The sequence below is a fragment of the Aulonocara stuartgranti genome, assembly GCF_965226115.1.
Source record: "Aulonocara stuartgranti genome assembly, chromosome: 15".
Taxonomy (NCBI): domain Eukaryota; kingdom Metazoa; phylum Chordata; class Actinopteri; order Cichliformes; family Cichlidae; genus Aulonocara; species Aulonocara stuartgranti.
This window is the reverse complement of record NC_138951.1, coordinates 33,597,064-33,884,732: the sequence shown is the minus strand read 5'-3', so window position 1 is coordinate 33,884,732 and position 287,669 is coordinate 33,597,064. Positions and strand designations below refer to the sequence as shown.

The following is a 287,669-nucleotide window of genomic DNA, read 5'->3' as shown; positions in this document are numbered from 1 at the left end:
GCTAACTCTGGAAGATGCTAATAAGAAGAATATAAGAAGATTTACTCTTGGGCTCCAGGATGTTACTAATTTGTTTCTATTATAACTAAATGTATCAAAGACAACTAAATAATATGTCCCTGTGTTCTGGGGCGCCTCTGCCCATAGGTAAATATCCCATGAACTGTGTTTTGTCTGTTGTCAGATACTTTTATGAAAAGGAAAAAGTGGATTTATTTAACATTTGTGTTGTTCTAAAATAGCTTTTGTATTTTAGCTTTTGTACAATAGCCTTGAAATTTATTTGAAAGCCACTCCAGAGAAAAATTAGTACTGCTCTCAGTGAATGGCATTAATTACTCCATTTGATTTAGTTTGATTTTATGTTGATTTAATGTGCTTTAATTTGTATATTTCATAGTCTTCTTCAGTCTGGCATTATCAGTTGTTGTCTTTTTGTGCGTGTGTATGTACACTCACTGTCCAGTGTCTAATGTGTTGTCTACTATGTTCACATTATGTTTCCTGAACATCAAAGTGTCACGCTGTATTTACGCTGCTGTGCTGTGTATGTCATTTAGTCCATGTTAGTATTGTCTTAGAAAGTGGAGTAAAGGTACGATGGTTTAGTTTAAGTGGTTAGGGTACAGGGTACCTTAAGGATGTTTAAATGCTGCCTTTAGAAGACTCACAGCAGTGAATAGAGGATTACTTAAATCAGACTGACTCATTCTAACCCAACTTCTATTAAATGTTTTCTTTATTGCTTCTAGTGGCATTTTATATATGTGGTATGTCTGAAATTTTTCTTCAAACCTATCAACTCTTCTCTGTGATCTAATTAAATAAAAACATGTTGAGCTTATACAGGGTATCAGCTGTTCCTCTAATAGTAAAAAAAATAAAAAATAGTCCACATATTAGTCTCACAGTACAAAAGATGTGAAGGAGACACTATTTTTTTAAAGGTAAACAAAGAACCTCCTGATTTTCATTGGCTGTCTTTTTTTCTTCTTAGGAGTCAGAGGTAGGTCATGACCTATTCATGATCTACAGATAACCTATAGGTCATGATTAGGTGAATGAGGTCCTCTGTGTAGGTTCTTAGTCATCCAAGTCTCATAATCTTAGGTGAGGTGAATGACGTTTGTAGTAAAAAACACTTTGAGTGTTCAGTTAGAGTAAAAGAGCTCTGTAAGTGTCTGTCCATTAAAATTTGTCCAGTGTAATGGACATCAGCCCTATAAGCTAAAAAGGAAGCATAAAAATAAATAAACAAACAAACACCCACACCAGGACAGAGAGAAAAAAAGGCACCCCCATTCCCGTTACGGCCACCCAAATCACAAAGGTCCAAACACCAGCTCTTATGGTGGTGAAAGAAGGCAACACGAATCCAGAAATGTCACGCAGAGTAAAGATAAGGACCGATTCACAATGCACACCAGTGCATAGAGCCAGAAAACGTGAAAAAAGGCTTTCACCACAGCCCAAAAGCCTCCACCAACATCTGAAAGAGGCCAGAAAGCTCATGCCAGACCCACCCTAGTAGCACAAACAGCCAGGATGAGAAGCTTAAAGCACCAGAGGAACCTACGAACAGCTAACAGACCCAGAGCCCAGGAAGGACACCAGCTGGCACAACCCCAGCAGCACAGTTACCTCACCTTTTAAACAGCTTGGACCTTAGAGAGGTCCAGCAACTTACAATATATAGTATACACTATAATATAACAGAGTGGTTTTATTTTCACTGACCAAATAACCACATTTGCTCAGGGCCTTCTTGATATGACGCTTTTCTGCTTCCCTGGACACTCTATCTGTGGGGATGGTGTTGGTCACAGTGGAACACCACCAAGTCGTTGGTTCAGGTATGTGGATGGCATCTGGGTGAAGATTAAGTCTCATGATGTACCCCAATTTACTGATCACACATAATGACGGATCCTGATGGATCAGCAAGAGTCTCCATTCTTTTTCTGATAAAACAATTTTTTTTTGTTTACGGAGACAACTCCCCCCCCCCCCCCCCCCCCCCCCCCCTCCCTCCCTCCCCACAATCCTTCCACTGGGTTTGTAAACTGCCTTTGGGATGTGACAAGCACTGGACCCATCACTGGCTGCAGCTTCATGTGCATGGAATGATGCAAATGATGACAAATTTCTTCTTCCCTCATCATGCATGTGACGCTAATCGGTGTAACACATAGTGATGGGCATGTCTTAGCACTTGGCTGAGGGGCTGAGCTGCCCCACCGAATCAGTCAGTAGAATCATACTGCTGTCAGGCCACACAGCACTCTCCTCTAGCTTACAGGCCTCTGTTTACCTTCATTGAGCTACAGTGCTTACCTCTCCCTGTTGCAGTTTGTGAGATACTTGAAGGACATAATTTCCATTTGGCATATGATGTGCTTGTCAATGCCATTAAGCTCTTACACATATCAATGTCAAGCAGATGACTGTGCAGTTATTTCTCAAAGTCTTAAAGTCTGATGAAGCATCTGAGTTTAATGCCCTTAACCCAACTTTTATTTATTCAGTTTAACTAAAAGCACATGTGTGCGGTTCCAGTGAGGAAATGCTAAAGTGCCATACTCATATTGTTCCGATATTGAACAGATTTAACTGACATTTGAGCTACAAATATGTGTATCTGTTGTATTTTTTTAAACTAATATTGTAGTTACCTTACAACAATGTAATCATTATCATATTCTGATCATTATCAGAATCATTATAATAATCATAATAATTTGTCACAGTCACAGTCAGTTATACATGCAGGGTATATATGTCCAGGATGAACTTTCACTCAGTTTACCTTGTACTTTTATCAGTATCAGAATCAATATGGCTTATGGACACAAATATGCTTAAATACCTTCAAAATGACTAAAAGCCCCAACTTACAACTCATACATAACTCTCCAAAGAACAAAGATGTTCCCATTCAGATATGTTCAGATATGTTCCAAGATGTGCCTTGCAGATTCAAACATATGCACCCACTGCAGAGGCAATTCAGTTCTGTAGTGGGAATATCAATTGTATGTGTGTGTGTGTGTGTGTGTGTGTATTCACATATTTTAATCCAAAAATTTGTATAATCATTTATCCTGGTTCTTGTGTAAAAACAAATTACATAATTTATGCAGATTTGACAAGAAGATGTTTCCAGGGTAGCGGGCACAGCTGTGACCCACATCTTCATGGTTCACTGTTTGACCAGCCTGATTCACCCGAGAGCTATTGTGGACACAGATCAGCAGGGGGCATGGTATGATGGGAAAACATATTATAATATTTCCTAGATCTGAGAAACCCACAGAGAGGTTATACAAATGAAAGAGCAGAAACTCCTCAAATACAGGGCTCTGGTTAAGCTTGTTCCATTAAGGTTATGCAGCAAACAGCAAGATGTTGAAGTAATTCATGTTTCTAACAAAATATGTCAAATAAAACAGTGACACTGACAAGTAAAACTAAATTGAATTTACCTGAACTGAAATTGAGTAATCTTCTACTCTGATGAGTAAAGGGAATACCATTAGGACACAGTGATGATCTTGTGCTTGGTTTCATACTTTTATCACAAGAGGGCAGTAGTATGTCACTGAAAATTGGCCTCAACTGAGTTCACACAGAATAACTATTTATAAAATTATTATTAAGAGGCTACTTAGAATTTGTCCGAGTTAGTCACAAATAGAATTTTATGAAATATAAAGCTGATTTTCTCCTCAATTTCCAACACTAACCAAATATGACTACAAAAGCCCCCCGACACCCCCCCCCCCCCCCCCACACACACACACACACACAAAAACAACCAAATAACAAATACCCAAAATAAAACAAAACAAAACTTCATTGCTCTGTAAGTTGGAGACTTACTGAGCCCAGACACTGCTCCACTAAATCAACTCGCTCTTGTCCTTCCAATTAATTCTTATCCATGACCAGTTTCATCTCCTGCGACATGGCAGGAGAGGGCTGGCTGTGATGGATGTGACATTAACGGGAAATGAAACCAGGGAGATGCAATGCCCCTGTCCAGTAGTGGCATTTGTCACTGCCCTGGTCAGGCAGATTGGGCCAGCCTTAACCAATGACTAAGATTAATGATGACGGTGGCCCTGTCTTTGTCTCCATGTGTTGTTTCCTAAAGCACATCACAGTCTCAAAAGTCTGCCTCATATTAACCCCACACACATCACAGACACAGCATCCACTTGTAAATAGGGGACTCATTGCGTTCATTTCTTCCAGTAATTGTGGTGATATGTATGCCTATTTGATTTAAAAATGACAGTTTTGGCTAAAAAATAAACTTAAACCCAGGAAGACAAAAAGAGTGGAAATTATATATTTTTACACTTAAATTTGAGTGTTTTGCAGCTATCTGGACTGGTGCGCAGTGTGGTGGGAATACCAAATCCTTGTTTATAATGAAGTAATAAAATAACCTTAAATGCACAGAAAACGGCCTTCCTCTGACAGATGAACTAGCCAGGCAGACTCAGATGGATGGGGGTTTGGGCCAATGGTATAGGAGTTCAGGGAAGCAGCATATACGCCTGGTCATCCATCATTCGCTGACACATCCAGTTATCTTCACCACATATACATGCAGATGTAATGCTGTGTTTGATCAGTAATCTGGCAATTCCTAGACAACACACATTTAAAGTTATATAACAGCTTGTTTTGATGAAGACTATCTGAATGATCTTGTTGATGATATTCACTAACCACCAATGTGTGCTAAATTCTGAAGGTACCACAGAGAGCATAATCCACTATTAAGGTCAGTCATATTAAGAGTGTAATATGTACCCATATTTAAAAGAGTCTCCATTTTACTCATGCTTGGCCAAGTGCCATCATTACATGTGGCCCAGTAATATCTGTAAAATGTTGCAAACATGCAGTTGATGCACCTGGCATGGTTGTGCATTGGTAGTCTGTAGGTGTAGGCTTTGCACGCCAATATCTTCCTGTAGCTGTATGCTGTTGCCAGGGGGTGTGTCACAAATTGAATATACACGGAGTGCAGAATTATTAGGCAAATGAGTATTTTGTCCACATCATCCTCTTCATGCATGTTGTCTTACTCCAAGCTGTATAGGCTCGAAAGCCTACTACCAATTAAGCATATTAGGTGATGTGCATCTCTGTAATGAGAAGGGGTGTGGTCTAATGACATCAACACCCTATATCAGGTGTGCATAATTATTAGGCAACGTCCTTTCCTTTGGCAAAACGGGTCAAAAGAAGGACTTGACAGGCTCAGAAAAGTCAAAAATAGTGAGATATCTTGCAGAGGGATGCAGCAGTCTCAAAATTGCAAAGCTTCTGAAGCGTGATCATCGAACAATCAAGCGTTTCATTCAAAATAGTCAACAGGGTCGCAAGAAGCGTGTGGAAAAACCAAGGCGCAAAATAACTGCCCATGAACTGAGAAAAGTCAAGCGTGCAGCTGCCAAGATGCCACTTGCCACCAGTTTGGCCATATTTCAGAGCTGCAACATCACTGGAGTGCCCAAAAGCACAAGGTGTGCAATACTCAGAGACATGGCCAAGGTAAGAAAGGCTGAAAGACGACCACCACTGAACAAGACACACAAGCTGAAACGTCAAGATTGGGCCAAGAAATATCTCAAGACTGATTTTTCTAAGGTTTTATGGACTGATGAAATGAGAGTGAGTCTTGATGGGCCAGATGGATGGGCCCGTGGCTGGATTGGTAAAGGGCAGAGAGCTCCAGTCCGACTCAGACGCCAGCAAGGTGGAGGTGGAGTACTGGTTTGGGCTGGTATCATCAAAGATGAGCTTGTGGGGCCTTTTCTGGTTGAGGATGGAGTCAAGCTCAACTCCCAGTCCTACTGCCAGTTTCTGGAAGACACCTTCTTCAAGCAGTGGTACAGGAAGAAGTCTGCATCCTTCAAGAAAAACATGATTTTCATGCAGGACAATGCTCCATCACACGCGTCCAAGTACTCCACAGCGTGGCTGGCAAGAAAGGGTATAAAAGAAGAAAAACTAATGACATGGCCACCTTGTTCACCTGATCTGAACCCCATTGAGAACCTGTGGTCCATCATCAAATGTGAGATTTACAAGGAGGGAAAACAGTACACCTCTCTGAACAGTGTCTGGGAGGCTGTGGTTGCTGCTGCACGCAATGTTGATGGTGAACAGATCAAAACACTGACAGAATCCATGGATGGCAGGCTTTTGAGTGTCCTTGCAAAGAAAGGTGGCTATATTGGTCGCTGATTTGTTTTTGTTTTGTTTTTGAATGTCAGAAATGTATATTTGTGAATGTGGAGATGTTATATTGGTTTCACTGGTAAGAATAAATAATTGAAATGAGTATATATTTGTTTTTTGTTAAGTTGCCTAATAATTATGCACAGTAATAGTCACCTGCACACACAGATATCCCCCTAAAATAGCTAAAACTAAAAACAAACTAAAAACTACCTCCAAAAACATTCAGCTTTGATATTAATGAGTTTTTTGGGTTCATTGAGAACATGGTTGTTGTTCGATAATAACATTATTCCTCAAAAATACAACTTGCCTAATAATTCTGCACTCCCTGTAGATAATGTGGAATACCGGCTACTTTTGTCCATGTTTGCAATATAGTTAGTCCTTTATATTTGTCTACCGAAAACATTATCTGTACTTCTGATGCTTTTTTATATTACTATTTTATACCTTTTCATCTATTTGGTGAACTGTGGTGTCACATCTTTACCTGTTCAAACCAGTAGCGGCTCATCAATAGAGGGTGCTAAGCTACTGCCCCCATAAAAATACTGCATGGAAAAAAATCCATCACATTTAATTACAAATATATGATATACCATACAAATAAGAACAGTTTGCTCATACAAAATGTGTGGTAGCCTTCATGTTTGTGGCGGAGGTGTGGTCCCGGGCGCGTCTGCAGGAGAGGAGTGGTGCAGTGGGCTCAACGGGGCGGTGCTGGAGATGCCGGTGAGAACAGCTGTCGGTCCCAGCTGATTTCCCTCTTTTTCCGCTCCTCTCCGTCTCACTATAAAAAGGGAAGGAAACCATTATCAGTCCAAATCGCCATCAGCTGTTCTCACCGGCATCTCCAGCACCGCCCTGTTGAGCCCACTGCACCACTCCTCCCCTGCAGACGCGCCCGGGACCACACCTCCGCCACAATGTCCTTGCTAGAATGCATTTAGTGATCAAACTGCATTACATTATGCGTTAGGTTCTTGTGAATAATATAATTATGTTTCGACTTCCTTTTATGGTTGCCAGCTAAATGGGAGTGGGACAGATTAATATACTTTGCTTGTCCTTCCATGATGGCTCCTCCTCTTCCTCCTCTTTCTTGGGTTTCTGCTGCCTGAGGTATTCACTGAGCAGACAGTCGGTTGGGGCCATCTTCCTGATGTATTCGTGGATGTTCGTTGTTTCATCCTGGACTCTGGTACTGACACTCACTAGTCCCCGGCCTCCTTCCTTCCGCTTAGTGTACAGCCTCAGGGTGCTGGACTTGGGGTGAAACCCTCCGTGCATGGTCCGGAGCTTACTTGTCTTGATGTCAGTGGCTTTTATCTCCTCCTTTGTCCATCTTATTATCCCAGCAGGGCATCTGATCACAGGCAGGGCGTAGGTGTGGATAGCCTGGATCATGTTCTTAATGTATACACATCCAGAAATGCATATACTATTATATATTGTACATATATTTATTAGTTTCAGATGTAGCCATTCTTGTATTTTGCTTGTTTACATTATTGTATTTTGCACAACTCTGTTGCTTGTGAAGCTCGCACACAAGAATTTCACTCACATGTACTCTACCAATGTACCTGCACATGTGATGTGACAATAAAAGTGATTTGATTTGATTTGATTTGATTTAATGTTCAGCTGACTCCTCAGGACTTGCCTGACCCTCTGCAGATACTTGGTGGGTGCAGCTTTCCTAGCGGCCTCTTCGTGGTTCCCATTTGCCTGTGGGATCCCCAGGTACTTGTAGCTGTCCTCTATGTCTGCAATGTTGTCTTCTGGTAGTTTGATCCCCTCAGTTCTGACTACCTTCCCTCCCTTTGTTATCATCTGACTACACTTCTCCAGTCTGAATAACATTCCGATGTCATTGCTGTATATCCTGGTGGTGTGGATCAGTGAATCGATGTCTCGTTCACTCTTGGGATACAGCTTGATGTCATCCATGTACAGGAGGTGGCTGACAACTGCTCCATTCCGTAGTCAGTATCTGTAGCCAGTCTTGTCAATGATCTCACTGAGGGGGTTCATGCCATTCAGTGAGATCATTGTGGGGACAGAGCATCTTACTTGATGGTGACTTGTACAATGGGCTTGAAGTTTCCCTCCAGTGTTGTACACCATATCCTCACTGAGTTCCTGATAAAGGCTCTTAGGGTCCTGTTGACCTTGTATAGTTCTAGGCATTCCAGGATCCAGATGTGGGGCGCTGAGTAATAGGCCTTCTTGTAGTCAATCCAGGCAGTGCACAGGTTGGTCAGCCTAGTCTTGCAATCTTGGCTGACTACGCCGTCTGCCAGTAGCTGGTGTTTTGCGCCTCTGGTATTCTAGCCAGACCCCACACACCTGCCCCACCAACCTCCCTGGCACTGACCCTTGAGTTCACCTCACCACCCCTCCCCTGCAACTGAGCCATGGACCACACCCCTGCCACTGAGGGTGCTGGTTCTGTGGAGAATAGCTGGTTTATTCTCCTGCCTTCTATCTCTCTGGTGTACCTCTTCAAGCGGCTGTCCAAGGCTGTGAGTGTTTCCTTGGCAGTTTCCAAGGCCTCAGGTATGGACAGCTTCCTGTATTTCCTAGGCACCTACTTCATCGCACCTTTCTGCAGCTCTAATAGTTGGCTAACCTCCCTTCGTGCTACCTTGCATCCCATGATGCACTTCTTCCTCTTCAGTCACATTTCTCACTCTCTATGTGTTAATAGACCTCTCAGCACTGAATCACACTTGTTATTAATCTCTCTCTTTTCCACAGCATGTCATTTTATCCGATCTTCCTTCTCTCACCCCAATCAGTCATGGCAGATGGCTGTCCCTCCCTGAGTTTTTCCTTCCCACTGTCGCCAAAGCGCTTGTGCATAGGGGGTAATATGATAATTTGCCTTGAGGCAACTGTTGTTGTAATTTGGTGCTATGTAAATAAAACTGATTTGAACAGAATTTAATTGAAACGCTCACCCTTGCCTCACACCTACACAAAACAACTACCTCCAGCCCTCACCCCTCCCGTCTGATCCCCTACCTGCACTAAGGATCTGCAAAGAGGATGTGGCTGCTGAGACAGAAAACCAGGAAGGCTGTTGGTGTGTCCCCTTCGTGCCTGAAAGTTTTTACCGGCCAACTAGCCCGCCATCTTCACCTGGATCTTTAACACATCTCTACAGCTGTGTGAAGTGCCCTCCTGCTTGAAACGCTCGACCACCATTCTGATCCCAACGAAGTCCACCATCACAGGATTAAGTGACTACAGGCCTGTCGCCCTAATGTCTGTAGTCATGAAGTGCTTTGGGACTGCACAACATACTGGATTACCTTGACCAACCTGGGACATACACCAGGATACTGTTTGTGGACTTCAGCTCTGCCTTTAGCACCATAATCCCAGATGTCTTCCACCGAAAGCTAACACTGTCCCCGCCTTCACCTTTTAGTGGATTACCAGCTTCCTGATGGACAGGCAGCAGCAGGTGAGGCTAAGGGGGCATCACATCCCACTACTCAGTTTTGCACTTATCGTTTCCTTAGTTTTTTAAGACTTTATTAAACCGAATGTTTCTATTTTTTTTTCTTGGATGAAAAGAGAAAAGTTGAACCAGAGTTTCTTGCTTGTGTGCACAACTTGTGTGTATAACAAATAAAGATTATTCTGATTTTGATTCCTGGCTGCTCCAGTCAGCACCCTAAATTTACCTTGCTCCTCTTGTGTTCATCGGAACGTGAATGTGTGTGAACATTAGAAAGCACGTGTGAATGGGTGAGTAAGACATGTTGTATAAAGCACTTTAAGTGCTCAAAAGGAGTAGAAAAGTCTTTTTATCTCGCTAACCTGCTCTGCCAGTCACTCAATTCCAATCAATTCTCCTTTAATCCCCAACCTCGCACACAACTCCCTATAAGACTTTTCATTTGCCACCTCTGTCTTTGCTGTACACCAAGCCTCCCAGTACACTTGTCTACTTTTCTCTTGGTTTCTAATAGTAATCCTGCAGACTACCTAGCTGCAGATACCATTTTGCAGTCTCCTATCTATTTCAGACTGCACATTCTGCACATTCTATGTGCTCCTTCGTGCACTCTTACACACTGTATGTTTCAGTCTAAAAGGTGCCAGATCAAACTCACCTGCTAACACTGAGAAAAAAGTCAGTTGCTATGGTAGCATCTTGTGCATTATATAAACAAACAGCAGAAGCAGGAACAACCTACATATACACAATAATTTTGGTGTAAAAAGATTTTTGTAAGGATTTTATGTAAGGCTTTGGAAGACTCACTGCTAACACATAGATAAGGACTCATTATCATACTTGTATTTTTGTAAAGCTCTCATGCATGTGCCTGGCACAGCCCAGATGCTGTGGAGTCATCGGTCCTGCATGGCTTCCTACTGTGAGGAAGGCATGCAGGAGTCTTTACTCTTCTCTCTCTGTCTCTGTTTCTCTGTCTCTCTCTCACACACACAATGCTAGTTTGGATGTGGCTCATGCTGTTGTAACTAATGCTTTTGTTCATTGCCCTTTATAATCTTTGTAACAGAATTAATAACCTCAGCAGTCCTTTGTCCTAAATAAGGACTTGGTTACTTAGTACACTTAAGCCCTTTTTGGTAGGTGAATCAATCTTTTGCTCCCTAGCCAACATGGCAAATGGACTGATTCTTATATAGCGCTTTTCTGCCCTCCTGGAGTACTCAAAGCGCTCTATACAGCATGCCACATTCACCCATTCTTCTATGCTTTTAAGTGCTTACTATCTACCATTCACACACATTCATACTCCGATAGATGCATCTTGCCCAAGGATATTTGGCATACAAACTGGGGGAGCCAGGGATCGAACCACCAACCTTCCAATCAGTAGATGACCTGCTCTACCTCCTGAGTTACAGCCACCCCCATGCAGTTTGTTTGGCACCACCATGTGCAAAGCGGGACCTAGAAGGAGGAGGAGGGGATGATACCATCTCCAGCTGAGTCTGGTTGAAGGTAACAGTGATGCCTGCCAAGAGAACCCAGGGGACAGGGCTTAATGTGACTGAGGTGGTGGAGCAGAGAAGTCACTGTCCGTCCCTAGGGGATATGAATGTTGATTAAACATGTGCTCAGCCTTGGATATTGAGTAATTGGTTGTGGAGCAAATGTCAAGCATTTGTTAATTTCAGTATTATGTGGGGGTTCATAGTTTGTGATCGGTGAAGGAGGACAGACATGAGACATGTCTGTTTGTTCTCAGTGAGAAAAGGTGCTACTTGTCTTTAGGTGACGAATTCAGTCATATGACTGGAATGTGATATCCAAAAATTACTAAAAAATAAATAGCATTTCTAGCACTGTGAGAGCGAACCAGAAAACCTAGAGAAAACCTATACCGGAGAACAGTTACAATCCTACTGAAAGCCACTCCCTTTTTTACATTAAATTAATTAATTACTGAACGTTTATAACAAGACAAAAATTTTAATTAAATGTCAACATTTTGACCCAAGGAGAACAGGACTTAGTTCCAGGTGAAAGGAACTCTTAATGCTTTAGAATACTAAGAGACACCAGTGCAAAAAGCAAACATAGATGAGCAGGTTTGTAAAGGCAGGAAGGTGAATGCTGTGGCAATATAGTTTAGAGCTGGAAACCATGCTGGGAAGCCTTGCTGGGAATTTGTCTCATATTGGTCAAAAATCATTATTGTCAGTCTGAAAATGTTAGTGCTGATATTAGCATTTTGTCTGAAACAGCAAGGTAGACTTACATTTGTATTCACATATTTCATAAATATACACACTGGATAAGACGTCTTTAAACTTTTCTGTTTGGTAGGAAGGGAGACTTCAGTCAATAAACTTTGACTTCAGTCAAAGTATTGACCGGTATAATGATCTGGCAGGAGAAAGAGGCAACAAACTGAAATGTCATATATTACGCCAGCTAAAGTTTGAGATATGAGTCACTTTTAGTGGTCTGGTACATAATTAACCCATATTTCTGATAGCATTTAAAGTATTCATCTGATTTGGCGACAGTGACATTGTCTGAGTCTTCCTTCAAAATCTTTATAAAATGTAATCTGACACATTCTTTTCACCCAGACAACTCCTGCAACACTCGCAGAAACAGTTTTAGCATTAGTGGCGAATTAGGAGCCCTCACTGTGAATACTGGAAAAAAAAATTCTGCGCCATCATCTGTGCAACCAGAACTGCATACACCTCGTGTTTCTATCACTATTTTGTGTAGGTGCTTTGAGCTCTAAATGCAAAATCTGGATGTGGTTTATTTCTTCCAATCCAATCTAATGAGCATCATCTCTGTCTAGGGATGCAGGCTGTGGTTCTTGAATCTTCTTTGTGTGGCTGGACAGGTGTCTAACTGAATGATGAATGGCCCTGTTTCTCCCCACATAATTGGCTACTCGCTGTTTGGTCTTAGACTGCCTGCATGTCTGCTGGGCAGCTACCTCCATCTGTCAATCAACAACCTGCTGCTGCCTGGCTGGACCTCTGATAGCTATGCTAATGTGCAGTCCTCATGCCCCATTGGCTGAATGTGTGCTGGTCCAAGCTAATCCATTAAAGCGGTGACAGTAATAATCTCTCCCCAAACACAGGGCTCCAAGTGTGCTAAATGTTATTTGACCGTTCCTGTCACATTGGTGCTGCCAAGTGCACCGGTGAGGAGATGGATGAGCCTAGCTCTGGGCACTCATTCATCACCTGCTGACTTGTGTTTTTGTGCTGTATCAATAATTTAAGGGTTTCTGTGATTTTTGATTTGTTTCAATAAAGATTTTTTTTTCTCCGTTTCATTTTGTTTTGGGTAAAATTACTATACATTTGGTGTGTTTATTGTGTAAAATTTAATTTGAAAGTTCATAAATTGTTAGTCACCGTTTTCTTTAATAATGTAAATCGACTTCTTAACCAGCTATGCTTGAAAGAACAGGAACAAAATATATGTAATCAATCCAGCTCTCTTCACAATTACTACTGTTTTCTCACACTGTGTATAAATATGCTTATGTGATGAAATATCACTGACCAGGATTGAATTTTCCGATAAGCAATAATGCTAAGAGTTTATTTTTTACAATAATTGCGCTGCCTTATTGCAGTAAATATAATCAACAATAAAGAGACACGCAAGACCAAATATTTAATCTGTCCTGTGTGTGTGTGTGTGTGTGTGTGTGTGTGTGTGTGTGTGTGTGTGTGTGTGTGTGTGTGTTTACGTGCAACACTGGGCCTGGAGCCAGCCACACATGTCAACAATCAAACTCACCTGCTGTTGATAATCCTCATCAGGACCTCACTATTTAACAGAGGGGCTTAGGTTCAGTCAGTGGTGGATTGTTGAGTCTCACAGTCAGTAAAATGCTGGTTCATTAAGGTGAACCTGTCATTTTTCAGAGAGAAGCTAACTAATCATTGTGCCTTGTTTTGCCAGGAACCCTGTGAGGAGAGTGTGGAGGGAGCCGAGCACCCTTTGTAAATACTGCATTGAAAATTGTATATCACACCACAGGCCAAGACAAAATTTGTCTTCTGTCAGCCCCACTCGACCCAGCTGACCCACCTGACCTAACCGCTGTACTTGCAGTTTACCACGATTTAGCTAAAGTGTTTAGCAAAGACCTAGCTCTCTCTCCTGCGTCACCGTCCCCACGACTGTGGCATTGATTTGCTTCCCGGGGCCCTCCCTTCCTACTATCCGTCTATACAGTCTCTCTAAAATGGAGGGGAAAGTCATGGAGTATTATATTACTGATTCTTGGGCTGCCGGGAAAATTCTGTCCATGTTCCCACTTGGTGCAGGTTTTTTTTTTTCTTCGTAGAAAAAAAAAGACAAGTCTCTCTGCCCCTGTACCGGTTTTGTGGTTTGAGCAAAATCATGGGAAAAAGAACAAGTACCCTTGCCCTCTTTTGTCTTCAGCTTTTGAGTTACTGCAAGGAGTTACTATGTTCACCAAGCTTCATTTACATAATTCTTACCATCCTCTCAGAATCAGAGAGGGAGATGAATGGAATCGAATAGCTGGTTATGCCATTTGGACTCAGTAATGTAAATAGTACAGAGAGTAAAGTACAGATACCTGAAAATTCTACTTAAATACTTTAACAAAGTATTTATACTTTACCACATCTGAAAACCAGATGCGAAATTCATACTATGCATTAATAGCACTGGTATGAGTCATCCACCAAAGCAACATCCATCCTTTAACTATTGAAGCGTAGTTTGTCATTTTGGGTATGAGACATGTAATTTTAATTAATCTTTTAAAATTCACTTTAGTTTGTCTTTGAACTCAAAAGTTCAAAGACAAACTAAAAAATCTAGGTTCTCTTAAAAAGTATATGTACTGTATGTACGGCTGCAAATTTTTGGTTACCAACTTGTAAATCTTGTTCATATCCCAGTCAGCATTCCCAAATGAGAATCTATGAAAGTTCTTGCATGTCCAATGGGGCATTTATAAAAGGACTGCAGAGGCAAAAAAGCCACATTTCAGCCAAAATAAAATTCATGCCAACGTGATCAATGTTAACGAAATGGCTTTGGCCATCATGCTCACTTATGATAATACTGAATTCATTAAAGTGACTGGAAATGCCACAAGAGCAGTGCAAAAAAGTGTGATGTGAAATCAGTCATGAATAAAACATGAAAATAAACTGCACAAATAGCCAATGACTGAGGAAAAACAAATGAAAGTTCCTATCTAGAAAATGTATGCTCATACAAAACTTAGTGGCCTGTGGCAAACTTTGCCAATTATGCTTTAGGAAATTTTCGAAATTAAAGAGAGATCTTTTTATAATTCTTTTAAGTAATAGATATTTATGACTGTCAGTATCATTCAACACAGTCAGATATGCAGCAACTAAGAGTTTAAGTACACACATTTACGTATTTAAGCAGAAAATATTCTCAATTCCAATCAATCAACAGTATGGTTCCACAGGTAACAATGTCAGTCACTGAGGTGTGTAAAACACCAATTTCTTCTTCTTCTTCTTCTTCTTCTTCTTCTTCTTTTTTACTGTTGAGAATCTGATGTAAGTGGTCGTGGTGTACTGTCTCTTTGAAATGGTTCTGTTAGGTGTCATTGCAGGCAAAGGACAGAGGCACTGCCACCCATGAGAACTTCGTATTGAGAGGATTCATTTCATCAAGAAGAGCATTCATTGTGGAGCCAAATTGTTTCCACTGAGTCCACCCTTGACTACTTGGATTGAAGCCCGAGAAACTCTGAGGAAAACTGTCTGTTTCTACACAGTACTATCTCACACAAGCAGCACTGCTCGTTGCTGTAATCTAATTTTTTTTAAAAACCCGGAGGATCTGGAAATGCTTCACATCAGATGCTGTCACACCACCCCAGTGCTGCTGTCATCAGCACTGCTGTGTGAGCAACAGCGGTGAGCACTATTGTAATGTAAGGATCGAGAAAAGTGGCTGTGAGTTCAGAAACTTTACAGTCTTGCCCCCTTCCTCATCCCTTGCTGCTTCATGTACACCAAAGCCCTGCACATCTGTCCTTTGTGTGCATCCATCAGCCCAGACACACAGCTTAAAGACAAAATGATGGTTCAATCCCTGGCTATTCCAGTCTGCATGCCAAAGTATCCTTGGGCAAGATATTGGACCACACACTCACAAAAGTGAAATTGAGTGGTTGATACATTCACAAGAGTCTAACATGTAATTTGTAAAATTTGTAAAACAAAATACTTTTATGTTTCTATAGTGAACGTAATTTATTCATGTACAATCTGAATGAAATTCAACAACTTAAAACTAAATTTCTTTTATTTTTTTATTTTTTATTCTTTTTTTAGTGAGAGTGGTTAGAGTCCTGGACTTGTGATATCACAAGATCTTGCGAGATTTAAAATTTTAGGGAAATCGCTCGGTTTATAAGACGCTGAAAAGCATACAGACACCACATGTACGATATTGTGATTTATACGGGAGGATCGGCTGCTTGCGTCGGCGGCTAGGTGGCTGCAGTCCGGGGAGTTGGAGGGTGAGGCATGCATGCTGGCAAAAGTAGCCCTGGAACAGTTTGCAGAGGGCCTGGTTGGGAAGTGGCACACTGTGTCCGCTGCTATAGACCGGCGAGCCTGGAAGTTGGGGTCACTCTTGCCACAGAGAGCAGCTCAGATAGCAGGGAAGAAGTGCTGGAAGTGTGGGCTGCTGGGACACCTGAGTTGGCACAGGTGTTCTGCATCGCTGGGGCTCTGGCACCAAAAAGGACGTACAGCATTCTGGTAAGGTGTCACCAGGCTTTGGTGGACACGGGCTACATGCAGACTATGATCCTCCAGACTCTGGTTCATCCCAAGGCATTACTGGAGGCAGAGTGGGTGAAGGTTAAATGTGTGTATGGGGACATCCACAAATATTCCACAGTGCTGCTGGTTACTAAATTTAAACTTTTCCACATTTTGTCACATTACAGCCACAAACATGAATCAATTTTATTAGAATTCCACGTGAAAGACCAACACAAAGTGGTGTACACGTGAGAAGTGGAACGAAAATCAGACATGATTCCAAACATTTTTTACAAATAAATAACTGAAAAGTGGGGTGTGCGTAATTACTCAGCCCCCTTTGGTCTGAGTGCAGTCAGTTGCCCATAGACATTGCCTGATGAGTGCTAATGACTAAACAGAGTGCACCTGTGTGTAATCTAATGTCAGTACAAATACAGCTGCTCTGTGACGGCCTCAGAGGTTGTCTAAGAGAATATTGGGAGCAACAACACCATGAAGTCCAAAGAACACACCAGACAGGTCAGGGAAGTTTTTGAGAAATTTAAAGCAGGCTTAGGCTACAAAAAGATTTCCCAAGCCTCCAATATCCCACGGAGTACTGTTCAAGTGATCATTCAGAAATGGAAGGAGTATGGCACAACTGTAAACCTACCAAGACAAGGCCGTCCACCTAAACTCACAGGCCCAACAAGGAGAGCGCTGATCAGAAATGCAGCCAAGAGACCCATGGCGACTCTGGACGAGCTGCAGAGATCTACAGCTCAGGTGGGGGAATCTGTCCATAGGACAACTATTAGTCGTGCACTGCACAAAGTTGGCCTTTATGGAAGAGTAGCAAGAAGAAAGCCATTGTTAACAGAAAACCATAAGAAGTCCCGTTTGCAGTTTGCCACAAGCCATGTGGGGGACACGGCAAACATGTGGAAGAAGGTGCTCTGGTCAGATGAGACCAAAATGGAACTTTTTGGCCAAAATGCAAAACGCTATGTGTGGCGGAAAACTAGCACTGCACATCACTCTGAACACACCATCCCCACTGTCAAATATGGTGGTGGCAGCATCATGCTTTGGGGGTGCTTCTCTTCAGCAGGGACAGGGAAGCTGGTCAGAGTTGATGGGAAGATGGATGGAGCCAAATACAGGGCAGTCTTGGAAGAAAACCTCTTGGAGTCTGCAAAGACTTGAGACTGGGGCGGAGGTTCACCTTCCAGCAGGACAACGACCCTAAACATAAAGCCAGGGCAACAATGGGATGGTTTAAAACAACATATCCATGTGTTAGAACGGCCCAGTCAAAGTCCAGATCTAAATCCAATCGAGAATCTGTGGCAAGATCTGAAAACTGCTGTTTGCAAACGCTGTCCATCTAATCTGACTGAGCTGGAGCTGTTTTGTAAAGAAGAATGGGCAAGGATTTCAGTCTCTAGATGCAGCAAAAGGTGGTAGAGACATTCCTTAAAAGACTGGCAGCTGTAATTGCAGTGGAGCGGTTTTACATGACTGACTTTCTGACTTTCTACACTCTTGGAGCACTCGGGGCCCTTTATACAACATGCCTCATTCACCAGTTCATACAAACACTTTTTTCTGTGCTTAAATGCTTTGTATCTATTCTATCTGCCCCTGCCTGAGCCTGGTTCTGCTGGAAGTCTCTTCCTGTGAAAAGGGAGTTTTTCCTTACCATTATCTCCAAAGCGCTTGGTCATAGGGGGTCATATGATTTTGGGGGTTTTCTGTTTTCTTTTTTATTATTGTTGGGTCTTTACCTTACACTGTTGTTGTGATATTTCTATATAAATAAAGTTGAATAGAAATTGAATGTATCTCTTGCCACATTCTTACTTTGATGGGTGCATCTGAAAGCAATTTGGGGTTAGTATCTTGGATGAAGACTGGAGCAGCCAGGGATCAAACCATGAACCTTCCAATTAGTTGTTCTCATTTTACGCATTCAGGAACATAAAGCTGTACCAAATGTGATATGAGGTTGGCCTTTGTGACAAGTGAGAAATGTTTCATATCCAGCTCCACCCTCCCGAAGTTTAATAGATGTATTTATGGAAATATTCACAAATTATTCACTCACTTCGGTATTCTGAGTCTATATTTTTTGTTAATGAAGGATACATTCCTTAAAAAGCATTTATTTTGGTTATCCTTTGTTTTGGGGAGAACATAACACAGAACTGCAACACTTTCTTTTTTTTTTAAATCTGTAAAGAAATTTTCTGCTTTATGCCAGCAGCCTAAATGGAGCTTACTTGGATCAATAGATATCAAATAGAGAGTAAATTATCTGAATGGAATTTAATGGACCTCTTGTGTAGGTAAACAATACAGCCAGTAGTAAATTTCTCTGCATGAGGAGTTTGGAGACGGAGGGTTGGTGGTTGGGAGCAGTGGGGTCAGGGGTTGTAGAGATGTGTTAACTATAGTGTGAGGAACTGTCAAACAGACTGGACAACAGTGGCTACAAAAATGTCAGGTGAAAAAACTGGGACGACATGTGTCACTTTAATTCCAGAGCAAAGGCCACTGCTGCAAGTTTAATGTCCAGAGTGCCTGTCCAAATCCTCATCTGTCTCACACTAATCAGTAGGAAAACATTTATATTCAGAGCCTCGTGGACAGAGCTGCAGGGGAAGAAGGGTCTGGCTGACATAAAATACTGATTTCTTTATAAAACTCAGGGAATGTGACACTGATGGTCTGAGTTAGGCAAGAATATCTTTCACTGACAAGACACCGGAGAGTGACACCGGCTGGGATCACGCCCGCCATGATTTCCTCCTCTTCCTGTTATTACTCCTGCCCCATCTTACAATAAGCTATTTATTAAATAATTAAGATTTATATTATTCTTTTTTAAATGTTCATCTATGTCAGTGCATACAATACTACTAAAAATACTACTATAATATTCTATTATGCTATATGCTGGGTACATGTGTGTTTATAGCTGTTGGGAATCATAAAATTAAATGGACTTATATAGCCATTTTCTAGTCTCATTAACCACAATTTAGATAAAGGCTTCTCTCCACACTTTATTTTACTTATTCTACATTTACGCAGCAAGCGTGCTCAACCACTGTCCCATTCAAATATTCATCCACATCAAGAGAAATTTAAGGAGAATCAAAGAGGTAAACCATATGGAAACAGTCACACTACATCCCAGAAGCACACGTAAACTAACACTGTGTTGATGCATGCCCAATCATCCAGGTAAGGAAATCCCAAAAAGTTGATTCTGTTCATCTGGACATAGTGTTTTCAGTGGGAGAAATGTGCAGTGTTAATTAATACTCCACATTTACTTTCATCAGCACATGTATGCTCAAACCAAAATGATTCAGAGAAAGAAAGATTGAGTTGGCGCAAATACCGCATGCATTAAGTAATGGGTGCAGTGCATCAGCAGTATATTATCTAGGACAGTGGCTAGGGCTTGTTGACAGGATGAAGACATGATTGAGAAAATGAGACCTCAAGGAATGACCAAGTCATCAGCACCACCAACTCTTTTCTCAAAACACCTTCTTTCGATGTATTTATGTCTTATCATTTGCCGTGAAACCCACAGTAAACTCACCATGTGGGGGGTTTCAGTTCTCTTTGGACTAATTCTCTTTGCTTTTTTCTTCATTTAATTAAATTATTCATGTCTTTGTATTTATGATAAACTGTTTAGGACAAGCATCTGGATTATTTAAAATAAGGCAGGTGCCATCATTCCACTGGTATGTGGTGGTGGATACAAGGTCCAGTTTTTTGACCATTTCATTCACTCTTTCACTTTTATGTGCACAGGTGCATGTAAATAAATAGAACATCCATCCATACATACATGCATTTTCTTCCACTTATCCAGGTTTGGATGTGGGGCAGCAAGTCTAAGCAGAAAATCCCAGACCTCTTTCACCTTGGTCAACTCCCCAGCTCATGCATAAAGCAAATAATCTATGTATTGCCATTCATGGAATTAATTTTCTTGCACATAATTTTAACAACTTGTGTGCTTAGTAGTAGAAACCATGCACACAAAGAAGCCATCATACTGGCAAGAGTGTCAAAGCTTAATTTTGCTTTCTCAAACCAACCTGACTTTTGACCCTTTGGAGGGCAGAGCACAAAGAGAGGAGGGTAATACTGACAATACTGAAAACTTTCACTGGATTATTTTAATGCTCAAAAAATCTTAAAAACCAGAGGATTCTAAGGTGAGTTCTGAGGCCTCGACACTATTGTCCCATTAGTCTCTTATACTGTATCACAATATTGCATACTTCATTATGATTTTAAAATGATTTTTTAAATGATTTTTGCACTTAATGCAAGATATTTTTGCTTGAAATAAGTTTAAACATTTTTTTGCCAATGGAACAAATGAAAATTCTTCAGATCCAAGATGCACTGTCTAAAAACAAGTTCCCATATCTCACTGAAATGTTACTCTGTAGCTGATTGTGTCTCATTTTAAGTGTGATGAGATATTTTGACTAGAAATTAGACAAATATACTTGATAAGATTTTGAGTTTTGCAGTGCACTGTGTTGGAGACAGACTGATCTTATGATATTCAGCTGGAAGTATACTCATGGTCTCAGCCTTGCTGCCATTTGAGACAAGGTAATTGTTACAGAGCCAATTACCCGAACCCAACTGACTTTCTACAATTTTTCTAATAATTTACTAACAAATGGCAATTTTGAAATAGGCTGATAATTATCAGTTGAGCTGGCATCAAGATTAGTTTTCTTTAGTAGAGGAGTTACCTCAGCATGTTTAAATCACAAGCTTGCCTCCATGAGCTATTAATAATAGACAGCAATGTGGAATCAGTGTTGGCGAGAGTCCCAGATAGGACAGAAGGAGGTAACATGTTCAAAGAGGGTTTCACCTCAGTGCTCTGAGTCGTAATTGATAAACGACTCAGGGCACTGAGGCCCATCTTCATAAAGGGAGGAACTTTTTAGACCTCAAGTCTATAATCTTTACTTACAGTGTGATTAAGAAATATGTTACAGTCTTGATCAGAAACTAATACAGTTGGTCAGTCAATGCTGAACACAACTGGTTCCTTATGCCCTGGTTCCTACCTTGAATATGGATATTTCTCCACAGTGAGTTGAAGACTTTCTTTAGTACACATCTCCAACTTCTCAAAAGTAGGGTTACTAACAAAATCATATAAACTGATCCAAACTAGGCTAATTTAAAAGCAATGTCCAAACTACAGAGTGTGATTAACGGATGGATTCTCCTGCTCAGTACCCTGGCAAAGAGTTTCTCTTAGTGTGACCCATGTAATTAGAGCACACTCTCTGGTCCCGCTTCTTAAAAATAGGAGCCACCATCCCAGCCTGAAAGGCACTGCCCAAAATTTCCACCCAATGCTTCAGATACATGTTAACCAAGACAGGCCAACACAGTCAAGATGCTTGAAGTGCTCAAGGCAAATCTTATCCACCTGAGGGGACCTGCTACTAAGGAGCTGTTAAAATGCCTCAGTGACCTCAGTCCTTGTGATGGTCAAGTTGTGCCCTTGTCCACAGACCTTGCTTCCTCAATGTCATAGGAATTGAAGTATTCCTTTGAATGCATAACTACATCCTCAGTCAGCGGCACCCCATCCCCACTATACACAGTGCTACTGGATCACTTATGGTTTGTCAGAATTGCTTCATGGCCAACTGAAAGGCTTAGTCCAAGGCTCCACTTGGCCTGCCCGTACCTATATTTTGCACGGACAAGCTCAGGCTTCTTCTTCATGTGAGAAGTGACATTCCATGTCCCAGGAGCTATTTCCAATGGTAGAAATTGAATTCTAGGGCATCCACATTTGGGTGCTGGCCACATTGCACCCGATCTCTATGACACCTTCTGCAGGTGATGAGCTCACAACAGGATGGGCCAATGTTACTTCTTCTGGCTGCATCTGAGTGGACCCTGTGGCTCAGGCGCAATCCATCGAGCCGCCTCAACATGCCTGAATCCAGGATGTTTCTATATTTTGATGATTGAAATCATCAAAATTCAAATTATTACAGTAATTCCTAAGATGATTCAAAAATGATTTACAGTATTTACAGTACAGAAACGTCCAGCTTTTGAAAATTACATTAATTTGTAAACCCAATACTCAATAACTCTTTATCGTATAAAATGTAGTGTGGTGTGGAGGCATCACATCGTGGCATTGCTGAGGCAATACTGTAGCTCAGGTTACTTTGCTGACTTTTTGTGACTTAGTTGACTTGTAGAAGCTGTAAGCAACTGTCAGCAGCAGTCTTTCAGTGATTCTGGTTGTGTGTCTTGAAATAGACAGGTACGTGCTGTTTATACTTTTTGAATATTAATGTAACAAAACTTGAAATACTGTTACGGAATTTTTTAGCAGTAGGCCAAGTTTATCAGAGTTAAATTAGAAAAATCCTTAATCAAATGAAACATTGTAGCTTCCATGTACTAGAATATTGATTTTTTTTTTTTTTTTTTTTTACTTTCTGAAATAGCCGATGGATGATGGACTGTTTTACAATATTCTGTTTGTTGGTTTTTTGCATGTGACTCTGTCGTGGGCAGTAAATAATTGTGGTATTTCTGTCATAAAATATGTATTATGTCATGAATGACACCATTTCTTTTAAAAGGGAAATTAAAGGGAAAGAGTGTTTAGCAATCTCCTGCTCACAGTTTGTGCGCTCATGAACTTTCCCGGGAGTTACCGTTTAATGTTCTGCTCAGTCATTTGGTAGAGCACATTTTGAGTCCCTATGTTTTTCTGAAACATGCACTGAAATTAACTTAAGCTGTTTCAGCAATTTCTACCACTTGCTTTTGATCTGTTATTGTCAAAAGATCCACTGGATGTCAATCTGCCTTTAAGTGGTAGACCTCATCTATTAGCTTCCTTACAGGAAGTTAAACAACAACAAAGGGACGCTAGAAATGTGTGGACTCTGTTTGGACTTTTGTTTTTTTAGAAAGAAATAAAAACTCTCCTGATCATTTATTGGTATTTATATTATACGTTTATTTCTACTACATGAAATTAATACTAGAATGATTTCATAAGTATGCTTAAAAGCATATCTAAAAACATTTTCAACCAAATTGTCATTTAGGTGCACAGGTAGCAATGCTGAGATGATCAACTTATAATGCTGAAGAAATTTGTAAAATCTGAAAATTTACTGTTCATCACATTTAATCCTATTTGATCTAATACTTGAAAAATATATGTTAAATGTCTAGAGAAAAATATGCAGATGTATTTCCATTGTGGGTAATTCTAGTGCCTGGCATATATTGGTGCACTGACATGTTACAAATTTATTAACACTGCATGGCATATCATTTTTGGTTTTTATTTTATCCTAACAAATAGATAGGATAGGATAGGATAAGGCCATGCAGTCTGATGTCTGTGGGATCATGCCTCTTTTGACTGTTAAACTGTAGAGCAAAGAGAAAGATATCCATACACTGCTGATGGATGATTTGTGCCTAAAGTCGACATATAGCAGGTACTGATCTTTCTGACATGCTAGTACACATGTACAAGATACCAGCATGGTCAAGATATATATGTCCATCCTTCCACTTATCAATGTTTGGATACATCTTTGACCGATGCACCAAATACAGCTAAGTTGTCTGTAAGGGAGATTATGACCTATTGAGCAAGAAACCAATATCTCTTAAAAGGATTTGATTGCAGTCAACCACAATTTGAAGCAAATCAACATGACAGCATCTAGAACTGACCAACCATCATCCTCCTCTAGACACATTGATACATCGCCAGACCCTCACAACCACTATCAAATGTGTGTTAGCACAAGTGCAGACATTTGCCATGTCGATGTGACAAACTGGAATGGTGCTAATTATGTCACAATTGTTTGTAAAGGTGTAAATCCCAGAAATACAATATGTTTCTTGACTTGAATGTACACCAACAGTGTTTTGAGAAATACCTCCCACAAATATAAGGATTCTAAAGCCCCAACACTTAATGTTTCAGGTGGTTCTCTTGAGCAAGGATTACAGCTTTTGCTGGGAAGTTTTAAGAGAGTCCAAGAATTTTATTTGATTTTCTCTTATCTGGTTATGTATTCGGAGTTTTAGCACTAACAGAATTTCAACAATTTAGTTGAGGCCTCTATTTTAAAATTGTAGGGTTGTTTAAATAAAAAATAAAATAAAGACTCTTGTTACTGTTGCCTCAACTGAGTAAGAAAAATACAAAGACATTTTTTTCATTGTTTTGTTTCGCCCTGACAGCGGTTCTTCTAATTTGGGGCTATTGAATTTATTAGCTATCTTATAGAAATGAAAACATAATTAGGCTCAAAGCACTTAAAAGCCACATTTATATAGTGCTTCACTATATGCACGGTAAGCATTTTATCTAACTCATAGCCACTGCGAGTTCCGTAGGTTTGCCGTTATTTCAACCTATAATATTAAAGGTTTGTTCTTCGACGGCTTCGGCGCTTTGCTTTTATGAGGAAAAAGCAAAGCTCGTGCATCATGTGATACAGCTTTCTGCTCGAGCTCTGACCCATATTTCAAATAGATTTGCCTTCGTTTCCGACAGCCTTCAAAACGCATTAATGTTCAGCATAGGAGATGCACGAATTAGGCCCGTTACAGCGGAGCTCCTCGGCCTAGAAAAGAACAAGCACAAAATCGCTTCCTGCGACATTCTTTAAACTTTTTTTCTTTCACTGTAGTTGGCTACAATTTGTCACTGTGAGGCCTTTAAATGCAGTTTTGCACCTTTCGTTTCTGGTAGTATTAAAATATTAACTGAACACACACGGAAAATAGACCGTGGAATACAATAAGATGATGAAATAAGCGATACGTGTTAATTGTTAAACAACAGTAAATACTAAATATAAACCACTTTTTTCTTTTCCATTTTCTTGCTTAGGTGTTCTGTATATAAATGTGAACAGATCGAAACAGAGGCCTGGCACTTCACATGTAACTCTGTTATTACTGATTTACTGATGATTAAAGCCACAGTTAAAAGACGATGTGTTTCCTTCTTTATTTGGTGGTTAGCATAGTCGCATCACGATAAGAAGGTCCTGGGTTTGAATCCAGTCTGCAGCCTTTCTGTGTGGGGTTTGTTGTCCCCGTTTTGCGTGGGTCTCTCCGGGCTCTCCCTCCCACGGTTTAAACACATGTATGAGGGTATTTTAAATTGAAATTGGCCGTAGGTATTTTACTAGTGCTACAACAACAGATAGCTAATAATAATAATAATAATAATAATAATAATAATAATAATAATGGATCGATTTTTTTTTTTTAGCATTTATTAAACATGTATTAAGAGTTTGCTGCTCTTCAGTACAAAGCGCAGATAATCGGTGCAGGCTGACAGTGATAAACGAGCTGTTCGCTGCATTAATGTATTTATTTATTATTCCATATGTGCTTAATTTAATGATGTTGTCCTGTTAATAATTAGTGTTATCACACACACACATACACCCAGAGCAGCAGCCACGGTAGTCATATTGGAGTGAAAGCTGGAGCTTCCGCCTTGTTTCAGATTTTCTTGAAATCGCCCATCCATCATCTCTGCCGCCATCAATCGAATAATACGAGACAACTGCAATTTCGTCTCGTATCGAACCACAGATACGTGACCTGCTCCACGAACCGCTACTGCGGCCTCAGCTGCTTTCTCCTTAGGCCCGCTGTTCAAGTAAAACACAAAGCTCTGCTCCGTGCTCGTTTTTGCTTTCCTCCGTAAAGTCTTTATTTACTTTTAGTGCAGATTTGTTGTCCGTGATTTGGTGCTACAAAATGATTTTAAACATTGTCAGGAATTCAACTCACAACCATCATCTCATATTCCCTCATCCAGATCCTTCCATCCAGGAGTCTAAAAACTGTGAGATGTCAAACAGAAGAAAGAAATGCAGAAACAAACAATCACAGAGTTTTCTTACAAAATCTTGCTTTGAGCTTGGCTACAAAACGTGTCCGTGAGAAGAGCTGCAGTCTAACGTCTAACAGATCACAAGCACGAATATGGACTGAAAGAGCCAAACAAAGAGCACAAATCTCTACAGCACAATCGAGTTCCCATCGTTTTAGAAACATATGGGTTTTTTCTCATCAAGGTGTGTGTGTGTGTGTGTGTGTGTGTGTGTGTGTGTGTGTGGTTTTCGTTGTACAGTTTTTTTTAAGAGGTGGTCAAAAGGTAGGGGTGTGTGTGTTGGGGAGGGTGGACAGGAAAAACAAAGAAGTCTGTCTTTGTAGAAAAATAAATAAATAATTTAAAATGAAACAGAGGATATGTTTGGTTCTTCCTCTCTATAGTCATTGCTCTTCTAATTTCCTGTGCAGACGCAAAGCTCCTCAGCTCACATCAAAAATCTGTGGGCTGAGTTGATGACACGTTTCCGTGGTGATCCTCCACAGGCGCACGCAGGATGTGGGAGTGGTACTGTCAGGTAGATGTACGGTCAGAAGTGTGACTTGTCAACAGATCTGTGCAGCCAGAAGGAGATCCCTGAGCCAACCATGAAGGCCTGGACACAAAGAAAGGAGATGAGTCCACAGCTGCTCTGACCCACTGACCCACAACATGTCCTGTCTCTGAAAAAACACTTTAATGTAGATCTTGCTCTAAGACATGCCATAGAAACTGTCTCTTATCTGATCATATCCCAATAACATTTACATTTACAATGATAGACTACACAGCATTGGCAAGTAGGCTTCATCACAGCAGATTTTAACCATTAGAGGAAAAGTTACTCATAATCATCTCACAGATGTAACGGTATGTACGGTTACTTTCAGTACCAATTAGAAATTAGAAATATCCTGTCTCAGAGTGACGCTGAAAAACTAGTTGATGCATTTAGTACTTCTAGGCTGGACTACTGTAATTCATTATTGTCAGGAAGTCCTAAAAACTCACTGAAAGCCTTCAGTTAATCCAAAATACTGCAGCAAGAGTCCTGACAGGGACTAGAAAGAGAGAGCAGATTTCTCCAGTATTGGCTTCCCTTCATTGGCTCCCAGAATTGCATTAAAATCCTGCTCCTCACATACAACGTCTTAAAAGATCAGGGCTCATCTTATTCTATTGACGTTGCTGTACCATATCACCCAATTAGAGCACTCAGACTGCAGGCTTATTTGTGGTTCCTAGAGTATTTAAAAGTAGAATGGGAGGCAGAGCCTTCAGTTTTCAGGCCCCTCTTCTATGGAACCAGCTTCCGGTTTGGATTCTGGTTTTTGAATATTCTTCGATTTTGTGTTTTTCATGGTTTAGTAATTTGTATTTCTTTCTTCTTTAGTTATTCTCTTTTTATATTTTGTGGTTTCTACTTCTTAGGTTTCACTACTCCTCTGTGGTCCATGTATCATGTCAAGTTAATTATGTTCTGTTCCCCAGTTCCAGTGTCGCGTCTGTGTCTCAGCATGTTTCCTGTTTTATTATGATAGTCCCTCGTCTTGTGTTTAGTGTGTTCAGTTTTGCTTCCTCCCTGTCCCATTGCTTCTGATAAGCCACAGCTGTGTTTCCCTCCTGTTTCCCATCCCCTCATTATCAGTGTGTATTTAGTCCTCTGTTCTCCTCTGTCTGTTGTTGGTCCATCTGCTTGTCTTCCCTCATGTTTCCCCAAGACCCAGGTTTCATTTTTCAGGTTCTTGTATTGTTTTTCTATGCATCTCGTGCTTTTGTGTTTAGCTTCTCCCAGTTTAGGTTTTGTTAGTTCTATCTCATTCTTCCCTCACTTTAGTTTGTTTGCGTAGACCTCAGCAGATGTGACACAGATACCACAACTTTTAAGATTAGGCTTAAAACACTCCTTTTTGCTAAAAAATATAATTAGGGCTGGATCAGGTGACCCTGAATCCTCCCTTAGTTATGCTACAATTCCCTGCTAGGCCCACATCCTCATTTTTGACAGCATTTTTTTTAGTAGATAAAGGTGAATGGCTTAAACATGAATTGAGCTGCCGTTTGGGGAAGGCCTCGGAGGGGACTGGTGGTGGCTCCTGGGCCTGGCAGATCCCCAATGAAGGCATCTCGCATGAGAAGCAGTAACAACTGTGATAATAATTACTAATAACAGTAATAATAACTATTCATACTGTGCGGTATGAAGGCCAAAGACCTCTGCAGTAACATCACTGGTAGGCATAGCGCAGATAAGCAGCCCGTGGCCTCAATAAGGTTGTCGAGGATTCCATAGAGTGGAGCGGATGGGCTCAGAAAAATCGGGAAGAAATGGTGGGAGAGGAGATCAAAGAAAATTTCAGACAATGAAAGACCTTGATAGATGAATGAGGGGAACTCTCGATCGGGTAGCTAGACTCTACAGAAGCTCTGACAGTGACACATGCCGGGATTTTGAGACTTGTGGTAATGGCTTGACGGCTCGTGAGCTTGTCTTGGAGTAGAAGATGGAAAGGGGATGCCTGGTTGGTTAATTTACTTTGGATAAGGCAGCGATAACTACTGTGCCAATTTCTGAAACGAAGGTGACAGTAAGCAGTTTTGGAAGGGTTAACTCAACACTTGCTGGTGGGTGACTTTGCTGAACTTCACAGAGGTGGCGAGCAGCCGGAGTTACTTCATAACTGGATCTAGCGGAGAGAAAATGACTGGATGGATCAATGTAGCAGACCGGATTGTTGGCTGGCAAGAAAACTGCTAGAAAGTTTCCTGGGACGGCAGGTGTCAGCGGCGTTCGGTTACTCTGAAGCACCGCGTTGACGTTCAGAGTGTTTGGGTTTCTTGGATTGCCTGGAGGGAAATCGATGAAGCAGAGCTGTGTAGTTCTTCATCTGATGTGGTGACGGACAAGAGGGCGATTGTAAGCAAATGGAAGGGTGAGTAAAATTACGTTACTCTTGTGAGATAAGTTGTATTAAAGATCTTCTCGAAAGAGCAAGAACGAAACGTGTTCTCACGAAAACGGGAACAAACAGCTTGTAGAACTTGGGGGTCATATATAATATAAGAACTGGAAGGGCCGTGTTTGGAGGTGTGGTCCTGCTCCGGAAATTCAGATCATTTTTCTCCAATAGGTGTAGGCTGCAGGTGGATTTCCATGATGAATTGAGTATTTCTTCTTCAGTCACCTTTCTCAGTATGTGTTTATACACCTCTCTGTCTTGAATCATTACTTATTTCTGGCTCTCTTCCACAGCGTGGCTTTTGTTCTGTCCTGTCTTTTAGCATTCAAGAGAATTTTATTTTGAAAGGCCAAACCACTCATAGGCATCCTGTTCACACAGTAGTAGTCACAATAGTAGTAGTGAGATAGCCACACGATAGTGAATAATATATATCAAAGAAACTGTCATATTTTACAAGTGCCAGAAAAAAAAACTGCTACTGATGCTTTTCAGCTTTTATTATGAAAGTCATTTACAGCCTCTGTGCGGTCGAAGGGTTTGGTGGCAAAGGCAGTGCAGGTCTTTTTTCTTTTATGTTTTGTAACACAGCAGCTTCCATTTCCACAACACTTAATGACCTGACAAACTTAGTTTATCTTGCTCTCAATTGTCCTGAGGGATAGCAGCTACTTTTCTTTTCCAAGTCAGGTTTTACAAGTCTACTTGTGTTTTGTTTTAGGATTTTGCTTTTTAGTAAGATTGAAGTAAGGCCTTCAATCCTCAAGGAGCTACTGAGGATGGGCTTTGTCAGCTAGAGGAGTGAATTCATAAAATAAAGTAATGTGAAAAAAATGTTGTTGTTTTGCATATTTGTCATACATGTTTCAGATCATCAAACAAATTTTAATGTTACAGATAGATACTTAAGTAAATGCAAAATACAGTTTAAAAGAATTATTTCATTTATTAAGGGGAAAAAACAATTAAAACCCCCTTGTCACAAAGATTAACCAGCAATTTCTGGAAAGCTCAAGTTTCACTAGCTGCACCAGGGTTGAGTACTGACAGACCCGTTGGATCAATAAATCATTTAAATAGAACCTGTCTGACAAAGTGAAGCAGGATAAAAGATCTCAAAAATCTTTTATGATCTAAAGAAACTGATGACACACAAAATCACCGACATCTATCAGTCTAAAAAGTGTTACAAAATAATTTCTACAGCTCTGGGATTCTAGCAAACCATGGTGAGAGCTATTATCCATAAATAGAAAATCTTGGAACAGTGGTGGACCTTTCAGGGGTGGTCGGCTTATCAAAATTACTCCAAGACAGACTGACAAGTCTCCAAGAACTCACAAAAGCACCTATAACAACATCCAAAGACCTGCAGGTCCCACTTTTCATGATTAAACAATAAGAAAGTGACTTGGCTAAAATGGCATCTGTTGCGAGTTCCAAGGTAAAAACCACTGTTGACCAAACAGAACACAAAGGCTTGTCTCACATTTTCACATTGAGAACTTTTTGGAAGATTTGCATCCAATTACATCTGACATAAAACTAGCATACACCTCTCATAAAAAAAAATCATAGCAACAGTCAAATGTGGTAGTGTAATGGTCTGGGATTACTTTGCTGCTTCAGGATTTGGATGACTTGGCCAATGATTTTCTGGTAGAGAGCAGAATTCATCAAAGATCAGTTTGTGCCCTAAAGCTCAAGCACACTTGGGTTATGCAACAGAACAATGATCTGAAACATTCAGGTGCGGCAACTATGCAAACAAATTAGAAATCAGGAAGAAATCAAATTCTGTTTCACAGATGTATGAGACAAAATATGAACTATATAGGTCCTAGAAGACCCAGAGGAAATACTGTGAGAAAGAACACCCACCTGTCTTCGGTATTTTTCTCTCAGACAAGATGATAATCTAAGGTACGAAACAGGATTAGGGCCACTGAAAAAAAGTGGGCATGTCTTTTTTTTTCTTCTTTTCCAGAGTTCTGAGAAAAAAGTCAGAATTCTGACTTTAATCTCAGAATTCTGATGAAAAAATCAGATATCTGAGAAAAAAGTCAGGATTCTAAGAAAAAAGTCAGAATCCTGACTTTTTTCTTAGAATTCTGGAAAAGAAGAAGAAAAAAAAAAGACGTGCCCACTTTTTTTTTTCCAGTGGCCCTAATCCTCTTTCGTACTAAAGAGTAAATGTGCAGGGAAATGTCACACATTAGAGCGGACTAATATGTTTCATGTAACACTGATGAACTGCTAGCTGTGAGAATGAATCCATATTTCTGAAGGAACTCTATTTTGTTTTTGTCGTTTGAAATCATTTTGAATTCAATCTGAATATATGCACTGCTTGGATTCCCCTGGTGGCTATGATGAAGTTTGTGATTAAATGGACAGTTGTGGCTCAGGAGGTTGAGGGGAACATGTGGAACAGCAATCCACATGTCAAAGTGTCATTTAGCAAGATACTGAAGTTATACCTGATACAGTCATCAGAATGTGTGTGTGCGTGTTTGTTGGTACGGTTGGAGTCTATTCCATTTAAGCCTACCACAATACTTGTGTTTATTTTTGATTATATTTTGTATTATAATTATTTAGCTGATTGGACTCTTGCATTATTTCACTTTGTTGCCTCAAGGTCCTTATAGTACAACGTGATTTGTGCTATATACATAAACTGAATTGATTTTTTTTTTCTACTAAAATTAGTCGCTTATTTTTTCATTTTTGCATTGCAATATTTTAATGAACTGAAGCTATTTTGTTTTGGGTTTTAATATTTTGTCTGCTGTGACACAATACATCTAACTGACTAAACTATTGCCTGAGTAGCTTTAAACTAAACTGATTCTGTAAATTCAAACATTACCTCAAAGAGTGTTTCTGTTTTAATCCAACAAAAATTGCTATTAGTTTAAAACTGACATGTGCAGTACATAACATAGCATATGGTGGACCAATCAAAAAAGAGTGCACAACAGAGGAGTATAAAATTGTGTAGATTCAGTCATCTGTTCTGTAATGGCTAAATGTTATGGTTCAGGCTTTATTGTGCATGGAAAAACCCTCATATTACTCCAAACATAGCTCTCTTTCTTGATGCAGTCTGGAAGAGATTTATTGCCACTATCAGCATATGCACTCACCAGAGATCAGGAGAAACTAGACAGTCAGTGATCATTCACAGAGAAATAGTTACATTAAATACCTTACAAAAATATACAGATAGCACTGATTCAGAGCGCTCAATGTTTCTATGTAGATGTATGTTTTAAAATAAGCCTTGTGAACTTCATTAACAGAGCCCTGGAATTATTAGACAGGGAAGAGAGGGCTGCACTGGCAAAAAAAAAATCACCCTGCTAAAAAAAATGAGCAAATGCAGCTCCTATTTACATATAAAAAGCTCTATTAATCAAGGTAAGTGTCATTACAGCATGGCTCATTGAGCAGAGGAGAGTGGGTGTTAAATAAAATTCTCTGTGGTTGGTGCCTCCGGCAGGCGATATGTCTTGATTTGAGAACTGTCAGCAGAGGTGAGAAGCTGATAGAGGGTGGAAGGGGAGACAGAGGGGGGAGCATTACCCGATTCTTAATCAAATTGCAGCGGGAGAAGAGAATGAGGACAAAACTGGCGGGTTGGGGGTGGAGAAGGAGAGAGAAAGTGGTTGAAGTTAGATTTAAAATGGAGTGTGAATCTGTTTCCCCCACAATGACTTGTTTACTGATGTTTACTGAGAGAAAAAAAAGCTTTTTATTCTGAAAGATGGTCTGACTGACCCCACGGATGTTTAAAATCTGAACTGACTGAAATAATCATCTACAAAAATAATATAGTTTATATGTAAATAATTGTTTTAAAAAAAAGAAGAAAGGAGTCTGACAAGGCACCAATCCTAAAGCCTTGTGCAATGCATGAACTTGAGCCAAAAAGATGTCATTTGTGAAACCATTAAGAAGATACTGACATTCTTTCTTATTTCAGTTTCATATCTATTTGTAAAAGAATAACTGAAAATCTCTAATTCCACAAGTTTGTGCTGAGATACCTAACGCTGGCATTACCATGACAATTAAAAGACCTTGCTGTGTCTATGTTAGACTGTAAACAAACTGAAAGAGCAGAGTGGAAGACCAAGTAATAAGAGATAAGGAGAAGTGAGTTCAAGAGTTCAAAATTGCTTTTCTGGGATGAAACAAAATGAAAAGTGACAAAAACTTTACTTCTTACTTCACCCTGTTGTTCAGGCTTGCCTCAGTGGAGTGAATTTACATGTAGTGCCACTGCCCATCCATCCCCATATTCATACCCATGCTACCCATCGGCCCTGCAAGTAAAGTAAATACACTGTTAAGAACCACCAACACAAGACAGAACCGTTCTGCACAGTATCACAGAAACCAATTGAATTTTTCAAAATATTCATAAAGGACTTTTAAGTTCAGCATCAACCTTTCTTGAGTAAAAATACACAACATAACTACTTTTATATTTACTTGTTTAATGATAGGTTTCACTCATAAAGTGATGTGCTCTGAATCAAATGTTGCATTTATTATATATGCCACTTCTTTGACTTTTGGTTCTTTTTTGCATTTTCAATGAAGACTATAGACACAGATAATATAGACATGTTCCTCTATGGTTGTTGCCACTTCCTAACATATAAAACCTGCTTTGTGTCACTTTATATCTTTATCCTGTCCTTCTTTTTGTATTATGTTCAGTATTACTTATATGTCTCTCACACGAGGAACTTGAACAGCGGTACAACCTTAATTTGTTCCCCCGTTTACGGGGTTTTAAAAAGCTGATGCAAACGTCGGGGGTTTTTTTTGTTTTGTTTTTTTAAAATAGAAATTGTATTTTTACATTTTCACTTCATAGTGATACACTTATACGCATGCAGATGGACTTTCTTGACCTATGCACTGGCCTGACCCACATACTCTTATTTTCTGTCCACTGGGGCTGCATTTAACCATGCCCTCATTTTCATTAAGATAAGGACAAATAACAAGGTTTACTTTACTAGACCATAGAAACTCACGAGGACAAGATGAAACCTGTTACACTGATTTTGTCCGTCATGATTATTTTTTTTAAATAAATGTTTGAGCGATTACTCACCACCAGGTCGAAGATTCATGTGCTGCTGCCCATCAAGAACAAAGCCTCCCATTGGCTGGCCATCTGGACTGTAAGCTGTACCCTGACTTACTGTGAGAGAAGATGAGAAATAAGACTATTGGTTAACTTGAGGTTAAATTTCGACCCCAATTCATACTGAAGGAAAGGAACTATTAGCAGTATAGTGAACACTGAACCTGCTCTGTTCGACTGGTCAATCATAGGCTGGACTATTCTCCTCCTTGCATTGATAAACCTGGAAAACAAAGATCAGTAACAATGAAAATGCTTAAATATTTTTTATTAAGTTCAATATTCTTGACCCTTGAGAACAGATACAAGAAAAACCCTGATGTGAAAGAATACTTTTTTCGACTTTTTTTTAGAAAATAAATTACAGTTAGTTTCTTTCCCAGTGGTGTTAGTACACAGAGATTTCTGATAACTTTGCACAGAAATTAAGTGCATTCTCTGTAAAAACACATCCTCTAAAATGCCATCCCTCTTGTAATTATCAAAAATGAAGAAGACGAAGTGTTTTGTCACCTAAAGTCAGTATTTATGAACACTTTCACTGTAATTTGGAACCTTTCCGTGCGTCTCCAGGGACCTGACCAAAAGCCTGTTTTTTTCCTTATTAAAATAATTTGGGTCACTTTGAGAAAGTAACACAAACTACACATGTATTGATTTGGGTTCAGACCTGTAGCTGTGACATGACAGCGCTAACCACTGCACCACCCTGTGTCACCTGTTCATTCAGTAATGATAATACTTATTATAAGTATTAAAATTACCTGTATTTAACTCATAAGCATTACTTATGTGTTAAATATAGGTAATTTGGGCATTTTCAGCAGCAAAAGTCAGGTTTTATGTATATTCTGCACTGCACAAAGCAAAAATGTTGAACATATGAAGATGCTTACTTATCTGGTTTTACACCAACTTACCAGTTGTTCACTTGAAGAATGGTGAGACCTGTGTCCTGTGCTAGCTGCTTTTTCTGTTCCTCTGATGGGTATGGGTGCTATTAGCAAAAAGGAAGATAGACTAATAGATAAGTGATGCACAAATTAACTCTGCAAACACACAACCTGGTCCTGTTTTGGCTCCCAAACATTTTACACTAAAGCATGTGGCTTTGTGCCACAGCATTTAGCATTAACCGGGTGGTATATAAAATTATTGGATGGTATACAATGGTAGCTTTTATTTGGGACCCAGTAAGGCCAGGCCACTCCCCAACCCTCCCTGTCTTGATTCAACCTCTTTTCCTCTGGCCCCAGTCCCTTTGCAAACTCTGTGTTTGAGTGTGTGTGAGACTCTGGGAGAAGGGTGGCAGATGGCAGACAGAGGTGACCTGTCTACTCAAAGCAGGGTCGTGGGCCAGTCTCCATTCTGCTGTTGTCAGGCCATCTCCCGCAGTCATCGTTGAAGGATGAGCTTTAAACTACTTTTCAGGGAAAGTCAGTGCAAGCACACACACATACTGGTTTCCTTTTTTTTTTTTTTTTTGTATGTTTGTCACACTTAAATATTTTAGGTCATCAAACACAAACATACACAAAATATTAACAAGAAATCAGGAAGGGGGCAAACACTTTTTCACAGCACTGTATATTATTACATTTACATTCAGACGTCCACAAAGACACACTCATATACTTACAAGCTTAAACACAACCATATATATTACAAATACACACACGCAAGCATTTGTACAGTAGGCCTCCAAATATCACGAGAGATGCACAGAGAGGAAAGAAGAGACACCAATTTAAATAACCAGAGGGGAAAATGCACAGTTAGCTTTGTGAAATCAAGTGTGTGATGGTGGATAGTCACACACTTGTAATAAAACACACACAGTCTATGTACTGAGGATGCTTTTTGCCCCCTCCTAGCTCTCAGCTGGCAGAAGAGTAGCATTTAAAATACTCTGAAAGAAGTAACATAATGTACTTTAGATAATGTTGTTTTGGATTCAATGTTAGATAACTTAACTCATTTTCTCAGCTTTTTCCAGTACAAATGGCCACACTGAGAATGACTTTTTCGTGTTTGAAATTCACTCCAAGAAAGATGCTGTAAATGATTAGTAAACAGCAAACAGAATGTTTTTTATACAGCACCTTTCTACTCAGTACTCAAAGCCATTCACACATTTACACTCCGATGGAGCAACTTGGGGTTAGGAACCTCCCCAAGGATATTTGGGGAGGATTGAACCACCAACCTTCCTGCTCTACCTCCATGTAACCCCATTCATGGGTGTTACATGCAAACAAGTGCTTAAATTCAAGGTGAGAGAACATCTTTTCAGCTGACACTTATGAACACTTATGAAAGTTTGCTCTACAAACTCTGACACCAATCTTTGAATGTAGAGAGATAAAGGTTTGCATGGAAACCAATAGATATCGTTCTGCTAATAAGCAGGTAACGGATAATCTACTGAATTAAATCCTTGCACTGCTGCTTTTTATACAGCACTCTCGCAAAACCTTTAAGAGCTTTAAGAAGAGATAACAAAAGCAGGAGGGGACAGCTACTGATGGATAGAAACATCCCCACTGCCCCCACAGACATCTAACCACAGGCCTCACACTGTAATGTCTGACAAAACATAATCCCGCTCCTTTCACACCCTCAACAAGTGATGAATGCTTGAGCGCTTGGGTGTTGCAAAAGGCCTTTGAGGGGCCAAAGTCCCCTTGCACACTTTTCATAGACACATCCTGCCATGGCAAATACTTGTGCTTAACAAATTAGGCCTGAAAGGAGATGGGAACACAGAGGGGATAATTCAACTATCCTTGTCTTTATCTACAGAATCTAAAGGTGGGCTTTGGAAAGGAAGGGATTACTCCAAGTCCAGGACCTGTGTGGGCCTTTTACAAACTAAACAAGTGAGGGGTTACAGCACATCTAAGAGTATAAGAGGTAGAAAAGGTGAGGAGGCTGTGATCATTGGATAAAACGTGATGCTGTCCTTGTTGGATGTGCTCAACATCTTTACAGAGATGAGCTTCTTTTGAATGAAAGGCTTCTGATGTTGATTTCTGAAGAAAATGCCTGGACTGCTATTTCAAAAAAGGGACCTTTAGTCACAAGTTCCTCTTTGCTCCGTTCTCTTGCAATGGAACAAAGACGAACATGGTTTCAAGATGCATTCGGAAAACACAGAAAAACAGTGAGGACTCATTTCAAACAACTTTTGCCTGATGGCGCGGCCTTAGCTGGACGACATTACATTCTGTCCTCGTGCACATTGTAGGGTTTCTATTACAAAGAGGAGAAAATGTTGCAGTTGTATAAAAAGCCACAGCTAGATGTGGCTTGTCTGAATGAGGCTCTGTTCGCTTACTGTAAGGTGCTGGAATAGCCACGCTCTCATTATGTTTGTCGCCACTTTGGGGAAGATGCCTCGTTTCTTCTGTCTCTTCTTGTCTTGGTCATCCTCATCTCCCGTGCCTGGTGATGCCAAGCTGTTGTCAAGGCCGTCACCTGCAATCAGAAACAAAAGGAGTCATATTATCAGGAAGCTTTAACGTGGCCCGATCTCTCTATAGAGCCACGTTCTCCTTTATGGCACGGCAGTACAAATTTCTTTGTCTCACCTCTGCTTTACTTCCCGGCCACTGGATAATGAAGAGGAGTTTGTAGCATAGGAGCTCAGTAAAACCAAGAGTTATTAATTCAATGTGAGCCACGGCTTTGACATGAGGTAATGACTGCAGGAGCTGTGCGGCTGACATGAGATAATGAATGTTCAAAATGCAGTCAGACTGTGTTCTATGTACTCGTATGTGTATGTGACCTCTGTTTGAAGCAGGACTGAAGTAAAAGTGGGGACAAACAAAAACAGAAAGCCAAGCTTGTAAATGAAGTATGAACCCAGTGTGTTTAAAGTCACAGCGATGTGTCCGTATGGGCGACTAAGGCAGAACGAGGGGGTGTGGGTGGATGGGTTGTTAGAGCGTGAATCCTTCTCCTTGCAGTTCAGTATGACCATCCAACACACACACTCCCCCTCCCCCTTCCTTCATCAACAATACAAGTGTCAGGCTGTCTGCATCACAGCATCATTCCTGCTCTGGATCCTGCTATTAGCAGCATCTCTGTTTGATTTCAGCAGGAAGCTGGCGCGGGTCAAAGCAGGAGGCTTCCTTTAAGCTGAGATTTCCGCTCCCACAAGCTAACTCACTCCAACTTGCAACACAAGGGGCACTCTGGTCTCTCTCCTTCTGACATTAATTGTGCATCATGCGAGATGATTTACTTTTAACAGTGGTGGTTATTTTTCTTGCCCTCGGGGCAGAGAAGCCTTGAAAGCCTGCCTGGAGGGTATGTGAATAATGCATCTGAGAGACTCCTCCCCTGAGGCGAGACAGGAACCCTACTTTTCTTAAGAAATGCCCTAGTATGTCTTTTTGTTTTTAGAGATGCATCAATCAAATGTGCCTATATGAGCCATATTCATGCATAAATATTTCAGCTAATGAATATTGACACTAAAAAGCCCTGTTCCAGGGTCAGGCTCCAGGGGCTGTGGGAGTTTTACGGATGGTGTCCACCAGCTGTAAGTCACAGACAGGATAGCGTTCCTGTTGCTTCCGTCCCCTGCTGCTGTCTTCCTGTTTGTTTGTCCAGCTGCTGTCACTGCTAACTTCAACATGATGATAATTAACCAGCATAAAATTGTATTCTTACTTCAACTCTTTAGGAAAAAATGTAACACGAGCACATTCGATTCAGACTGACCTAATCATTCTAATTAACTACATACGCACCGACACTGACATATAGCGGCCAGAGAAACTGAACCCAAAGAATATTCAAATCTCCACTAAAATGATAGCTGTGTAAGAAAGACAGAGAGAAAAGGTCTTGCTCAGCTTAATTGTATCAAAGGGAGGCACACTGTTCCCTCTCCACCCCTCATCCTCATCACTGGTCTGCTCCTCTCCTCTCCTTTCTTCTGCTCCAGAGAGGGAAAAGCCGCAGGGCATATCCTCTGCTACACTAATCGCTTCTGACTGTTCTCCGGCAACTCAGCCAATCTAACCAGTGTGTGACAGTGCAGTCTCAAAGTCATATGCCCGTGCAAGTCTCCCATGCCCCTCTGCTCCCACCCTTTTTCATCTCTACTCCCCCTCCCTAGTTAAGTCTGCCTTCCAGTGTCTGCACGCGTGACACACGAGGGGGTACAAGGAGGGGGGAAGATACCGCAGGGATGACTGGAGTATTGCCCCGGGGTGAAGAAAAACACACACAAAAAATAGCATCCTGAGATATCAACACAAGTCTTCCTTTTTTTTTTTTTATACCTCCTCAGCTTACTCGATAGATAGATCTGGTTCTACTGACCGCTCTGAAAACCAAACAGTCAGACAGCCCTTTGGCTGCTCATCTGGTCTGGTACGTAAATGGCGTGACCCACAGTAAATGTGATATTTATTATATGTTTAAAGGAAAATAATCATTTTTAAAAAGCAGTGAAATGTTTTTAGAAAAAAAACAAACCCAAAAATAACATCTAGATATTTAAATTGTTTTATATTAATCTCCCCACTGGACATGTTGGTAAGTGAGAAGCAGCTAGCAGAACTGATTGTCGCACCCCCCCAGCAGCATCACTGATGCAAAGCCAGCGTGGGCTACCTAATGAGCTCAGCAGGGCCCTGATTCATCATCACTGACACCCCAAGACTCCTCCCATTATTACACATGAGACAGAGCATAGAATGGAGCAGCCGGGAAGACTTCCAACACAGAAAGTGAACACATGACAGTTAGAAACTCTGATACGGAGGAGCATCTGTTTGACGGCAGGAAGCTTTCATGGTAGCAGCACCATGTGGCAGTGAGAGCTATTTATTCTTTCTTTCCATATATATATATATATATATAGATATATATCTATATATCTATATATATATATATGAATCCACTTTTTGAGTGATTGATGATATCATAGGTGAAAAATCATGTTTTTCACCTATGATTGAGGTACAGAGACAATTTAAGATAAGCAGGATTTACAGAGGATGTGTGTGCTTGCAGTAACTATAGTATAACTATAAATTATGCTCTCATCATCCGCTGTTTTACCTAAACAGGTTAGCAAAAATAAAAATGGCTTCTCCACAGCATTGAAAACTTCAAACTGCAAAATCCAGTGACAGACATACACTTTATTATAGGCTCAAAATCCGTTGTTAACAAATGTGCACACTGTTTGTATCTGTGTGAACATGTGGCTCCTGACCAGTTAGAGCATAATTTCACGTGTGACCTCAAGCTAATTACAACAAAAATTTTGAATAACATTTTTGTAAGCAGTCTGTGCAAACTGAAGTAAAACATGCACACTTACAGGCAATAAAATACAAAAATGTGATCTTTTTTAAAATAAATAACTTGTAAGATAGATGCTGAAGGGAGGTGTCACTAACATATCAGCACCTCAAAAAGTACAACACATCCTGTCCCTCACATTCCACTTCTCAGCAAGAGTGAGGAGATTTTCTAGCTTCTCCCACTGCCTTTTGTTTTATTTGAATGGACACCTTCTCCCCCTCCACACTCCTGGGAGAGCACGGTCCTTTTAGCTGTGGTCAACCCAAGCGGTTGAGCTATCAAACACAGCCTTCTCTGCATATCACACAGCTTACAAGGCAATGACCACAGAGTGGGAGGTTACAGAGGAGCAGGCAGTTATGTACGAGGCTACCAGTACCACCAAACCACTTCAGTATTCCCCAGTCACAGTGGATTTCTTTTTTCTGTGGGTTTCATCAGACCACAGAAGCTTGGCTAATGATGACGATACCATAATCACTTCCTGTTAGGAATGTTTTTAAATAATTCTGCCAGTTTGTAGAGTCGTGTGCTTCTGAACAAATGTCACTGTTGTTGAAATTATGTTTGATCTCATTTCTTCTGTAGTCAAACTGTGACTGATTTATATACTGATGTATATATGAACCAATAATCAATAATGAACAGCGGAGACTGATTGATGGACATCTTGGACAAAAACGTCAGCAAAGCCATCGTTAAAAACTCCCGTACAGAACAAGCTTATGATGACATAATATGAAATTTGCTGTCTAACAACATTCAGAAACTGTTGAATAATAAATAATGAATAAATAAGATTAAGTGGTGCTGATATTTCCCCAGTTGCTCCTTTCCAGACTTTACTGTATGTTTACTTTGCTTCAAAGCCCTTAATGAAGCATGTGGAATACCTGTGATCTTGGTTGAATGCTAAGAAATATTGATCCATTCATTCACACTCTCCTTTTCCCCTCTGCTACAGCTACAACTTCTGCACTGATGCCAAGTGCTGCTACCGAGCTTAAATAGTGCGTCTGGTGATTTGGTTAGGATCACCGACTCGAGAAAAGAAAACAGAACCACTAATGTTCGATGTATATTACAAACCACACCCTTGTTTGTTTCAAATGTAAAACTACTGCAAAGAAAATGTTAATAATGAGGAGTTTTGGAGGCGATATAGGCAAAGACAGAAACTGGGGGATTAAAAATATACACAACACTAAGTTCTACAGTGAGAAAATAGAAGCAAGGTTTGTGTTGCCAAATACCAAATACTCACAACATTAATCATTCTTTATTGGACTGGACCGATTCCCATATAACTACAATATTATAACTCAGTGAAGATCATCCGCCTGCTCTGACTGAGTTTAGTATGATTTTGTTCCTTTAAGGTTGTGTGCTCTTCAGGTTAGAGAAGAAGGATCTTTTCTTTTCTTCCTTATACAGAAAACAGTCTGTCCTTTCATCTCTATGAAGGGGCATTCTGCACCCCCATCCACTATCCATTCTCTACCAGGTCAAAGGGCATGGACCTTGGGTTTTCCCTGCTGTTGTTTAAACAACAGCCAAAAGGAAAGAAACTATTCATAAGGCTATTTAGACTATGGACTTCCTCAGCTCACCTCCGCACCCAACTTCTGGATCATTAAAGTGTCAATTAAGATTTACCAAAACTGCTCTCTTACTGCATTTTAGTTGAAATGTAGAAGTGAAGATTGTAAACTGCTGTGTTTATAATCAAAGTAAGACTCTTATTCACTTTCCCATGTTCTTATAATCGAATCTAAGTTTCCAATTGTTCTCTTCGATGCTCTGCTCACTACTACCTGATGAGCAGAAGGTAGAAAGTCTCTTAAAAGTCATAAATAGCAAGTCATAAATCTGTTACAGCCTCCAAACAGAAACCACAGGCAGGACACAGAGTGACAAAAGATAGAGCGGGGCTGGACACAAGCACGGGGAGACAGAAGCAGGCAATAACAGCAGTGAACTCAGTTTTCTTTATCAACTACAACTGATGTGAGGGGACAACCAGCATATGTGCTTACTAGAGCAATTCATAATGAACTAAAGAAAAAGATTACTAGAATACAGAGGTATCGATGTGCAATATTATTTCTTGAAAATGTATGCTTTAGAAAGTGTAAAGGATGAATAAAATATATTCTGTGTATGTTTGTTAAACAGAGAAAGCAGACCAAACCAGAACAAAACCATTATTGCCATTCTCACAAATCCTTAATAGTTATATTCTAAACAGGAACAATTTATGAGTCTGAATAATGTTTGAAAACTTACTGTGACAAAAATCAATTCGGGAAGAATTATTAAGTCATCATTTTGCTGATATAAAAATAGTCAGGCTTTGATTTCTTGGTTAAACTGGACATTAAAAAGACAAATTGCTAAGTGATATGCCTGCATACCTAAATACTGGTAGCCAAAAGGTCCACAGCCAGAGCGCGTGAGGATGCTTGTGGCCATATGACTTAATAGTTATATCCTTTTATATAGAAAACCGGGAGTAAATACACATATGTGTATTTGCTGTATGTGTTTTATAGCTTGGGCACTGTCTTAGAGCAGGCTTCCATGAACTTAAATCATCTGTTTTATCAATCAATGCAATTAAGCTAAAGTGATTAGATAAACTAAGAGTGTTGTCTTTCTTGAAATGCTCCCCCAGAATCACCAATCAGCTGGGCCCGGTGAGGTCACAACAAAGTCAAACCTTTGTTATGAAGGCCTGAAGGCGCTCTTACCAAGTTCGCTGGTGTTGTCTCCGCTCTGGGAAACGTGTCCCCCACTGGATGGTCCTGGAGTACCCACAGAGGGAGTGGAATGGGAATCATCCATGTCTCTCCAGGACGCTGGGTTCTGAGAGGTAGTGGACAGGTACAAGGAAATGAAGCAGGGAAGAAAGACGAGGGTAAAGACAAAAGGAATGTCCAGTAAAGTCCAGTATGAGTTCCATTATGCAGTTAAGCGAAGGCACAAACACAAGTAATGTGACAATACCAGTTTGTCCATGAGGAAGGTTTGAGCAGAAAGTACAACAGCAACAGTTTAGTAACCCTGCAGCATGTGGATCCTGCCGTGTCCCGACTGTTTCTGTGACCAGAGTTGGGGAGAAACGTGCATTTATTGGGCTCACTGGCCTGCCACTCAGACTTTAGCCTAAACCCTCTTCACTCTCTGCGTCAGCTGTTTGGCAAATGGTGATCAGATGAAGGGCTCAGCAGATGACAAGAAGAAGCACTGGGACAATGGCACAGTATGAATAAGGCTCTCAATGCTGGAGCCTCTTTTCATACCCAGCCATGCAATAATTACAACTCCTTGGTACACACAGCTACTCAAAAGAGGTGACATGTGTTTTCATGTTCATCAAGCTAATGAAGAACATCTGGTAACAGGAACGGAGCCTAGTATATAGTGTTGTGTTCATTCACACAGGAAAAAACAGTCTTGTACAGTCTCTCTGTGTCTCACACTGTCCTGTCCTGCTACATCCATCATTTATACACTGACCAACTGCAGAGCACATGAGGCACTTATGAAAAAGTACACAGGCTTTGTCTTCTCCAACCCAGCACGTGCTCTAAATAAGTAATGGAATATTACAACACCATATTCACTTGTCAGTTGTGCAGTGGCAGCTAATAAACACGTCCTTCAGGTTCTTGGAACGTAAAACTGAGTTGAGGTCCATATATCGTTCAGAAGGATTGGTAAAATCAAAGTGCTTCCTCACACTTGAATATTGGAAACAGTTGCATTAAATATATATATTTAGAGACGTAACTTTTGGACTGGGGTTCGTTTTAAAATGACACAGCTGCATGCATTCATGAAACTGCAAACTACTGAATGAGTAGAAATTTCCTGTTTTCATTCAGATCATCTCATTTCATTTCATTCGACTTTAAATGTTCTCTCAGTTTAGCAGCGTCGTTGCTCATGCTGAAGGTTTGACATCACTGAAGCAGCGTCAACAGAACCATACACGACATCAAATATCTATTTCCGGGATGTCCTAATGTAAATCTTTTATGAACAAATTTACCAAACAATAACTAAATAGACAAAATAATGCATATAGCATACAGACTGCTGACAAATGAGATTCCACATCAGTTTCAGTGCTCCTCTGCACTGATTCTCATTCAGAACTCTGGAAAGTGTGTCTCTTCCCTCACTCAGTGTTTAAATATGAGCACTGTTTAACAGTTTTCCTCAAAACTCTTGAACATTTGAAAAGGATAAGATTTAATTAAATTAGAATGAGATTCTGACACAAATGTACCCAGTAAAGCCAAAGAGAAAAGACACACTAAAGCTGATGTTGGACGACATGCTGTACCACAGTTTAACCATTATCCTCCTTGATTGTGATGAGTGTCATTTCTTGAGAGCTTCTGTATATTTACTGAAATTACTCATTTGAAAAAATTATACTTTTATTTATCTATTTAAATAAATATTCATCAATTTCAGATTAATTTTTTTATCTGATCTGCAGCAACTATGAACTCCACAATGGAACATTAGTAAACCCAGGAATTCTACATTCTAATTCTACTCTTTACCAGTCCAATTTTTTTGTGTCAAAACTTCAGCCATCATCATTTTAAGATCCTCATGCTGTATGTAACTCTACATTAGTTCAAAATTGGACTTTCTTAGTAAATGAACAAAAATAGGAAGTCCTGTGTGAGGCACACAGGACAGCCTGACACAGGCCCTGCGCTCTAACGTTTCTGTTCAAAGCTGCAGCCGTAGCACCGGCACTGATCATCCTTTCTTTCAAGCCTTTCCATTGAACAGGCTGCCTTAACAGCACCTGTTACGGGCTTCTTTTATTTCCTGTTTTTCATCATTTTTATGATCTATATATATATTTAAAGAGATCATAACAATAACGAGCAATGAGAGTATATATATATATATATATTGAATAACGACCAAAAAAAAGGTTTCCACGCCGTGACTCACATGATCTGCGAGATTAGTGGAGGATCCTGAACGGTCGTCAAAGTCCGACTTGCAGACGTCTCTCTCCTCTATGACCAGATCGATGGGCATCTTTCCTTTCAGGCAGCTGATGTAGCGGTGGCAGAAGTTATCACAGAGCTCATGGACCTGCCGAGGCCAAGCTCACATTTAGCGAACACCACGAGACTGAAATACTGGATTAAAAACCTGTTTTCACTGAGCCACGTGAGAATGAATCTTTACCTTTTCTAATTCCAGCAGATGAAACCGCAGGACTTGAATGGCTTGAATCATCTAAAAATCACAAATATTTTTTTGTTGATGCTTTCTTTGCGGTCGTTTTCTAGAACCTCAAAATATTAGCACCCATCCAATAATAATAATAATAATAATAATAATAATAATAATAATAATAATAATAATAATTCATAACTCATAATCAGCTATGCGTTTGACGCGGGCGGACACTTCTGTAACGCCCTACTGCGCGTGGACAGCAGAGAATGAAAGGTGAGCTCACCAGGTTATCCAGCTCTGGGTTAGACGAGAACAGAGGTTTCTCTGCGCGGATCTGCAGAGCAAAAGGAAACCGAGTGCGTGAGTAAATGCTGTGGACCTGATTCCATTTCCACTTTTCAGGAGTTCCCTCCATCACGGTGACACGCAGAGTGCCGTGTGCTGAGCGCAATGGTGACACTTGGTTTCTCGCTTGTGTGTTCTACCTGCTTTGCGAACACAGCGATGTCTTCGTTGAAGGAATCTGAGGAGCAGACGTCTCCTCCCGCCACACCGGGCTCTCGGGGCGTGCAGGTCGCCAGCTCGCACTTTTCGAACACCAGAGCCAGCAGAGGGAATAAAGGGTGGCTGCAACACACAGGAGCACAGGCCGCAGAGGCCTACACATGAAGCATCAAACCAGCGCTCGGCCCTGTCACGCATATTTATGTCTTCCTCCTTAATGCCACTGAAATATCAAATATATTAATACACAGAGAGGATTTCATCCGTCCGCCGCCAACTACCTGTAGACACCCAAAAACGAGCTCAACACGAGCTGCAACACGTACATTGACTGAATATATTTAATTTCCGAAATTTAGATGAAACTGTTCAGAGGCTGATCGCACACAAACAATAATAACTTACGCCTTTTTCTATAACACAAATCTGCACATTAATAATAATAATAATAATGTTTGCTGCTGTGTCCGCACCCGTAGATTTGGTCCTTGTCTCTCTTGAGTGCGTCGCTGACGGAGCTGCCCATGATGTTGTGCGGAGCGTGGGCTCCGTAGTGCTGTGTCGGGTGTGGGGGAGCCCCGTGACTCAGGTGGTGGAGCTGCGGTAGGGGCCGGGGTGCGTGCGGGTCTCCGTACATGGAGCCGGGGACTCCGTCCATCGCGCCTCCGTAATGAGTCAGCTCATCATACTGGAGTGAAAGTTAGAGTTCCGTCAGTGCACGAACATAAGAGGAAAATTTCAAAGTCGACATTGATGATTTCATGATAAAAAAAAACATATTTGATATTTTTTGATAAGTATAGCAACTTCATGACGTTTTTCAAAGGTTCCTCAGGTTTCTTTCAAGGATGTAATGTGACTAGTGATTAAGTGGACTGTCATTGTGCAAACAATTGAAATAATGGTCGTTAGACGTACCCTTTGCGCCATGTCCGTGCGCAGTCACCACGCGTGTACACAGGAGCCTGGAGCGGATAACTAGTTAAGTTTTAAACTTTTGAATCCACGAAGGAACTGCAACCGTGTCCTTTTTTGTAGCATGGAGTCCGGAGTTAATGGGAGTAAGACGGCACACGTCCTCGCGCACACTGACACGTTCCCGTGGTACCGCTTTGCCAGATCTGCGACTGTGATGCTGTTCCCAGCTTTGCTGTGCCTGTCGCGGGAATGCGCCGATCTCTGGTCTCACTGCGTCCCTATGCCCACGCCTCTGCGCGCCAACACGCTCACTGTCCGCAGGTCCACTCCGCTTTAGAACACGGCGCTGACAGACCCGCCCCCAGCCTTCTGCGAAATCTGCGAGGTTTTAAATGTTTTTATAGGGTCACTGATTTCGAAATAAAACGCCACGAAATGCATTCATTCATTCATCGCCTTTGGAGCAGGAGAAAGGACTCTGGACAAAACTGCTCAAGTCTAAGAGAGATCATCTTATTCTTCTTATTCATCTTCTACATCAGTTAAGTCTTCAAATTAAACAAGAAATGAAAAGAATGTTACCTACTGCCACTGGACAGTAGTTCATACCCCAACCCTCCATTTTTTTACAATATCCCTAAGATGGAACTTCCTTTTACACGGAACTGTATTTTGTTTTTGTTTTTTATTAAACGTGTCAGAGTCAAATAAATTCAGTGCTGCTCACGATATCAAACAAGGAAAGTAGTTCTAAGTGTACAGCTGGTTCTATGTACACTACGACGGTTCTATGGGAAATCATTTGAGGGCCACACACATGGACCGCACTTGATAATTTTCAATTTCGAAATCAGTTGCAGCATATATAGCCACAAAGTTTAGTCTCCGTGCTTTTATTTTGAAGACCAAGCACCTAAACCGTTAGAGGAAGCTGAGCCGGTGACACGCCACCAGCTTCAAGGTTTGCTTTGCATCGGATGAAACGATCAGTGAGGCAGAAGAGCCGTCAAAATAGAAGAGAGAGATGAGAGCAAGATAGTCCCAGAGATGGGAAATTCACATTGTTGTAGCAGCAAAGTGGACAAGGCAGAATAAATAAATAAATAAATGCAGTACACTTAAGAACCATACTATGCAAAGATAGTATGGTAGAAGAAATATAACTTCAAGTATATGTACACACGCACGTGTGTGTGTGTGTGTGTGTGTGTGTGTGTGTGTGTGTGTGTGTGTGTAAGTTTCAATACTATTTCATATTGATTTTCTATTCTCTTTTTTACCTTTTTGGTGTGCAAGTCAGAAGTCAAAGGTCAATCTGTTGAGTTGACAGAATAAGAGTCTTACTGAACAACAGTTCAAGTGCTGAACACATTACTGCCTTGCGTTAAAATATTAATTGCCTTTATTATATGTGTGATTTTACTATACAAGCAACTTTCCAGAGATTAGTCCACATTGGTTTCCCATCACATGGTGGTGGTCAGAGGGCCCGGTGGCGCCTGTGTCCTGCAGCCTCGCCTCTGTCAGTGCGCCCCAGGGCAGCTGTGGCTACAATGTAGCTTGCTATCGCCAGTGTGTGAATGTGTGTGTGAATGGGTGAATGACTGAATGTAGTGTAAAGCGCTTTGGGGTCCTTAAGGACTAGAAAAGCGCTATACAAATGCAGGCCATTTACCATACCACATAGTCCCTTAAACTGGCAGTTGCCTACAGACATCTGTGTCAGACACAATATGTTTGAAGGTTGCCTGTGTGGTACCTGCACAAGTCGGTAAATAGTGTTTCTTTTAAAGTCTGACCACACAAAGCACTTTATATAACATGCCTCATTCACTCATTCATACAACCACTTTTTAGCTAATGCATAAGTAGTTTCTGTCTAATTTTCACACTCTGATTGATGCTTCAGAGGTGTTAGCATGGTTTAGTATAGTTGGGGTTAGCATCTTGCTAACTATATTTGGCATACAGACCAGAGCAGGCAGGGATCAAACCATCAAACTTCTGAATAGTAGATGACGTGCTCTACCTGCACCCCTAAGTGATGCTGTTAGATGCTTTGACTGAGTTATTAAATGTTGCTGGGTCAGACAGAGATGAGTTAGAAATGATAGAGCCAGCAGACATGGTAAGGCACAAATAAAAAGCAGAATAAAGAACAGGTTGTGGCTGTGCTGAGTGCTGTCTTTCAGGATCAATGGACCTCTGTACAGACACCTCACCATCAGGGATACATGCCACTGTTGACAGACATGAATGCCTTCCTTTACATGGAACTACTGTTTGTATGCTCTATTCTAAAACCTCCCAAAGGTTTATTTCATTGCTAACTCTTTCTGTCACCAGGACTGTGATCAGAATTCAAGCATGAGCTTACAGCCTTGACATCATTACATGACATCATATATTCACCGTGTAGAAAAGCACTATATAAGAACCAGTCCATTTGCCTTTACGAAAGAACCCCAAAAATGAGTCCACACTATAAAAATGATGCCAGATTTGACTCAGGATCCTCACTGTGCCCCTACTTTAAAGTGGATTGAAAGGATGGTTGTTGATTGTAGAGAAAGAACACACAAGCAAACAGATAAGATATAGACTTAGTGAAATATTTTGCTCTCACACTTGATAAAATGTATAGAAATATGTATAATAAACTCTAAATCAGTATATCAATTATTAAACCATGAAACGTATCCACATTTTCAGTTAGCAATCACCTTTAATCACATTCGTGTGATTAAGTGTTTGCTTAAAAAGTGAAATATTTTCAGCACATTGCTCAGAAATATCTCACACATTTTCTTTTGATATGTCCTGTCTGTAAATTATTAAAGGCATATATTTGAATTATAAATGCACTAACTATAAGAAAACAGGCAAAACATGCACCATGCCTGAGGCTACGTCTCTTCATTGCATATAATTTCCATGTAGTCACTCTCTGTTTTCTCCGCTCCGTGCTTTCTCCTCCTTTGTGTTTACCTCCCCCTTCCTCCCTTCAGCTACACACACCCTCCCACCACCCTGGCCAGCCAATATGGTCTGAATAGAGGCTGATTCAGGGTGTCAGGCCCTGTCTTAAATGTAATAAATTAGCACTGAGCTGGGGAAAGGTGCATCCTTCCCAACACATCACCAGAGAAGGAGCGTGTGCACCACCATCCTTGACCTCGTCTTCTAACCCCCACTTTTTATACACACACACACACACACACACACACACACACACACACACACACACACACACACACACACAGACACTACAACCTCCAATTCCCCCTCCATCATCAGCTAGTCCTGGTCTGGTTGGCTCTGTCAGCCATCATCCAGTGCTCCAGTGAGAATCATTAGCATTGTCATAACTGGCTGGGAAAGGAGGCCAGCAGAGACCTGGTTGAAGGGGTAGTGGGGGATATCTGTGTTTGTGAGAGTGAAAGAGTGGGTGGTAGTATGCAAGTATTCATAGCTATGTGTTTGCATACAGACACTGTAGGTTTATGAACAAATGTTCATCTTTTTCGTATGTGGCTATTTCATGAGTGCGAATGTCTGTGAGGGCTGGTGCGTCTGTTTGCCTGCACGTGCGTGTGTATGTGTGTGTGTGTGTGTGTGTGTGTGTGTGTGTGTGTGTGTGTGTGAGAGAGAGAGAGAGAGAAAGAGAGAGAGACAGAGAACTGGTGCTGCATGCAGACATAGAGTGGTAATAAATAGAATGTATGTGGCAGCTGCAGCATTTGAGCAAAGTGGATACATGACTTAACAAGGTGTCCTGATGAAATGTGCAGAAATGGTTAATGAGTAAGATCAATTCAATTCAGTTTTATTTATACAACACCAAATCACAGCAACAGTTGCCTCAAGGTGCTTTATATTGTAAGGTAGACCCTACAATAATACATGCAGATAAAAACCCAACAACCATATGACCCCCTATAAGCAAGCACTTGGCGACAGTGGGGAGGAAAAACTCATTTTTAACAGGAAGAACCTCCAGCAGAACCAGGCTCAGGGAGGGGCGGCCATCTGCCACGACCGGTTAGGGAGAGACAAGGAAGACAGGACAAAAGACATGCTGTGGAAGAGAGCCAGAGATTAACAACAAGTATGATTCAATGCAGTGAGGTCTTTTAACTCATAGTGAGTGAAGAAGAAGTACTCAGTGCATCATGGGAATCCCCCAGCAGCCTATACCTATTGCAGCATAACTAAGGGAGGATTCAGGGTCACCTGGTCCAGCCCTAACTATATGCTTTAGCAAAAGGAAAGTTTGAAGCCTAATCTTAAAAGTAGAGATAGTGTCTGTCTCCTAAATCCAAACTGGAAGCTGGTTCAATAGAAGTGGGGCCTTAAAAACTGAAGGCTCTGCCTCCCATTCTATTTTTAAATACTCTAGGAACAACAGGTAAGCCTGCAGTGCGAGAGTGAAGTGCTCTAATGGGGTGATATGGTACTATCAGGTCATTAGGATAAGATTGGACCAGATTATTGAAGACCTTGTAAGTGAGGATTTTGAATTCAATTCTGGATTTAACAGGGAGCCAATGAAGGGACGCGGGTATAGGAGAAATATACTCTATCTTCCTAGTCCCTGTCAGTACTCTTGCTGTAGCATTTTGGATTAACTGAAGGCTTTCAGGGAGTTTTTTAGGACATCCTGATAATAATGGATTGCAGTCGTCCAGCCTGGAAGTAATAAATGCATCAACTAGTTTGTCAGAGTCACTCTGAAACAGGAAATAATTACTAAAGTTAACTCAGAAAGATCAATTGGAGAAAGAGACTCTAAATGAATATCAATGGTACTGAAAGAAGTTGTAGATAATGTTACATCTGTGAGATGATTATGATTAATTTTTTTCTCTAATAGTTAAAATTTCATCTGTGTAGAAGTTCATGAAGTCAATAGCGCTTTGCTAATTATTTGAGCTGTATAGTGTAAACAGAATTGGTCCTAGCACTGAACACTGTGGAACTCCATAATTAACCTCAGTGTGTGAAGAGGACTCTCCATTTACATGCACAAACTGGAGTCTATTAGAAAGATATGATGTAAAGCACTGCAGCGCAGTACCTGTAATACCTACAGCATGTTCTAATCGCTCTAATAGAATATTATGGTCAACAGTATCAAATGCTGCACTGAGGTCTAGCAGGACAAGCACAGAGATGAGTCCACTGTCAGAGGCCATAAAAAGATCATTTGTAACCTTCACTAAAGCTGTTTCTGTGCTGTGATGAGCTCTGACACCTGACTCAAACTCTTCCAATAAGCCATTCCTCTGCAAATTATCAGTTAGCTGTTTGACAACTACTCTTTCAAGAATTTTTTTAATGAATGGAAGGTTAGAGATTGGCCTATAATTAGCTAAGACTGCTGGGTCTACAGATGGCTTTTTAAGTAACGGTTTTACTACTGCCAGCTTGAAGGCCTGTGGTATATAGCCGATAAATAGAGAGAGGCTGATCATATTTTAGATTAAAACATTAATATTAATGTAATAAATGTAAATATTAATCAGTTACACCTGATATGTGTAATGTACATTCCAAGCCTATGTAAAAACCCAATTTTATTTGTTGTTATTTATATATTCTTTCATGGTTAGGGCCAGTATTTTTTATATTTCTTCAACAACATGTACTAAAAAAAAACACTTGCATGGAGTATTTACAAGAAGACATGTTCAGCAAACAGAATAACCTAAATAATTCACAATTGAAGAGTGTTTAAAAAAGAGTTTTGCCCACAGTGTTTTAACCTACAAAGGTCTCACATGTCCCTGACAGTTCTCCATGGTCCATCTGTGCACTCTGTCATCCTGATACAGTTTGATAACCACTGGTTAAATGTACCATCACCTGCAGTACATGTGTATTTCTCTCACACAGTCACAGTCAGTGATCACTGATTCGTTGATACCTTTGAAGAAAGGTAGTCCTCTTCATTTCCATAATCCATAAATCAAACTGTACTTCTTATAAATCTGTCACTGCAGCCTGCGTATGCCATTAATCTTTCTGATAATCAATCCTCTGCATGCTATTAGTTATTAGACTACATTCTGTTCATGAGTTAGAAAAAAAACACGTAACATATGTGAATAGTTAGCATGTCTATTTCTCCTTTGTTTTTTTAAGTGATTAGTAATTCGATATTAGTACAGGTTGCACAGCCATTTTCTCTGCACTTTTGTATTTAGCCAGTAAAAAGACAAGTCATATTTCTATTAATATAGTTTAATAAAATATATGCTCTAAGCCAGGGGTTTCAACCCTAAATGAGCTGTGGGTGTGCTGGCACTGTCATCTCATTGGAGGGCCACCTTGGTGTTCAAGTAGCATAACATAGCATCTTTATTTAAAATGCACTTTACAACCAACAATGTTGACCAAAGTGCTACAAATATAAAACAGAGAGAAAACAGTTTAAATTACATATAAAATATCTTAAAATTAAAAATAATATAGTTAATAAGAAAACATATTAAGAGACATCAACAAGTCCTGCTGTGCTGAAAGCCAAGGTAGATAAATATGTTTTAAGTTGTGATTTAAAAACAGATAAGGAAGGTGCCTGTCTAACATGTAAAGGCAACACACAGCAAACGCCCGATCCCCTCTGAGCTTACGATTAGTCCTGGGCACACTCAGGAGGAGCTGGTCTGCCAACCTGAGGGACCGGGAAGTTATGTATGGATGAAGAAGCTCAGAGAGGTACAGAGGGGCAGCATTGGACAAACATTTAAAAACAAATAAAAGCAGCTTAAAATGGATCCTAAAATGCACGGGCAGCCAATGAAGTGAAAATAAAACTGGGGTGACATGCTCGCATCTACGTGTGCCAGTTAAAAGGCGTGCAGCAGCATTCTGAACTAGCTGCAGTCGAAAAACAGAAGATCTACAAAACAAACAAACAAACAAAAAACCCCACAAATATTTCCTAAAATGTAGTGAATGTAGTGTTTTGTTTTGTTTTTTTATTATTATTTTAAATATTGTATAACAAGACAAAACTGCAAATGTAAACTCAAATTATTTTTCTCTCGTAACTAACTGAAGCCTTTCATTGAACTATAATAAACACATTGGTCCTCTCATCTGGCCAGACACATAGCAGTACTTCTGCTATTATTTTGTTCGTATTCAACAAAATCAAAATGCAGACAGAAGTGTACACATTAGTTTTTGACTCTCTCACTGAAATAACACAGCCAATCCCTCAGGATGTTTGTACTCTCTGCTCATATTGCCTTCATATTAAATCAGTTTGGGCTTTTTAAAGAACTTATTTAAATACTGCACTCGACAACAAACAGATCGTCCCTAACAAAAAAAGGAACATCAAGGGCCAGATTGCATTAGATTTCTTTCTGTAGGGTGACATGGGCTGGAAGTGGCCCCAGGGCCGTGAGTGTGTGTGTGTGTGCTCTAAGCATTGTAGCTCGTATTGATTACGTTTTTATATTCACTATCATTTGAGAATTTACATGACCTAACAGTTTGTCTCATTCAGTTTAATTCACAGCCAGTGGTTGGGGTAAGAAGAACGCAAAAGGAGAAAAGAAAAGCATTATGAGACATTAACATTAACTCATTCACTGCCATTGACGTCTATAGCCGTCAATGGCAGTGAATGAGTCAATGGGTTTAACTCATTCACTGCCAATGGCTGGCAGTGAATGAGTTAACAATAACAACAAGCAAATAGGTAGATACTATTTTATTTGAAAATGAATCAGGTAAGCAGGGGGGCAGGTAGGTGTTTCTGGAGAGTATTCAATGACAGATTACCGGCTTAGGTGGAGCAGAAGTGACCAGCATCCAGGTTGGAAGAGTTATGGCGAGGTGGAGTGAGACAACTGAGAAGACAAGAGAACAAGGTAAGATACAAGCACTATGATGAACACAGGATACGAGAAGCCACGAACTAACATAGGATTAGTTGTGAGCGCTGGTCTTAAGTAATGCCGGTCTAATCAGCTCCAGGTGGGAGCCCTGGGAGGAGTGATGATGACTCCACCCAGAGGAGGGGCGCCAGGCACTATAGAGAAACACTGACTCACCCAGACCACGACAAACTGTCTCTATCGATGTGGTGTGTGTATGTGGCGTGTGTAGGGTGTGAAGGAAGATGTCATAGAAGAGGGATAGTAGTATAGCAAAGACAGTGCCTTAAAAATAAAAATAAAGCATGCAAGAAAATAAATCAAGCCAATTTTACAACAGATCAATCACATCAGAGTGTTTGTTGTCATTTTTAAATAATTCCATATGTTTTTTTTTTTTTTGTCAAATGACATGTAATATGAGCGACTGGCTTGCTTGGCAGGTCCAGTGTGGAGTGACTGACATACTGTTTAGTTGAGACAGATTATGAGGGTCGTTCCCCAGTGAACACAGGTGCTCCAGGCACTACATTCACACCACAGCTTTGTTGTTTCTTTGTTTAACTATATTTCTAGAATCTAAGTGAATTCTGATATCTAATTTTATTTTTGTGTACATCAAGTTTTCAATGTACAATATTAATGCCTTAGTTCCACATTGAGCATCCAAACTGTATGTTTTATTTTGAATGTTTATTGGTTCTTTGCTAGCCTAGATTATGAGCACTGATTCCATCAGTTGAATTTTTGATAAATCCTGTTAAGGAAGTTAAACAACATGGTGAGGTTATTATTGAGAGCTCCAGTCTTAGCCTGTGATTAGACCCACAACAAACCTGTATCTGTGTTCTCCAATAATTCCTGTCCTGTCATTGTGGAGTGGTACACCAAGATGACAGACCAGACCAGAGCCCCCTCCTTTTTCTGTGCATTTCTATACGTGCATGTAGTCATCCATGTGTGTGGCAGCATGAGAATAAGATAGCTAGACTGGTGTGCATGTATGTGTACTCTACCCCAGTATAGGCGGCAGTATTAATGAGCCCAGATTTCATTTCCGATGAGCGATTATTTGACTGTTCATTTGGCTAAGATTTATGATGAGGCCCTATATCTGTAGCCTGCAGCACTGCACAAGTCTTTAATAATGGGGAATGAACACATTAATCACCCTGTAGCAGTCAGCTACAGAAAGCAAGGGAGCACCATCCAATCTGCATCACTGGATGAGAGAGACTATCACCTCATATTCATTTAAAAACCTTATCTAGTACATGGAGGTAAGGAAAAATGACCTGTCTAACTGAATATGATTTAACATCATAAAACTGAGAGTCATACACACACTAGTTATCCTGTTGTGATGAAAGACACAGACCAACATTGGGCTGTCTGCCCAATGTTGAGGATGCACAAACAGAATCACCATAACAAACCCACAGGGTTTATCTAGGGTGGAGCATTGCCACTATTCGCAAAACCTCATGAGTCTCAGGGTTATATATATATAACCTTATATATATATATTAGTGCTTTAGCGTTAATCTCATTAAAATGACGTTAATGCCATAACCGCATTAACGCGACAAATCTCCATTAGCAAGTTTGCACAGTTGTAGCCACAGCTGCCCTGGGGCAGACTGACAGAGGTGAGGCTGCCATATCGTGCCATCGGCCACTCTGGCCATTACCAGTAGGCGGTAGGTGAAGTGTCTTGGCCAAGGACACAACAACCGAGACTGACTGTCCGAGCCGGGGCTCGAACCGGCAACCTTCCAGTTAAATGACGAACTGCCAACTCTTTGAGCCACGATCGCCCCACTTCATAGACGCCTCACTGTCACTTACCGGAACTTCAACATTATGCAATTCATACTGTACATAAATGCCACTTGTTTTGCACAACAGCCAACTGCTGACCTCTGTATATTTTATTTTTATTTTATATATATGTACACACACACACACACACACACACACACACACACACGTGTATATACATATTTAGTATACATATTTAGTAATGCACATACACTCTTATATTTGTACATGTATTTATTCTTATAATTCTCAGATTTACCCATTCTTATATTTGCTTGTTCTTGTGTTATTGTATTTTGCACACCTCTGTTGCAACACTTCTTGGACATGTTGCAGTATGCACAACTCAGCTGCTAGAATTCTTACCTACACTAAGTCCTGATAAGTCACGCACTCCCTTATGCACTTCCAGTGAATCCTAATCAATTCCCAGATATCCTGTAAAATGAGTCTCTTCACTTACAAATCCCTAGATGTTCTTACTCCCCAGTGTTTATCTGATCTTCTCCTACACCGTCCCAGATTCTGCCTTTCACAGACAAAGGCTTAGTCTCCATTTCTCACACCAGGCTGTGGTCTTACAAAGACAGAGCCTTCAGTGGTGCTACGCCTACTCTTTGGAATCAGCTCCACTATGGGAACTGCAGTGACTGGTCTCTGAACATTTTCACCTATTCACTGAGGCCCATTTATTTGACTTTTGTGTGTAAAACAACTGTGAGTTTCCTGAAGGACTGTATATAAATAAAGAAATATATAGTGGCATTTAAAAAGTTGTTTAAAAATATAAATTGAATGTTATGGTGATATGATGTAGTAATGATTTTTTGTCTAAATTTTTAAAAGTAACAAAGCAAAATCACAATCAGAATACTTTATTAATCCTAGAAGAAATTATGTGGTTACAGTTGCCCCAAGACAGTAAGAACAGAATAACTCTATTAGATAAAAATAGCAATAAAGTGTTTAAATAATTTTAAAATATAAGGACGTTTCAAGTGTCCTAAGCAAAAGGAAATTTGAAAGAAAAATATATTTTTGACTGGTCAATCATACAAAAACAAGGGCAATAAATGTCATTGTTTCAAAGAAACATACTTAAAAACTCATAATTGTTCTTCAGCCTTTGGCACAGAGCTGGGCATAAATTCAGAGCTGTCACATCTTGAAATCTGCCTTAGATTTACATGCAAATTTAGATAAAATCTGTATCTAAATTGATGGACTATCTGAAGCATCTACCACATTGATAGGATACACCCCCTCGTGGCTCAGCATGTAATTAACATTTCCGTTTACATAGAGCAATATCCCCATCTACTGGATGTATGGCAATTACACTACACTACTGAGAAACAAACGTGTGACCAGGACTAACTATGCTGGTCACATAGATCTCCACTGCTTGGTTTTATGATACAGAGATGGATCAGGTGACAATGAAAAAATAAAAGTTCTTAATATTATTCATAACAATTTGGAAATTAATCACAAACACAGCCTTAGCTTAACTCATCTGACATTTCTGCACAACTCTGCAGACATTGAAAGCATGCTGTTTAAAGCAAACATTGTGGCCAAAACCCTTTTACATGCAAAATCTATTTTTACAGCAAATTAATAGAAAGAAACCACCGGACAATTCTCATCAGTTTCTGAGATGCCCTTGGCCATGAATTAAGTCTATTTGTCCCCCATCATTAACTTGACACTGTTGTTGCTATTGCTACTAATTCAACCCAGAATTTGGGTTGAATTTGCAGTAACTTACAAACTCATGAATTCAAAAAGTTCATAATGGTGCCAACGGTCTTGTAGTTTCTGTTATGACAGTTTGTCTAATAATAAATCTGCAGTGGCAGCGAGGAAGGAAAAAAACATCAAATAACTCTTTGCACCAATTATTACCTGAGGACAAACAGAACTACTTATATTGGGGCGATCGTAGCTCAAGAGTTGGGAGTTCGCCTTGTAATCGGAAGGGTGCCGGTTCGAGCCCCAGCTTGGACAGTCTCGGTCGTTGTGTCCTTGGGCAAGACACCTCACCCGTTTCCTGGTGGTGGTCAGAGGGCCTGGTGGCACCAGTGTCTGGCAGCCTCGCCTCTGTCAGTGCGCCCCAGGGTGGCTGTGGCTACAATGTAGCTTGCCATCACCAGTGTGTGAATGGGTGGATGACTGAATGTGTAAAGCGCTTTGGGGTCCTTAGGGACTAGTAAAAGCGCTATATAAATACAGGCCATTTACCATTTATTCAGTTGTGTAATAACTTTCATTTTGCAGAACTTTAAATTTGGAAACAAAATTATCAGAAAATGGCAGCTTCATAACTAAGTTCAAAACTTCAAATTGCAGCAATAGCTGAAAAAGTGTAACATGACTTTGACAAACTAACCAAATGGAAAGTCTTGAGACAACCATCTACAGACAGTATAGAACAGACCTAGGGATTGTATGGCTCTAAGTCTACATTTGGTCCTTTGGTTATCCCTGACCACCCACATGAGGGCAATATGAAATTTGGATTCAAACATATAGAAGAATACAAGTATACATCAAGCCATCTGTCATATTTAAGCCATTAGACACCGTTTCATAAACTCCCCATCAGATAACAGCTCACTAGTTTTGTGATTTTGTGAGAAATCACAATATAAATTTGTTTCTTTTGTTTGGAAGCTAAATGTTATTTGTTTTAATATTTATAGACATATTTACGTGTCCTAGCGAATGTAGCTTTACCGCAAATGCATTGAAACCTGAGTTTTCTCCATAAGTTTGTTTTTTAGTTCCCTTGATCGTATACTCATAGGGGTCTTCTCAATCGCTCTTTGTCTGGTCTCTTAATTTGCCATGGGAGACCCAATCAGGGGGCAAAACCCCTTGGACAACAGAGTCTCTGGGATACCTGGGACACACAAACCCCTCCACCAGGATAAGGCAGCGATTTGTGGAGAGGCTATTTATTCTATTTATTTCTATTTCTATTTCAACACAGAAAACCCTAATTTTCTCCTCAGTGGCTTAGTCTGTGCAGGCCCCACATTAGCTTTACACCAAGGGGCCCACATCATGGTTTTCTCTTGGCAACCCACAGGGGGCTTGTCCATAGAACACCCATATATGGACCCCAAAAAATCCTGTTGGCTTGTGTTGGCAAATCCATTTGGGGTCCACATGGAATAAATGTGAGATTACCCTCCCCACAGCCACAAAGTTCACCCACATCACCTAGTGTTCTCCTGCACTGACAAATTGGCTGGCCAGTTATTTTTATTTTTATTTATTTATTTATTTTATTGAGCATCAACAATGTAGTACAAAGACATACATATAGCAAGGCCACAACGCTCCTTTTTATATATTTACCCCACCCCAAGAACATATTGGACACCAATCCAGAGGGAAAAAAAATTAAAATAAATAAATGAATAAAGTGAATTTAAATGAGGTACAAGGAAATTCACCATATTTGAAGATGTGCACTTAAAGTTTTGAAATTTAAGCTTAAATTTCAAAACTTACATTTAACTACTGATTTTATCTATCGTTCTGATTCTATCTGTTTTGATTTTATATACTGTTTTGTTTGTTTGTTAATTAGTTTGTTTGCTTGTTTTAATCAATTTTAAATCATGCTTTTTATTTGTTTTTGTTTCTAATGTCTCTGTAAAGCACTTTGAATCACCTTGTTGTTGAATTGTGCTATACAAATAAACTTGCCTTGCCTTGCCTTGCCTAAAGGGGAATAGTTTGCACAAAATTAATCCCAATCACACACACACACAAAAAAAGGATTCACGGCAGCTGTCAAGCATCTTTCAGGTGGGTATGGTTTTAATTTTCTCTAAATGTTTTAGCAATGTATCCCAAAGTAAATCCGTTGGGCATCTTTCTTCGCCTTTAGACAATAATTCTAATGGCAAAAGAGCCAAATGGGACAGGCAAAAAAAAAAAAAAAAAAAAAGAAAAAGCAATGTATCCCAAACAGCAAAGAATCTTTCCTTTGACCCCTTGACAGCGTACTTTATCTTTTCCAACTGTATAAATTGTGTCAGGTCACTAAACCACAAAGCTGCTTTGGGTGGCTTTTTTGACTTCCAATGCAACAATATCCTTCTGCGTGCAAGCAGTGTAGTGAAAGCAATTATGTTTTTATGACTCTTGCTTAATGTTCTATGTCCTCTATCTGTGACACCAAATATAGCCATAGCTGCATTGGGTTGAAGCTCAACATTCAATGCTTCGGACAATGTTTTGAAAATTGTTGACCAGTAGGCTTTTAAAGTTGGACATGACCAAAACATATGTGTTAAATCTGCAGAGGGATTTCTACATCTGTCACAGCTTGCATCTATGTTTGGAAATATTTTAGCCAGTCTTGCCTTGGAGTAATGAATGCGGTGTAGAATCTTGAACTGTATGATGTTTAATTTGGCACAAAAAGTGCTGTTGTTTACTCTTAAAAGAGCACTCTCCCAGGTCTCCTCCTCTAAGTCCACCCCCAGCTCATTCTCCCAGTCTGCTTAGATCTTTGGCATTGTTATATTCTTAAAGGAGGCTATACAATTGCTAATTCTTGAGATAAGGCCTTTAGGCTTAAATGTCAGCTTCAACAGATCATCTACAGCAGTAAATGGAGTTAGATTAGGAAAGTCAGGGTTATGATGCTGAAAGTCCCAAAGCCTTAGAAATGGCTTTGTAATGATTTCCGGACTGATAGATGTCAGTGACTTTGTTTCTCATCTAGTTCTTGTGGCATGATGTCGCTTTTGTAATCTTTTAGCCTGATTCACTTTGTCAGATTCTATTTAACTGATTTCGTGATTTAACAAGTCTGGCAGTAATCAGGCCTAGGTGCGGCTAATGAATGTCTCCCACAGTCTCCCACAGTGTGTGTCTGACAAGGTGATCAGCAACACAGGGGCACCACAGGGGACTGTCCTCTCCCCCTTCCTCTTCACCCTCTACACCACAGACTTCAGCCACTGCACAGAGACATGCCATCTTCAGAAGTTTTCTGATGACTCTGCGGTGGTTGGATGCATCAGCAGGGATGATGAGACAGAGTACCGGGCTGTGGTCGACTCCTTTGTCACGTGGTGTGAGCAGAATCATCTGCAGCTCAACGTGGCAAAGACCAAGGAACTGATCGTGGACTTCAGGAAGACCAGGAAACACTTGACCCCTGTTTCAATCCAGGGGGTCAGTGTTGACATTGTGGAGGACTATAAATACCTTGGAGTACACATTGACAATAAACTGGACTGGGCTAAAAACACCACAACACTTTACAGGAAGGGCCAGAGTCGTCTCTATTTTTTGAGGCGACTGAGGTCCTTCAGCATCTGCCAGAAAATTCTCAGGATTTTCTATGAGTCTGTTGTGGCCAGTGCGATCCTCTATGCTGTTGCATGCTGGGGGAGCAGGCTGAGGGTCGCAGATGCCAACAGACTTAATAAACTGATCCGTAAGGCCAGTAATGTTGTGGGGATGGAGCTGGACTCCCTCAAGGTGGTGTCGGAGAGGCGGATGCTGTCCAAGATAAAGACAATGTTGGATAACACCTCCCACCCACTCCATGACATGCTGGTCAGTCACAGGAGCTCGTTCAGTGAGAGACTGAGATTACCGAAAAGCACCACTGAACGACACAGGAAATCTTTCCTGCCTGTGGCCATCTCCCTGTACAACGCATCCACTTAACACACTGGTTACTGCTAGAACTACACGTTTCTTTTCCAGCTATTTAGTGACTTATGTATGTATATATATGTATATATTGTACTATTCTTAGTTAGCGTATTGTCTGTCTTGTCTTAATGTTGGTTTATGTTGGTTTATAATGGAGCACTGTAACAAAAAATAATTTCCCCCAGGGATCAATAAAGTATTCTGATTCTGATTCTGATGAAACTGAATTCAACTTTCTTTCCAAAGAGGGTCTGCACAGTGTACCTACACAGGCCCCAAGAGTGCATGTGATTTCTCATGTATGTGAAATGCGCGTGCATGTATGTGCATTCTTATGTCCCAGAACAAGTGACATTGCTCATTCATGTTGCTTGCCCCTGTCATGAACCCAGAGGGTTCATACGAGAGGCAGACCTAAAAGCAGACTCAAGAGCTGATTCACTTCTTCACCAGACATTATTTACACACCAACTGACTGAAATGACAGAAAAATGCTCTATAGGTGAGTGTGGGCTGAGGAATGTTTGCTTACTTGCAGGCTACAGCTGAGACGCTTTGAGGAGGGTAACTGAGGGAGTGTCTGGGCTGCGAGCAAGCACTGGAGAAGGTGGGGGATCTCTTTCTGGGTTCTGGAGGACTTCTGGTGGTGAACAGTGGGCAGGAGGGCAGGCAGTTAGGTGAGATGAGTAGCTGATCCTTTGCAAGAGTACTGCAGGTGAAACCAGTGCCTGACTGAAAATGGAGCAGGGGACGGGTCCTGGAGGATGTGACCTGAGAACAGGCTTGATCTGGGAAACGTGGAAAGTAAATGGTAAATTGACTGATTCTTATATAGGGCTTTTCTACTCTCCTGGAGCACTCAAACTGCTTTATACAACATGCCATATTCATCCATTCACACAAGCACAAGCCTTTCTATGCTTTTAAGTGCTTTCTAGCTAACATTCACACACATTCATACTCCAATGGATACTAACCGGAGAGCAACGGTTAGTATCTTGCCCAAGGATATTTGGCATGCAGACTGGGGGAACCAGGGATTGAACCACCAACCGGTAGTAGATGACCTGCTCTACTACACCACAACCACTTCAGGAAAGTGGGATGGATGCACCAGGATCAACTTTAGTCTAACTGCAGACGGACTGATGATGGGCTCGATCTTGTATGGTCCTATGAGGCGAGCAAAGTTTGCGAGAGAGGACCCTCAGAGGAATCTGTCTACCAGACAGCCATGCCATACCCATTAGTGCTCAATGAACTGGAGGAGGGCCACCTGAACCTGGGTCCAGACACGTTGACATCGTCACTTGGTGTTGAACTGAAGGAAACGCCAACTCCATCTCAACTTCAGGGAATAGAGTAGGCTGGAAACCAAGGGAGACCTTGAAAGGAGAGAGACCGGTAGCAGAGCAGGTGAGTGAGTTATGAGCATATTCTATCCAAGAGAGCAGAGGTGACCAGGTGGAAGCATTGTGGGAAGTTATACAGTGAAAAGCAGACTCCAACTCCTGATTTAGTCTCTCTGTCTGGCCTTTAGACTGTGTTTTATTTATTTATTTAATTTTATTTAGAAAGAGGGGCAATACATATTAATGAACATTTTAACAAATGTAAATATGCCAGATTATAGCATTGGGCTAATTTCCATCTGCAGACCCTCTGGCAGGTTGGTGTTAAACACAAGTTAGTAAAAACATACAGAGACAGTATTTACAGGTCATGTGACAAGGATAAAAACAGTGATCACATTATACTAGAACAAACAATGACAAGAAGAGTGGACACAGAGGACAGTATAGATAACAATAACGGAAACACATCAATTATATTGCACAAACCCCAGTATTGCACATGCCCTGACTGTCCTGATATTGCACTGACCCATTACACTAATAGTTGTTTCCCTTTTTGTAATACACTAACTCTTTTTCACGTCCAATATAAAGCATGATTATTAAACATGATCACATGTTTGTGTGTCCCTCAGCCGCCCTTTTAAGTGACTCTTAAAGATGGGTAAACACTATCTTGCGTGCTGCACAATATCGTTTATTACTTAGTATCTACTGATATCTACTGCTAGCTAGTTTATTGTGATGGTGCCGTTTTTTTTTTATTATGTTGCTCTTTGTTGTTTGCTTTCTCTTCTGTTTTTTTTTCTCCATACAGGTGACCCAGGTGTTTTTTGTTTTTTTTTCTTTCTTCCCCCCCTTCTCACCGTCTCTTCTCCCCTTTGGTTTTCTTTCTCTCCCTCTCTTTCTTTCATTCTTTCTCCCTGTCCTATCCCCCAGTCATGTCTGTCCCGTTTGTAGCAACTGAAAATAAAATGAATTCATAATTATAATAAAGGTCAATCAAATGGACCAATATGGCAAGGCCATGATGATCCACTTGGTAAAATAAATCCGCTTGGCATCTTTCTTGGCCTTAAGACAACAATTCTGATGGCTAAAGATCCAAACGGGACACAAAAAAAAAAAAAAAAAAAAGATGGGTAAACTTGTACTTTCCCTCACTGACAGTGGAAGACTATTCCAGAAGCTCACTCCCTGATATGACAGAGCATTCTGTGAAAAGATTTTAATCGATAATCAAAACCTACCCCTACACTTAAGTCACTTAAGTCGAGACCAAATCTTTCTAACACACTCAACCAGTGCTCAACCCTGTCAAAAGCCTTTTCTTGGTCCAGAGAAATCAGACCAATATCACATCACAATGAACTGGAGACCTCCAACATATCTCTGACTAGTGACACATTATCAACAATAGATCTGCCTGGCATTCAGATCCATCACCTTCTTCAGTCTGTTTGCCAGCACTTTTGACCGTATTTTATAATTAGTGCACAATAAAGAGACAGGCCGCCAGTTCTTAATATCCTGGAGATCACCTTTCTTTGGTAACAGTGTTAGAACAGCTCTCCTGCAGCTCTGAGGTAAAGATCCTTCAGTGAACCTCTCCTCAAAAACCTCTATGACACCATCACCAAGCTCAGACCAAAAAGCTTTATAAAATTCGACTGAGAGTCCATCTATGCCAGGCACCTTCCCTCCATGCATAGAATAGAATAGAATAGAATACCTTTATTGTCACTATACAGATATACAATGAGATACAGAGCATCTCCTACTCGGTGCAAACATGTGGGAGAAGAAAGGGGGGTGAGGTGCACAGTTTGTGCAGCACTATATATTCATTATGAACAGTAACTAGAAAAAATCACACACACACACACACACACACACACACACATATATATATATACACACATATATGTCAGTTAAATACATCACATAGGAGACACACACAGTGATATTTGAGAAGTGAAATGAAGTTTATTGGATTTACAGAAAGTGTGCAATAATTGTTTGCAATAATTGTTTAATATGGCATTTGAGCATAATAGTCCCATAAATAAAAACAACCCATAGTGCTGTTTGAGGATAGCCGTGTAAATGTATGTATTTGTTTGTCATTGTTTTAGTCTACGTTGTGTATTTGTTTTCTTTGGTAGGTGTAAAACCGGAATTAGTGGAGCGCTGAAGAGAAAGTAGTAGGCACTAGTCTATTCTTTAGAGTGCGATACCGTGTGTCCAAAGAGGCTATTAGAGCTAAAAAATAAAAAAATAAATAAAAAGTGGTTGGACTGAGTTTAAGTGCTATCTGGCACCATCCGGTGGAAGGACGGTGATACTGCAGGTCACTCCCCAGGCCTGGTAGACATAATTGAAACTGATAACAGATAATAAAAGGAATAAATAAACTAAAACAAGAATAATAAATAAATTCACTAAATACAATTTTAAGAATATATTTTGAGGACTGGATTAAAAAGTTTAAAAAAAGTTGGCAGCACGGTAGCATTGTTGCCTCACAGCAAGAAGGTCCTGAGTTCAATTCCACCATCAGGCCAGGGTCTTTGTGTGTGGAGTTTTCATGTTCTCCCCGTGTTTGCGGGAGTTCCTCCCACCGTCCAAGGACATGTTGTGGGGATAGGTTAATTGAAAAGTCTAAATTGCCCCTAGGTGTGAATGTAAGTGTGAATGGTTGTCTGTCCCTGTGTGTTATCTCTGCGACAGACTGGCGACCTGTCCAGGTTGTACCCTGCTTCTCGCCCTATGACAGTTGGGATAGGCTCCCACGACCCTGAAAAGGATAAGCAGATGGATGGATTAAAAAGTTTTAATTGATTGATTAACAAAGACAGAGTAATGACAACGCATAAGCAAAGACTGACAATTTTTTTTTTAAAGTAATGAAAGAAAGAACCTGAAATTAAGAAGAAGAAGAATAAACAAAGGTGAAGGTGAAATAAGTAATAACAACAAATTAAAATCAGGAAATATATAGACAAGCAAAAAAATAAATAAGATTTTAAAAAAAATTTTAAATTATTTATCTAGAAAGAACATAACATCAAGACAAAATAAATTAGAGAATTTGAACCGCAAGAAACATAAAAGAGAAATTACAAAGGCAACTACCATCCCTGCAACATTCAAAGAAGAAGAACCAGCATCCCCCAGCAAATTGAGACAGACTTTTTAAAGAACCAAATGCTGGAAGGGGAAATCAAAAAGAAGAAATGGGCAAAATTTGAAAAAAAAAATGCCTCGATGAAATATGAATAATGTGGGGGAAAAGGAGGATTTTTTGTGTGCAACAAGCTGAACACAAAACAGTTTGTGTGTTTGAGCTGATAGAAACACTGTATTTTAAATTACCTTTCCACAGCATGTTATTTCGGTGGCGATCGTGGCTCAAGAGTTGGGAGTTCGCCTTGTAAATCAGAAGGTTGCCGGTTCGAGCCCTGGCTTGGACTGTCTCGGTCATTGTGTCCTTGGGCAAGACACTTCACCAGTTCCCTACGGGTGGTGGTCAGAGGGCCCGGTGGCACCTCTGTCAGTGCGCCCCAGGGTGGCTGTGACTACAATGTAGCTTGCCATCACCAGTGTGTGAATGACTGGATGTGTAAAGCGCTTTGGGGTCCTTAGGGACTAGTAAAGCGTTATACAAATACAGGCCATTTACCATTCTTTATGTTCACTCCTCTACTGTAGGGCTAGCTAGATGGTGAAGTACCGCAACTGTTACTTATGGTCACCTGTGGTCATTCCTGTGCTATGCCAAAAAAAAACCCACACACACACAAAAAAGACTCACTTTAACCCCTGACTATGGCACAGTCTTTTTATGCAATATGAATTATACATATGGACAGTCTTTCATGTTTTACTGTTTAGGCATATAATCAGTTTGATGTTTGAAGGCTCGCAGTGATGTAAAATAATAACTCCCCTCAAATCCATTAAACCAAAAGTAACAAGCCCATTTTGAAAATGTAAGGAGTAGAAAATACAGATATTTGTTTAAAAATGTAGGGAGTAAAAGTAACTGTCAAAAAAACTAGTAAAGTACTGAAAATTCTACTTAAGTACACTAATAAAGTATTTTTACTTCATTACTTCCCACCTCTGCCTACAGTAAGCTGTGAGATCAAAGGCTCGTCAGGCCAGGTGGGCTCTTTTCTTTACTTGCTTCAACTTTAAGATAAGATAAGATAAAACTTTATTAATCCCTCGGGTGGGTTCCTCTGGGAAATTCGGTTTCCAAAAGCACAGCACCGACAGAAGTTACAGTTACAGAATATTATATATATATACACACACACACATATATAAATAAAATATACGAAGGGGATAAATAGAATAAATAGGAATAAAAATAAAAATACAAGTGAATTGCACATTTCAAGTATGGAGTCTATTGCACCGTTGACTATTAACAAAAGTATTGCACAAAAGGTATTGCACAGTGAGGTGAAGAGGCACTACAGCTTAGTTGTTCCCCTCCCTCTCCCCTCCAGAGAGGAGTTAAACAGTCTGATGGCGTGTGGGACAAAGGAGTTTTTAAGTCTGTTAGTTCTTGTCTTGGGGAGAAGCAACCTGTCACTGAACAGACTCTTCTGGTTGTTAATAGCCGTGTGCAGAGGATGCCCAGCATTGTTCATAATGTCCAGCAGTTTTTTTAGTGTCCTTTTCTCTGCCACTGTCACCAGAGTGTCCAGCTTCATGCCAACCACAGAGCTAGCCTTCCTTTACCATCACTTACAGATCCAGATTGCATAATATAAATATAAATATAAATCTTGCCTTGTGCAAACTGCTCTCCTCCTCAGACTGCCCAAGGAAGAAACTATCTTGCCTACATCATGCGTAATTGGTTTGTTAACCTGGGAAATAGATTCCTTGGTTCGAAACGCCCAAAGAAAAGAGTAGAACCCAGGTAACACACCTCAACTCCTCATCCCTGTGAAAGTCCGGTCAAAAGTAACCTAGTGGGCACATACTGCCAAATGTATGGGTCATCAACCACACAATATACTTCCTGGCTCTGTTATGGTGGCCATCTTTTGTGAAAGACTCGAAGTCAACTTGAACTGCACTCCTGAGAATGTAAGAGCAAAACAAATGTCTGGCTGATCAGTACCAGATACTTGCACCTTCTTATCAATCAGGTCAGAAAGTTTGGTTATCTGCAAAAAATATCCCTCTGCAAATGAAACCTAAGAAATTTGCAACCAAATACACTGGACCGTTTGAAAATGATACAGTGATTAATCCTCTCTGTCTCCCCATTTGAGGTTGCTCAGTTATGGACACCAGATGTCGTGGAAGGGGCTTCCAGTACCTGGTTGATTGTGAGGAATATGGCCCAGAGGAATGATCCTAGGTCGTGCATCCCGCCATCCCGGACAAGAAGATGGTGAGAGAATTCCTCCTCAGACTCCCTTTATAGGTTGGGGAAAGGTACTGTCACAGTCCATCTGTCATCTTACCGCTTTCTATTCTATTGACATTGTCTTTTTAATGAAACACATCTAGCTCAGTCATGTCCAGTCATTCAGTTTAGTGCAACCTATCATGTTGTGTTCATTTTGTCTTCATAATAAACAGTGTCCACATCCTCATTCAGCCACCTACGTGACACTTACCTGCCTTTCCTTGTTTTCTGGTCTACCTGGAGAGACCTGAGATGCAGAGTGGTGAGATGTCTTTGCAAAGAGGGAGTCTGGGAAATGGTTTGGAAACTTTGGAAAGCATCAGAGGAGTTTGGGATTGTCACTACTGTATAATCTTTTGACTATTCATATTCACTGTAAATAATGGTAAATAATTGACTCATAATTATAATCTGTAATTTTATTTTTTATACTTAATTATAATTATAAATAATTGACTAAGGAGTCCTGCCAGAGTCTAGATCTTGACAGTTTCTTCCTGTTAAAAGGGAATTTCTCCTTTCCACTTTTACCAAGTACTCTCTCATAGTAAGTCTTCTGATTGTTGAGGTTTTGTGTTGTTGAAGGGTCTTTACCTCACAACATAAAGCAACTTTAAGCAGCTTGTGATTTGGGGCCGTATACACAAAACTAAAAAAAATTAAACAAAACTGAATTGCTTCTGATTGAAAAAGATGAGGTTAAAAAATGTGTGTTTTTTTGTGGCTGCTGTGAGGACCAGATATTTCTCAAAGGAACAGCTGTTAACTCAGAAACACAGGAACAACTTCTTGATGTTAAATGTATATTAAATATTTTTATAAAATTAAAAAACGCAGGCACCTGCACTGTGACATGGTTAACTGACAATCTAAAGAGGGATAAATCATACATGAGAAATGAAGGTGTTGTATGAAGTCTGATTTCTCAGATCTAAAATCTGAAAATGACAAACTGCACCTGTTCAGCGTGGCTGTTTTATTAATCCGGATTTGATTCTCTCTTCTATAGCAACAAGAGTTTACTTGCTAACATGTTGAAGGGTTACTAAAACTTCTTGACACTACTCTTAACTCTGCTATCGCATCTGTTTACTTGCTAATTCTAGCTCGGTTACTGTACTGTGTGTAGATTGATCAGAGCATAGGAAGCATAGCCAGTGGCAGCTTGTCTAGCATACTGGTCTCCCATTAGTTTCTTGTTAAAGACCACAGATTTATCCACAATGTGAATGCCCAAACAATCAAAGAAACTGCTGACCTCTCAGCTTAACAAGCTCCGCCTTCGTTAACAGGTCGTGGACAGGCTCTTAAGAAAGAAACAGCAACAAACTTGGCTATGAAATTGTAGTCAAGCAGAATCAAGCCTGCTTCCAGAGCCAATAGCTAACTGCGTCAGAAGATGGCAGCAATCTTGTGCCGTCAAATAGGCCTGATATGACTGAATGCTGTTGGAGATGAAAGGAGAGGGTTAGAGTTTTAACACTCCACAATCCTAACCCTAATTCGTGTAACAATGGAGTCAACATATTTTAATTTAGCACAGACTTCTTATATAATGCTTAATATTTCTCAACAGCTACCAGGTGTTATTGTTAAATAAACACTGAAGCGCGTCTTGCTGTGGTTCAGCATCTCTCCTCTCTTTGCTTGCTCCTCTCATTTGGACAAACGTGATCTAGTGGTAAAGGCACGACGCTGCGCTACGGTGTGGAGATTAAGCCAAACTGCACCAGCAGCAGCATCTGGGAGTGGTGGGTCTTGACAACTAGCAGCGCAGAGCTGTTCAGATGCACCGTGATGTAAATGTATAACAGAAATCCGTCGCAATGTGATGGTTAGATTCTTCAGTGGAGCATCGCTTCTCGTTACCCGCGCCCATGGTGTTTACTGCTACACAATGCAGACGGTGATGCGGCGAGCGGTGGGTGTGCGCTTCTGAAGACCGCCACCGTTGGGGAGAAGAGAAGCTTCATACAAGCAGCAAGTCTCTCAGCCACTGAAGCGGAACCACGCGCTGCGGATAATGTCTTTTTACTCCCTGCCATTTTCCATTCTTTCCCGGTTAAAAGCGACGGAATCAACAGAAAGACCCTGAAAGTTGGATATATATTTCTTCTAATAGTGGCAGTGCCAGAAGAGCCAAGATGAAATTTCCCACTGAGAATCCAAGAAAACCAGGGAACATGAACCCTCCACCAGGTTAGCCCGTCAGTCAGTATGCTGTTTTTGTGAAGGTGCTGGTGTGTTTTATTCATGCTGCACTTTCGCGTTAGATGTCGTTCTGGATTCGGTGAAAGTTGGCGTTCACATCCTCCCATTACTGCATGTTTTGAAATGAACTGCTGAAGTCAAACTGCTCTTTGTGACCTTTATTTGCTCTGTAAACACTAATTGGTCCAGTATCTCCCACTGGCTTGGCTACTTAACATGCTGACCAGACATTGAATTTCCACAGGAAGCTGCATGCTGAAGTTTACTATGGGCAAACACTGCAGCCGCATCCACCCCGCGGCGTCTTCGGTACTCTGTGGTGTTTATACCTGAGAAATCATTTAATGGCAGAAAGAGTAATTATGCCCACAGCGGGGCAACGCAGGGGCATCTAGCCTGAGGCTGTTAGTCAACAAATGCTCCGGTGTGATGCAGCGGGGAGGTCTGTCGTAACATTACCTCATCCACCCCCGTGGAAATAGCCCCCCGAATCCCGCATGACCGTCACGTTCTCCCACACCGTCAACATGCGCATGTTTATCGAGTGTTTGCAAGCTCTTGATCAGTTCAAAGTCTTTTATATGGCACCCCTCTATTATTTTCAAGTGCTGTTGGCACATCATTAATTGCGGGATTTCTGAAGTGTACACCTGCATGTAAGCTTAACTGTACACACTGCAGCTGACTGATTACATAAATCAAAGCAGCCGTCTCTGCTGGTTTCTACAAGTGTACTAATGTCAGTGAAATGTGTTGCAGCTGTCATGATTCCCTGTGCTGCTTTTACATAACACTGTGTCGTGAATAGAAGAAATGCAAAATCCACCTGTTTGGCTTTGCTGGGCTGTAACTCTGAGAGCTCATCACGATCTGTTTTTGTCAACCACAGAAGAAGGTGTGACATTCACTAATATGTTGGGATTTTTTTTACAGTAACACTTTCAGTGGCGTAGCAAATAATAAACAGCAGTTACTTATATTCAGAGAATGATTGTTTAAAAGAGATATCGATAGAATTTACTCTAAACACTATCCACCAAATCAGAAAGCCTCTAGATCTGAGATGCAGTTGAACAACTGTCAAAACTTGAATTGTGATTTTCTGCCCAAGGTCAAGAAGGAACATTCTAGTGCTGCACCCTGTTATTGCTGTGGTTTAATAGCTGACATCCTCTAAATAATTATTTAGTTTGTTCATTCAAAACCTATAGAGTTCATTATTGCTTCAAGTTCTGTGACTTTGAATAGGCATGAATTGAATCTACTTATTCACTTGTCCATTAATCCACTCAGTGTTTTGTTTCTATAACAGAGACAGTGGTGAGAAATTTTATTAGTGTCAGTTAAAAGTGAAAGTAACCTCAGCACCTTAGTGCTTGTTTTATTTAGTCTTCCAAACATCATATTGCTCCCACAGTCCAAAGACATGCAGTTAGTGGGGTTACCTGGTAATTCTAAATTAGCCATAGATGTGAATGCGAACAGACTGGCGACCAGTCCCGTGTATACCCTGCCTCTCGCCCTGTGGTAGCTGGGATAGGCTCCAGCCCACCAACATACTGACAAATAACGATAACAAAGATAAATCCATGATGATCAAATATTTTTTCTTTGGTTTCAAGTAACATGTAAAAAGTATTTTTATAAGCACTTCATAAGCATATAGACTAACAAATTGTACTTCAGTGAATTCCCATTGCATCACTGTTAACTACCACCACTGAGTACCCTGAGGACTTTGTTTGGTCTTTCTGCTTTTCTTCATCTGCAAAATTATTAGCATATGTTTTAAAATCAAACAAACTGTCCTTTCTTATGCTTATTCCTGCTGATCACCTGTTTTCTATCAGAGCACTTGTCAGTGGAAAACATCACTTCAATCATGCAAATATCACATCATTCTATTTTTCATTTCCCCTTTGTTTCAGTGGAAGTCCAGACCAACCTGGTTTCACCAAAGAAGGTGCAGCCAGGCATGCTTCAGTCCAGCCTAGTACATGCCAGTGTGGCCACTATGCAGAACCCAATGGGCTGCGTTCTGCCAAGGCTCTCCGCCTCCTCCCGTCCGCCGAGCATGGTGGCCAGCATGGAGGCGGTGGCCGATGGCTCAGCTCCCTTCACCATGATGAAGCTGAAAACTGTGCTAGCTGTGTTTGTAGTGGTGGTGACCTACCTGGTGGCGGGGGGTTTGGTGTTCCAAGCGCTTGAGCAACCCTTTGAAAATAACCAGAAGATCACCATCACAGCAGAGAAGGCAGCTTTCCTGCTAAAACACCCCTGTGTGTCCGCAGAAGACTTGGAGGCTATCATCAAGGTAAGAGCAGCTGCTGTTTGATAGATTTGCCTTTCCTCAGTCTTTGACTGGTTTTCCCAGTGGGGACTCAGGTCAACTGAAACCTAAGCGTCACATTGATCTGACGCCATTCGAGCACATACTCTGTCAGGCACCCTGGTGTGGATACAGACCACACTGAATAGTCTGGTACAAATGCGGAGATTGCTCAATGTTTCCAGATATCCTTGAAGAATTTCCTTAATGATGTACTTTATTGAAAGAATATGACTGGGCATGTATGTGTTTGGAAGGAAAGCCTGCTGACTATGGTTAATTCAATAAATTTGTTGAAATTTGAGTGTACTGGCTTTTGGATGTTATTCAGAAAAGAATGGCAAATAATAGTACATAAGATCATTACAAAAAAATTAAAAAGTGGTAAAGTTGGAGTATTTCTTAGTAAATCTGAAAAACATAGACCTCTGTTTATATGTTACTAACTAGTCATCTTTGTGTAAAGCATAATCTTTTAGGTTTAATATCATATTTGGGAGTGGTTCTAAAATGATAAAAAATAATCATTGCAAAATATTTTTTTTCTCAGTAGAAATATGAGAGAGGTCAATGCAAAATTGATAATCTCATTTCATCCATGTTTTGACTGACAACATGAAAGGCCATTAACAAAAGTAAAAGTAACAAAGTAGTAAGGTTGGAAAAGGAAGGAAAGAAAGGCTGTTTATTTGATTTGATTTGATTTGATTTGATATACCTTTATTAGTCCCACAAGGGGAAATTTCATAAGGCTGCCGACCTATTGCACGCAATGGCGGCGCCATCTTACCCTCCGACCATACATACATTACACAAAACATCATATGGGGAAGACAGGTCAGAGAGGTATAACAATGGAAAATGCACCACATGAGGAAAGATAAGGAGAAAAAAAATAACTCCTCCCCCCCCCCAGACTGAGCTCCAACAGGGAGATCAGTTTGAGAACAGAAAAAAACACCTCTGCACATAGCACATGAAAAAAACTCTTAATACACCAAAGAAACACATGACAAGCAACAGGGGTGGGTAAAGGGTGAGAGACAGCCGATTTAGACAGTACATCCGGGCCTGCAGCCTGTGCGCTGGTCTCCTTGATCCACTGTCAGCATCAGAAGGGAATAAGCGTCGAAGGCGTTTGGAAAGGGAGAGGGGATGAGTGTGTGCATATCAGTGTGTATGTATGTGTGTGCGTGTCCAGAGTTCAGCTGAGACAGTGTCCTTCGCCCTGCTAGGCTAAGTAAACAGTCTTCCAGCCAACCCAGGTGGCCTTGCATGGAAGGAACAGTCTAAACACAGTCGTTATCAGGGTGTTGTTGTTCAGCTCCAGCCTTGCGACCGCAGCTGGCGCCGAGAGGGTATCCGCATGAAGTGATGGTGCTTTTTACTTTAGTGCGAACAGCTCATGAGAATTTCAAAGCAGTTCTACAGTCAACACTGGTCTCTCAATCTCCCGTTGGAGAGCCACGAGCTTCGCCATACTTGCGTTCTGTGATGTTGTCATTTCTTGTGCTCAAGGAGCTGATTTCTGAGAACTCACGACAGTGTGCCTCCCCGAGATGTCATCCAATTTGCGCCCAGAGATGTTATTCCGAGCCAGCCCTTCCGAGATGTAATCCAGTCTGCAGTCAGAGATCTTATTCTGAGTATTCACAGCAGCCGTAGCCTTTCCAAGATCTTATCCGTGCTGCGCTCAATGAGCCCATTTGGAGAAACTCACGCCTCTTCCTATCGTTTCAATCCCAGCGGGCAGCCTTGTGGGGGTTTGAACAGCCGGTTCTGCTTCCTTAATTCTTCGATAAGTCAGGGTCAAGCCAGCTCTGATCAGCAAGAACCCTGTTACCATGGTTCCGAATAGGTCGATATCTTCAGCACTCAGGCTCACCCAAGCCCAAACTTCTCGTTGAGAAAGGGGTGTCAATTGCATTTAGGTACCAGTTGATCCAATCCATAATTCCTCTTTTAGGTTTTAGAGAACAGACTGTGAGAGAGTGTTCCAGGGAAAAGTAATACAAAACACACGAGACTAGACAAGGACACAAGAGGCTAAGCAGGGAAGCTAAGGGAGAGGAGGAGGAGGAGAGGAAAAAGAGCAAGAGTAAGTATTGCTCTAAGGTGCAGACATTCATGACTCAGTAGCAGCTTTTCCTTCTTTTTTCTTCTTTTTAAAAATGTAATAACACTGCACATTCATGGATAGATCCTTGTCAGGACTCTGTCCTTGGCTTATTTAACCAGTCACAAATACATAACAGTGGTTTTATAGATTACAGGTTTTACAGTTTTGCTACTGTTTACATGCGCTGCTGCAAAATCTGTGTTGAAACTCAGACTGTTCGGGCACTCGAATTGAAATTTCTATCTGGGAACTCAGAAATTCTGACTTGCAACTTCAAAAGTTAAATGCACCAAGACCAAGTCAGGTTAGGCTGACACCATACATACCATTAGGTTGCGAGTTGGGAGCAACAGCATTGTCAAATATAACAGAGTGGTTTTTATATAGCACCTTTCTACTGAGCACTGAAAATGCTTTCTTATTCATTCTTTTACACACAAATCTAGACAAGTGCTTTTTCTATGCCTAAGCACTTGCAACCTAACATTCACACATTCGCACAAATTCATGAATGCCTTGAGGGCAAACCAGGGTTCAATATCTTGGCCAAGGATAGTTGAACAATTAGTAAAATGATCCCTCCCACCTCCTGAGCCACAGATGCATTTAAACACCCCACCCCATGATAGTCCAAGGCTCAAAAGTGTGGCTAAAGCCTTAGCTCTGGGACCAAGAGCTTCTCAGGCCTGCTAATGCATTGCAATTTTCAGTCTCTGGCTTCCCAAATTACAACACATAACATTAAGCATCCTATTCACACCAAGACAAACAGTGAAACAGGAGAAACTCAGTTTGTGTGTTGTCTTCCTGTTTGGGTGACAGCTGCCTTCACCCTGTGCAACCATGGCAGCTCGAATGTGTCAAAAAAGTGTGGGATGCAACATCTGTATGCCTCTGGAAGATGATGAAAAGCAGGTGGTCACCAAAGGCAGGTCCTTGGGCTCTTTCTGGGTAGTGCAGTTCCATCTTTGGTTATCTCAGTCCCAGCTGGTGAGGCTGATGAGGCTGCCTGTCGACCCACACTCATGTTTGGCCCAGGGGCACCCCAATTTTTGCAGCATGCTCGAAACAGCCGCCGTGTTCCTCAGGAGATGTCAAGGGACATGTTCAGAGGTTGTGAACCCTGAGATCCAAGATGCAAAATTCTTACGGTCCCTGGGGTGAGGCAGGCCATCAGTGCCAGCGGTTGGTTTGCCACCACTGACCTGAAGGATGCCTACTTCCAGATTCCTATCTGCCAAGGCCACTGGCAGTTCCTGGGGTTTGGGTTTGAGGGGACAGGTGGGTGATCAGAGCAGGTGTGTTCATTCAAAAGCAGGGACCTTTGTGGAGTCCTGCCCATGAACACAGACACAAAAAAAATTGACACAGAGTGACGGGAGAGATTCTCAATCACCCTAGGGCCACTTCCGGGCCATACTCAGCACAGATGTTTCTGTATACTATCCCAGACATTTGATTATTGTATTCCATGTATGCCTCGCCTGCCTTGCACCCTGCTGTTATGTGCTGGATTGTCTCAGCGGCATCTATGCTCCAGGGGTCTTGCCTGGTGTGGTAGACCCCAGCCTCTATTGTATTGTATTGAATTGAATCTTTATTTTGACAATGTTAAAACAGTTCAGCAACAGAGAAAAAATAGACAAACAAAGCAAAACAAAAGGAAAGGAAAACAAAATAATACTAATTATTAATAACTTACATGTTCAAAAAGGAGTAGGAAGAAGCATAAGCTTATTTACCCCCACTTACCTCCTTTCCACTATTTAGTAATTATTAGTCTGCACTTTTTCTTCCTGTTTATGCCCTGTCCATCAGAAATTCTTTATTACCATTAAATTACATGTTACATGTATTATTTATTTATTTATTTTAAATATATATACCTATATAACCCCAGTAACCTGTCAAAAGAGATACAATTTGCAGACATATATACTCATATAAACATACTTGTGCACCCACACACACGTATACACATCACTGTTGTGAAAATAGTGGGTGAGAACCCCCCCTTTAGACCCCCACCTCCTCCCTGTACTTTGCAAAAACCATATTTTTGAACCGCTTTTAAACTGAGTCATGCTGGGATGTTGATTCCTTTCTTCACTTAGTCTGTTCCACAGCTTCACTCCACACACAGAGATGCAAAAAGATTTTAGTGTTGTACGGATACAGGGATGTTTTAAATTTAATTCCCCCCTCATATTGTATTCCCGTTCCTGTTTAAAAAACAATTTTAGAATATTGTCAGGAAGTAGGTTGTTTTATTGCTTTATACATAATTTGCGCATTAAGGAAACGAACCAGATCTGGGAATTTTTGTATTTTTGATTTAAAGAATAGTGGATTTGTTTGATCTCTGTAGCCAGTTTTATGGATTATCCTCATGGCCCTTTTTTCCAATATGAAGATTGATGATAGGGAACATTTATAAGTATTGCCCCAAATCTCTGCATAGTAATGCAAATAGAGTGAAATCAGTGAACAATAGAGAATGTGGAGTGATCTGTGGTCCAGAATGAGTTTTACTTTACTCAAAATTGAAATATTTCTTGATACTTTGTTGTGTATATGATATATATTAGAGCTTATTTTATCATCTATTATCACACCAAGAAACTTGTGTTCAAGAACTCTTTCAATTTCCACATCATCTACATGAATCTGCAGTTGTGAGTTTCTTTGGGAATTCCCAAATGAGACAATTTTAGTTTTACTTAAATTTAGTGAGTTTGTTGTTGTATCCAGCAGCTCCTTTAGAACAAAAATATTTGTGTTGTCTGCAAATAATACTAATATATCAGATACCTTAAAAATAGCATTTATATAAATAATAAATAACTTTGGACCTAGTATAGTCCAAGCATGATGAGGAATATTCTTCACAAATTGTTTCCTGTCACTTCAATAATTTTTAACCCACTGCAGTACAACCTGTAGAAATAATCTGGCTGCATACTGTTTCTGATCAATAGCATTTGTAATCTCCTTGATTGACTGACTGAATTAATGTCAGTGATGTTGATCTTTTCGATCTGAATCCATATCGACTGTCAGACAGTAATTTATATTTATCTAAGAATTTGTCTAATTGTTTATTAAACAGGTTTTCTAGGATTTTGGAGAATTGTGGTAGTAAAGAAAAAAGCCTGCTGGGCTTCTGAGCCCTTTTTTTTTTCTAATTTTCTTCTTTTTTGGCATTTTAGGTGAGAAACTTTCACAATCCACAGTTCAAAATGCAAAGATGATCTCCCTGGAAACTCATGTAGGGCAGACCTTGACAGATGATTTAAGGGGAAATGAAACAAGGCTTGAAAGCCAGATCTCACAAGCAGATCTTAATTTGAGTTGTGACCCAACACTTTCAACTTTGCTAACACCAGGGCTTTTCACAGCCAAAAGCTCACAGCTAATAAACCATTATAGTAACAGCCAGTTGTTTGGTCTGGACACTTATTGACCTCAGCAAAAGTGAAACCCTGTATGATAATGGACAGGATATTGCAGAGCACAGCTGCTGCAGCTAAATCTGGAAAGCTGTTGTGGATTGTTGCCAGCTTGGTTTCACAGCCTAACACATTTGCGCACAAGGGAAACACAAAAGCTGCATAGTAAAACCACCAATCCTTGAGAAAAAAAAACTGTGATTGGATAAAAGTAAAACCTAAAGTGGTTATTTATGTTGTTAAGGGAAAGTAAGCGGTAGGCAAAAAGATCAGATCTCGCCACTTTGTAGAAGAGAATTCCTTCCTTCTTATCTCATACTTAAAAAGCAGACTTTCAGATGGCTTAGGCCTGGTCACACCACAACTTCAAAATGGAGACTTTAGGAGCCAGGGATTCAACCACTAACCTTCCTGTTAGTGGTTGGAAGACAACTCTCTGACAACTCTAACAGTTGTGTTTTGATGAGCTCTGAAATGTATTAAAAAACTCACGCATGCTGGAAAAAAGAATAAAAGGTAGAAATTACATTTTTATGTAACTATTTTCAGAGGTGTTTTTTTTTTAAGCCACTTATAACTGACCTATTCAAGCATAAAAACAACTTTTCGCTGCTGCTCCCTTCCTGATGCAGGCTTAATGGGGAATTGTGTCTCTAGCTGGGATTTAAGCAGTGACATTAAGATAATGTGTTATCCACTAAACCATTGGAGACATCCCAACAGATCTTATGGCGTAATGAATCTATGAACGTTTTTAATCAAATATTTGTCAGTAGGTACTGAGGAGGTCAGTCAGTGTCTACAGCCATCTGTAAAACATTGCTTAGGCTCTAAATTGAACAGTGAACCTAGAAAACAAGATTTTTGTTATCTGGAAAACATATTCCTCATTAAGAAGCAGTGGTTGACCAATGAAGCCAGCGCAGCAAAGCCTAACCATAAACTCAGAATTAAAGATAGAAAGATTAGCTGTTCAGTAAAAATAATCCCCTCTGTATGTGGAAAAATATATAAACGATATATATATCACTGACTATTAAAGGATAGCCAGTGACCCTGTAAACTGTATTTCCTCCACAGCAAGCACCATCCCTGCCATCCTGGATCCATATTAGAGCAAACAGATTTACAGAGAATTAGATTAACAGGTGCCACTCCTCCTGCTCCAGCTTGTGTCTGCACCGTCCTCTGAGTGTTGGTTTTATTCTGAAAAGATAGGAGACTGCATGTTGGTATCAGGGGGGATGTAGCTAGGCAGCTTTAGAAAGTAGTCTGTTGGATGTGAGTGAGTGAAGACAGAGGCGTGGATTAAGTGGAGGAAGTTAAAGAAGAAACAGTGTTGCTTAGATTTCAGGGAGGAGTTAAGACAGAATCTGGGTGGTAAGGAAAGCACATCTGAAGTGCTGAGGAAACTAGTGTTTGGTGTATCCTTTGGACAGAGGAAAGGTGACAAAGACTTGGAGGTGCGACGAAGAATTACTGGAAAGTATTCAAAGGAAGAGGTTAGCAAAATAAAGTGAGAGAGGTGGCAGAAAGAAAAAGAAGGAAAAAAATAATCAATTACCAGAGACCTTTAAAAAAAAATTTATTTGTTGATACTTGTTTTTTGTAGATAGTCTAGGACTTCTAAAAGAGGTTTTTAGTTTCAAGAATGTAATTTTCCTGGTTACATAGTTACTTTAAAAAAACTGGGCCTCATTTGTGTTTCTTAGTGAGGCCTACAAATGTTTCACAGAAAAATCCATGATTTATCAATATTTTAAAAACAAAATTATAGCCTGGCTGCCTTATATGCAGTCACCTGGCAGCAACCTAACAGAAAAGCCAAGGCCTCCCTCTCCCCAGCCACCTCTTCCAGGTTAGGAGCACTAAACATTTCACTTTTACATTCAGCTTTCTCTTCACTATAATGGACCAGTGCTGATCACGGTCTTCACCTCAATTCGTCTGTTGAAAAATATTTCATTATCCATTGTCTCATCTTATGTATGTTCTTTCATTAAAACGTATGTCTGTCATTGCTAGATATTATCATGTATACTTTAATTTCTTGGGACTATCGTATGAATTCAGGAGAATCTGGATTTTGTTTTTCTTTTCTTTTTTACCCACTCAGCCATAAAATACTGATAAGGTATTGCTGTCACTCCACCGGGTGTTGCTGTTGCCTGTATTTTTTTTTTTCTTCCTTGCAGTAAGTTTTTTCATGTGGTTGTGACAGATTAGGCTTGGTCCTTATTCTCCAGATGTATTCTTTTTATATATATATATATATATATATATATATATATATATATATATATATATATATAAAATCCCCTCTTGCCCCTGCAGGCAGTCCATCCTTCAAGCTCAGGTCCTATGCGTATGACCCTCAAACTCCCTGGCTTGAGGGACCTACGCAGTATCTTAGCTGTTCCTACAACTGCGATCTTTTGGACAGAGATCACAGATGTTGTTGCTGGGATCTGCTGGAGCCACTTGCCTAACTTTTGGAGTCAGTGTACATTACCACTGGGACCGCTTTTACCTTCAGCCTCCACTTCTTCTCCAGTTCTTCTATGAGCCCTTGGTACTTTTCCGGCTTCTTGCGTTCCTTCTTCCTGATGTTGCTGTCAATCGGTATCACTACATCTAGCACTATGGCCGTCTTCCTCGCCTTGTCCACCATTATTATGTCCAGTTGGTTAGCCATCACCATTTTGTCTGGCTGTAATGGGAAACCCCACAGGATCTTAGCTCGGTCATTCTCCACCACTCTAGGGGGCGTAAGATCCATAGAGGACCCCAGCCTCTATGGATCTTGTGCTCAGAGCTTGTTGCCATGGTGCTGCCATGATTCGTGCTTCTGCGCTGTCTTTCAGTCCAACTTTGTCCAGCCACTGGTAGGATTTCTGGATGTCAGCCACTTCCTCTATCTGCCGGTGGTACGTAACATGCAGGGGCCTGTCCTTCCATGATGGTTCCTCCACTTGCTCCTCTTTGTTGGGTTTCTGCTGACTGAGGTATTCAGTGAGCATGTTTATCAGTTGGGGCTATCTTCCTGAAATGTGTTTCAATTCTGGCCCCAAGAACGATATTTAGCGGCCCCTTACCTGAAATCAAAGTTTGATATTAGTGTGGCCCACGCGAGGGGTTTTTCTCACAGGCACCTGCATGAGTCGTTGCACTAGGTGGTTTATATTTTTTAACACGTGTGTGCTACCGTAGGTCAGGCTCATGAACTGTCACCGAGTAGAGAAAAAATATATCCTGTCACACAGTGCAAATACATTTTTTGTCACCCAGCCACAGTCATGTTTTTTTCAAACCCTGCCGTGAAGAGAAAGGTTGGTGATGAGCACAGACAATTTCAGGAGGAGGAGGAGGATGTGGACGAAGCCATTGCTCTGCACTGCATTATCCATCAGCAGGCCCTTTGCAGCAAATGCCTGAAGTTTGACAGTGTGATGTCCAATGTTGTGAAATGCATCAACCATATCAGATCCAGGGGCTTAAAGCACCGGTAGTTTTGTGCCTTTTTCAAGGAAATAGAGTCAGCATATGGGCATATGCTCTACTTCACCAAGGTACGTTGGCTTAGCAGCGGGAAGGTCTTAAAGAGGTTTTTTGAGTTGAGAGCAGAAGTGAAAGCCTTTATGGAGAAGAATGGGATGGCTGTTTCTGTACTAAGTGATCCTGAATGGCTAATGGACTTAGCTTTTCTTGTTGACATCACACAGACAAGCTAGGACAATTTGTCAGAAATGCCCCCCACCTCTCCTGAGCTTTACAGGATGTTCAAGCGGAGCATGTGCATTTTTGGCACCACCAATCTGTGTGAAAAACTCTTCTCCACAATGAGCTTAAGTCAAAGTTCAGGTCCAAACTTACAGATAAGCTTCTTAAAGCCATACTAAGCATCTCGGTTGCTTCGTCCCTCAAGCCAAATGTGGCTCAGCTGTGTAAGAGGAAGCGCTGCCAAGTCCAAAAACCACAATCTGCAGCAGTTTGCTGTAGCCAACTACCGGAAGAGAAATGCTCATAACTTAGTGGTATGCATATTTATAAAAGAGAATTTGCATCTATCAGATTTGTCAAAAACCATTGACGGAGACATAGGTTAGACTTTAGCCCCCGTTATTGGCGAACAGGTTGCACTCTTCTCCTCCCTCAGTTGCAGCTTCATCTAGGGATGAACACACACACACTTTTCCCTGACCTGTTACCCAGTTTCTTGCACCTAAATCTGTCTGTGAATGCCGTGTTTATCATCTCCCGACCTCGCTCTAGTTACTCCCACATTCCTTTCACTAAGTCTGCACAAACAATTCTCAGTCATGGGAATCTGTAACTTTTCTACTTATTTTATTCTGAGTGCTCAGTAGTGCAATGAACTATTATAGTGATCTGAAATTAATTACAGTCCCCATACCATTTGCCAGCACGGGTTTTGTAAACCAAACCTTTCTAGTCCTGACAGTAAGAATTTCAGTGTGTCCTTGTGTATTTGCCCTTCAGCCAGCCAAACAGCTATCTGTCACACCCTGAGTGTGACTCATTACACTGAGACTCCATCTGCCAGGACAGACACTTGCAGGGTAGCGCAGCGCTGACTGTGACACTTGACATGAGCTCCCTTTCCTTGTCCTCTCCCAGCACCTCTGCAAACAAACTTGGAGATGCACACAGAGAGAAAAAAGTACAGTGTTATGTAACAGAAAAAAACAGGGCAATTGATTCTTTTTTTCAGTTTCCTAAAAGGTGTTGCTTTGCCCCAGGCAAAGAGACTGTACTGATCTAGCCATATACTGAATGTAGCATTTAATTTGAAACACACAAATGTGTTTGACTGGGTTTCTTTGAGGTACAGTGGTCCCTCGTTTATTGCGGGAGTTACGTTCTAAAAATAACCTGCGATAGGTGAACATTTTCACACTTTTCTGTCTTGTTTAAACACTCTCAAAGTTCACACCTTCATAGAAAAATAAGTCCAGTATTATAGAATGAAACCAAAGATCAAACCCTGTTTTCAGGTCCAGAACATGGAAATAGAGGAGCTGCGATTTCAACATTAATGAATCAATGGTACAGAAGCAAGAAGAATGAGTTGAGTAAAGTTTGACATATCCGACTGTTTTGTTTCGCTTAATGCGCCTTATAATCCGAAAATACGGTAACTTCTACCTTCCTTTAGCATGTCCAGAAGTCCAACTTTTTGTGCGATGGTTAGCATCTTCCTCTGCCTTTTGTGTGCTAACGCAGGTGCCTTTGACGGTGCAAAACGTTTTGTCGATGTTGTTTTGTTGGGGAGAAAACTTACAAGCATACAGTACAGCACTTCAGAGTCACACTGCTAGCGATCGAAGATGTATGTTAATTTGACAAGCTGAATGCATTCTGTACTGGACAGCCAATCAGGACACAGAACACAATGCGTTGTTTTTTTGTTTTGTTTTGTGTTTTTTTTTTTAAAAAAAAGCAAAATTGCACAAAAAAAGTCTGCGAAACAGCGCAGCGCACAACAACAACAAGGTTAAGAACCACTGTACTAGACACACTGATGACGCCTTTCCCAAAAAAGTTGATTCTGTACATCTGGACGTCGCGTTTTCATGGGAGAAATGATAGGGTCGCCCCTACAAAACTGTGTTTCACAGACGAAGGAGTGAAGATTTTGCAGAAGGACACACCGGCCTCGTCTTCCCTTCTAGAAGTGCATGCTTAAATGAAGATGAATAAAGATGAATAAAGGTTTTGTGAAATAACTACTGAGGTCCGGTGCCGTCTCTGGATGCCTCGACGAATAAAAGAACAGGGGTAAAATTGATTTCGCAACAGTACACTTTCTTTAACTCTGCAGCAGCAAGGTAATTTATACTATATGGCGCAGTGCTTCTTTCACAGACATGACAGAGAGAAAAGGGGCTCTTTTTTCATGTCATGCCTCCCACATTTGAATATCATTTGAGGACTGATTTGGCTTTTGGCCTCAGGCTCACACTTACCACTGGCTCATGTGTGACATGCAAGCTTGACTTTTATTGTGTGTTGCTGTTTGGCTTAGTGGGTTAGTTCCTCCACTTCAGTCTGTTGAAAGCTGAAGGTTGTCAGTTCAACTACAGCTTTACATAGTTATTTTCATTCTTGTGGGCTCACACACCTAACCCATCCTTGCTATGGCCTCCCCAGTCCAGCTAGCCGGGTCCTTTTAGCCAAGGCATTAGCTCAGCAAGCAAGAGCGTCTCTGGCCTGCTAAGGGAGCCTAACTTGTTCTCGCTTCGCGAATTTTCACTCTTTGAATTTACAGTTTATAACTCCTATTCACACCAAGATGAACAATAAGAGCAGTGTTGTGGAAATGCTATGTTGCTTACCTTTCGAGACTGGGGACCACCAAGCTGGGTTCTTCTCTCGCCATTTGTTGATTCCCAAGCGAGACGGGGAACTCCGTCTGAGGGGCCTCAACCTCTCTCTGCACCCCCTCCAAGATGCTGATGGGACTTGGAACACTTGGAATCCCTTGAGATACCACTGTTTTCCATTATTATTGTTATGTACATATCTATAGCTACATGATTGTAGGGAAAATGTTAAAATTCGACCTATTTTTTTTTTTCAGACAAAACATTTGTTTATACCTTCATGAGCTTGTATGTACTTGATATATTTTGTTTTGTGTTGTATTTATTTTATCTATCTATCAATCTATCATTCAAAAGGAGAACATGAAGCTGTAGTAAGACGTTTACATACAGTCATCCTGGGCATGAATGTGCCAAAGAAGGTGTCACGAGCTGTTCTTGTGTGTTCAAACAGAGCCACAAAATTTGGTAAGCTATGGCAAACAGCTGTAAAATGCTAATAATGGAGGTCAAATCGGAGAAGGACTATTTGAATGTTACTTAAGTAAATAAACTGCTGCAAAAGCAAAAATAAATGTTTTTCAACACTTCCTGAACCACAAGAAGCATTCAAAACTCTAGAATTGAGGTGTAAGACATTAAAACAAACCTCTAGTTCACAAAAAAGGATGTCCATAAAAGCTGAAAGGGCTAAACACACTGAACGCAACAACTCATTACAAACAATTTAAAAGCGTGTGACATTCTGCTGGGTGCACTGACAAAACTGAATATTTGGAAGCACAATCTAAACTTAAAAACCTGGTATTTGACAGAGAGACCTAGGTGGAAACAGAGAAGAAAGTGATGAAAATCCTCTTGAAAAAGGTATATAACTTTAGCGGGAGATCAAGATGGAAGAACTGTGGTACAAGAACAGAACGGCCATTCTCCAATTGGCAAAGTTTCTCAAAGGATCTAAAATATTCATAAATTAGGCTTTTATGGATGTACTGAGGAGAAAAAGGAAGGAGTATATGGGCTCTGAAGTACTGTTAGGACAGAAGATACATTTTTCAATAATTCACTTTAACAGCAGAAGCTTGTATACCAACTTTCACAAGATCAAACATTGCCTCGGTCAGGTCTTACACCCTTTCAATAAAGCAAAGTGAGACAGGTATGGACTTGGGTGAAGCAACTTATGAAATTATTTCCAAGAGCAGAGAAAACACAACTGAATGTGATGTTGCTGTCTTTATTGATGGTAATTTTATAAGTGTGGTGGAAGAAATGTCAGTAGTGGTGTAAAAAAACAACCTAAAAATAATGTTTATCTGTGGTATTATCTGTAGTGTGAGAGAGGAGGACAAAGGAGGACAGAACACGAGAGAAGACTGAACTAAATTTAAACAAAGAGCGAGCCATTTATTTGGGTTGAAAACATGAAAATAAAAAAGGCAAAAATGAACAATGGCGAAAACTAAAACCTAAACTGGGAAAAACTAGACTGTGACGACCACGAAAAAGAACATTTGTGACATCGAGGGAGACAAACAACCTGACAAAGAATGAATGAAAATACACAGACTAAATACACACAGGAGGTGATCAGGGGAAGTGGAAACACACGGGGAAACAGCTGACACAAATGAACATAACGACGTCACAGAGGAAGCGTAAAACTAAACACACTGAACGAAGAAACACAAAACTTTCAAAATAAAACAGGAAACATGGAGTGATGTAGAGATGAAGACACATGAAACACGCACACAAGAAATACATGACGACTAACACAGAAGGCCTGGGTGAAACAGCCTAGACTAAAACTTGAGGCAAACTAATAATAATCCTAAATCTTGTCATCTTCAAAATACCACAAAATAGATCAAAACAAACTGAAAACGCTTGGTCACAGACCCAGCCTCTGACATAGTGATATCAATATTTACCTGAAATAAGCACAAACTGAAAGATGAATCAACACCATATACAGCCTCAGTATATATCCCAAAATCATCAAACCCAGTTATTATACTTCTCATTATTCAACAGTGATTGATTATATATTTACCAGGAATCAAGAGAACATCACCGACCACCTTCCAGTATTTATAGTTTATTATGGGAGTTATGGCAAAGAAAGATTTTCAAGATAAGGATCAAACTTGTAAATGGGTTAGAATTGAACAGGTAATGGAATGAAAAAGATGCCAATACATTTTTTTAAGTATTTAAATTATTGCATGATTAAAAATTGCCCAATAAAATAATTTAGTAGAAAACAAATATCACATAATAATGTCATGGATTATATAGAGAACTTATAAATTGCTGAACAAAAGAACTTGGAAATATAAGTTAACTAATATTTTGTGACACTGTAAAAACCAGTATTACAGTGAATTATTAGAAGATTGTGATGATAATATTAAAGATAGATATGCCGTATACCTCCTCCAAACCATCAACATGTCTTTTAGAAGAACTACCATTAATTAATGCTTCAATTTTAAATATGATCAACCTATCTCTATTTATCGGTTAGGTACCACAGGCCTTCAAGGTGGTAGAAAAAGTTAATTTCAATTCAATTCATAACAACAGTTGCCTCAAGACCCTACAATAATACAAACACTGATACTTAAAAAGCCATCACTGAAGCCAGCTGTCTTAGCTAATTGTTGGCCAATCTCCAACCTTCCTTTCATCTCAAACATTCTTGAAAGAGTAGATGCAAAACAGCTAACAGATCATCTGCAGAGGAGTGGGTTATTTGAAGAGCTACAGTCAGGTTTCAGAGTGAAGGTTACAAATGAGGAATATATCAAAGACATAAGAAAAAAAACTGAGGTTATTGGGTTGGCTACCATTGGGGTGACTGTAGCTCAGGAGACAGAGCAGGTCATCTGCTGATCGGAAAGTTGGTGGTTTAATCCATGGCTCCCCCAGTGTGCATGCCAAATATCCTTGGGCAAGATACTAACCCCAAATTGCTCTCTGATGCATCCATCGGAATATGAATGTGTGTGAATGTTAGGTAGAAATCACTTAGAAAGCATAGAAGAAAGTGCTTGTGTGAATGGGTGAATGTGACATGTTGTATAAAGTGCTTTGAGTGCTCCAGGAGAGTAGAAAAGTGCTATAAAAGAATCAGTCCATTTAACCAGATTCTTACTCTGGATGGCATTACCTTAACTACCAGTAACATTGTGAGGAATATTGGAGTTGTTTTTTAGACCAGGATATGTCCTTCAATGCACATATTAAAAAAATAGGACTGCTTTCTTCCATTTGCGCAATATCTCTAAAATTAGAAATACCCTGTCTCCGAATGATGCTGAAAAAGGACTAGAAAGAGAGAGCATATTTCTCCTATCCTGGCTTCTCTTCCTTTGATCCCTGTTAAATCCACAATCTAATTTAAAATCTTTCACATCACATGCAAGGTTTTAAATAATCAGTTATGTCATGTTAACTTAAAGACCTCATACTACTGTATCACCCCGTTAGAGCATGTCCCTTTAAGACTAGAGGCTTACTTGTGGTTTCTAGGGTATTTAAAAGTAGTATGGGAGGCACTGTCTTTAGTTTCAAGGCCCCTCTTCTATGGAACCAGTTCCCCCTTTGGAATTCAGGAGGCAGACAGCCTCTCTACTTTTAAGAATAGCCTTGAAACTTTCCTTTTTCACAAACCAGTTTGGGCTGCATCAGGTGACCCTGAATCCTCCCTTACTTACACTGCAATACGTCTAGGCTGCTGGGGCATTCCCATGATGTACAGACTGTGTCTTCATCACTCACCTTTTTTCACTCTGCATTTTAAAAGGTATAATTAATCTCTGGTTCTCTTCCTCAGCATGTCTTTGTCCTGTCTTCCTCCCCTTACCCCCAAAGTGTGTTTCATGATAAACAGAAAGTGGTGTGATGCCAGGAGCATTTCTACTCTCTCCAGCGGCTGCTCGCCACATCTGGAGTTCCTGAGCATTAAGTGCCGCCCTTTCTATCTGCCCCGTGAGTTCACCTCAGTCATCGCCACGGCGGTCTACATCCCACCCCAAGCGGACACAGGTATGGCTTTGTCCGAATTACATGATGTGCTGAGCTCGCTTCAAAACAAGGACCCGGGCGCAGCCCTCATTGTAGCAGGAGACTTTAACAAAGCGAACCTCAGACAAGTCATGCCAAACTTTTACCTGTCTCGTGTCCAACGAGAGGGGATCGGATTTTGGATCACTGCTACACGCCATACAAGCAGGGCTACAAAGCTGTCTCACACCCGGCTTTTGGGAAATCTGACCACAACGCCATCTTCCTCATTCCCCAGTATAAACAAAGCATACGGAGGGAAGACGTGACCAAGAGGGAAGTAAAACGGTGGACTGCCCAATCAGAAGCTACGCTACAGGACGCACTCAACGACGTAGACTGGGACATGTTCAGAGCATGCGCAGTCGACATCAACGAGTTTACGGAAGTAGCAGTATGCTTCGTCAATATGCTAGCGGAGGAGATTATCCCCACTGCGAGAGTCACCACATTCCCAAACCAGAAACCGTGGATGGACAGATCGATCCGCACTGCAGTAAACGCCAGGACCGCCTCCTACAACGCGGGTCTCGCCACTGGCGATATGAGCGCCTACAAAGCGGCCTCATACGGCGTGCGGCGCGCGGTGAGAGATGCCAAACGCCGGTACTGGGAACGTGTGGAGTCCCGCTTCCACCAGGGCGACGCACGGAGTATGTGGCACGGACTACGCACCATTACGGACTACAAAGCCAGGGACACTGCGCCGATCAACGCCGACTCTGCATTCACCAACGAGCTGAATCGGTTCTATGCCCGTTTCGAGGTTAGCCAGGCGGCTAATGCTATCTACCGCCTGACTACCGAGGACAGTGACGTCATCAGCGAGAGACCGGTGACCAGCATCGCGGAGCATGACGTCCGAGCGGCACTGAGGAGAGTGAACACAAGGAAAGCGGCGGGGCCAGACGGCATCACCGGCCGTCTGCTGCGCTGCTGTGCTGACCAGCTAGCAGGTGTGTTCACTTACATCTTCAACGAGTCCCTGGCGAAGTCTGTGGTCCCCACATGCTTCAAAAGATCCACCATCATCCCTGTGCCCAAGAACAGCAAACCCTCATCCCTGAACGATTACCGGCCAGTTGCACTGACCTCGGTAGTAATGAAGGTGTTTGAGAGGCTGCTGAAGAACATCATCTCCTCCTCCATCCCAGACACCACAGATCCGCTGCAGTTCGCCTACAGATCCAACAGATCCACAGAGGATGCCATCGCCCACGTCCTACACACCACTCTCAGCCACGTGGACAAGAAACAGGGTAACTATGTGCGAATGCTGTTTGTTGATTACAGTTCAGCGTTTAACACAATAGTGCCCTGCAGACTGTTCACAAAGCTGAGGGATCTGGGACTTAACAGCCGTCTGTGTGCATGGGTGTTGGACTTCCTCACTGGCAGAACTCAGGTGGTGAGGGTGGGCAGGTGCTTCTCCAACAGCATCACCATCAACACAGGAGCACCTCAGGGATGTGTCCTCTCGCCACTGCTCTACTCCCTCTACACTTCAGACTGTGTGGCCACCCATGGCTCCAACACCATTGTGAAGTTTGCTGACAACACAGTGGTGTTGGGTGCCATCTCCAACAACGATGAGGCGGCCTACATGGATGAAGTGAAGAATCTGGCATCATGGTGCCAGGACAACCACCTCCAGCTGAACGTCAGCAAGACCAAGGAGCTGGTGGTGGACTTCAGAAGGGGTCAGCACAGAGACTACAAGCCCATTATCATCAATGGAGCTCCAGTGGAGAGGGTGCAGTCCTTCAAGTATCTTGGTGTCCACATCTCCTCAGACCTGACATGGGCTGCCCACATTCAGGTCCAGACCAAAAAGGCTAGGCAGCACCTGTACCACCTACGACAACTGAGGAAGTTCAGGGTCTCTCCAAAGATCCTCAGGATTTTCTATACAGGCGCTGTGGAGAGCATCCTCACACAGAACATGACATCGTGGTTCGGGAACAGCTGTGTGAAGGACCAAAAAGCTCTCCAGAGAGTGATCCGTACAGCAGAACGCTGCTGCAGGATTGCTCTCCCCCCGCTTCAGGACACCTACACCAGGAGATGCCGGACTAGAGCAGCGCAGATACTGAAGGACCCGTCCCATCCTGGCAACAAACTGTTCCAACTTCTGCAATCTGGTAGAAGGTTCCGCATCTTCCGGGCAAGGACAGAGAGACTCAAGAGGAGCTTCTATCCCCAAGCCATCCGTGCCCTAAACACACACACCCGCCCTCTCACATCATCTATAATTGACTGAGACAGGACTCTTCCAGACACTAAACCAAGGCACAATGTACATTTCAATTCCTTTAATTTTAAATATGTTTATATTGTCTATCCTGTAAAACAGTCAGATGTCTATTCATATTAATGTACAGAATTCACCTGCTTGCTGCTACTACTGCACATTCACCCAGTGTATATACTAATATATATATATATATATATATATACATAATGCTCTTCCTCTACACCCCCCCCCCCCCAATTTTTGCACATGTCGAGGAGCGTGTCAGGCTACATTTCACTGTGTGTTATACTTGTATAACTATGCATGTGACAAATAAAGAACCTTGAACCTTGAACCTTGAAATGGTCGCGGCAGATGGCTGCCACTCCCTGAGCCTGGCTCTGTTGGAGGTTATTTTCTGTTAAAAAGGATTCTTTTTCCTTCCCACTGTGGCCAAAGTGCTTGCTCATAAGGGGTAATCTGATTATTGGGGTTTTCCCTGTTTTCTATTATTGCGTTGTATTGTATATTTAATAATTTTCGTCCTATCTCCAATCTACCATTTCTCTCAAAAATCCTTGAAAAAATAGTTGCTTCACAAGTCCATCTTCACCTAACTGATAATAACCTTTACGAACAGTTCCAGTCTGGCTTTCGTCCTCTACATAGCACTGAAACTGCTCTTATAAAAATAACAAACGACCTTCTTATAGCAGCTGATTCTGGTCTCCTCTCCATCCTTATCCTTCTTGATCTGAGTGCAGCTTTTGACACCATCTCTCATCCCATTCTCCTTAGCAGATTAGCTTCTATTGGTCTCTCTCACACTCCACTAGCCTGGTTTAAATCATACCTATCTGACCGCACTCAGTTCATTCAATTAAAATCCTTCACTTCTCAGCTTTCTCCTTTATCCACTGGGGTGCCCCAGGTATCTGTCCTCGGGCCCCTTCTTTTCATCATCTACCTTCTTCCACTTGGACATATTTTTCGTAAATATAATATTCAGTTCCACTGCTACGCCGATGACACCCAGCTCTATCTCTCTACCAAACCTGACTCTACTCTTCCTCCACCCTCCCTCATCCTCTGTCTAGCTGAACTTAATTCTTGGTTCTCCTCCAACTTTCTTAAACTCAACAGCAATAAATCGGAACTTCTTCTGGTTGGCACTAAACGACTGCTATCCAGAATTAACAATTTCTCTCTCACCATCAATAACTCGCTGGTCCCTATCTCTCCCTCTGTGAAAAGCTTGGGTGTCATTCTCGATAGCACATTGTCCTTTAACTCACATATCAATAATATTACACGTGCAGCATATTTCCAACTCCGTAACATTAATCGCCTCCGCCCCTTCCTCACACCTCACGCCACCGCCATTCTCATCCATAATCTTGTTATCTCTAGAATTGACTACTGCAACTCATTATTATTTGGCCTTACACAAAAATCTATCAACAAGCTCCAACGTGTCCAGAACTCTGCTGCCCGTATTATTACTAGGACTTCTTCTACCCACCACATCTCCCCAATCCTGAAGCAACTTCACTGGCTCCCGGTCAAATTTCGCATCCATTTTAAAATAATTCTGTATACATTCAAGGCTATTCATTCTCTCTCTCCACCGTACCTCTCTGACTTATTACAGATGAAGCTCCCATCCCGCTGCCTCAGATCTTCATCTTCTCTTTCTCTCTCTGTTCCCTCTGCTCGTCTGATCACAATGGGAGGGAGGGCCTTTAGCTGCTCTGCCCCTCGACTTTGGAATTCCCTACCCCCGGACCTCAGAAATATTAGTTCATTCTCTCTTTTTAAGTCCACCCTCAAAACTCATCTGTTTAAAATTGCCTATTCTTAAATTTCTGTATGTTTTTAACTTTTATCTTCTATTTTTATCATTGTGTATATTTCCAGTTTTTATCTGTTGTACAGTGTCCTTGGGTGCTTTGAAAGGCGCTATTTAAATAAAATGTATTATTATTATTATTATTATTATTATTATTATTATATTATTGTAGTAGCCTTACTTACAGTCCCTTGAGGCAACTGTTTAGATTAAGCACTATATAAATAGAATAGAATAGAATAGAATAGAATTGAATTGAATTGGTGGTACAACAGGGGTGCAAGGCTGCAGGTAGCACTTTGAGTCCCTGACCTTAGGCCTGTTGGTGTTTGCTCTGGGTGAGGGACTGGTGAAGTGCCACAATCTACAAAACAATTCCCTTTTTAGGTCTTGCCTTGTCGTTCTTGTTGCCACTTGTGTGTAACCTGTCTCCTCAGAGTGAACTAAAATATGAAGACTTAGCTGAATCAACACCACAGCACAGTCAGCATTTTTCATGATTCTCTCTCTCTCCTTATCTTATCTTCTCAGCACTCTGTGGAGGCTGTGAATGCTGGAGTGAATCCTGTTGGTGATACCTCCTACAACTCAAGCCACTGGGATCTGGGTAGTGCCTTCTTTTTTGCTGGAACTGTCATCACCACTATAGGTAATAAAAATTTGGAAAGACTGAACTGAACATACTGAACATTTTAATATGGTCCAATGTAGGGAATGCATAGTTCATTGTATTACCTTTAACCTCTGAATATACACCAGAGTTTATCCTTCAATAGATTCTTCAGTACTGTGCCTGTATAACTGCATGTAAGCATATGGAAGCCATGGGCAATATAGAGGTTTTTGACTCTTTACATAAAAAAGTAAACAGAAATAACTCTCCACTTAAGGAAGTTGGATGCAGTGTACGTGTAACCCACCACATATAAGGATAAATTCCATACAAAATCAGCATTTTCATTCCTGGATACAAATGCCAGTCAGTCAAGAAAGGCATGAAAACTATGAATGAACACATATGGAATTATGTAGTAAACAAAATAGTGTGAAATAACTCAACTCAAAACATGTTTTATATTTTACATTCTTCAAAATAGCAACCCTTTGCTTTGATTACTGCCTTGCACACTCTTGGCATTGTCTCGATGAGCTTCATGAGGTCGTCACCTGAAATGGTTTTCCAACAGTCTTGAAGGAGTTCCCAGAGATGCTGAGCACATGTTGGTCCTTTTGCCTTCACTCTGCTGTCCATCTCATCCCAAACCATCTCGATGAGTTTAGGTCAGGTGACTGTAGAGGCCAGGCCATCTGGCGCATTTATCATTTCTTTCTTTGCTACATAATTCCATATATCTTGCTATATATGTTTGATGTCTTCAGTATCTACAATGTAGAAAGTAGTAAAAAAAGAAAACCATTAAATGATTAAATGAGAAGGTGTGCCCAAACTTTTGACTGGTAGTGTATATTCACTATCCCTGCCCTCACACGCTTAAACCATCTCAGGCTTTCTTTCTAACATTATCTTCCAAACACTCAACCTGAGTCGTCCCTCTGATGTACTCATTTCTAATCTTCTTCATCCATTCTGGTGACTCCCGATGAAAACCTCACCATCTTCAGCTCCATTTCCTGCTCGGTCTCCTGTCTTTTTGTCAGTGCTAGTCGCCAAATCGCACTATAGCAGGCCTCACTACCATCTCGTTCACCTTTTCACCAGTTTCCCTCTCTTTCACACACATATCTTCTGTCTTGCTTCTACAAAATTTCATTCCTCCATCTATTCGTGCTCTCATCCACCTGCTTCCTACTCTCATTAGAGATCACACTGACCTTATCTGTCAGTCTGTTAGTCGCTAATGCAAACAAGAAAGAGCCCAGAGCTGATCTCTGATGTAATCCCACTTCCACCTTGACCCTATCTGTAGTAAACAACTCACCACTGTCTCTCTGTCCTCATACATGTCTTGCACCATTCTCAAATACTTCTTTACCACTCCAGACTTCCTAATGCAGTTTCTCTCTTGGCAACCTATCATATGCTTTCTTTAGATCCACAAATACACACTTTGGCTCCTTCTGACCTTCTCTGTACTTCTTCATCAACAATCTCAAAGCACACATTGCATATTTAGTTGGTATGGTCCTTTGTCTTCAGCACAGCATTTTGGGTTTATTCATGACTTTTGATTCACTTCTTTGAATTTAAGTTCAATCTTTGTATTAGTAGGTCTTGAGTTTATTATTTCTAGTTCCTGGCTCTTGTTTTATTACAGCTCACTTTCGTATCCAGGCAGTCAGAGTCAGAGAGACTTTATTTATCCCCAAGGGGCAATTAAGTCTGTTCCTAGTCTCCTCTCTGTGTCTTTTCATGTTGTAGTCTGTGTAGTCTCCGTGTTTTGCTATGCTTTTGTCTCCCCGGTCAGTCATATGTGCATGTTTGTTTAGCTCCAGTATCTGTGTCAAGTTCACGTGTTTCAGTCTTGGACTCAGTTTGTGGGTGTGGTTCCATCCTCTTTTATTTTGATAGTATCCCGTCTCATTTGTGTCATATTCAGTTTTGCTTCCCCTGTCTTGTTAGTCGGATACCAATCAGCTATGTTCCCAATCACCCTAATTACCTGGTGTGTATGCTGTCTGAATCTCCGTTTGTTGCCCTGTGGAGTTGAAGGTTGGATTTCCTTGTTTTGTACTTTGTTTTAGTTTAATAAAACCACCTGTTGTTTAACCCTGGTGTTTTCAAGTCCTGTATTTGGGTCCTACTGCTGCCTGCTACACAGCCTCCTTGGTAGTAGTGCTCTTTCTCAGCATGAAGTCATACTACTGCTCACTGATCGTCACCTGTCTTCTTAACCTAGCTCAATACAATACAATCACATGCTGCTCCATTCCTCAGGTATCCTCTCAGTCCATTATCTGGTCGAACTCACTCTTCATTCTCCTCATAGATGCCTCACCGTTAAGTTAACTCCATACTAAACTTACCCCTTCACTTCTGATTCAATAACTTTCCTCCGTTTGTCTTCTGTGCTCTTATTTTTTTCATTCATCAGTTCTTCAAAGTAGTCCTTCACACTTAGTGTCCACCTTAACATACAGCTCACTATAATGCATTTCCTTTGCCACTGCCACCTCTTTTCCTGTACACCTTGCCTCCCAGTGCTTTTGTGTACTTCATCTGACTGTCTCACATTTTCTTTGAATACACTCCTGAATTTCTTCATTGCACTACCAGGTCTCCTTGTCCACGTTCCTCTGTCAGTGGATACATCAAACACCATGCTAGTAGTTTCCTTAAGCCCTACAGCTGTACTTTCCCAGTCTTCTGGCAACTCTTCCCTGACACCACGTTGCAGTCTCTTATCACTTCCAAATTGTACCTTCTGCATTAGATGTAGTGTGCGTGTTTACAGCTACCTCCATCTTGTATGTCACTGCTTGTCACTCACTCTTTTCAAAGTATGTGTTGACCACAGTCATTTCCATCATTTTCACAAAATCCACTGCCATCTGCATTTCTCTCCTTAACACCATATCTACACAACACTTTCTCATCACCTCTCTTCCCTTCATCTACATGTCCTTTGTTGTCTGCTCTAATCACTGCTCTCTCCCCCGGGAAGACTCTCCCACTTCATCCAACTTACTGAGTGTTACACTATAAGCTGGATTCATGTATTCACACGTACAGTAGACTGGAGGATCTAGGGGTTTAAACAGTCTTTAGTAAACCACCCCAATGCCTGCTATGAACTTTACATACAAAGTAGAATGTCTCACTAACTTCTTTTCTAACTGCTTAACTGCTTTTTTCCTGCATATTGTAGATCTATATAGCCCCCTCTATCTCCATTTTTCCCTCTAGGATATGGTAACATTGCTCCAAGCACAGAGGGAGGGAAGATTTTCTGCATTCTGTATGCAATATTTGGGATCCCGCTGTTTGGATTCCTCCTCGCAGGTGTTGGGGACCAGCTGGGTACCATATTTGTCAAAAGCATTGCCAAAGTGGAGAAAATGTTTCGGGTGAGTCACAGTGGTCCTGTTGTGTTATGTAACTTATTGCCTTTTAAAATGAAATGGCCGTCAGTAAGATGTTTTTCATGTGGGGTCCTTGGTTTAACATAAAAAACTGAAATAAATATATATATATATATATATATATATATATATATATATATGAAAATGAAACACACTGGGTAGAATTTGTTCAAATGCTACTTATTTATGTTCAGTTTAAATACACAGCTGCTGTGTATTTTTAAGGGTTGTAATTCTCCAGAGATGCATGTACCCAAAGCAGGCGTGTGAGTCAGTCACAGGTAAATTTAAAGTGAGCTGTTTATTATCAGATTAGTAGTTGAATCCAAAAAAGTAACGTTAAGTCAAACACTGAAAACCAGGAACTAATAATAATCTACACTGCAGAATAAGAAGGGATGAGAACAGGTACAAAGCCGGGAGCAGGAACACAGTAAAAATAAGGATAAACAACAGCTGATCAGACAAAGATAAAAGGGAAGACTGCAACTATAAATACACAAAAGGGTGGTTAAGGCAGAGTGGTGACACCTGGTGTGAAATGCACTTCACACACGTACACACACGCACAGTTGTTTGTCGCCAGATGCCACGTTTATTTCTAGTTTTCATTTGTTATGACCGTCCACAGTCTGACAGCTCCGGTCTCAGCTGATTTCCAGCTCTGCCTCCGCTCCTCTCCCGTCTCACTATAAAAGGGGAAGGAAACCATCATCAGTCCAAACGCCATCAGCTGTTCTCACCTGCGTCTCCAGCACCGCCCAGTTGAGCTCACTGCACCACTCCTCCCCTGCAGCCGCGCCCGGGACCACACCTCCGCCGCACCTGGGAACACAGCTTAAACTCATGAGGGAAAACAATACTAGCAAAATTAAAACTGAAAACATAAATAAAATAAATAAAACACGAAATAACCAAACAACGGGAAATCCTTGATGAAGACTTGACATAAAAGGATGGAACACTAAGGGAAAATATAATATACAAAACTAGGGAACAAGAACAGAATTGATACAGTAAGAGAAAAATATACATTAATATAATCCAAAGAAAACCAAGAATCGCAGGTTTACATAAAGAAAACTAGACCAGAAATCCCACAAAACTCAATTAAAATAACTGGGTAACAGACCAAGACCCTAACACATAAATTGTCTAAACTAAAAAAGTTGAAACCTTGTTGTTTTATGCAATAATGTGTTGGTTTGGCGGTTTACAAAATCATTTCAACTTATTCTTATTAAGATACTTTAATTTATTCCATGTAGAATAGATTCACAAAAACGGGCAGACTCAAATGCAGGATATATCTGTCCATGAAACAATTTAAGGTTTTTGACAAAGTTCAAAGATGGACAGAAATATGTTGAGAGGTAAGTTAGGAAGTTTCCTGAGACGCAGTCATTGGAGGACTTGAATGGGAGATGGCTGGCTGGCAGAAGTGAAGAATATAAGCCACACAAATGCACGGGAAGACTATGACTATTCACGGACTATGCACGGGAAACCAAAAGGTGAACGAGGAATCTCGATGAGCAGGGGTGATGCTGCCACAAAAGTAGCATCACCCCTTTCATCGAGATTGCCTTTTCCCACGCTGAGGTGATCGTCCGAGAAGCATCTTAATCTAAGGTGGGAAGAGATGAGGAACAAAATCCTCTGTCAGATCACAGTCACACTTAGAGCCCTGCTGAAAATGAGACTGGTTTAATAACTTATACTCCTGATAGAATGTGTATGTCTCTCTTTCTCCCTCTCCTCTCCTGCTTTTACCTCTCAGAATAAACAAAACCAAATCAGTCAGACTAAAATCCGTGTGGCATCCACGCTGCTCTTTATCCTGGCTGGCTGCATCTTGTTTGTCACCATCCCAGCTGTGATTTTCAAGCACATTGAGGGCTGGACAGCTCTGGAGTCAACCTATTTTGTCGTCATTACTCTGACAACAGTTGGAATAGGTGACTATGTGGCAGGTAAGTCCTTGTCATTCACACTCTGTTATTCACACAGAACACCACACCCAACAATTAGGTTGTTTTGGATAAATCTAAAGCAGGTAATCCACTAACAATATCTCATAATCAAGCACAGACAAGATCTTACAACTTGTGAATGAGAAACAAGATTTGTTTCTATATGAAAATCTGATGAAAAGTTTCTTGTAGGGTGTTCCTCTTGGATTTTAAAAGTGAGTCTATCATCCAACAAGGGTCCTGAGTATTTTTAACACTCAGCAGAGTTTAACATAACACATAACATAACACATCAAAAGCACTCTAGGCCAGAACAACTTTAGAACCAGTGGAATAAAAAAAGAATAAAGAAATATATAGTGTCATCTACAAATGTACATTGTGCTTTTGGGTAGCATAGTATTGTTTATATTCAGAGTGTATAAATGCACTTGACATGTGTCTGTGAAGGTTCTCAGTCATCCAGGTCATCGTAGTCAAAGGAGCTTGCAAAGAAAAGCGTCTGGACTTCTTTGAGTTGCTTGAAGACGTTTCACCTCTCATCTGAGAAGATTCTTCAGAACTGAAGAAGCTTCTCAGATGAGAGCTCCTTTGACTACGATAACCTGGATGACTGAGAACCTTCACAGACAGAAAGAGCTATGGTGAGGATGCTCTTCATGGATTACGGCTCAGTGTTCAATACTATAATACAAGACATCCTCACCACCAAACTGGACCACTTCCACATCCCCCATGCCACCTGCACCTGGATCAAAGATTTCCTCAGCTACTGCCAGAGCCATACTGTGCTTGGCCTGCCAGTACCTGTCAGCTGCCTCCTGGAATGGCACAGTTAGCCTGTGGACTCACGCTTTAGCTTGACAGCTCCCTTCAACTCCACTGTCCACCATCTGGTTCCTCCCTCCAGGAATGCTGTTGAAGCACTCCTGGAGACTGGAATCGAAGATCTCGTGGACCAAAGCCTCTGCCAGATGCTCTCAGTACACCTTCACTTGGTGTACTTAGTGGTGATCAAGCAATAGCTCAGCTCCTCTCTTCACCTAGTTTTCCAAGTACTTTGGGAAGCCTGAAGTACTGTAATGAGTAACTGAGTCACTGCTTTGGTGTTTTTATATGTAGATTGCTTTACAACCACAATTTTTAGTAACAGTATGTAAATTGTCTTCTGCACATTGGTAATTCAACATATTTTATAACTGTCAGATAGCATTGTCTTTATTCTGTGCAAAGACTAAAATCAGCCCTGGACTGAAATGTCAATTCTCCATTAAGGACAGGTTTACCTGTAATGGATGAAGGCCTCGGTCCTGTTGTGACATTTCCTAATAAAGAAAAAAACAACACCTGCTCCTATAACAAATACTTATGCCAGTTATGTTTTTGTCTGTGCTTGTGGACCCAAAACAGATAAAACAAAATACATGAATTCCCCCCTTTCAATCCCTGAAAGGTTCGGGAGAGGACACCTGCAGGCAGTTACAAGTTTGTTTGTTTTTTCCTGATCAGGTGGAGACCGGAGAATTGAGTACCGGGAGTGGTACAGACCGCTAGTGTGGTTCTGGATCTTGGGTGGCCTGGCTTATTTTGCTGCAGTGTTGAACATGATCAGTGACTGGCTGAGGGTGCTGTCCAAAAAGACAAAAGAAGAGGTACGTTTTCACATTAAACCTCTAATCTGGGTGCCACCAAATTGCCATAATTTTACTATACAGCTGTTTATTCTGTCATATACATTAAGTTGTATTTAGTCAGATTTTGCCTGCCAAAGTTATTCATCCTTACAGTTCAACCTATTTCTGACTGGTGACATATTCCAGTGAGAATCCCTTCTGTTTTGAATTAACATCTAATCTAATTTGTCTCATGTTCCAAGTACTCAGAGAAGTATGTTTCTGATTACATGTGATAAGAAAACAGACATTCTGTTTTCAGGGGCTCTGCAGGTGGGGTGCACACAATAAGGTAAAGGGAACCTAGTGCAGTATATTTACTAAACCTTATATCTGACAATATTCTTTTCCTGAGGTTGGAGAGATCAAAGCTCATGCAGCTGAGTGGAAAGCAAATGTTCGAGCTGAGTTCAGAGAGACACGCCGGCGCATGAGCATAGAAGTCCACGACAAGTTACAGCGAGCTGCAACCATCCGAAGCATGGAGAGACGGCAGCTAGGCCTGGACCAGCGTGCTGTGTCCCTGGACATGCTTTCCCCAGAACGGCGTGCCATCTTCAACAGTCTGGATGCCAACAACTATAAGACTTCTTCCCAGGAAAGTATCGACACTAAGCTAAACAACCTTCGACTGCGAGAGGCCGAACAGTGTGACCGACGCTCCAGCTCCCAAACCATGTCTGAGGACAACATTTTTAATCGCCTTGGCTCCGTCACCAAGCTAGCCAAGCGTAACAGGAATAGAGACCTAAAGAAAAACATCCCAGATGAAACTCGCCGGCCTCATAGTGAAGCGTACGGTTACAGCATACCTGCTTTTGACTGCAGCATACCTACGACAGATGAAGGAAGAAGAAAAGACGAAGGAGAGGATGAAAACGAAGACAAGGAATGCAACACCAGTTTGTCGGATTTTCCACTGTTTGTGGAAGCTTGCAAGCTGCAAAATGGGCTTATACAGGAGCACACCAAAGAGAACGAGGATGACAAAACCCATGATACAGATCTCCATTTTAAGATAGACTCTGCATGATCCTACAGATGAGTTTTTAAATACCACCATTAGTGCCTCTCCCTTATTCCTGTGTGTGCTTGAGCAAGGACAGAACCTTTCCTTTTTGATATATACAGTAATGGTCACATATTCAATGGGCTCTATGGATCTGAGGCATAGATGTTACTTTCTATAAATCAAGACCTGGAAGGGTTTCTGTCATTGTTCTTTGACAAATGATTGTTAAGTTATAGTAAAAGTTGTCAGCTATGTCCATTGTTTTTCTCAATTGTACTGTACTCAGCTATAATCTATAAAGATACACACGTATCCCATGGAGAGATTTCAATTGTCCAAGTGGGAAAGGGAATTTTCTGTTTTGTCATAGTATACAGTACATGTCATATACAACCACAAGTTGTTAGTCAGCACTGTTTCTTCTGTACACTGCACTTTCACTTGAATTTGAAATGAAATATAAACAAACATATAAAGTTTTGGCATGGGCGGAGCTACAAGAAACTGTTCTGACCATCTACACGGGGCCCCGCTTTTAGAAATGATCCAGAAACATTTAGACATGGCAGCAATTACCAATGTGTCCAACCATGCAGATGATGTGGTTTGTAAAGAACCAAATGAAATTGTAAAAAATAAGCTGATGCAGATCACTCTCCAGATTCAAAAGTGTTAGCATTAAAAAATTAGACTTAAAAACAGAACTGGCACTGTTAGATGTGTGATGAAAGTTTGGATGTCAGTGACAGAATTGGAGGTGTCTTAAATGAGGTCTTATGTGTACACACAGACGTACAACTTTGTTGTGACTTCATCCGTGTCTCAAGCATAATAAATATGAAAACAGAAAAAAAAATGCTGTGTGGAACATTAAAACATAAAGGCCTGACTTTCTTATGATGTGTTAGTTGTCATGTTGCCTACTAAAAATTGATTCTTAAAATGTGCATTGAAATGTGACTAAAAACATGCCACATGTTGTCTGTGCATGATCCCCAACCTTAGCCATTGTCTCTGTACAATGTCTGACCTCTTTTAACACTATCTCAGGGCCTGATATTGTCTCCTAAGTATTGAATGAGGGGTCAGTAACTATACCTGTTCTCAATGAAAGAATGAAAATAGAATGGAAGAAGAGCCATAATGAAAGAGGAATGTCTATTGCATATTCTCCATGAAACATGGTTTGAGACGATGGGTTTGAGAGTATAAAATGGACTGCTGTTACTGTCAGTGTGCATCGTGCCCTTGTTATTGTACCTTAAACGAACATATTTAGGAGGTGTAGATTGTCTGTGGCAGTGACATTACAGATCTTGATTTGACTTGGGTTTACCCCTTCGCCTGCAGTCTGGAAAATTCAAATGGATGGACGTCAGTGGAACACGGATCCACCAGGACTGACACCTGATAGGCTGTGACACCTGTCAAACGAGTAAATGTGGTCCAAAACATACAATTCTAGCCTTAATACCTTTTTGATGGATTTTAACAGGAGGAAGGATTTTAGCTCTGGAGAATCAATCTTGATGTGAAAAACATGGGATTGGACAGTTTGGGACATTATCAATGAAATTCTATGCAGTTGGAGATTTCTGTGCAGCCAGCATCTGATGGCCATTGCCAGTACTCCATCTTCATGAACTTGTGCATCGGCTGCAGCTTCAGCCATCGTATTGGCTGTTTGAGCAGATAATTTCCCCCAAAATAAAATAGTCTCGTACTCACTGTGTACCTTTTAAGGGGGGAAAAAGAAAACGTGCTTAAATCATACTGTGATATTATGATGCTCATACTGTTTTAAACACCGCTCCTAGCCTCATGTTAATGTAGTCACTATCTGTGTATGCACTCTTGTCTTATCTTACTGTTCACATTATTAAGTGAAGCTCTAGGCTAGTGTCAATGCAAGAAGGTGTGTTTTAAAATGCTTCCAAGTGATACAAAAATGCAAAGCTTACAAAGAAAACCAAGACATGGAATAAGGCATGCTGTATTACAGATTATTATAATGTATATGATGTTGACTGTATACGACCACTTGCTTCAAAGGATGGCGTTTTTAACTGCCTGTGTTAATAAGATGCACAAGCTATGTACTTAGACACTGCTCACAGTATCTCCTGTGCAACCATTACATTAAAGGTAGTGATTGCCTTTTGGAATTAAAGATCACTAAATGAGTGCTATTTATGATTTTGCAAATGTCAAGATTCAATTTGTCCTGGTTTTAGTTTTAGTTATTGTTTCCTGTGTCTGTTTCTGAAAAATATCCACCACAGACCTGCATCACTTTCAGATACACTTCCTGACTCTTTGGTTACAAAGGGTAGCTACTTGCATTCAGATAAACAAGGAGAAATTGGGGCATGTTGGATCAGTTTCTGCTGTTCTTAACAAAGATATAATGTATGTTTAACATGACATGCAATACCCCAGGTGTATCAAAAAAGCCAGCTGTGACCGGAGCATGAACCTGAAACTAATCACACAGACTTTATTAATAGTGTGTGTGTGTGTGTGTGTGTGTGTGTGTGTGTGTGTGTGTGTGTGTGTGAGTGAGAGAGAGAGAGAGATGTGAGCGCTTTCACCTATCCAAATCATTTAATTCAGGTCTTCCAATGGCCCCTTTCACAGCCACAGGTGTATAAAATCAAGCACCTAGGCTTGTTAGGCATGTAAAATCACAGAGCGGGGTTAGTGGATGCTGATCTGCATAGTGCCACGGAATCATACCTTCAAACTAGAGCTAGGCATCTTGTTTGGTGTAGTCCAGGAATCATGTTTCCAGGGTTTAAAATTTTAGGGTCAAGTGCTGTAAACAAAAGCACTGCAGGTGGTGTGTCCAGAGGGTATAGGCTATATAAAAGAAAAAGGATAAAAACAACAAGAAGATTCTTACATCAACTTTTATTTTGTTAACTATTTCTCTTTAATCATCCACAGATCTGGTCAGGTTTGCTTTGACAACATGTGCACCCCTTTGTCCTCTCAGACCTGCTACAAAGGTTTGAGGTTTAGGCACTTGGCTTGCACCATCTCTCTTGCTTTGACAGGCAGCATTCTTAGGAAGCCAGGTCTGAGTGACATTTTCCCGCCTCATGTGACTCAGGTCAGTCTGTACTGAAACGGTAACTCTGGTCTGAAGATTGGCCTAGAGATATGAAGCATGGAAATGAAAGGTCAGTAAATAAAGTCGTGCATTGAGACAAACAAAACAGAACCCAACTCTTGAAACCACTGTAATACAGTAAGGTCCAGTTAACTTTGTTAGTTACATCTTGCTAGTACCAGGTTAGAGTTTGCCTTTCATAACTCCCTCAGTTCTTGTAGCATATACTCAACAAGGTGATGGAAACAATCCTTTTAGGATTTTGGTCCAATAGCATCACATAGCTGCTACACATTCATTGGCTTCCACATACATGATGAAAATCCCGTTCGAAATCCTATCCTATATAATCCACTATAAAAGTTCTTAAAAGTACTCTGTTGGACTGCAATGGTGACTGTGACGCCCATTTCAGTGCTACAATGACAACTCATTGTCATGTTCATAAAATCCTTTTGAGATGATTTAAGCTTTGTAACAGGATGTGTTAAGCCATCTGAAGGTGGTTACACTGTGGCTATAAAGGGATGGGAAAGGTCAACAATACTACCCAGGCATTTAAAAAAATGCTTGGTTGCTACTAATGGACTTCAAAGTATGCATAGATAATATCCCTCATGCCATTATACCACCACCAGGAGCAACCTGGGCTGCTGATCCAAGGCAAGATGGATCAGGGTTTCCAGAACCACAATCTTTACTGTCAGTGTGCTTTCGAACAACGAAAACTGTATGCAAACCCGTTCAGTACAAGTAAAAAAAGGGCACTTTTAAGAAAAAGAAGTATATCTGTACAATAAATTTTAAACAAAGAAAAAAAATATAGTATGTACAAGACTGTATCAGAATGAACAAGTGAGAATACACACAGTGATTCAGTCCTTAGAATATTGCACGGTTCCTTGGAAATATTGCACAGTTAAAAGAAGAAGAAGAATATTGCACAGCTAAAAAGAAAAAAAAGAAAATATTGCACAGTTGAAGGTTGTGTTTTTGCATTGATTTATCTCCCTGCATTTATTAATGCAACAGCCCTGGTGTATGTGCTTTTTCTCAGTCTGTTTGTTTGGCCTTAAATGTCCTGTTCATGGTGTTTACACCACATTTTTACACTACATTCAAATGTTGTGGCAAAAATCTAGACTCATCAGACCAGGCTATTTTCTATCGTGTCTGTTTTATTCTATTCTATCCGATAATTTTTTTGAGCACATACATACTGTACCAGATTCAAAGTGTGATGTGTTCAAAGACACCTTTCTGCATTCATTAGATGTAATAAGTGGTTATTAGAGTTCCTGTCCAGCCCAAAGATATTAGGCCATTCTCCTCTGATAACTAATATCAACAAAGTATTTTCTCCCAGAGAACTGCAGCTCACTGGATATAGGCTCAGAACACAGACAGCACAATGTTCATTTAGAGAAGGGTTGTTAATGACAAAAGCTGTACAGGTAAAGATGAACCTGAGGCTGCCGTGGGACGCCTTGTTCCAAGAAATTAACATATTCATTCTTAATAAAAGCAGCAAAGTTACACATCGACACACAAACATACACACAAAGACTTTAAGCACTTAAAATACTTACTATAAACTTACTGCATTTATAGTAAGTATAAATGTACAGTAAACTAATATCTGCTAAAACGTGTAAATGTGACCATTTCTGCATGTCATTGGGGTGCTATGAGGTCTATGAAGTTCTATTATAAAGTACACAAGAAAATTATATAAGAAAAAAAACACTATAGCACATACAGTAATTGAAAAGATAATCCAAGCACAATCAGAAAAGACACTTATGAAGGAAAATGTAACTTCTGATAAAACCACATCAAATTGTAAAACTGTAAAACATGGAGACAGAAAGAAAGAGCATCAGGACACATCAAACAAAAAGCTACTATAACTGTGAGCGTCGGATGGCCACCCTGCATATGCGCGTTTGTTTTCGTTCATGACACTTACTTCCATGCCCTGCCTAGAGCCGTCCAGTTGGATTGCACAGATTTGCCACTTCCAGAAAGGTTTAGCCCATTTACTCCCTTTTTATGGGCCAGAAAGAAGGTAGTCAGAATTGACCGTGGCTGACAGAGAATTCCAGGGTCTCCTGAGGGTCTTCGTCACCATCAGGTGGGCTCCTGAGGTTCTCCATCTCCATTGTCTGCCTCCAATGCCTTTCACAAACGTGAGACTAATCTAACCTGTAGACTCACTGAGTGGGATAAACAATGCCGAGTCTAGGCCATGATCCGCTGCTTACTTTATGGCTTTTTCCACCCTGAGTTGTGGCTTTCTTATGGAAAGTGATTAAACGGGCTGAACCTGTCTGGAAGTGACAAATCTGTGCAATCCACTGGACAGCTCCAGGCAGGGTGGCCTCTCAACTGTTCCAATACTACTTTTCTGTTCTGTGACTTTTGATATTCTGCTACTGCTGATAAGTCTTTTCACATTCATGAATCATTCAAAAACAGAACAGTTTACATTGTACATTTTAAATGAATGACAAACACTTCTCTCTGAAAAAGGTTACAAGCAACCCAAGTTTAATATATTACCTAACGCTGTTTGTAGAAAATGTCATACTTTTAAGTTATAACACCGTTAAGTATTACTATAGGTTTCAACACTTAGCACACATCAGACTACAAAGTGAGAAAAATAAATGAACGTGTCTCACCAATTTGAGAGCTTTTCGTCTAAGCTCCCACTCATTCCACTCATATGACTTGACAATGTTTTTCTCCACAGGGTGAATTTCAGTCTGAGTGCCACACTCACATTTTATACCTGGCTTCACCGGTAAACCCTTTCTTGGCTGGGTCTGCCAAACCAAAAGTCGAAATCAGTTACTACCAACAGATTGTCCAAACATAAGTTAGTTTTAAAAGCTCCTGTGAATTTCATTAAATGTTTTTGAAGTGTGTGTTGTGGCTATTAGAAAGTTACCTGTGAGAGTCTGCTCACATCAGAGTATGGACTAATACAGGAAAACTGTTGGTGGAGTTTGAGGAGCTGAATGAGTTCAGGGGAGTATTTGGCTTTTTCTGCAACCTCTGCAACAAAGCTGTCTGGACTAAGGGCAAACTTCATGGCAGCTTCTTTGGAGGTAAAAACATAGAGCTTCTCCTTGTGTTTCAGGGCTCCGATGTATGGATTACCTGCAAGAGATAAACATTAATATAATATTGGTCTACAGCCTCCCTTTGATCTACTCTATGTTCATTTAATTTGAAGTTAATGAAACAATCTTCCCCCTGATCCACCCATCAGAGAAGGAGACTGAATGTTAGACAAGGTGCTTAAGTATAGAAAAAAGTGCTTCTATGAAGTCTTATGTGATGAAGTGCTTTGAGTGCCCAGTTAACTAACCGATTAATGTATCTAATTACACAGGTGAGAAGTTTCACTAAGATAAACACTCATATTAGCCTTATCATCAAAGACTTGTATTGGCTAACACTGTACTTAAAAACTATTGGTAATCCCCACCATTTATGCTTTCCAATAACATCATAGTGGCAACAATCACAGAATGCCTGCTTACTTGATGGACAGCTTTACTCAAGTTGTCTGCTGCTAATCTTAGTATATCACCTTTATGATTAATTTTAATACTCTGGTTCAGAAATTCAGGGCTGTGAAAGAGACAGTCCAGCTGCAAAAACAGGTACATGTCCTGTAAATCAGTGTCAACCTAATACTGCAGTATTTATTTATTTAGTTAGTCATAGGTGGAAAAATTTGATGTGCTGACATGTAGGAGAGAATTAACACGTTGTTAGCATTCAGCCTGGTCTTAATGAGTGACGCCAAACAGCGCTCCCACAGACTACTAAGAATGATCAACAACTGATATTATTTCTATACTGATTCTGTGCAATTAAAGCAGTATCATCATATGATCCCTCAACCGAAGTGTAGGGAATAAAAAAATAAAATAAAAAATAAATACTTGAAAAACACGATTTGTAAAATATATTACGTAGATTGTAGGGATTGCATTCTTTTAAAATACAGCAAATTCAACAAATCTGTGGAAAATAGCTGCAGTACATTTAAGGCCAAAAGCAAGTTTTACAGACAGGTAAGAGAGTCCAGACTATCATTAGTATTACACATGTTAGGTGACCATTCAAACAGCTCTCCAACCACCCACAGAAGGCAAATGACTTCCAAACCCCACCCCAAATATCACTACCTTTGTCCAGCTGAACCTGGTTCAATAAACCTAAATCTGATTCATTCTAGTTACAAACTTGAACAAGCATTATGCCAAGACATACTGTTATCAAACCTATATTTAGTAGGCAGACTATTAACACACATCACTGTATATATATATATATATATGTTATAGCATCAACTCTGTCAGCATGACTGAGCACCAAGTCAGCAGCTTCGTCCTCTTCACTCACCAGCTTGGAATAATCGTGACTTCACAATCAACAATAGAACGTTATACTTGGAAAATCAAAGGCATTACACATTCTTAACTAGAGCTTCTAAAAGGTGTCTCAGACACAGTTGACTGCATTCCATTTTTGAATTTTATAATATAACATTTTAATTACAATACTAGCCTAAATTCTGGATGGATGGATGGATGGATGGATGGATGGATGGATGGATGGATGGATGGATGGATGGATGGATGGATGGATGGATGGATGGATGGATGGATGGATGGATGGATCAGGAAGGCAGTATAATTATAGCTATGAAGAGGCTTTGGTCACCACCTTTGTGACCATTCAGAGAACAACTTCATAATTCCCTGCAACTTCATGAGTGTTTTTAAAGAAAGCTGACACCTTTACTCACACACCTAAATGTGTTTTACCTAAGCAAAAAACCATCACACTGGAATCGTACCTGGAAGTAGAAGGCCATCTCTGGTTACAAGTGTGTAGCCACAGAATCCATTATACTGTAGGGGCATTTCCTCAAAATTGACTGTTGTTTCAGGAAAAAGCCATTCCTGTGTCTTCAGGGAAGCTGGATCAACGCAGTTATCTGAAAGACAAAATAAATCACAACCACATTTAAGACTGGCAAAAGCATAGATCTTAATTTCTCTTTTTTGTAACTCTTGTGGAAAATTCAGTTTTGTTTCTGCGGGTGACCAAAGCCATACCTGAAGACTCAAGCATTCTCTGTTCGTCTGTCTTCACCTCTGAGTCCTCCAACAGACTTTCTAGATATGCTTCAGAGAAAATCCTGGCCTGGGAGGCAGAGAAGGGCTGGAGTCTGAGCATGATTTTATTGAGCATGTTCAGGAACTCACCCTCATCCCGAAGTTCAAACCATAACTTTGACAGCATCTTGAATAATGAGAAATGACAAAATAAAGACTCTAGTTACAGACAAATATAAGAATCAAGGAGAAAGAAAATCTTGTACACACTTCCATCTATTCCTTCAGATGAAATATAAAAAGACATTAACTGTAACAACTTAACACTTCAAAACAAAGCAACTTACGAAAACTGTTGCAGCTGGTACTGCTGTTTTTGACTGCACAGTTTCTTTTAGCATCTTCATCTGTGATGAGACGTCACTCAGCAGGGTTTCAACATGCTTAGCACATGAATTTGCATCAGCCTGGTGGTACAGGAAAATTAATATTTCACTAAATATTTTAATATAAAAAAAAAATCACCTTAAATAAGATGAAAATAGCCTAAAATGCCCAGTGGTACATATGAAATAGCAATGGGTGTACACACAACATTGTGCATGCTTTGTTTCGTTTTGTGCTTTTTTATTGTCCAAACTTTTAACAGTGAGTATCTCAAGGAAAAAATACTCAATAACCAAAATGAGACTAAGGCTGAAATAACAGTATTCAATTATTTCAGCCTGATCATCACTTTTGTGACCATATGGTTGGTAAAACAGCTGGTTAAAGCGCTCGACCCAGGATGCAACATCCAGGTAGAAAATATTTTTCAGTTTTATTATTTGACAATATTATTCAGCTGCAATTTAAGGTTGTTAGTTTAGTTATTGTTAAAGTATTATGCAGTTATTTTATAAGTGTATTTAAAATGTACACTTCATGTTGTGTTGTTACCACTACTCTATAATTATACAGGCATCTTGCTTTAATTGATACACACTTCACATTAGTCCGTGATAGTCGCCCACTGGAAAAATTTATTTATCCTCTTAAATGCTGCCGACTTTTAAATTCAGAATTATACAATCAGTTTTTGCTTTTAGCTATGTACGCACTGGATGCTTTTTGTAGTGATTTCACTACGAGAGATCATACAAATGACATTCAGTGGCTTCAGCCATCTATGGGTGAACCTCTCCAGTCAGAAAGTGGGCGTGACCTAAGATAAACTTCGCTCAACTTTCAGGCCAGTCACCCAGTGGTCAGCTTCATGATGATCATGTGGTGAGCAAATAGCTTTCAGTGTGTACACAGCTTAAAACACTGTCTTAATATACTGTAGTACACGTTTCAATTAATTACTGCACCCATTTCTTTTTTCCTAGCTCAAGACTTTTGCAAAGCACTAAAAGTTGGTACTATTGTTATTATTAAATGACTGATATCACTGTTATAACAGGTGTAGTCTCCATGTAAATACCATGTTTTTAACATTTTGTTTAAAGTTACTGCCACCTTACCAGTAACATTTTTAGGAAAACTTCATGCTGTCTGGCATTGTACAAAGCCTGTTTGAGGAGAATAACGGGCATGTCAGAATGTCCCAGCTGAACATCAGAGCTTGTTAGCTTCTCCAGCACAACAGTGTACTTGAACACCAAAGTCTGTGTCACACACAGCTCATTTGCTATGCTTTTACTGGTGACTGGAAGAGCCTCTTGAAGAACTGCAGGCACTGCAAGGAGAACACAAAAAGGTATAAATATCACTGTTGTTAGATCTGTGTGTTTTGTGAATCTATATACATTCAGCTGGACTTTATCATGCCCCAAATTAAGATTGAGTAGGCTGAAGAAAGACTGGAAGAGAAAATCCAGCAGGGGAACTAGAAAGCAAGAATAGGAGGAGGAGAACTGGAGAGAAGAGAGGACCCGAGTCAGGGCGTGATAGCCCTGTGACAGCACAGGACACAGAACAGAAAGCTGACATGTGGGAGATGCTGGAGCTGGAGCTGGCTGCCATCACCACTGGAAAGAGGCCTGACAGAGTGGAGTTGGGTAAGAGCCTGAAGCCTCCCCCAGCCCTGTGAGTAACCTGTTTGTTTCCTCTTTTGATGTAACAACTTGTGTCAGGGGCTGAACCTGACAGATTCTTTAAAACAGTACTGTCCACAGTTAAACCTCCCCACAGAAACCCTCAACATCTAAGGTGCACATATGCATATGTAATGGGGCGTGATTTGTGGCTCAGCTGCAATGGAGGGGTGGAGTGATAGATTCAGGGTGTGGTCAGCAGCTCTCCATCATCAATCATGCCTCCCCTATTTGAGTTGGACAAAATTACCTGATGCCAGAGCTGTGTGCTGTGCTGAAGGAGGCAGCTGGAGGCCTGCAGAAACTAAAGAGTGTGAAGCACCACAAAAAAACGTTCACTTACTTTGTGATGCTGAGTGCGTTGGATCTTTTTGTCACGATTGGTACCGAAATCCAGTTGTGGGATGATGGGCCTATGACTAACGCAGTTGAGTGACGCTGGCAGATATTGTGGTGGAGTTGATGCATTGGGAGCAGGTGTTGGTGCATCAACAGCAGCTCAACTGGCTACAAGACCAGGCTGAGTGCCTTTACATGTCAAGGCTCACTGTGTGGCAGGCAGGATGTAGGACCCAAATGCAGGACTCATAAACGCAAGGGTGAGAACTAAAAGTGGCAGCTTTATTTTGGCTGTAAATGACTCTTTAATCATACAACAAACAAAGCCAAAAGCGAGGAACTAGAAATATGAACTAAAATCAAAGCACTATGACACTGGGAAGCTAAGGAACTAAACTGGGAAACAGATAGAAAACTACTAGGAGAACACAGGAAAACATGCACCAATAGCGTGCGCCCTGCCCAGAATGTCAGCTGGTGAACCAGCCACCCTTTCCAAAAGCACCCTTGCACCCACTCCTGTTAATGGACGTCCCGTTTGAGCACACTGGTGCAAACCTCATCAGGCCATTTGTAATTCTAGGTGTTGGACCCAGCATTTTGAGTTTATTGTGTTTTTGTATTATAATGATGATGTAAGTTTCTCTAGTTCGTTTTGAGTTTATTCTTTCTATGTTTCTGAGTTTTCTTGTGTTCCCAGTTTAGTCTCTCGTCTGCTAGGTCCTTTTTGTGCCTCCTGTGAGAATCTGTCTTGTTGTCTGTGTTTACGTTTCTGTGCATATAGCTCCCTCGCCCTCTGTGTGTCCAGTCGTTATGTTTTTGTCTCCTTTTTCTGTACACGTGTTCCTCTCATTGTGCTTTATTCTTTGTCTCCCCCGTCTGTCATGTGCATCCACGTGTGTTCTCACCAGCCCGTCTTGTCCCATATGTGCATTTCATGTTTTAGGTTCCTAGTGTTTAGTTTCCCGAGTTTAACTGTCTTGCTAGTTTAGTCCTATCTCCTTGTTTGTGTTTTCGTGCAATCTATGAATAAAACAGCTCTGTTTTTGTGAAGTCCCAGTTTCACGTCTGTTGATTCTCTCCTTTTGGGTCCACCTCATCATCACTTCACACATTCTGCAGCCACATACCATGAAGCCATTTCACTGGAGTGCAGAGGGATATCACTTTGTATTAGTTCTGGTGGATTACGCAACAGGATAACCTGAAGCAATGCTGCTGTGCACCACTTTACCAAAGAGTGTCGTGTAGACACAGTTTCAGGTCATCTCCAGAGTCGGCATATCGAAAGAGATACTGACTGACCAGGACACTTCATTCATGTCTCGGACACTTAAGTTGTCAACCTGATTAAAGAAAACTGCAAAAAAGGTCCAAGCCCAACCAAGAAAAAAAAAAAAGATGTGTACGTTCTAACCCTCAGGGCAAAGCTACACACACTGGGGAGATTGTCACAGGTTTACAGAGTGGATGTTGCTGAACTGAAACTGCGTTTTGCAGAGGTGTCCCCTCTCCCTCCCCTCTGCCCAGTCGTACAACACTCACAAACCACCATTATGGAGCAAGGTCTATAGTGTTACAGGCTTGAAACGAAAACAGCTGGACTTTTTGGTTCATGAAGACATTTCATTTCATTTTGGTGAACTGTCGGCCAATGTTGTTGGTCGGCCTACAAATGTTTTTAAAAGTATTTTAACTGCATGCGACTGCTTATAATTTCAAATAGCAAAGAGACAGTCACTGAGCTAAATCTACAGTAGAGGTCTTCTAACAATCAATCTCAAGCTGGCAAAGTGAAAAATAAGCATAAAAACTGTACTTAGTTCATGGATGTCAACCTCCTCTTCACCCCTCTTGTTGGCTTTGTTGAAGAGTCGGATCCCAGTAACAATCATGGTGAGTTCTTTGAGCTGCTGCTCCTGGTCTCTCTTTAAGGCCACTCGAAAGTTTCCCAGTTCAGCCTGAGGGAAGACGCTCTGCAGGACAGCTATGGCAAAGGAAGAAGAGAAGTCAAACGTTAGACACACTGCATGTATAATCATTATTACCACCACCACCATTTCATTTCATTTCATTTTTATTTATTTCACACTTGGTACTACAAATCAAACAAAACAACCACATCTTCTGTCAACAAAACACAACAACCATGTGTGAAAAGGAGCAGGAAGAAGAAAATATTCTTATTAAACCCTGCCCCCTATCTACCATCGAACTTATATCACCGGTGGGCACCAAAAATCAGGAACAAACTAATATTGACATTTCTCTCCGGTCGAATCCCAAACCAACATCACATTCATTCGCATTCTTCATACTGAGTTATCGTTTTAAACATATAACACTTTTTAAAACATTGTAAATTTATACAATTCTTTAAATTATAATGAAGTGAATTCCACAGTCTTATACCCCTAACCGTTGTGCTCATTAATCTTTGTGTAGTCCTGGCTAACTGATGTTTAAAATAAAATTTCCTTCTATTCTCTTCTCCCCTTGAACACATCAAAAATACTCTTTGTAACTTAAAAGGCAAAATATTATTTTTAGCCTTAAACATAATTAATGTCCGTAATTTCACTAAATCTCCTAATTTTAATAATTTTGATTCTATAAATAATTTGTTTGTATGTTCTCTATATTTAACATTATGAATTATTCGTATAACTTTCTTCTGTAATAGGTTTAAAGGTTTTATGGTATTCTCATATGTATTCCCCCAAACTTCAACACAATAGTTGATATATGAAAAAAAACAAAGAAAAATATAAAATACGCATTGTTTTATAATTTAATAAATCTCTTATACTACCCAAAATATAAATACTTTTGACCATTTTCTTTCTAATATGTTCAATATGAGATTTCCATGTCAAATTCTCATCCACTATTACACCCAAAAAACGAAATTCAGTAACTCTTTCAATCAATTCTTCCTCTATAAACATAATGACTTTATCCTCCTTTACACGATTGCCAAATATCATATATTTCGTTTTTGTCAGATTCAAAGATAATTTATTTACATCAAACCATTTTTTTTATTCTTAACATCTCAAAAGTCATAATTTCAACCAAGTCTTTCAAATTCTCTCCAGAGCAATAAAAATTTGTGTCATCTGCAAATAAAATCGAATTTAACCTTTTAGATACGTCACAAATATCATTAATATATAAATTAAAGAGTTTAGGTCCCAAAATAGAACCTTGAGGAACACCACATACAATCTTCAGTCTTTCAGAAGTATTGCCAAAATAATAAACATATTGCAACCTATTCTCTAAATAACTCATTAACCAATTCAATGCTACTCCTCTCACTCCATAGTTATACAATTTAGAAATCAAAATAGAATGTTGTATCGTATCAAAAGCTTTTTTTAAATCAACAAATACTCCCACTGTGTATTTATTATTATGTGTTGCAGATGAAATATCTTCAATAAAAGTCAACAACGCTAATGCCGTTGACCTATTTTTACGAAATCCAAATTGGTTTTCATGTATTAGTTGATATTTTTCAATAAAACTATCAAGTCTTTGTGCAAAGAGTTTTTCTAGCAATTTTGAAAACTGTGATAAAAGAGACACTGGCCTATAATTGTTAAAACTATGCTTATCTCCTGATTTATATAATGGTATTACTTTTGCCACTTTCATTCTGTCAGGGAATACTCCTGACTGTAGCGAAAGATTAAAAATATAACAAAGAGGAGTACTTATACAATCTATTGTCTTTTTAATTATGACCATGTCTATACCATCACAATCAGTAGATTTTTTTATTTTTACAATTTTTTACGATTGCTACTATTTCTTTTATGGTAGTATCGGCTAAGAATATGGAATTAACCATTCTATTATCACCTATCCAGGCTTCCTCATCTCCTGGATCATCATTTTTCCTGATTAGATTTGCATGGCTAATTGTTACACTATATCAGTGTTTCCCAAAATTTTTTTTGCTGGGCCCCCCCATTGTTTTACAAGAAAAATGTTCGGGCCCCCCCACCAACTAAACACCCCCCCCGCACAAACATATCCTCCAACCACACACACCCATATTTTGTTTTCAAACTCCGTTGCGGTTTATTTCACACCTCAAACATTTAGTAAACAATTAAGCAAATACAAGTAAACTGCAATAAATTACAGGTAGTTATAAAATAATCTCAGAACTCTTTTACGCTACGTCCACACTTAAACGGGTATTTTTGAAAACGCAGCTGTTTCTACGCGTTTGGACATTTCGTCCACACGTAAACGGAGTTTCGAATCACTGAAAACAGATTTTTTTTTAAAAACGCCGTTTTTTGCGTTTACGTGTGGACAAGGAATACAGAGTTAGTCACGCAACGAGTGGTGCCTTTTTTCACGTCACGCTGTGCGCCACGTTGTTTACATGAGATGAATTGCAGAATGGCAGATAGTAAGATTAACAGTATTTTGTCTATCTTCAGGTTTTACACGCTTACGTATACACACGCAGTTACTGTCCCTCCATTTAGAAAGGCAGAGGCGTCACGGTGTAATTATTTTACGTGTAGTTGTTTTTTTTTCCTGTGTAATATTCAACATTGCTATCAATACATTTCTCAAAAAATGCCTCTGTGTGCAAAATGGGTTCAAAAACATAAACAACTGTGTTATACTGTTTGTCCTTGATTTGAACTGGGGAAACAAATCGTGGTAGGACAGGCCGGATATTATTTGTATCCCACTGTAACTTTACTATATACAGTGGGGCAAAAAAGTATTTAGTCAGCCACCGATTGTGCAAGTTCCCCCACTTAAAATGATGACAGAGGTCAGTAATTTGCACCAGAGGTACACTTCAACTGTGAGAGACAGAATGTGAAAAAAAAAAAAAAAATCCATGAATCCACATGGTAGGATTTGTAAAGAATTTATTCGTAAATTAGGGTGGAAAATAAGTATTTGGTCACCTCAAACAAGGAAAATCTCTGGCTCTCACAGACCTGTAACGTCTTCTGTAAGAAGCTTTTCTGTCTCCCACTCGTTACCTGTATGAATGGCACCTGTTTGAACTCATCATCTGTATAAAAGACACCTGTCCACAGCCTCAAACAGTCAGACTCCAAACTCCGCCATGGCCAAGACCAAAGAGCTTTCGAAGGACACCAGGAAAAGTATTGTAGACGTGTACCAGACTGGGAAGAGTGAATCTACAATAGGCAAGCAGCTTGGTGTGAAAAAATCAACTGTGGGAGCAATCATCAGAAAATGGAAGACATACAAGACCAATGATAATCTCCCTCGATCTGGGGCTCCACGCAAGATCTCATCCCGTGGGGTCAAAATGATCATGAGAACGGTGAGCAAAGATCCCAGAACCACACGGGGGGACCTGGTGAATGACCTGCAGAGAGCTGGGACCAAAGTAACAAAGGTCACCATCAGTAACACACTACAACGGCAGGGAATCAAATCCCGCAGTGCCAGACGTGTTCCGCTGCTGAAGCCAGTGCATGTCCAGGCCCGTCTGAAGTTTGCCAGAGAGCACATGGATGATACAGCAGAGGATTGGGAGAATGTCATGTGGTCAGATGAAACCAAAGTAGAACTTTTTGGTATAAACTCAACTCGTCGTGTTTGGAGGAAGAAGAATACTGAGTTGCATCCCAAGAACACCATACCTACTGTGAAGCATGGGGGTGGAAACATCATGCTATGGGGCTGTTTTTCTGCCAAGGGGACAGGACGACTGATCCGTGTTAAGGACAGAATGAATGGGGCCATGTATCGTGAGATTTTGAGCCAAAACCTCCTTCCATCAGTGAGAACTTTGAAGATGAAACGAGGCTGGGTCTTCCAACATGACAATGATCCAAAACACACCGCCCGGGCAACAAAGGAGTGGCTCCGTAAGAAGCATTTGAAAGTCCTGGAGTGGCCTAGCCAGTCTCCAGACCTCAACCCCATAGAAAATCTGTGGCGGGAGTTGAAAGTCCGTGTTGCTCGGCGACAGCCCCAAAACATCACTGCTCTCGAGAAGATCTGCATGGAGGAATGGGCCAAAATACCAGCTACTGTGTGTGCAAACCTGGTAAAGACCTATAGTAAACGTTTGACCTCTGTTATTGCCAACAAAGGTTATGTTACAAAGTATTGAGTTGTATTTTTGTTATTGACCAAATACTTATTTTCCACCCTGATTTACGAATAAATTCTTTACAAATCCTACCATGTGGATTCATGGATTTTTTTTTTTCACATTCTGTCTCTCACAGTTGAAGTGTACCTCTGGTGCAAATTACTGACCTCTGTCATCATTTTAGGTGGGGGAACTTGCACAATTGGTGGCTGACTAAATACTTTTTTGCCCCACTGTAAAGAGCTAACATCTCCAAAATGTCAGGAGTAGTTATTTATTACAACAAGTGTTTGTGAACTAAAACTAAAGAATGTGGGATACTGTTTGTCCGTGATTTGGACAACCCAGCGCGTGCTGCCGATGCAAGGGAAACTAATTCTGTCGCAGAGACCTACCTCGGCACTTGTGCAGGTGAAGCCAGTGTCCAAGCTTTCTTTTTTTCTTTTTTCTTTTTTTTATACCCCCCCGGGAACCTCTGCACCATATTATGTAAAATTGTTCATTTATTTTGTGAATAGAAGAGATTCCATTCAGAAAACTGCTGACAATTTGCTCCCTTTCAGAACCTGATCTTTCTAACTGGAAGTCTGATGTTACATAATATGAACAGACTTGTGGTTCATCAGAAATGTTTTGAAGTTCATAGTCAGCTCACAAGACATATGTTGGAGAATCACTGAGAATAGCAGAAAGTGCTGTCTGGATGATCTGGGGTTAGAATTAGTAGCGCAGCCTTTGGTGTAACGTGGCATTACATTTTCAGTATGCAGACATGACATTGTAGTTGGAACAATGAAAAGTAGTATGAGACCTGTAGCCTCTTCCATAGTGTTGGTATCTGTAGGCGAACCCATAGCAGAGCGCTGCAGGATATAAGTGGTGATTTTCTGGTAAAGGCCATCCAATTCCTTCCTTGATTTCACCCTGTTGTCAGTGATCTCTCTGCACAGTGGACTCAGCTTGGACTCTTCTGACTGGTGGATATCCTCAAGAAACTCACCTACACAAACACACATGGTCATCACCAAAAGTCATTGTGGCAAGGTTTTGCAGTCTGAAGTCTGTACGTGACTCAAATAGAGCACTGCAATAGCACAAACATGACTAAATAAACCCACATATGACAGCTTCAGATAATCAGCTTCTAAGCTGACCAACACACGTTTTAACTAGTCTGGAAATGTATCATTTAAGATCGGGGTTTATGACCTCTAGTGCCTCTGTTAAACAAGTTCAGCATGGCTATGCTGAACTGCAGTTTAACACATCCAGGCTTTCTATGCATTAGACAGCTCATCTAAACATAAAACCCAAGTTGGAGATAATGGGAAATGCAACAGTGGTTATCAATTGATTGGACTCGTTGGTTGACACAAAAATGAACCAACTTAGCATAGCCTACTTTGATCTGTAAAGAACAAAAAATATATAATGGCAAAAAGCAACACTTTTGCTACAAATAGGACAAGACTGCAACAATGTGATGATTTTATTGATTGCAGCACTAGGTATGCCATTTATTTGTTACAAAGCAGCTGCACATGAAGACATGGAAAGCATTACGTCCTCTCCTTGCATACGTACTGAAAACCTACTGCTGAAAAAGATTGGTCTGTAAAAGCGAAGCTGTTGATTTACCTGTCAATCTACAGTCTCATCACTATGGTTACAAGCTCTGGGTAGGGCCTAAAAGAATGAGATTGCAGATACAAGCGACAGGAATAAGCTTTCTTCAAGGGGTGGCTGGCCTCTCCCTTAGAAACAGGAGTTAAGTCATTTGAGAGGGCCTCAGAGTAGAGTTACTACTCCTCCACAACGAAACTAGCCAGCTGAGGTGGGTCAGGTATCTGGCTAGGATGCCTCCTCGGTGAGGTGTTCCAGGCATGTCCCACTAGGAGGAGACCATGGGTAGACCAATGATACGCTGAAAAGATTATGTAACCTGGATAAGCTTGAAAAAGTAGCTGGTGAGAGTTAGGGCTGAGCTTCTCTGCTTAGACTGCTGCCCCTGCAACCCGAACCCAGATAAGCAGATGAAACTAGATGGATGCTAATAATTGGTCATTGGCATTTGTAGACGACTAGACAGATGTTGTATAGCAAAATAAATCTAAAAAAAAAATAAAAAAAATTGAACAACCTCGAGCAAGCTTAGCATACATTACATACATGTGTTGGTGCCACATAAAATCAGAATGAGGTTATACTTACATTTCGTGGTATAATTCATGTCAAAGCACACCTGCATTTTGATAGTGTCAAGGGATGGGCTGCACTTTTCTGTGAGTTTATCCAGACACAGCTGGAAGACATGTTGCAGAGGGAGACATTTTCACTGCTTTGCTGATGACACACAACTTTATCTGTCCATGAAGCCAGATAACATACACCAATTAGTTAAACTGCAGGAATGTCTTAAAGACATAAAGACCTGGATGGCCTCTAATTTTCTGCTTCTTAATTCAGATCAAACTGAGGTTATTGTACTCGGCCCTGAAGATCTTAGAAATATGGTATCTAACCAGATGCTTACTCTGGATGGCATTACCTTGGCCTCCAGTAACACTGAGGAACCGTGGAGTCATTTTTGACCAGGACATGTCCTTCAACGCACATATTAAACAAATATGTAGGACTGCTTTCTTCCATTTGCACAATATCTCTAAAATTAGAAATATCCTGTCTCAGAGTGACGCTGAAAAACTAGTTGATGAATTTATTACTTCTAGGCTGGACTACTGTAATTCATTATTATCAGCATGTCCTAAAACTTGCTGAAAAGCCTTCAGCTAATCCAAAATGCTGCAGCAAGAGTCCTGACAGGGACTAGAAAGAGAGAGCATATTTCTCCTGTTTTGGCTTCCCTTCATTGGCTTCCTGTTAAATCCAGAATTGAATTCAAAATCCTGCTCCTCACATACAAGGTCTTAAATAATCAGGCCCCATCTTATCTTAATGAGCTTGTAGTACCATATCACCCTATTAGAGCACTTCGCTCTCGCACTGCAGGCCTACTTGTTGTTGTTCCTAGAGTATTAAAAACAGAACGGGAGGGAGAGCCTTCAGTTTTCAGGCCCCTCTTCTTCTCAGCTTCCAGTTTGGATTCGGGAGACAGACACCATCTCTACTTTTAAGATTAGGCTTAAAACTTTCCTTTTTCGCTAAAGAATATAGTTAGGGCTGGACCAGGTGATCCTGAATCCCCACTTAGTTATGCTGCAATAGGTGTAGGCTGCTGGGGGACTCCCATGATGCATGGAGTATTTCTTCTTCAGTCACCTTTCTCACTCTCTCTGTGTTAATAGACCGCTCTGCATTGAATCATATTTGTTATTAATCTCTGGCTCTCTTCCACAGCATGTCTTTAATCCTGTCTTCCTTCTCTCACCCCAACTGGTTGCAACAGATGGCCGCCCCTCCCCGAGCCTGGTTCTGGTGGAGGTTTCTTCCTGCTAAAGGGAATTTTTACCTTCCTGCTGTCGCCAAAGTGCTTGCTCATAGGGGGTCATATGATTGTTGGGTTTTTCTCTGTATGTGTTATTGTAGGGGCTACCTTACAATATAAGGCATCGTGAGGCGACTTCTGTTGTGATTTGATGCTGTATGAATAAAAATAAATTGAACTGAATAGATTACCATCATTGCTTGTGTTAGTCTTACACCAAAAGAAGAAGGGGTGAACTCAGATTCAGCAGTAACAAGTGTAACAAGTGTAATATATGTTAATAAAAATGGGCTTTACTGTCATACAATAGTAGTCATAAAGAGAAATCAAAGACAAGGGAACAAAACAGAAACTACAGAAGTAAATGAAATAGCCACAAAAAAAAAAAAAACAGGATCTAAAAAAATCAGGACTCAGAAGAGGAGAGCGCAGCTGCCACTCCCTGTTTGAAGTTGCCTCCTGTTAAATGGAAACGTCTGACTCTTGGCCTTTCTCCCATAACCTCACTAAATGGAGAAGAAATGCAGTGCATCATGGGAAGCCCCCTTCTACGTCCTAATTTTGTAACAGAACAGAATTTCGACTCAAACATACACAGTGATTTTCAGAACCACTAACACCAATTAGAAAAAGAAATAAAGCAGCTCACCTCTTCGAGTTTTTGAACATCATCTTTAGTAAGGGTCCTGTCAACATTAAAGCCATTTCTTGGGTCCAGCACCACAGCAGACACCTGTGGATGTTTGAGAACATCGTGAACGTGTGCAGCAGCAGCGTTAGCTTAACGACTAAGTGCTTACTTCGTTTTACCGACCATAAAAGCTGCCAGCGTCTCCGACACCGCATGTCCCCTCAGCCTGCACTCGTGCACAATGTGCCCGATTACGGTTTTAAGCAGGGTTTCCGCACCAGCCTGAGACATTTCTACCGCCGGACCTACGGTGGATTGTTGATAAGCAGTTGCCATAGTAGCGGTGCAAATTTGTCCACTAGAGTGCGCTACAGTTAAACAATGCTTTAGTCCATAGATGACTTCTGCAGTTCCCATAGAACGTGGCAAAAGGCCATGCATGTGTCTGTTTTCTTTATGCAACCAGGTCATAAGTTACATATTGTTGTAATTACACAAAATGTGTTCTAAAACCCGAACTGTTTGGAGAAAAATAAAACTCCAGGTTCATTATGACATCTATAAAGAGAAACTTCAATTATATTTTACAACTGAGGAGTGCAAGGAGGTCCTACTTCTCTGACATCGTCACCAAAACCAGTCATAATGCTCGGGTCTTATTTGCAACAGCTGACAGGCTAACAAACCCTCCTGTGTCAGTGGCAGCTGAACTTCATTCGACCATGGCCTGCAATGACTTTGCCAAATTCTTCACAGACAAAATTCAAAAGATTAGACAAGCAATCGGTACATCACAGCAGATTTAGGATATGTACTGTGTCCACCGAAAAACTGTTTAGACACCATAAAACAGTTTCACCCTATTAACAGCAAGGACCTGGAGGAAATTTAACGTCAACTGAACTCTTCCTCCTGCTGCTTAGATGTCCTGCCAACAGATTTTTTCCCCAAAGAGGTCTCAAAGACTTTGGAGTCAGACCTGTTACAGATCGTCAAGCTTTCTTTAATGTCAGGTGTGTTTCCAGAAGCACAAAAAAAAAAAAAAAAAAAAAAAAAAAAAAAGCTGAAATTAATCCTCTACTGAAAAAGGACAATCTTGACAAGACACAAATGAACAACTACAGGCTGATCTCAAATCTTTCATTTTTAAGTAAGAACATTGAAAAAGTTTCTTAACAACTCAATTACTTCTTAAAACAGAATAACTGCTATGATGCCTCCCAGTCAGGTTTTAGACAGAACCACAGCACTGAAACCGCTCTGACCAAAGTGTTTAATGACACATGTCTGAATACAGACAGTGGAAAAATGTCAGTCTTATAGTTTTACTGGATCTCAGTGCAGCATTTGATACAGTTGACCACAACATATTACTCAAACGACTGGAGAACTGGGCAGGTCTTTCAGGAACTGTACTAAACTGGTTCAAAACATACTTAGAAAACAGGAAATACTTTGTATCAATAGGTAACTTCACATCTGAGCAGACAAGTATCACATGTGGAGTTTCCCAAGGTTCCATCATGGGACCTCTTCTGTTTAACATTTACATGCTCCTACTGGAACAGATTATAAAGAACAAAATAAACTATCATAGCTATGCAGATAAGCACAGATATATTACTGAGGCCCTGTACAGGCTCTTGATAAATGCATTGAGGAAATTAATGACTGGCTGTGCCACAATTTTCTCCAGCTAAACAAAACTGAAGTGGACGCAGACCTAAACTTAGAAAAACACATTAAGACAATAACAAAATCAGCTTACTATCACCTCAAGAATATTTCAAGGATAAAAGGTCTGATGTCTCAACAGGACCTGGAAAAATTAGTCCATGCATTCATCTTTAGTAGGCTTGACCGAGTATGAACCTTCCAGATCCCCCAGGTCATCTGGAGCCAGTTTTTTTTTTTTTTTTTTTTTTTAAAATCAGTTCCGAGTCCGAACCAGACACTGAGAAGCTGCATTCAGCTTTTATGCTCCATATATCTGGAACAAACTCCCAGAAAGCCTCAGATCAGCTGAAACACTCAGTTTATTTAAATCCAGGTTTAAGACTCACCTATTCCCAGCTGCATTTGAATAAAGCACCAAATCCAGTTTTACTTTTAAGCCTAAATTCTTAAACTTACATTTTAACTACTGATTTTATCTACTGTTCCTTTTTTTTTTTTTTTTTCCCTAAAGCACTTTGAATCACCGTGTTGTTGAATTGTGCTATATAAATAAACTTGCCTTACCTTTCATCATACAACACAGGAACACACTGGTTACATTTAGGCAAATATGAAAAAGCAGATCCATTTCCGTTTTAGTCTCAACATTCAGGGACGTCTACAACTGAAACAAAGTCAGCACAGCAGGATGATGATTACAATATTTATTTAAAAAAAAAAAAAAAAAAAAAAAAAAAAAAATGACATGGTTCAGGAAAAACACTGCTGGACTCGGCCCAGCCGTTTAACTACAATTAGAAGAACCACACAATCCATGAGCCTGTTCACTTCAAACTTGCCTGAAACGGCAGCTTCTGCTGTCACCGCTCAGTAATTTCCCCATAAGAGCAGAGCTCTAGGCCACATGACAAACCCTCTGCTTTTAGACAGACACTTAAAAATACAAAATTCATGCAAAGTACACACACACACAAGTCCAAAACAACATAGACACACACGTGGAATTCAAACTCATGCAACTGAATTTCATGTACAGAATAAATAATAAAAATCTTTAAATGTTCACCAAGTCTAACAGCACGGGCTGCCACTGTTTGTTTTTCTTCAGAATTTAACAGGAATTGAGCAGTTTGGCATCACTGGAACAGAGTCCACAAAAAGGATAACTTGTGCAAGAATGCATGTAAAACACACAATGGTCCCCTACACAAAAAAAAACAAAACAAAAAAAAAAAAAAAACCCAACCTCCACACTGAAAAATTATACAGAGTTCACAATGTACCAGAGCAACACGTGCAACGAGGTCTAAGAACCAACAATGACCTCAGGAAAAACTCATGTACACTGCACCCATCTGATGAGTATTAGGAGCCACTCCATTCAAGGGATTCTGCACAGAAAAAGAAATTAAAAACAAATATATTCTGTCATGTGTTATGATGACAATCTGAGTCATATTACAACGAAAATGTGGTATTAACTAAAGGAATCATTGAAAGTTGCATTGTGACAAATCCATTATTGCAGAAGATTTAAGAATAAATTCTGCAGAGCCCTTAATACTCAACATTCAGTGCATAAAGAACCACAGCAGATTACAGCTGGACTACCATGTGTAAAAGCAAGTATCATGTTTCACATAAAAGCAAAAACAATAAATAAGGTTTTTGACAATATCAGATTAATGCACAATTTAAAGCTGACACATCAAAATTTCTTCATGTTTCTCAATTGCATATTCTTGAAACAAAGACAGACATGAATTAAAGGGCAGCTTCAGTTTCAGCCCCTTAATCACAGAACATGAATATATTTAGGCTTAAGTTCTTGGGACACAGAAATTTAGAATTTAAGACACACTTAGAGGTTTTATAGTGATAGCAACGACAATAGTAATGATTGGAACGTTTTGATCAACTTCCTTATTGCCGTGTTAGTGGGCTGTATAGGAAGTGCATAAGGTGTAAGCAGGAAACCTCCACTAAAGAACAGGGGAGAGAAAATTAAGAAAAACACAAAAGATTCCACAGAGAGGGACAACAGCTGAGTCCCGCTGGCTCAGCAGCCAGCAGCACTGTTGATGAAATGAGCCATCAACCTTTCAGTCGATTCAGAAGCACTTCCTGAAGACTATCTGCGGTCCATACTCCTCGTATTCGTCCCGACTGATCCATGCAGAGGTAAAGGTAGGCATATTTGCCAACACTGCTCCTCCTCTCCACACTGAGAAGTCTCTATCTTTGGGGCTGGTTACACAAACACTGCCCCCCATGTCTGAGGGCAGCAGGCCTTTGATTTCATCCTGCAGTCGCTCAGGCAGGCCGGGCAGCAGAGTGTTCCCACCTTCAGGAAGAGAGGACAAAACAAATGGAAGCAGAATTTGGAAAACCATTGTACTTCAGATTGTAGTGCAACACCTTACCAAGAACCAAATGTTACCTGAAAGTACAATGTTTCCCAGGAAGCAGCGCCTCAGGTCAATGTCTGTGCTGAGGATTGACCTGTAGATGCTTTCGTGCATCCCATAATGGTCCCGTCCAATCAGCTCAGGTTTGAACAGAATCTCAGGTGCCCTAGATGAACAGGGGGTACACTCTGCTAAAGAGTCTGTGCTATACAACAAGCAAGGTGACCACAAGATCATTTCTAAAACTTAAGTGTTGGTAAAAAGCAGGAAGCAGCCCCCCAACATTACCTGAACCTCTCTGTGCTGAGGGTAATAATCTGCCCATCTGGCATGGTGTAATGCATCTCTCTGCAGGATGACTGCCCCCGATTTAGCTCATCTTCATAGTTGAGAGAGACACAGCAGCACTTCTCCTTCATCTCCCTCACTATCTCCTCCTCTGCTGTGGTACGCATGCACACTCCCTGTTCCCGGAGAAGCTTAAAGAACAAGCACAGCAAGCTGGTTTTGCCTCGTCTTTAAACTAAGTTAGGAACCATCCAGGGATTATGCCTTCCAAGCAATCAATAACATAGCTCCTACACTGGAGCATTAACAGAAGTGCTAAATACCTTTTTAAGATGCAGTGTAACATCTAATCCAGCCAGGGGGAAGCGTTGTACAGCATGAGGTAGACAGTATCCCTCAAACACAGGCACACTGTGGCTCACTCCATCCCCAGAGTCAAACACCACACCTATATCAAATACGCACAAGTAGGATCATAGGATCAGATTTGAGTGGTTTAAATACACCAAGCTGAACAAAGTCTTCAGACAAGCCATCATCCGTGTGCATCAATCACTGCGGGAAGACGAGCGACTACAGTACCAGTGGTTCTTCCCGCTGCGTAGAGCGCGAGCACTGCTTGCATGGCTACATAGGTGAAAGGCACGTTGAAACACTCAAACATGATCTCAACCGCGTGCTGCCGATTCTTCAGAGGGTTCATGGCCGCTTCCGTCAAAAGAACCGGGTGATCTTCTGGTTCCACACGCAGCTGCTGGAACGTATGATGCCAGATCTAAGAGACAAAAAGTCAAGCACCAAGAGTAAATGAGCTTGTGGACAACCACCAATACTTTATTTCTCTTGAGGGAAGCATGTTAATGGGTGGGGAAGTTGCAAAGTGGGTGAGTTCTCAAAACACAGACATTCAAACTAGACTACCGGTAATCCACAGGGACAAATAGGTCTGCAGCTGCCCTCTAAGCCTCAGGAACATATTCCTATGAAGTGAGGCTTTTGACAGCATCAACACATATACACTGTGTGACCAATGATGGGATAAAACCAGGGTATTTGCTGAACGGATTTGTTATATTTGAGACTTGAACATAAGAAAACCATTTGTGCCTTTCCACTTTGCCAGCAAGTTTCAAGCAGCAGAGACTGTATGATAGATGAGCAAATGTACCTGTAACGATCAAGTATAAAATGAAACTTTTGCAGCCTTTAAGGCTGTACAGACTCTCCCACATGCCAATAGCAATTTTATTTATACAGCACATTTCATTATTACGTGTAAACTCGCTTTGTTTAACACAGCAGATAAAAATACTGACGGCCACCATCACTACTGCTCAGCCTCCTACCAGCTGCACCTCATGTTACCTCATTCTCAGGTTACTGTGTTCACAAAGCTGGGTGTACACGCCACCCGCAGGCCTGACACGATGACAACAATACCCCCTCAGCCTTTTATGGCTTAGGGGTAAAAATATTAAAACCAGTGCAGTAGCAAAATAAAACAGCATATTAAGTGTAAAGTTTTCTAGTCCATTTATGGATATATGCACAGCAGGACCACAATAACATGTTTTTAAACTGAATGTACACATTTTCCTCACATGTCAAGTACTACAAACAAAAAGGCTTTGGGTCGTGCCTCTTTCAAACTAAGCCTCATATTGCTGGAAAAGACATCCAACATCTTCAGCCAGCTGGGTCTGTGGAACAGCTGTAACCTGTAGTCAGTAATCGAGTTCCAGACGACACATCAATATACGTAACATTTAAGTACTAAAGGGGAATGATTCCGACATGAGTCTTTCATTTTCTAGTTGTTATGCAAACACGAGTCTCACCTTTTCCATTTCATCCCAGTTGTGAATGATTCCATTCTTTATGGGGTGCTTCAGAGTCAGAACCCCTCTCATGTGTTCTGCATCGTGACCAATGTAGGCCTCTCTTTCAAGGTTACCATTCAGTACTTCCTGCAAAGACAGGACACAAAAAAAAAAAAAAAAAAAAAAAAAAGTATATTTATACCCACACTTTAAATCCCCAGTTTTCCTTATAGCTCAAAGTAGCTGTAGGCAGATGCCAACCAACTATAAACACACATCATGAGGCTGCTGCAATGAACAGACAAAGGATGCAAAGACCAAGGCAATTTATAGAATACATTTACTGAAAATATCTTGAAAAGAAGCGCTCCATAAATATGTTTAAACATGTAGGGGCCAACCTAAGGGACACGAGTTAAAATCAAAGCTTCTAACAACGAATGCACTTACCTCATACTTTGGCACCCCAATTATTGTGGGGAATATAATGGTTGGTAGGTCTTGATCTGCAAATCCTGCCTTTATCAAACCAGAGCCTGAATCCAGTACAATTGGACTCTTGAAATCTGCAATCTAGAGATACAGACACAAGCTTTTTTTTTTTTTTTTTAAAAATAAAATTCCAGAGGTTCAAAAGCACTGAAATGATCTTTTAAGTTTATATTGTGACTACAACTTTATTTGTTTTCAAGTCTGGCCAGCGCTTTAGTCTATAAGCCCCATTTTAGTCATACATTCAAAGTATGTGCGCTCAGTTACACATGGCACACAGCAATTTAAAAGCCTGGGGTTGGGAGAAAGCTTTCATAAGAACTAAAAACTAATGTTGATGTTAGGCTTTTAAATACGAGATATACTTGATGTTCTAAATGAAGACAAAAAGGTGACAGCTGAAGTAGGATGTGCCCACGTACCTCCGTCATGGGGCTATAAAACTGGATCTGACTTTCAGGTGACCCAGAGATTCTCAGAGCCTCAGAGCTCTGAACGCCATCTAGTAGCTTTTCATTTGGTTCGTCTCTTCCACCCGAGTCAAACTCTAGAGGCTGATCAGCAGTCACTTGGGATACAGACTGTTCGAGTTGGTGGTCATCTGCAGGAGGTGAAGTGTGGATTTCCTCTGCTGACTGCACATGTAGTTTGAGTAAAGATGTGGGCATCTTTTCATTTTTAGTCATTATTTCAGACGAGCGCTGTAATGATGCCCAACAGTTCTCTGGGGGTACATGGTTATCGTTTTCATGTTGTGTTACATTTGGACTGGAAACCAAGCTGTGGCTGGTGTCTGGAGGCACATTCTCTGGCAGCTCTTCAAGTACTTCATTTTGTAGATGAAGTTGGCCTTCACCTACAAAATAATGATCTAAGGACTCCTCTGTGGAGTGAGGAGCTTCGAGTTCAGCACGGGCTTCATTCACAGGAAGCAAAGACTTTCTTGGCTTAGCTACAGGGGGAAGGAGTGATTTTCCACCTGGGTCAAAGGTGCCATCATCTACCCTCATTTCAGGGATTAAAGATGCTTCTGGACTGCATAAACTAGCAGACCTGGCCAATTCATTCCCATCGATGTATTGCGATTGGACACCTGCCTCTTCTGAGGGTTCCTGTAAATCAAATACATTGTTCAAGGTAATTTTGTAATATACTGACAGACCAGTTGTACAACCACTAGCATCTTGACACTGGGAAAGTGGCAGTTGAGCCACATCTTGTGGTGAAGCCCCTTTGGTTACCTTAAGGTCTGAAACATCTTGAATAATTTTAGTCACACGTGTATTCACAGACCCATCCATGGCAAGGCTGGCGACTGATCTTCCAGAACCATTGGGAAAGAGATCACAGAGCACTCGATCATCATGTTCTTTTCTAGGCCTTTCAGTTATAGAACATTTTTTAAACCTTTCATCAATATCCTCATTCTGTTTCTCCAGCTCCTCCACCTCCCTCTTCTCCTTTTCCAGCTGCAAATGTGAAGCCTCCCTCTCATTGCGTGAAGTCAGTAACACATTTGTACCCACAGGTTTGCTCTCCCAGAGCTCAGTGTTGAGTTTCTCTTTACTGCATCGAAACTTGTTGATCTGCAAGTTCTCTTCCATGATTAACCCGTCCAGGATATGAACCTTTCTCAGTTCCATCAGCAGGTCTGGCTTGCTGTCAGATACCGTTGGAGCTTCACTGTAAAGCCCATCCGCATTAGCTTTAGTTTCACGTGCAGACCCAGCCGACACAAGGTCAATGAAACCGTCAGATTCTGCAGAGTCAACGCAGTCATCGAAACAAAGAACACCAGCTTCAGCCAGCTCGTAGGACGACATCTTAAAAGAATAAGGAAAAATATAGTGAATACCAAGGGACTATAAAACAAGCTGACAAACCTACTGTCACATTACCCACTGGTTTGTAGGCTTCCCTTCAGACAAACTGAGTTTTTCCATTCTGGCCATCATCTACCCATTTTTTGGAACCAGCAGTAAATTAAACATGGTTTAAAGGTTTGAACAGGTAAGACTCAGATTGATATCAGGCCTTAACAGGGGCTGATATCTACTCTATTCTGGAATTATTTTCAGAACAACCATCAGCACAATAATTATAAGGAGTGAGTTAGACATTAACAAGCTAAAGATTACTGACATTTGTATTTAATATGAAAAGTTATTTGAATCAACATCTATTTGAGTCAGATATTTTATAAGACAAACCCCAGCATGTCTGTCAGCCTCTGATGATGAGGGTTTAGCCATTTCAACATAGCACAGTACTTTGCAAATTACATAAGAAAAATATTTTAGCCAAAACTGGAAACAAGCTTGTTTCACTACTTGAAACAAGCTCAATACAACCGGGCTACAAAAGATGACAGTTGTCCACCTGGCTCTGTGTAAAAAAGTATTTGCCTCACATACCTAATAATCATTGTGCCACTGGCTGTAACAACTGCAGTAAAGTGTTTGGGAGAACTGGCACGGAGTCTTTCATGTTACTGGGGAATTTTGTTTTATGAGAAAAGCCTATTTATTCATTCATTTTTGGCCGACACTTGAGGTCCTTTAAATGTGCTATACAAATAAAGCCGACTTGACTTGCAGACGTAGACTTGCCAGACAAATTCAGATCATTTAACCAAAGCACTTTAACTTCAGGGCGTAAACTGATGGCCGGACAATCTTCTTGGTGAAGAGCAAAATTATTTACCGTTACCTGCCAACTAAATACATGCCAGGACAAAGTAATATTACACTGTATGTGAAAGAATGGCAAATGCAAATCATAGGAAATAAAATTATTGAAGTTGAGTCAATAATTGAGCTGACTATACAGCAGTTTCCAAAGTCCTTGTACTTCATGACATCTGGGAATGACCAATTAAATTTTCCTCTAATGGTTAAAAATCCAGGGGTCCACCTGGTGATTACTATGAATCATGGCTGAAGTTGGAGAAAACCAATAATTACTGAAATAAATTTTTATTTTTGGGTAATAAAAATATCAAGTAGATTAATTACTTCTTACTATAAAAGGCTGGCATAACAGATCTGTCAAAAAGGAGAGTATAAATATAAACCTGAAAAGAATACCCTGAAAGCTGTACAACTCATGGGTTATACTTCATAGAGGAGTAGTCAGAGGCTCCTCACCCTAAAGAGGATCCAGGAGTTCTTACTTTAGTCTGTCACTCTTTTTCTCTAGCTTTCTGCTACGTGTGCATATGCTTAAGGCTCTAAACCCTAGGGTTGCTTTGTCTCGTTATTCTGTGTGTAGTTATGTGCTCCTTTGTTTTTGCATGACTGTTCAATAAACTCTGCTCTTTTTCAGAGGATCTTATTTAGTCCTTTGATATAAAATCCTAAAAAACAAACTGGAAGTGTGTTTTGATCATCTGAATGTAGACGGTCTGTGGGAATGACAGAAGAGGAGACGCTGCAGAGAGGCGTGTAAGACGGCAACTTGGGTTCCCGTTTGGATCGTTTAATAAATTTGGCCAGATTTCCCAGAAAGGAGAGTTGCTCCCAAAGTGGGATAAATCCCGTCTCTCCTAACAAGACCAGGTTTCCCCCAATAGTTTATAAACCACACATCAGTTTCACATTTTGTCCATCTTCCTCTTACAGTCCAAAGACATCCCTGGACCTGTGCCTTGTGTAACTTACCTCTTTTTCCGTGCCATAGAGGCATAGAGTAACTGAAACAAACCGATATCGAAAATTAATAGAATCTGTAACAAAGAACTGATCTGCTAGATGCTTCACCCACCGTATCAAGCTGGTCCTCACCATCACACAATCGCCAGACACCCTGCCTGTCCTCTGTCCTCAGCAGTGCATCTAGCACAGCTTCCTGAGCCAGAACATTTTCCTCCTCCTGCAAAATAAAAACGAATAGTTATGTCTATAACTTCTGTTCCCTTTCAGTCGATTCACTCGGTACACTGGACACGCGAGGGCGTGATATCCCATACTTATGCGTTGTACCGAGTGAATCGACTGAAAGGGAATCCGTTCTGTCGAGAAGTCACAACAACCAGCACTGTCTTCATTTCTCAAACGATCCCCCTCTCACCTCTAATATTTCATCAGCCTTGTCCAAGATATTCTCCACTCCCCTCAGACCTTCCTCTTCCTTCACATCCCAGTCCTTCATGGACAACTCGCTGAAAAGTTGCGAGGGGAAATAAAATAAGGCATTAGGCAATTCTTCAATTTGCCTTTTCCCAGTTTACCATCCTTCCTTCAACTCTTTCATCTGACCCTCATTAATTTGCTGCCATAAGGAATCAAAGTAGACAATACAGTGTCTGCATGTTATGATGAAATGTAACAGTAGGTGCCACTGGAGGAATTTTACTGGTTCAGAATGCAGTTTGGCAGGTGATCATGCCTGATCAGTCCTCATCATAAATTGCAATAAATCAGAGTCCCCTTATGTGACAAATCTAATTATTTTGTCACTTGTGACCAACAATAAAAAATATAAATTAAAAAAGATTACTCGTGTAGGATCTGTGTAACAACTGAAATTTCAATACCACTGCTGAAATTTCTTTGAGAACAGCACACTGTAGGAGAAGCAACATACTGATCGACATTTGAAGCCAAACAAATTACCCATCATCATCATCGTCATCATCTTGATTTTGGTCATGAAGGTCATAAGAATCCCAGAGTAGAGTGGGAACCCCCTCTGTGGAACAGATGGACTTGTCTCTTCCTTCAATAACGGTGCTGGAGAGAACACTGCAAATGGGACTTAGTTCAGGATGTTCCACACAACTTTGTGGATGTAATATCCAGTCCCTGCTCTGTGATCCTTTGGGTTCTGTGCTCCTTAAAACCTCCGGTGTAGGCTGAATTTGAGACCTGCTAGCCTGGGTGCCACTGACATGCTCATCTGAAGAATCGTGATCAACTTTTTGAGGTGCTGGATTTTGTGTACTGCTGACAGTGTAAGAGTTTTCCAAATCCTCTACCGGCAAGCTAAGCCAAGGGTTACTGGACACAGCAGCTATGCACTTTACTTTGATCTCAAACTGATTCAGCAAATCAGCTTTAGGAGAGCTTCCTATAGAGCCCAAGTCATGCTCCTCTCTGTGAGCCCTATCTGAAACACTGGAAATAATGTCATGGATTTGAGGCGGGCTTGAGGCAGGTATTGCAAAGTCTCTGGTTGCAGCAAACGGGGAGGACGGTTTGCCCGTAGCTGACACCAACCCTGAACCTCCGGACAAGGGAGATGTTCCAAAGACATGGGCAACTTCTTTACCACCTTTACATTTAGCGAGGTTTGACTCTGAAACATGGTGTGGCACAGGTTTTGACGTGGTAGAATCAGCAGATAAGAGATTCACATGGTTGCCCCTCAGTAACTCATACTGCCACTGTAGGGCCATCTGGAGTTGTTCGACAGCCACTGGTCCTGAAGAGCTTAGAAGTTTCCTCAGTGTCAAGCACCTGGCGAATAAAAAATAAATAGAAAATGAAATAATGGCACCAGAAAAAAAAAAATTAATGTGGTAAACTGGTGTGGCTGGCTGCTCAGCCAAACTGTCAAATGTTATTTGACATACTGAATATTTGGGTTGAATGGGTGATGGGATCAAAACTAATTGAGCAGCCATAAGCTACAAACGCTGATCAGCCGATTAAATCTATTCCAAATATTACTCCATCTGCTAAAGGAGAAAATAAATTATATGATTCAGTGACAGCATGAATAAATAAAGAATCCAGTGGACCAATGAATACAGACGACGACAACAACAACACTGGAGTAAAACCATTTAAATTGCCATCATCTGTCAAACTTGCATTTGATTGCTGAATCAGTTGTTCAACTGAAGATAAAAATATAGATCACACAACGGACACAACTTATAGATGTGATATTTCACCCAGCAAAGACTCATTTTGGCGATTCTGAGTCCAAGTGAAGACATTTCATCTTTCAAAAAGTCACTCAAGTGTCAACAAAAATAAAAAACTAAACAAAATGGATGAATGTTTGTTTCTCATCATTTAATTAAAAGGTTAAACTTTGATAGAAATTGATTTCATCTCTGGTACACCTCTTTTTGTGGCTTGTAACTCATGCAAATCACAAATTCAGCAGCTCAAATTAGAATATTTCATTCAAGTTTGAGTAAATTACTATTGAAAAATAAAGTCGATTCATAGCATCATAGCAGGTCAAATTCTCAAAATGAGGAGCTGCACTTGAGTGCTTCATTCCTTACCCTTCCTACAAGAGTACACACTGGATGATCTTTTATGAAAGGACAACATACTTATACATATTCAGTTTTTAACCAAGTCTGCTTTCCTGAAGAGGACCAAGCTTCCTGCTAACAGCCCATAAATGACATTTGGTAACGGCAGTGGTTGACATGTCTGATGTCTCAGAAAGCTGCTACTTTTCAACAAATTTTTGCACAAAACTGCAAGAAAGTTGATAATTGATGCACACGCACACCTTATTTGCTTGCACTCAAGGTACGACTTTGTACACAACAGTTGAAATGGAATCAATCACATCACCTTTGAGACATTTGTTTCCCCATCTGCTGGATCTCATCATCTGGGATTGCATTTGCCAAATGAGACAGATGGAGCAGCTCCTCCATTTCTGGAGGGGGATTGTTCTTCAGAAAAGTGGACAGCCTCCATCTCCACCCAGGCATCATCCCCCAGTTCTTCTGCTGCAGCTGGATGGAGGAAGCCTCTTCACGAACACCCGACAGGAGCTCCTGGAGGAAGTTCTGGCAAAGGACCAGACTGTACCAGCAGCTGGCCTAAACAGGTAAACGGCATAATTTCTGCTATTCTTGGGGGTGGGGCCAATTTATTTTAGACAACAGTAACCAGGTATGGCAATAACAAAGACTCAAATTTTTGAGCAACATCATCTTTAAGTAGTTAAAAAGCATTTGTCCTTGAAATTAAAAATGCACACCGGCTGTAATTAGACAGCACAGGATGATAGAAAAATGTTAGTAAGCCAGTTGGATGATAGGTCAGTGTGATTTGAAAGAGGATGTCTGGCACATGTGGAGTGAAAAAAATAAAAACTACTGTCAGTGATTACAGTCAGTAAAGGTATTTTTGTTGTTTTGTTTAACGTGGCAAGCATTACCTCACAAGAGCAAGACAAAAAGCTGTTGATGGTTAGCTTAGGTTCCAAAACAAAAGTTCTTCCAATGAATCAAATGCGCTGCTGATGTTCATGCCACAGTTACGAGCACTTGGTATTACCGCGTCTGTAAGTTTTCCACAACTTGCCTTGCTGTAGTAGCGATGGTAGCTGGAAACTGCTCTGAGGGTTTGCAGAATCAAGTTCACGGCAGAGTCAAGTTTGTCCTTCAGCCTCTCCAGATCTGCAGCCCAGCTCCCTGTGGGCTGACTGTCCAAGGGGAGAATCTCTGCTGAAGCCTGGATTACATCTTCAGCCCAGCGAACAAGTGCCTGGTAGGTGAGAGGTAACCTTTACTTCAAGCATAAGTTAACAGCATCCGTAACACAGTTAGCAACACTAATGTTACAAACAACTAGGATTTAACTAAACCGTGGTGTAATCTAATCGAGGTCGATCTATGTTGCAAGGTAAGATTCATAACATGCAAGCTAAAGCCATACCATAGCAGGAGTGTGGATGGATGCTTCAAATTCAGACACCAGAATCACAGCTTTTGTAGGGTCCTTGGCAATCTCTACTTTGAAGGGCTGGATCTTCTCTTGAAGAAGAGTTTCAATCTTCTCAGAAACCTGTAAGCAAGCGTCAAGAACACCCAACATCCGGTTGCCTTTATTTGCGGATCGGTTGTTGTTCCCCAGTTACTGGGGGAGCTGATAATTTTCTTCAAGTGGTCACTCAAAGTAGTTTTCCACAAACACTGAGCCGTTTATACTAACACGATTATCTGTACTTTTATCTAGTTCTGTACTTAGCTACACGCCCAAGGCCATTTTTAAAGATGAGAACCGCACCCTTGACAATTCACAATCAGAAAATGATTTAATAGTTCATATTTTAAGGTTATCCAGATGTACAAAGCCACATTTGTCCTGTGGATACTCAGTTTTGTGGTCAAACATTCCCCACTCTGCTCAAACCAAAACAGCCCGAGTAAAGTGACTCAGGTCATTTAGGTTTTGGTTTAGACCACTATGTTTAAAAATTTTTTTAAAGGAAACCATTACATGTGGACTCGCTGTTAGACCCACCTGCAGCGCATTATCACGCAACTGGAACACACGTAGCCTTAAACGAGCTTTAGAAAACAGCTGCTGCCACAGCAACTCCACTTTTTCCACAGCAGCAGTTATCCTGTAATTAAATGGCACATCAACTCTTAAAAGCGTCCGATACAGTTTCTTAGAGTAGCAAAAAACATTAATCTTGGATAATCCTTAGTCATACTGGCATTTTGCTTTAGCTGATGTGAAATGGGATCATTACAAAACTGCTGTATGGACTTTTTGGTGGATTAAGATAAAGAACCCATTTTCATGACTTGACACAGAGATCTGGCTGCCTGCAGTACCTGCTGTGGTTCTGGAGCATATCAAAGGCCATCTGAGTGAAGAGGGCAGTTCCAGCCATATCCTGGAAGCACGGCTCCCTGTCAGGCCAACGCAGCTTCCCCACCAAACTCTCACAGTTCCTCAGTAGCTCCTCCAGCCCCAACTCCCTGATCACATCATACATGTGGGACAGTAAGCTTTAATGTTTACCTGTGAAACGCCCCTAGATTGGTCAGAAGCTGCCAACACCACCTCTTTCATCTGAACGTGCAGGGGTAACCCTGGGTTAACTTGATAACCAGCTTTCTGAAACAGTTTATCCTGATCGACAGTGTTAGAGTAAGCCGCTTCACATAACAGAAAGATACCCACAGCACGTTGAATGAGTTTCCTAGTATAGGGCCCGAATTAGCAACTAGAGCACATTATTTACTCTTGATGGTACTAATATTATACCATGAATACAAGACAAAACAAGTGTTACACCAAACAAGCATCTGTGCACATCCCCCTCTGCCGTCCTGCTGCTATAAGGTTTATATTTCAGTGAATATTTGATTGACAAAAATATTGCAGACAAGAAAGTGCCACACCCTTTTTTAGACTGCAGCTGCTTGATAAGATCATAACCAAGAAGGGGCAATTCTAACCTCCTGAGCTGCTGAAACTTGGCTTCAGTGCCTAAGCAGAATTGCCGGAGCTCGCTGACGGTGGTGGGCAGTGGCAGCCTGGACAGAGCCTGCAGTGCAGAGATGCATGAAGGCAGCCGCTGGACTACAGACACAAACTCCTGGACAAATGCATCAATCTCCTGCAGGAAGCAGCATGAGTCAGAGATCATCAAAATACATCTGTGCACCCAGGATTTCACAATATGAGACTTCACTACTGTTTATTTTAGACAGCTTTAAGGTGAGCATGAGTTTAAGGCTACTCATTTTCCCGATTTAGTTATGTCAACAGTCGATTAAGTTAACCAAATCCCAATTCAGTCTATGGGGATTGTATCCCAAGTAGTATCCTAAATAGGTTTCCCCACAGGCAAAGAGGTGCCACAGTTAACAGTCATGGCCCAGCTGAATATGACTGAATGGATAATTAATGGAAAGAGGGCTCCTTTCAATGGCTAATAAGATCAGCTCATTATGCAAGGCATTTGCACAAGCTTCATGGTGGTGACCAATAAGAGGTGCTGGCTGCTCAAACAGATCTCTGCATCTATGCTCGCAATAAATATTCAATGGATTCTGACCTATTGTTAGTTATTAGTGGATTACCAGAGACCGTTTCTCACGTCACACTTGAGCAGAAACATTTCAACATACACACAAATCTCCCGATTAATCATAAGACTGATTCTTAAGTCTTGCTATCAGACTAACGGTTGTGTTAAACAAATATAACAAATTAGTTAGAATGGTTGGCTTAAAGTTGGTTGGAGCAGACAATCATCAACATAATCACCCATTAAAAAAAGTATCCTTAAACACTGAACTTTCAGCTGCTCTTCCAGCTTATTCCTATGACCAAAAGCTTTGGAAAGGAAACATGACTACATCGTCATACATCTAAATAACAGGCAGGACAGACATTCATTTCTTCATCTTACTCATACCTCTTTATAGATGCACACATTACAAGTAGAAAAGCTCATGTTAAATTCCATATTTGTAGCTACCTTTGCTACAGTTGGTGCATGACAAGTTGTTCCCCAGAGAAGCAGCAGCATTTTAATACAGGCGTTTCTCTCTTCCTTCAGCTGATCCCTTTTGGGCTCACAATTGTCACCTGCATCAATTTTATTCTATCACTAGTATTGTCTTCTGTCACCCCAACCCCTCTCATTACATCCATGAATCTTCTGAGGTCTTCCTCTTTTCCTTCTGCTTGGCAGTTCGATCTTCATCATCCTCTATATAATTTACCCACTATCCCTCCTCTGCACATGTCCAAACCATCTCAGCCGTCTCTCTGATGGACTCGTTTCTAATCATCTGATTTTCATTCCTCTTCTGACACTCCTAACTTCCTAATACAGTACCACATCTTGGCACCTTATCATATACTTTGTGTAGATCCACAATTGCACAGTGAAGCTCCTTCAGAACTTCTCCATCAATATTCTCAAAGCAAACATCACATCTGTAGTGCCCTTTCTCAGCATGCTGCTGTTCACAGCAACTCCTTCATATCTTCATTGTATGGCTCATCAACTGCACATCACATTCCTCTGGCACACTTACTCTCTGGGATTGTTTCCATCTGGTTAAAGTCCACTCCCTCTGTCCCATATATCACCACAGATATGTGATCAAGACCACAGGCCCTTACCCTCTGTATCCTCTTCACAGTGATTTTTCTACACTTTCTAAATGAAACTGGTCTCGCAGAAAGCAGCATCACTACCTTAATGAAGGCAACCCAGCTCTGATGACGGTACATGAGGTATCCACCCAGTGACCATGGTAGCTGACTTCGATCAATGTAGTTCTGGAGCTCTGGGATTTCTCTCAGAAGGACCCTCTACAAAATGTTTATAAAAGGAGATCAGAACTGCTCACGTACATTAAATCTCAACAAAGTCTGTGCATAACAGTTTGATATACTCACTTTGAAAGAAGCAGGATAATCCTTCGATGGAGCCAGCAGCTTCAGCATTAGCTTCTCGAGATCCTTTTTTTTGGGCTGAAGGATGTACACAGTGTGGACTGTGCGCTTTTGTAGCTAAAAAAAAAAAAAAAAAAAAAAAAAAAAGGAAAATAAAAATTTGCACCAACAATTATTCTTTGTTTTCCTCAATGAAAACACATGGTTGCTCATACAGCACTCAATCACACAGCAGCAAGCGTTTTTAAAATGGCTTCATTGGTTAAGTAAACGCAAACATCTCTGAAACCCTTTGCCTCATCTTCAATTCTTCAGGCATTAGATTCATGCAACATTTTCTCCAATTTGACTCCCCAAAAGCAACAACACATAAAATGTATCGCTAAATGAAAACCTTCATTCTGGGTTTCTACATTTTTGTCCTTCCACAGGTTAGACAGCTGACGTCTAAACAATATTTCATTATTATTTGGGACTCAAATTCTTCAGAGTACTTTGGGGTTTATACTTTGTTCACAAGTAAATAATACAATTCATATTCATCACAATTCAACAGCAGCCTGCTGGGTAATAAAAGCATGTCTAAAAGCATTTCAGCATAGAACTTCAGTCTAAAAAAAGTAAACCATCATCTTGAAAAGGTCTCACAATGTAGCCACACACTCCACTTCATCATAACAATACCTCAAGCAGCAGTAGAGTCTCGACAATGAAACTGATGGTAGAGAGTGAGACATCCCTCAGATCAGCCACGACTGACACCATGCTCTGCTTTTCCAGTTTCTTACTGTCAGAGAGAAACAGTCCAAACATCACTGTACACACAAACACAGTGCAAAAAAACGTGTTTGTTGAATTCCACCTACTTGTGCTGATACTGAAAGTAATTTATGAAGTCCACCACTTCAGCTTTGCTGAGGTCTGAGGAGAGTTTGTATTGCCCATCCACTGGGAACATAACCAGAGGGCAACCATGTTGATCAAAAGTACCTAAAAAGCCAGATAAACCCATTATGTGCAAATTTTAGGGATGAAGAAGGAAAATAAAATGAAAGAGGCCTAGACATCCGGTCCGAGTTAAGGACATTTTCATGTGGCTGCCAGTTTTGCCAAAATAAATGAAACATTTAAAAAAGAATGAGTATCACCAGGAGTGGAGGAGTTCTAAAGCCTTCACACAAGCTCTCTTAGGTCTCACACTTTCAAACATTTATGAATACACCAGGCACATGATACACAAATGTGGGTTAATAGCTACCAGGGAATAACACCGCTCCGGAGCTGAGCACATGATCCGCAGGCAGGGTCGGGGAGGGAGCACTCTCCTGCAGCGGCTCCAGGACGTCTGAAAGGGTTGGGAAGAAATTATTTTTATTGGCTCACACCCGAAAACTCCAACAGTCCATAATATCTGACCGCTCCAGCAAATTCCTCAGCTCCACACAAAAAGTTGGCTAAAAAGTTCATCAGTGCTTCAGTCATGAACCCAGCGAGGTGTCTGTGTGCTGTGGCTCCATGGGAGCAGCACTGACCGGCTCACCCTCACCGAGCGACACTGGTCTCTCTCCTACCTTTTGCGCGTCGGCTTATCGGAGATTCTCCACTCCTGGCTCGTTTCCAGGACATGTTTGCGCCGTAAGCGAATTCTCTGTGTGTCTCCGAACCGGACTCGACACTGAGAAGTTCTACTGCGGGGCAGCAAAACAAAGACGGATTAACCCCGGCTGCTCTCTGCCTCTTTCCGCCATCTCACAGCCACCCCAATCCACCTGACTGAATCAGCTCCAATGACTGAGGGCTGCTCGCTTCTTTTATAAACCAGGAGGGCGGAGGAAACGCCGAGAAGGACGGACAAAAAGTGAAGCCCACCAACCGACTCTGCTCAACAAGCAAGTCATTATTATATACAGCACTAAGCCCGTGAGAAATATGTGTTTGAAGTTAACGTTTCTTGTTTCATAATGGCAAGAGACACAAACAACACAAAATGACTGCAAATAGATCCGACAGAGACAGTCAGACTCAGACAGAACACAACTCCAAAAAAAAAAAGACCACAAAGAGAAAAGTCAAAAAGACACACAATAAAGAGACACCAAAAGACCTCAAATAGACAAAAAACAAACAAAAATCATTCAGAGACTATTAACTTCAGAGCATCCGGTTCTAAATTTTTGTTGCACAACATTCCCATCCCTCCTCATATTATGTACAAATACTAATGTGAAAGCTGGATCAGCAGATACAATATTTTTCATCACTTTGAGGCTTGAACTGAAACTATTTACCTCCATAGAGCAGGCCACTAATGCCTCAAGTGTTTCCTTTTGTGTAAGAACAAGTTCCATTGTTCCTCACTTGACTGGTCTGACTGCATGTCTCATGATAGGCAGTGTTTGTTTAACACGGTCAAGCTAAACAGCACCATTCAACTATGCAGTTTCTGGAGACATTGCAGTGGGATTGGTCTATTTTGTGGGTTGGGCGGTGGTCAGGGGCAGAGGTCCTGTGGTCCAACCTCCGGTTGACAAATCTACCTTTGGATTGTAAATGGTAAGTGGATTAGTTCTTTTCTACTCTACTGGAGTACTCAAAATGTTTTATCCCATTTACCCATTTAAATGGCCTGTAAACGGTAAATGGCCTGTATTTGTATAGCGCTTTTACTAGTCCCCAAGGACCCCAAAGCGCTTTACACAACCAGTCATCCACCCATTCATACACACATTCACACACTGGTGATGGCAAGCTACATTATAGCCACAGTCACCCTGGGGCTACAATGTTATACGAACACTTGCCCAAGGATACATTGGCATGCAGACTAGAACAGCCAACCTTCCAATTAGTGGACGACCTGCCAAATCTCCTGAGCTACAGCCAGCCTTCAAATTGGTTTGGAAAAAATGATCCAGGCCATTATGCAGCCGATGCTGGTGCATCTACTCCAGCTCAAAGGGAAAGCCACTGTTGGGTCTGTGATAGAATCCTAGGCCCATGCCCTTCCCACAAACAGGATGATGGAGGCATGGAGTATGACATCACGTATCTGGTGGAAGAAGTAAAGAATCTAAAGTGCCTCTGATCTGTCCATCGCTGGCAGGGAAGGGATCTGAGCTGGTGATTGAGACTGAGAAATACTGGCTAGATATAACTGAGCTTACCTCAACAGCTTGGGATCTGGAACCTCCCCCTGCCCACCCCTTTTCACCAAGTGCAACTCCAGTCAGCTGAGTTTCTTGGTCATACACAGAAGTAAAGGTAAGTAGTATTGGTACTAGCGATGACAGGAGGACAGAAACTTCAGTCTTTCTGTACTTTCCTGAAGTGATATAGTTCACCTTGCTTGTGGTTATCTGCTGTTAGAGTTAAACTTGTAGCTCCAATCTGCAGTACACTGGCATTACATGAAAATGGGTCAGGGGTAATGTAGTGAATAATATATGTTATGGACCCATATGCTTTCTCTGTAGCATCTGAAAAGATATGAATGCTGTGTGTGGAGTCTGACAGGTCTGGGATGCACATAACATCTTCGAAGAGGGAGAGCATGGAGCAGTTTAAGTTCACTCTCCCAGGTGTGCTACAGCTGGAGCAAGTCGTGTGGCAGGTTTGAGCCATTTCGCTCTTCTCTAGCTCCAGAGATTCTTCACCAGTGTTTAAGCCACGTTTTATTTAAACATTTACTTTTTTTTATTTAAGCCAGAGCAGTGTAGGGAATAAGCATGCCAAAAAGATGGTATTGTCTGGGTAGGACCCAATTGGTGTTGTGCATAGTGAACTCAGTGTGCTCTGCATGACTTGATAGTTCATGATGACAGGCTTACAATGATACTGAAACCCTATACTCCGTTTTGGTGTCTCTGCCCCATCAGGTGATAGCTAGATCTCACTGCTCTCCAATATTTTCTGCACCAAAGAGTAAAAAAGTGAAATGTGGATTATTAAACATTAGGTGTCTCTCTTCCAAGTCTCTGTTAATACATGACTTAATAATTGATCAACAAATCAATTTATTGTGCTTTACAGAAACCTGGTTAGAGCAGGATGATTATATTAGTTTAAATGAATCAACACCCCCGAGTCATTCTAACTATCAGAAACCTCGAAGCACAGGCTGAGGGGGCGGTGTGGCAGCAATTTTCCACACCATCCTATTAATCAGCCAAAGCCCAAGACAGACTTTTAATTTGTTTGAAAGCCCGATGCTTAGTCTTGTCTACCCCAGCTGTAAAACTCAAAAGCCAGTCTTATTTGTTATCATCTATCGTCCACCTGGGCCTTACACAGAGTTTCTGTCTGTTCTTCCTTTTAGCATCTACATCCATGTAGATGCTAAAAATGACAGCCTCAACACAGCATTTAATCTGTTATTAGACTCAATTGGTTTCTCTCAAAATGTAAAAGAACCCACCCACCACTTTAATCACACTCTAGATCTTGTTTTAACATATGGCATAGAAACTGAACATTTAACAGTGTTTCCCGAGAAGCCACTCTTGTTGGATAATTTTCTGATTACATTTAAATTTACAATAATTGATTACACAGCAGTGGAGAGTAGACTTTATCACAGTAGATGTCTTTCTGAAAGCGCTGTAACTAAGTTTAAGAATATAATCCACCCACTGTTATCATCGTCAATGCTCTGTACCAACACAGAGCAGAGCAGCTACCCGAATGCTACTCCAACAGAGGTCGATTATCTTGTTAATAATAATTTTACCTCCTCACCACGTATGACTCTGGATACTGTAGCTCCTGTGAAAAATGCAGCTTCAAATCAGAAGTACCTGACTCCGTGGTATAATTCTCAAACACATAGCTTAAAGCAGATAACTTGTAAGCTGGAGAGGAAATGACATGTCACACATTTAGAAGATCATCATTTAGCCTGGAGAAATAGCTTGTTGCTTTATAAGAAAGTCCTCCGCAAAGCCAGAACATCTTACTATTCATCATTGATTGAAGAAAATAAGAACGACCCCAGGTTTCTCTTCAGCGCTATAGCCAGGCTGACAAAAGTAAGAGCACTGTTGAATCAACCATTTAACATTAACTAGTAATGACTTCATGAACTTCTTCACAACTAAAATTTTAACCATTAGAGAAAAAATTACTCATAATCATTTCACAGATGTAATATTATCTACAGCTACTTTCATGAATTGATATTCATTTAGACTCTTTTTCTCCAATTGATCTTTCTGAGTTAACGTCAATAATTACTTCCTCCAAACCATCAACGTGTCTTTTAGACCCCATTCCTACAAAACTGCTCAAAGAAGTCCTGCCAATCTTAAATATGATCAACCTATCTCTAATAATCAGCAAAGCACCACAGGCCTTCAAGCTGGCTGTAGTTAAACTGTTACTTAAAAAGCCATCTCTAGCCATCTCTTAGCTAATTATAGGCCAATCTCTAACCTTCCTTTCATATCAAAAACCATTGAAGAAGTAGTTGTCAAACAGCTAACAGATCATCTGCAGCGGAATGGCTTATTTGAAGAGTTTCAGTCAGGTGTCAGAGCTCATCACAGCACAGAAACAGCTTTAGTGAAGGTTACAAATCATCTTCTTATGGCCTCTGACAGTGGACTCATCTCAGTCCTGCTAGACCTCAGTGCAGCATTCAATACTGTCGACCATAATATTCTATTAGAGCGATTAGAGCATGCTGTACATGTTACAGGTACTGCACTGCAGTGGTTTGTATCATATCTATCTAGTAGACTCCAATTTGTTCATGTAAATGTTGAGTCCTCTTCACACACTGAGGTTAATTATGGAGTTCCACAGGGTTCAGTGCTAGGACCAATTCTGTTTACATTATACATCCTTCCTTTAGGCAGTATCATCAGAAGACATAGCATAGATTTTCACTGCTATGCTGATGACACACAGCTCTATCTATCTATGAAGCCAGATAACACACACCAATTAGTTAAACTGCAGAAATGTCTTAAAGACATAAAGACCTGGATGGCTGCTAACTTTCTGCTCCTTAATTCAGATAAAACTGAGGTTATTGTACTCGGCCCTGAAAATCTTAGAAATATGGTATCTAACCAGATTCTTACTGTGGATGACATTACCTTGGCCTCCAGTAACACTGTGAGGCACCTTGGAGTCATTTTTGACCAGGACATGTCCTTCAATGCACATTCTTTCTTCCATTTGGGTAACATCTCTAAAATTAGAAATACCCTGTCTCAGAGTGATGCTGAAAAACTAGTTCATGCATTTATTAATTCTTGGCTGGACTAATGTAATTCAGGATGTTAATTATTAATGTTAATATGAATTTTCACAATTGTAAATTTGTTGCTTTTTTGCTATTATAGTTTTTCAGCTTAATTATAGCATCCTTCACTTGCATTAACTCTTTGGGCCTAAAGAGTTCATGTTAAAAACTATGAAATGCAAGATCAGCTTTTGGAATCAACTCCAGATCTTTTATATGAATTCATCACACAATAACAAGGGAACAGGGATCATCAGGCTAGCAAACTGCTCTTCGTGCAGTCATTCCATTAATTTTGACCCTATCATAACTTTATCCTAAACTAGTCACACTTTTTCACACATCTTGCTTGTTTGATTTGAAATCATCCGTTGTGCTGTACAGGGGGAAAAAAATACAAAACAAACAAAGAAAACTCTTATGTACCTGTGTTTGCTGTTTGGTCAAATGTGTCTGCCTAACCAGCCTGGATATTTATTACTCAATACTGAAACTGTGATGACTTCATATTTGCCAGTGGAATGCCTTCAACAAGTGTTGTGTTTGCATAATAATTCCTTTTATGAACTTCTTCATTTATGCGCCCAACAAATCTTGCGCAATTCAAGCTACAAAAACCATTCAGTTATCATCCCACCCAGCAAGTGTTAATAGAAAAACTACTCAGCTACTAAAGACTGAAAGGAAACATTTTCAAACAAAAAAACGAAACTGAAATGTGTAGTCTATATACATTTTAATTTCAATTCAATTTTATTTATACAGACTTTTATTTAGTTACTGTGTTATGTGAAATATGTAAAGTTTCAACAAAATAACTATCAGAGAATGTTTTTCCCTAATGCCCCACCTTCATAACCATGTCAGGAACATTCCCTGAAGGTTCCTGTTGCTGGGAAGCCTTTTGTGTCATTGATGTATTTTTATATTCAAATGCCTAAATGATCAACAATATTATGTGACTGTGCCGTTACAGAATTTAAGAGAGAATTTAGACACAATCATTCATACTCAGAGGTATTCTTGTAGGCCTCCATCTCAAACACACTTTATTTTGTAAGGTGTCACCGGAAGTTCTTTTCCTTTCCCCTGCTGTGGGCTCATACGGCTGCTGTGTTTCAATAACGTCACAGCGGTGCATGTTGACTGTGTGGTCCAGGTTGTAGCGATAGAGCCTTGGGCACACACAGCTAAGTCTTTCCTTCCGAGGAAGGTGAAGCTGCGCACGCTCAGTCGTGCGTGTGTGCGTGTGCAGTCTCAGATTCTGAAGCGCTATTCTGACTCCAAGGCGTCTACGTTGATGACGTAAGAGTGGTTATTTGTTCGGAACCAGCGTAGGAATGGGCATCGTGTAGAGTCATGAGCGTGCCGCTCGGGAGGAACGGGTTAGTCGGGCTGGCTGTCGGGGCCACGGCCGGTTTGGGCTTGATTGCCTTTTTAGTTTACAGGCAGATCAGCAGGAGGAGGTCCCAGAGCCTTGTGCTGGAGACACGGCCAGCGGCCCGGCTATTCATCGGGGAGGATGGAGGAGCGCTGCTGGGGGACACACTGGATGCCCAGGGTAGGCTGGCACTGACCTCAACTGCCCAGGATAACCATGAGCTACATGGTTGCCATGGATTCAATTTAACATGGCAACGTCACTGAATATTTAGTATCACGTCTTTCTTATCGCGGTGATGGCCAGGCTAGTGTTTGTTCCAGAAAGGGACGTCTCCATTTTTCAGGATGCTCTATGTGTAGGACCTTTAAGGAGACTGCAGTCAACAGGTTTTCTGATATATATATATATATTTATTTATTTATTTATTTGTGATGGGAATGTTCTTTCTGGCTCAGAATGGCCTGATGTCATTCATGAGAGTGGATATGTTGGATACACTGTAAGAACTCATTTACAATAGTTTAAAGAAAGGCAACCGTTTCCGGCCAAACACTTTTGGATATGACTTTTGGACTTGAGACTGGCTTTTATTTCCATGTATTCAAGTGTAAAACAAATCATAGCACGTCTCCTTTTCAGACTGGCATTTTAAAAATAAGATTTACATTATTGTTATAAACTTATTAATAGGTTAACTGTACCTGTATATTAAGTTGTAATGCCTTTTGTGCTGACTAAAATCTCCCAGTGGAGGTATTCCAGTTAGCCCAGGCCACAAGTATCATTGTCACTGCAACCTGGAGGCAGGTTGGAGATATGGGTACAGTACTTATTAAATTGAAACAAGTAACTCCTGTCTCCGTCTTCAGAGATGGAGGCCCAGCAGCAGGCTCTGGCAGCAGTGGAGGCTGTGGTTCAGGGACTTTCCCCAGAACAGCAACTGGAGCTGAGAAACCAGCTGGACCAAGTGCTAAACTGCGTGGCGTCTCTACGTTCAGAGGTAGCTGAGCTCAGGGGAGGTCTACAGGACATTGCCTGGCAGATCATTCAGGATGTCAAGTGAGTTGAACTATGGTGAGCTACATAGAATCTGTCCTGCAGTACTGTGCAGAGGTCTTGTGTCGCCCCTCAGTTCTTTACTGGGCCATAGTCAGTATTTGGTGTGAGCACCTTTATTCTTCAGCTGAGGCAGCTTTCTGTCATCTCTTTAAGTAGTCTTCAGGAACAGCACTCCTAGCTTCCTGAAGGACAAAGCTCTTCTTTGTGTGGATGATTCCACGTTGCTTCAATAATATTGAGGTAGGGCTCTGGGGAGGCCCATCCATGACTGATAGTTCTCCACTGCATGTTTTTGTATCCAAGTCTGCTTTTACTGCATTATCAGTGTGTTTCCAAGCAGACACTTTCAGATGACACTGGATCAAGAATCCAAATCCTCCATCTACTAACTGTTTAGTGTCTTTCACGCTGTGTTATCTTTGATATTTTTCATCGATTTGAGTAAAGTAATGGAACAAATAATGTGTTTTTGTTTTTTGCATCAAACTTGGTTCTTTGCTAAGTCATCTGTACATGTGAGACAACACTGGTTCATCCCTCAAGTTAGGTTTCTTTTTATGCTTTAATGATTCATATTTCAGAGTACAGAAGCTTAACAAACAAATAAACAGGATCTGCAAAGCTGAAGAACAAGACTGCTTTAAAAAAGACAAAGTCTGGAAGTCAAATGTATTGAAATGAGGACCCTGGAAATCTTCAGTCTTAGTAAACACTGTTCCAAAGTTTGTGTCTTGATGCATGCACAATCATCCAGGTATGTAAATCCCAAAAGGTGGATTCTGTTCAGCTGTGGGTCACGTTTTCAGTGGGAGAAACGTCTCGTCACTCACTGTTTATAAGGTTGGAAACCTGCACTCAGCTGAGACTGGGAACGCCACGTGCAGGTGAACAGAATCAACCCAAAGTTTGCGTTTTGCTCGTTCCGGTTGGATTTCCCATCTGCACAAATACATATGTGGGTTTCAGTTTCAAAAAAGTAATTTAGGTGCATCACATTGTTAAGTGTGCATATCAGGGGGCTGAGTGCTTATATGAGAACTGTTTGGGCTGTTTGGGTAATGATCCTCCTCCCATTCAGAAAGGGAGTGGAGGACAGCCAGCGTGTACGGCGGCGGCGTCATGCGGTCCACAGAGAGCGTGCCGACTCGTCCAGCTCTACCTACTTCACTGCCAGCCAGGGCATGGCCAGCACCTGTGGAGAGACCAGTGAAGGGGGGTATGTCATTGGCTCAGCACAGTATGCTTTACTCACTTTTGATAAATTCTTACATTATGCGTCAGGTGTTTTGTACACAGACCTTCATTGGGAGCAGCAGGATATTTCCCAGAGGCCTGTGTGAACTTTGATTTTGATCAGCAAGTAGTTTATGGGCATCGGGCATGACTGTTTCAACTACAGACACTGTGCTCTCTTCCTGTCTCTGCACAGCAAAGATCCATAGATATGCTGTCTCTCTGCAAGGCAGGCAGTGTGAACTAGGTAACATAAGTCACATGACAAGAAAACAGAAACCCTTCAGTCTGAAAACACTAAGAAGCTCACTGTGTTTCAGTCCCTGTTTGAAAAGGAAATGATATATGTTCTGCTTGTTTTCACTCTATTTGAACATTATTAAGGTAAAGGCTCATTATTTTTATTTATGTGCGTGTTAATGGATTTTCACCTGGGAGCCATAGCCTGGTTACAGACATGCCTGTAGACATCTGAAGGTGTAAGAAGGATCTTAAATGATGGTTAATGTAGTTAGCAGCTTACCATGAAGACGGCTCTCAGCTTTACACCAGACTCTGTTCAGTGAAAGGACTTGAAAGAGGATAGCTGAATAAGATCTTCTGGACAAACCATGTGATAAAATGTCTCTGAGGGGTACTCTACAAACAAAGGTCAACATAGCCAGGCTTGCTCTGTAAAATATAGCAGGTGTCACAACAGTGGTCATGAGCTGTCTCAATGAAATTGGGCTTTCTGAGGCTCATGTAACTCTTCTTCCACATTAAATGATCCCTCCGAGTGTCACCTACTCCAATCAGAGATGTTGCCTGGTGATGGTGATGCGATAGTGATGAAAAATCTCGAAAGAAATTAAAATGCGTTGTAAATCAGGCAAGAGATGAATGTTGCAGAAAATCATTAATCTGGTGATTTCTGAGTGGTAAAATAAATATTTTAATTCCAGTTTACAGAAGCCTGATAAAGAAGACATGGAAATCACTGACATTTGGCGTAGATCACAGTGAAATGAATGAGATTCATTGAACACGTGTTCTGTGTTGTTGCAGCTGCAGTTCCAGCAGAGTAAAAGAGGCTGATCAGCAGATTAGAATCGTATATCACAACAGGTTATTTAGACAATGCATGAATAAGTAATACAGGAGGAGCTCATGGAGCCACAATTAGCTCCCGGGGCCACGAGGAGTTCCTGGCTCAATGCTGAGCTCCATTCAGTGGTTGTAGTCAGGGATGACTAAAACCTGCATAGATGCAGAGACTCTTTACTTAAAAGCACTGAAAACATGCTGCAAGCTCAATGAGAATCAGTGAAAACATGGCGCTTCCAGACGATTTTAAATCCACACTCTGAACAGAAACTTGCTCCTCTCCATGTTAGTGTTTAGCCAAAGTTACCATGGTGATTGAACCAGGTAAAACAGCCACTTTCATGACACAGAAAACTTGACAGAGCTCACTAAGCCAATAATCTGGCTTTGTAGTACGCTGCTTTAGTCGGGCAAGGATTCAAGTGTGTGGCTTTTTAAATGGGTTTGTTTGCAGGCTTCATAAGCTTATTGCTGTTAATTTGTAAGACAATTAGAGATGCTAACTCTCACTGGAGTCTCCAGCTCGTATCTTAAACAGTGTTGTGTTCTTTTCCAGAATGGGACTAATTCATCAAACTATTATTATTGTTCAGGTTTTTGATGCAGCGTTTGGTACATGCTAACGAGGCAGCATGGTCCCTTTTCTGTGTTTCCCTATGTGAAGACAGGCTCGCACGGTGCTGTTAAGGGGTTCTCAGGGTCTCCTGTCAGCTGGCTGCCATTCATTGACAGCCAGCTGACAATGACAGGAAACAGGAAGGTCGGCAGCATTGACCTTTCAAAATAAAATATAGACTTTCAATGTTTGGAATAACATATACCTCAACCGGATCACCTCTGATTGGAACAGTGGCAGAAATGTCAGAGACTTATATTTCAGAACGTGCTGTGAAACAAAAACTATCTACAGAAATAGTGAATACATAAAACCTGGATGAAACCCTTGAGAACATATTTATAGTCACCAAATAAATATGAGGTGGTCTTCGCTGTATCCCAGGTACTCCACGGCCTATGCCGAATCAGACTACACTGATCGTGACACGGACAGAGAGGAGGGTGAGCAGGAGCCTGAGCAAGAGTCTGAGGATGAGGACAGGAGCTGTGCCACAGTCCTTACCCTCCGCCAGGATGTCTCCCAAGAGGAAGAGCTTGAAGAGAGGGGGCTGGAAGATGAGGAGGAGGAGGAGCTAATGAGCGAGGTTCCCAGTGGGGAGCTGGCTCTCCTCCTGGCTCAGAGTGACATCCTCCACACAGGAGATGCCAGTTTAAAAGCAGAAGGCTTTCGACTACTAATGGACAACAGAGCAGAAGTGAGTAACAGGATGCTTGTTGGTGGTCACATGACAAGAAGCTAATGATGCGTGTAATGACCATTAACGCTGATTTGATATGAGTGTTGTTTGTGACAATGGGTCATTGCAAAGAGCAGACATAGAAGAATAAATATATCAAGTGAACCAATGAAAATTCAAATCAAATAATGGTCTCAAAGGGAAAAGGCACTGCTCATATCTTAAATAAAATTAAAATAAAATATACATGTATGAAAACTATGGAACACTTTGGAATTTTTTAGCAATAAAATGTGTTCCGATCCTCGCCCGAGTCAGAACTACAGACAAACACAGTCTGACTGAGCTCGTACTCAAGTGCTTCACAACAAAAATATCAGAGTATTAAAAAAGAAAGAGTTAACTAAATGTATGTCTCAAAGGTGAGTTTTTAGTTATTTCTTAAAAGAGACCAGTCAGTCAACAGATCTCAAGCTCAGAGGGAGAGAGCTTCAGTTTCTGGAACCAGGGTGACAAAAAGCTCTGTCACCGTCAGCTTTAATCCTCGTATGATGCACAACGAGTAGGCCCCACATTACATGACCTCAGCGACCTGCTGGAAACGTGTGTCTGTAAAAGTTCACTGATGTAAGCTGGTGCTCGTCTATGAGGAGCTCTTTTTTTCCTCTTTTTGGGTCTGCAGTATGGAGACAGCAGGGAGTTTCTATGGCGACTGGCTCGAGCCTACAGGGATATGTATGACTCCACTGAAGACAAACAGGAGAAGAAGACCTATGCACAGCAGGGTAATGGACAAACACATACTGTTACTGCACCTTACAAAAAGCTTCAAATACTATTAGTGAGGAATCTCTGAAGTTTGGCTCTTTGGGCTAAATGTCCTTATTCTTAGATTCTATCTAAGCCTGAACATGACAGTTGCCACAAAGCATTTGCTGAAATGTTTCTAGTTATCAAACGAAAGCAAATAAAATACTGACAACTGTCACTGGATTATTTAATGGAAACCAGAGGATTCTAAGGCGAGTTCTGAAGCCTCTGCGCTGCTGTCCCATTAATCTGTTGTACAGTATTACAGAGCCTCTCATAACGATATCATAGCATCATTTCCACCAAGTACCATTTGAATGTTGCAGCAAAAATTGACTCAGTTCCCTGTTCTTAGCTGACAGGAGGGGGGTCTGGTCTGGTCTTCTGCTGCCCTAACCTGTTGGTTCAAGGTTCCACATGTTGTGTGTTCAGAGATGTCTGGGTGTAGAAAACCTTTATATTAGTGTTTAAGTAATATACTAACCGTCCGGTGGACTGGGTGAATCATTGCTAGGAGTTTACATGTGCTCCTTCAAACTGATGGAAACCATGCTGCCGTATCAGACCACAACAACTACTCTTCCTGACATGCTTTCTTTGATTTTTCATAGACAGGCTGTTGTTAACCTGTGAGCTCATGTTGCAGGTCGAGATGAGGCAGAGCTGGCCCTGAAGAAGAATGGCCTGAATGCAGAGTGTCACAAATGGTAAATCCCTGTGAACACAGAGCTTCTAGCGAGCAGTGGGTTTGAGCTCCCATCAGAGAGCATTTGCTTTTTCTGTTTGTGGCTCCAGGTTTGCCATGCTGGCTGGACTGACCTCACAGCATGAGAGCATGCATAGCAAGCTGAAGAGTAGCTGCATATTGAAGGTAAGAAAGGCAGACCTGCTGCACGGCAGCAGTGTAGGCGTAGAGCAGCTGGACTTATTGTGATCATTATTCCCCCGTCTAGGAGCATCTGGACCGAGCACTGGCTCTCAGAGATGATGACCCCATGTGTTTCTACCTGCTTGGCAGATGGTGTTATCAGGTGACTCTGAAGTTATTGCACGCACCTGCTACCATCCTGATGTCAGAGATTTCTGCGCACTTCAGTGCTTTGTCTGTGTGTCTGTAGGTAGCCACTCTGGACTGGTTGGAAAAGAAGGCAGCTGCTGCCCACTACCAGAGCACCCCCACCTCCACCCTGCATGATGCCCTTGAGAGCTTCCTCAAGGTATGAATCTCCTGACTTTTGAGTTCAAATCGGTGGTAGACTGGTGACCCAAAATACATTCTCCTCGTGGCTTATAGCAATGATGTGCAGTATGTGCTGTATCTAATAAGGACACACTGGCAGTGTGAAGGAGTAGGATGGAGGAGGGATCAGTGTAACAGACTGGGCGTGTCTCAGAAATCAGTTGAATCTCATAGGCTTATAGAAGGAGCTATAATCAAAGGATGCACAGGTGCAGTACCACTGAGAGAGGATGACTCTGAACAACTCGTCTTTATTATTCACTTGCTTCAGTTCTTTAAGATGAATGTGCGGCCTGGGAAATAAGAAAAGTAGATGTTGTATGTCTCAAATCTTAGTTAGCCTCATTTTGTGTCAATTTCTGAGCAGATGTGTGACTGCACACACACGATGTTTGATGGATGAAATGCTTTTGTGTTAACTTGCAGGCAGAGGAGCTCAGTCCAGGTATCTCCAAGACTGTGAGACTTTACATCGCCAAGGTACTATCAGATCAGCTGATCTCACACTGTACAGTTACGATTTATGGTTCACACACATTAAAGTGCTAAAGTCCAAACTCACACCCTACAGCAGACTCTTGGGATCATCTGTCAGTGACTTTTACATGTTTGCATTCATGTGAGTTAACATGATGTCCTCATTATTTTGTGAAAAATGGAAGTTCACTTTGAATCTTTAAAGCTAGTGAAGCTGGGACCGGAAGAGACTGAAATGTTTGTAATGCCTAAAAGACGATGATGCGAGTTAATAGGTCCCATATCTACTGACACATCTGTTCATTTACATCCAAAAACACTGAACTGAAAATGACAAAAGGCAGGTAATAATCACGGCACAGTTGTTGCCGTCAGGTCTTTTTCTTTGATGGTCATATCAGGAACTGTGAAACTCACTGTGGCTGGGTCTGGTTTACAGTGTCACAAAGAGCTGGGGAACATCTCCGAAGCCACAAACTGGGCTGAGCTGGCTCTGAAGATGCCTAGAAATACTGAGAATGTAAGAGCACACATCCTGTCCACATTTGAATTCATAGCTGCAGCATTTTCACCACAATGCCTTTTCTATTCAAAGGATCAAGAAACATGTGAACTGGAGGCAGAGCTTCAGGACTTAACTGCCAGAAACAGCTGAGCTGCAGAAAAACTTTCCTTCATTGATGGATGAGTGTGATTTTTGTCTTCTGTCAACTTCTTTGCATCACCATGTATTCAACCTGCTATATTTAACGTTCTTCAGCACCTCCCATCTGAATTCAACGGGCATGCTGTGTTTGGTTTGAAAAACGACTGACTCAAGCTTGATGACTGAAACTACTAATCCCGGGACACGTGCAGAGCTTTAAGGGAAGGAGGAAGCTCTGGAATAAGACCATTTCACTCAGTTCTGTACTATAATGCTTGTTGTGTAAAGATTGGGCCTTCAGGTGTGATCAGGTGAAGCACACTGGCTTCTTTCAAACCTTATGGACTCCCTGGTGCAACATGTAGTTTAAAATGGACCACTTGTTTGAAGTCTGTTGTAAGTGCATGGAGCCCTGTGTGCTCATCAGTATGAAGTTGAATATTTTTGAACTGTTTATGTTATCACATGTCCATTTTGCAGTGTCTGCTGTTGGAGTGAGACAAAGACTCAGTACTCAGAGACGTTATTATGCACTGTGTGAAATGCAGATACTGTTTAATAAAGTTCTTTTTCCATTTATGGCAACACATTAGCTAAATCTGAAATGAAGAAAGAAAATCTACTTGAAATACTTTACATGGAATGACTGCTGACCTCTCCTGCATCCAACTCTTTATTCATGACTCATCTTTAGTCAGCTTCATGTTGATGCAGTTATAGAATAAAAATGTCCCATCAGATCAGGAGCAGCCTACGTTTTATAGATATATACAGTTACGCGTCTGTCGCCACAGACTGTCTAGATCGTCTTTCTCAAACAATTAAATAAAACGTGACAGTGTGACGAGACAAACACACGCAGATCCAGCAGGTGCGCCTCACATCCTGCTGCTTCAGTCCTTGGCATCGCCCACTCCGTCAGCGTTGATGGCAAACATGGCTTCAGCCTCAGGCAAGCAGGGCGAGTCATAGATTTTACAGATCCTCGTTTCTCCTCTGCCCTTCCTCAGGTACAGGCTGTGAAGAAGAGAGCACTGTTAGTGTCATCTTCCTGTGGTGACATCATACTTCCATCGTGAATAAAAACACACCGTGTGGTGGAGGCGTGGGCCAGAATGTTGCCGCCGATTGGTTTCTTAGGATCTGCAGAAAACATGGCTGCTCCATCCACTTGTGCTACCACTTGGTTGGTTATCACCACAGCAACGCCAAACTGTTGACAGGTCGGGCAAAAGTTATGTCTTAGATACATGAGTGAGGCAGCTTCAGCTCATCCATTGTAGATTTAAACACCTGTCAACAGTCACACTTTATAAACTTTGTGTACACACACACACACACACACACTTCACTGACTTCACTATCATTCTTTTGACAAAAACTAAAAATAGTCAAATAGATTGATAACAGATCCTCACAGGACGGCTGCTGCAAACGTAATTTATAGAGTGATTCTGTATATTTAGCAGAATATAAATTATTTAAAATGAGCTCAACCATTTACATACATTTAACACTAATCTGAACATTTTTACTTCTAAATATTTTTTTACATTTATTTTCATTGATGTATATTTTCCAGTTACATCAATTTATTTTACTGAGGCGTTTTCTTGCTTTTCTTCCTAAAGAGTGATTTATGTCTCTGCCCACTAAAAGTAATCATTTTTGGTAATGCAGCATATATTTAACTATAGAAGCAATGTTTTAAAATTTGTCAGCCATTCACAAGCGCAGAATGGTGAAAAGCTCCATGCAGAGTATAGACAGTATGTTTTTATCTGATCCAACTAAGTTCACTCAGAGATCATGCTGATTAGATTTACTCACTGAATTCCACCTTTATAACTCAGGGAATGTCTGCTTACATCATCTTAAATTCAGTTGATTAAATCCTAAACACTAAATGTACTCACAGTAGAAATTATTCCAAGTGATTTAATTCCCCACACTGCACCACTAAAACTGATCTTATGATTAAGAAAAATGAAGCTAATTTGTGTTTGGTCTTTCTTTGTAACAATTCTTCTTGATGACAAATCGTATACCATTAGAAAGCTTATTAGTTTCCTTTAAAAGGTGCCACATTAGTAAGGAAAATGCATTTGTGGGTTGAGCAGCAGAGTTGAGCATATTGGATGCGCCCATGATACCCCAGGTGCTGACAGTCAGGTGCCTGATAAGCAGCATGTGTGAACAGAGACCCTGCTACAGCGGATTTGGGATCCATAATATTAGATCTGAATAGGATTTTATTATATATTGGGGGTGGCTGTAGCTCAGCTGGTAGAGCAGGTCACCTACTAATTGAAAGGTTGGTAGTTTGATACTCGTCTGCTCCAGTCTGCATGCCAAATATTCTTGGGCAAGATGTGCCCCAAATACCTACTTTCTACTTTTATTATATCAGTTCAATTAGTACTTTAACTTTAACCACAGTATAGTTAACACAAGTATCTGTACACTACTGGCACCTGAGGCGATCACTGATTCGTGGAGTGTACAATTCAAACTAAAGAATCTGTCAGGGTGTGAGAGCTGACCTCGTCCGCCAGCCTGAGCAGCATACGCAGGAAACGGCCCAGGTGTCCCTGCCTGGCTGACAGCTCTCCTCTGCCCGAGTAGTCGGTTCTGTACAGAGCTGTGGCACTGTCTACTATCAGCAGAGCATACCTGACAAACACAGGGACAAATAGTGTTAGCCTGCACGTTCACACTCAGATCTTACAGTTTTTTATCGTATGTGTGACATGCCAATGTCAGACCCTAGTCGGGCTTAAAAACCTTTATGATACATAAATGATGAAACAACTCAAACAAATGGTAAATGGCCTGTATTTATATAGCGCCTTACTAGTCCCTAAGGACCCCAAAGCGCTTTACATATCCAGTCATCCACCCATTCACACACACATTCACACACTGGTGATGGCAAGCTACAACAAACAAGATCATGCTTTTCACAGACTACATGAAAAAAAAACTCTTTAGTCAGTTTCCTTGATTAAAAAGACAAACCAGCTAAGATGGGCTGTATGATGATACCCTATTAAAACGTCTATCATTTATTTCGTGGTGTTGCAAAACACAGCGTTTACTGCAAGATGACAGTTTGCAATAGTCACCACCAGCAAAAACAAATGGGGACTGTTCCTAAATGGGGTTGTACCTGTGGCGCATCATAGAATAAAGACTCATTGAGAAAATTGCAGCCATTACAATTTTATACATTGGTCGAAACACTCGACAAGTCGGGTTCCCACATTTATATCACAAGTGTCTGTCCAGCACTCACTGCGACAACAGATATCTAGACAAGCTGAACGGTGCACTTCATCAGAGACGGCACACTCTGACGTTTGCACACAGGCTGGTTTTCTGACGACCGTACAGGAGCAGTGATGATAGGAGAGGCAGCCAGTGTGTATCACTAAGGCCAATATTCATTTCATTTTTGATTATTTCAATTAAACGTAAAAAAGAAAACAGTATTATTGTTTATTAGTATAAAGTATGAACTGAATTTACAAAGAAAGGCACTATATTATGATACAGATCGTTATTATCGGGATAAGAAATTACTTCGTTACTTCTACAATCATTGGAAAATATTAAATCTGTCTGTGTGATTTTGTGATTCAAGACATTTTATAATCTGATTAAAATCAAACGTGAACTTTCTCAGCATTTTTCTCGTTTTTTTAATCTGACTAATGTTTAAGAAATGACTGAGAAGCAATTTCATTTCTCGAGTCAGTCCAAACTCACCATCACAGCTAGGGTTAACTAAAACTCAAAATTGAATTCAGAAATTCACTCGAGCTGATGGACAAACATGAAGACATTCCACGTTGAAACCATTATACAATATAGGCTCTGTGCATCTTACATAAATCATGACATTTACATCCAGTTTTCAGTCCTACCGTGGAGCCAAGTTTCCACATGTCCTCTCACTGCACTTCCTAGTTTCTGGTTAAGTGAAATTAGGCAAAAAAATAAAAATAACTATCCTTCAATGATTCACCTGAACACTTCTACACGGTCTGTAAGTTTGTGACTAACCTGGACTCTGCCATCATTGCAGAAGCTTGATAGAGCAGCTGAGTCTGGTGGTCTGTGTTGAAGGCTCGGGCATAGGCCACGTTATCCAAAACGTCACTGCCGACCAGCCCATACCTGACAGCACAGACAGACAACACATACAGCTCCAATAAGAGTAATAAAATCAACAACGTGGAAATAAATGACAGGTTTATAGATTTTTATTCTGCGTCAGTTACTTCTTCTTTGACCTCTGAACTGAATGCTGAAAACAAAGGAGCACCATCTCACCTCTCGGCAACAGCGAGCAGTCTCTCTGGTCTGAAGGTTCCTTCTGTGTCGATGTACATGGCTTTGCCTTCTCCGCCTCCCTGATCGATGGGTAGCTGTGGACGGTCACCATGGTTACATCTCTCTAGATCAACAACTTATTTGTAAAGCAATCCTAAAAGTTTCTGAGCGAGCTGCTTGTGATCCTCCATAACACACGCTGATGGATAGAAACTGGCTTTTTAACTTCTTCTGGGACCACTTCGGTTTGTTGAACACACTGTACCTGGCAGGTGACGGCGAGTGTGTGGCACAGCTGGGTTTTCCCCGTCCGAAACTCTCCAAACATCTCTGTGATGGAACCCGTCTCAATCCCACCTGTAGGAGAGCAAAAAGGTTTAAATTTGATGTGCGAGACTGGGCCTCCCTGCTGCTTCCCGAGTTCTGATAAGTAAACAAAAAATGGCTGCATGATTTGTTGTTTTGGTTTGCACCTTTATTTAAATGGTGGTCACGAGGAACATCCCTAGTTTAAATCTAATAAAACCAGCTTAGGGCACATAACCATCACTGGCATTGTGTTTGCTGCATAACTGAACTGCTAATCAGGGAGATCTCCTCAATGAAGCATGAGCTACATTAGACTAACCCTGCAGGAGTTTGTCCAGCTCCTTGGAGCCTGTAGAGATCTGGATAATCTCAGCTCTCCTCTGATGGAACTCAGTAGCTGTGGTGAAGCCCATTGGCACCAGTTTGGCAGCTTCAGTCTGAGGGAAAAGGTAAATGAAAGCAATTCAGTTTTGTTTATACAGGGCCTAATCAAAACAACAGTGGCCTTGAGACACTTTATCTTGGAGAGTAAAGACCCCACAACGTTCAGATGACCTCCTCCTCTTTGTAGACTACAGCTCGGCTTTTAATACCATCCGGCCATACAAACTCCGTCCCAAACTCCACCAACTGGGACTTAACTCCTCTCTGTGCAACTGGATTGTGGACTTCCTCACTAATCGCAGACAGAGTGTCAGAGTGGGTAAGAACACCGCTTCCACCCTTGTGGTCAACACCGGTGCCCCTCAGGGGTGTGTTCTGAGCCCTCTGCTATACACTCTCTTCACCCATGACTGTATTTCCTCCTGCGCATCCAATCTCATTGTTAAGTTTGCAGATGACACCACAGTGCTCGGACTTATATCCAACAATGATGAGACAAACTATAGGACAGAGGTGCAACAACTAGAGTCATGGTGCCACGACAATAACTTGGTCTTAAACACCAAAAAGACCAAGGAGATCATTGTAGATTTCCGGAAGAGGGGTCATAACAACCATCTGCCTCTCTTCATTGGCAGTGAGGCGGTGGAGAGGGTGAGCAGTTTTAAATTCTTGGGGGTAACTGTGACCGAGGACCTGTCCTGGGTCAACCATATCACCTCAGTTGTACGGAAGGCCCAACAGCGCCTCTACTACCTGAGGAGACTACGGAGCGCACACATTCCCAGATCTCTGATGTTGAACTTCTACAACTGTGCCATCAGCAGCGTTCTGACGTATGGATTTCTAGTGTGGTTCCCCAGCTGCACCAAGGCCGATCAGCAAGCACTCCAGCGGGTGGTGAAAGAAGCTGGCAGAATTATTGGAACAAGTCTGCCAGAGATCAGTAATATCTTCCCCACTCGCTGTCTGAGGAGGGTGCACAGTATCCTGCGGGACCAACATCACCCTGCGCGCCACCTTTTCCATCTGCTGCCCTCAGGGAGAAGGTACAGGTCTATACAGGCCAGAACATCCAGACTGGCCAACAGCCTGTATCCACAGGCTGTCAGGCTCCTGAACTCTCTGCCCCCCTCTCACGGACAATAACCATATCCAACTTCTTAATAGCAGTGAACTGGTCTGCATTGGTGCATCATATCTTTATTCTCTTCCCCCTCCTGCCCCCCCCCCCCCCCCTCTTTCTTAAATAGATAACTATCATATCTGATATCATATCTCACAGTACAATAATATTGAATGGGTTGCATTGTTGTATTTTGTCATGTTTCTCAGGTCTTTGTCTGAATTTCTACGAACATTATTGCTAAGGATTGTCTTATTGCATTGGAGTCACACTGGGTTAAATATGTACACTTGGGTTTTAAGGGGTATTTATTATTTTCTTCTTTTTTTTGGGTTGTATGGAAGCCCCAAACGCAATTTCATTGTTCTTGACAATGACAATAAATAAATAAATACTAAATACTATGAGCAAGCACTTTGTGACAGGGGAAGGCAAAACTCCCTTTTGACAGGAAAAGACTTCCAGCAGAAACACTCTCGGTGATGGGTGGCCATCTGCCGCGACCGGTTGGGGCTGAAGGGAGGAAGACGGGACAAAGACGTTGTGGAAGAGATCTAGAGATGAATAATAACTCCTATCCAAATACAGAGAGGTGTGTATAAATATTTATTAACTCTTTTTCTTTGATTAACAGTACTGAAAGTAGCTGTACATAATGTTACCTTTGTCAGATGGTTATGACCATTTTTGAAGTTATTACTAGTTGACCTTAAAGGAATGCGTGGCTCAATGCTAAATGGTAATCTTCTAAATTAGTGAGATGCCAGTTCCTTTCCAGCTTACAGGCCATCTACTGTAAAAGTGTACATCTGAGAGTTATACCAGGGGCTCAAGATCTTCTTATCCGAAGCTCTTTCTTTAAAAGAAACCCCCCCAATAAAAAAAACAAAACACACACACACACACACACACACACACACACACACACACACACACACACACACACACCCCTATCAGATGTTTCTCACTGCTACATTTTTGTACCACCTTGTTCACAGCTGTTTCATTTGTGAGACCTAACCTTAGTAGTGGTTCAGTGACCCTCTTAATGGGCCACGCCCACTTGGGCTGAGCACTGATGTGCAGGTGTAGACGCAGCTCTTTGAGGAAGCATGTCTTTGGTTTTTCCGGCACTTTTGCCTGCAGCCTCCCAAACAGCTGTGAGCCTTCTGGCTGAAGACCATGAAGAACTCAATTCCTATGATGCATTTCATATTAGAATTCCTCATTTCCTGTTTTAAAACATCCATTAAGGCCGACATGGATATTACTACTGAGTGGAAACCATGTCTTCTTTAACAGCATGCACTGATGTTCAAACCAGCAGCACTTGGAGAAAGTACAGAAGCACACTGATGTGCCTCTACAATGTATCCGTTTTATCTGTCAATCAGATATGACCATATGCAGTCTCCTCCACACAATCCCAGCTTTCACATTCCTCTGAGATACCGAATCAAACGACTGTCGTTCCTTACCAGGATCTTGTCAGCCTTGGCCTCACTGATGCCCTTGATGTTGAGCAGCTCCTTCTTGGGAGCGTAGGCCACTGCTTCAATGGTGTGGAATCCTGCATCCTCCAGCTTTTTGATGTCACTGGCACTGATTCCGCATTGCTGTGTGCAGAGGCATCAAAACAAAGAGCTGAAGCTAAATTCATAGAAAGAGTTTTTCAAGAAGCTGGAGGGTCTTGCACACTCCATGATTAAAAGCCAGTTTAATTTTTGATAGAGCAGTTAAAAAATAAATAACATAGTTGAGCCATTTATGAGATATCATGCAGAGAGGGCTTTTGGCTTTTAAAGGCATTAGTAAGAAATACAGAATTTTAGGAACAAAGTCACTGACAGTTTCATTTAACACAATATACGAGCCTGGTGAGGGACCAAGCAGTGAAGGCATAGAGGACAACAGGAGAAATGTCATTAAATCGGGGCTTAATTTTTTTTTACCTGTGTCACGGGGCGGTAATTTTAGGAAGTCAATGAAATGACACAATCTGGATTTTTTAATGCCACCACTCAATTCTGATTAGAGCCTGACTGATATAGGATTATTAAAACCAATACAAACAATTGGTGATTTAAAAATCTGATGCATCAGGATAACTTTTCCTCCACACACACACACGTTACATGTGGTTATTTATGAATCCCTACAAACACAATAAGACCCAACTACTTAGAAATCAATGGGTTTCACTGTCACAAAAAGCTGTGGATTACTCACTTGTGCTCTTTCCATATCAGCGGTGTGTTTGTATTAAACAGTGCAGCTGCAGAGCACCCTCTAGTGGACAATCTATGCATTAACCACGACTCACTGAAGGGGTTTTCTACCTCCTCTTCTTTACTTTTTACATTTTTATTTATCAGTCGTTATAAATGGCAATAGTGATATTTCAGAAATTATCTAATGCTGTCTGACATATCAGCCCATTCTAAATCCAAGCTTCAAATACATTTAATGTTTAAAGTGCTTCTTCGGTCTTACTGACCAGTTGCAGAGCTTACTATCAGTAACACTATAGGCATACAAACTGCAGTCAGATTTTTTTTTTTTTTTTTAAAAAAGGGCCAAGTTCAAAGACGGGTGGATCCTTCCATGAATCAATCAATGGTTTCCACCTGGTGCTCCAAGAATCAGCTTATTGCTCATTGTAGAAGAAGAATCAGGTCATTTACAATTACTTCAGTATATGTAATGAAGCCACCTTCCTTTACACTTTGAACGTTGTCAGTTTTGTCACATAATACTTTGAACATACCATACTCATATTTTTTTAATCCTTGCAGTCTGAGTGTGTCGGTGGATTTGAGATCCTCTGTGATCCACGCCATGATCGTTTTAAATAGTTCTGTACTTAAGGTCATACAAAAAATAAGGTGACCAAATTTCACCTCGTACCTGAATGTGACATAATAATAGAAAAGTATTAAATTGAGTTTAGACGGCAGACTAAGAGCAAGTACACTTGTCCATCTGCATTTAAGTTTAGTGAATGAAGTCATTTTTGATCACACACACTAAATGAAGCCATACTGGCCACAAAAACGACTGAAACCAATGAGCACCATCGCACCCGCCGATCTGTGGATCAGTTAAATTGGTCTTTGCAGTGCATGTATCCCATCTCTTCCCAACTGAATGCAACAGCAGTTGGCAGTGATCTGACCAAGAGGAGCAGGATTAGCGAACCCACAGCTCCGAGCTTCTATAGCACACAAAATCAGATGTTACAGAAACCACAGTGCACTAAGGACGGATACGTACCTCCAATCTGGATAGAGGCTGTGGCCCGTAGTTTTCCTCCTCCTCCACCTCCACTCTGGCCTCGCTCCTCATCGCCATGATCCAAGGAGAACCAGATCGGCTCCGCTCGGCTTGCTGATTGTTTGACGGTTAATACTGAAAGCTAAGCCAGAGAGCTAGCATGGAAAAGCTGATTGATACAACTATGTTTTCATGATGATCGTCACACGGCAGGTTTTTTACTTTACCTTTTCATCTACCCTAAAACCAAACTTAAGCCTTTTTCACATTTAAAACATCTAAGACTATTCCATCTACACTTACACACTGTTAATACCCAGTAAAAATGTAACGTTTTTTTCTAACACAGTAAATCGACAAATTCACGTTAACACACTTTAGCGACAAATTCGCCCATTATTTATGTGACCGACAGCCCAGGCGCTGTCACCGTGAAGCTAGGACGAGCTGCCCGCGCACTCTGTCACAGTTGCTGTTAGTTTTTACAGTTACTGGGCTAAAAGCGGTCCTTTCTACGCGACTTCGGCCCTTACCTTCTTGCAGTTTTCTTGTTTTCCTCAAACTCCTCGGTGTGAAGCTCCCGCGCGCACATTCAGATTCAATGACGTTGTACGTAAACGGAGCCAATGGGCGCGTGAAAGAAGGGTCGTGAGAGACTGGAACCGGAAGTAGGTGCGTGACCCCGCTATTACCATAGTATGGCAAACCGTCTAGGACAAAATTCACCACTTTTTTAACGCTTCTGGTTACGAAATTACGTAACCGTTTAATCGCCGTTTAATAAGTCAGAACTTGTCCCCGACTGAACGCAGCATTTTACGCCAAAGTGTAGCGCCTTGAACGCCTGGGAAAAACGCCGCTTTTTCAGCCATTCAGAAGGAGCGTTCAAGGCGCAACTCTCTGGCGTAAAATACGGTGTTCTACGGGGTCAAAACCGCCATAGGTAGCCAGTTCATGTTTTGTTTTCATATTCATGACATGTTTTAATGTTAATAGCAGCCTGTTAACACACAGCTGAACTTTGAACCTCTAAATTTGTTTCTTGTCAAGTTGTTCCCCTGCAGGAAGAGTGTTCCTTTCAGATAAAGTTATATTAATTGATCAAACTGTGTTTAAAGGTCCATTTCAGCCATTAAGATGATCCATAAACACATGGATAAGTGATCATGGAGGGAAAGCTTTGGGAGCGGGGGGCTTTACACTTCAGCCTTCAGCCAATGTTCCTAGAACAAAAGTGTGACTGTCAGAGAACCTTTGGGGAACGTTCCCAGTTTGCTAAGAGCAATACTAAAAAGGGCACTTACAGTAGTTGTGGGCTGCACAGGTTTCAGAGGGGTCTGTGGTCACAGCGTACATTTATACCCAGTAGGGCATTAGAATGCTTTTGAATTTGAAAATGACTCTGGAAATATTAGAGTAAACAGTGTAATATGCCAATTGTAAGTGACAGGCCATCAAAAGTGAAGTGAAAAAAAAAACAAACAAAAAAACGTTTGCTGTGCAAATCTGAAACCTTTGATATACAACTCTGCATTTTAATTGACGCAGATGGATACCCCTCCCTGAGCAGTGGTTCTGCTCCAGGTTTCTTCCTGTTAAAAGGGGGTTTTTCCGAATGGCAAACCACAGATGAAAGACATGTTCTGTTAGGGTCCAGCGCACAAAGACACATTTAGGACCACTCTAAATCTGGTTCTGCAATTGTTTGGGTTTAGTGGAGCAAATCAAACTTGCCATTGCTGACTCATATTCTGATCAATGTTCAGGTTCTTTTGTTTAAAACCACAGCACCTAAAGAAGCTGATAAATCTAAAACATTACTAGAGCTAAGCTAAGATACATCGTTCACAGTGTAGATTTGTTGGAACAAGGTCAGTTGACTGAAATGTAACATAGACACCATTTAAGCACCTTATTAAACACATTTATTAAATTTCTTAGAACAGGATGAAAAGGGAAAAATGAAAGTGGGAAATAAAAGTACATAAACATTACAAACAAAGGTAAAAATACTGCTCTTTACAAACACGTTATTGTGTTTTACACATTTCTTCCTGTTTTGGAGACTTTGGCCACCACTCGTTTTTGTCCGTGTCCACAGTAACATCTGTAAATACACAAGACAAACACCACTAAATGAAAAACAAATACTGAAGCATTAATGGGAATTTTAGAAATATTATTATATTTATTCTAAAGATCTGTTTTTGTGCAGAGGCTAGTGACATCATACAGTCCTACCCAGTGATGTCACACTCCTCCACTGATTTACAGATAGCTGTAATGTACAGCAAGCTGTTAGTGAACAACAGCTAACTTGCTGCTCTTAAAAGACTTCAAACATGCGATTAGCAGGTGAAGATACATGGTGCATCTCTGTGTGGATGACTTTTTAGCTTTTGTTTGTCTGCAAGAAAACTGCAGACCAACCCTGAAACCTACTCTAAAACGCTGCAATGTTGTTAATGATGGTTTTCAAACATTTTTTTCCATGCCAAAAAAAGAAAAAAAAAAAAAAAAGAGTGTACCCAACTCATGTTCATAAATAAAGCACCTGCCTGAAGTCGAGGTTTGAAATTCTGTTAATGGTTTCCTCATTCAAGCCACTGAGTCACCACAAAACCCACTAAAGTGCAGCTGTAAGAGTTACTATACTGGTCACAGGGAGCTGGGTCTCCTAATGCATGCGTCTCTGACAAGGCTGATTTTTGCTTGTTACAAATACAAAAACTGCATCTCTACTATGGAATACTTTAAAATATAGAGTTCTATGTTTTAAAACACTAAAATAACAGGAGTAGCGTTATTCCTCCTGCTATTATTTTGGATTTATTCTCAAATGAAAGGGACCAGACCCCACTGAACAAGGTGGCCATGGCAGAAGAACATGTTACTGTGATTCTGAGAAGACCGGTGAAGTGCCATTAACCCGTGCTTCTGTTAGTATACCCCAAGTGACTGAACCCTACATCCCCACATGTTGTACGTTGTTACCCTGTTCTGGAGCTGCTGTTTCAGGAACACGGGAAACCTCTGACAAAACAAACGGCCAACATCTTTATGATATTCTGAAGCTTTTGAAAGAATGTGACAAAGTAGCCTACGCTGCAGTTTACCTGGAATGGTTCCAAGGCTCGAGTTGTCGAAGAACTGCTTGGGACAGTTTCGGGACAGTGTCTCAGAGCTTCCGCCCACATCAAAGAATCTGCTTTTGGGGGATTCGAGGAGAGAGGCCTTTGGCGAATCCAGCAGCTTTCTGGGTGACTCCAAACCCTTCCTGGGAGTGTCCAGGAGCTTCTTGGCAGGTATCAAAAACTTTTTAGGTGAGCTCAGCAGGTTAGAGGAGTCAGAGGTCATGGGAAAGCCCCTCTTGGTGGGAGTGCTAGGTGACTGAAGCTTGTCCTCTTCCACTTTGTTCCTCACCTTTAGTTTGATGGCTCTGTTCTTCCACTTGGTAATCTCAGCCTGCTGACTGGCAACCACACTGATGAGAAAGGAAGTCTGTGATTAGAGCTCGACTTCAATTTTTATGTCACAAAGTGATAACTATGGAATGATCTGTGTTTGTGCAGTGAGCGTTCAAACCAAACCACCATCAGGACAGCAACGGGCTTCATCTGAATGACAGTTTGTCTAAATATCTGATCAGATCTTAATCCTAGTGACACAACAACTTGTATTGTTGTCTTGGGAGACAATAGCACTGTCTATCAACTGGAAATAATTGATGACTATTAATGTTGCTAAACCAGTTTCAGAGGATAACTGTACGGCAAAACCAATTAGAAAGAAACAGAAGAGAAAACTTAAAATAACACAAAAAAACAACAACAAAAATCCCAGAAATGTGAGAGATTGAGACACAGTTTGTAACATTGTTCACGCTTAAGGAAATGCTTAATCAGCAAAAAAAATGCATATGAACTTGAGTGTCATCCCATTTTTAATCCATAAGGTTTGATATGAGGTCAGGCGAGCCTTTTCAGTTCTTGCCTGCCATTAAAGATGCAAGAAGCAGCTGCAATATTCTCCTAAAGGGTGGACACGATCATACACGTCTTCAGCCCACGCGACGGCCACGTACAACGCACCAAGTTACAAAAATCAAGAGGTGCACGATCGGCCGATGCGCCACAAAGAAGGATGTGATATGTGATATCTTCAAATTAGCTTTTAATGCAGCAGTTATGTTAATATGAATCATCCTTGTTGTATAAATAAATATAATGCAAAAGGTGGCGACGTGCTTTACACCAGCGGTCCCCAACCCCCGGGCCTCGGACCGGTACCAGTCCGTGAGTCTTTGGTACCGGGCTGCGAGAGTTCAGGCTCAGGTGTGAAATGTATAGTTTTCAGGGTTTTTAAATCGGTTTTCAGCGTTATTTTGTTATCATTTACTCTGTTTTCCTTGGTCTTTTCACGTGTGTTATGAATAAATTCTCTTTTTTTCGGTACTGGTACTAGTTTTATTTTGTTGTATTTATCCGCGACACATTAAAGGCCGGTCCATGAAAATATTGTCGGGCATAAACCGGTCCGTGGCGCAAAAAAGGTTGGAGACCGCTGCTTTACACTACTGCAAACAATGTTTTTGGATTGTGCTTGTTTATCTAAGGCTTGGATGCAGCTGCTCTCAAGCTCTCTATGCACTGTTCTTTCAAGCTGATCTGAAGGTCACATGAAGTTTGGTCTACCACTTTATGGCAGAGTTGATGTCGTTCCCCATTTTTGTGTTAATACCAGCGACCCGTTGTTTCACAAATGTTTGTAGAAGCTGTCTGCATGCTTGGATGCTTGATTCTATACACCTGTGGCCATGGAAATGACTGAACACCTGAATTCAGTGATTTGGATGGGCGAGTACAGCACAGTGCAGGTATAGATGATATTGATGGAGCAATACAGGGACATATGCATAGACAGTACAGAAGTAAATATGGAAAGTAGCATTTTAGATTCAAGATCTTATACCAGTTCAATGTTTCCCTGTTTGAGGGAGTTGTTCTACAAATGTTACTCCTTTACCACAAAAAAAAGAAAAAAGAAAAGTGTCTTATTGGAACAAATGGAGATTTACACTCAAACAGATTTGATATCATTTCACGGTAAAATAATAAAAACTCTGAACTTCAACATGCATTTAAAATGGGTCAGTCAGCTTTAAGCTAATTAAAGATGATTGAAGGTTAATAATGCTATACTGATGCTATTATATTAAGTTTTAATGCTGCTTCCATATGCAGACATTTTGTCTGCATATGGCACTAAAGCATGACTAATCAAATGGGTGGTTATTTATCAAACAGGCAGCAGTGCATTTGTATTTTTACAGTTCACCATCAAATTTCCAATCATTATAATGTAGGATTCCTCAGAGTGAGTGTTACTGTATGTCAGATTTACAAATGACCTGCTGCGTGAAGGCAACGTAAAGAAGGCACTGCAACGTATGCAGATGGTAGTACAATCTGCTGATAGTAGAGAAGAGAAATTAAGAAAACACAGCAAGAGGAATTGCTGTTAATCACTCAGTGGGTTTCTGAGTCAAAGAGGGGGCTAAAATGTTTGATGTTGTAGCCGACCAAACACTGTTACAGTCAACTCAAACCAATAACAGTTGCTAAGACGGGCATTTCAGTCATCATGTCCATGATAGCTGGAAGAAGAGCCACAGTAACACAAGCTGTGTGTAGAATGTTAATGATTCCACAGCAGTAAACATCACTCAAAGTGTTTTCTACTTTAAACACACGTAGCGATTGTATCGGTTGCAAAGACAGTGCTGATGCCGTTACCTTTCCAGTTCTGTGATTTTCATGTGAAGCTGGCTGACTTCCTTCTCCAGCTTGGATTTCTCCATCAGAATACTGCTGCTGACCACAGAACTCCTGGGGTTGGTCAGTCTGGCATGAAGGTCTTTACCCTGCAAGACTGATTCCAACATGAATGCATCATTTAAACATGCTCCTCTTTCAATGGTTACACCTGAATTAGTTATTCATCGGTCAGATTTCTTTGTTTGTTAGCAGATATACATGCACAGCGCTGACACTTACATGACTCTTCTCCCTCCTGTTGGGATTTTCTCAAAGTCTCTTTAAGCTTCCTCAGTAACTCTTCTTTTTCCTCCAACAGTGTGTTCATCGCCTGGATCCTGGAAGACAGAATGCCGGTCATTAGAGTCAGCAGTCCTGCAGCAGGCCACAGGTCTTGACACCACTGACCCTGAAAACCACAGTGGAGAAAAACTAACAAACAAAAGTGTAAGAACGAATTCAATAGCTCTTTACTCTCGTTTGTGTTCGTCGGATGCTGAGCTGAGCTTCATCTCCAACTGCAACAGCTTGGTCTGAAGCTTCTCCAGCTCAGCCACACTGGGTGATGATTTTTTCTGAACCAAGGAGGACAAAGATCATCGTACCAGCTACTCATTCGTCAGATAACCAAACTGAAGTGCAGCTGCGCTGTTATATGAAACCAACAAACCTCAGATTCTCGAATTTTGCTCTTCAGAGCTTGTATAGCGTTCTCTTTCTCTTCAACTAGTGCACGGTTGTCCTGCAGCTCAGTCTGCAGGAGTTGTGTTGCCTCTTTGTGGTTGGAAACTTTGGCATCAGCTTTGATGCGTGCCTCCTCCAGCTGCTCAGTTTGAGTATGCAGAGCCTGAAAGTGAAACACATTCTTCATTATTATCTGTGGCTCTCAACTTCACCAAAACAAACAGTGCATTGGTCGGGGACTAGTTTGGGTGGTGAATGAATCCACCATTGGATGCTCCGATTTCTAGTAGCAAGCTGGTGTCTGTAAGCGTGTGTGTGTGTGAGAGAGACTGTGTGTTTTCATGGTAATGAAGGAACACATCACCCAGTACTAACTGATGTTTCAACTGCTTTGAACAAGAGAAGGAAAGAAATAAGAAACCGTGTGGCAAACACACTTTCACTTTTTCCTCTGCGTGTTTCAGCTGAGAAGCTAGCTGCTGGGTTTCCTTCAGCAGAGCTGCGACTGTCAGAAGCACTCCCTCCTCCAGCGCCTGCAGCAAAGTGGAACTTTTGCTTTTCACCTCCCTAAGGTGAGACTCTGCCTCAGCCTCCAGCTGTTTTAGCTCTTCAAACGGACCCTTCTGCTCATCAGTGATACTCTATGGGAGGTAGGTGGAAAAAAAGAGCAATGCGGTAAATATCATTTAAAAGATTTCTTCTAATCCAAACTAACCAATCCCCCCAAGCAGTCTGTGATGTGCATCTAGATTAAGAGCCAATCATTTGATTCATTCTGTGAGCTGGAATTATCCATTCAGAGAAATCTTTGTCAAACACGTCAACTGACCTGCAGAAGACATTTCTTGCTTTGTATCCCCGCCGTTCTGCGGTCAGACTCCAGCTCCAGGATGCTGTCCAGCCCACTGAAGCTAATTGGCTGGTTGGTGATCAGGACCTGCAGCTGCTTATTGAACTTGAATCGTTCTTGAATCTCATCCTTCAGCTCATGGAGGTAGGAGGTCATGTGGTCCCAGAGCTTGTCCAAAATGCTGCTCATTTTCTACAAAAATCAGCAAAGTCACCATAAAGTACCAGTGATGGAGAAGTGGATGCACATGAACAGGAGGGAGTAAAATCAAATCTATCTCCAGCTTCAACAAGTAACAACCTTTGTTGCAAGACTGACAATACAGCTTGTTATACACCACGTGACTAATAATGATAAAGTAGACACCAGAAAAGTACAGTCTTCTTCTCAACTTCTCAGAAGCTGGTTTCTTTGAATGGGACAGAGAGAGCGTCCAAGTGTTTCAGGGGGCAGGGCAGAAGGCTCACCTCCATGTAAAGTTGCCTCCTGTCCAGCAGCTCAGGCAGTCTCTGCTGCCACAGTGCGTCAAAGCCCTTGACTTGAACAGAGTGGCTGGGCGCCTGCGCTCTGCATAGAAGCACATCCTGCAGCCGTCTCTCCTCGAAGACGGCCAAGTCGTTTTTCACCAGCTCCTCAAAAATGTTCCTGTAGCCAAGTGCCTTCACACGCAGCAGCTCCTGTGGGAAAAGGACCAGAGATGACTTCATTCAAAGACCAGCATATTTAGGAAATTTTGTAGTACAGTCAAACTACAGCCAGTTACTTGAATTTTTCTGAGATTTTCATCAGTTGACTGTCCCAGCTGAAAGACCGCATCATAGGCATCCTTGGTGGCCTTGGGAAGAGGATGCTTCAGGGAACGCCGCTCCCTCAGGCCCTTGTCCTGAGTTATATTGTCATAACTACAACAAGTGTTTATGAATTGCTGGAACCTTTTGAAGGACTCCTATAATGACAAGAACCAGGTAGCATCAGAGTTATGATCACACTGCATGCTAGAAAGACATTTGAGCTGCAGAGCAGTCAGTGAAGCCGTTACCTCAAGCTGTGTGTCTTGCAGTTGTGACGACAGCAGCTCCTTAGCTCCGCTGGTGCTCGGCTCTGACCTGCTGAGCTGCTCTCTGAGAGCAGAGATGGTTGCGTTCGCTTCGCTGAGCAACTGGAAATGAAAATAAAATCACAGTCAGCATTTAGCCATCCTCAACTTTATGCCAGCGATTTATTCTTGCGTGTAATTGACATTCCAGCTTTTCATCTGCGTAGAAACTCTCTATTAAAGAATGTCACTTCTGACAAGCTAGCTAAAATATGAGATTCCCTCCAGTCCACCTAAATATAGTGCCTTTCTACTTTACCTGAGCTCTGATGAATGCATTCACACACGTTCACACCAGTCAATCCAAGTCGGGAATAATGGAAAAGGGGCATTATTACTGCAGCCCACTAGGGGCCTCAGTTCACAATTTGGGAACCACTGTTTTACAGCAATACTGAACAGAGCACCATGTTTGTGTCCCTGCCATACAAGACAGGAAGTATCAGCACTCTCCAACTCAGTCCTCAGCTTTTAATCATAAATGGACTGGTGCTTACATCACACGTCTCAGTAATCCGCACACTATGTTCAGTGTCTTGCCCAAGGATAATTCAGCATGCAGATTAGAGGAGCTGTGGACTGCATTATCATAATCCAAAATTATGGTTCTAAAAAGAGGAAACAAATGAGAGCAAAGACTCACCTGCTGCACTGCATCTGCTTCACTTTCAGCCTGAGCGCGTCTTTCTGTGTGCATTTGAACTTGCTCTTTAAGCTGCAGTATCTGACAAAAACAGAGCAGGTCGAGGTGTGAGCATGCAACACAGCTAACAACAGTGCTAACTGGGATGGAACCCATTTAGACCAATGGAAAAGGTTTTGAAAGTGGGGCTCATCCATGTTTAGAAAAATTGTCAAAAACCACCAGCTGGAGGATCAAAAACCGAGAGCACTCAGTAAATCGACATGCACTTCTTCGGTGTAGGCAAGGCTGCAGAGGTTAGGATACACTTATGCAGGGAATGCCGACGTGCATTTGTAACATTAAATGTGTGTCAGTGGTAGGTGGTCGGGCTAGCTTCCCCACAGCTTTCATACTAATGTAAGCATCCACAGTCGAAACAAGCAGAAAATGACTGGGACCTACGTCTTGTTGCAGCTTGGCTTCTTGCTCTCCTCTCTCAGGCTGCTGCTGCATGTTCAGCTGACTCAGCTTGTCCTGGATGGCTGAGATCTGCAGATGAATGAGAAAATGTGATCAAGTTTCCAGGCTGCTCTTCCTGTTCTCGGTCACTTTAGAATAGCACTAATTTACCATCTGCATCCTGTCCTCCAGCTCTGCCCGGAGCTGCTGCTTCTCCTGCCTCAGACCCTTCAGGATCTCCTGCAGCTCGTCTCTCTCCTCGCTGACAGACGTCACTCTGCACAGCAGCTGCTCCATCTCCTCGGTGGAGGTCTGAGTGCTGAGCTCCTTCTCAGACAGCAGCCGTGCTCCTTCTGCTTCAGCCATTTTCAATGCATCGGTCAGAGTCCTTATCTGTAAAAGACACGATTGGCTTTTTCACTTAAATGAAATGTCATTGATATTTAAAGAAGCAAGATAAGACATGAACCTGCTGATTTAAAGAACACAGGCAGATCAATGACCCTGTCTTTCTGCACAAACAGCTCTCTTGCACTGAGGACACCCTAAAACTAAATGTCATTAACATGAGAAAATCCAAAAAGACTACAAAAAGTCCATGAGACAGAAACGCAGCGAACGTTGCAGTACAACACCTCCCAGTGAAAACTAGGATCTACGGACGCTAGAAGACCGACTGAGAACCTCCTGAGGTCAGAAAGTATTGTATTGCTGTTAGCAGCGTGGAATAAGACAGGGACACGTTCGTCACCAGTATTATTCCTTACGGTCACATGGATGGTTGGAAGGACAGAAAGACATCAATCCAGTGGACAAGGTGAATACCAGCGAGTCTTACAGTAATAAACAAATACATGAAGTACAGTAGAAAGCTACTATTGGACTGCTACACCTGTATCAGTCCTGGGAGAATCACTACACTTATTATGTAGATGGATCAGTGAAACTAACAGTACGGAGTCTGAAAATCTGATGAAGCTAAAAAACACCAAAGATGTTGTTTTTCTATGAAGGAGCACATTTTCCTCATCACTGTGCATGTGTTGAATTTACTTCTTCATCACAGTTGATGTGGACAGTAATATGTGTCTATATAACACACATCACTGTGTAGAAAAGAGGCTTCATATTGTACCATAAAGACAGCCGCTATCAACATGCAATTGGCAAAGGACAGAAGGAAAAACTCCCTTTTAACAGGAAGAAACCTCCAGCAGAAGCAGGCTGAGCAAGGGGCGACCATCTGCTGCCACTTGTTTGGTGGTAAGGAAGAGAAGGAGAGAAGAAAAGCTGGAGCTGTCAATCAGACCTCAGACTGCAGCGTCTCCACCCTGTCCTCCAGCTCTGCTCGGAGCTGCTGCTTCTCCTGCGTCAGACCCTCCAGGATCTCCTGCAGCTCGTCTCTCTCCTCGCTGACAGACGTCACTCTGCACAGCAGCTGCTCCATCTCCTCTGTGGAGGTCTGAGTGCTGAGCTCCTTCTCAGACAGCAGACTGTCTCTCTCTGCTCTCACACTCTCCAGCTCCTCAGTCAAAGCCTTTACCTGTCAGTGAAAACATAAATCTAAACAACCCCAACAAGCTCCACTTGCATTTTGAAGCACACAAAAGAGTTTCATCTGTGCATTCTGTAGTGCTGCAATGTGTCTCTTCCCATGTGCTTAATACTTTATTACTTAAAAGAGGCAGCAGTCACTGAAAAATTGACTTTTATAATTGGGTGTGGTTAGAGATGACATTAGATTGGCACGTCTTCCTGACCATGTATGCTACACAGAGAAAAGCACCCCGAAAGTCTTACATGTGTTTGCAGTTCCACCAGCTTATCATTGTGCTCACTGGGAAGCCCATCCAGCTTCAATATTTGTTCTTCTAGCTCTTTGATCTGCTTCTTTTGCTCGCCGTTTTGCTCCAGGGCCGTCCTCAGTTCCTCCTGATTCACAATCATCTGTAAAGAGAGAAAAAAAAAAGTTTGCTTTGACACAAACCTGATAGAAGAACAGTAGCACGAAGGAAGAGTAGAAACAGCAACTTACCATTTCCACATTTTCCTGCAGGTCCGTCCTGAGCTGGTCTCTCTCAGCAGTGAGAGAAGCCAAGGTAGCGCTCAGCTTCTCCACATCCTCCGATTCCCTCTGAAAGGTCGTCATCAGGAGAGCCTCTTTCTCATCTCGCACACACTGCAGCTCCTGTGATAGCCTCAGCATCTGTCACATTTCCAGCTGTCACAACTCTGACTCGAGGACTCATTTAGAGTCCACACACTGAGCAACAAGCCTGAAATAACATATCACTTACCTTCTCCCCTAAATCAGACTCTTTCTGCTCATGAGCTTTCACGAGATCTGAATTCTTTTCTTTTTGTGTTTGAAGCTCATCCTGAACAGACGGTAGAACAACCTGCATCTCAGCAACCTGGAAAACAAGCAAACATCATGTAACAACTTATTCGTGTATCGCTTTTCACACATAAAAGTCACAAAGTTCAAGTACGACACAGTTCATATCCGAACAGATAAACATGTCAGCAGAAGGCCTCATAAAACGGAAAATTGTTTTTTTCATGCTCATTAAGGTGAGGTTAGAGACAGCAGTCTAAGCAGAGGAGCCAGACCTCCCCCTACAACTTCAGTAGCTGTTGAACGGATAAAGTTGTGGTGTACCAGTGGTTAGAAATACTATTATTACTTTAGTACTACTTTAACACAAAGTCAGGGCTGACCAGGGACCATTGCTGCGAGTCACACTGCGCAGCATAAAGGCCCTTTGACAACAGACGTGGCAGCTAAGGATCCAAAATTTGTTGCACTGACCGCTGCACTCTGTCGTTTTTTGCACCAGTTCTAAGTGTACTAGATGCGCCTGCTCCTTGTCGTTTCAAAGCATGGATCTCTCCGACTTTATATCCTCTACAAGAGTTTGTGTTGTATTATCTTTAAATGTTCAATAAAAACATGTATCGCACATTCACAACGAAGAAAGCTTTGTAACTATCCCGACCAGTGAAGAGTGTGTCATTTCCACAATACAGCTTTCCCTCTGAAGTCCACAGAGCTGTTGAAAAGGCTCTGGAGGTCCCTGTGTAAGCACGTAAACCTGTGACATAAAAATTAACTGAACTCTGACATACACAGAATGTTTTCATTCATGGTGATGAAGGAAAACGCTGGCACGTGAAAGGGCATTTACCCTTCCAGGACCTGAGGTAAAGCAGTAAAGCACCCCACTAACAGCCAAACTCATCTGTTCTCTGATTGGATTGTTAAGTTTGTGATTTACATGACATTGCCCAATCAGCTGAAAGGAGGAAAAATTGGGTCAAAATTTGTACTCGTAAGTTGAAACTCACACACAGCCAAGGAAGTTGAGTGCAGAGTTTTACACATATAGTTTTTTTGCTTTGTATTTGTAACCAGACCTTAACAAAAATAAATAAATAAATTTTGTTAAAATTCCATTTAACAGGAAGAAAGCAGAAGCAGGCTGAGGGAGGGGCGACCAAGGGGTGAGGGGAAAAGAAGAGAAGAAAAGCTGGAGATGTCAATCACAGACCTCAGACTGCAGTGTCTCCATCCTGTCCTCCAGCTCTGCCCGGAGCTGCTGCTTCTCCTGCCTCAGACCCTCCAGGATCTCCTGCAGCTCGTCTCTCTCCTCGCTGACAGACGTCACTCTGCACAGCAGCTTCTCCATCTCCTCTGTGAAGGTCTGAGTGCTGAGCTCCTTCTCAGACAGCAGCCGTGCTCCTTCTGCTTCAGCCATTTTCAATGCATCGGTCAGAGTCCTTATCTGTAAAAGACACGATTGGCTTTTTCACTTAAATGAAATGTCATTGATATTTAAAGAAGCAAGATAAGACATGAACCTGCTGATTTAAAGAACACAGGCAGATCAATGACCCTGTCTTTCTGCACAAACAGCTCTCTTGCACTGAGGACACCCTAAAACTAAATGTCATTAACATGAGAAAATCCAAAAAGACTACAAAAAGTCCATGAGACAGAAACGCAGCGAACGTTGCAGTACAACACCTCCCAGTGAAAACTAGGATCTACGGACGCTAGAAGACCGACTGAGAACCTCCTGAGGTCAGAAAGTATTGTATTGCTATTAGCAGCGTGGAATAAGACAGGGACACGTTCGTCACCAGTATTATTCCTTACGGTCACATGGATGGTTGGAAGGACAGAAAGACATCAATCCAGTGGACAAGGTGAATACCAGCGAGTCTTACAGTAATAATCAAATACATGAAGTACAGTAGAAAGCTACTATTGGACTGCTACACCTGTATCAGTCCTGGGAGAATCACTACACTTATTATGTAGATGGATCAGTGAAACTAACAGTACGGAGTCTGAAAATCTGATGAAGCTAAAAAACACCAAAGATGTTGTTTTTCTCTGAAGGAGCACATTTTCCTCATCACTGTGCATGTGTTGAATTTACTTCTTCATCACAGTTGATGTGGACAGTAATATGTGTCTATATAACACACATCACTGTGTAGAAAAGAGGCTTCATATTGTACCATAAAGACAGCCGCTATCAACATGCAATTGGCAAAGGACAGAAGGAAAAACTCCCTTTTAACAGGAAGAAACCTCCAGCAGAAGCAGGCTGAGCAAGGGGCGACCATCTGCTGCCACTTGTTTGGTGGTAAGGAAGAGAAGGAGAGAAGAAAAGCTGGAGCTGTCAATCAGACCTCAGACTGCAGCGTCTCCACCCTGTCCTCCAGCTCTGCTCGGAGCTGCTGCTTCTCCTGCCTCAGACCCTCCAGGATCTCCTGCAGCTCGTCTCTCTCCTCGCTGACAGACGTCACTCTGCACAGCAGCTTCTCCATCTCCTCGGTGGAGGTCTGAGTGCTGAGCTCCTTCTCAGACAGCAGACTGTCTCTCTCTACTCTCACACTCTCCAGCTCCTCAGTCAGTCTCTGAATCTGTGCAGAAACACAAAGGTCAGTCCAAACTGTGACTTTAAACGGTGAAAGACATGAAAATGGTGGCTGAATGTAACAAAGGGATGCACACAGCAAAACTGCTGACTGTACACATGTTAGAATAAAGCAAGTATAGAAACTTAGTCCTGCCTGGTCTGTGAGCTCTTGTAACTGGAGGGTACTGCCTGCATCTTTGCCACTGTTCGGCCTGCTCTCCAGGTCTGCCTTTTCACTCTTCAGCAGGTTGATCTCATCTTGTAGGATTCTGATGTTCTCCTGAGAAACCCTCAGCTCCTCCTGGTTCTCAGTCATCTGAAAAGTTTTACCCACCATGACTATACAAGTCGACTCTGATAGTTTCAGCAATGCTACGGTTATTCCATACACAGAGAGAAGTATTTTTCTCTCACTGATGAATTCAAAAACTTCTGTAAAACATTGGCTAGAAATGCACGCGAGGACTCAACGCACGGAACAGGCCGTGTGTGACACTTGTAGGGAGGTGCAGGTTACAAATAAAGGGTTTTATTAATGGGTTTGTGGTTATGCCGTAGCTATGGTATAATTTCTTTCTTTGTACAAGATTCCTAGAATTTTTGCCACAAATAACTGATGTTTTAAGAAAAACCACATTAAAATTTCTTCTGTTAAGTTTTTTTTATATAATAGTTAATATGCCTTATTGATCACGATATTGCAGAGATTAAAACACTGGTTTGAATTGTTGAATGGACTGATTCTTATATAGCGCTTCTCTACTCTCACGGAGTACTCAAAGCGCTCAAGACAATATGCCTCATTCACCCAATCACACCCATTCTCACAAGCACTTTATCTACACTTAGTGCTTTTCTAACGACATTCATACTCCGATGGATGCATCGGAGAGCAAGTTGGGGTTAGTATCTTGCCCAAGGATACTTGACATGCAGACTGGAGGAGCCAGGGATCGAACCACCGACAGTAGGTGACCTGCTCTACATCCTGAGCTACAGCCACCCTGCGGTGTGTGCAAAGAGCAGGGACTTATCAACGCGAGCTTATGACCTGCGCTTACTGGGAATTCCTCGTTCATGGGAAATAATTGCAATCCTCAATCCGTATCACGAGTGGGGTTCAACGGGTTACCCACGCCTCTCGGCGAAGGGTAGACACATGCTGATCCACTCAGTGTGGCGCGCGTGCAGCCCCGGACATCTAAGGGCATCACAGACCAGTGATGCAGTTGGCTCTACTGCTCTGGTTTAGGATGGATCTCTTTAAATCTGATATCCCGTCACGATGTTAGAAATTCAAACTCGATAAAGATATCAGAGAACTCACTAAATTAAGGTTGGGCGATATGTAAAAATTTTCCAATTGACAATCGTCAGTCCGATAACCGTTGATAGGTGATATACTTGTGCAGGTGCAGACTTTTTGATAGGCGGAGCAACGTAACAATGTACAGGCTCATATATAACTGACTGACAACTGCTTAATAGGTTACTAGCTTAGTTTTACTGATCTCTAAAATTCCTCCTGAAGTGTTGACAAACGTCAACTACTTCATTAGTTAGTGAGGGGAGGAGCTCTGTGTCTGTGTGAACTTGTGTGTCAGCTAAAGGAGGCAAAGGCAACACAGTTGATTTCAATACTGCTGCAAATAGTGAATGACCACCACCACATCGTGGTAGAGGGGTATTCTAGTGATGCCAGGAGCAATCTCGTTGTGAGCATTGACGCTTGCAGCTTGGCATTTCTCTCCATGCCAGATATTCTTGGGCAAGACACCAACAAGAAGTTGCTATATGAATACATGTGGATATTAGATAGACAGCACTTAAGCATAGAAAGAAAAAAGTGCTTGTATGAATGAGGCAAGTTGTATGAAACGCTTCGAGTGCTCAGAGTAGAACAGCGCTACATAAGGACCAGTCCATTTAACATTTGCTGATGACATACCAAGTATGAATCTACTGAAACAAACAATATATCCAGTGAGATGCTGTAAGTCAAATGCAAACACAAAAGTAGTGCACGTTGATTTGACATAAAAGCAAATTGTTTTTATATAGCGCTTTTCTGTTTTATAGTGTAAGGTAAATACTCTACAATAATACAAAGAAAACAGAGAACCCCAACAATCACATGACCCCCTATGAGTGAGCGCTTTGGTGACAGCTCTGCTGGAGGTTTCTTCTATTTTAACATGAAGTAACCTCCAGCAGACCCAGGCCAGTAAAAACAATCTTCCATCCATCCATTCGCTTCCGCTTATCCTTTTCAGGGTCGCGGGGGGCGCTGGAGCCTATCCCAGCTGTCATAGGGCGAAAGGCGGGGTACACCCTGGACAGGTCGCCAGTCTGTCGCAGGGCTAACACACAGGGACAGACAACCATTCACACTCACATTCACACCTAGTGACAATTTGGATTAATCAATTAACCTATCCCCACAAGCTGCATGTCTTTGGACGGTGGGAGGAAGCCGGAGTACCCGGAGAGAACCCACGCAAACACGGGGAGAACATGCAAACTCCACACAGAAAGACCCCGGCCTGATGGTGGAATTGAACTCAGGACCTTCTTGCTGTGCACGGTGGCACGGTGGTTAGCACTGTTGCCGCACAGCAAGAAGGTCCTGAGTAAAAACAATCTTTAAATTTAAAATTGATTTAAAATCCAACAATTAGGATCATGATGGTGATGGCATACAGGGCAAATATCATACTGTGTGCACTCATCAGAAAACCCAACCGGGCTAAAAAAATAAATACTGAAATTCTGATTTTGGTTAAGCTTTTACCATCTCCACCCTGTCCTCCAGCTCTGCCCGGAGCTGCTGCTTCTCCTGCCTCAGACCCTCCAGGATCTCCTGCAGCTCGTCTCTCTCCTCGCTGACAGACGTCACTCTGCACAGCAGCTGCTCCATCTCCTCTGTGGAGGTCTGAGTGCTGAGCTCCTTCTCAGACAGCAGACTGTCTCTCTCTGCTCTCACACTCTCCAGCTCCTCAGTCAGTCTCTGAATCTGTGCAGAAACACAAAGGTCAGTCCAAACTGTGACTTTAAACAGTGAAAGACATGAAAATGGTGGCTGAAAGTAACAAAGGGATGCACACAGTAAAACTGCTGACTGTACACATGTTAGAATAAAGCAAGTATAGAAACTTAGTCCTGCCTGGTCTGTGAGCTCTTGTAACTGGAGGGTACTGCCTGCATCTTTGCCACTGCTCGGTCTGCTCTCTGTCTGTTCCTTCTGAAGCAACAGGGCATCTCTCTCTGCTCGGGCGCTGTCAAGCTCCTCAGAGAGGTTCGTTAACTGTTAAAGGGAAGGTACCCAAATTATTGTTGTAGACAAAAGAGCAAATTTAAAAACTTCATTCATTAATGATGAATGTTATTCAATGTAAGTCACCTGATGTGTAAAGTCCACTTCCTTTTGCTCATAGAGTTGCACACGATCACACAGCTTTTGTTTCTGCTCCTTTAGCTCCTCTTGAAGACACTGAAGTAGACAGTTGGTCTCCTCGACCTGAAAGTAAGAAAACATGGACAATTACCTCCAAGGCACAGCAGGTATCCAGCTTAGTGAAACATGTTGCAGGGAACAAACCTGTAGTTTCAGCTGAGCCTGCGTTTCTTGACCAACTCTTTCGAGATCGCAGTTTTTATTTTGTTCTTTGAGCTGCTCTTGAAGGGAATGCATGAGACTTTGAGCCTCAGCAGCCTAAAAATAAAAGGGGAAAATAAGGTATTTGTTCAACAAATGAAAGACAAAATGTTTGACACTCCCAGTGTGACCAAAAACAAAACCCTCACCGTGACTGTACTACGCTGCAGATCACCCTCCAACTGGCTCTTCTCCTCTGTGACAGCCTGCAGAGCACCCTGCAGCTGCTCAATCGGGGAAAGGAAAGAGCAAGGTTTTTGTTTATTTCTTGCCCCCGAACAGGCAGGTTTGCATGCTGTTTGCTAAGTGACATTTTTCTTATTGTCAAAAAAATCTCAAGATAATGTTTCAGTCTACTGCTAAGCAAACACATGCCTGTGTTTAAAAAGGGGGTGGAATCAATAAATAAATGGACTGATTACAAACCATCTCCACCCTGTCCTCCAGCTCTGCTCGGAGCTGCTGCTTCTCCTGCGTCAGACCCTCCAGGATCTCCTGCAGCTCGTCTCTCTCCTCGCTGACAGACGTCACTCTGCACAGCAGCTTCTCCATCTCCTCTGTGGAGGTCTGAGTGCTGAGCTCCTTCTCAGACAGCAGACTGTCTCTCTCTACTCTCACACTCTCCAGCTCCTCAGTCAAAGCCTTTACCTGTCAGTGAAAACAAATCTAAACAACCCCAACGAGCTCCACTTGCATTTTGAAGCACACAAAAGAGTTTCATCTGTGCATTCTGTAGTGCTGCAATGTGTCTCTTCCCATGTGCTTAATACTTTATTACTTAAAAGAGGCAGCAGTCACTGAAAAATTGACTTTTATAATTGGGTGTGGTTAGAGATGACATTAGATCGGCACGTCTTCCTGACCATGTATGCTACACAGAGAAAAGCACCCCGAAAGTCTTACATGTGTTTGCAGTTCCACCAGCTTATCATTGTGCTCACTGGGAAGCCCATCCAGCTTCAATATTTGTTCTTCTAGCTCTTTGATCTGCTTCTTTTGCTCGCCGTTTTGCCCCAGGGCCGTCCTCAGTTCCTCCTGATTCACAATCATCTGTAAAGAGAGAAAAAAAAAAAAGTTTGCTTTGACACAAACCTGATAGAAGAACAGTAGCACGAAGGAAGAGTAGAAACAGCAACTTACCATTTCCACATTTTCCTGCAGGTCCGTCCTGAGCTGGTCTCTCTCAGCAGTGAGAGAAGCCAAGGTAGCGCTCAGCTTCTCCACATCCTCCGATTCCCTCTGAAAGGTCGTCATCAGGAGAGCCTCTTTCTCATCTCGCACACACTGCAGCTCCTGTGATAGCCTCAGCATCTGTCACATTTCCAGCTGTCACAACTCTGACTCGAGGACTCATTTAGAGTCCACACACTGAGCAACAAGCCTGAAATAACATATCACTTACCTTCTCCCCTAAATAAGACTCTTTCTGCTCATGAGCTTTCACGAGATCTGAATTCTTTTCTTTTTGTGTTTGAAGCTCATCCTGAACAGACGGTAGAACAACCTGCATCTCAGCAACCTGGAAAACAAGCAAACATCACGTAACAACTTATTCGTGTATCGCTTTTCACACATAAAAGTCACAAAGTTCAAGTACAACACAGTTCATATCCGAACAGATAAACATGTCAGCAGAAGGCCTCATAAAACGGAAAATTGTTTTTTTCATGCTCATTAAGGTGAGGTTAGAGACAGCAGTCTAAGCAGAGGAGCCAGACCTCCCCCTACAACTTATGCAGGGTAGCACAGGTCAGATCAGGCCAGTCGAGAGATGGAACCTTTGCAGCGTGTCCTGGGTACACGCTGGGTTTCCTCTCAGTAGGACCCAGACCAGCTGAGGTGACATCCTTGTCACATGCCTGAAGTGCCTCAGCTGGTTTCTGTTGATGCGGAGAAGCAGCAGCTCTACTGAACTCCACCCCAGTGACTGAACTTCTCAACCCATCTCTAAGACCCCTGACAACATGGCCCCTGAGTTTACCGCGACCCACAAACGCCTCCACCGCAGTAAAGGGGCAATTCACAGATACTCCAGTGTTATCTGGTTGTCCTACATTTCTTACAGAAACACTGACCACTCTCTCACCTTGTCCACGTGTTCTTGCAGCTTCAACCTGAGCTCGTCTCTCTCTGCGGTCACAGATGTTACAGCAGAGAGCAGCTTCTCCGTCTCCTCTGCAAACCTCTGATCAGCAGTGCTCTGCTCGGACAGGAGCTCGGCTTTCTCAGCTCGCACACACCGAAGTTCTTCATTTAACTGGCTGATCTAAATAAATACATACAATTCTGTTTTTGTCATAGCTATACGAATCACAGTCTTCAAGACACTCACATGTGCAGTTGAATGATATCAGCTAAACTGTATTATCGAATGATTTTAACTCTTTTTCTGTTGATGGGCTAATGGTTGCACATGTGCTCAGCTGTAATAAGAGCAGCTATCAGTGTCATACTTGTTCTTGAAGCTCTCTGCTAATCTCCTCCTCAGTGCTTCTGGAAGCTTCGCTGTCAGCAAGCTTCTCCTCCAAATCCTTGATCAGCTGCTGCACGTCGCTCAGTTTTCCTTCCAGAGCTCCTCGCTTCTGCTCACTTCCTTCAAGCTGAAGGAAAACATGACAACAGTTGTTTGGAAAGCCGTACGTATAAATGTTTTGTCTCTTCAGACATAACTGCACACACTCTGGAGAACTATTAAACTTGATATCCTTTTAAGCCCGATCCAGAGATTTTTATCCTGGATGACTAAGCCGACACTTCCCTCAGCCTCACTGAAAGGCTTTCCCTTTGACTCATTATTATATCATATATATTATAGCATGCCTGTACTTCCCAATGTTTCCACCAAGTACACCAAACAAGTACCTGTCCTCACATTTGTCTCAGCAGCTGCAGCAAATGAAGAGCCTAGTAGCTGCTTCACTTTCTATTTGAATAACCTCTGGTGCTAGTTATGACCCTCTGCAAACGTGCTCATGCTCCCCTCCCCCCCAACTGGATGATGTCAGATTGGCTTTAGAGGATATTTGGGCCTCACCTGCTTTACCAAGGCGTCCACTTTATCTGGGAGAGTCTGACATACAGCCAGCTCATCTAGCTGAGCTCTCAAGGCCGTCTCCACTTGACGAGATGCCATCAACTCTTTATTTAGATTGGCAACAGTTCTCTCAAGCTCTATGCTGTCAATCAGATCTGGAGAAGGAGCAAATGTTACGAGGGGCAGGTTCATATGATGGGCTACAGTCTATAAATGCAACACGTGGAAACCTACTTTTAGGCACATTGCCATCTAGCAGAGTGGTGAGCTTTGTGTTCTCATCAAATGCGACATTCAGCTCCTTCTGGAGATCGCTCTGCATCTTTCTGTAACGCGACTTCTCCGTCTCCAGCTGAAAACGCAGACTCTTCACCTCCGCCTCCCTTTTCTCGTGGCTGGCAGTCAGAGTCACCTGGACGAGATCGTCAAGAAGCAGGAGATGCATTAATCGCTTACAGCTGCCATTGTTGGCTCACACTTCCTGGAATATTTTTAAAATGAGGATAGATGTGCTGCAAAAAATAATTTTTTGTCATTTTAGTGTTTGATTACGTACATTCGTCTCCTCCAAAGAAATGCTGCGACTGCGTAGGACAGCCCACTCCTTCCTTGTGTCTCTGCTCAGCAGCTCTGCATCATCCAGAGAGCGGCGAAGCTTCAGCACCTCCTGCACCAAGTCCTTACTGCCCTGAAACAAGAAAACATGAAACAGTTAGCTTGTGCCGTCGTTAGATTGCTGCTGCTTTCAGCACCCTGTCAGCGCTCAGATGGGACATGTTAGCCTGCTAAGACTGTAAGCAAGTGTAAGCAAGCACACTTTGCGTGAGAACAGCCTGGTTTATTCCAGGTTAATGACATAAACTGATATTAAGCACAAACACACACACACACATCGGTAAGACTGCAGTGTTGGCCCATCTACTGCTCCAGACAGACGGATGCTCGGAGCATGAGGTGCTACTGGTTTCTAACATGTGACAGATGCACACTCCACAGTGTCACATCTACATGATGTTCCACGTCACGTGACTGAAATACTGGCCGTACCAGGTTCTCCATCTCATGTGCAAATTCTGTTTCCTTCTTCTTCAGCTGTTCAGTCAGAGTCTTGATTTCATTCTTTCAAAAGAAGAAACAAAAGCTTAAAGACAAATCAAATCAAAATGTTTCGGATCAATAAACTCTACACGTCCACTCATCTTACCTGGAGCTGCATACGCTGGAGTTCAGAGGACTCAACAGCTTTCTTCAAGCTTACAATTTCATTTTCTAACTCTTTCTGCAAGTTTCCAGAAGCAAAGTGAACATAGTGAGCTGAAAACATATTTGATAAACAGCTCTGTGAAACTTTGTTGTCAGTGGATCTGAGAAAGTTCTCCTCGTTACCTCGTTCTCCTTCCTGCACCCCTCTTCTAGAGATTTGAACTCGTCCATCTCCCTCTTCTCCTCTAGCTCCTGTAATACAGCAGCCTTCTCTGTCTCCAGACGCTCCATTTGCTCTATAAACATGCCCAGCTCTTGTTTCAGGTAGTCTCGCTCTGCAGCCACCAAGTCCTGTAACAGTATCATCCAGTTTAACACCGCTGTAGTTTCCACGTCAGACGACTGCACTGAGGGCTTTCAACACTCCAGTGTTAAGAAAGCTGAGAGTGAGTTTAGAGCAGTGTGCAGCATGGGCTTTGTTTGAAAATCCGTCTGCCCCTTTACAGAAAGCATAGGATATTTGCTGTAACTGCTCTAACCTCTTCACCTTACACTTACCTTCTCTGACGCCAAAGTTTCACAAAGCTGGATGGTCTCAGCAAACTCTTTTCTCATCTGAAAAACAGAAGATTAAGACAAGTGATGATAATGTGACGCTTGGCAGACAGAGCCCGAGTCAAACACAGCATACCTGTTCATTTGTCTCAGTGTCCACGTCACTGTGTTCTCCCAGTTGTTTCTCCAAGTCCATCACTCTCAGCTCCAACGTGTCAGCTTTCTGTGTGGCCTCCAGCCTCTGCTGAGCTTCAGTGTGCAGCAGCGCTTCCAGCGCTGCTCTCCTCTGTTCTCCAGTCTGCACTTTTTCCAGTGCTTCCTGTCTATGTTGCACCTCCGTTTCCAGCTCCAGCTGCAGCTCTGCCACTCTGCCCTTTAACACATCTAAATTTGACAGGGCCGTCTCTTTGTCCTGACTCTCCTGTTCCAGCTGCATCTCCAGACTGGACACTTTGCCTGAAAGTTCTTGCAGACGATCAGGAGACATGAAGTCTCTGGGACTGTAAAAAAAAAAAGCAACCGGGACATGTTTATGTTACACGCCAGCACACAGTGATGGCGCATGATGCGACGACTCCAGCGGCACTTGAAGTATTAGGGAACAGCTTTATTAAGTGACCGGCGCATTCCGGCTTGTGGCCTTAATCAGGGTCCAGGTGGACCTCCCCCTTTTAATGTTCCTGTACTTACTTTATATTAGCTTATTTGCATTTTGTGTGTAATTTTGAGTATGTGTTACTTTAAGACGTAGAAAGGAGAATGATGTGAAGGAGTCTTCACATCATCAGATCTTTCTCTTCTCCGTGCACCTTAGAAGTAGGTGAAGAAAAATGTGTTGCCATCTATTTGATGAACAACACAAATGTTTGGGGCTGGGGTGACACAGATCTGTCAGACCTCTCAAAGTCATGCAGTTGGTAGACTGGACTTTACAGTGTCCTTCTTCATGGACCACATGAGCTCAAACACATTCCAGTGAAGACCACAGACATCATAAACCTCTGACACTAGGAAATGGATACGCCAATTTTTTCAACAGTCTAACTCAGACCCAGAGTCCTGCTAAACTCTCAGGAGGTAGAGCAGGTCATCTACTGCCTGGAAAGGTTGGTGGTTCAATCCCTGGCTCCCCGATGCATCCATCAGAGTATGAATGTGTGGGAATGTTAGCACTTAAAATGCATTGGGTGAACGTGGCATGTTGTATAAACCGGAGAGTTAAAAGTGCTAAATAAGAATCAGTCCACTTACACCACTCTGCACCTCACCCTCTCTACAGTGATTCTGAGAAGTAAATTTGCTGCAGCTTAAGAAAACACCAGAAAAAAAAAAAAAAAAAAAAGAGTCAAGAGTCATTGCTGCTACCATGGAAACTGTTTACTGACTTGTCAAAGCCCTTTAACAATTCAGAAGATTGCCCATTAAGCAACCAACAGACTAACAGTTCAAAAAAAGTCAGGTGAAAGAAGCAACGAACACTCACACAACAAAGTTCAGCTGGTGAGCACAAAAAACCTTTTTCCTTTTAAAGGACACAATAGGAATACCAGCACCCACTCATAAGCAACACATTTGACTCAACAACAACATTCCTTTACTACTTTTTCATTTGGCAACAGTCAGTAGCACAGGGGAATACATGGACCCCACAGAGGTTTCACAGATAGTCTGACTCCTCCAGGTTGGCACATCAATACATGTCACTGCCTGAACAGCTGCTGTGTCTCCCAGCACAATCTCAAGAAGACAGGCCGTAGAAGGCCCCTAACCCATCACGATACAATGCAGCAGTACAGACCAAGGGAGCATTTTTCCTCATTTCAAGTGGGTAAAGTGAATTCTGGACGACTGAGGGTAACCCACAGGCACGTTCGATAATAAATACAAATAAATGATTGGTGTCTGATATGGCTTTTAAGTTTGAGAATACGAGGCTTCATTGGTGACAGAACTGCTCAGACACGTACCTGTCTCCCAAGCTACGAACAGTCACAGAGCTTCGACTCATTTCCATTTCATCTGACGGCTCATCTGGAATTCCCCAGTTGGAGTCAAAGTCCTCATCGTCTGTTAAAATAGAGCAAGAATATGAAAAAAATAAAAATAACACCCCAGCAAAATTCCATCGTGGCATGAATATTCATCCTTTGTGCTCCTCGTTACCTTCACCCAGCTCCATCAGGCAGGAGAAATCTGACTGAGTTCTCTTCTGAGTGAAAGATTCTGCAAAGCTGAGATCAGAGAAACTCCCCACACAGCCAGATGGATGGCCAAGTTTTACCATCTTTCCTCCCCAGGTAACCCTGCGGCTTGGAATCTTGATAAAGAACACATGTTGTGATTAAAGCGAACATACAGAGAACTGCAGCTCATGGTTCAGCACAGTTACCTTCTGGACTGGGACCAGATTTGAGCTTGTCACAAGGAGATTGGCCAGATTTCTCTTCAGGCCCTCTTTTTCTCTCTGCAGCTGATCCTTCTCTTGGAGCAGCTGGGAGAGAACCTCCTTCTCTGTCACAGTGGTCTGCGTGACTGAAGAAACCTGCATGAGATGTGCATGGGTCAGTGTGTGCAGATCAGTGCTGCTGGAGGAAGAAGAGGAAAAGTGGAGACACTTGCCTCGAGAAGTCGTCGCTTGAGTTCTGCAATTTCATTGCGATACCTTTTGAGCAGAGCCCCATCATCTGACACCTCTGTTACGTGAGGGTCGTTCTTCATTTTCTTTGCTGTGCTTGCAAACTATTGCAAAGAAGTCACAGCAGGTGGGTTAAAGTGTTTAGCAGTTTATGTTCTCAGTGGTTCACACGTCAAAGCTTCAGCTAACTTTTATTTCACACAAACTTTATCATCTGTGTAAGACAATAAAGTTTGTACTACACAATTTCTCGTCTGAAAGCATTTTTCAAATGGATTACATAACAGTCAGTCATGTTCTCCCTACCTGTAGAGTGCTGAGGGTCTCATCCAGAGTGACCGGGGTGATGGTGCAGATAATGACAGTTTTAGCATTCCCACCCAACGAGTTCTGCAGGATGCGGGTCAGTTTACTGTCTCTGTAGTTGGTGAAACCCCTGAAGAGAAAATATTTAGGGAATATCTGCACTTTCCATTTAGTGTTCAACACAAATACACACTTAATTTTTGTTGTGGCTGAAATCGTGCTCTCTAAAGGCTTCTTTGGCCCTTTGAAAAAAATTGGACTGGGAGCACATCCTTTGGTTAGATGAGACAAAACTACAGCTCATTGCTCACAGAGACGCCGCTTATATTTGAAAATGATTTCAGTACTTTGACCATGGCCAGATGAGCTGGTCAGAGTACTTCATTAGTTTTTCTAGGTTTTACAAAGAAAGATCTCAAAAGGAAATATTCAGTGAGAAGCAGTTTTCCGACTGGTTGCCACTGGTTTAAAAACTCAAAGTAAAAATGGACAATAGAAGATTGGAAAAACATTGCCTGATTTCTGCTGCAATACCGAATGCCATATTCAATTCAGTTTTATTTGTATAGGACCAAATCAACAACTGCTACAAGGCTCTTTATATTGCAAGTCAGAGACCCTACAATAAAAAAGAGAAAAAGGCAGCAATCAGACAACCCTCTAAGAGCAAGCACTTTGGCGACAGTGGGATGGAAAAACTCCCTTTTAACAGCAAGAAACCTCCATCAGAACCAGGCTCAGGGAGGGGAGGCCATCTGCTAGTGGGGGTGGGGGGGGGGGTGGGGGGGGGGCTGGGAGTACACAGTATGAAAACATGACACTTGGGCACCATCTAAACACCACCACCAAGCAGGATCTCAAACCATTAAAATACTCTGGAAATGCTACAAACTCATCTCACGCATAACCATCCTGAGATAAGGTAACAAACTTGCATTAAATCGGCTCAACCAAAGAACCATCCAACACGGGACAACTTCAGTCACATTTTCAATATGAATGAAATAAGATAACTCTGTTATTGGAAAAAATAGGAAATAATTTGCAGTTGACAACATTGTACTGTGAGGGAAGGACAGTACTGTTACAATATCATATTTGCAGGGTGTGTGGCGTTTCCCACATCGAGTACCAAACGTCAGCTCAATTATTTACTTACTTCTGGTTTTCGTCGGTCAGTTTCTTTATCACTTGGCCGAGCGTGAACAAGCTGCGGTTTATATTACAGCCTTCTTTGAAACGTGTACCTAGGACACAGAACATAAAGCAGAAAACTGGATCGCTCAAAAATGTGTAGACTGCAGCATACACTTGCAAGGTTACCCCAAAATGATATCCAACCATATTCAACAAACAAAAAATGCTGGATTTAAATCCACATTACCTTCAGCTCCAGTTTGACTTGCTCTCTCAGATCCGGCCAGATCCACTAAATTCTGCAAGATGAAGCAAAACCGTTAGCTACCAAACAAAGGAAAGAAGACAAACCAGGCCAACAATGAAAGAGAGGTAGCCTACCAAATGAGACACAATGATGGCTCCATCACTACTTTCACCTGATGCTGGGTCGCTCCTTTCCCGGCTCTCCAGGATCTAAGAAAAAGTCCATTGTGAGAAATGCATTTCCATAGACTCCCACATGACTGTAGCTATATGCTTCTTACCATCCGGAAAATAGTGTGCGATCGGCTGCTCCGCTGGTTCATTTTTGTCTTGCCATAATGTCGGTTCTCTGGAGAGGGACGGTACAGAAAATGTATTGCTTGTTATGGCCTGTACTAAGAAGAAAAAAAAAAAAAACTCTTGGAATTCATCGCATGTCTTACTTTCTCCTTTCCGAATCCATGCTAGGACTTGTGCAGGAGATGTAACCAACTCTTCAGTCAAATCAGCCACATAGATGTTTTTCTGCAAACAGTAATCATTAACATACAAAGCTCATGTAAAACAGCACACTACACTTCATAGCATTACAGCACTCCTAGAGTCTGAGACACGTCACTGCTAGCGATTTGGAATTAACACAGAAATGCTGAGAACCAAACCTCTAAGTAGCGTTCTGAATCTAGTCATCTAAATGATCAACCTACATTGATTTGTTCTCTGACTTCTAGAGGTTTTCTTTTCCAGCTGTCGACAAGCAGGTCCGTCACAGTCTCGTTGTAGATCTCCATGTAGGACACTCTGAGAAGGAACTCCTTCTTGGGAAACTTGGGTTGAAAGAGAAGTGACCCTTTAGGATGAAAAGAGACTGATACCAACCGCAACAAATTTCGAACATGTGTCACCATTCTTACATTCTTAATGCTTTGAAAGACATCCTCCACAGCTTGAGGTATCACTCCGGGGGTGCGACTGGTCCCCATCATGGTGAAGGTCTTTCCAGAAGAAGTTTGCCCGTAAGCAAATATGGTTCCTGTACAGCAAACACAGAAAGTAAGAGAAGAAACCATGCCGCCCAACGAGGGATCAAACATCGTTTCCTGCACATACCATTGTATCCCTCGACAGTGGAAACAACCAGAGGCTTTGCAATGCCATTGTACAGCTGACTGGTCGTTTCATCAGCGGCAAACACTCGGTCTGTTAACAGAGAAAGGTTAGTGTTCGCATTCCCATTACTGTGAAACAAAACCAAAATAAATCGCTGATTTTTTCTGTATGTTTGAATACAGACCAAAGCTGAAGCTCTTGGTGGAATTTCCATCATCAATCTGGTGAATTGATTTCTCGTCAGCTTTCCAGAAAATCTGGACAGGCTCCGCATTCTCGGATGCACTCTCTTCCCTGAACAAAGACACACATTCCACACACATAAGCACAAACAGTGAGATGCTTTCTTAACAACAGGTTACTATTGCTCTGCACTGACAAACCTGTTGTTGCTTTCAATCAGCAAGGCAAGCATTATCTTAAAGAAAATCAGGATCGCTTCATGTTGTAGTGGTCAACACATTTGTCTTACATCGACAGTTTGCGTCTGGGAGTAAACAAACCCAGCCTCAGGGGTCACAAGCTGATCTACTGCTAGTGTCAGTCTGGAGCCCAGGTAAGTGACAGGGCTGAGGCAAGAGGTGCATTGAGGGTTGTGCAGAACCCATTGCCAAGAGTATTTGCTGTCTTTTGTCTAAACTGTGCATCTGTCACATAACCAATGTTAGTCAAGTGTGATTTAACCACCTGTTGTCTACTTTTAAATCAGCAAAGGGAACAGGCTGGGAGCAAACAGGCATTTTTACAATGACGGAGAACTCTCACTTCACTGCGGATGATATGAAAACCACCCTGATCCTTCTGAGCATCCCAAAGTTGGCACTCCTTGAATCAGCTCACAGCCAGCCGTTCCAGTGTTGTGGCAAAAAGCGATTGTGGGAATTAAACTATTTTAAAACACTTGTTGACCTATAATCTGTCAAAAATACATCAAACGTATTTTGAGTCAGACAAGATCAATCAATATTTGGCAAGTGTCTTTTACATATCTTTTATTTACCCGGGTAAAACATGTCACTGACATTAAAAATACGTTTTTCAAGAGAGATTTAATCTGGCCAAGAGGGCAGCAGAAATTGTAAGAAATATTACATCACATTTCTATAAGCATATTTTAGTGAGCAAAAAAAGACTTGATTATAATGTGGGTACAACGAAGCCCAGTCATAGAGATGAAAAACAGCTCGTTTCTTTACTTTATATATAATCCATTCAGAAATCCTGTTCACTACAGTCTATTTTCTGATATGATGTAAAGATATTACACAAAACAACACACAGCAACATCGGAAATCACTTTTTAGCCCCGGTAACGCAGTCTGCTAGCTGCCTCGCACTCGTTTTCAGCTCAGAAACCTTTTTCCTTTTTTCGTGCTTGATAGTGGTAATAGTATGACATGTCTGTTCTGGTCGGGACACCGTGGAAACAAAGAACACTTTTTTTTCCTGGTTCTGTGAAACTTCATTAAAGAGACGCGACGTTTACTTGCCTTAACTGCTAACACTTTAGCGCCAGAGCCGACTCTGAGGTTGAAATAACTGACGAGCTCAAAATGCTACCGGGGCAGTGTCAACAGTTAACGGGAATTTTTAACGCGGCGGCGTCCAGGCTCACCTCGCAATAAGCGGACGGACTCGAACGCAGACTTTTACCGCTGACTCCTCTGTCATCTTCGCTCCTTCGGTCTATCTCCAAAAACAACACAAAATGCGAGCAGGAAGACCAACGCGCTTTTCTCAGTTTGAATTTTTGCTCCTGACGTTTGATTGGCCAACATCTCCGCGTGGACTGGACCATTTGTGTTTGTGAAACGAGGACGATAAATGATCGGCTTAGGTTTTGGTTAATGCTGTGCTTCTACAAATCCATCTTAACTGAGAGTTTGAGGTGATGGATCTGAATATGACACTCAGTGAGACTAAAGTAGTCTAGTTTTAGAGACTGAACATAAAACCAACATTGACGTGCCCGACTGACGACAAACATGTGCGCCCGGCCTTGGTGGCGTCATCAAATTGCACCTTGTGCAGAACCACGCGAGAGAGTGGAGGTGTTTTGGGTTCGGTGTTTTGGGTTCGGTGTTTGTCACGTTTGGAAACCCTTGGATGGGAGATCTGATAAAGTTCGCGTTGTTCTGCTGCTAACATGTCTCTGTTTCTCGTGAATAGGTAGGTTTGCTTTGCCAGTTTCAGATCTTATATTTCATTTACAAAGTTTTTATCCAGATGTGTGCCACTTTACGGACATATCCAGATAGATGTGAACATTGTCACAGCCCACTTTATAACTCTGTCTCGCTTTGATGGAGTAAATAAAACTGGCCTGTGGAAGCTTTCGGTGTTCCAGATTTAACCGGTGTCGCCAAATAACTAGTGACGGTCAAACACATGTGTGGCAGACTTGCATTTAAGGAATGCAAGTCTGCCACACATGCATTTAAGCCAGCAAATAAACACTGAGTATTTCATCTGTGACATTTGTGAGGTTACCTGAAACACACTCCGTCAGTCTTATTGCTCTTGAACAATAAAATATTAAAAACTGTCTCGAGTTTACCTGGTGATATTCCCATGCACGAGGCAGCCGCGTCTTGCACATAAACCTTTAAATTAAATTAAATGTTATTGCGTGTTTACTTTCAGTCTACACCTGTAAGAAGTGCCAAATGATATACACAAAGTTCCAGAAATCCCCACTCCTATTGTTCATGATGAGTTTAATGTTGTTTTCCATAACAAAGAAATACGTCTTGAACAAATATTACACATTAATATTAGACTAGTGTTGTAACATCACATCCCGTTAGCATAGTCTGCCTCTGTCGTTTCTCTGGAAATGAATTCAGTTTGAAAATCATCTGTAATGATGACGTAGTGAGTTTGGATATCATATATGTTTAACTGTAGTCATCTGGGACAATCGTGTACTGTTTAAGGTAACTTCACAAACGTAATAGATGAAGTATTCAGTGCTTATTAGTAGGTTTGTTAGTATCGGCTCCTTAAAAGTCTACCAGTTAATCTGGAACACCGGTGTCCTGTCATATATCAGGTGTTCCAGTGCTGAATGGTCACATTAAGTACGCTGAGCTCAGACTGCTTTGAACCCGGACCCTATAACGTGATGCAGAGAGAAAATCCCTAGAATGGTCATCCCGGATCTCCAGGATGCTGACCATACGAACAATGCAGGAAGATGACAGTAGCTGTTCTTTCTGTTGCTGCGTTCCTCTGTTTGCTGCATTTCTTTAGCTTTGCATAATGTTCTTGTTGGGGGGGGGAGCTTTAATAACTTGAATGTTGCCTGTTTCTAAACTGACCAAAAATTGTCAACCTGTGACTGTGGATGTGTGTTACTCTCAGGTATCTGGGAGAGGAGGAAGATGGGAGTGTGTCAAAAGAGACTCTGTCAAAGGCATTACTGGCTAAACTGCAGAAGAAGGCTAAAGAAAAGCAGAAACGCCATTCAGCTAAGCAGAGAGAACCCCTCCATGAACACCCAGCAGAGCAGGTGGATGCCCAAAAGAAAAGAAAGGCTGACGTAGATGGTGGACTAGAGCCTCAGCAGCACAAGAAGAGGCACTCAGAAACAGTAGCTTCATGCAGTGTGGAGCCTGTTGAACAGACAAATATACAACACCAGGAGGAGATCCAGTCAGGTGGTTCTTTTAATTATCAATGCTCACATGTGATGTAGGTATGAAGACATTGAGTTAATCTTTCATTCTGCCTGTCTAAGAGCCTGGGGGTATTATCAGCTTATCACACATTTGGTACATATGCTGTAAAATACACTATATTACCAAAAATATAAAGACAGACAAGGGACTGCTTTTGGCTATATGGTATATATCCTGCTTTTTATTTCCTGGTCAAAAATAACGTGTTGCTATGCTGTGCAACACGTGTTTGGAGCGCCACAAACGCGACAGCCGGCTGGTCGGAGCAGAGATGGGCAGTGTGCAGACAAGTAATCCACGACTTTTGACAATAGACTTTTTCTGTGACGATCAAGCCAGTAAAAAGTTGCGCAAGGATAAAAAGAACCTAGTTCATGCTGTAGTCTCTGTAGATGGTCGGTATGCTTACATCTAAATGTCTGGGTTGCAGATATTTCGCCTGAATCTACCACAGACACTCTGCCTGGGTTCACACTCATAGGAGGATTTGAGAGCAAACCTGTCCCAAAGGTAAAGAGAAGCACGATTACTCGCAGCGCCACAGGGCTTTTTACTTACCCTCACACTGCATTCGTTTCACAGGTCGACAGAGTTCTGCCCCAGTGGCTTGCTGAGCCTCACGTCATTCACACAGACATTAAAAACAACCTAATCTCCATCTCTGATGTCCCAGGGCTATGTGCTCAGCTCCTGAAAAACCTGCACAGTAATGGAATCCAGCACTTCTTTCCAGGTGAGGCTAGTAAATGTGTCTGCTGTGCAGCCACGTTAGAGCACAGCCTTTGATTCAAATGGAGCCGTGCCAAGGAGGCTCTTTGTACAGTAGTTTGCAGTATTACTGAAAATTGTCTTGACTTCCACAGGTCTCCACAACCATGTGTCAGCTCTCACTCATACACACACTTAACCTGAGACTAAATGTTCCTCCACAGTGCAGGCAGAGGTGATCCCAGCCATCCTGGAGAGCGCCCAGCAGGGCCTGCTGATTGGGCGAGGGGGCTATAAGCCCAGAGACATCTGTGTGTCTGCACCAACAGGCAGCGGCAAGACTCTGTCATTTGTCATCCCCATCATACAGGTGAGAGCCATGTCTTTGCTGCACCTGTAGCTCAGGTGGTAGAGGAGGTTACTTACTAACCGGTGGTTAGTAGGTGGTGGTTTGATCCCAGTCTGCTCCAGTCTGTATCCTTGGAAACCCACCCCATCGATGCATCCGTCAGAGTATGAATGTGTCTGAATGTTAGATCGGAAACACTTAGAAACAGCACTTGGGTGAATGTACAAGTTGTGTAAATAAGAACCGGTCCATTTACCATTTACTTTGTCTGCCGCCTGTTTGGAGTACACAGACAGTGAGGGTGTTTTCTGTGATCAGGTGCTGATGGACAGGGTGGTGTGTGAAGTCCGGGCTCTAGCCGTGTTGCCGACCAAAGAGCTCGCCCAGCAGGTGAGACCCTTTTCAAGCTGTTTGCGTCCCAGCAGTGCTCCACAGAGCCCGAAACTCAGCTCACATTGTCTCCTGTGCAGGTTCACAGGGTGTTTGCATCGTATGCCGAGGGAACCACGCTCAAAGTGGTGATGCTGGCAGGTCAGAAGTCCTTTGCTGCAGAACAGGCATCACTGTCAGAACACAGGTGAGAAATCGAGCTGGCTCTAACAAAGCTTCACAGAAACGCAGCGGCACATCTCCTGTCAGAGTCCTCGGTGCACATGTGCAGTGGGGAAAAGGCTGAGCTCAGCATCTATGTCATGTCCGTGCAGGTGGAACATGAGGCGTAGTCTAGCAGACATTGTTGTGGCCACTCCAGGACGACTCATTGACCACATGACCAAGAATTCAGGCTTATGTTTGGAACATCTGCGGTTTCTGGTGAGTGCTGTTGAAATCTGTCGAGCTGCAGTAGTGAGTTCACTCATCAGTGTGTGTCACACAGTGTGTGTCTGCTACTTGCTCAGGTGATCGATGAGGCGGACAGGATGATCGACAGCATGCACCAGTCCTGGCTCAGTCAGGTGATGGGAGCAGTGTACCGATCCAGAGCTGAACCCGGGTCAGTGTTCAGAAGGACAGAAGCAGCGTGCATCACATCAGCCAGGTGTGTGTGTGTTATCTACTGTGGGGTGATTGAGATGATGTCAGTCTCATTCTTGGCCACAAACTCAGGCCAGCAGAATGGTAAATGGTAAATGGCCTGCATTTGTATAGCGCTTTTCTAGTCCATAGGACCCCAAAGCGCTTTACACTACATTCAGTCATTCACCCATTCACACACACATTCACACACTGGCGATGGCAAGCTACATTGTAGCCACAGCTGCCCTGGGGCGCACTGACAGAGGCGAAGAAAAGCTTAAAGGTTACAGTTAAGTAATAAAAAGACAGCTGGGAAGGTTTTCATAGTGTTATGTTAATGTTTTTGTGGGATTTTAAGGTCTCTTGTGTTGATACAGTTTGTCAAAATGAGAAATTAACTGAAAAGAATGATGCAGAAGTTTTTAAATAAAAAAGAGTCAGTGTGCTCACCAGACACGGTGGTGTCAACCATAACAGAAGAACTCCAATTCTGCAGCCAGGACTTAGGTTCCAGGTCGGTGCTCAGCTGACCGCCTTGTCCTTGTAGTCTGTCTCCACCTCAGACGCCACTGCAGAAGCTGCTGTTCTCCGCCACACTCACACAGAACCCAGAGAAACTGCAGCAGCTGGGCCTTCACCAGCCCCGACTCTTCAGCTCCACCTACGGCCACGCCGACAGCGCTGCAGCCTCGCCAACCCATGGGCATGACCGCTTCAACTTCCCCCAGGGTTTGACGGTGAGGGCTGCCCTTTTGACCTTTAGCAGGGAGTGGAACTAAACCAGAATTTGATTTGTACAGACTGATGTGGCTTTGTGTTTTAGGAGTACTATGTTCCCTGCACCATGAGCAGTAAGCCACTCCTACTCCTCCACTTCATCCTGCGCATGAAGCTCCACCCAGTCCTCTGTTTCACCAATTCCAGAGAGACTGCGCACAGGTAGGAGAGCTCCTGAAATCACATGACTGAAGGCTTCTTGTGCTGATTCCACCTCCCTCCTCCTCAGGCTTCACCTGCTGCTGCAGCTCTTTGGTGGAGTCCAGGCTGCCGAGTTCTCCTCTCAACTCTCCCCAGGTGACAGGAAGAAGACCCTGAAGGAATTTGAACAGGGAAAGATCCAACTGTAAGTCTGTGTCTGTGTGTGTGAGCTTGTATTCATATCTTTGTGGGGACCAAAATGCAGGTCCTAAAAAGTTTGGCCCTCAAAGAAATTTTTCAGACTCAGAATGTGGTTTTAAGTGTGCCAGTGGGCAGGAAGCATATGATATAGTAGTCCTTCCTGGTGGCAAGCGTTGCTCACAAAGCTGGCAAGATCAGTTAGCCTAATGTGCGTGCCTTTGGGCCACGTCATGAAGAACATCCAGGCTCCATGCAGAAAGGAACTGCTGACCAGGCGCATATTTCTAAATTGGCTTTGAGATCTGTGCTCACTGACCAAGTCCATGTTAAGATGTGATATATCACATTTAAACTGTCTTTTGGAAGGTTGATCAGCACAGACGCGGTGGCCAGAGGCATCGACATCAGCGGGGTCAAATGTGTGGTTAACTATGATGCACCGCAGTACATCAGAACATACATTCACAGGTGAGGCCCATCAGACCGTGAGTAATGCTTCGCTGTTGCCCTCATTGACGTGCTCTGACCCTGTGTCTGTCCTCAGAGTTGGAAGAACAGCGAGAGCGGGGAAAACAGGCCTGGCCTTTACCTTTCTGCTCAGAGTGCAGGTACATAACGTTCTTTGAGATGATGAGATGAAAGTAGCAAAGGTGCGGGTTGTTTCATGGTGTTTGTGGCTGCACACAGGAGAAAAACTTCCTGCAGATGGTGGTGAAAGCAGGAAGCCCTGGGATTCAGAAGCAGGTGGTTAAACCGGAGAACCTGAGGAGCATGGAAGGCCAATATGAAAAGGCACTGCAGAAGCTGGCTGATGTCATCAAGGTGCTACCTCAACCAATTTGTTAAACGTTAAAATGCACAAAGAGACGCTGTTTTAATTGTACCTTTGTTTGCCCACAGGAGGAGAGAGCCAGCTGATGTCTGGCCATGATGCTGGCTTCACACACGTCAGGACTTTTACTGCGGCGCATTTCATCCACAGAATGACATCACATCTCGCTGTCTCATGAGCACTCTTCATGTTTGAGCCATGTAGTCTTCTGGAAATCCATAAACACATGCTGACTTTGAAGAGAAGCAGGAATTATAAGGCGATAAAACATGCACCATTTCAAGAGTTTGCCAAGAGAACTGAAAGACGTGGCTTGTTAGTCTGCTGTATATCAGACCACACCTGGAAAAAAACCTTCAGAAATCTGAGCAGGAGGATGGATCAGGGTGCTGTTCTCAGCGTTTGCAGTTTACCAACATGTGACACTGTTCTACCAAAAGAGCTGCTTCAATTACATGCATCGTAGGTCAAAGCTGGCTGGGAGCTGCTAATATATTCTTCAATTATAATCTTGTCGATTTACTGGCAGACCCACAAATCTTATCCTCATAACATCCACGTGCACTGGTAGATGGCACTGTGTGCATTGGAACACATTAAATGTAGAAAAGTGCCATTATACTTCCTGTAAAGGTTGATCTTATTTAGTTTCAATGTGGCTGAAATTCTCTCTTAATGCCTTTCAAGCTCAGTGCTCTTTCACGGAATATAAATATGAGCTCGAGCTCTCTTTGCTCTTTTTATACAAATCAATGGATTTAAATGCCCCTTTTCACAAGTATAATATACTAATAAAAGGGAAACGGCTGAAATTCAGAAGTGTCATTTGTAATTTGGGGTATTTATCCAGTTTTTCCATAATGTTCAATAAAACGAAATGATTCATGTGATGTGTTTGCTATCTATACAATATATTGTTGTAGCACATGGTAATGCATTAAACCTGCAGTCTTTCTAATGGCCACCAGGGGGCAATTAGATGTGGTTGCAAACAAATATTTGAGGCAATGAGGAAATGCATATATATGCACAGACTGGACAAAGACTAGCAGATGTATGTATAACACACTTTAATGTACACACACACACACACACAGGTGTCCTTGTTTGAGTCCAGTAAATGCGATGTCCCCACACAGACACACTCAGTGATGAAGGCTGTGCTATCAGTCCCACTTGGATGATTTCCTCCTCGTGGTTCTCTCTCCTTCGCTGTCGATGGCCTCATACAGCTGCTGGTCATTTTCCTTCATTGCGTGCAGGTAGCCCAAGTAGCCCACACATAGCGTGATGCTCAGCAGTCCAAAGGCCATCACAGGTTTATTCTGCAAAGTGAAATAGAGATGTTACTGAGCGCGCTCCAGTCCATGCTTTGTGTGAGGGCTGAAGTTCATACTGCTGGTAGAGAAACAACAGGAGAAACCTTTATTACAGTAGTCTAGTACTGCAATTGTTGGTATCGATACCTTGAAAATACTGGGCCAATACTGCTGATACCAGTACCAATACTTTATACTATGAAGAGAGCTTCTGTAAGGGAGAGTAGTGTCATGGTTTAAGAGATGGATTAGGACTCAACTTTATTGTCATTACACATGTATAAACACAGGGTAACGAGTGAGCAAAGAGCAGATTATATACAGATAATCTGTACATTACTATACAGAGAGCAAATATACAGATGTACTATAAACAAATATACTTTATTCATAGTCAATTTGTCAAATTCTCAACACATTTTAAAATTGTATTGAAACTGGGTTTAATGGCTACTTGGACTCTGAATGTGCCTGTCAACAAAAAAAAATCTTAGGACATTTTTCGCAGTGGATGTTTGAGGGGTTTTTTATGAACAAAAACAAAATTGTGTATTTAAAACTAATCAGAGGCTCCAAACTGAGCTTAAATAATAGAAACAAAGCATCGATCCACAACTCCAGCCTCTCTCACCACCAAGCCCCCCGCAGTGCAGCAGGCCGGACACAGTCCGTGTCACTTAGAGGAGAAGAGCTAGTTCACATTCCAAGGTAATAACAACTCATTGGCCTGCAGCTCTCTCTCTCTCTCTCTCTGTGTGTGTGTGTGTGTGTGTGTGTCTCACGGGCTTAATGAAGAGCTCGGGGTTCACGGCCCGGAACAGCGTGGTGGTCTGTACGCTCCTCAGCCCAGGTGTCCTGAACCCTTTTTCACCGTGACTCTCCACCCCTGCTCCAGCCTCTTTGTCCGCCATGACCTACACTTCTACACACACAAAAACAGAGTACAGTACACTTAAACCACCTAAGCTAGCTAACTAAGCGCAGCCATATTGAAAGTCAAAGACAGCCAGGAAAACAAGTGTAGCGCTTTTCCAATCACAGCGCTCTCTGTGGGTGTGAGCGGGAAAAACATGTGCAGGACGCATTCAGGAAACAGAGACTGAAAGGGAGGCTCTGATGTTTAATGCTCAACCTTGTGGACATATGTTTCTTGAGTGCGTTCTTTAGTGTATTTGTGTTTATGCTGATGTTCATAAATAAAGTCCAGGCAAAAAAAAAAAACACGTGACCGGAAGTATCTGTGTGGCTGTCATAATAAGAGTTGTATTTACACAAATGAAAACTGCAAACTTGTAATTCAAAATTTACTATATTTTAACTACTTGTATACAGAGATTGGCAGTAACGCGTTACTGTAATCTGATTAATTTTTTCAAGTAACTTGACCAACACTGCTTGTATGCAGCCTCCTGCGCTCCGAATTTAGCTGCGAAACTCGCACTTATAAGCGAAGGAGGATGGGGCGGAAGGAACAGGAGTGGAGATTAGCCAATCAGAAAGCAGGACACCCCGCTGTCTGCCATTCACAACCACAGAGCAGAGCGAGTCACGGACAGTTTCCTTCAAAGCCCGTACTCGCTGGAGAAAGGAGAGAGACTTTGGGAAAGATGGGATCGTTATATGTTAAAAGACTAGAAACTGATACCTGTGTGATGCAGAGGAGTAGTCGTGATTTTGTTTGAATGCAACATACACCTGTGTAATATGTAATATGTGTAAGTAAAACAAGGCGATGTGTAGTTTGGAATATGTGAACATATGTGAATGTGTTGGTTTCCCTTGCCCTCTTTAGTTCTGTATGTAAAATAAGATGAAAATCAATAAAGAGAAAGTATTTTAAAAAAAAGCTCATACTCATTAATTTCAAGTCAGATCAGTCACTCGTTATTTATGTTACAGAAACGCAGAGGTGTGAGACCAGGCGGAAGGCTTTTTGTTTTGTTTTATAAATTCAAATAATTTTCATTTTTGTCTCAAGATAATATTGATACGTGTAAGCATTTGCATGAGCTGTTTCTTTTGTTAATTATATATTTTAAAATACTTTAAAAAAATATCAAAATTTAGGCTTGTGTTTCTGAATCCATGAAGAACAGATTCTTTCCAGAGATATGTGGGCCTCATAGGACTACCACCACAAACATATGATTTAAGAGAGGCCTTCTTGAATGTTACACTGAGGGCCAGATTAGGCTGTTCTTTATGTTCTTTACTTTGTTATGCCATGGGCAAAATACTATCAATATATTTTGAATGAACTCAAAGCATGATGATATTACATGCCATATATACAGTAATATATACAAAACTGCTGTGTCATATTGAGTAAGCTGTTTATTTATTATTAATTCTGCCATATAACTTTTTGGTAAATGGCATAATTTCTTACACGCGTCTTCAGCCTGCACTGCATTTTCTCAAAAACAAGGCAGCTAAATATGCGACTGGACATAGTGTCTGAAGTTCCTCTAAAACATTTCCAAGGACACTTTCACAGAAATTACATAACACCAAAGACTGCAGACAGCATAACTGAGTTTTACTGTCGCTGAGGTTACATAGTGACAAAAACATTTTTTATATACTGGCTTCACATTATAGGTGGAACACCTGTACCTGTATCTAATTTGTGTAATATACTGGGATATTTATAATTAGAGCTGTTTGTTATATTTTGTAACTTTTGAATATATTGCATTATTTAATTTAGAGTTAGTTACTGTCTTGGAGCAACTGCGACCACATCATTTACTCTGGTATTAACAAAGTATTCTGATCTCAAGATATTTATTCTACGCCACATCTTCTAAGGTATTTCTACCCAGAAAAAAGTATAACAAAAAGAATATTATGAAGTTTAGTAATTCAGAAAAATTATTAATTTATTGATTTAATTACCTTTTTAAAAGTAGTAGAGTAATAATGTAGTATTCAGTAGTATTGAAGTAAGGATGGCACACCAACATGTCTTGTTTACTGTGATTATTAATCATTTACATCTACATTTGTTAGAGCACTAAAGGACGAGAACAGCTACGATACATCCTGTCGCCTGTGATCCTAGTGGTAAAGGAAGTACTAAAGACATAAAGACCTTAATGTTGTTCACTTAATTCAACATTATTATTCCCTGAGCTCAGGTTATTGTAACATCTGCAACTGACCAACACAAAAGTCACCCAAAGTTCAAGCTCACAGCTGTAGAAAACATTCATACGTGACAAGGTGCTGACTGCTGGCATGCAGTTGAGTCATTGGTTAGGTTTTGGGTGCCCAAGTATAGTGGGGGCTAACGATACTCTCACTCAACTAGTCATGGCAGATGGCTGCCTTTGCCTGACCCTCACTTGGCAACAGTGGGAAGGGAAATCTTTACCACTGCACTTGCCTTTGAACAAGCCTCAGAAATTATCTGATAGTTGGAGTTTCTTTGTATAATTCTGGGTTATTGTAGACTCTTTACCTTACAATATAAATCACTTTGAGGCAACTGTTGTTGTGATTTTGTGCTATATGAATAAACTTAAATGAAAATGAGGCATGAAAATGGCAGCTTGAAGACTCAGGCCTTAGGTTTGATGTATGATTAATTTATCAGCAGGTAAGGAGATCGCATTCTCATCAAAGTTGCATGTTTCCATCCTGCCAGATAGAAGAGGATAGAAAGATAACACAGCTGAAACGGTGCATGTTTCCCCCCCACAATGAGCTTGAACAGGCAGCATATATTTACATTAGACAGCTCCATGGTGATGGTGTCTATCTCTGCACAAACACAGACACTCACAGGTAGGAAAACAAAACAAAAAGTGTGTGATCCAGCCAGCCACAGGCTGCTGTTATGTCTTCCTGGAAAGGTGTGGCACTGAGCTCTTACCTGCAAGTAAGCAGTGAAGGACGCGTAGTTGATACTCGACACAATCCGCTACCAGAGAGAAGAACGCCCTCCAGCACCACCGGTAAGCTATCTGCTGTTTCTTTACTGTATGACAGAAATACAACCTCCTCACTGTGTCTGTGGGTGATGTTACTCTCTGTGTTTGGACAGTTATACAATACCATAAGAGTATATCATACGTGACATTTTGGGGCATTCAAAAGGTAAAAAGCTTTTTTGGATCACTACAGAAAAGTGGAAGGACCTTTGAGAATATGTTATTAGACTTTGACAACACTTTAGCAGGTTCGGAAACAAGAAAAAGAAACTTGGTTGTATTTCCACACGTATGTGTATGTATGTGTGTTTGTTGTTTCGTGTTTAAGAATAGAATATTGCATCTGTGACAAAGTGTGATACCAAAAATTGTCAGTTGCAATATATCTTGTAATCCTTCTTTGATGTAGCCTGTATAGAATCTGCCAGTGTCCAAGGCTGGATAACCAGCTGGGGAAAGGGCGTAGGGAAGCTTTGTGCAGTTTTGAATAACTGCAAATTAGTTTCAGTGGATCACAGAGCTACTTTTACTATTATATAAGAATCATGTATCACAAGTAGTTGGGTGAAAATTTTAATATCAATTATAAATATTTGTTTTTACCATAAATGATCTTGTAATTTCCTGTAATTAATCTAGCCCCATACAGATGAGATCAGACCAATTAATCGGTAAAAATCATGTTTTTCTAAGGTGCCTCAGCCTCAGCGCTTCTTTGCAATGATCTTTCATGCGTCTGGAACTGTACAGGAGAGACAACCAGAGGCTCTCTCATTTGATTATTGGATGATGGTAGAGCACTAATATGTTGGTCCAAAATGTCCCCTTGGGGTTCAGTCAGGTTGATGGTGACTTTTGGTCCAAATCAAAGTGCAGTTAGATCCATGGGTACTTTGACACAGTTTCTGTAATGTTGCTCTAAAGTTGGTGAATTGATGTGTGGCAAGCTTTACAGTGGATCTTATACTAAATCATGCCTGAAGTACAGACTTTAGCTTAAATAAAAACGATTGCATGAACTATAGCCATTTTTATACATTATGCTTGTCCAAAAACGTATGTATATAATACATATTGCAAAATGAAAAGAAACAAGGAAACTGCATACATAATGCATGTGATTTAAAGTTAAGTTGACATCCTATGACTTTGGTTGTACATGACTACTGGTTTGTTCCCTGACAGGAGATCAAAGATGAACTGGGGTTTTCTAGAGAATGTCCTCAGTGGGGTCAACAAGTACTCCACTGGAATTGGGCGAATCTGGCTCTCTGTGGTCTTCCTCTTCAGGATCTTGGTGTATGTGGCAGCAGCTGAGCAGGTGTGGAAGGACGAGCAGAAGGATTTTGTTTGTAACACACAGCAGCCCGGCTGTGAGAACGCCTGCTTCGACCACTTCTTCCCTATTTCGCAGGTACGTCTCTGGGCTCTGCAGCTCATCATGGTGTCAACCCCTTCACTGCTAGTAGCCCTTCATGTGGGTTACCGGGAGTACCGAGAGGCTAAACACAAGCGAAAACTGTACCAGGACAAGGGGCGCATCGATGGAGGTCTTTTCTGCACCTACACTGTGAGCCTCATCTTCAAGACAGCCTTTGAGGTGGGCTCCCTGCTGGCTTTCTACTTCCTGTATAATGGCTTTGAGGTCCCGATGCTGCTGCAGTGCAGCCAGAGCCCGTGCCCCAACACAGTGGACTGTTTCATTGCCAAAGCCACAGAGAAGAAGATCTTCCTCTACATCATGGGTTGCACTTCCGTACTATGCATTGTTCTGAACTTCACTGAGCTCATGTACATTGTGTGGAAACAGCTTTGGAAATGTTTAACGAGGAAGTATATTCCCATGGAAAAGAAGATGTTCAGCCACAGCCAGCCATCTGTTTCCATTGTCAACAAGTCTGCCTCAAATGAACCCACAGCAAACACAGAGGTGTGTATGACACAGCCAGCAGCTGCTCAGGAAAACCTGCCTGACCAGTCCTAGTGGGCTGGGACACTGCCAACATCTGACACTGAAAGAACCTCAAATGAAACCCAATACAAACACACACATATATATATATATAAGCTAGCCAAACGAGGAGATAGAAGTCACTGACATCAACACGAGGAAGCTCCTGACTGTATGATATGTGTAAGGAAGGAGGCTGCGGACTCCAGGATGAGACAACGAACATCCACAAGTACATAAGGAAGATGGCCACGACCAACCGTGTGCTCAATGAATACCTCAGGCAGCAGAAACCCAAGAAAGAGTAGGAACCATCATGGAAAGACAGGCCGCTGCACACAATGTACCACTGGCAGATAGAGGAAGTGGCTGACATCGACAAATCCGACCAGTGGCTGGACAAAGCTGGAATGAAAGAGAGCACAGTAGCACTAATTATGGCAGCATATGAACAAGCTCTAAGTATAAGAGCCATACAGACTCCAGGTGCAGGCTGTACAAAGATGCCCCTGAGACAATCCAGCACATAACAGCAGGGTGCAAGATGCTAGCAGGCAGGGCATACATGGAACACCATAACCAGGTGGCCGGCATAGTATACAGGAACATCTGTGCCGAGTATAACCTGGAAGCCCTGAGATCAAATTGGGGGACGCCCCCTCGTGTGGTCGAGAATGGCCGTGCTAAGATCCTGTGGGACTTCCAGATACAGATGGACAAAATGGTGATGGCTAACCAACCGGACATAGTAGTGGTGGACAAGCAGAGGAAGACGGCCGTAGTGATAGAGGTAGCAATACCGAAATACCGCAACATCAGGAAAAAGGAAGCTGGAGAAGTACCAAGGACTCATAGAAGAGCTTGAGAAGATGTGGAGGGTGAAGGTAACAAACCCCAGTCACCACTCACAACACTCAAACACAGTGTGCTTGTCAGTAGCTTTTATTGTTGTTGACTCTTGTTCCAGACAGTTGTGATCGCTTGATGAGCTGCAGCTGGCACAGCCCCTCAAGCCAGCTGCACCACCTCTCCCCTGCTGCTGAGTCAAAGACCACAGCTCTGTCACACCATCCAATCCACACGTGCAAAGAAATCAAAGCACAGATGTCCATACATTATGTATAATAATGAGAAATGACACAGGGAAAAGTATTGAAGATAGGTAAGATAAGTGCAAAAACAGCATGGACAGTCATGACACCAGCTAAAATCTATCAGTAATTAGATTCCCAGATGATTAAACATGCAACTATTTTGCTGGTAATACCTAAAATGAGTAAAGAAAATCAACAGCCTATTTATGCAAGATAATTCATAATTTTATTGGGGGGCTATATTGGTTGGGTCTGATTTTTGGGGGGACATAACCCTCCTAACCCCCTTGGAAATTACACCCCTGGCTGAGAGTTCACAGAAGGGGCCCACTTCAGGATTTTTGAAGACAGTTTGTGTGGAAGAATAGGCCAAAATTAAACCCGAGCAAAGTCTGTAACTAGTTTCTCCATACAGGAGGTGTCTTTAAGCTGTCAAAAGTATTAAATAAATTTCAGTATGAGCGCTCCGAGAGAGTCAAAAAGTGCTATATGACAAACAGTCCATTTACCATGTGTGTCATTTGTTTTTGTTTTTTTTGGATGGGTTTGTTATCGACATCTGGTGAGAATTTCATGTTGATAGCAAGTTTGAAAATATATTCACTGGTGACATGTTTATTACTTAATTTAACTGCTGTATGTATAGATGTGTATAGTGATTGAGAAAGGTAATCTCAAAAGTTGTGACAGGCCTTGAAAAACTACAAACCATGATTACATAGTTTGCAGAATAACCTTTGGAGGCAACATTTTCTATATGAAAATACTGACAAACTCTTTTTTTTCTTCCCCCAGTTAAGTGAAGTTGACAGGCATTTATATTCTCACAGCCCTCTTAAGATCATTTCAGTCAGGGTTAGGTCTGGACTGTGAAACATTTATTCTTTTCTTTTTCAGCCAGTCTGTTGTAGATTTGCTCCTGTTATTGGAATCACTGTCTGAACACAGTACAGAGAAGCTAACTACACTCTACTCCCAGAGAGGTCAATTACCTTGTTAATAGTGTTACATCCTTATTGCACATGACTCTGGATGCTCCAGAGAATAGAGAGCCTCATATCATAAGTTGGATTCCATGGCGTAACTCTCAAACGTGCACTTTAACCCATAAACCTGACATTAAATGGCATCTCACTAATTTAGAAAATCTTCATTTAGCCTGAAAGAATTGTTTGTTACTCTATTTAAAGTCCTCCGTAAAGATGCTCCCAGGTCTCACAAATAACCAAATGTGACCTCCACCTCTGTTCTTGAAATGTTTTCATAGTGTGAAGATAACATTTTGCATGGTTTAATTAAATACATATACTAGTTCTTGTAGAAAAGGGATATGAGGTGGTACATCCCTATTCTCTTTTGAGGAATTTTGAATGTTCTCCATATGCTGACAATGTTGTGGCTGCTGCTATTGTCATGCTAAACTTACGATGCTTTGTCTCTTGTTTTCTTTCTCAATCTGCAAAGCTATGATGTCTGCTGTGGGGGGGGGGGGGGGAAGTCTTTCACATTTCTAAACGGTCCTTCTGTAACTGAACTGATATCAACAAGCACTTTAGATAATATTCCACAGGAACGTCCTTTATTGGTATGTTTGAGAGGATGACTTCAACTGAAACCCCCTGCAGTAATAGTTAACACTGACAGGTTTTGCTTAGCTAGCATAGATAACATTAACAATTTATTCTTTTTCTTTAAATCTGTATGAATAAAATGCTATACTTGTTTATGAACATTTGAAGTGAAATAAAGAATGATTAGAAGACCCTTGAACAAAGTCTGCTGTCTGCTCCTTCTGATTCCCTGCTTTGATGGACAGTTATGAAGTGTGTTCTAAAACAAGGTGGCCATATCATCTATTTTTAAAATTGACCAGTGCACTGGTCACAGTAAAAGTATAGCATTTGAAACACAGGATAAGATGACTTGCACTGAAATAACTTTATGCGCTTAACAATTTGAAAATTGTTCAAATGAAAAGTGACACACTAAATAACTTTCCATTTTAACAATTTTCAAATTGTTAAGTGCATAGTTATTTCAGTGTGACCAGTGCAGTAGGTACTGCACTGGTCTTTAAATGGGACCAGTGCCTCTGGGAGGCAGAGCCTTCAGTTTAAAGGCCCCTCTTCTATAGAACCAGCTTGCACTGGATGTTTCTTCTTCACTATGTGTTAATAGACCTCTCTGCACTGAATCATACCTGTTATTAATCTCTGGCTCTCTTCCACAGCATGTCTTTCATCCAGTCTTCCTTTTCACTCCCCAAACGGTTGTGGCAGATGGCCACCCCTCCCTGAGCCTGGTTCTGATGGAGTTTTTCCTTCCCACTGTTGCCAAGTGCTTGCTCATAGATGGTCATGATTGTTGGGTTTTTCTCTGCATGTATTATTGTAGGGTCTACCTTACAATATCAAGTGCTTTGAGGAGACTGTTGTTGTGATTTGGTGCTGTATAAATAAAACTGAAATTGAACATACAGTTCAATCCAGTATTCATACAATGGGGATGTAGTTCTTTGCTGCCTGAATTTGCTTTCTGTCTGCCCATGAAAATTTATCAAGCAATTGTCCAATTACATTTGGGCCTATATGTGTGTTATATATGTGTAATTTATAAAAACAGCTGCAACTCCACTTTTTTTTTTAAAGTTAAACCCATAAACTGCTTGATTAAATATTTGTTCCTACTCAAATAATTGCATTATGCAAGATATGTGAATGCAGGAAAAAACAAAAAAAACCAACCACACACACACACACTTACAAAACACTGGTGAATATTTAATATGAGAACATCTGTTTGTCATTCAAAAAACCTTTCCACAAAATCATTATCATCATCAGTGTGCATGCAGGAGCTCCAGACATTACATCATGAAAGGCATCAATTCTTTGCACCCCCAACACACATACGTTACAAAAAAAAATAAAAAAAATCAGGCTGCTGGCTGCAGTGGGTAATTTCAAACTATACACAGCACAAACACCTTCAACCACAAACTACACAGTCAATTTCAGTCCACCAATCTCCAAGTTCCACAGGGATAATCAAGACACCCTAACCTGATGTCCTATATCTACTAAACCCGAATGTTCTTTTTTGTATTTAAAAACATGCTTTACATTTTTCTAGTTAAAAAACAATAGACAACCATGTACAGGTAACAAGTGTTTATAGATGGATGTATAAAAAACATTTTACATGTAGGGCCACCAGTGTGCAGCAGATTTTACTCATTCAAATCCTGAGATTCTGCTTCCAAAAGAAAAAAAAAAAAAAAAAGGAAAAAAGTGTTAATTATATTTTTCTAACAACACAGCAGGGCGCATGTCCTGCAGCTGTTTTAACATCAGGTCAGAGACAGACGATGAAAAGGCCGTGTCCAGGTATATTTTCACCTTGCTCAGTGATTTCAGATTCTGACGGTTGCTGAACCTGACACAGTTGCCTTTGGTGCTCAGGCTGAACGGATGCCTGCACTTTACTGCCTCCGAGACATTCCTCATCAACGGGTGCTCAGATTTATTTGACTGTTCTAGGAATTTTAAGAAGGACATTTCAAATCCCATTGGTTTAAAAGAAGCCAGCGGCACGCTCTGCTCAGTCCTCTCCTCCTGCATTACAGCGGGACATGAGGAGACAGCTTCATTGGAACGGCTGCAAACCACGTCCGCCTTGGTTGGATGTGGAATCTTCTTGCCTTTCACAATTTTTTCAATGTATTTTCGTGGACGCCCTCGCTTGCGTTTGAGTATCACAGAACCATCAGAGATGCCATCATTTGATAATTTGCTGTCAAACAATGCTACAGGGATCCCTGCTGCAGCCCTTCTGCGTAGGATCGGCTTTGAGCATCCATACTCTCTACCCTCCAGGCTGGCGTCTGCAGCCGTCTCGACGTCTGACATGTCTGAGGTGTTGTCAGATTTGGAGTCGTCACTCCTGATTGAGCGACACTTCTGCCGCGGAAACTTTTTGCAGAAGATAAAGTGACTTCTGTGCTGTTCCAGGTACTTTTCTGAAAGTCCGTGGCCAATGTAATGCTTCATTATACTCCGCTCTGACTTCATTACAGACTCGCAGCCTTTGATCATACAGGGGTACTGCAGAGGTAATTTCTTCGTGCACAAAGCGGACGCCTCCAGTTTAGATTTCAGTGAGGGTTTTCCATATTTAACCCAGTGATTGTTCTTTGACTTGCTAGCCCTCTTTGTGTCACTTGCTCTCAAAAACTTTTTATTCGTTTCAATGTTTTCTTTCCCATTACTTGTCTTAGTAATTTGATAATGCAAAGTCTTTGAAGTCTGTTTTGTGCCATCTTTTATTTGTTGACTCTTTAATTTAGACTGGTGCAGATCCTGATGCTTTTTCATCATATGTCTGATCAGATTTGACTTTGTGGCATATGAACGGTCACAGCCTTCAATTTCACACTTGAAAGAACCATTTAAATGTTCTGGTTTGGCCAGCTTTATATCTTTGTGCTCACCTTTGATGTGAGCTACGTAACTCCTGAAAGCAGTGAAGGATTCCTTACATCCTTGATGGCCACAAGCAAACTTGCCGAGCCTGACGCTGGACAACAGACTGCCGACTTTATCTAGACTAAATTCGTGGAGCTGGACATAATGCTGAAAGAGGTTGGGTACTTGTTGGAAAACACGGGAGCAGTCTTTGACTTGGCATCTGAACTCAGAAACCTGAGGGAACTCTGCCTCTGGCTCATCCTCGTGGTCCAGTTCATTCGCAGCCTCAGACTGGTCTTGCTCTTTGTTTACCTCCAGTGCCGACAGGGCAGACTGGTGAACAGCCCTGTAGTGGAGGATCAGATTGTGCTGGATAGTAAAAGCTGCCACGCAGCCTTGATGAACACAGCAATATGGTCTGTATGGACTCATTGCATCACCTAACTTGGGCTTCCTCTCTTTAGTCTTCTTTGTAACATCTGTACTTGGCTGAACTATTGAGTGCCTATTGAAAGCTGAATGCTTGTTGGAGGACTGTGGCTCCTTAGCCTGAGCCGTGCCCAAGAGAGCCTGGGTGAGCAAAGGTGACACTGTAGGTAAGGAGTCGCCAACCACTGGATGCTGAAAAGGCAAGTTTCTTTGCTGTTCATGTAACCATTGTTCTGCTGCTTTTACTGACGGGAAGGATGTAGTTGAAGTCTGTGCCTGTCTCGAAGGAGTCACTGGTTGGTTATGCGTGTGAGCTGCTTGCAAAGGACAGATCACTGTGGAGCGAATGTCTTGCTGAAACTTGTTATTCGTTATGACTGTGTTAGTGCAGGGCCCCAGAACCTGTGATGGGTAATCCCGTTGTGTGGCATCTTTGAGCGGACACATATGTGTCCCGTTCTCCACTGTCGTGTGGTACCGAGCCTCTGGAGCAGAGTTTATACCCACAGGTTGGTTTTGAATAGCAGCGGACGCAGCATCTTTGGCCAGCCTGCGCTTCAAATCTAAATCCGCAATTTCTTTAGCTGATAATTTGTGAGCTGAGTGGTAGTGAGCTCTGAGGTTTGAGTTTCGAGTGAATGCCTTACTACATTTCTGACATTTAAAAGGAGCATATAGGCCATATCGTTTTTTAACCACATTCACCATCTCAATTTTGTAGCTGTGGGTTTTTGAGAGGTGTTTCCACAGTGCTTCACTGGAAATGGAACTAAAGGTGCAGTCCTCCTTCTCACAAGCAAATGGCTTAATCAAGGCTGATGAAATTGACTTACGCGATTTGACTTTTGCACATTTGGTCTGGTTGTTTGCAGCTTGCTGCACAGAAACATTTGACATTTGATCAGCAACTTCTCTGACCAAGTTGAGCCTTTCAAATGCACTCTGAATTTCGGTCATGTACTGCTGTTGGCTGGCTGACAGTTGGTATGGTTCAGGCTCTGGATCATTTGCCACAATGACTCTGGGACTTGGTACCTCCTGTTGTGGTATAACAGTATCTCTGAAACAAGTAAAACTTTGTGTGTTCAGCAATAGTTTAATTTCATCAGAGGTCTGTGGCATAACTACAGAATTTTCTTCAAAAAATTGTCCTTGACTAATAAAATCTGTCTTTGCATCATTAGACAATGGATTATATCCAGAATTATTGGAAGAGGTACCTGCTGGATCGAGCGATATGGCTTTAGCATCAGCGTTGGAGGAGTTACACGTGCTGTTCCGACGCTGCAAGTCGCCAGCCAAAATCTGCTCACGCAGTCTCTTTTTAATGCCTTGGTCAAAAGCTTTTCTCTGCACCTCAATCTGACTGCTACTTATTGCTGCTGGACTAAGCTGATTTTCAGGTATCAGTGTGTGTGTCACTGAGTTTAAATCTGGATCTGGTGTGTGGATATTGTCAGACTGATATCCTTCATTGTGGATCTCCCCAGCAGTCTCGTTTTTAGGGGCAGATCTGGGGACAGCCGCAGAAGGGTTTTTTGTGAGGATTTGTGAAAACAGTGGGTCTGGGAATTCTGTTCCAGAAAATATATCCATACTTGGCTGAGGATAATGGGCTGAACTGTATGAGCATTCTTGCTTCACCTGAACATTTTCTGTGTGCTGTATTACTGAGCTACCTGTCAAACGCTCACCAGCTCCTAGGGGAACACAGGGGTTTTGGAACATTGTCTGTGGGGTAGGTGTGTGCACAAAGAGATCAGACATGTTGGATTCAGTCATAATCTGTTTAAGAATATCATCATTTGCCTCATTGCTGCCATATGTCTGCAAGTTATTTGGTGGATAATTACGTGTGGGGTAATCTTTTGTAGCTGCTGAAGATTGATGATGCTTCTCCTGGTACACAGCAGCAGGGTTATAAGAAAGTTGAGGGGTGCCAACTGTTTGCTCTGAATTAAGATCAAGGAATGATCTTGGCAAATCTGCATTCAGTTCTGAATCATTGTAGGGTTTGCAAGTTGTTCGTTTGGACAAGTGGCCTCCGAGGGATTTAGGACTATCAAACTGTCTAAAACACCTCCGACAAACAAATTTCCCATCCTTAATAATCGCTGGCCATTTAATCCTTTTGTTTTTTCTGCGTCGCACCTCATCTTCGGCGACAATAGGGCCATCTATAGGTAGGACCGTACTACTCTTCTGGATTTCGTTGTTTGCAGAAGGAAAATTCATCTGTAGATGATTTTGCACAGTTTGCGTTTGTTCAGGTATCTTGGCACCAGGGGCTAAACTGCTTTGAATCTGTGATGAATATGATGGACAGGCATCAGTTTGTTCCAACACTTCCTTTGCACCATTCACGTACGAGGGACGAACTGGCTGGGGCCTACTGTTCTGTGGTGACTGCAAGGACTCTGCTGGTCTCTCCGTAACTGATCCCATCACAGAACAGGATGGGACACCAAGCGACACAACAGAACTATTAGGAGTCATTTGCAGGTTCGCTTGCAGGCTAGGTGGATAGACTTGAGAAGAACCACAGTTTTGAACCTGTTCACTTCCAGCAACTGTATGCCAACTGTGACTGCCTGAAGCTTGAGCGTGTTCAATTGTGGGATTTCTATTGCTCCCTAACTGAGAGAGAACAATGGGATTCAAAACATTTGCCATTAGCAGCGAACCATTATGGGTGAGGCCTGGTGAAGAAAGCGAGTGCAGGTCAGAATAGTTTAAACTGTTACCCATGTTGGTATAAGGTGATTGGATAACGTTCTGTCTCTGAACTCCATGAATTGTTACTCTACCGTTTTGCTGGTTCTGAAGCTGCGAGACTGAACTGAGATGCTCCACAGACGATTTGCTCTGTGCTGGAGCATAGGTTGTTTTGATGTTAGTTCGAGCAACTTTCCATTGCTCATAGAAATCTGGGTGAACCGCTTTCATGTGCTTGGTGACACTCCTGTAGGAGCTGTAATGCCTCGGACAGGTTTCTAATGCGCAATGAAATCGCTCTCTCTGTTCTAGAGAGTTGTCCGCTCTGTTCCCAGCTCGCTGCTGAGGACTTACTGTTGGAGGGAGTGGCTGCAAAACTGCAGGCTCTACAGAGTTGTGAGGCAGCTGTACTGTTAAGCAGTTGCTAGTAGACGGTGGCTCTTGCTTTACTGGCAAATTTAAGTTAGAGTTGTAATTAACTGAATCAGTATTCTGAATATTAGAGAACATCTGCGGTTGGCTATGTAAGACATTATTTAAACTGGCTTCAAATGAAGGTACAGACTGATTCTGTTGGGGCGCTCTTTGATAATCAGACAAATTATCTCTATATCTTTGAGTTTCAGACAAGCTGGAACAGACAGACTGAATCACAGAATTGCTTAAATTGTGTGTATGACTGCTTGAAAAAGCTTTGTCTTCATGTTCGCTTGTATATTGTTTTAATGTGTCCACAGGTTCTTCTGAAGATGTCAGCAAAGTCTCAGTGGGTACCGGCAGCCGTCCACGATCTTGATCAACACTCTCCGTTTCAGTGCTCCAGTTCTCCTGTTGCATTTGCTCAGCGAGTGAAGGGCTGGGTTGCCCATTTTGTAGGGTTTGTTCAGAGGACTGGTTTTCCTCTTCTTGAGTCACATGCCTGTCCTGGTGTAAATCCAGCTGCTGTTGTGAATGGAATACTTTTCCACAGTCCACAACTTTACAGGTAAAAGTTTTATAATGCTGTGCCTCGTGGTCATACAGTTTGAAGGCTGCATTGAAAATTTTTCCACAGTTTGGAAACATGCATTTAGCTTTAAACACAGAATGTGTTTTCCTATGTATTAGGAGCTCAGTGTTGGACAAGAAACTTGCCTTGCAGTTCAACTGTATGCAGATGTAAGGTTTTACACCACAGTGGACCTGCAAGTGATCATTAAGATGAGTGACACTAATGAAGTGGCGACGGCAGTACTGGCAAACAACCTTTTTGCTCTGCATCTCAAGGAACGTCTTTGCTTCCTCATTATCCCCATGAGCTTTGACATGTGCAATAAGATTTTTGAAAAATTTGAAGCTCCTCCTGCATTTTCCAACAGGGCACATGTTGTCCTCACTACAGTCCACATTAAGCCTAGGCCCACTGGTCTGACCCTTGTAAGCCAACCCCCGGTTACACCCTGAGGGGTCACCATTTACAGAAAGATTGTGCTGCGTTTTGGATTCAAAGGCTGCAATAACAGGGGCAGCTGTTTTGGGATTAGCCAGTTTTTTGCTTGTTTTCAGTGCAGTCAGCCTTTCCTTGCACGATTGTTTCACATGTGATGTTACATGGGGAATTAATGTGTCTTTTGAGGTAAATGTCTGAGCACATATTGGGCAGGTGTACATTCCCTTGCTTAGATGAGTCTGTGCGTGTCGTACAATCCTATGGCCGAGAAACTCTTTGTCGCACAGCACACAGTACTGCATGTAGGCCTGCCAGTTTCTGAACCTGGCAGATATAAAACCTTTTTCTCTCAGTTTCTTCATTTCTCTGTTTTTCTGTTTCTTGTCTGTAACATCTTTGAGTTCGTAGGTGCCAGTAACTAAGTGGTCTGGAACATTATTAAACCCCCTTAGGCTCATGACGTCCTCTTCTTCCGGGCTCTCTGTATCATTCAGCAAATCAATCGACGACACTATGGAAGCTTCTTCGCCCATTAGTGCCAAGCAATGACGCTTTAGCGCTTTCCAATCCCAAAATTCTGGGTCAAAGGACCACTGGGTTTTTAACACTAGCAAGAGTTCACATCGCAGCGAGTTGGGAACCAGCAAATCCTCCTCCTCTAGTTTTTGATCAGGTTCATTATAAAGAGTCTCCACAGCATAGTAAGACTCAACAGTGGGTTCTAGGAGGAACTCTGTCAGCTGACAGGCTCGCTTCACTTCCAAGTCAGATGGAAGCAAACAGGAAATTGTTTTACACACAGTGGCTTTACTGTTCCCATCACCTGATTCCATCCGTAGAGCCCTGATGCACATTTCGATGCACACTGGCAGGCCAACACGGTCAATCTGTGAAGGGGACAAACACACACACACACACAAAAAAGCTAAATTATTTTAAGCATGTTTCAACTTATTCTGAACTGCTCTGGCTATATTAATAAAGAAGACCCATTTCATTAAAAAGACGTCATTTGGTTAAGTTACTACAATAACCTGTTGGCTAAGATACAGTGTTGAAAGTTAGGCAGATCTAGTCCTCCTTTGTAGCATTTTTAAGATAATATGTGGGGGCTTACCTTTCCAAAGGAATTTAGAGACCTAAACCAGTCTGGTGATGGTTTACTCGGGATCATTAAAAACAAAATTGATTCTTGGCAAGACTATCATTTTTATTGAAGCGACCCTTCCCATGAAAGATATGGGTAGAGATTTCCATCTAGTGGGATGTAGTTTAATTTAGTTAAATCTGCAAGCTTAGGAGAGACATTAATACCTAAATATTCAATATTTCCAGATAGCAGTGGGCTAGAAGAGGAATTATGGAAGGAGCAATTAATCAGAAGAACTGTAGATTTGAACCAGTTTATCGAATAATCTGAAACTTTTGAAAAAGAGTTAAATGCAGTATCTCAGGGAGAGCTGTTTGTGAGTGTTGGGAAAAAAAGCAATACATCCGCATAAAGACAGATTTTATGTTCAACATTCTTCCATCTTATGCCCGTAATCACTTTAGCCTGTCTAATTGCTGCTGCTGCTGCTAGTGGTTCGATAAAAATTGCAAACAGTGCAGGGGAGAGTGGGCATCTCTGCCAGGTGACATCTTCCAGCTTCTGCCAGGAGACAGAAGCTGGAAGATGTTTGGTCATTTGTCCTGCCACATGCTGTCGGGGTAGTATTTTGTGCCCAAAAACTACGACACACCATAATCCCCATTCCACAGACCTTTACACTGGGCACAACACAATCAGACAAGTACCGTTCTCCTGGCGACTGCCAAACCCAGACTTGTCTGTTGGATTTCCAGAAAAGAAGCGTGAATTCATCAATCAATTCAATTTTATTTATAAAGCGCCAAATCACAACAGCAGTAACCTCAAGGTGCTTTATATTCTAAGGTAGACCCTACAATAATAATAAGAAATACTCAATGGGAATCCCCCAGCAGCCTACGCTTATTGCAGCATAATTAAGGGAGGATTCAGGGTCACCTGATCCAGCACTAACTATATGCTTTAGCAAAAAGAGAACATGTCTCCACTGTTGTAGAGTCCATTTACATTGCGCTTCTTGATGTAAAGCTTAGATGCAGCTGCTCGGCCGTGGAAACCCATTCAATGAAGCTCTCTACATACTGTTCTTTCAAACTGATCTGAAGGTCACATTAAGTTTGGAGTTCTGTTCTGACTGACTCTGCAGAAAGTTGGCAACCTATATGCTGACTGTGATTTTATGTGGCCTACCGCTTCATGGCAGAGTTGCTGTTGTTTCCAATCACTTCTACTTTGTTACAGTAACAGCTGACAGTGGAATATTTAGTAGCAATGACATTTCACGACTGGCCTTAACATTGGATTGCATATGAGACATCCTATCACGATACCAAGCTGGAATTCACTGAGCTTGTGAGAACCACCCGTTCTTTCACAAATGTTTGTAGATGCAGTCTGCATGCCTAAGTGCTTCATTCTACAAACGTGATCTGAACATCTGAACTCAATTTAAATGGGTGAGTGAACACTTTTGGCAATATGGTGTGGATAGCTCAAAGGCAAAAGATAACAGTTGCAGTCAATCATTTGGGTCCAAATGTTTGAATATACTGAAGCAGATGACTTTCCACTAACCTCTGACTGAATGACCTTGATGAGGAACAGGATGTGGTACACAGTAATTGACAATAAAGACATCTGGCGACATCTGTCAAGAAAGGCCTGCTCTGATGGTTCCAATCGCTTCAGCAGCTTGCTCCAAAACAGTGTGAGTTCCCTGGTTAGAAGACAGACAACTTGCTCAATACTGATTACATCACCAACCTCCTAATACAGCGGTCTCCAACCTTTTTTGCGCCACGGACCGGTTTATGCTCGACAATATTTTCACGGACCGGCCTTGTCGCGTGTCGCGGATAAATACAACAAAATAAAACTAGTACCGGTACCGAAAAAAGAAGACTTATTCATAACACACGTGAAAAGACCCAGGAAAAGTGAGTTAACGATAAAAACGATAACAAAATAACGCTGAAAACCGATAAAAACCCTGAAAACCATACATTTCACACCTGAGCGTCAACTCTCGCGGCTTGGTACCGGTCCGAGGCCCGGGGGTTGGGGACCGCTGTCTTAATAGTACCCAACAATATGGAGGAAAAGAGAAGGAAAAAAAGTATGCTGATTCTATAACTTTACTTATTTTTCTAAAAAATTAAATAAAATAGTGGTCAGCATCAAATCAGAGAACTTTTCTTCTTACCAAGCACAGTATGTGTCTCCTTGGAGAAGCTGCCGGGTCAGGAAGGCCGAGCATAAACTGAAAGCTGCATTATCGTCTCCCTCAGACTCTAGGTTGCAAATCATCTCTAATGCATCACGGCAGTCCTCCTTTGAAAGCTTTACAGATAGAAACAACATAACCACATATTGAATCACCCAAGTGATTAAACCAATCGTTCAGTAATTTTGCAACCCTCCAATATCAAAGGTCTCAGAAACTTTTAAATGTTGCCTACCTATTACAAGAAAACATAAGAAGACAACAGCACCAATAGATTAAGGGCACAAATAAGGCTAGCAGCAAAGTGACATCATGATGTGCTAAGTTACCTTTTTAATACCAAGGGAGCTAAGAGCTAAACTAGAGACATTTCAAAATGTTGCTCGACAGCATTCAGTGACTGTAGCTTGAAAATGTGTTTGAAAATATTCAAACTTGAAAGGCTCATACTAGATAGTCACACACAGGAAACCTTTCACATTATCACAATTTTAATACAATGTTGTAAAAACATTATTTGCCCTTTTTTTGGCATATTTGTTACACTTTAGTATCAGACAAAGATAACCTGCCTAAATACATAATGCACTTTTATTTATGCCCCATAAACCTAATAAACCTCCAGCATTTGCAGGAACTGCCAATTACTCTTTCAAATCATTGTTGAGGAATTTTGTTCCACTGCTCTTTGCAGAATTGCTTTCATTTTCAGTCACTGAAGGGGTTTTGAGCATGAACTGTCTGTTTAAGGCCATGCCAAATCATCTCAACTGGGCTTACTGTGACTAGATTACTCCAAAACCTGCACTTTATTTTTCTGACTTGATGTGTTATAGATGTTCTGATGCATAACCCAAGTGTGCTTGAGCTGCAGGGAACCAACCAGCTTAAGTTAGTGCTCTCTGTACAACTTTCCCCTTACCTTACACATAAAATCTCAGTTTTCCCACTAAACCTGCTTTTTCAAACAAACCCCTGATTCCTAACACACAAACACGAAGTCCAACAACACAACTGCTGGCCTGTGTAGGATAAACAGCAGATGACAGATGAAACCCTCAGGTTGAAAGTCTATGAAAACATATAAAACTTAACCCGCTACTAAGTGTGACCACAGCACTTTATGCATAATTAAATAACCCAATGAAACTCACCTCCTCCATAAGCTGATTCTGCTCTGCAGTACCACAGAGGCACACAAGATACAGCTGCTTGAAGGATCCGTTCACTTGGAAGGCTGAGGACTGGCAGCAGGTCTTTGCCAGCAGTGCAGCCTTCTCTAGCTTCTTCTCCTTCATCAGCTGCTTCACCCTCATCCCCAACAGTACGATTCCCTCCTGTGCTAGGAATTCCTCAACTGAAACATTCAATATGCATTTTTTTAAAATTCATGTTAAGTATCTAAATTTTATTTTTATTTTTTTTAAATGGAAGTGCTCAACAATTTTCTTTCCAGTAAAATCTTAAACACAGTATTGCTAATGCCGAGGCTGCATAAAATCTACTTTAAACCCTTTTCACTTATTGTACTTGAAGACGTGCAACATAGGGACCAACCAGATCCCTTATTGTGATTAATTGGGCCTCCAGCGACAGTGAGGAATCTTAAAGTCATTTGTAACCAGGAAATGTCCTTTACCTCTCATATTAAACAAAACAGACTACACACTTTCATCTGAGCAATACTGTCAAAATTTGGAGCTTCCTGTCGCAATGACGCAGAAGAAGTAGTCTTACTTCCAGGCTCGACTAATGCACAAGAAGTTGACAACAAATTCCAAACAGCACTTCCGTCAGCATGCACCTTATGTATGGAGAGATTTAGAGCACAGGACGGGAGGTAGAGTATTCACCTGTTCTTTTAAGATCCTACTTCAATTTTCTTTTTGGTGAAGCTTATTGTTTGGAGTTGGTGAAGCACCAGTCACTTAAGTCTGATCTCTGCTGTGCTTAAGTTGTTGCAATAAATGGCTGCCCCTCGCTGGGCTTGGATCTGATGATTTGAAGTTACTCAAATTACTGAATTCTCCAGAGGAACCCACCTGAGGGATTAATAAAGTTTTATCTACTCTCTAATTTGAATTGAAAAATAAGAACTGAGGTTGTGAACTTCAATTTTTACTGTTCAATCACTGCTCCAAACATATTTAACAGGAAATATTTTGTTATTCCTTCTGACATTTTGTTACTTTTTTAATTTAACCTGTTAATCACTCTGACCATTATTTCAGTTCTATAAAGCACACTATGTTTTCAAAGGTGCTGCACAAAGCACATTATTGTTATTTTTACTAGTATTTAATTAAAAGCACAGGATCTTTCCAAATAACACAATGTGAAAAAGAGGCCTGCACTCACCTTGTTCTGTGGGAAGGTTTTCATTGGACAGAAGGCCTTGCAGCGTCCTGTTGGACCAAACACCGTCATACTTGCCCAAAGCAGACAACGGGGACAGCTGAGTGATTCCATTCTGTTTAAGATTGCTGTGAGCAAACTGTACACAACAGGAAAACTCCATGAGGTCTGAATGTGAGTAGCAAAAGCATGCTTATGAAGTCCAGCTTAGAGCCGACATTTTGAATACTTTATTTGGAAAGCTGAAATCTTCTTTACCTGAACACATGACTTCAACTCGTTCCATGCGGCATGTGGAATATCCTTCAGTGAGAGTAAAAGCTCGAGGAAACTCCTGTAGACCGAACCATAGAAACAGCAAACTGACCTCTGATGGACTGATTTTACAGGAAAATGTGTAACTCAACGTTGTTACAGGACAGTATCCAACAAACGTTCCATGAATGTAAAGTGTGTATGTGCAGTTATACTTACAGTGAGAGTCTCTCAACTACAAGAGAAACATTTTCACACTGCAGAGAGAGGTATGGAGAGGCACGGGCATAATTCACCAGGGCCTCCGTGTACACTTTCACCAGAGGCAAAGGCTCCTCCTCCACCCTCCACCGACCTGCGTACTCCAACAATGTCTGCAAGGGGAACCAAAGTCACTCACTTAGCAACAATGGAAAAAAACAAAAAAAACAACAACAACCAAAAAAAACAAAACCTACCAGCAGTTTGAAAACAGGCAGTCCATTCACTACAGTTTAATTCTAATTGTGTGAGGCATTCACACTATAGTGATCCTGTTTCTCTTTATTCTTCCACCTTATTCTACTTGCTCAGACCTTGGTTGGTTAACTACTCCCTCAGTTTTCATCCGATTTTCACCATTCAAACTTTAAACCGTTCTGCTCCTTCTGCTAATGCCTGCTATATCTTTTGGTGCTCATAACTTTTATACTTTTTGAGCTATTAAGCTTTTTATGCCATTTTTTGGCCCATTTTGCTGAATGGGACCACATTATCAGTGTGATCACCAGCTTTGCTTGCCAGGCTGAGCCATGTTTTAGCTCAGTGAGATGAGCAGCCGTTCTCAGAGCAGGAGGCCTGGGTTCGAATCCCGCTTATGACAAAAAAAATTTTTCAGTTAACAGTTCAACTGTTTTAACTCTTTTCAACACAAATTTCAGCTTTTTCACCTATTTCCAGTTAGGGCTGAACAATTATGGAAAATAATCTAATTGCGATTTTTTGCCCCAATATTGCGATTGCGATGCGATATGCGATTATTTTTTAAGGTCTTTGTCTTCTGTATTATTAAACAAAGACAAGCAATACATCATATAGTATGGCCAATACTATATTACATTAATTTTAAACTGTTCTTTCCTGGAAGACAGACCTCTGTTATGATAACATGAGGTGATGCATGAATTGATGACTGACATTTTTATTTAACTTCTTCAATCACAACAGTATATTTGAACATACACAATAGTTTATTTTTAGCTTACAAACATCTGAGCATAAAGTGCTGACAAGGAACCCTGGTGTAAACATTAAAATGAAAGTCAGTACAATGTGCAGATTGCAGAAATATACATAAAAAAAATCAGTGGCTTTACCACACTCAGTTTTTCGACATCTGTGAACTACTAGACAGTCATTCAATTAAAAAATAATATTAAATAAATAAAACTAATAAATAAAAAATACACACATCTTACTGATCTCTGCAGTCAGTAACATTACACATAAAGTGCAAACATAATAGCAATTGTATAAACACACACACACACACGCCTTTAAAATTTAAAGGCGTGAAATTGGACGGTCTAGCCTTCTGAATCAGAAGGCTAGTTCTGATTAGAGTCACCGCTGTCTCGGTGGAGTTTAATAAACTCGGCCGTCTGCTTCTTGCTATCTAAAATATAACCAGACACTGGCGTAAATTCTCGACTGTCTCATACTTCTGTTTAATAAGTTTTCTGTTTGACGTTTAGTCAGCTGTGTGAAAACCAAGGAGGAACCCACCCGGGGGATTAATAAAGTTTTATTTTATCTAATCTAATAACTTTAATCTCAGCCAAACCGATTTACTCACGAACAAACAAAACACTGAAAAAAGCCCAACAATAACATTTTTAGGTTGTCTAAGTGACTTATATATTACGTTTAACCCGAGCAGAGAAACTCCGCGGTGATCTGAAAATGATGTGCCGGGAGTTGTGCCGTTCTCGGCCGCATCAGTAACCCTCGAGCTCCCGGCTAGCTGTCGAGCTGGTGGGTAGCAGACGCCTCTGAAAACGTCGAAGCACTTTTGCAAATATGGGATATCTTGATAAACCGAGCAGATATTTGATGTTTACACAACTACTTTCTCGCCTGAAAATATTTTAAAAGTTTATTTTGTGACCCAGAAAGATTAGTATGAGTAATTTTAAAACTTAGTAGCGGCCGCCATTGCTGGAAACTGGAGTTTGGCTGGGCCGCGCTATGAATTCTGGGATATGGTAGTAATTTGGACAGCCTTCGGCGTGTCGCTGTGACGTAATCGGTCTACAAATGCGGCCTCAGGAGGATGCAGCCCATGAATTTGGACATGTCCAGAGTATAATCGCAGCCTTTGCGGTTAGAAAATTGCACTCGATCATGTCGCGATATTATCGCAAATGCGATATATCGTTCAGCCCTATTTCCAGTAGAATTTTAAGTTTTTCCACTACTTTTCAGCACAAATTCTGCTGATTCACCTGTTTTCAGCGCAAAGTTCTGCTTCTTAACCTCTTTTCAGCACAAATCTCAGCCTCTTTAACTCTATTCTGCACAAATTTCAGTTTCTTCACCTCCTTTCAGCAAATTTCAGCTTCTGCTCCACAGTGCACATTTTTTCTCTCATCATAGGACCAGAACTGGTTTGGCTCAGTGGGTTGAGCAGCTGCCATGAGACGCGGCGGTAAAGGTTCGAACCCTACCTGTGATAGTTGCCACACATCTTTCCCGCTTGCATGCACTCTGCTTTCTTGACACTCTTCAGTGTACCCTTTCACATACAGCCATCTTCAGCAAGCACTTCTGCTTCTACACCTCTTTTCAGCTGTTTTCAGCAGATTCCACTACACTGCATTCACACTGCACTTTCGCAGGAAATGCAGCTTTTTCTAGAGACAATAATATTACAACAGGTGTTTAAATAAAGTATTCCTCATCTTCCCGTCTCATTTTCCTGCAGGGAAGACAGGCAGGCTTCAGGATAATGGCCCAAAAGCCTGCCTGTCACAGACAATGTGATAGAGGAACCTTGAAACGAGAGTTAAACAAAACAAAAAGATTTCTGACATGATGACAGGCTTCCATCCTCATGTACAACACCTGATACCAGCAGGCAACAGTGCAAACCACTGAGCGACCAGCAGCACTTGTTATTGTAATCAACTGCTTCCGCGAAATCCAATTTTAGTGTACTCATTTAACAGAATACACTAGGGCTGTGCGATATGACCAAAATCTCATATCCCGATATGAGACATTTATCGTCCGATAACGATATAAATCACAAAAATGTAACATTTTCTGTAAATTCTGTGAATCTTGGGCAGCTCGACTTGCGTGAAGTGTTTGCAGCTGGGCGTCATGTACCTGGAGTCGAGTCTTTTAACCGATGCATGAAACGATACATTTTTAGACATAAGTTGTAACGGCCGCTGTTTTCTTTGTGAGTATTTATTACACGGCGTGCTGCGGGGAAAAGCCTGTTCTAACGTTTGAGTCTAAGGTTTATTTTTTAGCACCTGGCGGCTCTTTTTTACTTCTCATCCGTAAATAATCTGCTCTTTCACGTGATTCAGTTTATTTTGAAAAGTCTCAACAGGATCTTGAGCTTTATTGTGAAAGGTTTATCTGGAACATAAACAAGCGGACACGCTTTCACCGTCGTTGTTGCTAATGACAACACATAAAAACAGGCGCTTGTCTGTCTGTAGTTTGGTTATATTAAATATAAGAGAGAGAGAAAGAAGAAATTAATATAACCACTACAGTGACCATCAAAATAATGAAAAAATATTGCCGTAAACAGTTTATTTTGCAACACCACGAAACAAACGATAGCGTAAAATGAAACGATAGACGTTTTTATATCGTCATCCAATATATATTGTTATATCGAACAGCCCTAGAATACACATTTAGAGGTTTTACTAGTTTTACAAATGATTTAGATCATGATCTCACAGCTAGCTACAATAAAATAAGAAAAACATTTTATTAAATGAATGTAAAAGTAGAAAAGTTCAAACTTTTCATCTCATCCACATCGGCCTACAGCCTTTCTGTCACCTCAGTCTGCAGCGCTTTCCCTGTGCAGCTCTGCTTTCAGGCCAGAAAGCGTCTGAATTTTATATAGCAAAGTTTGACAGCACCAACAAGGTGATTCACAGATAGCTACCGAGAAAAACTTGGTCTGCCTTGTGTTCAAAGGGGGTATCTTTGCTGTAGGGACCTTCACAGCAGCAACAACTCATTACTGACTAGCTGACAAAGCTTTGTTAAATAAACAAGCTGTGGTTGTTCTTGACCAGTAGTTTTTATAGACACTATTTAGTAGGGCTGAACGATTATGGAAAATAATCTAATTGCGATATTTTGCCCCAATATTGCGATTGCGATGCGATATGCGATTATTTTTTAAGGTCTTTGTCTTCTGTATTATTAAACAAAGACAAGCAATACATCATATAGTATGGCCAATACTATATTACATTAATTTTAAACTGTTCTTTCCTGGAAGACAGACCTCTGTTATGATAACATGAGGTGATGCATGAATTGATGACTGACATTTTTATTTAACTTCTTCAATCACAACAGTATATTTGAACATACACAATAGTTTATTTTTAGCTTACAAACATCTGAGCATAAAGTGCTGACAAGGAACCCTGGTGTAAACATTAAAATGAAAGTCAGTACAATGTGCAGATTGCAGAAATATACATAAAAAAAAATCAGTGGCTTTACCACACTCAGTTTTTCGACATCTGTGAACTACTAGACAGTCATTCAATTAAAAAATAATATTAAATAAATAAAACTAATAAATAAAAAATACACACATCTTACTGATCTCTGCAGTCAGTAACATTACACATAAAGTGCAAACATAATAGCAATTGTATAAACACACACACACACACACACCTTTAAAATTTAAAGGCGTGAAATTGGACGGTCTAGCCTTCTGAATCAGAAGGCTAGTTCTGATTAGCGTCACCGCTGTCTCGGTGGAGTTTAATAAACTCAGCCGTCTGCTTCTTGCTATCTAAAATATAACCAGACACTGGTGTAAATTCTCGACTGTCTCATACTTCTGTTTAATAAGTTTTCTGTTTGACGTTTAGTCAGCTGTGTGAAAACCAAGGAGGAACCCACCCGGGGGATTAATAAAGTTTTATTTTATCTAATCTAATAACTTTAATCTCAGCCAAACCGATTTACTCACGAACAAACAAAACACTGAAAAAAGCCCAACAATAACATTTTTAGGTTGTCTAAGTGACTTATATATTACGTTTAACCCGAGCAGCGAAACTCCGCGGTGATCTGAAAATGATGTGCCGGGAGTTGTGCCGTTCTCGGCCGCATCAGTAACCCTCGAGCTCCCGGCTAGCTGTCGAGCTGGTGGGTAGCAGACGCCTCTGAAAACGTCGAAGCACTTTTGCAAATATGGGATATCTTGATAAACCGAGCAGATATTTGATGTTTACACAACTACTTTCTCGCCTGAAAATATTTTAAAAGTTTATTTTGTGACCCAGAAAGATTAGTATGAGTAATTTTAAAACTTAGTAGCGGCCGCCATTGCTGGAAACTGGAGTTTGGCTGGGCCGCGCTATGAATTCTGGGATATGGTAGTAATTTGGACAGCCTTCGGCACGTCGCTGTGACGTAATCGGTCTACAAATGCGGCCTCAGGAGGATGCAGCCCATGAATTTGGACATGTCCAGAGTATAATCGCAGCCTTTGCGGTTAGAAAATTGCACTTGATCATGTCGCGATATTATCGCAAATGCGATATATCGTTCAGCCCTACTATTTAGGTCTATTAAAGGTCTAGTGTTGACCACAGAAAGAGACATACTGTGACAGTATCATCATTTGTGAAAAACCTCTGCTTGCAACTGAAGGTTAAAAAATGGGTTCAATTCATTCAGATTTTTTTGTATTCACAGTAGAAAAAAAAAATGTAGAAGTTGATTTGAGTTAGTACACCAGTGCAATTTTAAGCACGATCTGGTTGAAAATAACAGTTTTTGGAGGTAATTTACCCTTTTCTCTGATCAACATTTTGTGCTGCTGAAAACAGGCATTATGATGGTGTAGATGTCAATAATAATTCATTGTCCAAAATAACAACCCTCAGGTCAAAGGCTCACAGTTTTACAAGTGGCTTATGAAAAAGATGTTTGTCATATTTTAAATATGAATGCAATCTAATTAACAAAATGCATTATTTCAGTTTTAATCTGAAATATTTAACAGAACTTTCAAATAATATGATCTAGTACAGCGGTCCCCAACCCCGGTACCGGTCCGTGAGTCGTTTAGTACCGTGCCGCGAGAGTTCAGGCTTGGGTGTGAAATTTATGGCTTTCTGGGTTTTTAATATACATTTTTTTTATTTGTTTTTATCGTTAACTCTGTTTCCCTGGGTCTTTTCCTATGTGTTATGAATAAATCATATTTTTTTGGGTACCGGTACCGGTTTTATTTTGTTGTATTTATCAACTTCTGGAGTCTTACAGCAGATTTTTTTCAGTATAAAACAATTGGCAGTGGATGGAGCAGCTACAAAGATTGCTTTTCTTCACGTCAGACTTTGCTCTGGGATTCCCTCTAGTTTTTTTTCCCAGTTTATACTGCAGGTATGTTTTTAGTTGTAAATGTGGGTTTCCATGGTGACAATGGCACGCTGCAGAGCTGTGCTTTAAACAAAGCATCAAAGCAAAGCAAAAAAATTGTATTGAGAACTTTTTTATAATCCAATTACTCAATGAACTGCTGCAGCCATATATCCTACACAATATACTGCTTATAGAAACCTCAATCTCTTTGTTTTAGCCTCAAACGAAAAGCAGCACAATTAACTATCACTTGGGATTTTCCTAACCTGATGTGGTTAGTGGATGCTAAGGCTGTTTTTTTTAAGATAGGTATAGCAGTTGGTACACAATCGGCTCGATGTCGTACATTCTTGTTTTGTTTGTGTCACATACAGAGGTGGCACAGAGACACTGAGGCACTGCAGACGAGCACACTGCTCTCCGTCTGCAGACATATGTGGGACCATAGGTTTGGCCTGAGTCATTCCTGTTAAGGACCTTTTACATGTCTGTATGTCACCGTTTTGTGCCCACTCCACGCGTACTAGATGCACCTGCTCCATGTCATTCAGAAGTATGTATCTCTCATATAGGGCTGCCACGATTAGTCGACTAGTCACGATTACGTCGACTATCAAAATCGTCGACGACTGATTTAATAGTCGACGCGTCGTTTGAAGCTTTGTAAGATCACAAAAGACGCAGGAATGAGTAGTAGGATTTAAGAGTGTAATAACGGACTGAAACAGAAGAGGGCAGCACTGCATGGATGCCAGCTGCCGTTAAACCCTGAAGAAGAAGAAGAAGAAGCTGTGTCCCAGAATTCATAGCGCAGCCCAGCTCAATTTCCAACAACGGCGGCAGCTAGTTAGTTTTAAAATTACTCTTATTATTCTTTTCTGGGTCACAAAATAAACGTAGCTGTGTAAACCTCAAATATTTGCTCAGTTTATCAAGACGCCACATATTTTCAAAAGCGCGCCAACGTTTTCGGAGACGTCTGTTACCCACTAGCTCGATAGCTAGCTAGGCTCACTAGAGCCCGTGAGAACACCGGACTCCCGGCAAATCGTTTTCAAACCCACTGCTGTCTTTCGCTACTCAGGTTAAACATACATAAGTCACTTAGATAACTTAAACATGTTATTGTTTGGCTTTTTTTGTATTTTATTTGTTCCTGAGTAAATCGGTTTGGCTGAGATTAAAGTTAGTTTTTACACAGCTGAATAAACGTCAAGCAGACAACTGATTATCAGAAGTGTGAGATGCTCGAGAATTTACTCCGGTGTCCTGTTATATTTTAGATAGCAAGGAGTTTATTAAACTTCACCGAAACAATCTGTAAAATTCATTAAAATTTAATAAACTATCATCTTGTCTTTATTTTTAGTTAGCACATACCTTAAACACTTAAAGCTGTAAGCTAATGATAGTTATATATGAGCAGATGCTGCTGGTGCAATATGCTGTACGTTTTACGTCCAGTGGATGATGATCTGATTAGTCGACTAATCGCAAAAATAATCGGTGACTAGTCGACTATCAAAATAATCGTTTGTGGCAGCCCTACTCTCATACATAAAAAAGAAAGCTTTGGAACTATTCCCATTAGTGAAGAGTGTTCTTTCTACAACACTGTTTCCCTCCCGAGGTCGCGTTATGACACAAGTTTATGTGCCTAAAGTCCACATGACATCATGTAGTTGGTTGTAGCTAATAGACTTACTAACACTAAAAAGTTTAGGGGACCACTTTTCTACTACCCACAATGAGTTTTATGTTAATTAAATTGTATTTATACATCGCCAAATCACAACAACAGTTGCCCCATTGAGCTATATATTGTAAGGCAGACCCTACAATAGTACAACAGCAAAAACCCCAGCAATCATATGACCTATGAACTCTGGTGACAGTGGGGGAAAGGCTCGGGGAGGGACTTTTAAAAGCAGCTACCCAAACAAAGTAGTGCCGCTTACTGCTAAAGTCACAGATAGGATATATTTTCCACTTTCACTTAGTTTGAACATAAAACTCATTGTTCCAGCCAGGGGCAGCACTAGAGTGAACCCCTTGACCAACTGAATTTTAGTGTCCTTACTTTTCTCTCAGTTTTTGATTCTGTCACTGGTTAGCTGACACGTGATAAAACTGATTAGGTTCATCAAATATCTGCAAAAGCATTTCTATTCATCACCATCAGCAGCCTGACTTCACAGGCACTTCCTGACGTAACCACTGTACTCAGGACAAGGCGAACACACTGAAGACCACCACCACAATGAGCCCGAGGATACTCCGCGTAGAGTCCCCATCCCCGCTCTCTCACGCTCTCAAAACGACAAGCACACCTCTGTAGACTCCACCCGGTGCACAAGCTCACAAACGGCCACTGGTCAGGCTCCAAGGGAGAGTGCTGGTAATTTATGCTGCATTGTCTTCAGCGTGCAACTGAGACAGAAAACGACGTGCGCCCTTCTGCAGGCGGGCGTTCCGTTCTGCACGTACACAGGAGAAATCTATCGCGGGATTAACTGACAACTCCTTTCTTTTACCAGGTGCAATCGTACCAAATGTGCTGCAGCTGCTCCTAAAATCCAGCCGAACGGAAATTTGCCGGCCTTAGGGCTGTTACCGAGAGACAGGCGACCAAATTACGCTCACGTGCACGAGCATGTAGCCAAACATACAAGGGTAAAGAACTGATGCTAGGCACCCATATCCGCCAGACGCGCTAAGTGTATCAATGCAATGGAAGCCACCGTAAATAAAACAAGTCATTTTATTATTGCTGGTATAGGTCATTTTACCTGAACGACTCTTAACACCAACATTGCCAAAGGTAATTACCTCATGCAGACACAGCTTTAAGCTAACGTTTGCTTCAGATGCTCAACATTTAAGCTGAAGTTTACGAGCCTGTGTGTATTCACCAACTTGTGACTACTAGACACGCTTCTATTCTGGACATAGATAAAACAACAACAACTAGCGAGTGCTTCCAAGAACTACTCAGTTTTGAAAGCAGGGCTTTCTCTGGAATATCAGTATGTGTGTAGCGTTGTTATCAATGCTAGCTGATTAGCTTGTTTGCTTAAGCGTAAAGAAAAGCAGCTCACCCCACAAAACTCTTGACAATACTTCGAAGATGATTCTTCTGGAGAGTCGATGCTTTCTCTACTCAAGATTTCTTGCAATTCTTGCAAACGTTTTTTAAGTTCCTCGGTCGTTTCACTGATACCAATGGCAGGACTACGATCCTGTTCGGCCTCCTCGTCCGCCATCTTCACACCCAGCTTCTGCGCGTAACCACTGCTACGTAATCACGTAAGTACACATTTTACGAGTTCACGTCATCCCCCCCCGTCAGCACGTACAGAAAATTTCAGCTTTGTTGTTGTGATGGCAGCTTGTCATGTGAGTTCCTGCTACTTAGCGAAAATTAGTTTGCGAGAGTAGGTTCAAATAAAACACCCTCAAAATCTCTGATTTTGTCAAGCCAGACTCACTGTGGATTTCGTTTCTTCTTTTTCTTTTGGCTGCTTCATTAAGAGGTTAAACCAGTACATCATATGCCTCCATCTCATCCTATCCCTAATATCATCTTCTGTCGCTCTGATCCTCCTGCATTAAATCCATGAATCTTCTCGGAAGTTCCTCGTTTCTTCCTTCCATCTTCAACATCCTTTGTCCAATACTTATACATGAGTTGGCTGCAGTTCAGGAAGTAGAGCAGGTCAGCTACTAATCAAATGGTCAGTGGTTCAATTCCTGGCTGCTCCAGTCTGCATATCCTTGGGCATGATACCTAACCACAGGTTGCTCTCCAAACACTTGTGTAGAAAAAGCATTAAAAACGTGCTTAGGTAGAGTAGATGAACCAGTTCATTTACCATATCCCTCCTCTGTGTAGAAGATTTCAGATGGAAGACTGCATTGTGATGACAGACAGAGACTGGTTGGAAAACTGGATTTATTTTCTAAAAGACAGAATGCAGCAGAAAAATCAGTGACACACAGCAACAACAGGCCTCTCCTCATCCCAGTGTGGAGTCCATGCAGCTCTGGCTGAGAACCCCCATACATGCAAAAGGTTTACTAGCGGTGTCTCACTGATCAGTGCCCCACCTGTTCCTGCAGTTTTTAGTTCATAGCAGACTTGAGCCTTGGAGGTTTCTGCCTTATTCCTGAACATCCTAACTAATTTCCTCTCATCTAACAGTTGGGGTATTCTTCCATACCTTGGCAACACGGTAACACATCAGAATAACTTGTACTTATGTGCAGTTGTTTGAACAGAAGATCTTGGAATCTTCAGTTGTTTCGGAATGGCTCCAGCAACCAAGCTTCCGAACTTGTGCCAATCTACTCTTCACATTGTTGAGAGGGATTTTTGCAGTAGAGTGGACAATAAAGCAGGGGCAAAGAGTAATGTAATACACATAGCAAGGGCCTCAGGTCAGACCCAAACCCAGGCTGCTGGGTCACTTGGTCAGCCCATGAGCCAAATTAGCAACTGACAAATCAAATTCCTAGATCTTCGTTGAGTTCCTTGGACTTTGCTGTTAATCTGAGTATTGGTTAGTCCAACTAATGTGGTCAGTTAAATCCTTTTAATGCTAACAAGAGCATCAGCTAATTTTAGACAATCATGATCACTAACTAGAAGTTATTAGGCGTTGAGCTTGTCATGTATGCATACATATATTTATGTATGTATCCATGCTATATGTATGATTTCGACCCTGTGTGGATTACAGAAGATCCAAAATAATTCCATTCATTCCAACCTGAAAAAAGAACAGTTTAAAGATATAATTTAAAGCCCCAAATTTCCATGACATTTATGCCCGTCATGGGTGAATGTAAACATCTGCCCACAACTGTATGTGTAGCTTGGTGTACACAGGCAAGTCATCTTGACATATTGCTCTTTATTTGCAAAACAGGATATCAGTCCTTTTCGACTTTCCCTTAAGATTTCTTTTTGAAAGATGAATTTGGTTTTGATTCTCCTATTTTATTTAGATATAGAAAACATCATTAAATCACCCAAACACAACATTGAATCCATTTATTTAAAAAAACAACAACAAATGAGTACATTTAATGATCATGTAAATTACATTATTTTGATATTGAACCCCAAAACAACTCCCTGATTGTGAGGGATTTAAAAGTATAGTTGTTTTAACAAAACACATATAATACATGTATCTTTAAAACTATTTGAGGTTTATCACTCAGGGTTCAGTATAAAGTAGAAAAATGCTTTAATCCTTAATTACATGTATTACTGCAGTCTTTAAAAAAAAAAAGTCTAACTGGAAAAGAGAAAAAAAAAAACCCCAGTCCCTGCTAATATACAACTTCTTTCATTATTCTCTTCCCGACTCATATTTTACTTTAGAAACCCTGGCCATTCACAGCTGGACTTTAGGGTGTCATCATCTCCTGTCATCGGAAGGCTTCCTAGCCTGCAAGAGAACAAGAAATAATGGGGGGTAAATTTAGTGCATGAGTAGATCATGTTGGGTTTGCTTGCTGGGGAGTTTACATAACTGGAGTAGGGCAGGAGGGTTAATCCAATGTGGATTAAGCTAGGTGTCTTTCCTAGAGGCAGGTTGGTACCATATATCTGAGCACAGGAGCTGTAGGTATGAATTAGACTTAAACTGTTTGAAAAAGATTATACTGCATGTGTCCAGAGTGACTAAATCCTCCATGTTAATCTATTCAGAAGTAAAACTCTACAAGCACAGTTCTGGATAAAGAAGGCTAAGACAAAGCAAATGCTGTAATGTATTTAAGTACATTTACTCAGTTTACGTTATCAAAAATTACAATTTAAATGAAGTTGTTTGATGTAATCCCTTTTTCTAGTTCTCAACTACATCTTGGGGTAGTACTCCTAGTTAGTTGCATGTGTGAATTATTACTATGGAAATCACTTGTTAACCAATAAATGATATATTCTTGATATATTCTGTTATATTCTTATAGATATATATATCTATATAAAAATGCTTAATGAGCACTACAGGAATGCTAAAAGTTAGATTATGTGCACGATGACAATATTTTAAATATCATTTGGCTGGTGCTCCTTAACAAAACTACTATCTTGTCAGATATCAAATTCTGATGATTTTTCAAAGATGAATCAGTCATTTTCCCTGAAATTAATTAGACTAGTGGGGCATTAATTAGACTGTATCAGGATAAAAATGTAACTTTTCAGTTCCTTGAAGTTGTATTAATTTAGGGGGGGGGGGGGGGGGGGGGTTCATAGACTTAGAAGACTTGATTCTTTTTGATATATCCTGCAGTTAATTTGTCATGCGAGGGGGACTACAAGATGGGGACTAAAACTATTGTTCCAGCTTTTAAGTGATAATACACTCCACATCTCTCATAAACAATAAAAAATTTGTTAAGGCCTCAGTCACATGGGCCTATACTGGATGGAGATGCCCTAGCATCCACTGGTTGTGAGGGCGAAAATGTTTCTTCCCCTACTGGTTGGCAAGTGGTTGCTGGCTGTTGCTGGTGAGATAGCTTACAAAACTGCTAGCAGATTTGGGCAATTCCCCACTGTTTATATTGAAGATAAAATTTGTCTGCAAACACTCACCGTTTACTCTTGAAATGAAGGACTTTGTTTCTTTACGACTGCAACCAACACCTCTCTGCTCTTGCTTTTGACGAAGGCGGTTGCATTTTTCTCCTCTCATCCTCTCCCTTAGCTTCCCTGCTTAGCCTCTTGTGTCCTTGTCTAGTCTCGTGTTTTTTGTATTACTTTTCCCTGGAACATTCTCTCACAGTCTGTTCTCTAAAACCTAAAAGAGGAATTATGGATTGGATCAACTGGTCCCTAAATGCAATTGACACCCCTTTCTCAATGAGAAGTTTGGGCTTGGGTGAGCCTGAGTGCTGAAGATATCTACCTATTCGGAACCATGGTAACAGGGTTCTTGCTGATCGGAGCTGGCTTGACCCTGACTTATCGAAGAATTAAGGAAGCAGAACCGGCTGTTCAAACCCCCACAAGGCTGCCCGCTGGGATTGAAACGATGGGAAGAGGTGTGAGTTTCTCAAAATGGGCTCATTGAGCGCAGCACGGACAAGATCTTGGAAAGGCTTACGGCTGCCGTGAATACTCAGAATAAGATCTCTGAGTGCAAACTGGATTACATCTTGGAAGGGCTCGCTCGGAATAACATCTCTGAGCGCAAATTGGATTACATCTTGGGGAAGCTCACTGTGGTCGTGAGTTCTCAGAATCGGCTCTTTGAGCACAAGAATGACAACATCACAGAGCGCAAGTTTGATAACATCATGGAGAAGCTCACGGCTCTCCAACGGGAGATTGAGAGACCAGTGTTGGACTGTTAGAACAGCTTTGAAATTCATCTGAGCTGTTAGCACTAAAGTTAAAAGTTAAAAGCACCATCACTTCATGCGGATACCTTTTCAGCGCCAGCTGCGGTCGCAAGGCTGGAGCCGAACAAAAACACCCTGATAACAACTGTGTTTAGTCTGTTCCAATGTCTCAGCTGAACTCTGGACACGCACGCACGCACACACATACATATACACATGCACACACTCATCCCCCCTCCCTTTCCAAACGCCTTCGATGCTTGTTCCCTTCTGGGAATTCACTGCAGGGAAACCTGCACGTGGCGAATAAAGCCTTGATTGATTGATTGATTGATTGATTGATTGAAAAGGCGTAATTTTTACTTTGAAGGTTCTCTACTTCTGCTTTGTGTAGCACTTTTCAAAGTTTTATTAGGTCTTTGCAAGTAGTTTGTGTCATGGTCTCCGTGCCTGCCCGGTCGGCCCCACAAGGCTACAATTGCTGTTTCTGTTCTCTCCCTCTCTGCCTGGGCGGAGCTCACTGTGGGCTCCTGCCCTTGGCCCACACACACACCTGACAACACTCACCCATCATCACCGGGAGCACTATTTGAGGCTGGAACACAGATCCTCTCGTCGCTGGATGATTGTACCCCTAACGTTAGTGTTCTCACAGCTCTTGTGCTTCATATTCGTGATTTGTGATTAGTTGGTGACCTGCCTTCTCGTCTGCCTCAGATCTCCCCCCCCCCCCCGGGACCTGCGACCTCCCTGCTGCGGGAACGTGTGTGAGTGTGAGCGAAGAAGACGTGAGTGAGTTACCCTGTGATTCCCCCGGAGTTTTGGATCCCTTCACTGTACATATATTGCACTGGCACTGTAAATAAACTACACCTTGGAGATACCTTACCGCTCTGCGTTTGAATCCCTGTACCAGATCGTGACAGAATCATCCAGCCACGGAAATGGATTCAGCAGATCCAGCGGTCTCGACTCCCACCCTCGCCACTTTGGCCGCGATGCTGGCACGCCACGAGCAGATGTTCATTCACCTTCGAGCAGAGCTCGCGAACCTCACACAGGCCGTGGCCCGGCTAACACCGCTACCGGCCACTCCACTGGTCGCCGCTCCTCCGTCGGAGGCGCCAGCTCCAGCAGTAAGTGTCGCGCCACCTGCTCCCTCACCTGTTCACGTTGACAGATTCCTCCCCACTCCCAGGGCTTTCACGGGAGAGATTGATAAATGTGCTGGTTTCCTCACTCAGTGTGCCCTTCAGTTTCGCCAGCAACCGCAAGCCTTTTCTACTGATGGTGCGAAAATCGCTTATATCGTCCAGTTACTCCAGGACCGTGCTCTAACCTGGGCTCAAGCTGCGCTTCAGGCGGAGCCGGACATCACCTTTTCTGACTTTCTTACTAAGTTTAAAGGTGTGTTTGACAGGAAAGCCACAACTGCCACCGCCGGCCAGCGCTTGCTTGCGCTTAAACAAGGTAAACCCAGCATGGCTGATTTTTCTATTGACTTTTCTACCTTGGCTGAACAGGCGAAATGGGGGGAAGAGGCCCTTAAAAGTGCATTGCTCACTAATATTAATGAGGAAATAAAGAATGAACTAATGCTCCGTGAACTGCCTTCCTCCCTGGATGCGCTTCTGGTTTTGTGTATGCGGGTGGACGATCAGGTGCGCGCACATCGGAGCGCACGCGCGCGTTCGGGGCATGCCCTGCTGGACTTTTGTGGGACCCCTACTGCAGCCCATGGGTCGTGTGACGCCGACACCGGGGATGGGGAAGAGCCCATGCAGCTTGGGCGCTCACGGCTGTCGCCCGCGGAGCGCCAGCGCCGTCTTGCCTCCGGTGAGTGCGTTTATTGCAGCCGTAAAGGCCACTCTGTCTCCTCCTGCCCAACGCTGGCAAAAGGGCGCGCTCACCAGTGATCGTGAGGGTGCTGGTGGGCGATCTGTCGAGTGAAAGCCCTCTCCCCAGGCTTCTTTTGCCGGCTACTCTGCGTGTTCGGACTGTTTCTCATTCTCTCTCCGTTCTCATTGACTCTGGGGCTGAGCAGAACTTTATTGACACCTCACTCGCCGCCAAACTGAACATCGCCTTGGAGCCTCTGTCACGCCCCCTCCGTGTTCACGCACTGTCGGGCCAGCGTCTGCCTGACATCACTCATGTTTCTGAATTCCTTTCATTATCTCTCTCTGGCAATCACGCAGAAAGGATTTGTTTTTTTTCGTTTAAGGCTCCTCTCCCTCCGCTGGTTCTGGGTCACCCCTGGCTTGTCCTCCACAACCCGCATATCGACTGGGAGAAGGGTGCCGTACTAGGTTGGAGTGTGGCCTGCCATATGAACTGCCTCCGGGCTGCGGCTTCCCCCGTTTCGCTCCCACCCACGGCCTCGCCGTCGGACGCCCCGGACCTCTCGATGGTTCCGCGGGTTTATCATGATCTGCGGGATGTTTTTTGTAAGGATCGGGCGCGGTCCCTTCCCCCGCACCGCCCGTACGATTGTGCCGTCGATCTTCTTCCTGGAGCTCCGCTGCCGTCTAGCCGCCTGTACAGCCTCTCCCGGCCTGAGAGGGATGCTATGGAGCGTTACATCTCGGAGTCGCTGGCGGCAGGGTTGATTCGCCCCTCCTCTTCCCCTGTCGCGGCTGGGTTTTTTTTCGTGGATAAGAAGGATGGTTCGCTGCGGCCGTGTATTGACTTTCGGGGCCTTAATCAGATCACTGTTAAGAACAAATACCCTTTGCCGTTGCTTTCCTCCGCCTTTGAACTGCTTCAAGGCATGACCGTCTTTACCAAGCTGGATCTGCGCAACGCTTACCACCTGGTGCGCATCAGGGAGGGGGATGCGTGGAAGACCGCGTTCAATACGCATCGGGGCCACTTTGAGTATCTCGTGATGCCGTTTGGGCTGACTAACGCCCCCGCAGTGTTTCAGGCGATGGTTAATGATGTCCTTCGTGATTTTGTTAACCGTTGTGTATTTGTGTACTTGGATGACATCTTGATCTTTTCTAAGACACTCGAGGAGCACAAGGTCCATGTCCGGCAGGTCCTGCTATGCCTTCTGGAGAACCGGCTCTTTGTGAAGGGGGAGAAGTGCGATTTCCACGTGGCGTCAGTGAGTTTTCTGGGCCACATTATCGAGAAGGGGGACTTGCGGACTGATCCGGAGAAAGTGCGGGCTGTGGTGGAATGGCCTACTCCTCCTGATCGCCGCCAAGTGCAACGTTTTTTGGGATTCGCCAACTTTTACAGACGGTTCATTCGCGATTTCAGCAGAATCGCTCTCCCTCTCACTAAACTCACCTCTCCCAAAGTTCCCTTCCAGTGGGATTCTGCCGCTCAGCGAGCCTTCGCCCTGCTCAAGGACAGGTTCACCACTGCTCCCATACTCCGGCAACCGGACCTTACACGGCAGTTCGTTGTGGAGGTGGACGCGTCGGACTCCGGGGTTGGGGCAGTTCTGTCTCAACAGCTGGACGGTAAGCTGCACCCGTGTGCCTTTTATTCTCGCCGTCTCTCCCCAGCAGAGTGTAACTATGACATCGGGGACCGGGAGCTTCTGGCCGTCAAGCTGGCCCTGGAGGAGTGGAGACATTGGTTGGAGGGAGCGGCACAACCATTCATCGTCTGGACGGATCACAAGAATCTGGAGTACCTGCGCTCGGCTAGACGTCTCAATTCCCGGCAAGCCAGGTGGGCGCTGTTTTTTGCTCGTTTTGACTTCACTATCACCTACAGGCCAGGAACACGGAACGTAAAGCCAGACGCCCTGTCCAGGCAATTCTCCATCACTGGGGAGGACTCGGACCCTGAGCCTGTCCTCCCGGCCGCCTGCGTAATTGGAGCAATCTCCTGGGAGATCGAGGGGCTCATCCAAGAGGCGCAGGAGACCGAACCGGATCCTGGCACTGGTCCACCTGGTCGCCTCTTCGTTCCTTCAGCCGTCCGCTCTCAGGTTCTCCAGTGGGCTCACACCGCCCGCTTTTCATGCCATCCTGGGGTCCTCCGCACCTGCTCGTTCCTCCGACGTTACTTCTGGTGGCCTGCTATGGCTAGGGATGCCAAGGAGTACGTAGCGGCCTGTTCGACCTGCGCCCGGAATAAGCTTTCGAACCGCCCTCCACCGGGTCTTCTGCAGCCTCTCCCTACACCAGCCCGACCGTGGTCCCATGTTTCTTTGGACTTTGTCACGGGGCTGCCGCCCTCCGCTGGTAACACCGCCATACTTACCATTATCGATCGTTTCTCCAAAGCTGCACACTTCGTCGCCCTCCCGAAGCTCCCCTCTGCCTTGGAGACGGCCCGGCTCCTCACCTCCCATGTGTTCCGTCTTCACGGGATCCCCGAGGACATCGTCTCGGATAGAGGGCCGCAATTCACGTCCCGTGTTTGGAGGGAGTTCTGCTCCGCACTGGGGGCCAAGGTCAGTCTGTCTTCCGGTTTCCATCCACAGAGTAACGGGCAATCGGAGCGGGCCAACCAGGAGCTGGAAGCTGCCCTCCGCCGTGTCGCTTCGCACAACCAATCGACCTGGAGTGAACAGCTTCCATGGATCGAATACGCCCACAACAGCCACACGTCCTCCGCCACGGGCAAGTCTCCCTTCGAAGCGTCCCTGGGCTATCAACCGCCTTTGCTCCCGGCCATCGAAGGTGAGCACTCCGTTCCTTCTGTACAGGCTCACCTCCGCGGGTGCCGTCGTGCCTGGCGGGCGACTCGGGCTGCCCTACTCCGTACTAAGGAGCGGAACAAGACCCTCGCTGGCCGTCGCCGGACACCGCCCCCCGTGTACACCATCGGTCAACAGGTATGGCTCGCTACCCGTTTTGTGCCGCTACGGACTGAGTCAAAGAAGCTGTCTCCTCAGTTTATTGGCCCTTTTCCCGTGGAAGCCGTTGTGAACCCTGTGTCTGTCCGCCTCAAGCTGCCGCGCAACATGCGCATTCACAATGTCTTCCATGTGTCTCAGGTCAAGCCGGTGCTCTCCAGCCCGTTGTGCCCTCCCTCCAGGGCCCCGCCGCCCCCCCGGCTCGTGGATGGTCAGCTGGTCTACAATATCACCCGCATCATGGACTCCCGGCGCCGGGGTCGGGGTTTTCAGTACCTGGTTGACTGGGAGGGCTACGGGATAGAGGAACGCTCCTGGGTGCCTCGAGCTGCTGTCCTGGATGGGGCCATGCTCCGGGACTTCCACCGCAGGCATCCAGGTAAGCCTGGTGGGTCACCGGGAGGCTCCCGTTGAGGGGGGGGTACTGTCATGGTCTCCGTGCCTGCCCGGTCGGCCCCACAAGGCTACAATTGCTGTTTCTGTTCTCTCCCTCTCTGCCTGGGCGGAGCTCACTGTGGGCTCCTGCCCTTGGCCCACACACACACCTGACAACACTCACCCATCATCACCGGGAGCACTATTTGAGGCTGGAACACAGATCCTCTCATCGCTGGATGATTGTACCCCTAACGTTAGTGTTCTCACAGCTCTTGTGCTTCATATTCGTGATTTGTGATTAGTTGGTGACCTGCCTTCTCGTCTGCCTCAGATCTCCCCCCCCCCCCGGGACCTGCGACCTCCCTGCTGCGGGAACGTGTGTGAGTGTGAGCGAAGAAGACGTGAGCGAGTTACCCTGTGATTCCCCCGGAGTTTTGGATCCCTTCACTGTACATATATTGCACTGGCACTGTAAATAAACTACACCTTGGAGATACCTTACCGCTCTGCGTTTGAATCCCTGTACCAGATCGTGACAGTTTGTGTGTTTGCAGACAAGTTTATGTCTTCTATGCAAGCTATAGGTAACCCCAGCAACCTGCTAGAAATCAAAACACTCGCATGTAGGTTTTCAGTGCAGTACTGCATACCTCTTTGCAACCAGTTTTAATCGCCAGTGACTGCCAGTAACCTGGCAGCAACCATTCACCAACCAGCTGTGGAATATACACTTTTCCTTAGTGGCCACATGGTTGCTCACTGTTCTCTAGGCAAATGTGTGACTGGTGCCTAAATAAGAGTGCATAGCAAAGTGTTCATAGCAGTATTATTTTCAACTAAGAAACTCATAGAGTAACCAGTTGCACCACCAACTGTGTAGACAATTGGTGCATAATTGCTAAGAATGTGGGGAATTTGCCTGCTTTCACTATTGCTTCTCTTTCAACATGCAGTGGCTTTGCAGTTCACCTTTCATGGCAACCGAGTATGGTACTGCTGGAGTATGCTGGTTTCCAGAAATTGTGAGACATCAAGACTCAAGAGTATGACACAAAGACAGAAAAATCAGTTGCATATCAGATCTGGAAATTCAGATTGCCAGATATGCTGATATCATTCAGAGAAAAGTAAGACAGCTGTTTGAGTCAAAAACCATCTGGGTAGATTCAAAGCAAACAGTCACCAAATGTCAAACTAATCTGTTTGTTTTCAATATATGCTATTAAAAAAAGTCAAGGGAAGACTTTTAACAACAAATGTTAACTTTATTTTTGATTTGATTTTGAACCCAGGTCTCAAAGGGGTGATGATTTTGGTTTCAATTAACCGCTGTAACATTATTTTGTTCTCAGCAAATTACAGTGTATGTCAGTCAAGATTTTCAGTTTGAATGTTTCATCCATTAGGCTATGATGTGTAATTTAAGTGTTGAGTAGTTTACATTTTTTAATATGATCACAAAATTGACTCAGAAGTGACATAAAGATTTGGTGAGCTACTTTTAAACAATTTGAAATGCACATTTTTAAAAATATGTAATCACATATTTCATCTTGTTGGATTGTAGTGTTATTTTATGCCATGTTATACCCCGAATTGAAGATTGTGAATTATTATGTAGTTTAGTTTGCATTATTCTCCTGAATTAGAAGAAGCTGATAACTATTGCATTAGTTAAACTGATTTGCATTACATTAAACTGCTGGCTTGTTGTGAATGAAGGATATTGCTTTATGATGCATTATACTGCTGAGTTATAAGAAATACTGTTCACAGAGAGTTATTGTCTTATTTGTCTGATTAGAAGAGAACAGAATATGCTGGAGTTTTCTGCCCCATCGCAGCAAGAGCAGATAAGCAGGGAGCCAAGGTCGTAGCTTAGGCGCTGTGTGAGAGAAAGCATGTAAATGTTTAGGCTTTTTATGATAAGGTGGAGGCACCAGAGGCTATAAGAGTTTGAGCAATGCTCCACCATTTTGAGATCTGAGGCTGTCTGCATACAGTGTCCATCTCCCACGCGTGTGTTCATTAAAATCGTCGTTTGACTCAACCCAACCGGACCAGTGTTGTTATTGTGGTTTTTTTCTCTTGTTTCCATCCCCAATTTTGAACTCGTAACAATCTTTTGTAATATTTACCTGTATTTTGTGGCAGTAGGTAACTCCCTTTCTCCTGCATAGAGGCCAAACTGGCATCCTTTAGAAACTCTGAATGAAGAGTCCCACTAGGCCTATGGTCTGATTGGGTGCGACGAGTAGAGGTGTCTGTTGCTCTGGTCAGTAGTCTTCCTCGGGAGACCTCTCCCCCTTGTCTGGGAAGCGCAGACCTTTCAGGGGGCAAACAGGTCTTCAAGTTTTGAAACTCATTTTGACAGAAAACAGAGCGTGCGTCGCGAAAGGATACAGATGGAATGATTTCTTCTGTCTTGTTATCTATACAGCGTGTCACTGTTCTGGGAGAACTAGGACGAGATGAGTGCCTAGATGTAGACTGAGGTCTAATTACAGGGGGACTTGGAAATCTTTTGCATGTACTAGGACAAGATGGTGGAAGGCGGACTCTAGATACAGGTGGTGCTATCACAGTCAGACTGCAAGAGGATAATTCACCCTCATAAAATTCATTGCTGTTATATTTCCGATCTATTGTGAGTTGAAGAGGAGAAGTTGCCCTGATGCCTGGTTCAACAAGATTTCTCTTATCAGAAGATTCTGCTGCATCACGCAGGTGAATAATCTTACATGCCTTTTGGTAGAGATTATTCTTAATTTCCAGGTTCAGATCTGTTTCTGATTGCAGCTGATCTGCATCCTGAGTGCCCGTAACACCATCCTGTGTAACAGGATGGGCAGGAGAGATAGCAATCGACCTTGGCCTCATACATGCTCGGTTTGGTAACACTTCTACATTGTGGATAGATGCCTTCAGGCGATGGAAGATTCCAATCTTGGGGTTTATCACTTGAGAACTAAAAGGTTTCTGCAAACCCACTTCAGTTCCTGCTAGGACCTGAGTACTCTGAAAGGAATTGTCCATCAGAACTTCTGGGGGGGGCGGTGGTAGGTTGTCCATATCCAGCTCGTCCTTGCTATCAGGCCAGCTGTTGTTGTTGTTGCCACTGTTGACTGAACTTTCCTTGTCATTTACTGCGTCAGATAACTGAAGTAAGCCACTTTTCCTGGGCATCCTGTTATGAGGTGGAATATTAGTGAGACTCTGCTCAGGTGTCCCATCAGCTACTTTGCTAAAGGTATGAATTAACCTTCTGACAGAGTGGCGTTTTGGTGGTTGGTTTGCTAAGATTGTTACAGAACAATTTGTCTTATTTGGTCTCACAACGCCTTTGTGTGAACCTGACAATCCATTTAATGAATGCCGTCTTACTTCAGCTCTATCCAGCTTGCAATGAGGTCTTGGTAATTCCTTGTTTCCTTGTATTTCAGCCATCATTTTTATTCTATCATCCAAGACCCACTGGCTGTTTTGTAATTCTGTCATTCCACACGTAGTTAATGAAAGGTGTTCAGGCTTTGCAATAACAGGATCAATCAGCGGTTGTTTGACTGTTGCCTGCTGATCTCGATTGTAATTTGTGAACATATAATGAATGGCCTGACTGGGATCAGGTGGGGAAGAGTTTGACCTCTTCCTTCCTCGTGTATCACTTTCCTCCTCTTCATTCTCTTTATCATCGTCATCATAATCATCCTCATCCTCATCCTCATCTTCATTATGGTCTCCAAGGTTGGTCGAATTACTGGGGAGACTATCAAATGTACTCCGAATGTTGACTCCAGACCCCCAACTTTCAGATCCAGCACTTCCACGATGCCGGCGATGCCTTTCAGAACCCGTCAGACTCTCATTTTCTCCTCCGATACCACTATCCTCACTATGCAGTGTTGAATCTTCTGAGTTGAACTTCCTCATGGCTGCCCTTTCTACTTGTGCGATCACTTGAAAAAGCCTCTTCTCTGCCGTCTGCTTCGTCTGCAGCTTCTTATTTAGCAGTTTATAGACAGAAGAAAAATATTCCACTGCCTCCTCAAGTGTAGTGTCACCTAGTGCCTGGACTGATCCTCCCACTAACTTCATCTTTTCAGTTGACTGTTGGAGTAGTTGCTGTAAAAGATCTGGAGGTGGATCGGTTTGACATGTTGTATTCATTCTAGGGTTAGCTGAGCAAATCATCCCAGAAGGTAAGGTCATGTATTCACCATGCTCCTTCAACATCAGCTCCCCCTCATCAGCCATATCCTCTAGTGCTTGGTTGATCTCCTCAAAGCGCAATACTAAAGCAGACATCATGGGCTGGAGGGACAGCTGTGTCTGGGCAGCCTGATCTAGTAGACCCAAAAGAGTTTCATATTTGGAAATGTTTGGGTTCAGAAAGTTATAGGCTGCCTGGTGAGCTCTCAGCATGTGAGGTGGGAAGTCCACCTTTGTCTGTACATGACAGAACTTCCTGTGATTCTCAAAAGACCTTTTCTTGCCTTTACTTCTTTTTTGCTTTGCTGTCTTTTTAATTCCTTTGGTTTGTTCCACATCGGTGATTATTTCTTGGGGCATCGTGTTTACTTCTGTTTCATCAGTGTCCTGCAGATTTGGTACAGTCTTTGCATCAGAGACCAATGGAAATAATTCAGTCTCTTCGCTATGAAATCCTTCATTCGGAAGTGGAAGTTCATTTTCGGTCACTTCGGTTTTCAAACATGTATTCTCAACTTCTACAGGTCTACAATTATTAACATCCTGTGGTACTTCACCCAGAGAAGCTTTTGGAGATCCTTCTGGCTTTGAAAATAACTTTCCTTTAGATGGAGAACAGCCCATTGTTGCATTCAAAGTGATTTAAGGATTCAAGGAAAAACAAGTCAGGCCAGGAAATAAAATTGTAAATCCAGGAGTCTGGCGGTCTTGAAGGCAAAGTTATCTGGAGTCCTTCAGCTTCGACTTTTGTTGTCTGTCCAGTATGTGCTAGATAACTTCTAGTTCCTCAGTCATTTCAGGCATTCTCTCCAAATTTATGCTCAAACAGTGCAGCAAAGATACCTATAACCTGTTGATGAGGTGGCTACTAACGTGGTATGCATAAGACCGTTTGGGAATACGGATTGGTTCTGCCCTCTCTCTCCCTTAGCCAGCTTGCACAGATGGCTGTGTTAAGTGCATCAATAAAAACACACAGGCCTGTTCACACGTACACACTCGGGCATTTCCATTTAAGACTTTAAGCTCATCAGATTAACCAGAGACAAACTTGTCAGGTGGTGTTTTTAGCCGCACCCACTGGCAAGGTTTGCATGCAAAAGCTCTGTTTACCTGAGACCTTCAATGTCAGGCCACAGGACATTTTAGCAATAGTTGTAGGAAAAAAAATTAGATTTAAATGGTTTGCAATACAATGACTTACAAAAATCTATGAAACCACATTCTCTGAGTTCATCGTATCTTGAAAAGGTTATATTTATGTATCTTCAAGTATCCTTGTATAGGTTTTTAGGTTGTTTACTGATATTTTGCAGTGTAAGTTCACTTAATACTCAAATGTTTGGTACACAAAAAAGTTTAGCTTTACCCTTCTAAAGCAATCACAATGAATATATAGTAACAGTCAAACTGTTCATCTTTTTTTAATTATTCCAAGCTGGCAACACATGTGCCAAGTGTAAATACATTTAGGACATAAAGAACATGTCAATCCCTTTGTGAAACAACTCTGTGGGACTACGACATTAAAAGACTAGGTTTTGGAAAGCATATTTAGAAGAGTGAGGAGTGGCATTATGTATATCTCCATGTAAACTAGATCCTTGTCCCATCTTGAGTTGGATGGCAAGCTTTTTTGTGTGAGGCTCAGGACCGTTATAGTACATTACAATCACCCATCTTCCCTTCTATTATAAGCATAAGGTGTGTGTTGTGCTAGCTAAGTAGACTAGGCTATTTGTAAGAGTTGGATTGCAAGTGTAATCTTCTTGCTCCCTCCATCTAGAAGCTTCAGGAGGTCACTAGTCCCATCTTGAACATCACCTGTACTTTCAGTTTGGAACAATTTTTTAACAGGAGATTTTGATTGGATGTTTAAACAACCGTCTTTCAAAATCTTTGTGTTTTCTTTTAAAAGGTTTTCAGTCTCTGAGTAATGCTGCATAGAAAATAATTAAAAATATAAAAGGGGAAGGGGGCTATTCATGTAGCTTCAAATCACAAATGAAAACCAAGTTAACAAAGCAAAGATTTCACAATGTATATTACTAGATCTGATTGAATTAGTTTGAATCTTTTTGGGGGTTTACAATCAATCCATTTATGACTTTTATGTAATGTGCGGGCCTTTTTTGCATAGTTGGTTGATATTCTTTCTCTATTAAATTAAATTATGATAAATATTAAGAAATTGTTCATTTTTTTGTATGTGAGCAAATTTATAAATTCATCAGGGGACCAAAGAATTATTTCTCCCACTGTATATTGTATGTAAACTTTATAACTAAAGCAAAACCATTACAGTAGTGAGAGCAGACAATAGTTGCCTCTTGATCAAGCATCAAGGATCATTATTATTGTGATTATTATTCCTTTCTAATCTCTCATGCATACTTTTTAAATATATAGTTCATTAAGAACTGGATTCCCAGACAGGGGTAAGACCAGAAGCACAGAATATCATAAAACCTGAGCCCAGCTCTAATCCCTGACTCACATCCAGGTGTACCACACTAACACGAACCAGGCAAGCTGCTGGTCATTAGAGCAGATGGAGCTTAAGCTGTTGGAGGTAAGTTGTTTGCCATCTCTTTCTTTGGTTTATTAAAGACGTCAGAGCCAGTACATAAAACTCCATCTCAATTCCCTCCATTTAAGCTCAGGTCCTCTACCACGGACAGCAAAACACCGAACCAGCTTGTCAGGAGTGCTCGCTCTGTGGTGGGTTTTTTCTCGGAGGATGTTGGCCAAATACACATACGTCTTAGGGAATCCCTCTCACACTCTGCATGACACATTAAGAGTATTCGGCAGTTCTGTTGGCTAGATTCACAGTAAATATCCCGATTAGCTTCAGTGCATCTATAATAAATATGTACTAGTTCCAGTGCTTCACTTAAACTGTATGGTACTCATGCAGACCCAGGGTCAGTGTAAAATACAATCCTACCTGTGTGAACAAAGTCTGGCTCCTTTAATCCTGCTCGTTTAATGCAGGTTGATGCAGGTTTATTGATCCTCTTTCCTGCTGTCACACCTGTCACGTCTGAGACTCAGCTATAAACGTAAAGTAACCTTTACATCATGCAAAGACTCTGTAATACTGTAAATGATCAGTAACTTAGGTTAACAATAAACATTAAACCGTACCTCTCTGTCTGTGTGTGCTGCACATTTATAATCAGGATTGCAGTCAGGCTGCACTGAGTGTGGGACTGTTGAAAACAGATTGAAGATGCAAATTTAGCATTATGGCTGATGGTGGTGTAAAACCTCTTCTTACCTTCTACACTGTGTTTTTGCTACTAATTTATGTTTGTTGTTGTTTAACACAGATTTCAGAGGAGCACAGAGAAGCACTGTTGCTTCATCTTTTATGCTTTAAAGCAGAACTGGATTGGAAATCAAAAGGTCCTTAAAAGCTTTTTCTGCTCCTGACCCTCAAAGCCAAATTTCACCCCTGAGAGCTCATAGGTTACGATTGTTTTAACAGTAACATTATCAGAAACATAGGTGAGCAACAATACTTAATATCTGCTTTTAATGTAATCATTTATATAGCGATCTTGTATTTGTTAAACATTTTGCAGGATGTATCTGGCAGTTTTTTCATCTACAGAAGTTTCATTTGTCACTGTGGGACTGCTGAGTGACCTGAAGAACTCATTTCATTCATTTACAAAAATGTTTCAGAGAATCTTTGAAAAATGGCAGACCTCAGGTCAGATTTAATTGATAGAGATATATGCATGCATTGTGAAATTTATGTATCCCAGATAATTGTTTTTCATCTTGTCATGGGAGACCCACCCCTTTCTCTGGAGTTAACTGCAGCCCAAGATAACTAGTGGGGGTATTTACACACTCATGGCCAGTGGAGTAAAATGAGCAACCAAAAAACTGGCAGCCTGCACAGCCACAGATGTGCTAGAAGCTAGAAGAGCTAGAAGTGCTACTCATGGAGAAACTCTTGGAGAAACTTGCTAAACCTATCAGGGGACAGGTACTCCAGCCCCAAAACATGATATAACCCCACATAAAGCCCAGCCACAAAGTGAACCAAGTCATGAATGGATGGATAGAAGTTAAATGACTACAAACATAAAAACATAAAAGGCACTAGTTCTCACACTGGAGTTCCCTGACATTGGGTTGACTATACTGAGCTTGTATTAACAGTTATAACGGACTACGCTGAGACATTGCTTTGAATTATTGTGTGTGTGTATGTATGTACGTATACATACGTACTGTACGTATACATACGTACAGTACGTATGTATACGTACGTACGTACATATGTGTATATATACATACATATATATGTATGTATATATACATACGTACATACATATGTACGTATGTATGTATACATACGTACAGTACGTATATATACGTACAGTACGTACGTATGTATGTATACGTACGTACGTATACGTATGTATGTATATATATGCCTCAGATCCACTAGCCCTTAGATCCACTAGCTATGTATGTATGTATGTATGTACAATATTCAAGCAATGTCTTTACCCTGTGCAGTGTGTGGACGCTGTGCACGCAATCACCTCATTCACTGTAGTAAACATGCACCGCTACATAACATGATTGACTCTGTCTCCATGGTTACATCATATCGTACATTATTAGCAATGTAAACAGCTTCCAAAGATACTGCCATAGCTCTCTGCAGCTGTAACACTTTCACTGTTTGCAAATCATTTCATATTTTGATAGTTATGAAAAAAGCATATGTTTATAGGTCATGCCAGGTGGTTGCTTTGGTGGTTGCTGTGGACTAGGGTGGACGGTGCGTTCGATTCCTGTTTCAAAGTGGCGACAGTCTGCTGTAACTCGAATTCAAACTCCACTTTGGTCTTTAAGAAAAGGCCTTTCATAGCTGTTTATGACACACACACACACACACACACACAAAGCACTTTGCCTAACCATGACAGGATGCAACTTTACCTTTGAAGTGTCTGATATAAAATAGAAAAATGAAGCAACCAGAGGTTTAATGATGAAGACTCTGGGGGTCTGTAGTTTACGTTTTACAATCCTGAATGACTCTTTGCACATTCATATAATTCATTTACCGGTAGACTGTTACTGTTTAATTTTTTTTTACCTTGTTATGTCATGAATAAGGTTTACCTGCTGAAGGTTTGATTGATCAGTTGGACAATACAGTCAAAGACAGAGTTTCAATTTGCTAGAATCCTAGTTGGATTTTTGTTTTCATTCATATTTCTGAACCAAATATTGAATACGACTCTGACAGACTGGATACCTGCCCACAGTGTACACTACCTTTTATTCAAGGATCCCAGGACAGAGCCCTGTAGCTCGGATCACAGTTTCAATTATAAAAGAAAAGGAAACAGGCAAAAAGCAAAATAGAAAAAAATAACATTGTGAGGTCATTTCTTATAAACTGACAACCCCCCGCCCCATTCCAAAAGAAAAACAAAGAAACAACTTGTCGTTCTCTCACAGCAAAGGATCAGGCTCACAGCTTGGGCCAATAATGTATGTTAGATAAGGTGAGATGAGATGAGATAAGACTTTATTGATCCCACAATGGGGAAATTTTTGTGTCACCTCAGCTCACAGATATCAGAAGGAAATACAAAAATACAAATAAAGTACAATCAATGAAAAAAGGTAAGATAATACACTATATACAGTGGTAGCATACACAGTATGTGATTATGGATATGGTTGGAAATATGGAAGACATAAACTATATAGCTTGATATAGCTATTGTACCACTACTATTCCTATTTATAGACATGTACACACACACGTACACACTAAATATACATATGTATACATATACATACATATATACCTGTACATGTCCATACACATGGAAGGTCTATTATGCATGAAGTGGTGACCGTGGATGTTCACAGTGTCCAGTGACTTATGACATCGTGATTGAGGAGATTGTCAGTTGCTCAGTATGCTAAGGTCACCATGTCTATTTGGGTATAATTAATATCCAAAAAGCACTAAAAGTTATACCAGAATTTGACTAACAGAATTATTAACTGCATGTTTTTCTTCCAATTTTCTCACATAATTTGAAAAATTAGACTTTGTAAATAAGTGAAAATTTCATATTGTTGCAGTCCTAATAGCTCCTGCTTTGAAACATTGAACTTTAAAATTTACCTCATGAAAGATAATCATTCACAGTGGCACACTTTCAGTATAATTCTGACTTTAATATCACTGTTTTAATCTGAATCTTTCTCAAATATGCTGTGAATAAATACTGTTGCAACTCACTGTGGGAAAGCTGTGTTATTAAAATGAATCTGTCACATGTGAGGACGAGGACACAAACGGAGGACACGCAGATGCTGTCACGGTCGGACGGTCCTCCCTGGACGACCTGCTTTTTGTGTGGTTTGTGTGGTTTGTGTGGGTTTTTTTTTCTCTCCGCTTTCTCTTCGTCCTCCGCTGGCGGCTATATTTTGAAAGTCCACACTTCCGGGAGACTGAGCGCGTAATGGCCTCTGACCCGGAAGCACCTCCGCTCGGCAGCCGACACACCTGTGCCTAATCGTCCGTCCAGTTGACGCTAATTATCCTACAGTTGAAGCTGAGGTATTTAAGGGTGTGTCCAGACGGCAGTCGACGCTGGATTGTACTCTAAGCCTGGTAGTACTGGATGCTCTGTGTTAAGGGCATTTAGCTGACTAGGGAGCTTTCTCACCTGTGTTTGTCGCTCGCTTTTCCTAGGAGCTGGAGGACGGAGTGGATGTGTCGGGAGAAGAGAAGCTCAGTTTGGATAATCACTTTGGAAACCGAACTGCACGGTCACCGGGAGTAAGGAGGAGAACGCTAACGGGGACTTTGTGCACTACTGTTTTTTCATATTGGAACTGTCATTTGTGAGCAATGTAAATAAACCGCACTGTCTGCATTCTGCGCCTGGGCCCTTTTCTCCCACACGCCCCGACAGATTCAAAGTCAAAAATCCAAACCTTTAGTCAAAAACAGGCAGTGGTTACGAACAGAAGCAGCCCATCAACAGTCTTCAGGGCTTAATTATTATTATTATTGTCAAAGTTGGATGTTAATTTTGTCCTTTAAAAATGTTCCTGTACTATAATTTAAGGCTAAAATGGCTCAGACAGTCTCATTCTTAGAGTATCTCCTCTGAAAGTGGAGACGGGTTCATCCACTGATCCAAATCACTTTACCTGGATGTTTTCTTTGCAGCTGGATGATGACTCCTCTCTCCCTGACTCCAGTTCCAGCTTTGCAGACCAGTTGGCCTCTGAGGTCACAGTGATCATCTGTAGCAGGAAATGTGAAATTTAAATCAGTTTCTTCCCTTTTTTTTTCCATGTTTAGAAAAAAATACTCCTAAAATAACCAAGCAAGTAAATATTAATAAAGACTTACACACTTCATGAGACGACAGTGAACACATCTCCCTTTATTCCGTTTCTCCATTCCTGCTCAGAACATCAGGTAACAAATATCACAGTAAAATATAAAGCACATACTATGTACAACATGTGCCTGTATAAAGAACATTGAATTTTAAACCATCCGTTACTGTTTCTTCTTTAGCTTGGATGGTTCATCTGCTGCCTCTGATAAGATATCAGATCAGAACGATAATTTTCTGTACTCTGCAGTCTATTTACACCTACAGGCCAGTGGACATTCTTTCAGTGATAAGGATGTACACATCCTGGACAGGGAGGAACACTGGTTTGAGCGGGGAGTGAAGGAGGCTATTTACGTGAAAAGGGAAAAACTTTCTCTGAATCGAGGAGGGGGGCTAAGGGTACATCTTTCACCATCTTACAATGCTGTGATTGCAGCCATTCCTCAACTCATGGTACTCGTGGCCATTGATCAGTGGTCTTTGATTAGTGGTTGTTGATCAATGGTCACGACAATATGCAAGAAACCAACCTCCTATTGTTCGCCAGTGGTGCTAGTTTTAGTCATTGTGCAAATGTACTCTTTAAGTGGTTGGGGAAACCTGCAGTCACTCATCACTTGGATGAGCGACGAGCAGAATCAACGTTTTGGGACTTGTTTGATTTCTTACCACTTCACTGAAAAACAGGTTCAAAGAGTTGAACTAGAAGGCTATGCCTTCCAAATGTTGCAAAACCATCTTATTTATGTTCTAGCTACCACACTAAGTGACAATACATAAAATATGACCAGTTATTTTAGAAATGTGTACATAAACGAAATAATGTGGTTTCTTGTCAAAAAATGTTTTAGTGTTGTAAATCTGATTTTACCTTTAGAGCATTGTATTAGGGGTTTTATTTCCCTGGAAGGATAAAAAGACTAAGCTTACAATAAATGTATTTATTTTTGTTAAAATAAGTTAAGTGCCTGGCTGGCTCGTGACCTGGCCCCGGATAAATGGAAGAAGATGGATGGATAAAATAAGATAAATTAGGATTGCACCACCTCCACTGGTTTAAAATAAGAACAACCCTAAATTGCCATCATCGTAAAATGTATTTGCCATTAAGTAAGTATTTGGCTTACAGGGGAACTGTGTACGCATTCATCAGTCTAGCCACTCAAAAACAGTAAAAAAGTAACTCCTGGCAATGTTTCTATAAGGTGTTTTTGTGTAATGCTAACTTAACCTTGAGCTATATTCATGTAATACAATTCTATTAGTGCACAAGAAGCATGTGCCCTACTTCTGCAATGCTTTGCCTGCATGTGAGCTTGCGTTACACATCATGTATGTAGGTGCACTCCAGGTAGTAAGCCAGTTGTATTTACCTGCTTAATTTCATGGATGACAGCAATGATCTGTGTGCTGCATAACTGAGGCAAACAAAGAAGAAAGAGTTTTTGTTGTTGTTTTAATAAAGGATGCTCAGGACGGCAGTAAAGAAAGCATCAGAATAACAAGATGAAATAACACTTGTACATGTAAGAAAGTGTGCATATGTATTCAAAAGGTAGCAAATCAATACTTCCTCTTTGTTTTTCACAAGAATAAAATAGCTCTGTTTTCTTTTTCTATGTAAAGTTGCATTACATTTTCTGAAATTTCACCTTCACTCCATCCTAATACACTCAAATAAAATCAGATGTCATTAGTTAGCTCAGTAAATTAAACAGCAACCACTATTGTGTCACCTGTTGAGGATCCACCCTCACAGATGTGTGACAAAAAATGAGAATTGGCAACTGTAATTTCATAGACCAACCATGTAACAAGTTGGCAACACATACTGTATGTGTAAGTTGGCTGGATAAGGTCAATAAAAACATTTTACTACATTATCATTTAACATATTCTCAGACCTAAATGTATCATGACTGAGGACATGTATTGGGTCTGTAAGGTAGGGGGTGCCAGACTAAGCAGCTAAGGAGATAGACCGCGTTGTCTACTAATGACAAAATTGGTGGTTGGATCCCTGGATCCTCCAGTCTGCATGTTGAAATATCCTTGGCAAGACACTGAACCCCTAGGTGCCCGTGACTCATCCATCAGAGCGAGTGCGTGTGCATTAATGTAAAATGAAGTGCTTAAAAGCATAGAGTAAGAGTGCTGTGTGAAAGGCTGCATGAGGCTTGTAGTCAAAGTTGCTTGACTAGAATAGACTTCTTCGTCTGACTGCATGTGGTGTCCATGAACCTTACTATTTATCTGGTTTCACACATAATATTTAAACAAATTCATGAAAAAATAGCAATTTGAGTTTAAGTAATTAATTATTGATGTTTATGAGTTAAAGTGACAGACTAGTGACCTGTTGCAGGTCTGCCCTGCTACTTGTCACAGATCAATTAGACCTCAAATTGGGTCTTCTTTCTCCGCAGCCAATTAGCACCAGTCCCACCCACACAGTGTCTTACTGTGATTTCACCACAGTACTGCCAGCTAACCCGTTTATCCTGTACAAAACTACAGAGCATTTTCATGCAACATTTCAATAACACAAAATTAGTATACTTTGTTTTGCAGGAAACGCCACAATATGAAAATATATAATTCATTTAAAGACTGTTTACAGATGTAATTCAAAATGGTAAATAGACTTCTTCAGCACCTGAGCACTCAGAGTGCTTGATACAAATTACCTTGTTCACCCATTGATGCAAGCACTTTTTCTAAGCTTTCTATCTTGAGTAGTATCTTGCCCAAGGATATTTGGCATGCACATGAGTAGATAACCAGATGACCTGCTCTACCTCCTGAGTTACAGCCACCCCTTAATAATGACTTTACATGTAATCTTTAAATCTACAGTTTATCAAGTGTCACTGAGCAGTCCTTACTATTAAATATATCTTTTAAATATATCTCTTTTTCCTCTCCTGTCTCGCTTACGTCTTTGTGGATCTCCCTGGGAAATACAGCAGGTGAATCTTTAGCTAGCAACACACAGTGCAACAGACTGTACACAAACAGTTTGTATGTTCCCTGATATTTACTGAGTTATTAAACCTAAAGTAACAGGTCTGTTTCGAAAATGTTCAAGTTTCAGTGCCATACACCACCAAGTAAGGCAGAACGTTGAAGCCACCTGAAAGACTTGCTGTGTTGCTTGTGGATATCAGGGCTCTGGTCTGTGTTTCTTTTGAAGAAGGGAGGGTGTAATATATTGCTGGGAGTGCTAATTTCCAGCTTGCTGTGACTGCTCCTTGGCCAGCAGACGGCAGGCGAGCGCTGCAGTTGAGTAGTGACTAAAATGGCAATAATCAATTAAAAAGAATAACCATCACCTCTCGACCCCCTGGCTGTTTTTGGCAGCAGTTATAGTAAAATACACCTTTCACTTTGCTGCTGCTATCAATCTGATCACTATGCCTGCACTCCTTTGGTTTCTATCATTGTGTGGATGCTTTAAGCATCCACACTATTGAGTTCCTCTTGGGACTTCCGTACACTTTTTGGCACTTAACTACTTCCACAATTTTCAGCCGATTTTCACCGTTCAAATTTTAAACTATTCTGTTAATTCTGCTGTGTGCTATGTCTTTTGTAGAGATGGACCGATCCGATATTACGTATCGGTATCGGTCCGATACTGACCTAAATTACTGGATCGGATATCGGAGAAAAATAAAAAATGTAATCCGATCCATTAAATATCACGAAAGCACCTCACAAAACTTGCAACATGCCGTAACTCACCTCAGAACGTTAGCACGTCGGAGCAGTATGCATCACGTGATAGAGAGGCTGTGGCATGCGGGACCTGTCGGTGGTCTGGATAGCATTTGGAGCTTCGCTAGCAACCCGGCATTTCATCTCCTACAAAGTTATCCCGAGAGAAGTACAGCAAGTGTGTAAGTCCATCTCTGAATGTTTGTAAAGCATTCCTGCGTTAAGCTTAACAAGCGACTGCCTCTCCTGCTGCTACTTCAATCATGAAACTGCTTAACGATCAGCTGATCGGCTTTTCTGTCGCGAGTCCGTGTCTCTTGTTTGCTTTTGGCCCACTTTGCACCAGAAAGAGGAAACCAGGGGCTGAACAACAGCAGCATGTTTAAGCTTGATCAGCTGTTGTTAGAATGTATTTAATATTACTTTCTACACCAGGATCTTTTTCTACGTAGCTGACGCTGGTAACTGTGCAGGGGCGGATCTAGCAAAGTTTAGCCAGGGGGGCCGATAGGGCATTAACAGGGAAAAGGGGGCACAAAGACATACTTTTCTTTCTTATTCTCATTTAAAATGTCTAGCTTTTAATAAATAATTATCTGACACCCAAAGTTTCAATTTGATGTAAAATGAATAGAAGTCAATTACTGTATATAGTAACTATTAAGTCTAATATATATACCCTAGTAAGCTATAGTACTTTTTCCTTTGGGAAGGTACCATCTGTGCAGTCTGCAATTTTGTTGAAGAAAGATGTTGAATCTATTTAATATTTCTTGAAAAATAATTGATTTCTGTGCATTTTTTTTCACACTGCATCAAATTAAGGTTGATTACGTTGATTAAGCATCATGAGGTGGAGCGTGAGGGGTGGTTCCCTATTTTTTATTTATTTATTTTTGTTGTTGCTGGGAGTTGGAACCCTATTAGTTAGGTTGCTTAATATTTATGCTAAGTACTCTTTAAAATACCAGAATAGGGAGGATGGTGTAGGTTTAAGTTTATTAGATTGATCAGTATTGCTGAACTATGAAATATTTTTTTTGCATACAGGTATAACAGAATAGCTTTAGTGTAGTTGTTGTTTTAAACTTGAGTATGAACTTATACAAAATGCAGCAAGATATTTAAAAAACAGTTTTGTTGATTAAAAAACACTATATCGGATTCATATCGGTATCGGCAGATATCCAAATTTATGATATCGGTATCGGTATCGGACATAAAAAAGTGGTATCGTGCCATCTCTAGTCTTTTGGTATTTTTCACTATTATACTTTTTAAAATATTAAGCTTAATTTGTCCCATTGAAATGAATGGGAAACTTCTGCAATTCTGCTAAAATTTGCTTGTTTTTGAAACTTAACTACTTCCTCATATTTTCACCTAGAACAACCATTCAAACTTTAAAATGTTCTCAAATTATTGGGCTATTCAGGTATAAATCAGCTTTTTCAAATCTTTTACCGTTTTACTTTTATGCCTCTTAAAGTTTTCAGTTGCAAAATTGTGATTTTTCACAAAATACATGTGTTGTTATGGTTGCTTTGCACTTGGCTTCCAGTGTGCCACTGAAGGTTTTGCAGTCTTCTCTTCATGTCCGAACAACTTCTTGCTACTTGCTCAATTTTCACTCAACTTCCATAAATTATACATCAAAACGTAGGTATTTTTGCTGGCTTTCTGAAAATGTCACTATCATTGTTGTGGGATTTATAGAATTCTGGCAAATCTCCTCAGACCAACACAAAGTTGCAAAACTCTCCATAGAAAGTCAATGGAGAGTTTGTTCAAAATCACCGCTTGATTTCTGTAATGAGAGGCATATTCGAATCGTCATATCTCCTTAACGAAGCAAAGTTAAGACATAAGGCTTGTCCCAGTATATCTTCAGACACTCCTGACGCTCACAATTCAAGAATTATTTACTCACCTATTACCGTTCTGAAATGAGTTGGACTTGTTTGAGGGTAGGAAATTTGTCCTTCGCTCAGATTTCTTCAGATTTCAAACTCTGGAAATGAACCACTTTTTTCTCTCGTCATAACTTTTTGTTGGATTTCCACAGAGACCTGGAAATTTCCATGATTGTTCACCAAAGCCTGCTGTCTCTTACGGTGAAAGAATGATACTGATACTCCAAGTAGATTTAGAGTTAGAAAGCGTTGTTTGAGGGCAAGTCAAGGCAGTTTTTGCTTTGCTCTACTCAGTTATGGTGCATTAGAAGTCAAATATCACGGGCGCGTCACTGCAACTCCCCCTGACTTCTGCTCCGCGGCTGCTGGGCGAGCCCTCATCTGGGACTCTCCTCAGCTCTTACTGGGACAGTGGCGCGGCTGCCCCTCTGTTGGTCTTCCATGGTCTCTTGTGTTCTGGGGGCCTCTGGATGTCTGGAGTTTTGATCTCCTCCATACCCGCTTCACACCCTGGAGGACGGGGCTGTGGCCCCCCCACACTCCCTAGCAGATCATTACATGGAGAAACCTTTGGAATGCAAGCATGCTGATCCACACAGGTATGCACACATGGGTATTCACAGACGCGGACTAAAGCTTTCTTGGCTGCTACCTCAAAGCACACTGTGCGCTGTCTATCTTGCGTGCTGCACAATATCGTTTATTACTTAGTAAATACTGATATCTATGACTAGCTAGTTTATTGTGATGGTGCTTTGTTTTCTCTATTATTATGTTGCTCTTTGTTGTTTGCTGTCTCCTTTGTTTGTTTTTGTTTGTTTTTTTTTTTTTTTTTCTCCATACAGGTGACCCAGGAGTTTTTTTTTTTCTCTCTCTTCCCCCCCTTCTCACCGTCTCTTCTCCCCTTTGGTTTTCTTTCTTTCTCTCCCCCTCTCTCTCTCATTCATTCCCCCTGTCCTATTTATTAAAAAAAAAAAAAAAAAAAAAAAAAAATGACAAAGGATGAACTGAAGCTCTGCCATCACGTAATGTCGCATACTGCTGTTTCTGATGTCATTTAAAAAAAAAAAAAAAAAAAAAAAAAAAAAGAAGTCAAATATCTTTAATAATTAATATTTTAATGATAAATTGTCAACACTTTAAGATTCCCCCATCTCTTCTGAACAAAATGGTGTAAGAATGACCGTTCTGGCCAATACAGTTAGGAAATTATGGTCATTTGTTTGAGGGGAATCCTCACTACGAGAAATAGACTACAAAAATCCTGTCTCTGTGCTGCGTATGTGCACCTGTTTTGGCGGGAAAAAGTACACAGCCTCTGTGGATTCAAATTCAGCAGCTCCCAGGCTGCTTGACTGAAAACATGCTTCTCTCTCCCTGTGTGTGTGTGTGTGCATGAGAGAGAGAGAGAGAGAGAGAGAGAGAGAGAGAGAGAGACCCTCTTTAGGGCAGCATCTCATTGTTGGAAAAAAATAAAATATATTCAGACTGGTTGACTGGCATAGACCCTCCGTGTGTCTCTCTCTCTGTGCATTTGTGTATACATACTTGATTTCGTGTGTATCTGTTGGCTGGTCCTTCTTGTTTTTTAAATTTATTTTTATTTCTTTAATTTTTTTTCACAGGTGAACAACAATTAGTTTTGAGGGAACTTAACCATGTTCCGTTTTTTTTTTCAGCTTGTCATCTTACTTTTCCAGTATTTTCACTTAAGTTATTACTATTCTGCTCAATCATAGTATTTGTTCTAAATCATTGTTATTATGCTATATTGTAGTATTTCTGTTAAATCATACTATTTCTACTATATTATATTTTTCTTTCTAAATATAGCATTTCTGCTATATAATTGTATTTCTGCTATGTTATACTATTTGTGCTAAACCAGAGTATTTGTGCTGAAACATAGTATTTCTGCCAAATGATAGTATTTCTGTCAAATTATAGTATTTGTGCTAAAACATAGTATTGATTTAAAATTACAATATTCATAGTCCATCACAGTGTCTCTGGTAAATCACAGTATTTCTGCTCTGTTGTACTATTTTTCTAAATCATAGTGTTTCTGTAATGCTTAAGTGTTTTTGGCTAAATATATTCTTTCTGTTATCTTATACTATTTCTCCTAAATTCTTGTATTTTTGAGAAGTTATCATGTTTCTGGTAAGTTACAATATTTCTGTTAAGTTCTGCTATGCTATTGTATTTCTGCCAAGTATTATGTTTCCTCTAAGATATTGCAGTTCTGCTAAGTTATTCCATTTTAGCAAAGTTCCTTTGCTTCTGCAAAGTTTTTACAATTTCTGCAACTTTTCAGCTTTTTCAGCTAGTTTTTGCATACAGCTTCAGCTTTAAAGCATCCACAATGCATTTTTGCAGGAAATGCAAATTTTTCTAGTTTGCTTTGAATTGGATAAGCATTAATCTTATTTATAATGGATAGATCCAAAGTTAAAGCTGGAAATGATGCATTATGCAAATTGCTTTTTTTGCATTATATGGTCATCTTCAGATTTTCTGAGGCTTTAAACAAGATTATGAAAACAACTGTACAACCTGATTACAGCAAACAGAGCTGCAAAAAGTAGCAGCCTTTGTTTCTACCTGTTCATGCTCTGCAGTAGACTTGCAGCAACAAGCTTATGTACAGTGGCTTGCAAAAGTTTTCAGCCGTCTTGAACTTTTCCACATTTTGTCACATTACAGCCACAAACATGAATCAATTTTATTGGAATTCCACGTGATAAACCAATACAAAGTGGTGTACACGTGAGAAGTGGAACGAAAATCATACGATTCCAAACATTTTTTTACAAAAAATAACTGAAAAGTGGGGTGTGCATAATTATTAAGAGTCAATACTTTGTAGAACCACCTTTTGCTGCAATTACAGCTGCCAGTGTTTTAGGGTATGTTTCTACCAGCTTTGCACATCTAGAGACTGAAATCCTTTCCCATTCTTCTTTGCAAAACAACTCCAGCTCAGTCAGACAAAATGTGGAAAGGTTCAAGGGGGCAGAATCCTTTTGCAAGCCACTGTATCTCACTGCCCAAGGACCTTGTGTTTCCCGTGATAATAATTGAAGGGTGCTTTTCCATTTTGGCTCAAATAAGTCTGATGTTTGAAGGCATGCAGAGATGGAAAAAAACAAAACAAAAGCAAAACCCTCAAATGTGTTAAACCCAACGAACAAGCCTATTCTGAAAATGTAATGACCAGAAAGGAGGTGTTTATATTCAGCTGTTGGGGCAAAAATCAAAAGTTATTCAAAAGCTAACAAAGTATTTCTACTTTGTTGCTTCCCACCACCTGCAGGTAAAACCTCCTGAAAACCCTTCAGCAGGTTCAAAACCAAGGTTATCATAAATATGAAATAGAAATATTAAATGAAAACCAGACCAAGAAAAACCCAAAACAAAACAAACTTAATTGGAAACAATTTTGTGAGCTTGGATCACTAAGCTAAAATACAATACAAATAGAGGAAATATCTTCAGTTTTAGTATTGGTTAGTCTATACACACAAACTCTTGTGTACACTGTATATACAAATGTTTTCTACACTCTAAGAAATAAAACGTTGGATTTAATTGACAAAGTTAAGGCAATCTTTTCCACAAAACCTGGTCAATTAAACATAAATCAATATGGTTATTATCTGCAATTTCAATGGTGATGTATATCAGAAGTGAAATTGTTCTATAAAAACAACAGCTTTCCTTTCATTGTTACTATTTAACACCATTAAATAGAATTTAAATACTTTGTTCATTTTATTAACTGTATTGCTTTAGGTTCAATTGACAATATTAATTTGAATTTAATGGCACCATTTAGATTGAGTTTTGGACTTAATTAATTTGCTTAATTATGATTTAATTAATAGTTTCATCTATATGGTAAATGTTTAGGTATCAACAAAACAAGTCTAGAAAGGTTCCTGAGTTGTCATCTATACATTGTAATTAGGTGTTTGGACCTTTCAGAGGTCTTCAGCAAAGGTCTAACACTTAACTACAGAGTACAGGTGACAACTCAAAAACCTTTTTACACTTGCTCACACGTTACCATTTATAACATTCAAGATCCTTGCACTTCAATAGAAAACTCTTACACCAAAGCTTACATAAAGTGTAAATGCAAAAAAAGGGTGCTGCATCAACAACTTTATTTACGGTGAGCCTTAACAAGGCAAAGCTTCGACAGGGAACAACACTGCATAAGGCAATATTAAATGCTTAAAGTGCATGACCAAAATTTAAACATTGGAAACAACTTTCGAGTTTCAACAAAGTGACATTGTAGTGTGCCGTAAGATGTCAAATTCAATACAACTTGTGATTATAGTCAGATCTGCAGATTTACCACAGCAACTTAAAAATCACTGTATAATGCAATTACAGAAAATACTTAAGTGACACAAAGGTAAAAACGATTTAGTCCCCAGTTACAAAAATCTGATTCAGAATTATAAGTTTTCTATTATATAATAAATTTTACAATAAAAAAATGCATATAGCAAATCTCAAAATATTCTTAATTAAATGCTAAGACCAAAAATCCAGTACTTAACTTGAGTACAGGTGACAACCTTAGAACCTTTTCACATTTGTTTGCACATACACTTTAACATTTATAACACTCAAGATCCTTGACCTACAATGGAAACCTGGTACACGAGAACTAATATGAAGTGTAAATACAAAAAAAAAAATTGTGTTGCTTTAACAACTTGAACAAAAGCCTTCAACGAGGCAAAGCTTAAACAGGGAAACAACACTGCATAATGCAACATTAAATGAAGTGTGTAAAATAAAATGTAAACATCTGAAACAACTTTCCAGTTTCAACTAAGTGACAGTGTAGTGAGGAGTAGGATGTCAAACCTGACAGAATGATTTCAGGATCTACAGTTGTAGGTCTGCAATGGCTACAGTCTGCAGAATTACCACAGCAACTCAAACTGAAGAAAATGTTGTGAAACAAGGAAATATATCCATCTGCGTAATTTTGTCCCCAGTTCCAAAAACTCAAGTTTCTGAATTATGTTTTCTTTTCCACAATCAAAAGAAAAATGGCATTCAGTAAATCTCTTAAATATTAAAGCTATGACAAAATATTTACAAACAAAGATCAACATATATATATTTATGAACTTTTAAACAGTGAAACAGAGCACTTATTTTGGGAGACATTTCGATCTAGAAGAGTCATTGCGTCTCCTTTTGGCAGAGTTTGTTCTTCAGCACTTGTATTTTGTTAGACAGTTTTTTGTCTTCCAGTCCCATGAGCACCTTCTGGAAGAACTCAAATGCGAAGTGGCTTTGGGTAACTCAGATTGAGGCAGTAAATTAGCCCAAACAAAAGTGCACACCCGCTCGCCACATCGTGAAGATCCTGCAAGACGGTGCATCTCTCGATAATGATGCCAACATCTTCAAGGGAGTCATCAGGCTGTGCTCCTTCATGGATTATTTTATAAACACGCCAAATCCATCCTCTCAAGCTCTTCAGCTTCCATCACGTTGAAATCCTGAAAAGGACAGAAATATTTTAAATCTGTTGTATTTTGGTCATTGCATCATCTATCTATTCACTGCATTTTAGTTCAAATGGTCCACACTATCCTAATTACACATATCCCTGAATGAGACTGAGGAGAACAGACCAAAGAAAAATGTGGATTTAAGACAATCACCAATAAAGACCAAGAAGAAGATACATGAAACATGGACAGAGGGCAGAAGGAGTATACATTAATAATATTATCAATATTCTGCTGACCAGGGTCATTTTCTTTAGTTTTGCATAAAACAATGTAAGTGAATGGAAACAAAATCCTAGTATTTCCCATGCACTTTATTGTTGTAAGCTAATTTAAAGAAAACTGATTGCTGCCAGAACAGGAGAATGCCTGGGCTTGTTTAGAAAATACATTTTTCAACTTACAAAACTCTGGGAATTATGACAGTCAAAATTTTACTGAGGGGTGGAATATCCCTTTAAAAATAAACTTACCATGTACTCTTTGATGAGATTTTCAGGGTTCTCATTCAGGTATATAATCACAGCTTTAAGGATGCATTCACGCTTCACTTCGATTCGGGAACTCTAAACAAAACAACACATGCAGCGCAATTACTTTTTTGAAGTTTTTAGAGACCCCCACAAAACTTAAGTCAATTTTTATTGTTGTTTAACCAATTCATAATTGTTTCTAAGTAATTTTAAACATGCTTTTTGCAAGCAAGTAGTATTTTGTGTTAGAGAATGAGAAGCTTACCAATTCATTCCCATAAAGATTATAAGTTATGAGTCCAATTACACTGATTGCGATACATTGGGTCGCGGAAAATGCAGCTTTAGCGTGGTGTACCACCCGAAAAGTGTTGTTGCATAGGAGTGCTGTTCAAAGGAATCAAAAACATTTTGATAGAGATTTCCAAAAATTAATGACAAAAACTACACACTGTCACGTTAATATGAGGTATGCGGGCTACCACCACATTTGCAGTATTTATACCAAGTTTGAGTGAAAAAAAATAATCTATTGTGTCACTGAGTTGTGGCGAAATGTGAAATGTTGTCTGCCTTTGTCTTTTCTCAGTGTAGCTAATTATTCCTTTGGACAATTAATGAGTAACAAAAAAAAGAAAAGAAAAAAGCTACAATGCCAGCAGCGGCACTTATGGCCTCTAGGGGCATGAGTTACTTAGTTCTGCTTTGTGTCAGGACCAAGTCCAGAATATAAGCCAAAAGCGAGATGAGAAGTATAACGCAGGAGAGAACAAGCATAAAATGACCCAAGAAAGTTAAAAATACAGGTTAATAACCAGACCTGAGATCAACCTGCAACTAATCTATTAGTTACAGAACATTATAACAAGACAGAATACCTGTGAATTGTAGACAATGCTGCTGTGATCCGCCGCGCTGTTTCCCCTCCTTTTTTTCGTAGAATCTTCATCAACTGGTCAGAGTACTGGTCAAGACTGCTCATGAATGTGGACAGCAGTGGAACTGTGGTGATAACCTAAAAGACCAAATAAGAGAATTCAAAATGTAAAATTGCGTATTAAGGAAAAAGTAAATAATATGCAAGCATTAGGTACCTTCAACATGAACTTTTGGAGCACAGCTCAAATCTCCGCAGCTCCAAATTCCACAACCAGCAACCTGAGAGAAAAAGAAAAACAGAAAAAATTAATCGTTTACAGTGAGACACATGCAAAGGGGTAGCACAGAGATGGTCTAAACTTAAGAACACTCCTATTTCTTTTAAAATGTATTAATAATACAAGTTAAATTTCAAATGCTCCAAAATTTCTATTACTCATTTCATAAATCTGTTCCTGTGAGCACGTTTACCATTATATACCGGAACAGCCCACTCTGTGAACGTGACCCACTTGCCCCCAAAAATAAAATCAAGTATACTGGGTGGTTAGTGCTCCGTTTGTCGGTTTGTGCTGGTAAAATCATCGTTTGTATCGCTAGGTGTCAAAGATATTACACTTTTATTTAATAGGTCATTCAGAGTTCTTTCATTCAGTTTTTTCATTCTCTGCGCATGCTCAGAAAGGATGTGGAAAGGGCTCTTTGGATTTAATTAAATGTGTTCAATAAATTGGAAATATCAATATTATTTAACATTAAAACGGTATAGAATTAATTAAATCAAATTTAAAAATATTAATTACACCCATAAGATTAACAATTTTAAGTATATTGAACATAAAACTAAGAATTAATTTTTAAAAACCCCATGTTTCATTTGTTAGAGTGTAGGCTGAATTTGTTCCTTATCTACAAACTGCATCAGACCTTCTGTGTACCAACAAGTGAAGTTTCAGAAAACCTTTTCAAACCGAATACTACTAAATATTAAAATCTTTAATTTTAATAATCATTGTTATACTAATAATTATATTTAACTTACTGTCTGTGTAGGTTCTCAATCACCCAGGCTATAGTAAAACAAGGAGCTTGGAAAGAAAAGCAACTGGACTTCTTTAAGTTTCTTGACGATGTTTCACCTCTTGAAGCTTCTCCAGTTCAGTTTCTTCAGAACTGGAGAAGCTTCTTCCTTTCCAAGCTCCTTAGATTCCTTACAGTATGCACCCCCTTCTTCATTTCCATTAGCAACAAACATGTTCTGTCAATGAAGGCCCAGGAAGACAGTCACTTAAATTTTTATTTATTCAAAGACAGAGATCCAAAATGTTTTCAAGTCACCTGATCATTTTCTTATGACTACTTTATGTTGCTGATAAATACTATAATTTTAATAAATTAAATTCATCAGTAACACAGGTCAGTATTAGTGTCTGTCCATCCTTTTGATACAATACACTTGTATCATTACTAGATACAACATTTCATAGACACATAAATGATTCATGGCACCTGAATCAATGTGAAACGCTACAGTATGGCTTTTTTATTCCTTCCGGTGGAATCAGCGTGGCTTATGTTGCATCATTAGATCACATTAATTTAGTCTATTTGTTCCCTGACTGTTAGTGTTTTATCTGTTCAGGCCTATAATAGCCATACAGGATCTTCAAATGCTCACACACAGCATGCTAAAACAGCAGTATCCAAACAGGGCATGCATGTGTCACTGATGCTACACCACCCTCTGCCTGTCCCGCTGGCTCACAGGCAGTCCCGGTGGTTTGAGGGAGGAGGGAATGGGCAGCTCGAGTAGGCTGTCCGGAAAGCTGGCAGGGCTCAGCTGCTGCAGAACAGTCTGCATGGCGCTGAGAACCAACGGCGCCGGGCTCCTTCCCGACAGGTAAAGGTAGGTCTCCTCGCCTAGCATCTTGCTCCAGCGCTCCGATTCTCCAACCAGAGCTTCCTTCATTTTGAAGCGAACTTTTGGCATAAACAGGAGCAGGTTGTCCAGACACCGCCTTTTCTCCCCACTTCTGACCACCGTGGAGTCTCTGAGCTTTTCCAAAGTAATGTCCAGCGGGGTCAGGCCGTTGTGGTCTTGGGCGTACGGGGACGCCCCGCTCCCCAGGAGCAAGATGACCGCCTCGGGACGCAGAAGCTCGCAAGCCAGATGTAGCGGGGTTCTTCCGTCCTCGATGTGAAAACACCCAGCTCGGTCCGTGTAGGACGGGGTAATGGCTATACGGTGGGTTTCTTGTAAGATGAGGCAGAGAATGTAGCGTCTGTCGTAGCGAACAGCCATAGCGAGGTGAGGCGCGGAGGACGGGCAGGGGCAGAAGCGCTCCCCGGGTTTTGCTAGCGCTTCATCCGTGTATCGGCTGAGGAGGTACTGAGCGTACGCCTGGTGGTCATGAACTATAGCGTACAGCAACGCCTCCGACGGGCTGTAAATCCTCTGGCCAGAGTCCTCGTCCAAGTAAAAAGTTTCCATCGTCCGCATGTCCTCCAACATCCAGACCGGCTTTAGGTCCCGCACGGCCCGGTAGAAGAGCAGCGAGAAGGACTTTCGATGCTTCTCGACGCTCCGAGCCTCCGAAGTGACGGTTAAAGAGGCCATGGCAACCCGAGTGATATAAATTCCCAGAACCTTACACGGTTTCATTCACAGAGCGCAAAAACTACCATTTCCCCAACAGAAGCTCGAGTCCAGGGACCTACTGAGTCAGTGTTTGAAATAACCGACATTCCTGTAGCTGCTCGAGCCCTCTGCAGTACTGTGCGAGGGCGCATGCGCACAACGTACAAACGTGAAAAGGTTTTACAAACTTTATTGACAGTTGAGCTGTGAGCTGATTATAAGGGCTGTGTCCAAACTCGGGGGCTGGGCTGCATCCTTGGAAGGATAAAGGATAGACAAGTTACTTTGACATCTATGTTCAAGTGCATTTTGGTGCTGATGCTACGTTTACTAATCTACAACTACTGCTATCGCAGTTAAGAATGAGCTGCGGTAGCGCTCCTTCCTGCATTGTGGGTGAAAAAGTCTCCTGCTGAACGAGCTGCTCAGTGCTCGTACAGTCTCATGCAGGGGGTGGGAGGTGTTGTTCATGATGGATATTAGCTTATTCAATTCAATTTCAATTCAATTTCTTTATTGTCCCACAAGGGGAAATTAGTTTAGCAGCAGGATAAAAATAAACAGAACAATACTATAAAATAATAACAACAATAATAATGATAGAAAGTTCAAGGACAATTATTTAATAATAATAATAATAATGGATTGGATTTATATAGCGCTTTTCAAGGCACCCAAAGCGCTTTACAATACCACTATTCATTCACTCTCACATTCACACACTGGTGGAGGCAGCTATGGTTGTAGCCACAGCTGCCCTGTGGCAGACTGACAGAAGCGAGGCTGCCATATCGCGCCATCGGCCCCTCTGGCCAACACCAGTAGGCAAGTAGGGTAAAGTGTCTTGCCCAAGGACACAACGACCAGGACAGAGAGCCCAGGGATCGCATCTGTAACCTTCCGGTTACAGCTGCGATTCCCAACCCCCTGAGCCACGGTCGCTCCCTTACCATTAAGGAGACAAGACCCAGTAGGGATAAAAGAGACCTGGAGTCTTTTAGTCCTCCTTGGAGGTACTCTAAAACGGCGGCCGGAAGGCAACAACTCAAACTCACTGTGAAGTGGATGGTTCACACAATTAATAATAGAATGAGCCTTTCTAAGCACATTTCTATTGTAAATGGCCAAAAGTCCATCTTGCCAGCTCCCTGGAATTTTGCTAGCAGTTTTTTTTTTTTTTTTTTGTGATCAACATTTTATTGATTTAAAACGGGGTTGGGGGGGGGGGGGGGGTGTACAGACATATACAGCACAACTGTAAACTGCAGTAGCAAAGCAAACATTAGCAAACAAGGCATAGGGACAGCAAAGAAAAGACACAAAAAACACAAAGTTAAAACCAATTATTGCCTCTTCCAGGAGATAACTCTGGATGAGAAGATTTTCCAAGCATCAACAGTCGTGGGTCGAGCTTTATTTAATTTTGCTGTGGTATGTTCAAAACCAATAACACGGATAAGACATCGTCTACAGAATGATTCCATACAAATGTCAGGACAGAACCATTGCTTTGTAATAGTCTTCTTTGCGGATGTGAATCCAGCGAACAACATTTTGCATTGCATTTGTTTTAAGGAGATTTCAGAGGTATCATTAAGGAGACAAAGACCAGGATTGGGAACATAAAAAACTTCCAGCACCTCAGATAACACAGAGTTCACAAAGACCCAAAAATCGGATACCACAGGACAGTCCCAAAACATGTGCAAAAACGTGCCAGGTGATGAATCATTGCAGATGTGACAGTAATACGTAGCCTGTAGTTTCATCTGGAACCTCCTATAGGGTGTAATGTATGTTCTGTGTATGGTTTTGAAATGAATTAATGGATGCGCCAGGTTCTTAGAAGTCAAACTCAGATTAGACCACACTGTATCCCAGTCTATATTAACCTGTAGTTCTCCCAGTTCCCTGACCCAAATAGATTCAATAGGCAGGGACTTCATACCATGTTCGGCTAATTTGTTGTAGATTTTGGAAACAGAGGGTCTGCCAGATTTAGGCAGGATCCAGTCCAACATGGGATGAGAGGGAAGAGGAGAGTCCCAGGGGACACCACATGCTTTGAAAGCTGATCTGAGCTGCAGATATACAAAGTAAGAAGATGCAGGAAGAGAAAAACGTGTCCTTAAGTCCTGAAATGAGCAAAGGCCTTGGGCATTGAATAGATCATCAAAAAGGTTTATCCCGAGTGAGAACCGAGAGGGTTGAACAAATGGTCGGCTGCCACATAGTAACTTTAAATTATGCCAGAGTGGTGAGCTTTTACAAAATTTAACTGGAGCAACCAGCCACCTTTCTATCTTCCTCCATATCTGTATAGAGTTGGCAATAATAGGTCCGAATTCGTTGTTGTTGTAGAGCGTATTGGTGGGAAAATTAGCAAACAGAAGATCTTGTAGTCTATGCGGTGCTGCCTTGGCGGATTCGATCATTTTCCACGCAGTAGTAGTCTCTGGGTTGACCCACGTACTAAGCGCCCTGATTCGGAATGACCAGTAATAAAACTCGAAGTTTGGTACTGCCAGGCCACCAAACAATTTGGGCCGCTGCAATGTTGACAAACGTATCCTAGGCCTTTTGCCATTCCAAATAAATTTAGACACCGCAGAGTGTATGTCTTTAAAATAAGTTAGAGGAGGAGAGAGTGGCAACATAAAAAAAAAGGAAATTAAGCCATGGCAGTATGTTCATCTTTACTGTGTTGATTCTACCCTGAAGCGAAGTTTTTAAATTGTCCCATCTTTGAAAGTCGGATTTGATCTTATTTAGCATAGTAGTAAAAATTTTGCTAGCAGTTTTTACCAGAAGTCCCAACCGATTCTTATTCTTCACCGTCAGGTTACCAAACCATGCAGCAATACAAAAAGACATCACAGATTCGATAAAATATCTATAAAACAAGGACAACATCTCAGATGAGACATTAAAAGATCTCATTTTTCTTAAAAAGAACAGTCTTTGTTGAACTTTTTTAGTAGTGGCATCAGCATGAGATTCAAAACACAGTTTATGGTCAAGTACCACACCTAGATATTTATAACTCTCAATGATCCCAATATCGGCAGTTTTAATGATAGTAGGTGATGAGCTATAAGAGGACTTCCTAAAATCAATAATCATGTCTTTAGTTTTTGACACATTAAGTGACAGGAAGGACTCATCACACCAATTCACAAAATCATCTACAACCTGTCTATGGCCTGACTCATCCCCCACTAGAAGACTGACGATCACTGTGTCGTCAGCAAACTTCAGGATGTGTCTGTTCGTGAAATTGCTGCGACACTCATTTGTGTACAGAATGAACAGAAGGGGAGAGAGGCAACAACCCTGGGGCGATCCAGTAGAAGAGGAGAGCACATCAGAAAAGACATGATTCACCCTCACGCATCGTGACCTATTACCGTATTTCCCGGACTACAAAGCGCACCTGAATATTAGCCGCACAAGCTAAAATCAGGGGAAAATCCTGTTTTGTACATACATTAGCCGCACCTGACTAAAAGCCGCAGGTGTTTCAATGTTGACTTATCATATGTAAGAGAATATGCACAAAGGGAATTGTCAGGAAAGAGATGGCTGTTTGGAGACACATCACTTTTATTAATATTTTGAAAAACAAGTTATGGGTACATATTTGCACATGTAGTACATAACAGTAACCTACAGCACACCAGAAAAATAGATTCGGCCTACCTTTTAGGCTCAGGTGCAGTGACACGGCTTTAACAAGAAGAAAAGTCAGTCATTCACCATCTTTCTCTTCTTCCTGCGCTCTAAAACCACCAAAGTCCTCTTCTCCAATGTCGGAAACGAACAGGCTCAGGATGGCTTCGTCATCCACTCTCCGCTTCTCTCCTTCGTTGTCACTTTCAAAACCAAAGAAATCCTCGTTGTCAGTGTCAGAGTCGAACACCCTCAGAAGGGCCGTGGCGGTGTCCTCCTCTCCATCATGCAGCAGTCCAGCCCTTCAAAATCCGTTGGTGATCGTGGATGTTTTCGCACTTTTCCACGCTGTCAGAATCCACCGGTGGAGTTGGGCATAACTTGCTTTTCGCAAGTTTATCGCCGTTCGTCATCCACGCCTCCCGCTGAATGCGTAGCACTACTTTGAAGTTTGTTTTTCGCGCTACTTCGTACGGCACTACGTTGCCTGGCGGACGGACATGTGACTAACATACCACTCTTGAACCCTGATCCTTCCGCCAGGCAACGTAGTGCCGTACAACAGCGGAACAAACAAAACAAATCGTCTTACGATATCACAAAAATCATGGAAAATCCATAGAAAAGCCGCACCTGACTAAAAGCCGCAGGGTTCAAAGCTTGTGCAAAAAGTAGCGGCTTATAGCCCGACAATTACGGTAGTCAGAAAGTCCGTCACCCAGCCGACCAGACTAGTGTCAAGCTTAAAATGATTGTAAAGCCTGTCAGCAAGTAAGAAGGGTTGAATTGTATTAAATGCAGATGAAAAGTCAGCAAATAATAATCTTGCATGGGTGTGAGGGGCCTCAAGAGTGTGACAGCAGCATCCTCCACACCTCTTCCTGCTCTATAGGCAAACTGGAAGGGGTCAAGATGATGTTCAACATGCATTAAAATCTTCTTCATAATTATCTTCTCAAATGTCTTCATCACTAAAGAAGTCAGAGCCACAGGCCTAAAATCATCCAGTGCCTTAGGAGAACTGCCCTTAGCAACAGGAACAATAATAGCATGTTTCCAAATCTTAGGTACTGTCTGTAGCTCTAAAGAAAGTGAGAAGATATAGTGAAAAATCCCACTCAGCTGATCAGCACAAGTTCTCAGTATCTGTCCACAGATGTTGTCGGGTCCAGGACTCTTGCTTTTGGTGTGTCAACATAATTTATACTGAATTCAGCACAATGCCACTCAACTACATACATTATTAAGAAATCCAGAAATGCAGAAATGTTGGGCTTTGTGACAAAGGTGACAGGCTCAAGGTGTAATAGTAATTGAAAAAAAATCAACACAGAAGCATGAGAAGGATTTCTCCATTTACTGTCTTATTCTCATTTTTGATCATTTCTCTGGAGATGATCAGTTAGCTGTTTGACAACTACTCAGTCTTTCAAGAATTTTGGAGATAAAAGGAAGGTTAGAGATTTGCCTATTATTAGCTAAGACTGCTCGGTCTAGTAACAGTTTAAATACTGCCAGCTTGAAGGCCTGTGGTTCATAGCTGGTTAATAGAGATTGAAACATTAATTAATGGAAGGGCCTCTTTGAGGAGTCTTAGGAATAGGGTCTAAAAGACACGTTGTTGGTTTGGAGGAAGTAATTATTGAAGTTAACTCAGAAAGATCAATTGGAGAAAAAGACTCCAAATAGATATCAATGGTACTGAAAGTAGCTGTATATAATGCCACATCTATGAGATGGTTGTAACTTTTTCCTCTAATGGTTAGCTAAATTATGAAGGCATTACTAATTAACATTAAAGGAATGGTTGGCTCAACAGAGCTCTGACTTTTTGTTAACCTAGGGTTGTTCTTATTTTCTTTAATCAGTGCTGAATAATAAGATGTTCTAGCTTTATTGAGAGCTTTTTTATAAAGCAGCAAACTATTTTTCCAGGCTAAATGATGATGATGATGTTACCATTTTCTTTCCAGCTTAAGAGTTATCTGCTTTAATCTGGATGTTAGAGAGTTAAAGCAGGTAGTCAAGTATTTTTGATTTGAGGCTCAGTTTTTCAGATGAGCTACAGTATCCAGAGTCCAGAAAACATTTGACACAGGAATAGAATCTCATCAGGCTCTCTATAACCAATCACTCTCACAGGGAAAACGCCAGGGCTTTTGCACAGATGAGATGACAAGTTCGTAATCTTCAAGGTAACAGAGACACAGACTTAAAGATTGAAGATGGTTTCACTAATAGTAGTTCGTACAGTGCTCAGGCAAAGAATGAAGCTTTGTTCCCAGCTTAAGTAGGAGCCAGCTGATCATCAATTGACAAATAGGTGAGCTTGATTACTTTAGGTGTGCCCAGGAGGAGGGCAGAAATCCCAGAAGTTTCCCGTCCCTGCAGGCGTAAGGTGTAGTTAACAGATATGCACACAAATACACTACGCTGAGACAGAGCAAGCGAGAGAAAGAAAAGTGGAGAGAGACAGAAAGAAATGGCAGAGGTGCATAGAAACGCCCCCGCATCCACACACTCCACAGTTATTGTACATTTCAAATTTCTCGTTTAGCACTAAATCACAACAGTTGCCACAACTATATATAAAATATGCCAGTCCTTAATTATTAAGGATTGGCATAGGTCTCAAGCTCTTTGTCTTTGTAGCTCAAGAGCTCTTTTAATTCCTCTCCAGAAGTCTTTGGAACTGCAACTAGTGGTAAGAAAGAATTAAGATGATGTCAGGTGAGGTAAGAAAAGGCTTTTCCCTGGTTAGAGTTAGTTTTGTGAATGATGCAAAGGTGCTTGCCATTATATTTGGGACAGGGCCACTAGAAGTTGTGGTGTAGTGCTTGATGGTTGAGAGCACGTCACCTCTGAACCCACAGTTATAGATAGCCGGTCCTGTCTACTTATTACTCGGCCTGCTCTACATCCTTGACTTTCATTTTCTGCCCTGTTAACAAAATTACAAAAATACAGCGTTTATTATTATTTATACCTTTTGAATAAAAAAAAGTACGTGAAACATCATTTATGTAGGAGGGTTGCCAAACCAAGGACAGTGGATTTTAGAAAGTCCTGCTTTCTGAGACACCAACCGTCACTTTTAGAGAAACCAGCTCTCTTCCACACACATCTCATATTTAAATTTGCGGACTTCTGCATTCAGGACACTTTTGGGTGAAATTTAGCGGATTTGCCAATGTGCAGATTCGGTAAAACAGGCTCTGCATACCTTGTTTTCTGCCAGCGATACCCTCCGTGTCCCTTCCGCTCAGCCAAGGTCCAAATCGAGATCAGCAACCAAGATCCGGGTCACGGCACCAAATTGTCAAGACAACGCCAGTCTCTCCGATCCTTTTGTCTTGGTAGACATCACGCAGAGATGTTTACAAGTTTCACACAATCCTTTTATTAACTTTGCCAAAACAGTGTCGGACTCTGTAGTTTTCTCTGGTCCCCTCCCCAATCTGACCAGGAGTGACATGTTTAGCCGCATGTTCTCCTTAAATTATTGGCTGTCTGAGTGGTGTCCAAAAAACAATGTGGGCTTTATAGATAATTGGGAAACTTTCTGGAGGAAACCTGCCTCTCTGCAGCTTCTCTCCTCCTGTTATCTCCCCAAACTCCCCTTAGAGACTGTGTCAGCTCAAAAAACAAACTAAAAACCAGCAAAAAATGACTTAAACATTAAAAAAACACACAAAAAAGAACAATACAGTATCCACATCTGCACCAAAGAGTAAAACAGTGAAATGTTGCTTATTAAACATTAGGTGTCTCTCTTCCAAGTCTCTGTTAGTACATGACTTAACAATTGATCCACAAATCAATTTACTCTGCCTTACAGAAACCTGGTTAGAGCAGGATGATTATGTTAGTTTAAATGAACCAACACCCCCGAGTCATTCTAATTATCAGAAACCTTGAAGCACAGGCCGGTCTGTCTGATTTCCTGTTGTGGGTGATTTTAACATCCATGTAGATGCTAAAAATGACAGCCTCAACACAGCATTTGATCTGTTATTAGACTCAATTGGTTTCTCTCAAAATGTAAAAGAACCCACCCACCACTTTAATCACACTCTAGATCTTGTTTGAACATATGGCATAGAAACTGAACATTTAACAGTGTTTCCTGAAAACCCTCTCCTGTCTGATCATTTCCTGATTAATTTACAATAATTGATTACACAGCAGTGGGGAGTAGATTTCATCACAGTAGATGTCTGTCTGACAGTGCTGTAACTGAGTTTAAGAATGTAATCTACCCACTGTTATCATCTTCAATGCCCTGTACCAACACAGAGCAGAGCAGCTACCTGAATGCTACTCCAACAGAGGTCGATTATCTTGTTAATCATTTTGAAGCCAGATAACACACACCAATTAGTTAAACTGCAGGAATGTCTTAAAGACATAAAGACCTAGATGACCTCTATACTGCTTCTAAATTCAGATAAAACTGAGGTTATTGTACTCGGCCCTGAAAATCTTAGAAATATGGTATTACTGACCTGGCAACCTGGCTGCCCCTGGGTGGGTCCGGGATGGGCGTGAGGTTCTGGGGGCGCTCCGTCTCTGGGCTGGGGCCCGGGCCGGGCCTCGGGGGCTTGGGTCCTGGTTGGTGTGTTGCCGGGGTTGTGGGCGGGTGGGTGCATGGGGGCCCGGCCCTGGAGCAGGGTGCCGCCGGTGCGTCGAGCCGCCTGGGGGGCTCTTCAACTGGTGGGGGGGATGGTCACATCTTGCAGGAGCTTTCTTCTCTTCAGGAACTCTCTGCAGGAGGGGGAGATACAGGAGAGGTGGAGGAAGATCTCAGCCTGGGCGTTTACCGTCTTATGTAGTCTGGAAGATGTGTGGATGGTGGGGTGGGTGCAGTTTTCTCTGTGGTGGGGTTGGGTGGACTGTCCAGGGCTCTGTGGAGCCGGAGGGCGCTACTGCACTGGGCCCCGGTCTGATGGGCCTGGGCCCCCCTTCCCTGGCGGGTCGCGAAGGGTGGGAGTGCCTACTGGGGTCAGCGGGGGAGCTGGCCCCAGGGAGGGGTTACCTGCCCCTCCCTTCCTTCCCTCCCCATCTCCAGCTGCCTCCCTCTTCCCGCTCCTCCACAACCACCCACACATGCAGGGCCTTGGAGTGGGGGTATGTCACCAGGGTGCAGAGGAGGCTACCCCCCCCCCCCCCCCCCCCCCCCCCCCCGTCCCCTTCTGGCTGCCTCTGCCTCAATTTTATCCCACAACTTAGACATTCACATTATTCACACTCTCATTACACATACATATAGGATCTTGGGGGTGGGCACAATCACGGAGTCCAAATTACCATCAGGGTGTATACCTCACCCCTGACGTCGTTGCCCACCTCTCAATTTTAAATACACTTAGTCATTGAGGGCTAGCAGGAGGGACTATGCGCTTACCTGCTGCTCCTTGGCAGGTAGCTCCATGCCCTCCTGGGTTTTAATTGCACCTTAGAACACATATGCATCAACACTACAATGAGCGGGTGGAGGGAGGTTTGGAGTCTTCTCCCACCCCCATTCTCTGCGGCCTGCTGGAGCGGGAGGGCTAGTAGGAGGAGTTGGCCGTCCGACTGCGGTCTGGGGTGTGGGGCCTCCCTGCTGCTGCGGAGTCGGGGTGGTCTGCCTCTCCCCACCGCAGGGAAAAGGGTAACACCACCTGGGTCTGGGTGCAATTCCCCCCTCCAGGGGCAAGGGTACCTAGACCCGGTTTGTAGAGTACGCTTGGGGAGTGTGATTGTGTGTACAGCGTCTCTTTATGTCTGTCTCCACGTTGGTTGAGTGTGGAGTGAGTGCATATGAGAGCATGAGGGTGGGAATGGATGTTTGTGTCTGTGTGTGCCTGTATGTCTGTGTCTATATGTCAGGTTGGGTATCAGACGCCACCTCTCTGGGGACACCTCAGGCCCTCCAAGGTTTGGAGGCCTATCTCCACCCACCACCACTTCCCCTGCCGGTGGCGGACTCCCTCAGGTGTGTGTGTGTTGGTGGTTCTTTGTGTCTGGGGGTGGGCGTCCGGGTACACACCGGCTCACTCCTTGGCGGCCGCTTGTCGGGGCCTGGGGCCTGGGGCTCGCTCGGGCCCCTTTGGAGGTGGGGTGCCCCCGGCCTCTCGGCCTGGGGCTCGGTCACTCAGGCACAGCTGGGGGCCGGCGGAGCTCACGGGCGCGTCACTGCAACTCCCCCTGACTTCTGCTCCGCGGCTGCTGGGCGAGCCCTCATCTGGGACTCTCCTCAGCTCTTACTGGAACAGTGGCGCGGCTGCCCCTCTGTTGGTCTTCCATGGTCTCTTGTGTTCTGGGGGCCTCTGGATGTCTGGAGTTTTGATCTCCTCCATACCCGCTTCACACCCTGGAGGACGGGGCTGTGGCCCCCCCACACTCCCTAGCAGATCATTACATGGAGAAACCTTTGGAATGCAAGCATGCTGATCCACACAGGTATGCACACATGGGTATTCACAGACGCGGACTAAAGCTTTCTTGGCTTTAAGACATGCATGCGCTCAAAGCACACTGTGCGCTGTCTATCTTGCGTGCTGCACAATATCGTTTATTATTTAGTAAATATTGATATCTATGACTAGCTAGTTTATTGTGATGGTGCTTTGTTTTCTCTATTATTATGTTGCTCTTTGTTGTTTGCTGTCTCCTCTGTTTGTTTTTTTTGTTTGTTTTTTTTTTTTCTCCATACAGGTGACCCAGGAGTTCTTTATTTTTTTTTTCTCTCTCTTCCCCCCCCCTTCTCACCGTCTCTTCTCCCCTTTGGTTTTCTTTCTTTCTCTCCCCCTCTTTCTCTCATTCATTCCCCCTGTCCTATTTATTAAAAAAAAAAAAAAAAAAAAATGACAAAGGATGAACTGAAGCTCTGCCATCACGTAATGTCGCATACTGCTGTTTCTGATGTCATTTAAAAAAAAAAAAAAAAAAAAAAAAGAAATATGGTATCTAACCAGATTCTTACTCTGGATGGCATTACCTAGGCCTCCAATAACACTGTGAGGCACCTTGGAGTCATTTTTGACCAGGATATGTCCTTCAATGCACATATTAAACAAATATGTAGGACTGCTTTTTCTTCCATTTGCGCAACATCTCTAAAATTAGAAATATCCTGTCTCAGAGTAACGCTTAAAAACTAGTTCATGCATTTATTACTCCTAGCCTTGACTACTGTAATTTATTATTATCAGGATGTCCTAAAAACTCCATGAAAAGCCTTAAGTTTATCCAAACTGCTGCAGCAAGAGTACTGACAGGGACTAGAAAGAGAGAGCATATTTCTCCTATATCGGCTTCCCTTCATTGGCGTCCTGTTAAATCCAGAATTGAATTCAAAATCCTGCTCCTCACATACAAGGTCATAAATAATCAGGCCCCATCTTATCTTAATGACCTTGTAGTACCATATCACCCCATTAGAGCACTTCGCTCTCGCACTGCAGGCCTACTTGTTGTTCCTGGAGTATTTAAAAGTAGAATGGGAGGGAGAGCCTTCAGTTTTCAGGCCCCTCTTCTATAGCACCAAACTGAATCCAGTTTGGATTCAGGAGACAGCCACTATCTCTACTTTTAAGATTAGGCTTCAAACTTTCCTTTTCGCTAAAGCATATAGTTAGGGCTGGACCAGGTGACCCTGAGTCCTCCCTTAGTTATGCTGCAATAAGTGTAGGCTGCTGGGGGATTCCCATGATGCATTGAGTGCTTCGTCTTCAGTCACTTTTCTCACACACTATGTGTTAATAGACCTCTCTGCACTGAATCATACTTGTTATTAATCTCTGGCTCTCTTCCACAGCATGTCTTTTATCCTGTCTTCCATCTCTCACCCCAACCGGTCGCAGCAGATGGCCACTCCTCCCTGAGCCTGGTTCTGCCGGAGGTTTCTTCCTGTTAAAGGGAATTTTTGCTTCCCACTGTTGGCAAAGTGCTTGCTCATAGGGGGTCATATGATTGTTGGGTTTCTCTCTGTATGCATTATCTAACTTACAATATAAAGCACCTTGAGGTGACTGTTGTTGTGATTTGGCGCTATATAAATAAAATTGAATTGAATATTCTCAGCCTGGACAGATGATGAGGGACAGGAAATATGTTTGTCAATAGCTCAAATTATTTTCAGGTAAATTTTTTTCTCAATCAGTTTGGTGCAATTCTTACACATTTGTAACCATCACCACACTTAATGAATCACAGTTGCGAGTTGGAAATTGAGATATGCGTACCATGGCATAGATCTGGAAGAAACCTTTGGGGCAATATAGCATATGCTGGGGTTTGTGTGTGTGTGTGTGTGTGTGTGTGTGTGTGTGTGTGTGTGTGTGTGTGTGTGTGTGTGTGTGTTTGTCTGCCTGTGTTCTTCCTCTGTAATGTGAAGCACAGACCAGCTCAAGTTCCAATTTGACATGCCTTTAACGATGCTTTCATCTACTGGTGAAATTTCTGAATTACATCCTCAGTCACACAAACAGAAGAGGCCAAAATTGTGGCTAATAATTTATCCATTTCTGAGCTTTCACTGTTGAAGGAGAATACCTTTTGACCTTTGACACTTTCTTGTCATATTCTCAGCCTGCACAGATGATGAGGAGCAGAGAGACATATGTTTCTCAGTACTTCATAAGTTGTTTTCAGTTACAATTGTTTTCAATCAATTTGATGACAAAAAAAAATAAGGAGAAAAGAATAAAATCAAATAAAAAGAGAAATGTTAAAAGTTATTGATTGTGAGTTATTGTTGTTTTGGCATTATTTGTATCACCGCGGAAACACTAGCTGGTAGTCGGACCGTACGCGTGTCTTAGTGCAGTTGAACATAATCCACAAAGTCCGCTTGTAGTCGAAAAACAAACAGGCAAACATTTATTTCCACAGTTTTGAAATACAGTGATCCATTTGAATGTTCCAGTACACTGCAAACACGGTAAGAAACTGTTTTTCTCCACAGCTAGTTAAAGCCCCCGTAGCTCCACACTGCCTGTCGCGAACCCTCCCCCCGTGCACAGTTACCGTGTGTTAAAGGAACAGTACGTAAAAATTAAATAAGGCAAGAAAAAATACAATTTAACTGTAAATCTTACGCTAAACAAATTATAAAGTAAAAACTGAAATTCCCCATTATCTTATACTTATCCTTATCCAAAATGATTCAAATTATTAACAAATATACACTCTGTGCAATCTGAGTAAACTAAGAGATGACTAGACCTTTATCCTATACATTCCCGGCCCCTAATTGTTCTATAAACTTATAAACAATTATTAACAATTTGGCACAATGATCATATTAACAACATAGGCATTCAGTCCTTAGAACATAATTTCTTCTTTCTTCTGATGTCAGAGGTCACCAGTACATGACATACCGTGGGAGTCCAGCCTTTAACACTGACTCATACTGCTTCTAGGAGCAGACAGACCTTAGTGATTGGTCTATCCAGTTCACTGGTTTTAGTCTTCACACGAACCCTGCGAACAAGGCCATGTTCATCCGGCATGGCTTGAGTGACTCTACCAATGAGCCAAGAGTTTCTCGGTGCTGTTTCGTCCACGAGTGAAACGATGTCTCCAGGCACAAAGTTCCTAGACACCCGTGTCCACTTCTGCCGTGTCTGAAGCTGAGGCAAATACTCTCTCACCCAGCGCTTCCAGAAAAGATCTGCCATATATTGAACTTGCCTCCATCGTCGGCGGGCATAGATGTCCTCCTTTTGGAACAGTCCTGGGGGAAGAGATGGCCTTGCTTTTAAGAGCAGGAGATGATTTGGAGTGAGTGCTTCCAAGTCATTAGGGTCATTGGAGAGTGTAGTAATAGGCCGACTGTTGAGGATCGCTTCGGTTTCACAAAGAAATGTCTGAAGGCTCTCCTCATCCAGACTCTGAGTTTTAAGGGTGGCACCAAGGATTTTTCTGACCGATTTAATCAAACGTTCCCATACCCCTCCATGGTGAGAAGCAGCTGGAGTGTTAAAGGTCCACTTAATGCCCTTTTGCATCAATGTGCTTTCTATTTTACCGGTGTTCCACTCTTGAATAGCCTTTCTAAGTTCTTGTTCTGCACCGACAAAATTGGTCCCGTTATCTGAGCGCAGCTCTACCACTTGTCCTCTTCTTGCGATAAATCTGCGAAGAGCATTGATGAAAGAGTCGGTATCCTAAGATGCTGCCACCTCTAAGTGTACAGCTCGAATGGCCAAACAGGTGAAGATTACACCATATCTCTTCACAGTGCTTCTTCCACGTTTGACTTCAAAGGGCCCAAAATAGTCTACTCCTGTCCTCGTGAATGGCGGTTCGTCAGGTGTAACTCTGTTTTGTGGCAAGTCAGCCATCTGTTGTTGCCCAACGATGCCATGCAGTCGTCGACACACAGTGCATTTGAAAGAACTTTCCTGATAGCGCTGTTGGCTCCGGGAATCCAGAACCTTTGCCGTAGCTTGGACAGGACATGGTTGCGTCCGCTGTGACCCACCTTGTGTATTTCTTGTAGAATGAGCTCAGACACCCTAGAGCTCTTGTCCAGAATGACGGGGTGTTTGAACTCTTCCGGCAAGGCTGAGCGACTGAGCCTTCCCCCAACTCTCAAGATCCCATCCTGAAGAAGCGGATTGAGCTTGTATATGTGGCTGCTCCTTTTAACAGGCTCACCCTTTAGTAGGGCAGTGATTTCTTCTTGAAATTTTTGTCCTTGGCAGTGGCTTATAATCTCAAGTTCAGCTTCTTTTAAGTCTTCCACTGTGAGGTTTTCTTTGCGATGGCTTAACCTGATGTTTGTCAGGGTTTGACTTTGCCGTGCTTTACTGATGTCTCGTGCAGTGTCAGCAGTCTGTTCTAGCCGTTCTTTGGCTCGAACCAGCAAGATATTCTTTACCTTAAGGATCCATGCCACAGCTTTCTTAAGGCGTATCCATGAGGAGTAGTGTTCTATCAACTGCTGCAGTACATCCGGTCCTTTATTTAATGCGAAGGTGCTAATGGACACATTCTTTTTGATCTCCGGGTCTGCTGGGTTAAGAGCTTCTAGATGATCAAGAGTCTTTGGCCAACTGTTGTTTGGTGCCATGAGAAAGTCTGGTCCAGAAATCCAGACGTGGTTCTGTAGGAAAAGGCCTACGTTCTGTCCTCTTGAGACACAATCAGCCGGATTGAGATGTGAGTTGATGTGTCGCCATTGAGAAGCCACGGACACTTTTAGGATTTGAGAGACGCGGTTGGCGACAAAGGTGCGGAACATTGTTGTCTCGTTGTTTATGTACTTTAGCACCGCTGTACTATCAGTCCAAAACACCGACTCTGCAAGCTGTAGTTGTAGCTCTTTCCTTAACATCCTGTCCATTCGTCCTGCCATAGTTGCTGCTGTTAATTCCAGGCGTGGAATGGTGGTGTGTTTGAGTGGCGCAACTCTTGCCTTCCCCATAACAAAGGAACAATGGACTTGACCATTCCAGCTTTTCTGCACCAGATAGGTTACAGTACCATAAGCCTCCTCACTAGCATCACAGAAATGATGAAGCTGAGATAAATGAAGTGCCTCCAAAATGTGCTGGCTTGAAAGATCGCTCAACTTCAAATTCCCGGAGTAACTCCAAATCGTTAAGCCATTCATGCCACTACTGAGCAAGATGTTCTGGAATGACGCTATCCCAGCTAATCTTTAGCCTACAGCACTCTTGCAAAATTCTTTTAGCCGACAGAACCACTGGCGCCAAGATGCCTAGTGGGTCGTAGATGGAACTTGCAATAGAAAGAATGTTCCTCCTTGTGGGCTTTTTCTCCTGAATGGCAATTCGGAATTTGAAGCTATCAGACTGGACACACCACTGTACTCCCAGTGCTCTCACTATGGGCAGTACATCCTGATCCAAGTCCAGATCTTTAACTTCCTTTGCCCTTTCAGTATCAGGAATGGATGCCAGCACCACGCGACTGTTGCTTATCCATTTCATCAACCTGAATCCTCCTGTTTGACAGGCCGCTTTCACATTGTGGAAAAGCAACACAGCTTCATCCCCAGAGCCAACTGACTTCAGGCAGTCGT

General features: G+C 41.7%; 14 protein-coding genes and 2 long non-coding RNA genes across 24 annotated transcripts in view; 7 read left to right on the top strand and 9 right to left on the bottom strand.

Annotated features, from left to right (window-relative positions):
* stxbp6l (syntaxin binding protein 6 (amisyn), like) overlaps positions 1–762 on the top strand; it is a 21,017-nt gene extending 20,255 nt beyond the window's left edge. Inside the window, exon 7 of the mRNA XM_082504744.1 lies at positions 1–762. This exon is cut by the window's left edge and continues 46 nt beyond it. The gene's annotated coding sequence lies outside the window, so the exon portion shown is untranslated.
* A 25,152-nt stretch (positions 763–25,914) lies between these two features.
* On the bottom strand, positions 25,915–48,018 carry meis2b (Meis homeobox 2b). The gene is made up of 13 exons (XM_082505087.1): positions 47,594–48,018; positions 47,149–47,363; positions 46,657–46,798; positions 46,455–46,505; positions 46,178–46,228; positions 45,935–46,081; positions 43,702–43,816; positions 37,956–38,095; positions 35,539–35,615; positions 34,783–34,841; positions 34,586–34,675; positions 33,686–33,782; positions 25,915–27,107 (listed from the first exon to the last, which is right to left on the bottom strand). Exons 1-12 carry the CDS (start codon positions 47,603–47,605, stop codon positions 33,724–33,726), a joined length of 1,158 nt encoding a protein of 385 aa, XP_082361213.1. The 5' UTR covers positions 47,606–48,018; the 3' UTR covers positions 25,915–27,107; positions 33,686–33,723.
* Positions 48,019–71,448: 23,430 nt separating this feature from the next.
* kcnk10a (potassium channel, subfamily K, member 10a) lies at positions 71,449–105,287 on the top strand. Its single transcript, XM_082504760.1, has 7 exons — positions 71,449–71,985; positions 73,926–74,311; positions 94,923–95,040; positions 98,257–98,417; positions 100,213–100,405; positions 101,915–102,057; positions 102,434–105,287. The coding sequence occupies exons 1-7, from the start codon at positions 71,931–71,933 to the stop codon at positions 103,109–103,111; spliced, it is 1,734 nt and encodes a 577-aa protein (XP_082360886.1). The 5' UTR covers positions 71,449–71,930; the 3' UTR covers positions 103,112–105,287.
* A 710-nt stretch (positions 105,288–105,997) lies between these two features.
* On the bottom strand, positions 105,998–124,284 carry cfap206 (cilia and flagella associated protein 206). 2 transcript variants are annotated; one of them, XM_082505331.1, is made up of 12 exons: positions 124,135–124,284; positions 123,970–124,053; positions 122,087–122,177; positions 120,687–120,875; positions 115,580–115,747; positions 112,849–113,063; positions 111,691–111,810; positions 111,344–111,530; positions 111,082–111,222; positions 109,156–109,367; positions 108,887–109,030; positions 105,998–106,244 (listed from the first exon to the last, which is right to left on the bottom strand). In XM_082505331.1, the coding sequence occupies exons 1-12, from the start codon at positions 124,240–124,242 to the stop codon at positions 106,023–106,025; spliced, it is 1,881 nt and encodes a 626-aa protein (XP_082361457.1). In that variant the 5' UTR covers positions 124,243–124,284; the 3' UTR covers positions 105,998–106,022. The 2 variants fall into 2 exon arrangements, with proteins under 2 accessions (XP_082361457.1, XP_082361458.1); XM_082505332.1 differs by having other exon boundaries at positions 111,344–111,431.
* Positions 124,285–126,350: 2,066 nt separating this feature from the next.
* On the bottom strand, positions 126,351–143,551 carry LOC309688784 (uncharacterized protein). Of its 4 annotated transcripts, XM_082504737.1 has the most exons (25): positions 143,337–143,551; positions 143,024–143,110; positions 142,632–142,755; positions 142,450–142,552; positions 141,769–141,882; positions 141,565–141,681; positions 139,809–139,969; positions 139,179–139,325; positions 138,859–138,961; positions 138,271–138,399; positions 137,917–138,099; positions 137,176–137,429; positions 135,250–136,092; positions 134,705–134,795; positions 134,419–134,506; positions 134,296–134,327; positions 131,878–132,459; positions 131,059–131,748; positions 130,595–130,717; positions 130,163–130,291; positions 128,907–129,099; positions 128,648–128,772; positions 128,325–128,515; positions 128,069–128,202; positions 126,351–127,972 (listed from the first exon to the last, which is right to left on the bottom strand). In XM_082504737.1, exons 1-25 carry the CDS (start codon positions 143,389–143,391, stop codon positions 127,740–127,742), a joined length of 5,031 nt encoding a protein of 1,676 aa, XP_082360863.1. In that variant the 5' UTR covers positions 143,392–143,551; the 3' UTR covers positions 126,351–127,739. The 4 variants fall into 4 exon arrangements, with proteins under 4 accessions (XP_082360863.1, XP_082360861.1, XP_082360862.1 ...); XM_082504735.1 differs by having other exon boundaries at positions 131,059–132,459; XM_082504736.1 differs by lacking the exon at positions 134,296–134,327 and having other exon boundaries at positions 131,059–132,459; positions 134,399–134,506.
* Positions 143,552–149,036: 5,485 nt separating this feature from the next.
* rmdn3 (regulator of microtubule dynamics 3) lies at positions 149,037–157,824 on the top strand. The gene is made up of 12 exons (XM_082504740.1): positions 149,037–149,570; positions 150,263–150,452; positions 151,531–151,668; positions 153,772–154,084; positions 154,749–154,851; positions 155,523–155,583; positions 155,672–155,747; positions 155,830–155,907; positions 155,995–156,093; positions 156,543–156,596; positions 157,033–157,113; positions 157,189–157,824. The coding sequence occupies exons 1-12, from the start codon at positions 149,369–149,371 to the stop codon at positions 157,246–157,248; spliced, it is 1,455 nt and encodes a 484-aa protein (XP_082360866.1). The 5' UTR covers positions 149,037–149,368; the 3' UTR covers positions 157,249–157,824.
* Positions 157,762–167,365, bottom strand: rad51b (RAD51 paralog B). Its single transcript, XM_082504741.1, has 10 exons — positions 167,200–167,365; positions 166,667–166,808; positions 164,872–165,009; positions 162,203–162,320; positions 161,840–161,931; positions 161,575–161,669; positions 161,305–161,418; positions 159,783–159,912; positions 158,331–158,452; positions 157,762–158,256 (listed from the first exon to the last, which is right to left on the bottom strand). Exons 2-10 carry the CDS (start codon positions 166,742–166,744, stop codon positions 158,133–158,135), a joined length of 1,011 nt encoding a protein of 336 aa, XP_082360867.1. The 5' UTR covers positions 166,745–166,808; positions 167,200–167,365; the 3' UTR covers positions 157,762–158,132.
* A 1,210-nt stretch (positions 167,366–168,575) lies between these two features.
* cenpe (centromere protein E) lies at positions 168,576–196,768 on the bottom strand. Its single transcript, XM_082504743.1, has 56 exons — positions 196,624–196,768; positions 195,193–195,302; positions 195,009–195,098; positions 194,813–194,931; positions 194,606–194,725; positions 194,342–194,423; positions 194,180–194,247; positions 194,034–194,108; positions 193,900–193,951; positions 193,675–193,762; positions 192,516–192,645; positions 192,194–192,313; positions 191,964–192,116; positions 191,738–191,891; positions 191,542–191,641; positions 189,711–190,074; positions 189,578–189,634; positions 189,203–189,370; positions 189,021–189,095; positions 188,864–188,935; positions 188,373–188,504; positions 188,051–188,228; positions 187,817–187,971; positions 187,236–187,382; positions 186,869–187,048; positions 186,185–186,301; positions 185,923–186,093; positions 185,686–185,832; positions 185,209–185,430; positions 184,932–185,006; positions 184,726–184,839; positions 184,528–184,644; positions 184,291–184,431; positions 183,919–184,140; positions 181,282–181,443; positions 180,898–181,131; positions 179,748–179,981; positions 178,494–178,610; positions 178,232–178,402; positions 177,997–178,143; positions 177,506–177,739; positions 176,368–176,589; positions 176,200–176,286; positions 175,756–175,836; positions 175,056–175,175; positions 174,780–174,962; positions 174,484–174,693; positions 173,996–174,208; positions 173,604–173,807; positions 173,153–173,329; positions 172,957–173,057; positions 172,723–172,820; positions 172,462–172,597; positions 169,783–170,150; positions 169,661–169,699; positions 168,576–168,773 (listed from the first exon to the last, which is right to left on the bottom strand). Exons 1-56 carry the CDS (start codon positions 196,677–196,679, stop codon positions 168,697–168,699), a joined length of 7,986 nt encoding a protein of 2,661 aa, XP_082360869.1. The 5' UTR covers positions 196,680–196,768; the 3' UTR covers positions 168,576–168,696.
* Positions 196,769–197,035: 267 nt separating this feature from the next.
* ddx51 (DEAD (Asp-Glu-Ala-Asp) box polypeptide 51) lies at positions 197,036–203,525 on the top strand. Its single transcript, XM_082504739.1, has 16 exons — positions 197,036–197,177; positions 198,372–198,667; positions 199,119–199,198; positions 199,271–199,421; positions 199,621–199,766; positions 200,064–200,135; positions 200,216–200,322; positions 200,450–200,558; positions 200,645–200,784; positions 201,310–201,499; positions 201,586–201,701; positions 201,769–201,885; positions 202,248–202,349; positions 202,426–202,489; positions 202,569–202,703; positions 202,782–203,525. The coding sequence occupies exons 1-16, from the start codon at positions 197,155–197,157 to the stop codon at positions 202,797–202,799; spliced, it is 1,866 nt and encodes a 621-aa protein (XP_082360865.1). The 5' UTR covers positions 197,036–197,154; the 3' UTR covers positions 202,800–203,525.
* Positions 203,526–203,766: 241 nt separating this feature from the next.
* Positions 203,767–205,226, bottom strand: smim8 (small integral membrane protein 8). The gene is made up of 2 exons (XM_082504742.1): positions 204,815–205,226; positions 203,767–204,038 (listed from the first exon to the last, which is right to left on the bottom strand). The coding sequence occupies exons 1-2, from the start codon at positions 204,941–204,943 to the stop codon at positions 203,880–203,882; spliced, it is 288 nt and encodes a 95-aa protein (XP_082360868.1). The 5' UTR covers positions 204,944–205,226; the 3' UTR covers positions 203,767–203,879.
* A 2,540-nt stretch (positions 205,227–207,766) lies between these two features.
* gjb7 (gap junction protein beta 7) lies at positions 207,767–210,013 on the top strand. The gene is made up of 2 exons (XM_082505278.1): positions 207,767–207,991; positions 209,153–210,013. The coding sequence occupies exon 2, from the start codon at positions 209,163–209,165 to the stop codon at positions 209,949–209,951; it is 789 nt and encodes a 262-aa protein (XP_082361404.1). The 5' UTR covers positions 207,767–207,991; positions 209,153–209,162; the 3' UTR covers positions 209,952–210,013.
* A 5-nt stretch (positions 210,014–210,018) lies between these two features.
* Positions 210,019–213,516, top strand: LOC309689112. Its single transcript, XR_014271263.1, has 2 exons — positions 210,019–210,802; positions 213,243–213,516. It is a non-coding gene; the product is annotated as an uncharacterized lncRNA (long non-coding RNA).
* Positions 213,517–213,771: 255 nt separating this feature from the next.
* znf292b (zinc finger protein 292b) lies at positions 213,772–235,908 on the bottom strand. Its single transcript, XM_082505196.1, has 8 exons — positions 235,707–235,908; positions 226,195–226,349; positions 225,979–226,054; positions 225,724–225,859; positions 224,520–224,722; positions 223,345–223,481; positions 222,717–222,858; positions 213,772–220,938 (listed from the first exon to the last, which is right to left on the bottom strand). Exons 1-8 carry the CDS (start codon positions 235,869–235,871, stop codon positions 214,306–214,308), a joined length of 7,647 nt encoding a protein of 2,548 aa, XP_082361322.1. The 5' UTR covers positions 235,872–235,908; the 3' UTR covers positions 213,772–214,305.
* Positions 235,909–237,646: 1,738 nt separating this feature from the next.
* pcare2 (photoreceptor cilium actin regulator 2) lies at positions 237,647–250,357 on the bottom strand. The gene is made up of 2 exons (XM_082505738.1): positions 247,309–250,357; positions 237,647–238,064 (listed from the first exon to the last, which is right to left on the bottom strand). The coding sequence occupies exons 1-2, from the start codon at positions 250,001–250,003 to the stop codon at positions 238,060–238,062; spliced, it is 2,700 nt and encodes an 899-aa protein (XP_082361864.1). The 5' UTR covers positions 250,004–250,357; the 3' UTR covers positions 237,647–238,059.
* Positions 250,358–255,525: 5,168 nt separating this feature from the next.
* Positions 255,526–256,773, top strand: LOC309689851. Of its 2 annotated transcripts, XR_014271531.1 has the most exons (3): positions 255,526–256,052; positions 256,134–256,294; positions 256,617–256,773. It is a non-coding gene; the product is annotated as an uncharacterized lncRNA (long non-coding RNA). The 2 variants fall into 2 exon arrangements; XR_014271532.1 differs by lacking the exon at positions 256,617–256,773 and having other exon boundaries at positions 256,134–256,317.
* Positions 256,774–266,574: 9,801 nt separating this feature from the next.
* Positions 266,575–276,324, bottom strand: LOC309688978 (ankyrin repeat domain-containing protein 9). Of its 4 annotated transcripts, none has more exons than XR_014271220.1 (5): positions 275,660–276,324; positions 269,538–269,601; positions 269,322–269,458; positions 268,444–268,536; positions 266,575–267,958 (listed from the first exon to the last, which is right to left on the bottom strand). XR_014271220.1 is itself a non-coding variant. In XM_082505085.1 (5 exons), exon 1 carries the CDS (start codon positions 271,982–271,984, stop codon positions 271,055–271,057), a length of 930 nt encoding a protein of 309 aa, XP_082361211.1. In that variant the 5' UTR covers positions 271,985–272,186; the 3' UTR covers positions 266,575–267,958; positions 268,444–268,536; positions 268,709–268,830; positions 269,322–269,458; positions 269,538–271,054. The 4 variants fall into 4 exon arrangements, 3 of the variants coding, with proteins under 3 accessions (XP_082361211.1, XP_082361210.1, XP_082361212.1); XM_082505085.1 differs by lacking the exon at positions 275,660–276,324 and adding an exon at positions 268,709–268,830 and having other exon boundaries at positions 269,538–272,186; XM_082505084.1 differs by lacking the exon at positions 275,660–276,324 and having other exon boundaries at positions 269,538–272,186.
* Positions 276,325–287,669: the final 11,345 nt, after the last annotated feature.

What these genes read in the sequence shown, in the direction of transcription:
- gjb7 (XM_082505278.1), top strand. Translation starts at nt 209,163, where the DNA reads ATGAACTGGGGTTTTCTAGAGAATGTCCTCAGTGGGGTCAACAAGTAC.
- meis2b (XM_082505087.1), bottom strand. An exon ending in GACAAGGACCAAATCTACGG is followed by an intron (nt 46,799 to 47,148) that starts GTGCGGACACAG and finishes TGTGTGTTGCAG; the next exon opens with CCACCCTTTATTCCCTCTGC. An exon ending in TGACCAGTCGAACAGAGCAG is followed by an intron (nt 34,676 to 34,782) that starts GTTCAGTGTTCA and finishes CTTCTCTCACAG; the next exon opens with TAAGTCAGGGTACAGCTTAC.
- cfap206 (XM_082505331.1), bottom strand. Translation starts at nt 124,242, where the DNA reads ATGTCTCAGGCTGGTGCGGAAACCCTGCTTAAAACCGTAATCGGGCAC. An exon ending in AGACGCTGGCAGCTTTTATG is followed by an intron (nt 124,054 to 124,134) that starts GTCGGTAAAACG and finishes AAACATCCACAG; the next exon opens with GTGTCTGCTGTGGTGCTGGA. An exon ending in AGATGGCCTTCTACTTCCAG is followed by an intron (nt 109,368 to 111,081) that starts GTACGATTCCAG and finishes TATCTCTTGCAG; the next exon opens with GTAATCCATACATCGGAGCC.
- pcare2 (XM_082505738.1), bottom strand. Translation starts at nt 250,003, where the DNA reads ATGGGCTGTTCTCCATCTAAAGGAAAGTTATTTTCAAAGCCAGAAGGA.
- kcnk10a (XM_082504760.1), top strand. Translation starts at nt 71,931, where the DNA reads ATGAAATTTCCCACTGAGAATCCAAGAAAACCAGGGAACATGAACCCT. An exon ending in GAACATGAACCCTCCACCAG is followed by an intron (nt 71,986 to 73,925) that starts GTTAGCCCGTCA and finishes CCTTTGTTTCAG; the next exon opens with TGGAAGTCCAGACCAACCTG. An exon ending in AACTGTCATCACCACTATAG is followed by an intron (nt 95,041 to 98,256) that starts GTAATAAAAATT and finishes TTTTCCCTCTAG; the next exon opens with GATATGGTAACATTGCTCCA.
- LOC309688784 (XM_082504735.1), bottom strand. Translation starts at nt 143,391, where the DNA reads ATGTCCTGGAAACGAGCCAGGAGTGGAGAATCTCCGATAAGCCGACGC. An exon ending in AGGCTGATGAAATATTAGAG is followed by an intron (nt 134,507 to 134,704) that starts GTGAGAGGGGGA and finishes TTTATTTTGCAG; the next exon opens with GAGGAGGAAAATGTTCTGGC. An exon ending in GGGAAACATTGTACTTTCAG is followed by an intron (nt 127,973 to 128,068) that starts GTAACATTTGGT and finishes CTCTTCCTGAAG; the next exon opens with GTGGGAACACTCTGCTGCCC.
- rad51b (XM_082504741.1), bottom strand. Translation starts at nt 166,744, where the DNA reads ATGGCGATGAGGAGCGAGGCCAGAGTGGAGGTGGAGGAGGAGGAAAAC. An exon ending in CCAAGGCTGACAAGATCCTG is followed by an intron (nt 162,321 to 164,871) that starts GTAAGGAACGAC and finishes CTTTTCCCTCAG; the next exon opens with ACTGAAGCTGCCAAACTGGT. An exon ending in GCTGGACAAACTCCTGCAGG is followed by an intron (nt 161,932 to 162,202) that starts GTTAGTCTAATG and finishes GCTCTCCTACAG; the next exon opens with GTGGGATTGAGACGGGTTCC.
- LOC309688978 (XM_082505085.1), bottom strand. Translation starts at nt 271,984, where the DNA reads ATGAAACCGTGTAAGGTTCTGGGAATTTATATCACTCGGGTTGCCATG.
- ddx51 (XM_082504739.1), top strand. Translation starts at nt 197,155, where the DNA reads ATGTCTCTGTTTCTCGTGAATAG. An exon ending in CCAGGAGGAGATCCAGTCAG is followed by an intron (nt 198,668 to 199,118) that starts GTGGTTCTTTTA and finishes TCTGGGTTGCAG; the next exon opens with ATATTTCGCCTGAATCTACC. An exon ending in ACTTCCCCCAGGGTTTGACG is followed by an intron (nt 201,500 to 201,585) that starts GTGAGGGCTGCC and finishes TTTGTGTTTTAG; the next exon opens with GAGTACTATGTTCCCTGCAC.
- cenpe (XM_082504743.1), bottom strand. Translation starts at nt 196,679, where the DNA reads ATGACAGAGGAGTCAGCGGTAAAAGTCTGCGTTCGAGTCCGTCCGCTT. An exon ending in ATCTGGTCCCAGTCCAGAAG is followed by an intron (nt 191,892 to 191,963) that starts GTAACTGTGCTG and finishes TTCTTTATCAAG; the next exon opens with ATTCCAAGCCGCAGGGTTAC. An exon ending in GGAGGCAACTTTACATGGAG is followed by an intron (nt 174,209 to 174,483) that starts GTGAGCCTTCTG and finishes TGATTTTTGTAG; the next exon opens with AAAATGAGCAGCATTTTGGA.
- smim8 (XM_082504742.1), bottom strand. Translation starts at nt 204,943, where the DNA reads ATGGCGGACAAAGAGGCTGGAGCAGGGGTGGAGAGTCACGGTGAAAAA. An exon ending in CCGAGCTCTTCATTAAGCCC is followed by an intron (nt 204,039 to 204,814) that starts GTGAGACACACA and finishes TTCACTTTGCAG; the next exon opens with AATAAACCTGTGATGGCCTT.
- znf292b (XM_082505196.1), bottom strand. Translation starts at nt 235,871, where the DNA reads ATGGCGGACGAGGAGGCCGAACAGGATCGTAGTCCTGCCATTGGTATC. An exon ending in AGTTGAAGTCATGTGTTCAG is followed by an intron (nt 225,860 to 225,978) that starts GTAAAGAAGATT and finishes TGTTGTGTACAG; the next exon opens with TTTGCTCACAGCAATCTTAA. An exon ending in AAACCTTCCCACAGAACAAG is followed by an intron (nt 224,723 to 225,723) that starts GTGAGTGCAGGC and finishes TGAATGTTTCAG; the next exon opens with TTGAGGAATTCCTAGCACAG.
- rmdn3 (XM_082504740.1), top strand. Translation starts at nt 149,369, where the DNA reads ATGAGCGTGCCGCTCGGGAGGAACGGGTTAGTCGGGCTGGCTGTCGGG. An exon ending in CAGATCATTCAGGATGTCAA is followed by an intron (nt 150,453 to 151,530) that starts GTGAGTTGAACT and finishes CCTCCCATTCAG; the next exon opens with AAAGGGAGTGGAGGACAGCC. An exon ending in TGCCTAGAAATACTGAGAAT is followed by an intron (nt 157,114 to 157,188) that starts GTAAGAGCACAC and finishes TTCTATTCAAAG; the next exon opens with GATCAAGAAACATGTGAACT.